General features: G+C 37.0%; 6 protein-coding genes and 3 non-coding genes across 25 annotated transcripts; 4 read left to right on the forward strand and 5 right to left on the reverse strand.

The window, feature by feature from the left end:
* Positions 1-81788: 81788 nt before the first annotated feature.
* ARMC1 (armadillo repeat containing 1) lies at positions 81789-103295 on the reverse strand. 6 transcript variants are annotated; one of them, XM_034429876.3, is made up of 7 exons: positions 102948-103295; positions 99962-100161; positions 93399-93490; positions 89840-90029; positions 84705-84821; positions 84528-84602; positions 81789-83958 (listed from the first exon to the last, which is right to left on the reverse strand). In XM_034429876.3, the coding sequence occupies exons 2-7, from the start codon at positions 100133-100135 to the stop codon at positions 83767-83769; spliced, it is 840 nt and encodes a 279-aa protein (XP_034285767.1). In that variant the 5' UTR covers positions 100136-100161; positions 102948-103295; the 3' UTR covers positions 81789-83766. The 6 variants fall into 6 exon arrangements, with proteins under 6 accessions (XP_034285767.1, XP_034285770.1, XP_034285769.1 ...); XM_034429879.3 differs by having other exon boundaries at positions 99962-100158; positions 103054-103274; XM_034429878.3 differs by having other exon boundaries at positions 103054-103274.
* Positions 103296-103387: 92 nt separating this feature from the next.
* On the forward strand, positions 103388-123803 carry MTFR1 (mitochondrial fission regulator 1). 3 transcript variants are annotated; one of them, XM_034429872.3, is made up of 10 exons: positions 103388-103864; positions 107796-108461; positions 111648-111708; positions 112989-113132; positions 113630-113728; positions 117533-117660; positions 119458-119693; positions 121107-121353; positions 121783-121933; positions 122739-123803. In XM_034429872.3, exons 4-10 carry the CDS (start codon positions 113067-113069, stop codon positions 122796-122798), a joined length of 987 nt encoding a protein of 328 aa, XP_034285763.1. In that variant the 5' UTR covers positions 103388-103864; positions 107796-108461; positions 111648-111708; positions 112989-113066; the 3' UTR covers positions 122799-123803. The 3 variants fall into 3 exon arrangements, with proteins under 3 accessions (XP_034285763.1, XP_034285765.1, XP_034285766.1); XM_034429874.3 differs by having other exon boundaries at positions 103416-103489; XM_034429875.3 differs by lacking the exon at positions 103388-103864 and having other exon boundaries at positions 108396-108867.
* A 3124-nt stretch (positions 123804-126927) lies between these two features.
* On the reverse strand, positions 126928-166570 carry PDE7A (phosphodiesterase 7A). 4 transcript variants are annotated; one of them, XM_087890633.1, is made up of 14 exons: positions 165732-166367; positions 160436-160496; positions 151988-152071; positions 145224-145335; positions 143289-143440; positions 141297-141360; positions 139074-139169; positions 137378-137478; positions 136701-136832; positions 135248-135339; positions 133732-133876; positions 132653-132749; positions 129921-130001; positions 126928-128700 (listed from the first exon to the last, which is right to left on the reverse strand). In XM_087890633.1, exons 4-14 carry the CDS (start codon positions 145294-145296, stop codon positions 128489-128491), a joined length of 1245 nt encoding a protein of 414 aa, XP_087746759.1. In that variant the 5' UTR covers positions 145297-145335; positions 151988-152071; positions 160436-160496; positions 165732-166367; the 3' UTR covers positions 126928-128488. The 4 variants fall into 4 exon arrangements, with proteins under 4 accessions (XP_087746759.1, XP_087746760.1, XP_060537937.1 ...); XM_087890634.1 differs by lacking the exon at positions 151988-152071 and having other exon boundaries at positions 165732-166547; XM_060681954.2 differs by lacking the exon at positions 145224-145335 and having other exon boundaries at positions 165732-166509.
* A 22-nt stretch (positions 166571-166592) lies between these two features.
* DNAJC5B (DnaJ heat shock protein family (Hsp40) member C5 beta) lies at positions 166593-211579 on the forward strand. 2 transcript variants are annotated; one of them, XM_034429880.3, is made up of 5 exons: positions 166593-166705; positions 192947-193077; positions 202182-202395; positions 205484-205655; positions 209601-211579. In XM_034429880.3, the coding sequence occupies exons 2-5, from the start codon at positions 192971-192973 to the stop codon at positions 209693-209695; spliced, it is 588 nt and encodes a 195-aa protein (XP_034285771.1). In that variant the 5' UTR covers positions 166593-166705; positions 192947-192970; the 3' UTR covers positions 209696-211579. The 2 variants fall into 2 exon arrangements, with proteins under 2 accessions (XP_034285771.1, XP_060537941.1); XM_060681958.2 differs by lacking the exon at positions 166593-166705 and having other exon boundaries at positions 192728-193077.
* Positions 211580-213053: 1474 nt separating this feature from the next.
* On the reverse strand, positions 213054-213142 carry TRNAY-GUA (transfer RNA tyrosine (anticodon GUA)). Its single transcript is given in 2 exon segments — positions 213054-213089; positions 213106-213142. It is a non-coding gene; the product is annotated as a tRNA-Tyr (tRNA).
* Positions 213143-213822: 680 nt separating this feature from the next.
* On the reverse strand, positions 213823-213895 carry TRNAR-ACG (transfer RNA arginine (anticodon ACG)). The gene has a single exon. It is a non-coding gene; the product is annotated as a tRNA-Arg (tRNA).
* Positions 213896-214142: 247 nt separating this feature from the next.
* On the forward strand, positions 214143-214232 carry TRNAY-GUA (transfer RNA tyrosine (anticodon GUA)). Its single transcript is given in 2 exon segments — positions 214143-214179; positions 214197-214232. It is a non-coding gene; the product is annotated as a tRNA-Tyr (tRNA).
* A 15021-nt stretch (positions 214233-229253) lies between these two features.
* Positions 229254-270090, forward strand: TRIM55 (tripartite motif containing 55). Of its 6 annotated transcripts, XM_034429866.3 has the most exons (11): positions 229254-229564; positions 230133-230305; positions 232823-232988; positions 235687-235782; positions 240958-241191; positions 242901-242923; positions 243023-243147; positions 245263-245486; positions 247361-247648; positions 251348-251438; positions 268410-270090. In XM_034429866.3, exons 1-11 carry the CDS (start codon positions 229397-229399, stop codon positions 268418-268420), a joined length of 1599 nt encoding a protein of 532 aa, XP_034285757.2. In that variant the 5' UTR covers positions 229254-229396; the 3' UTR covers positions 268421-270090. The 6 variants fall into 6 exon arrangements, with proteins under 6 accessions (XP_034285757.2, XP_034285756.2, XP_087746756.1 ...); XM_034429865.3 differs by lacking the exon at positions 251348-251438 and having other exon boundaries at positions 229267-229564; XM_087890630.1 differs by lacking the exon at positions 251348-251438 and having other exon boundaries at positions 229287-229564; positions 269224-270090.
* Positions 270091-274154: 4064 nt separating this feature from the next.
* CRH (corticotropin releasing hormone) lies at positions 274155-276005 on the reverse strand. Its single transcript, XM_034429032.1, has 2 exons — positions 275757-276005; positions 274155-275174 (listed from the first exon to the last, which is right to left on the reverse strand). The coding sequence occupies exon 2, from the start codon at positions 275154-275156 to the stop codon at positions 274587-274589; it is 570 nt and encodes a 189-aa protein (XP_034284923.1). The 5' UTR covers positions 275157-275174; positions 275757-276005; the 3' UTR covers positions 274155-274586.
* Between the last annotated feature and the right edge of the window lie 12353 nt (positions 276006-288358).

Below are 288358 nucleotides of genomic sequence, written 5' to 3' on the forward strand. Positions count from 1 at the left end.
ATGTCATAACTTGGATGAAGAGGGAAACCTTTAGAGATATTTAAGATTCACTTTTGCTACATTATTTCCCCAGCAGAAAGGTAGGTTTCTTTGTTATCTTTGGCTGCTCAGTCTCTTGATTAATTTAATTCATCAATTCATTTTGTTAGATTTATATTTCATCTTTCCTCCACGGGCTGCTTGTGCAATCTTTCTCACTTTATCTAAACAAGTTTGTGAGGTAGGTTAGGCAAGAAAGTGTGTTGGTCCATATTTACACAAAGAGTTTCTGTGACTGAGAGTAGATTTCTTCATTTCCACTCCACAACCACTATATCATAGTGGTTCCTTAAATGCTTGACATTGTCCCTATAGTCTATAGAGATGCTGTTTCCAGATTTTTAAAATAATAATTCGAAGTGATTAGGACATCACAAAGAACTGTGTCTAGCTTTGAAATACCAACTTTTTCATTCAAAATATGGAAAAAGTCTGATGCTATTATCACCAGATCTTGGCTAGTTTTACTGTCACTTGAAAAGTTCATTAAAATATATTCACCATGTTGCCTTCATTTCATACAAAACAGCTGTCAATATCATTGCTCCACTTTCATTCCATTCCTCAGAGGACAATGAAACATAAAGCTAATCACATCTATACATTGAATGTATTTCTGCAATTTCTGTCTGATCTGTCCATTAATAAAACTAATCACAAACCAGGTTTAAGGCACATGACTTTTGTTATGTAGTTGGAAACCGCAAGGAAGCACGGGCAATTTTGGAAATACATAACTGAGGTGAAGAAAAGTAAACTTTCTTTCTCTTTGCCACAATCATGATAAAATGCTTTTATGTTTTCACATAAATCATTTCTCAAGCCACCAAGGAAAGGGGAAAATAGTCTAACAGCTGTTCATATGCCACATCATCAAAACAGTTGTTTAGCTGACCACAAAACCTTGTCTGCACACTTCTCAGCCAAGGTAGGCTGCTGCCTTAGAAACATTGCAGAAAATACTCCATCCCCAGTGCTGATCATGATTCAGCTGAGAGTGGGTAGGATGCCATTTTTTCCTTCATCTCAGGCAACAAAATGCCTTGTGTTTGCCCTGATTATAAATGGTGTTTTGTAAAGAAATGTTGATAATGTTTTTCTTTTGAAATTAAGTATGTGGTACTAAAGAGGTTTTCAATATAGGTCTCGGCCAGTCCACCCAACTGCACTGGAAACAAGCCAACACCAGAATGGAATAAAGCAGTTGCAATCCTTTAATTAGGTTCAGCACAGCAAACACAGGCAGGAGAAAGGCACAAGCCGGAAACAAGGTTTAAAGTTAACGCTACACGCAATCGCAGTGTAGCGCCTTTTATATATGCAGCAATAAATCAAGTGGCAATTAAACAGTTAACATCACCCCTCCTTCCCTAGCAGGCCTGTAGGAGGAGCACAATAAATCAATTAGCAATCAAACAGTCAACATCATCCCTCCGGCCCCTAGCTGGCCTGTAGGAGGAGCGCGCCTCTGTTACATCACAAGGCAGCGTCATCTGCAAACTCCATGCCCCCGCTATCTCCGATGAAAGAGTTTGCTTCGTCTTGTGCGCGAGTGGTAAAGACTTCTCAAACAGCCGATGACACGCCCCTGGAGAGTCCAGCAGCTTGCCCCCTCCTCGTCCTCCCCAGTGATGGCGAGACCCAACCGTAATAGAGAAGAATTTTTGTATTTACTTATTTATTTTTCAAATTCATTAACAAATAATAATTCAAATATATTATATATTTAAATAATAAATACATCCCATTTCCCTTCATTTCTTCTTTTACATTCTTTTTCATACTTCTCTTCTGAAAAATAAAGGCATTTTTCCACATGCTATGCCAAATAGGGTAGTAAAACTAAATTAAATGACTAAGAAGATATTTGGTGCTGAAAGCTCTGTGATAGAAATAATGGCAAGAACTACCATGTTGTTTTTATTCCCCACAATCCTGTACTTTACAAAATGTACAGTTAAGTAAGGCATTCACTGAAATGGTAATGAAGTGCAGCCAAAATACAGATAATTATTTTAATTAATGGTAATGATTTTAACGGTTGAACATTTAAACTAATTAATTATGATTGATTGCTTATTCTTAATCAAGGAATATGATTCAAAATTCTAATTGAAAAACTGAGAGTGGTGAGTACTAAATTGACTGTGATATATTCCTGTTCAGAGAACTGATATTTCCTTGGTAAGATATTTTAAAATAAACTATCTTGATATTGCTAGACAGCATATATAAGTACTTTCATTTCTATTTGTTGGGCATTAATAAGTGTTGGAACTCCATAATTTGCAGCAAGATTATTTGCTTCACCCCTTGCCAACCTTATTCTGAAAGAGATTGGGAAATGATCAAGATTGGGAAAAACTATCATAGGGCATCTCTAACAACACCACAACCCAAGAACATTTTCTTCAAGAACCTATCTCCATAAAATAAAGTTATCTGTGCGTGCATGCGTGCGCGCACACGCACACACAGAGTATACTAATTATCATACAATCCATTTTGGTGTGAATCAATATACAGAGTGATCAAAATATTTGCACAGAAATGTCACAACTTGCTTAGCAATAACTACTTAGAAAACAAAACAGTGAAGATGAATAAAGATGCAATATTTATTTGAGAATATATTGCTTAAAACTTAGTTAGACCTTAGTCAGATCAGAGATAGAGATATAGATAGATATGATAGAGTTAGAGACAGAGACAGAGACAGAGACAGAGACAGACAGACAGACAGACAGACAGACAGACAGACAGACAGACAGACAGATATAGATGTTATGCATATAGATACGTATATGTTGGGTTTGTATTTCACTGCAGTCAAAAAGATATTTGGGAGTTAATATGTGTCAATAAACACATAATATTCAAAGTAAAAGGATATTTTTTTATATTCCCATTATAAACCCATTAGTGCAGTGACTTTCTGGAGGACAACAGATTTTCATCATAAATATTTACTACACAACCAAAACTTTTTGCATCCAAATTAAGCATCAATTCATTTGTGAAAGCTTCAGACAAATAAACAGACTTCAGAAAGTTTGTCATTGTAGCAACTACATCACCAAAAACATTTAAACACATTTCTAGTCCTGTTTTTTTTTTTTTTTAGTTGAACAGGACACTTATTCCTGTTACTGTCTACTTCCTTATTAAGTTGCAATATTTAAAAGCAATCAGATATTAGTGATGTAACCATCAGTCAATGTATCAAGAACTGGTATTCTTATCTGACTCCTCAAAAATATTATCTGTTTGAATATTTTTCAACCACCCTAAGAACGAGTAGAATAGAATGTCAGGGTAAAACTAATTCACGTTAATGAGAGGGAACTGCCCCCCCCCCAATTATTACAGTAAAAAGATGATGTGGGTGCAGGGGAAGGGACTTGGACTTTCTTTTGGGTGGGGAAAACCTGGAAGCTTTCAGATTCGGGTTTTCCCAGATATGCCAATATGACATCTCTAATAAAATGGAACTTTGAGGAACTTCTATCCTTGGAGTCTTCTTTCATTGGGGGTGTTAGTTGGAACCCTGACATTAACTCATTGAGGACCCAGTTGTGGGGGCAATAAGCTGACTTTGGATGAAGGATGAAGGCTATTGCTGAGCACATTGTAAGCCGCCCTGAGTCTCCGGAGAAGGGCGGCATATAAATCAAATTAAAAAAAAAAAAACTCAAATTTGAAAGCTTCTAGGTTTTCCCCACCCAAAAGAAAGTCCAAGTCCTTTCCCCTGCACCCACATGTCCATCACATGGTCCAATCAATGCACCGTCCCAACTGGAGATGCCTCCCAGTCACACCACTCCAGGTATAGGCCTGAATGTCTTTGAAAGGAATGTTATTATGGCTAAATATCTCCACCACTCTATGCAATCCCCCGTCCACCTTTCCCACAGCACTAAGTGTGGCAGCCCTGAAGATCCAGAGAAAAAGATCACCTCCAGAGCTGACAGGTGAATTTTTAAAAATACTAAAGAGAACACAAAATAGAAATTATAAATAAAAATAGAAATTATGAATAAAATAAAAATATTCAAATATTGTGAATATGGATCTTTTTGAAATCCAGGGCTGCTGCTTAACTAAATCCAGCCTATGAACTATCTAATTAGAACTGATGTGCTTATTTAGTTTCCAATTCATCACAGGTGGGCCCACGTTAATGTGACGACAAAAGTAAATTACCAGTATTTGGCAATCTCACTTAATGTCATTCACATCATTAGTTCAAACTTCAAAATGCATTTTTTTTAAAAAAAAATCGTTCTTAGGTAACACAGCAGCTCCCAGCTAGCAGACATTCTCATTGTTTACAATGGCAAAATGTCTTTTTATACAGTGCTATATAAAGCAATTGCCACAAGAATAATTGACGAACACCCCTTATATCATGTTGCCAGTTAAATGTGTCCTTAGGCAAACTGTTGTTGGAGAGACTGACACCCACTTTCCTCTGAGTAAGATCATTTGGGAGTGGTTGTTTAGATTGGCCTACCTTGTCCCTGCTCCTTGAAGGAATATCTCATAAAAATTTCAGATCATTTAATTATAACCATCTTTTGCAATTACACTTCAGAGAGTTTCCTCCTGCCACTTTTCATTTGCTTCCTAACCCCCTTGTGGGATTTATTGAGCTTTCTTCAGAATCAGAAAGAATCTTGGTGCTTTGTTCATAATCTTACTAACATTATAGCCACACATTAAATCAAGAAATATCATGTAAGACTGAGAGTATGTATGTATGCAAATGCATATGTGCATGTCTCCCATATACACATATGTATGCACACAAATGAGAAAGATTAAGATTTATATAAATGGTATAACAGAGCACAACTAACACCAGCTATCTTATAAGGCATTTGTTTAAGTTGGGGTTGGCATAGAAGTAATGTTCACAGAATTAAATGAAGGATTGTACAAAACCTCACTTTTGCTGTAAGCTAATGCTGATGCAAAGGTTAATTTGAAACCTACATCTTGTTCCACTTGTAGACCATAAAGGTACAGGTAGGATTACATGTTACATACTATAGCCTTTCACAGATTTTTCCTTACCTAAACAGAGAAACAGAATGACCACTGACAGATTGCTGTTGTTTTGGTTTCAAAATTAAGGAAGAAAATATTTTATTTAAGAAGAAAGATGCATAACAGGACAAATATAGATGCTTTTCATTTAACATTGGATGCTTTGAGTGACAATATTTGTGATTGAGCTGCCATTCTCTAAGAATATTCTAATATTTTCACTATTGTTTCTCTGGCTTAATGCTGTAGCGAAATACCGGTTTTTCCAGGTAAATCATCATATTCCTCATCAGTTGTCCTTGTGCCTTATGTATAATAAGAGCAAAGCATGACTGTATTGGAATTGTATTCTCTGACATCTTCACCTTCTGATAAATTGAGCGTAATTCTTGAAATCATGATGATGCCATATTTGAAACACCAATGTTTATCTTTGCTAGAATGAAATTCTTCCATGATTATCAGTGTTCATTGCAAAGACTTGGAAGATCCAAGTTCCCTATGAAAATGATGGGAGATTCTGCATTCAGTTCCAGTTTTTGTGGTGGCAATCGAGATAGTTTGGTTGAATTCAGGAATTATGTTGGAAAATAAGAAGCATTAACTCCTTTAATGACAGCATTGAAGAGAATATTCTTCCATCATTCCAGGGAAGCATCTAATGCATGTGAAATTGATTTTTCTTGTAATTTCATTTAGATGAACCAAGATATAAGGACATGTTAAAACAAATTTGTAGTATTCTAGGTCTCTTCAGTGTTACAAAGAGCATTTCACCCAGTTTGATGGATAGCTTGAATCTTGAATGTGCTTTCCTGTCACTGGTACCAATGTTACTGCCATAGCAGATGAGGTGGTTTTTCCAGGGAATAGGAATGCACAACAGTGAGGGTAGACATGGTCATGGCACCAAGATCAGCAAAAATTGTGCAAGTCATTAATTTGGCCGTGCTCTTTCTCTGTTGAGATTTTGTTGTTAATGGCAGGTATTGTCATGTTGTGGAGTTCTCACTGCTATTAGTCTTAATTACATATTGTCCAGTTGATCTTCTCTTTCCTCTTCCATCTTTTTTTGTCTCCTCATTTTGTATTTTTCATAATTCTGGAGATGTGCAGCCCTTCATTCCTTTGTTTCTTCATCTTTCCTCCTCTTTGCCACATTCTGATGATGTTTGGTGCCATCTCTTGACCATGATGTCCCCATTCTCTTTCCATGTGATATAATTATGCTAATAGTATTCTTATTTTATTTAATTTTTTTACCACAGTGTTGTACATTGCCATTCTCACCTCAGAAGAGTTTAGAATCCCTGCCGGCTCCTCCTCTGAGTTGTAGGAAGCTATCAGAGATAGAATAAAAATAGAATCACATGATCTCCTGAGGGCTGGGACAGGATTTATCTACCTGATCTCTGGTGGCTGAAGGAGGAGCTGGTTTGCACTCAGGTTCAAAGTAGGAAGCATGGCTAATGAGTTTGATTGACACCAAAGAGATCCAATTTCTACCCTATCTGCAGTCATAGCACTTCACTTGGTGACTTTCAGTCTAACCTACCTAAAAGCGCTATTTTAAAGAAATATAGGAGAAAGGAACTCTCTGTGTACATTAAGTTTCTGAACAAAGATGGGGTATAGATACATGTGCATGTTTGTGTGCCAGAGAAGGGGCAGATAAAGCAATAAATATATCCATGCCTTTCTTAATGCGTCTTAAAGTTGGTACTTCTTTAGGAAATACATGATGAGTCAATTCCTTGCTGCTGGGTAGGGAAGGGAGTAGGGATTGTGGGACTGGCTGGGAGACTGACAAATGTTGAAAATAAAGATCATGTGACCACAGCAGCAGCAGCCAGTAGCACTGAAGCAACCACAGCTTCTTCAAATTTCACTCCCTTACAAGTCAGGGGTTCCAGATTTTGGACACATTCTGTAAATTAGTCTATTTGAGGAAGCTTAGTTCAAAAATTGTTGTCCCATGATGCACCATTTGTCCAAGTAAAGGTCATGACAATTTTAATGGTATATAGATCGTAAAACAACAAGAGTAGAAATAGATATAATGGCCTAGCCAGCATGTGTTATTTCTATCCTACAGTGTATTAATAGATCTTAAACATGCCCTGTTTTGTTCTGTCCAGAGCTGGATGGGACTTAATAGATTCATAGACACCCTTGGGCAATTCTGCATTTTCCATTGCTGTATTTAGGCTTGTATCTATGAACATCCTTGCCAGGGGACAGGAAATATGTTTTCAATGACGACAAACACAATGAATTGGACAACCAAGCAAGCAGAAGGTGGAAGAAAGATTCCCACTACTACTAGCATTGACAGGCCACTGATTAGGGATTAAGTTTTCTCCAATACTGTCTCCACCCAACCACGGAATGTCGTTTTGAAGAATCATTTGCAGTAAATGAACGGAGAGGACCGATGAGGCCAGGAAATTGGTAGAAAATAATGGGGGGAAAGTGGGTAATCTGATGAGGATAATAACCTCTTCAAACTAGTGTCCTATTGCATTAGGTTTCCCATGAAATTATTTAAAACAGCAGGGAATCAAACATCCCTAGAGCATTAACCTCTAGCTTGTGCTTATTGAAGGGAATCAGGAGGATATTTATGAGCTTGTGCACCAAGGGAACCTGATGTCCCAGCCTATGTCAGATAGAGTCATGGGATTCTGGGATATTATCTCCCATTGATTGAGAACAGAATTCCAGTTGCTCCTTAACATAGCAGAGTCAAAAGCTCATCTCTCAGTTCAGTGCTTTAGGCAGGCTGCCAGCCATTCCTCACTGCTTTGTTCTTTTTCCTGCTTGCTCATCTAAGGTTTTTCTTGCATGCTATCTCATTCTGATAAAGGAGTGATTTAAGTGAAGCAGGTCATAATGTCTCCCGTGTACCAGGGCTATACTGCAGGCTGGACAGTGGCATTTTTGTGTGCAATTAAAACAAGATTGGTTCTGTACAAATGTATTAAAAATATATAAACAATGGCAATTAACAATAGCCTAGAAGTGACTTTTATTTTTACTCTATGGTTTGCTTCTTCTTCAGATTTCAAAAGCATTATCTTCAGAAAACCTCATCGTGATATTTAGAAAGCCTCAGATGGTATTTTTCTATCCAAGGCAGAAAAAAAAGACATAAAAATACAACATGATGGTGGGGTTTTTTTGTCACTATAATATTATAAAATGTCAAGGATGCGAATTACCACTCTGGGGGTATCTGAAAGGTGCTTTTTCAAGAGGCAACTGGACTTTCTGGATTTTCTCTGACGATATTTTGCTACTCATGCAAGAAGCTTCTTCAGCTCTGGTTGGATTGTGGGGAATGGAAGGATTTATACTCCTTGTAGATAGCTGGTCATTTGCATTCTTTTAGCAAGTCTTTAAAGTCACTTGGAGGTTTAGCTGTGTCATCAAAGTCACCTGAGTGATGCAAATGGGTGTGAAGCCTTCTTGGAAATGTTGAAAGGACTGTGTTGATGACACAGATAAACCTCCATGTGACTTTAACGACTCCCTAAATGAATGCAAATGACCAGCTGTCTGCAAGGAGTATAAATCCTTCCATTCCCCACTATCCAGTCAGAGCTGAAGATGCTTCTTAGATGAGCAGTGAAATGTCTTCAAAGAAAAACCAGAAAGTCCAGTTGCCTCTTAAAAAAGCACCTTTGGGACAACCATGACCTGGATGACTGAGATTCTCCATAGACACTCTGGAGTATCCACACCTCCTCTTTCCCAACAACAGTAGTTGGGACTGCCCACATAGGAACCCCCTGAATCAGAATCTCCCTAACCCTCATAAGTGATTGGTGGTATTGAATACTGCCAGGAGAAAGCAGAACAATGCAGGGTGCACTAAATTCTGCCATAGGTCTTCCACAAAATAAACCACTGGAGTTTCAGTCCCACAGAAAGGCCATAACTCAAACTGGAAGGAAACTAAACAAGCATTTCACTTGCACATGAGCCAAAAGGAAATAAAGACACAGAATTCACAACCAGACAAACAGCAGCTTCAAATATTAGGGATGATATCAGCATAGAACAGTTATGCAGTAATTCACTTCTGTGCTTTTTTTTTTTAATGAAATGCATGCATACCTTAAATGTCCTGGTTAAACTTCTAGCAACCAATCTTCTTGTTGTTTTGTTTAAAATATATGTAAAAGCTACAAAGGGAAGAACTCAAGTGCATTAGATAAAGTGGAGATAATCATTTTTAAAATTGCCTAAACACACATTGCATTCTTTTTATGGTTGAAAGGACTTCACTTTATTACCAGGTTTAAAGTTTTTGATATTTACTGATAAGATGCTAAACAATCTTGAATTAGGATATCTGACAGATTGCCTTCTTGCTGCCTGAATGCTATGATCATCATTAAAGGCCCAGATTGTGCCAGATGCAGAAATTCACTAGGTGTCAACACAGAAAAGGGCCTTTTCTGTTTTGGCACCCTCTACCTGGAAAACCATCTGTGTGAGATAAAACATGCATGCAGCCTGAGAACATTTTTAACCTGCAATTTTGCATTTGAGAATGCAAAGTTGTTTTATTTATTGACTTAATTTATTCTATGTAATTTGTTAAAAGCAATGCCTTTTTATATATATAAAAGGAGTGCCCAGTGTAAGAGAAAAAAAATATACATTATTTAAATAAGTGAACTAGGAAGATAAAATGCTGTCTTTCAACAGCATTCTAGCCAATTCTACCACATAAAAGGCTTTGTTTTTGCATATTACTAGTAAGAACATTTAAAAGGAAAAGAGCCCGGTTCGTGCCCATAGGGAGGGCCTGCTCAGGGTGCTGTCGGCTAGACAATGTTGGCTGGTGGCCCCCAGGGGTAGAGCCTTCTCTGTGGGCGTGTCCACCCTCTGGAATCAACTCCCCTTGGGGGCTCCGGTTGGCACCTGACCTGCGCACTTTCCGCCGCAAATTAAAAACTTGGTTATTCAAGTCCCTCGGCCTGGACTGATAAGGTTTATATGGGTTTTTAACTTCTATCTGATTTAATTAGGTATTTTAACTTTGTACTGTGGTTATTGTGGATTTTATTGTTGTGAGTCGCCCTGAGTCCATTGGAGATAGGGTGGCATATAAGTTAAATGAAATAAATAAAAATAAATAAAATAAATATTCCACCCCATTGTATGCAAAGAAGGCATGATCCTTCAAGTATCACAGGTGATGTGATCTATCTCTGTACTCAAATGGAAATACTGGAGACTGTGCCTTTCAACTTACAAAATGTTAAATAAGTAGTAATCCACTGTAATCAGCCTCTTCACTTCAGGGTGAAGCTTCTGAGCATACACGTGCAACCCACTAATGGATCAGACTAATGCCTGAAGCACAACATAGTAAGCTTAGGTGTTGTACTGTATTCTCTGGGAATGGCCTAGCATTTACATCTTTTTTATATATATTGAGTATTTTTTTAGAGAATTCAATCATTAAATTGAACATTAAATTGATAATGTCTGGATATATTCATTCCCACAATGAATCTTCTTAGTTGTTGGAATTTTTTTACTAAATTTTCTTAATATTTTTTCTAATGTTACATTAATTTGGGTTCAGATCAATCATGCCCCCACTGAAATCAGTTTCTTCTATTGATTACTGCAGTGGTACTTTAAAATGGGCCTGTCTGAATCAAAACCATTATCATAATCTCTGCTATTCTTCATATATGTTCTGATTAATTTATTCCAGTTTCATAAAAGGGCAAGAGACACTGGAATATATCAATTTGCAATGGTCAATTGAATTTTATTATGGATGGGCTAAGATAAGTCTATATTTTAAAATGTATAGGTATAAAAAACCTATAAAATCACAGTGCTGTCGAAGTGTAAATATAGGAAAGGAAGTGGGAAAGAAAAAAGCATCATTTAGAACACATAAATCAGAGACATTGCGTTTGACTTTCTTCTCAAAGCCATCAAATGTAAGAGGCAATTTGAAAGTTCATGGTAACAAAATGAAAAAGAAATTGCCAAACAGTTATCTTGGGGTAGAAAACGATGCAATAATTGAAGAAATAAAAGAAGACAAATTATAAATTTTTGTCTGAGCCTTTTTACTTGGCATCAATAGACTCCTCTATCAGACGTTCCTCCTTAATAATTATTATTTAAACATCTTTTAGGTGCATCAATAAAAAGGAGATGTGATCAGTATCTTACAGGTAAAAGCCCATTTGTTCTACATTTTTACACTTAAAATTTCCAATAAATGGAACCAAATGAATAAGTGAGACTCAACTGGAATGTCCAAAACAAAAAGTAGATTTTGATTGTGGTGGTCAGGGGTGGGCTTCAAAAATTTAGCAAAGGGTTCTCTGCCTGGTTGCTGAGTGGGCGTGGCCATGGTGGGTATGGCCTAGTCTAAGGTGACCAGATTTTAACATTGGTAAAGAGGGACATTGTGGGCGTGGCTTATTTTGTGGGTGTGGCTAGCTGGTCATGTGACTGGGTGGGCGTGGCTAGCTGGTCATGTGACCGGGTGGCCATGGCTATGTGTATAGGGTAAGGTGAACAGATTTTAACATTGGTAAGAAGGACACCATTGTGGGCGTGACTTATTGTGTGGGCGTGGCTTGGAGGCCATGTGACTGGGTGGGCGTGGCTAGCTGGTCATGTGACCGGGTGGCCATGGCTATGTGTATAGGGACTACTCAGAGGGCTGAAAAGTCATTTCTGACAGGTCCTCACACTTTTGACTGGTCCTCACACTTATGACCATCCTCACATTTATGCCCATGCAGCATTCTTAACAACCATGTCACTCATTTCACAACTGCTTCTCTTCACCATGATGACAAGATAGGGCAAAAATGTAAAATGTGAGGACAGTCGTAAATTCGAGGACTGGTCAAAAGTGTGAGGACCAGTCAAAAATAACTTTTTCAGCCCTCCGAGTAGTCCATATGCACAAAAGGACTAACCAGAGGGCTGAAAAAAGTCATTTCTGACAGGTCCTCGCACTTTTGACTGGTCCTCATACTTATGACCATCCTCACATTTATGCCCATGCAGCATTCTTAACAACCATGTCACTCATTTCACAACTGCTTCTCTTCACCATGATGACAAGATAGGGCAAAAATGTAAAATGTGAGGACAGTCGTAAGTTCGAGGACTGGTCAAAAGTGTGAGGACCAGTCAAAAATAACTTTTTCAGCCCTCTGAGTAGTCCATATGCATTAAAGGATACAGCAATAGAGAGGGATGAAGGAAGAGAAATTAGAGTAGGAGTGAGGGTAAGAGAGGGAGGAAGAGAGGAGGAGGAGGAGAAAGGAAGAGGAAGTAGGGAGGAGAAAAAGAGGGTGGGGGGAAGAGAAAGTAAGAAGGAAAGAAAAGAGAGAGGTGGTAGGTTTGAGGAGAAAGATTGCTGTACAATAAAAAAGATGAACGGGAAGAAAGCCAACCCCAAACAAATATAAAGATATTAAGATAAAGAATGAATTGTTAAACTTTAAAGAATAAAAGAGAACAAATATGAATAAATAGCAGTAATTAGAAACACACATACAAACATACAATGTATTTTCTTTGAACAGAATATTTGGCTGGTTCACAAATTTAAACAGCGTTTAGTCATTTCAATTAAATTTACGATTTCTATATTTCCTTTTTGCCATATTTATTCCTCATCTATTTTTTAAAAAAACCAATATTACCCTTCATCCTCATCTCTAATCTTAATCAAATTCAATTTTTCCCTTCTATTCTATATTATACCCCTTCCCATTGTCATCTATTTTTATATCCATCCTCACATTGGTTAATTATGTAATTATGTAATACAGTTGTTTAATACAAATTCAACATTTTAATATAAATCAATTAGTTATATAACTATCTTTTTTGTATATTAATCAATATGAACATGAATATTCCAATTATTTCCATGCAATCCAATTTCTTACAAATCAATTAATTATATCTATCAATAATAATAAACCAAATAATTTCCCCCATATATACCTCCAAACCACAACTTAATTGCTGGGTCGCCCGCCCCTCCTCCCATCCGCGCAGCATCAGCCTACCCTAGCCCAGGGCTGGGCAATTGTGGCTCTTTTACAACGTTTGGACTTCAACTCCCGCCGAGCCCATTCTGGGGAATTGTGGAGAATTCTGGGAGTTGAAGTCCACAAGTCTTAAAGCTGCCAAGGTGGGAGACATCAAGCATGAGGCTGGCCAAGTATCCTCCTTGAGAGACAACAGTTGAACATCAGGAGAGCTGTAAGAGGGCAGGGCTACATTTGGAAATTTTCGCATTTTTGCAGGTGGTGCATTACGATCTGGTGTCTGCAATGGAGAGCAAAATCCGGCTTCTTCTCTCCGCTATAAGGGCGGCATCAGGATTCCACCTTGGTATATTTGCAGCACAAGGCAGCCCTCCTCTCCTGTCGCTTGGGACTCGGAGCGGTAAACAGCGTCTGGTTCGGGGAGCAGCCGGATTTTGCTCTCCATTGCTCTCTCGGCCCCCTGCAAGCTCTCGTCTCTCGAGGAACACTCCCTGAAATGGCGCGGGAAACTTTGGTTGGGCTTCTCGAGAGATGAGAGCTTGCAGGGGACCGAGAGAGCAATGGAGAGCAAAATCCGGCTGCTCCCTGAACCAGACGCTGTTTACCGCTCCGAGTCAGCAGGAAACGAGGGCTGCCTTGCGCCGCAAATATACCAAGGTTTTTTTTTTTAACACTGATCAGCTGTAGGTCGGCCCTTTGAAGCCCCGCGGCAAGAGTTCAAACAGTTTTTTTTCCCTCTAGCCATCAGCGGGGACTCAGGAGGCAGAATGAAAAATCGGGACTTTTTTAAAACGCCGCGGGACGTGGGACAAATTGCTCAAAAGCGGGACTGTCCCACCAAAAGCGGGACGTCTGGTCACCTTAGCCTAGTCAGCCTCCTGCACCAAGGCAGGGGGGGCGGTTTCGCCTTCCCCAGGCTCCCGAGGTTTTCCTCGAGCCTTCAGGGTGGGTGAAAATGGCCTCCCCAGGCTCCAGAGACCCTCTGCCTTCCTGAACTTCCCATAAGCCCATTTTTCACCCTCTCCGAGCCTCTGCATCTTACCTGCATCCAAAATGGGCCTCATGGGGACTCCTGGGAGGGGCAGAGTGTGATGGGCGGGGTCATCCAGGAGTGGGATTTGGGGGTTCTCCGAACTGCACAGAATCTTAGCTAGAGGTTCTCCCGAACCCCTGTGTACTCCCAGCAGCCCACCCCTGGTGGTGATTTTCTCCATTTGCAAAACTCATAACTCATCTTTCAGAACCCATTCATCCTTCACTCTACCCCATCTTGTTTCATCCATAAGTATCCTATCTGCCCTGTATTTAAACATAACTTTTAAATTGTTCAGGTTCCAGTTCCCCCACTGAAGATCATACAACTCATAAATAGCTTGATCCTCGGAGGAATTCATGTCTGGAAGGAATAGGCTTCTTTCACTCATATGATTTAATAGCAACCAGCAGTATACCCCAGGGAGAGGGGGAAGGCTGTTCAAAACAAGCAAGTTGGCAGATGTGTTGTGATGCAAATCTAGTCTGTCACCCTATTTTAACAGCTCCCTTGCAAATGCCATTGATAGTAGCCATTGATTAATTATCCATCTCTGCTCCAAGGAGTCTTTACTATAGTATAAGTGAAGCTAATATAGTAACTTTTGGGTTAACAGGCCCAGCAAAATGTTGACTTTTTCTATTATATGTTCCTCGTTATCAGTCATTCAATGGGAATGCACACATGTAGTTTATTTGTGCAAAGTATCCAAATGTATGTTACATTTCCAAATCAAAATCAAATTTGCAATATGCAAACTTTCCCTATGCACCCATAAACAATACAAAATAGTTATATAATAGTTATATAATATAATGACCTGCCTCTGAAACTGCAATTAAGTGATAAACTTACTTATTTTCTCTGCGGGAAACAGCCTTTTGAGACACCAGCATCATTAAGAGTCTCAAGTAGGTCCTATATATTTATTTATTTATTTTATTATACTTATATGCCGCCCTTCTCCCAAAGGACTCAGGGTGGCTCACAAAAATTAAAACGATGAAAACAATAAAAATAACTACTAAAATAATCAATTAAAATCTCCCAATTAAAAATCACCCATCAGATCAGCAAATTTGTTGAAAAAGCCATGTCTTCAGGTCACGGCGGAAAGAGCGGAGGTCGGGGGCCATCCGGAGCCCCGTGGGTAACCCATTCCAGAGGGTCAGTGCGCCCACAGACAACGCCCTCATCCTGGGTGCCACCAGCCGACATTGTCTGGCCGATGGCACCTGGAGGAGGGCAGTCCTATGTGAGTGCACAAGGCAGTGGGAGGCAGGCAGAAAGTGGTCCTGCAGATACCCCGGGCCCATACCATGTATATATCATATCAACAGCTCCGAAGTAGCTTTAGATCTATAGTTGGCACATACCTACCGGTACTTTTGTGCCATGTGATCTACTTGGCTCCCCCCCTGTGCCATTTTCCTTTACCTTCTCTTTGATGGTAAGGATATCACCTTCAATCTCTCTCTTCCTTGCCCCACTTATTGTCTTACCTTCTACAATCTGACAAGAATAAGGTCTGTTTTCAACAGCCAGAAAATGCTTTTTTTAAAAAAAAACCTTCCTTTTTAAGAGAGAGAAACAAGGGGTTGCGTTAAATTCTTCACTTTTCAAGCACTTGAGTATAATCTCAGCAAAATACAACTTGTGCAACTTTCTCCACACCTATTTCCTATTGAATGGCTTTATTTTAAGATTGAATGTATCTGGGAAACTTGTACACATTGTACACTTGTACACATTGAATGTATCTGGGAAACTTGTTGCCTCACTGAGGATTTGTGTTCCAGTTCATGTAGAAATACCTTATTTGGCCATTAAAAAAAAAAAGCTGGCTGGTTGTGAACAGATTATATGATGTTGCAATGCTTTGTTCATTAAATGAGGACATCTTCCAGATAATGATGATGATGATCATGATGATGATGGCCTTCTCTGTGAGGGCTCCAACCCTTTGGAATGAACTGCCCCCGGAGATACGGAATATCCCTGATCTCCGTGCTTTCCGCCGTGCCCTCAAGACCCTGATGTTCCAACAGGCGGGGCTAAACATATGAATGGTTTTTTAAAAGTTATCTAATTCTGGGTTTTATTTAATTGACCAAACTAAGTAATAATTTTAATTAGCAATTTTATGATGTTTGTGTGTCTATATTTTTCTTGACTGTACACCGCCTTGAGTCCTACGGGAGAAAGGCGGTATAGAAATATAATAAATAAATAAATAAATAAATAAATAAATAAATAAATAAATAAATGATGATGATAAGTCGAAACTGCTTCACATTTAATATGTGAATACAGCAAAATCGCACAAACTGATTACAAAGCTAGACACGACCGAGTTGCTAAATTAATGCACTGGTCATTATGTAAAAAAATATGACTTACCTGTATCCAAAAAGTCATGGGAACATAAAGTGGAAAAAGTTATAGAAAATGAGAAGGTGAAGATCTTATGGGACTTTCGAATACAGATGGATCATCACTTGGAACACAACACGCCAGATATCACAGTTGTCGAAAACCGAAACATACAATTTATTGAATCGCGGTACCAGGAGATGCCAGAGTCGAAAAAAAGAACTGGAAAAAATCATGAAATATCACAACCTGGCCATCGAAACGACATGGCTATGGATGAAACACGTAACAGTGATACCCACTGTCATCGGGGCACTTGGTACCATGTCTAAGAATTTTATAAGATTCATCAACAAACTGCAGCTTCCTGCAATAACACCAGCAGAACTGCAAAAAACTGCGCTACTTGGAACATCATACATCTTAAGAAAGTACTTGGTTGATACCTAGGATGCTGGCAGCAACCCGTATCAATCATTAGCACCAGTCAATGGTATTTGTGATGCATTTTTGAATGTTCAGTTGACTGAGTTTCATGTTTAATGAATAAAGTTAATAATAATAATAATAATAATAATAATAATAATAATAATAATAATAAAAAACAGTAACAGAGTTGGAAGGGACCTTGGAGCTCATCTAATCCAACCCCCTGCTCGTGCAGAAGACCTATACTAGAGGTTTGAACCACCAAACTGCCGGCATTTCTGATCCACAAGCTCAGTGTCTTAGCCACTTGAGCCACCTAGCCAGGCTTGAGAAATACCCAATCTTTCCAAGCACATTGAAGCTTTACTCACTCCCATTCTTTATGCTAAAATTAAGAAAAGGCTTAAAGGACAAAGGATATATTTGCCACAGACACTGTGCCAGGGACTACATTCAAAAATGTAATTGAGGCCAAAAGAAAAAAATGAATGGGTAAACTCTAAAGCATACCTATACCTTTAATCTTATATGAATTAAATAAAATCACATTATATTATCAAGGATTAATGTAATTTTTGTCATATCATTTGCAGTTTTTTTTCTCCTTTCATCACATTAAGAATTACAATTTATAAGCAATATTTTTGGAACTCTACGGGCTGGAATCAAAGCTGTTAGAGCCAGATGCACCTTCACCACCTAGAAAAAGAGTAAAATCTGGAAATAATATTGATTATATTGGCAATAACACCTTGCAGTATTTGGAACTTTCAGAAAATTACCTTTACAATTTCTATTTTGTTCGCCATTCAGTTCATAATAGAACTTAGACCACTGGAGAAATATTGAACTCCAAAAGAAAGTATAATCTTTGTGTGTTCTTATTGGTCAGGTAGATGTATATGGAAGGAGATGGTATTTTAGGACCCCAAATCATTTCAGCTTTAAAGGTCATAACCAGCAACATGACTGGCACAAGGAATTGAAGTGATAACAACTGAAATAAGAAGCAGGTGTGATAAGATCAAATGTGACTTCTGAAAGACCTTGTTTGTTAATTATTATTTATTTATTTATTATTTTTACAAATAACTCAAGGCAGTGAACATATCCAATACACTGTTTTATTCCTATTTTCCCCGCAACAACAGCTCTGTGAGTTAAGTGGGGCTGAGCGAAAGTGACTAACCCAAGGACACCCATCTGGCTTTTAATGGCTAAGGCAGGACTTGCATTCACATCCTGCTTTCTATCCTGGTACCTTAACCACTAGGTCAAATTGGGTCTCTGTTCCCTGGTCTTGTTTGGTTGATTTCCACCTGGCATGAGAAAATGAGAAGTTAAGGTTGTAACTAACAAAGGCTGGTACAGGTAAAAGTGTCTTTGGACCTTCACGTTTCAAGCTGTAAAATATAGCTTTGGGTAAGTTTTATTTTGGTGTTATTTGAAGTGCATTTTTGCCGTTCTTATGGACCTTTGTCTTAAATATCAAGTGAATGCTTTATTTTAATGTATATTTATAAATGGTATGTGTTTATGGGTTATTAAATTGCTTGTTGTTAAGTACTATGCACATTGTCAATCTTGTGAACCACTAATGACTCCAGTCATCATGCAAAACAGACTATAAAGACAGAATAATGATTTACAGGGCAGTTCAATACTGCCAACTCAGTAAGTGGTAAGTCCCTAAATAATAGTTTTTAACTGAGGTTTTTAGAAGGATTAGGTCAGTGATCTCCAACTTTGAATGCTAGAATTCTGAAAACATTGTAGAAACTCTCACTAAATGAATACTGGGACAAAGCCTGTCCATTTACAGAAAAGGACAGTCATGGACCATATATTAAATTACAAAGCACCATTTTAATAGATAACTACAGAGATAACTCCCCTCCCCTCCCAGGGTCTAAATTCACCCCAAATCACACTTCATCTCCATACCATTAAAAGTTCAGTCCCAGGATTTATGACAGGAAGATATACCATAAATATTATCACTGTGCATAGACAGAAAACATATGGATGAGGAGTATGAATGAATCAGAGTTAACATCAACAATAGACTATAGCATAAATACACCTCATTTCAAGCTTTGGGAAGGGTTGCATTTTCAGATTTGTGTGTGTGTGTGTGTGTGTGTGTGTGTGTGCATGGGCACGTATGTGTGTGTGTATGTATAGCATGCATTTGTGTATGATGATTGTGCATTTGTAAAAGAATACAAAATAAAATATAATATAATTCTAATAAATATATCTGGTAAATAATGATGATAGTGTCCATATTTCTTTGTTTAATTCTGAATTTCTTGCAAAACCTTCTTGAAGTTTGGCTGTAATGGATCATTACGTCCATAATGTGCTCAGTGTTGGGAGTGAATTTAGAACAGTTTTTAGGTTGCATACTGTTTTCTTCCAGATAATTTACTGGATTAAAATTAGCAGTGTGAAAAGCTGTAGAGAAATCTAAATGCCTGCCAAATCAAAGAAATAATCACATTTTTATGAATATTTAATATCATAGTCATGGCAAATAAGGCAAGTAATTAGTACTTACCATATATTTGCAAAGTATTATTTTATGTAAATGCTACATTCTACTAGTTTGATATGAATTATTCATTGTATTTCCCAACACTGACACAAACCAGTAAACATTTAAATCTATGTGTTATTCTTTTCTTGTCTTTAATGATATTGTGTAGACTGAATTTTGGAGAGAAGATTATTGTTTGTTTTTCCAAAGGGGATAGAAACAAGAAGGTCATTTAAAGTCACCTACTGTATTGTACATCTCTGTAAAAAAAAGAAAGTTAAGATGCTAATGTAAAAGACACATGTTCTTTCATGTGTACTGATGAAGAGCTATTAGCTATGCCTCAACCTCTAAAGACAGCTCCGGAATTATTTGTAATGGCACCTGGGAAGGGTTGCTTATAAAAGATGCCTCTTAAAAGATTAACAGATTAACAGAGTTAGGAGGGACCTTATAGGTCATCTAGTCCAACCCCGCTCAAGCAGGAGACCCTACACCATTTCTGACAAATGGCAGTCCAATCTTTTCTTGAAAGTCTCAAGTGATGAAGCTCCCACAATTCCGAAGGAAAGCTGTTCCATAGGTTGATTGTCCTCACTGTCAGAAAGTTCCTCCTCATTTCTAGGTTGAATCTCTCCTTGGTCAGTTTCCATCCATTATTCCTTGCCTGGCCTTCAGGTGCTTTGGAAAATAGGTTGATCCCTCCTCTCTGTGACAGCTCCTCAAATATTGGAACACTGCTATCATGTCTCCCCAGCTCCTTCTCTTCACTAGACTAGTCATGTACAGTTCCTGTAACCGTTCTTCATATGTTTTAGTCTCCAGTCCCCTAATCATCCTGGTTGCTCTCCTCTGCACTTTTTCTAGAGTCTCAATGCCTTTTTTTATAGTGTGGTGACCAAAGATCTGGAATCATGTTTCAGAAATACCATTTCACACTCCCAAATACTGACAATAAATAAATGATAATGAGGCCAACTTATTACAATGGGTAGGAAAAATGACTCAGCCCTCCATGTACATGGTAAGAGCATTTCCACTTCCCATCCTTCAAATCCTCTCAACTGAAGCCAACTAGAAGTTCCTTTAACTTCTGTCCATCTTCAATCCCTGAAAACATAGAAAACTTTCACCCAATCACTAAAAAGGGGGGAAGTAGCTTTCAGTGCCATCTAAAGCCCCAAAAATCTTCTCTCTTTGTACATGAAAAGGAAATAAAGCAGCTTGCTAGCCTGCACCGTATCTATGTTTAGATATTGCATCCATTTGTCTGCCATTTGCCAGGAAATTTCAATATTACTGACTTGTTAAAACCATCCAGCCACTTTCCCACCACTGCAGTCAATAGTTCCTTTTGGGAGCAGTTGATATGCCTTTATTTTTCTCCATTGCCTTATTTGTGGTTCTGTGTTGTTGGGACAAATGGAAAACAGGTGTAATCAAAACAAGGCTTGCAGATAGATACCAGGACAAGATGGTGAAGCTTGCAAGGGTAGAGAGGGATATATAGTATTAATGCTTGTGTTGAGTGAAGGAGTCAAAGAGAGGCAACAGTGGAGAAATAGTCCATTCACATGTTCCTCGGAGTTTCATTGCTGAAATAAAGTAAAATGAATTAAATAAAGTAAAATGAAACAGCTTTGATCTTGCACATCAATTGTAGCAGAGCCAAAACCAAAATCAGGTCAGTTTACATTTCAGCATAGATTTACTGCCAGTTTTGAAACAGCAGAGAACTGATTTGTTTGATTTTGGGCTCAGGTTGGAGTTTAGTTCCTTGATAAATATTGATATTGTTGCAGATGGAGAAAATAATTCTTACTCACAATTACGTAGCTATGCTAATAATATCTGGAATTCCAAAAGAAATTTAACCAAAGCAAGCCAAAAAAATCCAGCTACTTATCTGAATCAGTAGCATGATTAAGTTAACTGATACTGGACAAAATTGTATGTTTATCCAATTTTTTATTTTCTTTTTCCTGTATTATTTATTATCTTCTAGTTCTTGATTCAGCTATTTTTACTATTTGTTATGGATAAAAGTATCTTTAAAATGATAGAAAAATGCAATCTTTCTGAAGGTTTCTGATATAAATATGCTGTTAAGAGACAAGAGACAGCCCAAGCTACACAAAATTAGAAGAGAGCTCAAGATCAGAGCTTGTTTGGACAATGGGAAAGAAGTAACCACCACACTATTTGAATTTTCAGTAACAGTACATTGTGAGCATCAAACAACTGAAAGAAAATGATACAGTGAAGACATTAAGAAAATGTACCCTTTAAAGCAAACGATTCAGTGAAGAATGCATAGTTATTCTAATATATTAATTGGCTTTGGTACCTTGCTTCTTTTATAGCCTATGACAGCTTTCTGGTCCACCACCCTACTGATTTTTCTACTGGTTCTATGAAAGCATCTATATATTTAAATTGGAACCTAAAAGCAATAAATTATGGAATTAGAAATGTTCTAGTAATGAAATAAGACTTTAAGAAATCTTTTCTATTTTCTAGGCTGCATTACTACAAAATTTGTGTCCTGGATGTCTATCTCACCTGCAGCTAAGGAAAAATAGTATACCAAATTTTTAGTAAATACAATTCAAGAGGAAATATAAGGAGTTACTGTGGACGATTCCCAAATGTTTATTTTTCACTGTAATATTTTAAGCCAAGATGTCTCTTCAGGTAGATTCATCCTGATCTACATTTCCACCTGGTATTTCTCTAGCCAGATGGAGCTGTAGATTATTTAAAATCATGGATTTCCATTAGCAGTTGCATTTAAATGCTTTTAAAAAGAGTTTTCCTGGGTGACAAACTAAGTATTATATGAAAGTATGATGTCAAAGAATACTCTATATGTATAGAGTAGTATTGCAACATGGTCTTTGAAGTCTCTGTCTATTCAAAAGTATATCTATTTGGGACACACACACATCTGTGTGTGTATGTTCTGATTAAGTTTATTCTACATATGAGACACTATTCATAGATCAAATTAGGGTTTTAATGGAAAGACTGAGGTCCAGCCAGATTCTGCTTAAGAATTAATTTTCCTGGAAATTAAATTCAAATTTTTGAGCCCTTAGTTATTTTATGCTTTTGTTTCTGTTCCAAATATCAATTGTAAACTAATAGCCTAATAGTCCAAGAAATTAATCTGCAAAGCTAGACATATTCTTGAAAGAAAGATTATCTAGGGGAAGTTTATCTGTAAACTGAAAAAAAGCAAATACAGCTATTCTTTTTTATTATTATTATTATAGAAAAATGCTCTGAGTTGAGTGGAAATGTCATGCACACTGATTGAACATTATTTTTGCAACTGCCATCTTGTATCATAATTATACCAATATGTTCATAATCATCTAGTACTTTACCAGACAGGAGATAACAGGCATTTGCAAGCATATTTGGTGTGAATCTTTTTCCCCCAAAAAACATTTTAGACTCTCTTTGAATTAACTGATCAGAAAAGTTTTTATTTTGTTTACAGTTTTCCAAATATGGTTTATTTTAGTAATAGTAAGAATATCACTGATATGGAACATACTATGAACATAAAACTGAATGATGAACATCAGAAAATACTAGATGAGATAAAAGATTTATCTAGTCTAAGATCAAGGCGCTTAGGTTGGCCAGCCAGAATACTTCTAAGATATTTATTGGTATGCCGTGAAATCAACAGTTACCTCCTAAAGTTTCTCTATCTAACTGACATTTAAAAGGCCACTATTCTTGAACCTAACATGGTTAAAAGCTGCTCATGCATCCTATAAAAATCCATCTAATCTCTCTTTTAGAGCTTAGACCATTTAAGTTAGAAAGTTACAAGACAGATCTTCACCTCACGTATAACTTACGATTGACAGAAAGGATGAATATAGGTTTCCATATTAAAGTATCACTAAATCAAGGTATTACAATAAAACCTCTCAGAAATTACCATGCAGCCCTTCATTAAATACCTCCAGCATCTCCAAACCAAACTACTTCTCTTTATTTTCCAGTGAGATGTCCTTTCTTCTATACTTCAACCATTGGTTTTTATCCTATTTCTGGAGCAAATGATAACAACTCTGTGTTATCTTCTATGTGACAGCACTTAGGATATGTGTAAATAGAATCAAATTTCCCCCAATTCTTGCCCCCAAGTTAAACCTGGAATACTTCCATTTTCACTTATCTATTCTTCAGATTCAGAAACAATCTGAAAGCAATATGTGATTATGTTCACTTCTGTTGACTTGAAATGAGTCAACAGTGCTCTGCCTTGGGCTACTGTAGCAGCAATTGCAGCAATGCTTGTTAATTTTCTTAGACTCATTCATGGGAATGCTTGTCAATTTTCCTAGATTCATTTATGGGCTACTAAAGGAGAACTGCAAAGCTATCAACTAGGTTTTTCTTAATTGGGCCTAAATCCCATATATCAGGAGCTTCCTGATATGGAGAAACAGAGCCATAGAAATTTCAATGTGGTCTGATGGTACTAGTCCATATTCCCTGAACTACTTCCTCCCACTTTTTTGTTGTTGAAAAAAAAACATTTATGCTCTTCCAGAGGCCTTCTGCACTTAACTTGTTCTTAATAATCTCTTTAAAACTACCAAAAAATTGTGTGCCTATGTCTACACATGTAAATCTGTACAAGCTTATTCCAACAACATAAATGGTATGTAAAGCATAACATTATGCCACAGAGATAATTCTCCATGTTAGCAATTTTTAGTTAGAATAAGCATGTGATGTGATGCATAATACGTAAAGGAAAAAAATGGCAAACCAAATCCTATGAGTAAAAAAAAAATTGAATAAGGTGTAATCTGCAGAAAAGCAAATAGTAGTCTTTAGATATTAAAGGGTTGTCAGAGAGAGAGAGAATAAATGTGTCCTTTTATCCTGGACAGCAGGACTAGATTAAATGGATTTAAAATACAGGAAAATTTGTTGAGATTAATTATTAGGATAAATTTCCTGACAGTGAAAACTTTATCCAGTGAGGTAGGTCACCTGATGAAGTAGCATGTCCCCTTTACTAGAGACTTTTAATAGACTGAATGGCCATTTTCCAAAATTCTGCACCAAGCATAGGGTTGAACTAGACAATCAAGCCTTCCAGCTCTATGATTCTGAGATGATTTTATAATGTTATGATACTGAAATTATATCCCAATCTATCCTTCCCATGCATTCTTTGAGGAACATATGATGCTTGGCTTTTCCCTAGCCTTATCCAATTCCATCTCATTATTCCCTAAACTTATTATCATGTGAAATGATTAGTAATATCACAAAAAGATTAAAACTGATATGTATTTGCCTGTCGCAATGATTTAAAGGAATACAATTCCCTCTTTTTACCCTATATAACTTACTTCATTGGTAAAAGTACTTTTGAACTATATAGCCTATATGCATATATTAGAAATATATTTATTTTTCTCTAGTTTTGCAGAAGATTTGGAGATGGAGATGTCTGCCTTTATCCACCTACATTTTGGACCACATGACCTGTTGGTAGGAGAGGGCAGCACTCTGAAAAGGAATATCAAGACAAATCAATCATTAAACTTGCAACAATCATGGTGCAAACAAGTCAGCCATGCTTTCTATAACTGTCATAAGGCTTGTATTGGCACAGCATAGTTCCAGAAATAGGCAAAAAGAGGACAGAAAGAAGAGAAGAAATCACTTTATTTCTACTCTGATGCGGAAAGATATAAATACAAGCAAGAGGGGGTTAATCTAATCCTTTTCTGAAGCACTGAATCAGAGAACAAGACAAAAACAAATCTGTGATCTGGAACTTCCTGAGCACCCACTCAGGGTGGATTAATGAGGACTACACGGCTGTGAAATTATGTGCCCTCTGAGTCAGGAAAATAGTCCTAGTGGTGCATGACCTTGAAATGAGGGGAAGCAAACTTCACCTGATCCACAATTACAAAGAGCCAGGAGGAGGGGAAGGGGGTCTGGGACGAACATATTAAGAGCTTAGAAAAATGTTCTAAATATGAAAGCAACCAAACACTTAACAATCCGTCAGCTTGTGAAAATAACGAAGAGGCTTTTTCAAAGATATCAGCAATTGAACCAAAGCATTAAAAAGAAAGTCAGTCCCCCTTATTTACAAGATGTGGATTTTGGTAGCTGTTGTCAGGGACTTAGCAATGTTTGCCTCTGTTCAATTTTCTCCCTTCAATGAAAAATTGTTGTGAGATGATTTCCAGCCTTAGCTGCTTTACATGACAGTATTATCAAGGATTCATCAAGAGGCCATCTGTCGAATTTATGGGGGAAAAACCACACACACACACAGACAGAGAGAGAAAGAGAGAGAGCACCATCATAGATGAAAAGGAAAGAGCATTGGTCCTGGGGAAAGATAGATGTGGCAGCATGTGCTTGACTGTGAAAATCACAGCATTTAAATACTGTGAAATAAATTATTCTGCTTGAAAATTAGTGATGCTGTCCCAATTTATATTCTTTTACTCTAAGAACATAATCAAATACATTGCATTCTCATGACTATTTCATTCCTAATGAAAAACTGACATGGGGAATAAGATAGATCCTTAAATTTAATAAGCTTTGCAAGTCACATTTTGGAAATAAACAACTTTTTAAAAAGGGTACTTATAGAAAAAAATGGCACTTTCTTAATATGCAAGTAAATATGTATCAAACTGAGTGATATAGCCATTTGTTTAGATATATTGGGTGAATTTTATTTAAATTATATATCCATTTAACATTTGTTATTTTACTATTGATTTATTATTACTCTAAAGCATCTGGCATGAATAATTTATGACTCCCTTAAAGATATATTTTTATCTTGCATATAAAACAACAAAATTTTCTTATCCTCAGTTCCTATTCTATAATAATTTTGTACTTCCTACCTTTTAGGAAAGCAGTGAGCTTAAAACAAACTAGACATAGATTACTGATTCACATGAACAATATAACTAAGCTGATGCTGGCTTGAATAAAACAGAATTCTCCACTGACTTCAGTTCTATATCATGAGAAAGACCAGCATTTTAACAGAAGAGGGTAGCTATCTTCTCACTGAGCCTTTGTCATAATCTCTTCTGTTAAGGGAAGAAAAATGTGAGATAGGGTTTATATTTTGGAACCATCCATAGCCACTCATTAGGTTATTTATTCAAAGTCAGGAATTGGCAGACTATGACTATAGGATGCAAGCAGACTCCAAATACTTACAATGGTATCTTATTTATTTATTTATTTATTTATTTATTTATTTATTTATTTATTTATTTACTTATTTACTTATTATTTATTTAGTTATTATTTATTATTTATTTATTTATTAAATTTTTATACCGCCCTTCTCCCGAAGGACTCAGGGCGGTGAACAGCCAGGGTTAAAATACATGCAGTATGAAAATTAAAATAATTTAAAAATAATTAAATCCAATTTGGCTTTCCAATTTTAAAACCCCTTACCCATAAAATTAATCAATTAAAATTTTAAGCCAATTGCATTGCTCAATTTCATTACCATTTCAAAAATAAAAATATCGTTACTATTATTTATCACCATATTTGTGGTGAAAAAACACAAGCAAAGAAAAAAAGATACTAAAATAGAAAAGCTTAAAGCCAGAAAAAAAGTTAAATTCTGAATTTATCCAGATCATCTATCCAGAATTTAAGACCATCTATAAAGTCCATCCAGCACAGCAACTGATCTATTTATCTGGAGGAACAGGTATGGGATAATAAGACTTAATCATACAGTTCTCTGGTTTTAATCAAAAACCCAAGTTTGGACTTGAGACAGCCACTTTTTTAAAAATGTATTCATTTTCTGTCTATGTTGGGAAAAAAGTTTGAAAAATTTAAATATTCATATTTTTTCTTACCTAACTGAACCAATCATACCAATCATCTAACTGAAGTATGAATTGTAAGTTTCCCAATGTCACTTGATGACTGGCATACAAATTTAATTAATCAATTAATACATACATACATACATACATAAACAAACAAACAAACAAACAAACAAACAAACAAACATATTTAATTTGGTCAAAGCTGAATTGAAAGATAGCCAAATATTGGCTAGAAAAGCATTTCACTTCCACTTATTAAAGATATAAACAAACAAGGCTTAATCTGGGCTAGACCAAATCATTTCTTTTTATCATTAGAACTTGCACCCGGAACATGGGAAGACAATTAGAAAGGCCTCTTGAAGAACTGGTTAATCAAGACTTTTTAAATTCAGAATGCCAGCCTGGGCATGGAACAAGAAATTGTGATGCCCAATGGTGAGACTTAAAAGGGGAGTGACACAGATGTCTGCATATGGGCATCTGAAGCTTTGATCAAATTAAAGATGTCTGTTATCTATTTCTTCATTTATTAAATTTGTATGCCACCATCTCTCTACCAGAGGTGGTATTCAGCAGGTTCTGACCAGTTTTGGAGAACCAGTAGCGGAAATTTTGAGTAGTTTGGAGAACTGGTAAATACCACCTCTGACTGGCCTACCCCCATCTATTCTCTGCCTCCTGAGTCCCAGCTGATTGGGAGGAAATGGGAATTTTGCAGTAACCTTCCCTTGGAATGGGGAGGGAATGAAGATTTTACAGTATCCTTCCCCTGCCACGCCCACCAAGCCACACTCACCAAGCCATGCCACACCCACCAAGCCACGCCTGCAGAACCGGTAGTAAAAAATCCCACCACTGCTCTCTATCAAGTGACACTGGGAAGCTTACCGTTCATGCTTAAGTTAGAGAGCAGGAATGATTGGTTCAGTTACGTAAGAAAAATATTCTTCATTAACATTTAACGTGGAGACAATTTTTGATACACTCATTTGTAGCAGTAGTAATAATTTCACAAACCTAAAGCCAGAATGTTTTTCCAGTACTTTGACTTTTAACAAAAGTTTTAGCATTAAATTTGTTAGGAGAAATAGTGCTATTTTTATACTCTCTCTCTCTAAACTTTTACTGTGTGCCTCAGAAACAATGCTGTGGTAGGAAGTAAAAGCAAGGAATGTGTAAATAAATCACAGTAAGAAAAGATTGCAAAATGTCATTGTAAGAAAACAAATAGTCCAATGGCTCAGAGTTTGTTTAGGTGTGCCATACTTAAGATTAGTCGGAGCAGAGACACTGATCAGAGTCTGGGAAGGCGAGATCTCTTGAAAACAGCCTGGATATTTAAGGGAATAAAGAGATGCTGACAAAACACCGAGCATATGACAAAAAATACCAACTTGTGTTACACTTCCTAGATTTCAACACTTTCCAAAAATATATTTTAGCTTCCAGCATAAGATCTTATTTCAATGGATAGGAAGTTGGCTAGTCACCAGCAAGATTTTGCCTGCATTGGGGTAATCTTTGCTAAAGTAATTATTCAGAATAAGAACAATAGGGCAGAGATTTTTAGAGTTGTAAGGGTGACTATTCCTCTACAAATACCTAAAACATCAGCAAATTAAAAGTAATGTGGGTGTTGCATGTGATGTATGAATGAGAAGTGAGAACAACATTATTGCCCAACAGCGATGTATTTGTTTGTTTGTTTTATTAAATTTATATGCCACCCATCTCCTATAAGACAACTCCGGGTGGTTTAAAAAGATAAAAAATAAAAAATTTAAAAGCTATATAAAAACTAGAACCAAAGAAATAGATGGCACAGAGGTGAGATCTTTGTACCCTATCAACACCTTCAGCAGTGAGCGCCCCTTTCAGGATCCCAGACCAACTGGCAAAACCAAGTTTTGATACTCTTCCAGAAGGTCAAGAGCAGTTCTCACCTCCAGTGATAGTGTTCCACAGAGTCGGAGCCATGATAGAAAGCACTCTTCTCCCACCCAGCAGAATTCCTTAGACAATAGGGTCCACAGCTAAGCTCTCATGCCATCCCAAATTGCTTTTCAACTCCTCCCATGTTTTTCCTTGGGGGTGTTAGGCTAGATCAGAGGTCAGCAACCTGCGGCTCTGGAGCCGCATATGGCTCTTTCACCTCTCTGCTGCGGCTTCCTGTCACTCAAAATATGCGTCCCAGCCAATGTGTGACACCTGCCAGCATGTGATTTATTGAGCTTTTCAATGCCCGGTAGGCCAACCATGGATAAATCCAAGAAAAGGAAAGTTTCAGAAGAAAACAGAACGTTTAATTCAACTACATATGCTAGTTTTATGGCCGCTCAAGAAATAGTCAGGCACAGGAAGGATTTTGTGGCTCCCGGTATTTTCTTTTCTGTGGGAAACGGGTCCAAATGCCTCTTTGTGTGTTTAAGGTTGCAGACCCCTGGGCTAGATCCATGATGGCGAACCTATGGCACACATGCCAGAGGTGGCATGCAGAGCTTCTCTGTGGGCACACACGCCATCGCCCCAGCTCAGCCAACTGGTCATCGGGTTTTGTAGGAATCTGCAGTCTGCATATGTGCAGGAATTTTCCTATCTTGAATGGCAAACCTCAGATAAGGAAGGTTATTTGCACGTAGGCGCCAGAAAATGGCATTAGAAGATAAGACCCTAACTCTGTAAACAAGAGGAACAGCAGGAGAGGAAGTGGGATGTGTGTTAGATTTTAATTATAGCTAAATATTAGAAGTGCTTAAGCAAGCAGTAATGATTAACCTATGATTTAAGTTACCTGGAAGATTCTGTGAGCCAATGATATTCTGCCAAGTACGCTGTAACTTGAAAGTAACAAACTATATAATGTCACTATGTAAGGCAATAAAGCTACCACATATATCTTCAACCTTTGTGTGTGTGGTCACTCAACAGGGTTTCTTGCACTCTGGCACAAGCACATATGCCTTCCAGTTTGGGCACTCTGTGCCAAAAAGGTTCGCCATCACTGGGCTAGATTTTCCTCCTACTAGTACCTTCTGGCATCCACATCTGCCTTTGGGTTGTACCAAAGCTACAGATGATGAACTACAGATATCCATAAAATCTGAATAATACAATTCCAGCACTTATTCTTATAATCAACTGGAGGAACATTTTTTTGCTAGTAGATACTAACCTATATTGATCAGTCTTTCTCCCCCCCCTCCCCCCACACCAAATAGGAGGACAATAAAACCCATTCTAGTAGTTTACCAAAATCAGGATACACATATTTTTTCTTACCCAATCAAGAAAGCAATATGATTGATTAACAATATCACTCAGCAAGTATGCTGTTGATAGCTAACTGCACATGTCGAGCCTGGGCTACCAGATGTTGTTGTCAAGCCTTATCGCACTGTGCAGAAGCTGTGTGAGTCTGGATGAGAAAGAACAGGTTCAAACTGAAACCTGACTAGACTGTTTGGCTATGGGTATTTAGACAGTATAAATATAATGAATGAATGAATGAATGAATGAATGAATGAATGAATGAATGTCCAGAGATATCCAACTGTGACCTTTGATGGGGATGCAGTTCTCTTTTGGGACTGGTAGGCAAATTGGGAGTCTTTTTGATCTTCTTGGACACAATTCCTGCTTGACTAAATAGCAGCTGCAGCCAGAAAATTTTTTGCACAAACTCATCTAGTGAACTAATTTGGATATTCCAGTGAATTCTACATGGGGTTACCTTTGAATACTATTTAAAAACTGCAGCTGGCTTAAAATGCAGCAGCACAGGCAGTTATAGACATATCACAATATGTCCACATAACACCCCTGCTCCGTGAGCTGCACTAGTTACCAATTGGCTTCTGGGTGCAATTCAAGGTGCCAATCCTCACCTACAAAGCTTTTCATAGCATAGTGCTTGATTACTTGTGGGACTGCTTGTCTTCCATAATTTCTGCCCATCCTGATTGTGCTAATAAATTTTAGTTTCAAGGCAGAAATCATTGGTGGGCTTTGGGAAGAGTGTGTTACAGAGGTGGGTTTCAGCAGGTTTTGACCATTTCTAGACAACCGGTAGCGGCAATTTTGAGTAGTTTGGAGAACCAGCAGTAAAAATTCTGACTGGCTCCGCCCCCATCTATTCTCTGCCTCCCAAGTCCCAGCTAATCAGGAGGAAATGGGGATTTTGCAGTAACCTTCCCCTGCATTGGGGAGGGAATGGAGATTTTACAGTATCCTTCCCCTGCCACGCCAACCAAGCCACACCCACCAAGCCATGCCAGCCCACCGAGCCACGCCTACAGAACCAGTAGTAAAAAAAATTCAAATCCACCACTGGTGTGTTACATATAAATAAACAAAACTGGCACACCAGCTGTATGATAGGTTAATGTATTTGGTTTACTTAATTCCCCTACCAATCCATAAAACAGGTAATACAGATCCTGCTTCTTCTGCTGCCATGTTCCAATTACAACATTACTTGCAATTCTCCGAAAGATTAATTGCCCCATTCTGTAATAATTTTATACAAGAACACCATGCATTATTACTCTGTTTCTATTTCATACATCTCTTTTTATTCCATACATTTTTATAGAACAAGAGCTTTTCCAACAAACTATTCAGGATTTGCAATGCCAATAAAAGTATTTCTCATGAAAGGAGGAAGAAACAGAAAGCTGAATTTGTTAAAACAAGAGGATATATTCTTTTTTGATATTTTGTTTTGTTTTGTTTTAATTTAGTTGAGAAAGAAGTGACTTGACACTCTTATAGAAGTAATAGAATGGAATACATAATAATCAGCAAAACAGACATCCGTGTTAAAAGAATTTAATATTCTTCAAACAGTAAGAACAAGTTGTCAGATAATTCAGTTCAGGTATTATTGATATAATTAAGTGGCATCAATAAGCAAATGCCTCAAAGAAGAATTTTATTTGCTACTATGTTTTCTAAATAAATCCTGCAATAATTATGACTAATATTAAAAGATGGTTGTCATCAGATATTCTGTTATGTTTCAATTGTTTGTTTTTACTACAAACATTATGTCCTGGCAGATCTATTACTCTAACACAAGTAATGCTTTATGTGCTCATGTTCCATTTTGGGTAGTTTCCAGATGATAAATGAGCTTCTCAGTCTTTATTTTCATTTTCAGACTGAAGTTGCTAGCATAAAGAATTAGTTATTCAGAAAGCAAATTTTCTAACACATTTTATTCAAATAAAAATATTTCTACATTATTTATGTATGAATTGGAAAAATCAGATGTTTTTCCTTCTATCGCATTATCTGGCACAAAAAATGAATATAAAAATTAACACACGTAGGTATTGTAATGACTATTTTTCAAATGCATGTTAATAAAGGTTGCATGAACAACTAATCCATGTAGTTCTTTCAATAGTTAAAAAAGCAGACAGAGGTGATGCTAAGATAAGCTAATATTTTCATCCATTCAGCTGATTTACCAGGACCAATTTAATTTTGAACATATTTTTCTATATTCAACCATTTTCTACATTTTAGAAATTCAATTGTTCAGTAATGGACATAATTATTTAGACTGCAGTCATTTGCACAGAGACATTAGAACATGTGTGTGATCCAGGGGTTGGTTCTAAAATTTTTTACTACCGGTTCTGTGTGTGTGGCTTATTTTGTGGGCGTGGCTTTATGGTCATGTGACAATTATTTAGGATTTAGCAGAGGTATTGGTCTACCAGGCTTTTAACTGCTTGCAGAGCTGTATCGATCTACCAATTTATTTTTGCAGGCACTGATCTACTCATGTATTTTGGCAGGCACTGGTCTACTCATGTATGTTTGCAGGCACCGGTCTACTCATTTGTTTTCTTTTAACACTGATCATCTGTAGGGCGGCCCTTTGAAGCCCCACGGCAAGAGTTTAAACAATTTTTTCCCTCTAGCCATCAGCTGGGACTCAGGAGGCAGCAATAGATTGGAGGTGGGGCCAAATAAAAGGTAAGAATAACGCGGGGGTGGGGGGGCTGGGGCGGGGGGGCAGAACCAGTTCAGTGACATCATATCGTCACCGCTACCGGCTCGGGGGAACCGGGCCGAACCGGGAGGAACCCACCACTGCTGTGATCCTATGAAATTGTTTAGAGCTTTAAATAATTTAGAGAGTAACTTGAAGGTCTGTCTTCAACCATGTAGCTTAGCCTTATATTATGATCAGCAAGCTTTCTTTGCTCACCTGCCCATGATAATAATCAAGTTGGTAGGTTAGGAGAAAGTCTACTATACAATGGTCTACTAGTCTCTATCTTTTTGTCGGAAACGTTGTCAAATGTGCTGTGAATAGAAATAAATACCTCTGATTGAAAAGTGCATCATAATAAACCAATATGTATTTGAAAATCTAACAATTTTTATAGAATACAGAACAAAGTTGGAAGGGACCTTGGAGGTCTTCTAGTCCAACCCCCTGCTCAAATAGGAGACCCTATACTATTCCTGACAAATGGCAGTGCTCTTAAAAAAATCCAGTGATGGAGCACCCTCAACTTCTGAAGGCAAGTTGTTCCACTGATTAATTGTTCTCACTGTCAAGAAATTTCTCCTTAGTTCTAGGTTGGGTGTCTCTTTGACAAGTTTCCATCCATTACTTCTTGTCTTCCCCTCAAGTGCTTTAGAGAATAGGTTGTCCCCTTCTTCTTTTTGACAGCCTCTCAAATATTGGAAGACTGCTGTCATGTAACCGTTGATCCTCCATTTCGTTAGACTATTGCATTCATTACTTTTCTTTCAGAAAGCACTTAAGGCACAGTGCAATCATTCACAACCAAAAGACACTAAAACTGACAAATGAAACAACATTACCCATATAAATAAATGGATTTTATCTGTATTCACAAGAACTATCAACAAAACCCTTGAAGAATCATGTGAAGGTCTTTTTGTAGATAAAGACAAGATTAGTGCAGTCAGGAACTGGACGATCTAATTAAATGGCTTAAATACACTAAATAAACTCCTTAGTTAATAACTTATAAATGCAGGTTTTCTATTTGTAAGAAATATTTAATATTAAAATTCCAGTTTCCTACAAAGTAATTAAAGTCTTAAATCTTGATATGCTACTAACCTGAAAGATAATAATTTAACTGGCAATGTATTTAAGTGAGGTACTCTTCATATCTGTTTTTCTTCTAAAGCAGAGGCTTGAATTGTATGGTTATTTATATAGAAGTAAGAAAAAAGCAAAATAATTATTTCCTAAAGAAAAGAACAGCAGGTTAAGATAGGACTGAATATAGTATTCAGACATTCCAGATGTCAGGGATCCAAGTAACACCCTCAATGAAAGAAAATTCCGAGGCTAGAAGTTCCTCAAAGTTCCATTTTACTAGAGATGTCATATTGGCACATCTGGGAAAACCCAAATCTGAAAGCTTCCAGGTTTTCCCCACCCAAAAGAAAGTCCAAGTCCCATCCCCTGCACCCACATGCCCATCACATGGTCCAATCAATCCACAATCCCAATTGAAGATTCCTCCCAGTCACGCCACTCCAGGTGCATGGCAGAATGTCCTTGACTCAGAGAAAAGAATGTTATTATGGGTAGATATCTCTCCAACTCCATACAATCCCCCCTCCCAGTTTTTCACACTGCTAAATGTGGCAGCACTGAAGATCCAAAGAAAAGATGGCTTCCAGGGCTGACACTAGAGCTTGTACATCACTCCAGGAGCAATTGAAGAATATCTCCCTTATTTTGCATTCTGATAAGCTAAAAACTAGTTTGATCTAGAGTCGTGATGGCGAACCTATGGCATGCGTGCCCAAAGTGGCACACAAAGCTATGTCGCCAGCACGCGCGGCATTGCCTGTTTGTCTTCCGGATTTCTGGAAAGCTGGACAGCTTCTCAATGATCAGCTGTCCGTGCGTGCAGCAGTGCCAAATACCGGTGTGTGCATGCACACTTGCTAGCTGATTGTTGGGTGCACATGCACGCCAGAACCCGGAAATTCAGCTTTTTCAGAATGCAATCCTTTCGCCTGTGCGGCAGTGCTGAAAACAGGCCTGCGCATACGTGCCAGCCAGCTGATTGTCAGGCGCACGAATGCACACTAGAACCCGGAAGTCTGGCTTTTTCTGAACATGGCCCTGATGAGCACGCACGACATTTCCACGCAACCTTTTTGGCACTTGGCACTTCGGCACTTGGTACCGAAAAAGTTCACCATCACTGGTCTAGAGGCCAAGGCACCGGACTAGAAACTAGATTAATGTGAGTTCTAGTCCCACTTTAGGCATATAAACCTGCTGGATGACTTTGGGCAGTCACCTTCTCTCATTCCATGACATCAGGCTCAAGTGAAAACAGTTCAGTCAATTCATGTCACAACTAATGGATCAATACTCGGTTGATCTGATAAAAGTGGACCCTGTGCATGTGGGAAAACACTAGGAAGAAAAAAAAAGTTGCAGTTTGCTAAGCTGTGTACTTCAATGGCAAATAGTAACAGAAGCAAGGGGGGGGAGGAGCAGCCAGTCTGAGAGCAAACCCATAGGCAACAACAATTAGTAGCTCTGCTTACTTGAGGCAGATGAACCAAAGGAGCATCTTAGCCAAGGATACCCACCTCAGAAAATTACCTAGATCTGACATTGAGTAGTGGTCCAACAAATTATGCGGTGGATCTCATTCTATTCTTGCTTGCACCATATGTCCATAGAAAGGCATCAAGGAGATTTGTTCTCACATTCTCCCTCCTAGCAAATGTGACTCAAAGCTCAATATGTTACTAACAGGAATTGCCAAGAAAGGCCATTTGGAATTGTGAACAACCTGGCCATTAAATGGCAGCAGTATTTTCCATAGGTACATTTTATTAGAATAATCTTTGAACTATTCCACTACATGAACTTCAATATTACTAAAATATCTTTCCATCTGTGTGAGTACAGGTTCAGGAGAACAGGCTGGCAAGAGATGGCAGGCAGTGTTATTTTAAATAGCTGTTCAACCAAATAAATACTAAGCTCATAGTTCAGCATTTCAAAAATTGTAAAATAAATCATCATCAAAAGCCTTATTTTATGAATCTATAAATCTCTGGAAAATAAACGTTTTCTTCATCTTGCTGTGTTTTAATAAAGAATCCTCCCTTTTTACTCACTCAATTACAATATCACTATCAGTTCAAATTACAGGTCAGAGATACGGAGCTTAATGTATGTACAGCCAGTTCTCTCCTCCTAATAACCTGTCATTCCTGCGATTTGAATGTCAGAATGCAGCCTGCTGTGGTAATGCTCTTCGGCAGTGCTGTGATGAAAACTTTGGACAAATCATGAAGAACATTCCAGATCGAAATCATCAGAAGGTTACTGGGGAGAGCTTTTCATTCTGCTTTGACCCCTTGATCTGACAAGTGACACCTACAAAATGAACAGCCCTCCAACTTAAATTGTTTAACTGTAGCCTGATCAGTTTTATTATCTTGCTAATCCGGATATCAGCCATTTCATCAGAATGGAAGATATGCATATCATGAATTATTTTGACACCAAGACCTTTTAATTTTTGCCAGCAATATTTCACCGCACCAATCAGGGCCTGCAGTCAGTGATGCTTCTCACCTCCTGAGATGTCAAGAGGACAGTGCACTCCTGACAGTACCAAATCATCGGGGAGCTGTAACGAGCTATTGCTGCAATTATTATTATCTCCTGTAGCCATGCATTTCATTACAGAGCAAGCAGGCAGAGGCTTCTCTCATCTTATTGAGGAATCGCCGCTGTTTTATGTGCTGCAGGGCTCTATGGTGTAATTTCTTTTCTCCTCAGCAGACAAGGGTAGGTGAATTTCTAATAAAAACAAAACATTGGCGAAGTGAAAGGAAAAATGATCACAATACACTACATTAAGCAGCGGTGAGACTGTTTAAATGGCCCACTTCTAGTTTATGAAAGCAGTGGTTAATCAGCAATATGGTTTGCTACAGACAGAAATAAAATACAGTTTATTTTTAATACATATATTATTCCGCATATTCCCCCTTATCCTTTGGTTTAGCTTTCCGTACTTTATACTTAGAAGCCTAGAAAAACCTCTGAATATTAAAATATTCAAAATATAACGATGAAAAGAAATTAATGTTGATTAGACAAAAAGGCTGTGGAGCAATTTGTTTATGGTGAGGGAGAATGTTTATATATGTGGCCTAGAGAGCCTTCCATTTCATAACCATTTCATAACCAGGCTTCCCACGGAATCTTCACTTGACTTAGAACACCTATTTCTGTCACAAAATATGCTCTTGCATTTTCTTCATTTCTTCAAATATCCTGAAGCCATCATATCATTCCATAATCTTTGTCTATTAGACTTTTCCATTTCTAGTTTCAAGAAACCAATCTAACCATCATATCATAAGGATTAAATAAATGATATTGATCAGGGAAAACCAAAACATCTACTGCATTTGATTTCCAGGATGCAATATTCACTCTTTCATTGTTTCACAAAATGTTTCAACTTGGAGATCATTTCTATATACAGAATTATAATGTACCCTACATCAGTGGTGGGTTGCCCCCGGTTCACACCGGTTCTATAGAACCGGTAGTAAAATCGGCAGGAGGCTCCGACCACCGACCCAACGTCATCAAAATACTTCTGCGAAGCAAGTGCAGGCGCCCGGCCCCATTGCAAACCGGTGGTAAAAGTAAGTAGAACCCACTCATGCCCTACATGTATATATTGAAACTGTGCGTGCTTCCAAAAATATTTAGAAAAAATGTTTTCCCTCATGTGAATACAAGCATAGCATTTCCCTCTTAGAAGAGATGTGTTACAATTTTAAAAGCTTCTTTAATGAATCAGTGTGCTAAAGCAGCAGCATCTTTGTTCATATTTACACAAAAGCCCACAAAGGACATTGCTGCTTTAATTAGAAGCAGAGAGGTACTGTGTTCGTTTTTATACAAGATCCAAAGATTTCTTCTGAGTTATTTTTTTAAGCATGCATGATTGTAATGTATAAGTTCATAAGTGACAACTACATATATTTAATTTGGTATGTATGTTCACAGAAGCTCCTCATATATGAAGCAAAATAAACATGTATGCATTTGTAACTATTGATAATACAAATACATTTGTAATTTTCTATATGGAAGTACAGTAATACTGATATAAAAAAATTCATGACATGATAATTCCCAAGTAAAAGTCTATTCAACTGCTGTAAACATTGATATTTAAAATGTTGATATCTGAATACTGTCCAATGGATTATCGGAAACTTAATGGGTTTAATTTTTATCAGTTAAAGATGTTAATATTGATAAAATATAATAACCTAAAAAAAAAGCAACTGCCCTTTTTTCTAAAAAATATTTTTATATGGTTATAACATAATTATAACTAATTGCATATTTTTTTATATGTACTTGATCTTTGACCTGAAATCATAATTTTCTTCCATGCATTTCAAAACAAAAACTAGATAAGTATGGATGTTCATACAATATAGCTGTATGTATGTCATTGAAAATAAATCTCCAACACAAGCACACACAGTGCATCAGTTGTTTCAATTGATCAAACAGCTGGCTTTAGTTTACTGAGCTATTTGTATAGGATTGATCTACAGCAGACAGTGAAATAACTCTGCTTGCAATATACATCTATTTGAAGTCAAGGTTGAAACTCCCACTGACTTTCATTGAGATGGATTATATTCCAAATAATTGCACAAGATCATTTTTCTCTGCAGGAGGATTTTTTTTTTAACCAAATATTTATCAATCACAAAATGGTCTATTCCTAAAGTATAGAATTGAAGAACATGAAGATTCTACATATGTATCTATGAAGTAGCAGACTCAAGAAGTAAATCTTTCCCTGGGCTGCATATCAGCAGGATGGAAGGATTACAGTATTTACGACTCCCATATGAGTTTTCTTCCCCAAAACGGAATACTAGTCAAAAGAGAGAGATGTGACAGAAAGAGATTCAATTATCCTGCAATCTGAAATGGTCCAAGACAAGAAAAGCTTTTTCATCTTGTCCATGCTTGTAGGATAGATTAGACAACATTTTGACATACATTAATTTCCATCTAATGCATACAGAAAACATCTCTATGACATTTTGCATCATTAGAGAACTCAGTCTTCAAATAATAACTCAATCTTGTCCACATTAGGGGTTAAATCCCAAGAGTTTGCATTGAGTTTGTTTTCTTTATAACAATTTATAAAATGCTTATTTCAAACAAGGTTCTAAACAGCATACAGAATAGTACAAACATCAACATTAAAAATCAGTAACATAAAAGTTATAACATAAACCAGACAAATAGCATTCATCATTATCTTGCTACTCATGATAGGACCAAGGGATGATATTGTCAATAAAAGGTTATAAATGGGAGAACCTGACATTGTAGGTTCCTGTACACAAAGGCTTTCTAAAATAGCCAGTTCTTATTGCCTTTTCTCAATGCCAGCAGGGTTAATGCTGGTTTAATCCCAGATCAAGCACTCTTTCAAGAGAGATGGGCAACAACAGAAGAGGCCTTCATGGTTGCTTCAAGGATGAGAATTCCAGAGCCTCCAAGGCTTTTACACAAAAATCCACTCCTGGTTATCCTCCCCAATCCTTTCTTTTTTCATTTAACAGTATAATTTAGAGGAGGGAAAGTCCTTTTGTGCTGTCATTGCTTGATAAGTAAAAATCAGAGATCCGTGTGAAGCAATGGCAACCAAAATAAAGCAACCAATTCTCAGACTCAGATATACCTTTTACATGCATGTGTGTGTGATCACACCCAAATATGCTCTATATTGGCTGGAAGCAGCTTTGTCACAATTATAGATATAACATTATTTTCCAGTGCAACCTGGAATTGCTGGGATTGACCATAGAATCTAGACCACTTCCCCTTGATTGCTTCATGGAAGCTAAGGTAAAGAGTTTTTTTTTACAGTTATTTTATTCTGGTGATATGACTAATTCAGTTTTCATTATTAAAGCAACATGTTCTAGTATATTTTTTATGTAGAGTAACAGCTGATACTGTTTGAAAGTTTGGCACCAAAGAAACAGGACCATATTTTGCAATCACACACACACACACACACACACACACACACACTCAAATATTATAATAAGTTCATTTTATTTGACAAAGACAAGCTTAACAGTGTTTTTATTAGTTATTATTTAATCAAAAATTAAATAATGAATTTTATTTTTAAAATGCATGTCCTGCTTTTCCTAAATATAGTTCAAAGTGCTCACAATGTAGATAATCCCCATACCATCCAGATCAAAGCTCAAATTAAGAACCACAATATTAAAAGATAGTCTGTTATCAACCAAACAATCTTATTTGTACGTTATGACAAAAATGAGGAAACATTATCCACCATGTTCTCATAAGAAGCTTTCTTTTTGCTCAGTGAACTCTACAGTGTCATGTACGAGTCTAAATATAAATAATATTTGGAATCCGTTTCTCAGTACACTTTGATAATATACACCTCTGAACAATTTTGAAATATATCAGTGGCTATTTCTTGACAAGCTGAGATCTTCTAGTGTTACATTGCATTTCTCAGAAATTGGGCTGTTCTAAGGGTAGAATCAGCTGCAGCCTCAAGCACCTGGTTTGAGGAAATTGTGGTATTATTAGTATTATTATTATTGTTGTTGTTGTTGTTGTTGTTGTTGTTATTATTATTATTATTATTATTATTATTATTATTATTATTATTTATTTTGTATGCCGCCCTTCTCCCGAAGGACTTGGGGTGGTGAACAGCCAGCAGATAAAATACAGAAAATACAAAAATTAAAACAATATTAAAAACAAATTAAATTAATTTGGCCCACAGTTAAAACACCCCCATATTAAAAAACCCATAATTTAGCAATTTAAAATTAAAGCAACTTAAAAAATATGGTCAGGTCAGCCCAGCTTGATGAAACAAAAACGTCTTTAAGACACGGCAGAAAGTGCGCAGATCCGGGATCCACCAGCAACTCGTTCCAGAGGGTCGGTGCCGCCACAGAGAAGGCTGTTCCCCTGGGGGCCACCAGCCAACATTGTTTGGCTGATGGAAGCCTGAGGAGTCCCACTGGTCAGTGGGAGGCTACTGGCGGCAGAAGGTGGTCTCGTAAATACCCGGGCCCTCAGCCATGGAGCACTCTAAAGGTGGTAACCAATACCTTGAAGCGCATCCGGAAGACCACTGGGAGCCAGTGCAGCTCGCGCAGGAGAGGTGTTACATGGGACCGCCGAGTCACCCCCATCACCACCCGCGCGGCCGCATTCTGGACCAGTTGGAGCCTCCGGGTGTTCCTCAAGGGGAGCCCCATGTAGAGAGCATTACAATAGTCCAAGCAGGACGTGACGAGGGCATGAGTGACCGTGCGTAAGGCATCCCGATCCAGAAAGGGACACAACTGGTGGATCAGGCGAACCTGATAAAAAGCCTCCTGGCCACAGCCATCATATGCTCTTCTAAAGACAGCCGTGTATCCAGGAGGACACCCAAGTTGCGAGCCCTCTCTGTGGGGGCCAATGACTCGCCCCCAAAAGTCAGTGATGGTACCAACTGACTATATCGGGATGCCGGAAGCCACAGCCACTCGGTCTTGGACGGGTTGAGCCTGAGCCTGTTTCTCCCCATCCAGATCCGCACGGCCTCCAGGCACCAGGACATCACATCAAGGGCATCATTGGGGTGGTCTGGGGTGAAGATGTACAGCTGAGTATCATCAGCATACAGATGACACTTTACCCTGAAACCATGGATGATCTCGCCCAGCGGCTTCACATAAATGTTGAACAGAAGGGGCGAGAGAACCGACCCTTGCGGCACCCCACATGCAAGGCGCCTCGAGGTCGATCTCTACCCCCCTGTCAACATGAACTGCGACTGGTCGGAGAGGAAGGAGGAGAACCACCGCAACATGGTGCCCCCTATCCCCAACCCCTTCAGTTGGCGCAGCATGATACTATGGTCGATGGTATCAAAAGCTGCCAAGAGATCTAATAGGACCAGGACAGAGGAAGAACCCCTGTCCCGAGCCCTCCAGAGATCATCCACCAACGTGACCAATGCCGTTTCCATGCTGTGCCCAGGCCTGAAACCCGACTGAAATGGATCTAGATGAACCGTTTCCTCCAGGAACCAGGGAAACTGTCGTGCCACCACACTCTCAATAACCTTCACCACAAAGCGAAGGTTGGAGACAGGACAATAATTTGCTAATACAGCCGTGTCCAGGAAAAGCTTCTTAAGGAGGGGCCTCACCACCGCCTCCTTCAAGGCGGCGGGGAAGTTACCCTCGCTCAGAGAAGCATTGATAATCCCCTGGAGCCAGCCTCGTGTAACCTCCCGGGAGGCCAGTACCAACCAGGAGGGACACGGGTCCAGTAAACATGTGGCCGCGCTAAGCCTGCCCAGAATCCTGTCCACGTCCTCGGGAGCCACAAGGTCAAACTCCTCCCAAATGACATTCTCAAGGCCCACCACTGTCACCCCACCTGAAACCACCCAGTCAGAGTCCAATCCTTCCCGAATCTGAGCGATTTTGTCATACAGATATTGCACAAAGTCCTCAGCTCTTCCATATAAGGGATAGTCCCTTGCTCTCTGAGGGAGTAGGGAGTGGGTCACCTTAAACAGGGTGGCTGGGCGATTATCTGATGATGCGATAAGAGCGGAGAAATACTCAGATTTCACCGCTTTTATCGCCACTAGGTAGGTCTTAATATGAAACCTCACCAGTGTCCGGTCGGATTCAGATCGGCTGGCCCTCCAACTGCTCTGTATTATTTCCACAATTAATATAGTGTTTCATGCACACTCCGCTCCAGGAGATCAAAGACTAATACTGATATAATTTGGCTTGCTATGAATTATATGCACCTTTACTTGGGGAAAAAAGCAAGAGGCCGCGTGGCACTTTACTTTACTTTACTTTATTCAAATTTCTATACCGCCCCTCTCCTTTCGGACTCAGGGCGGTGAACAGCCAAGATAAAAACATCTATACAAAACATCACAGTTAAAAAATAAAGTTAAAATAATTTATAAATTTGGCCCATAATTTAAAACTTGTCAATTAAAATCAATATTTAAAATTTTAAAACTAACCCTAAAATCAAGACAGACCGGCTAACTGGAAAAAATGAGTTTTTAGGGCCCGACGAAAAATTCGAAGGTCGGAGATCACTCGTATCTCTGGGGGTAGATTGTTCCATAGGGTAGGTGCCACCACAGTGGTTCGAAAGCAGTATTGCATGCTAATTCTGCCCACAGTCTGGAATTCAGTCCTGACCAGGCCCAAAGTCATCAGCCCTTCCAAAGTTAATAAAATGAGGACCCAGATTGTTGGGGGCAATTGCTGACATTATAAACCGCCCGCTGTGGGACAGTGTATAAATCTAAGTGCTTTTGCTATTATTGTTCTATCCATGTTAGCAAAAAAGTTTGGGACAATCCTGGTTCAAGAGAAATTAAAACAAATCCATATATTCTTACTTCACTTGTGGAAGAAATAACCATGGCTTCCTGCCGATTGTCACCATTTAGCTCCTGGAATCAAGATAAAAAATCTATAGAGGGCATAGGGAATGACGTTGAAGGACAGGAAGAATGACCTTACCAAAGCAATGATCAGACAACTAGGCCATTCCAAGAAATTACTTTGAGTAAATGTCTCAGACAGATCTCTCTCTAGTTCATCTAAGTGAGGGAGGGGAAGCAGATTCCTATTTGCAAGGTTCTATTACTATAGCTGTTACACTAAAAGTGGTCCTGACTTATATGGCATTAGGTTTTTGGTCTGGTCTTCTTTATAGGGATCACACAATCTCTCCTCGTGCAAGGACAGGACTCATCTGTCAGGTTAAGCTTGGCATTGTCCATTTCTATCTGCATGGTTCAAGGAGTTTCCAATTGCGGAAACATTTAACTTCTGGCTTAGTTTTAGATCTGAGAAAATGTTACAAAAACAGTTGTGCAGCCTTCCTTGAGGAGTTGACTGGAGCTCCCATCTCAACCTGGGATGGGAGTTCCTGGGATTTCCCCCTTCTAGACTGAACTTGTGCTATTGTGGTATCTCTTGATTTGCTATATCAGATATACTTGAAGAAGTGGATTTGCTAGTCTGTCTATTCAACACCCTCTCCCCCCAAAATACAGAGTGGATCTGAGTATGGGAATGGGCAGGTAGGGCACTGATTAGCATGCTAATTTTCCCTTTGGACTGCTAGGTGGCCCTTCTTCATCCATCACAGAGTATCCATGAGGATCCTTGCACTACAACAGGAAAATGGACTAAAAGGTAAAAGAAATGAGTCCAGGGCTATGTGGAAGCCATATTTGACATTATTCTCACATGTAGCTTTAATACCCCAACTATCATGGTTTATACATTTTGGTTTATGCTTTAAGCAAACAATGGGTTGTGACAAAGTGTGAAAAAGCTCTAGATCAGTGATGGCGAACCTTTTCGGCACTGAGTGCCAAAACGCGCCCGCATCTGGGCCGCAACCCGGAAGAAGAACTGCCCAGGGTGCAAGCGCGTACCCAAAAATGAACTTCTGGTTTCAGCTACTGAACTTCTGGTTTCAGCCAGCTACTCTTCCAGGTTTCTGGCGCGCATGCACATGCAACAATCAGCTGGCCAGCATGCATGCTCACACAGGAAAATGGAAGACCAGATCTTCTAGTTTCCAGCACTGCCACATGCAAAAAGGCCAGCTGATCATCGTGGGTGCATGCGCACCAGAAACCCGTAAGAGAAACGGGTAACGCCATGCATGCCAGGTGACATGGCTCCGTGTGCCACTTCGGGAACACGTCCCATAGGTTCACCATCATGGCTCTAGATATTCGATTAGCAAATTTGCCATAGGAATTAACTTGTAGGTGTTGGATAGGGCCTAATAACTGGTTTTGTCATATGCTAATGATTTTCAATTCTGTTTTCTTTCTCATCATGCTGAAGTATGATGGTGCCTTCATATTGTGACAATTGAACAAACTTTGGAGCAAACTTTGGTAATTCAGTGTATAATATGGTAACAATTATAGCCCATGTACTTTGATGAATTTGATAATCCAGTGCATTTTATGAATTTAATATGCCAGTTTGCTGCAATAATCTAGTGAACATCAATGCTGATTCAAGGATGGGATCAAATTATTGCAATGCATTTCTCCTTGGGCTGTTCTTGAAGATGAAATGGAAACTTTCACTGTATGGTAATTCAATTGATTTGCCATTAATGGCTTTTGGATATGATTTGCACATAATTTTTGCCTTGAAATGTCTTCACTGGGTGACAGTATATTTTTATATTCAATTCAGAATGTTTGATTTGACCTTTAAAATTTGAGCCTGAATCTTCAGTATCTCAACGTGCCAATTTCCTGGGTCCCTTCATCACACTAAGATCTGCTAGTTCAAGATTTATTCCACATATAATCAGACAATAAACTGTTTTTTAAAAAAGGCTTAACTGTGACAGGCATGAGCATGGAAGGTGGGGAGCAAGTGACTCCATCATAATTCAAATGTATGAACTTACATGAGAGTCTTTTTTTTAAAAAAAAGTAATTTTATTATAAGAGATTTTACATAAGTTTAAAATCTTACAGAAACACAAAAGAAAAGGTAGGAAAAGAAAAAGTGGAAGATTACCAAAGGGAAAGAAAAAGAAAAGGAAGATATCTAAAGAAATAATTTCTTTGCAACAGTTACAAACATAACTGCCATCTTCACCCTCCCAAATTACATATCATTTGTGATGCAAGACCACCAGAGTAGCATTTGTGCATGACATCATTATTTTGGTGTCATGATAGTTTGTTATAGATAAACTGGTGGTAAATTTGTTACCATCAATAAATTCAGAAAGCATGATTCTTAATCCAGGCATTGATAAAATGGCACAGGATATTTATAATAGTTTAACATCATCTGCATTTCTCCCAGATCCAGTCTTATCCAAACCTATTAATACATTCTCAAATAAGAAATGTGTTAACCTTTCAGATGCCATGAAACTTTTCCTTAGTTTTATTACAAGACACTAAACTGGCTAGCCTTCATGAAACCCTACTCAAAAATATCTTCATATCATTTCTAGAGCTATTGTACAGCAAACTTTCTTCTTTCCAAACAGGTAAACCTCTAGGAAACTTAAACACAGCCTTTAAAGTTTTACTATCCAGGCAGTCCATAAAATGTAATGAATAATAGAATAACCGAATAACAGCGTGTGAAAGGACCTTGGAGGTCTTCTAGTCCAGGAATCCTCAACCCTGGGTCGTGGACTGCTACCGGGCACCAAAATGGTGGGCAAGGACACAAAGCTTCATTTACGCATATGCAAGATTTAGGTTGTGTGCATAAAACCATTCGCCCCCCACATCCGCCAAAACCATTGCCACTGGTCCATGGAACGAAAAAGGGTTTGGAACCTCTGTTCTAGTCTAACCCCCCGCTCAAGCAGGAGACCCTATACCCATGATGGCGAACCTATGGCATGTGTGCCACAGGAGGCACGCGTAGCCATATCGGTGGGCACGCGAGCTCAGCTCTGGTGCGCATGTGCGCATCGGCCACCTGATTCTCGGGCCTTCTAGGCCCACCGGAAGTAGGGGGAAAGGCTGTTTCCTGCCTCTGGAGGGCCTCGGGGTGGGGGGAGTCCTGTTTTTCTCTCTCCTCAGGCTACAGAGCCTTTCTAGAGAAAAACAGGCCTACCAGGCCTACCGTGCCATCGCATGCCAGGAGCAGGGGGGAGCAGGGGGGTTGTGCACGCATGCGTGGGGGCGGGGGGTATAGAATTATGGGTGTGGGCACATGTGCGTATGACCCCCCTTCCCCCTTCCTGGCACGCGATGGCAAAAAGGTTAGCCATCACTGCCCTATACCATTTCAATCAAGTGGTTGTATCAGTGATGGAGCACCCACAACTTCTGAAGGCAAGCTGTTCCACTCATTAATTTTTCTAACTGTCAGGAAATTTCTAGTTTCTAGATTGTTACTCCTTATTTCTAATGGAAACAAATTCCTTCCTGATATTTTGCAGTTCATGCATCCCTAAGCACTGTATAAGAAGAGGTCAGCAATCAGCAAAGCTAATAGAGTCTGAAACACCATTACCAAAGCTTTGAACCTTTTGCCTAAACATGAGATTTGCAATCCTGTATTACAGATAGCTAAAAATACATGGCAAATTGAACTTAGGTATGTTGTACTTTTCCTTTTAATATACACAGACTCCAAGATCCAAGGTTTCCATTTGGAAACAGGAAGTCTCCAACAGCCCCACTGAAAAGGTTACCACAGGTTTGGTAACCACACTGAAAAAGATCAGTTTTGTGCTTCTTCTAATGAATTCTCAATTAGAAAAAGTTCTCAATTAGAAAAAAATCCTACAATAATATTTAATGCAATATTCACATACAACCAAGGCTAAATGAAGACCACAATAACTCCTGCTACTAGTTTTGCAGGATGTGTTTTATAATTATCCTAAGACTGCCAGTTACTAATGTTTTATCTCACATATTGATCAGTCATTCATCTCTTTCCACTCTGTGTTGGCAATTAGTAGGCAGATGGCCCCATTCAAAGTGCCCCATTTGCCTGAGAGTCATCAGTTGCTGACTCCTCTATTAGACAATTAAGTAGACAATTAAGTAGCGGGTACCATGTAATAGATAACACAAGGAGCAGGACTGGGAAAAATAAACAAATTGTTCCCCCTGTGGTGAGCAAAGATCTTTCAATCCATAGAATCAAAGGGACATTCAAAAGTATTCAGCATGATAGGAAAAAAATGCTAAATTATTTTAGTGTAGGCAACTGTGGACCTTTCATTTCAGATAAGGCCTGAACACCATACAGGGCTAAATATTATAGGGATTCAAGTCAACCAAATTATCCTGGCCTGTCCTATTTTCTATTCTTCATTTTATTAAACATATTTCTGTGCCTCCCCCCCCAAAAAAAGTTTTTTAGTAGTTGATATACAACATTCATAGAATATGCAATTGTTCATGAATTTTCTCATGCAATTAATTATATTGACCATTATATCATTCACAATCTTTGCATTCTAATTCATCTTTTGGATTTAAGGTTTGTTTGTTCTGTTTGTTTGTTTACAAATTTAGTTAAGATGGCAGAACACCTTAAATAAGTGAACTCTGGTCAGTGAAGTAAAATAAAATCAATAAAAACACAGTAAGAACAGCCAATTCAATACCTAGGTCTCACCTAGGTATTGAATTGGGATTTTTTTCCCCAACAACATAAATCAAATCACATCAATTATAGGCCTTACTAACATCCCAGTCATAATGCCTGGGAGACAAGCCAGGTCTTTTAGGCTTTCTGGAAGGCCTGCAAAACTCAGGACTGTCCAAATCTCAAGTGTTCACCATGCATGTGTGTCAATACAATGCACAAACCTCTTAGATGTAGACAACAGCATATTGGCTTGCAAGGCAGTCTTTAAATGAGAGGTCCTAGCTTACATAGAATAGAAGGTTTATAGTATATGCATAGCAATGCCAATGTACTTTTATTCCATCCTTGAAATGGGAGGAAAGTATGTCAAGATAAAAAGCTCTGCCATCAGATCATACCTAGAATAGAATAGAATAGAATAGAATAGAATAGAATAGAATAGAATAGAATAGAATAGAATAGAATAGTAAATCAGTGCTAAGTATTGAAGTTATTAGATCAATTGTCAGATTACTAAAACTTTTTTTTTTAATAATCCATGATTTCAAGAATCTAGGGTAGACTGAAGAAAGCTGTTCCTTAAAGTCTGTCAAAGCAGGAAAAGCCATCCCTGAGGAAGAATCTCTACCGGGGTTACAGGAATGGCTAAGACATGGAAGCGGAGGTATTAGTGAAGAGACCTTCTTCATGTAGTCATTTGCCTCACATCTTGCAAGCAGAGAAGAAGCTGAGCACTGTTTCCTCAGCTGCTGCATGTGAACAAGGACAAGGATTTCAAGTGGGACTATGGAAAGCAAGAGGAGAGGAAGCCTGCATGTTGCAGAAGCCACTTTATTTCAGACTATAGTTGTGGAATAAGCAAGCTCTTACAAAGCAGTAGAACTAGATTCCATCCTGACAAAAATTAGTACAACAGAGAAGCATTAAAAACAATTTTAGAATCTGTGTAGAAACACAGTTAGGATAAACCTCCTCCACCCGCCCCATCCTGCCTTTTTGAAAATACTACTGTTCTGAAAACTCATTTAACATTTTATGAACTGTATATGCTGCCCAACTCCTAGCAAACATTTAAAAGCAAGGAAACAAAAAAAAAAGACAGAAAATAATGATGACATAAATGACAATGGTAAGATGGTAACAAATAAAAAATAGTATTTATAATGTATTATTGATATTGCTGTTATTATTGTCTTATCATTTCAAGTTTGGCTTTAAAGCCTAATTAGAAAAGAAGAAACTCAGATACAAAAATAGGACAGCTGCTGAGCTTATTCTCTCTGGCAGCCACAACACAAATAGTCCTGGAGTTGCTGAGCCTAGCAGCTGGGCAGAAGAAATGTCCCATAGTAGAACTGCCAGCCAACTGGAGCCCAACAGATCATTGACCTCCGGAGGTCCATCTTCCATGTGCCATGGATTGCCCAGATGGAAGGCCTTCTGTTACAAGAAATGGGAAATCTTTACTTGTCTGCCACAATACCTTGGACTGCTTTCAGCCTACCTTAGCAGCAGACTTCCTGTAGACAGGGGCTCCATTGGGAAGACATATCCTCAAGAAATAAGCAGAGCAAGGACACTGTGGGAATGAGCCAAATATGTTTGGCTCAGTTTTGCTTGTGTCAAACTGACCAAAGTGAATCAAAGCTTCCTGTTAGCAGAGCATGCTGCATGAGATATGGATAGATACAGTGCTGAAATGTCAAATTTGTTACTACCGGTTCTGTGGGCGTGGCTTGGGGGGGTAATGTGATTGGGTTGGCGTGGCCAACTTTTTTTTTCTACTTTTAAAACCATTTTTTCTACAATCTCTTCAGCTGAAGAGGTTGTAAAAAATGCTTTTAAAAGCCTCTGCCGATCAGGCAACTCAGCTGGGATTGTCAGAGGCTTTTAAAAGCATTTTTTCTACAACCTCTTTGGTTGTAGAAAAAATGCTTTTAAAAGCCTCTGACAATCCCAGCTGAGTTGCCTGATCAGCAGAGGCTTTTTTTTTCTTTTAAAAGCCTCTGACGATCCCAGCTGAGTTGCCTGAGCAGCAGAGGCTTTTTTTTCTTTTAAAAATATTTTTTCTACAACCTCTTCAGCTGAAGAGGTTGTAAAAAAAAATGCTTTTAAAAGCCTCTGGCAATCAAGCAACTCAGCTGGGATCATCAGAGGCTTTTAAAAGCATTTTTTCTATAACCTCTTCGGCCAAAGAGGTTGTAAAAAAATGCTTTTAAAAGCCTCTGACGATCCCAGATGAGCTGCACGATCATCAGAGGCTTTTTTTTTTACTTTTAAAAGCATTTTTTTTCAGCTGAAGAGGTTGTAGAAAAAATGCTTTTAAAAATAAATTTAAAAAGCCTCTGATGATTGCGTGGCTCAGCTGGGCATGCGGGGGGCAGGGATGTTTGCTACCGGTTCTCCAAATCACCCGCCGCCATCACTACCGGATCGGGTGATCCAGTCCAAATTGGAAGCATTTCACCCCTGGGTAGATAGGAGGCAAGTAGCCTAGTTCACTCTTTTGCTAGCTTATTACAAAGCAAGAGGAGAGTATATAAACATTGATTGGGCCATTTAGAAGCCCCCCAATGAATGATGCTGTTGACTGGCAAGTATCTGGTTAGAAAAAGCTTTCTTTTAAATATACTGTTTAATCAAAACCTTATTCATATACACTAATATAACTCAGAAATAGAACTGATTTGATAGTTCAAAATGAAAGGTTGAAAAAATTGTGATAAGAAGTTCTGAAAATGGACTCTCCATTATTTGATAGTGTCAGGACTGGATCAGTGGTGGGTTGCCCCCGGTTCAGAACTGTTCGCAAGAACCAGTAGTAAAACCAGCGGGAGGCTCCGCCCACTGACCCGGACATCATCATAGGTGATCTGTGCATGCACGATGCGAACCGGTAGTAAAAGTAAGTAGAACCCACCCCTGGACTGGATACTGGGGGAGAGAAATGGGAAAAGACATGGAAGAAAAGGAAAAATATATAATATAATATAATGTAAAAAAAGAAACAATATAAAAGTAAGATGACTATAGGAAGAGAAGTATAAGTCCTGTATGTAAAACTATTAAAAATATATTGATCTCAGAACAATATATTCTGAGAACTTCAGAAAAGAATGAATGGAAAGTGGGCATAAGGAAAATGAATGCAGAAATAAAATGTGACAAAGTGCTACAGAAGTGAGTGAGATGTGTAATGAGAAGTGTAAAAAAAGGATGCTTGGTAGAATAACAGCAATAGCATTTAGACTTATATACTGCCCCATAGCACTCTTTACAGCACTCTCTGGACAGTTTACAATGTTGAAGTATTATTGCCACCAACAATTTGGGTCCTCGTTTTACTGACCTCGGAAAGATGGAAGGCTGAGTCAACCTTGAGCCCCATCAGGATTGAACTCCAAGCTGTGAGCAGAGTTTTGCCTGCAATTCTGCACTTTCACCACTGTGTCGCCAGGGCTATGTTACAAAAATGTGCAAGAGGCTATAAATGAGGAAAAAATATGCATTAGATGAATAGTACAAAAATAAAATGAGAAATCCTCTATGTGTAAGTACATGTATCTATGTGTATGCAAATGTACGTGTGTGTGTGTGTATGCAGTATATATAATACAATGGATTCACTTATGGGCTGATTATACAACTTGTATAACATACAGTATGGGTGAAGATTGAATCTGTATTTGGGTCTGATAATTTGAAGAATGTCATTATTAGTCCACTATACAAAAGAAAATGTAGGTACAGTTTGGTCTTGTGGTTAAGGTACCAGATTAGAAAGCAAGAAACCATGAGTTCAGGTCCAGCCTTAGCCATAAAAGCTAGTTGGATGCCTTTGGGCCAATTACTCTCCCAGCAACTCACCACTCATAGTTGTTGTTGTGGGGAAAATAGGAGGAGAGTGGTGTGTTGAATATGTTCAGCACCTTGAGTGATTTGTAAAAATTATAAAAGTGGGATATAAGTAATCAAATAGATAATAAATAAGATTAAGTGTTCTTGGGAAGACATTTGGAAGAATTCTGATGGGAAAGAAAGATACAAGAGGAGATCACAAGGAAAAAAAATGGGAAATGCAGCGCTTGTCAAAGAAAATGGAATGTGTGATTGCAAGTTATTCATAAATAGCAAAAAAAAATCTTAGAGCAAGTAGATAATACTGTATATCTTGGTACAATATTTAACTAAAGATGAGAAAATGGATGGAAAAATTTTGAGATATTCAAATGCTGATAGAATGTAATAGATAGTGTGAGGTGGAATTAATGTTTGATTTAGTATATGTGCTGCCGAAGAAAGCACAAGTTAATGTTTGTGGAAAAAAGTGAAAATGACTGTTATAAGAACATCCTTGTCAGACTAGGGTATTTAGGAAGTGAGTGGGTACAATTAGAAGAGATAGAATCCAGGAATACATACTTAATAAATGAAATTTTACTTCCAAAGTGAATGACTAATATTAAAGAATAATGCTACAAAATAAATATATCAAGGAAGAGTGAATGGATGAAAATGAAAGGAAAAACTGTCTAACTTAGATGGATGTTGCTGCTGAGATTCCCAGAAGTACAGTATATCAAGGTCATAGAGAGGGTTAAAAGTAAAGGTTCCCCTTGCACATATGTGCTAGTCATTTCTGACTCTAGGGGGCGGTGCTCATCTCTGTTTCAAAGCTGAAAAGCCAGCGCTGTCCAAAGATGTCTCCGTGGTCATGTGGCCAGCATGACTAAATGCCAAAGGCGCATGGAACGCTGTTATCTTCCCACTAAAGGTGGTCCCTATTTGTCTACTTGCATTTTTTACAGGCTTTCAAACTGCTAACTTGGCAGAAACTGGTACAAGTAACAGGAGCTCACTCCATTGCGCAACACTAGGGATTCAAACCACTGAACTGCCGACCTTTCGATCGACAAGTTCAGCATCTTAGCCACTGAGCCACTGCATCCCTTTAGAGAGGGATAGTTGATGCCAATATAAATTAGTCTTAGGTGTTCCTTTTTCTTATCTCATGCTGTTATTTCTTCACTATTTATTGCACAGTTTCAGTAGTACACAGTATACGGTAATGGTCATCCCAGAAGAAAATAGCGTAGTGGGTAAACTTGTATCCTTTTATGTGAATTCAAACATCAGGAACATAAATTGGTTTGTTCAGGTAGCCTAGTTCTACTAACTGTTCAGCCTATCAGTGAATGTCTCACCTATCATCTGTTTTTCAGTCCATTTTTAGCAAAAGACTTCAGGATTGTAACATGGAATTTTTTCAAAGATCAAGATGGTCATTATCATAATTGCTATTGCAACTGAAGGAACACTATGCAGCTGATTTTTTTAATGATTGCTATTGTCTCTTATATTCACACAATTTGGAAAAGCTATAGATACCGACAGCCTATTTAATCTAATGTACATTTTTAATAACTATGTAACTTTACTAACTGTGTCAGAGAAAATAATATGGAAAAATATCAGATGGTGAAATGGAACTATAATTATTTTAACTTTAATCCAGTCCTAAGGTTGCCACCCAGAAATATATTTTGTCCGTATGGAAAAACTTGATATTTGCAACCATGTTTTTGGTCTATTTTTTTCTCATATGCAATTTTTTTGCTTTATTAAACCCCATTTCTGACTTCAGTTCAGTTTTTCCTGCCTGGAACCAAAAACCTACAAATAGCCTAAGATGAAATTACCACATAGTTGTTTAGATATAGGGTTATTATGTTTCATTATTGTAAATCAAACTGTTATAAACAGAACAATTTTCTAACCTGGATCAAGCAATGTACTTTGAGCAATTTGCTTCCTTTTTTCCTGGTGTATAAAATGGTTTTGTTCTGTCCCCCACACAATTACGGTAAGACATTCTGCTAAACAAGTCAGCATGAAAACCAAATTAAGTCCTTTCAAAAGTAATAAATCAGTGCCTGATTTCACAGAACATTGTATGACTTTTCCACCTAGACAAAGGGATAGATTTCAAACAGATAATCCCCAACATAACTCAGATTTGAATTCCTGAATTACATAATAATATACTCTGAGCCTTTTCAAAGAAAGCTGCTGCTTTTCTCATCATGGTGTGTTTATTTCTATCAGATTGTTAGAAATTGGATTTTTAAACAATGAGATATTTTGGTAATTTCACTATAACAGGATCCAATTTGGGTCAGTCACTCAGAACCAATAGCTGATCCTGTTTAGATACTGCAACATTATCCTGGGACACGTATATTTGTCATGAATTTCATTATAATTATGCATTCTCTCAAATATTTCCAACATTAAATAGCAGCTTTCCTATTAATTTGAATTTCAAGAATTTTTTAAAACAATACTTTAAAAATAGTGCTTGATTTTTAGGTATTCAAGATTAGGCATAATAAGAAAACTAAATATTGTCCCTTATTTAGAAACATCAGCAGCTTGAGAAATTGAGAGCAATTAAACCCCAAAAAAAGTTGATTATTATATTTTCTTATAAAGGCTGTGTTTACATGACATGCTAAACCAAACAAATCACAACTTAGTTATATCTTCACATGTAGTGTGAAACCAGTTTACTGCAGTTTATCCAACAAATAGTGTTAATATAGAAGCTAGCTAGAAGCAGGTGTCCAATGTTGTCTTAGGATCTTGCAACAGATGAGGTTGGATATATATGGTTGCATGTTTCAATGGGAGCAGACAGTTTGATAAAGTTTGCCACATTCATACCTTCAGTAAAGATGCCAACTTATAGACTTTCTCAAGAAATGCATTCTTGGCCTTTCACTATAAAAAAATTTGAAATACTCCAGGCTAGTAGGTGACTTTAATGGAATGAAACCATTGTGTTTTTCAATGAGAGGTAGAAACAGGTGTCTATAGAAATCTATGATGATATAAAAATTATGATAAGTTGCATGAGGATGCTATCCTGAAAATGCTACTATTATATACATGTATACTGATATCTAACACAAATATATAAATCATGGCACCTTTCATAATTTCCTTCCCCTTGCCTCGCCACATCTCTTCCTGTGGACTACCAGGAACAAAGGATGGAAACAAAATGGAAAAAGAGTTGAAGAGTTTGTTTGCCCCCAGTCCATCTTGGCCAGAGACCTTCAGAGAAACAACTGCTTTTAGGGGCAGATTTTTAAAAGTCCTAGAAGGACTGAATGTTAGCAAAGCTAATGTAAAGCAGTTCCATCAGCATGGGATTTATTTTGAATGCCACTTTTGCTCACTTTAAGTAATTTTACATTGGTTCCCATTCTCTATTCCTATATATCTCTGTCAGCCCAATTGTAACAATTAATAATTGTTCCTTTTGCTGTGCAGATTTTACTCTCATGTGACATGTACAGCTATTTTGTTTCTCCTATTCTTCTGTTGCTGCCTTTATTAAAATAAATATCCTTTCTTAATTTTACTCCACACACTCTAAACTGCATGGGCCTAAAAGCCCTCCTTAGAAAGAAAATCTTTTTAAAAGCTTTCTCCTGGAGAAGATAGATTTCATGTTCTGTCCTATCTAAATGTATTTATTATTTGTTTTATTAAGCCTGTCCATCTATCCAATGGAGCTCTGGAGGCAAACCAGAATACATACAAAAATCTTCTATGGGGTTTGGTGAAAGAAGACATCTCAGAACATGTTGTGGCTTAACTGACCTCTGGATAGAAATCTTTCACTTGAGAAGATTGCCATATCCAACTTCCATAGAACTCATAGAGTTCCATAGAATACCTAGGAGGTTTAGAGAACCCAGAAAGGGACCTTTTAGGCATGTGTTGTTATTTATGAAAAACACAGCCTTCTGTTATAATACCCTGGTCCAAGAGCTGCAAATCCAAAACAATTTTATACAGTATGTTTGTATGTTATAATCCAGTGATGGCGAACCTTTTTGGCACCGAATGCTGAAACTGGAACATATGCGCCAGAGCCCAGAAACTCAAAGACCATCTGGCCGGAGCACATGTGCGTGCCGCCACCTGGTCTTCTGGATTCCAGTACGCGCATGCACACTGGCGAGTTGGTCTTTGCATGTGCCAGAGCACTGGAAACTGGAAGACCAGCTGGCCAGCGCATGTGTGCATCAGTCAGCTGGTCTTCCGGTTTCCAGTACGCGCATGCGCGCCAGCCAGCTGGTCTTTGGATTTCTGGCACTCCGGCACGTGTGAAGACCAGCATGCGCCCAGAAAACTGGAAAAGCAGATGGCAACGGCCTACATGCCCACAGAAAGAGGTCTTTGTGCCACCTCTGGCATGTGTGCCATAGGTTCACCACCACGGTTATAATCCGAACTTCCTCTTTTCCTTGGAGAGATTCTAATACCTTTTAGTCCCTTAACATAACAAGTTCTGGTCTTGCAAGTTCTTGTTGCCCTTCTCTAAACTTCTTTCAATTTCTCTTATACCTTTTTAAAGTAAGAGCATGGCACTTCTGAGGAAAGCAAAACAAAGTGGAATGATAAAATTTTATTTCTAGGGTATTAATAATCTGTCCAAAGTTGTGTTGTATGCAAACATTCAACACAAACATATGATAACATTCTTTCCAGATCATTATCCTTCATCAGTTTGATGTAAGAGTTTGATGCACAGAAAAAATTAGACCAACAATATGCTAGTTGATTGTGGAGCCATTTTTCCATACATGTTTACTCAGTAAACTTCAGCTATCACTGAAGACCGAAGAAATTTGATCTGTTTATAACAAGTCTGGAATCCATCATAAAGATTTAGGATGGAATTCAGAGATTCATTAAATGGAATTTCACTGACTCTAAACACAAAGAGATACATTTTGGAGCTTTCCTTCAATCTTCAATTCCCTCTAAACTAAAAAAGAACTATTGATGGATTTTGGAAACTCTCTAGAGAGCAAGAAACAGACTGTGGGTTTGGAAAAAAAGGGAGAATCAATAATGGTTGTCTTTCTGGTATTTTTTCCCCCACATGAACCTACTAGCTCTTTTAAACAGAACCATTTTTTTTTTAATTTAGATTTATATGCCACCCTTCTCCGGAGACTCAGGGCGGCTTACAATGCACTAAGCAATAGCCTTCATTCTTTTGTATATTTATACAAAGTCAGCTTATTGCCCCACAACTGGGTCCTCAATTTACCTACCTTAGAAAGGATGGAAGGCTGAGTCAACCTTGAGCCTTGGCGAGATTTGATCCATGGAAAAGTAAGTTTAGATCCCATCCACAAATTGATGCTACAAGAACTTTAAAGCCCTTTAGGATTTGGGGCCAGGTTACTTACAGGACCATCTCTTCCCAGTTGTTTCTATCTGATCAGACTGAAGAAGCATTATTATTTTAATGCTGTAAGTTGCTCAGTCATATATTTATGATGACCAGCTATATAAATCTATTAAATAAATAAATAGTTCTTCCTTGGAGTATGACTGCTTCTGCTCCTTTTCCTATAATAATTTCCACATCCTTTCTAGAATATATTACCTCTTTTAACCTAGGCTAGCATCCTCATCAATCTGTTTCTGCATCCTATATTTTCCCATAATATCCCATGAGAGAAACTAAACTTTTTTTAGAAAGAAATCAGCAATAACTTGTAATCTATACAGCACTACAAGATTAATAAACCCATTACCAATGTCATTTTACGCTTTATAAGGATTTCACAACCAAGGGAAAAATATCCAGGTCACAATATTCTGTCACTCATGGGAAATGTGGAAATGAGTGAACACGAGGGGATACAAATCTTTTTTCAGTCAAGATTTATATGGGGAGAAATTACCTTGTTAGCCATCTATGACTTGTTTTATTAGCATCATTTACTTCTAAGTAGATTGAGAAATGAAAAAAGAATGAATTTTCAGTTTTACCATTTTCTTCTTCAGTTCATATCCATCATGAATGGAAGCAATCAGTCACACTCCCACAATACACTTGACTTTCAAAAGCGAGGCAAATTTTGGAAATCTCTCTCTCTCTCTCTGTTTCTCTTTGACAGCGTGACTGACATAAGCAGCCCGGGTTTTGTATACTATATAATGTAAAAATGACATATTATTGGTTTTTAGTTGGGGGGGGTGAGGTTGTGCATTTTCTTGTTTATATTGAAGCTTTTTTTACAGACAGTTAATGTAAGATTCTAGTGCATCTCCACAGGTTATTAACATAGTTATTTCTACATTACTTGCTTTGTTTTGCTACTGACCACTGAAGTTGAGTTGACTCACTGGAGAAAAGCCTAATGCTGAGAACGACTGAGGGCAAAAGAAGAACGGGACAACAGGGAATGAGGTGGCTGGATGGAGTCTCTGAAGCAGTCGGCATGAGCTTAAATGGACTTCAGAGGATGGTAGAGGACAGGAACGCCTTGAGGAACATTGTCCATGGGGTCGCAATGGGTTGGACACGACTTCACGACTAACAACAACTGAAGTTGACTAATGTTTTCTTTTATTCATATCCTTTTCATGTATTTATATTTATGTTTACACTTGTATCTGTCATAAAATAAATGTTTGACTAAATAAACAAACAAACAAATACATACATACATACATACATACATACATGTATACATACATACATACATAAATAAACTTTAATATTGTAAGACTAACATAGCCAGGCTGAAAAATACTTTATTCTCATGTGCTGAAGTTTCTTATAAATGTAACACATCCTAAAGTATTAATTTGCTGGACTAGACCCTAGTTAAGCTTGAGTTAACTTTATTTTTGACTCAGAGGTTGAATTTGCTAAATGATTTCCATGCAACCATTTTACACCAAGAAGTGGTGTAACCATTTTGACCACAATGCTTAAATGTTTAAAAGAGAACTAATTGTGTGTTTTATATAATGCTCCCATCCTAAATATATACTTTTTCCCTGTAACATCTGCAGTGATGATTTCATGATATTAACTTTGAAGAAAATAAAGTATATGATTAGATCAAAGCCGGCATGTGGCATCAGACTGTATTTGTGGATATTCTCATTGAACTGATGTATTCTAAACAGATTCTTTTGAACTGTGATGCTACAGAGTCACATAATTTCTTTGGCAACAATAGAGATGTGTCTGCCATTGCTTTATTCTAGAACCTTTTTTCCAATTTCCTAGTTCAGCCTACAGCCCTAAGATTTCTTGATGTGCTCCTATCCAAGTATTAATTAGGTCAAGGCCTGAATATTTTTCAGGAGCAACCAAGGTCAATTGTAGTCCCCCATATCTACATAAGGCTGCAAAGGATCATTCTGAAGAGAAAAAGGAAAGTTCCTTTTGACTCCTGGTGATGACAAATGCAGGAACCAGGCTCCATCAATGAATTACAACCAGGATTTTTGTGTAATCAGATTTGAAATTTTCCCTTTCAAAGTAATGGATGTAGAAGTTTACATAGAATGCAAGGCCTCTACAGTTGAATCACATCATTGATTTTGTACTGATGAGACATCAGATGGATTTCCTATTATACATCCAAAGGCTGAACATCTGTCTTACCAGAAAGCTTGTTCAGCCTCAGCCAAAAGCTCTCATATGCAGGGACACATGTCATAATTTGAGACTACTGAACTGAAGCTATGCGGGAGGAGAGACAAGCCACTAGGGAATTATTTAACATAGTAGAGATTTGTTTTACACAGAAAGGACACTGAGGAGAATTTCCCACTTTCAGCTTCATTTGTGGCTACCCCTTTATTATTTTTTTCTATTTTTCAAGGTTGTTAGTGAGTATCCAGTGAAGCCGAGAAAGTATGGCCCAGAGTCACACAGTGAATTTCCACTGCTGTGTAAAGAATTGCTTTATTTGACCTGATCTGTACTAATTTCTCTCCACAGAGAAAAGAAAGTATTTATTTGGATAGCCATAGAAATTCACAGGGTAATTTGCAGCCAGTCACTTGCTCCCAGCCCAGCATACCTCTAAGGCTGTTGTCAGAAAAATCTGGAGGAAAAACCACTGTATATGCTATAATGAGCTTCTGATGAAAATGTGGGATAGTAATCTAGCAAATGAATCAACTGTAGTGGCTTAAAATGGAGACTGAATAAATTCAGGGAGAGGAGGTCAAGCAGCATAACTGCTCAACAAAAGTCCTCAAAAAGTAGCTTTATAGAACTAATACAAATAATGCAGGAACATTATTCCTGAAACAATTAATTATTTCAAAATATTTCAGGTTTCAGAAGAACAAACAGAATGAGTGGAAATCCATTGCAACCTATGAGCATAATTTAAACTATCTGACCTTTGCAAATTTAGTAAATGGATAGATTATGCCTGGGGAGATTGTCTAATCTGTGGAATTCTTTTCCTTTTAAAAAAATTTAATTTTTTTTTTATAAATCTATATGGCTGTACACCACCCTGAGTCCTTCGGGAGAAGGACAGTATAGAAATCTAATAAACTTAAACTTAAACTTAAATGGCTCATAGCAAAAATCCCTCCCCCTTCCCCCTTCAGCTTGCTTACGTTAGCTGCTGGTCCCAACGCCTTGCTGTAATCCCATTGCAAATCCATTGCATCAGCAAGCAACTGTATCTCCCTGCCTGCAATCAAGCAAGCAGGGAGTTGTGGACTTCAGCTCCCAGAATTCCTCAGCCAGCAAAACAAAGCAAAGCTGGCTGAGGAATTCTGGGAGTTGAAGTCTACAAGTCTTAAAGTTGCCAAGGTTGGAGACCCCTGTTCTATTGGGTAAGTTTTTTCCCCCTTTGGGAGCTTTAAAATAATAATTGGGTGTTTTTTTTAGTTGTTCTTTTTTTAGATCTAGCCATTTAAAGTTTAGAAGTTTTAAATTTAGCTGCTTTTATATAAAAATAAAAATAAAATAAAATAAAATAAAATAATATTTGTGCAGCTTTCTGAGATTTAGTGTGTTTCTATAGTGTTTCACTCTAACTACACAAACACACAAAATCTCACAAAGCTGTATGTTTCTTTTCTTTTTTTTTTTTTTGGAATTTTGTGTGTGTAAAGTATGAAAGCTGGTTTTTTTGGGCTTTTGTGGCTGTGTGAGGTTCCTGCTTGTTGCAGGGGCCATTTTGGGTCTAGCACAGCTGCTTTTATATTGTGGATGAGCCAGTTGTGTTGTGTTGTGTTTTGTAGGTTAAAAAAGGGCAAAGAAGTGACATTGACTTGGCCATGCCCACCTGACCAACAAGCCATGCCCTCCCAGTCACCTTACCAACAAGCCACGCCCACTAATTAAGCCACGCCCACAGAATCGGTAGCAAAAATATTTAGATTTCACCCCTGGGAAAATTCCCTTCTGAACAAGCATTGGTTGAATGGGGGGGGGGGAGAGAGAGAGAATGAGAATTTTAAAAATGCTAACTCACTGGCCATTGATCATAGTAATCCAAAAATAAAAAGGATTAACCATTTGCTCACGTAAGTTGTGTGCCTTGAGTTCAGCTTTTCTGAATAGATTCATCAACCAAGTTAGCATCTTAAATTATGTAATGCTGTTTGCCTAATAAGGTTGCTCCTGGCTATAATTGCTGTTCTAGGATTAGATGGTTAATCTTTTACGTGAAGGCACTGAACTCTCCTTCTGAGAGATGAACTACAGCACCCCAATAAATCATTCATGGTTTTATGCCTCTCATACTGCACTTAAATCTATGATAACTGTTTCTAAAAACAAAAAGAAAAACACCACCTGGCCACATCTTCTACAGTGATCAGTTAATCCACTAAGTAAGAGATCAGAGATTTAAGTTCAGAAGGAGAATTCTATTTTTTTTTTTTCCTTAAGGAGCAGAATGGCAAGGGAAATTTATCCCTTTAACTCAAAGGCTCTGTTTAAATGACTTGTTTCGATTCATTTCTGAGGGACGCTAATTTTCTGTCAAGACAGAGAATTAGCAGAAAGTTCTGGTCCCTGAATACGTTTGAGTTCTGGGATACTTAGCTGATGACAAACTGAGTTCATCGTAGTTTTACTGATAGAAACAAATCCATCACGCAGTGTTTTAGGGCTCTGTGAGTTTATGGGCCATCCAATTAGAGTGAACTAACAAAACAATAAGGGAGGCATAAATAAATAATAGAAGGTGCTTAGAAACAAGAAATAGAAATAGAAAGTATAATTAAAGTTTTACATATTATTTCTTGGTTTGGAGGTGACAATGCCATTCATACTCTGCTTATTGATCCAAAATTTTGCAATGCATTTTGTGAGTACCAAAGTAAGTTACTAAATGCATTTTTTTTGCACAAAAATTAATATGAATGTTGGTGCAAGAGAGTAAAATCAACCCTCAAACTAATTTGGCTGCCTGGGATAGGGCAGCCGCCGGAGCTTTGGATCGCATCGTGCCTTTGCGGCCTCTGACCTGGTGCCGATCCTGTGTGGCTCCCTGGTTTTCCGAGGAGCTGAGGGAAATGAAGCACCGGAAAAGACACCTAGAGAGCGGTTACAGGGCCAGCCGATCCAAATCCTACCGGACACTGGTGAGGTCTCATATTAAGACCTACCTAGTGGCGATAAAAGCAGCAAAATTTGACTATTTTTCCGCTCTTATCGCGTCAGCAGATAAGTGCCCAGCCACCCTGTTTAGGGTGACCCGTTCCCTGCTTCATCTGGGAGCGAGGGAAGACCCCTTACAGGGTAGAGCTGTGGACTTTGTGCAATATCTGCATGACAAAATCGCTCAGATTCGGAAAGGACTGGACTCTGACTGGGCAGTTTCAGGCGGGGTGACGGAGGTGGGCCTTGAGAATGTTATCTGGGAGGAGTTTGATCGAGTGGCTCCCGAGGACGTGGACAGGATTCTGGGCAGGCTTAGCGCAGCTACATGTTTATTGGACCCGTGTCCCTCCTGGTTGGTGCTGGCCTCCCAGGAGGTTACACGAGGCTGGCTCCAGGGGATTGTTAATGCTTCTTTGAGTGAGGGTTACTTCCCCGCCACCTTGAAGGAGGCGGTGGTGAGGCCCCTCCTTAAGAAGCCTTCCCTGGACCCGGATATATTTGATCTGTCCCCGTCCACACACACACACAAACACAGCCAGCCGAGGGTTAAGAAAGTATTTGGCACGCACACAGGTCGTTATCTCAAACTTGGCAACAACCTAAGCACCGTCTGCCAAGAGCTTTACTGCAACAGATAACATAAGATTACATACGCATTGCAAATAGTCCAGCAAAAACAATATGCCTTCAGCAGCTTCAGACATTGTTCAAGTCGCTAGCCAAAGTTAGTTTTTGTTCGTCACGGAGTTTTACCAGCCACCACCCTCTCTTATATAGTCTCTGAGGTGTGGTCCAGTGACTCAGTTCTAATCCCTAGCACGCCTCCTTAACTGCTGCAACCGTTTATCACGCCTTTGTTGGCGTGCATCCAGGAACAACGGCTCTCCTTCTTCGCTCTCATCAGAGACACCTGGCTCCTGGCTAATCTCCTCTCCCTCGGCCGGCACCTGAGACAGTGCCAGAGGGGAGGGGCCTGGAGAGGGAGGCCTGGCTGACTCCTCTCCCTCATGTTCGGAGCTTTCTTCCTCCAATGAGATAGGCTCAGAGGGCGGGGCCACAACAATATTAGCGAATTATCGTCAGTCTCCAACCTTCGCTTTGTGGCGAAGGTTGTTGAGAGTGTGGTGGCGCGACAGCTCCCCCGGTACCTGGAGGAAACGGTCTATCTAGATTCGTTCCAGTTGGGCTTCAGGCCTGGGCACAGCACAGAAACGGCATTGGTCGCGTTGGTGGATGATCTCTGGAGGGCTCGGGACAGGGGTTGTTCCTCTGTCCTGGTCCTATTAGATCTCTCAGCGGCTTTTGATACTATCAACCATGGTATCATGCTGCACTGATTGGAGGGGTTGGGGGTAGGGGGCACCGTGTTGCGGTGGTTCTCCTCCTTCCTCTCTGACCAGTCACAGTTCGTGTTGACGGGGGACAGAGATCGACCTCGAGGCGCCTTGTGTGCGGGATGCCACAAGGGTCGGTTCTCTCGCCCCTTTTGTTCAACATTTATGTGAAACCGCTGGGTGAGATCATCCATGGTTTCGGGGGGAAGTGCCATCTGTATGCTGATGACACTCAGTTGTACATCTCCACCCCGGACCACCCCAACGATGCCCTTGATGTGATGTCCCGGTGCCTGGAGGCTGTGCGGATCTGGCTGGGGAGAAACAGGCTCAGGCTCAACCCGTCCAAGACTGAGTGGCTGTGGCTTCCGGCATCCCGATATAGTCAGTGGTGCCATCACTGACTATTGGGGCCGAGTCGTTGGCCCCCACAGAGAGGGCTCGTGTTCTGTCCCCGTCTCACACACGCACACAAGCAGACAGCCGGGGGTTAAATAAACTGGCAGATAACCAATTCTTCCAATAAGAAGCTTGGCAGCAACCCAGTAGCTGCTTGCCAAGAACTTTACTCACAAACAAAATACACACAGTCAAGAATTGTCCAGTTCGTAAAATAAATCCAAGGCCGATAATGTTGTTTCCAAAGATGCAATGTGACTCGATAGTAGTTAGTTTTGTCCATCACAGAGTCTGAATGGCCACCTCACCCCCTTTTATACCCTGTGGGGTGTGGTCCAGTGACTCAGCTTAATCATTGGCACGCCTTTTCTTCTGTTGCGCGCGCTTATCTCTGCGACGCTGCCGAGGATCCAGCCAAGACTCATTTTCCTCATCACTGTCCACCTGTGGCTCCGTGGATGTGCTTGGCCCCGGTCTATATCTTGCCCTTTGGCGGACACCGAAGGCATTGCCAGAGAGGAGGGTCCTGGAGAGGGAGGCCTTGCCAACTCCTCTCCTTCACTCTCGGAGTCCTCTCCTGCCGATGACACAGGCTCAGGTAACAGAGCCACAACAGCTCGCAACTTGGGCATCCTCCTGGATTCATGGCTGTCTTTAGAAAAGCATATGATGGCTGTGGCCAGGGGGGCTTTGTATCAGGTTCGCCTGATCCGCCAGTTGCATCCCTTTCTGGATCGGGATGCCTTACGCATGCTCTCGTCACATCCCATCTGGACTACTGTAATTCTCTCTACATGGGGCTCCCCTTGAGGAGCACCCGGAGGCTCCAGCTGGTCCAGAATGCGGCCGCACGGGTGATTATGGGGGCGACTCGGCACTCCCATGTAACACCTCTCCTGCGCGAGCTGCACTGGCTCCCGGTGGTCTTCCGGGTGCACTTCAAGGTATTGGTTACCACCTTTAGAGTGCTCTATGGCTTAGGACCTGGATATTTACGAGACTGCCTTCTGCCACCGATAGCCTCCCACCGACCAGTACGCTCCCACAGAGAGGGGCTCCTCAGGGTGCTGTCGGTCAAACTATGCCGACTGGCGGCCCCCAGGGGGAGAGCCTTCTCTGTGGGGGCACCTACCCTCTGGAATGAGCTGCCCCCAGAGATATGGCGGATCCCGGATCTTCACACCTTTCGCCGTTCCCTAAAGATGTTTTTATTCCAGCAAGCCGGGCTGGCCTAACTATTTTAAATTGTTTTAATTTTTAAATTGTTTAATTATGGGTCTTAATACAGAGATGCTTTTAATTGTGGGCCAAATTAATTTAATTGGATTTTAATACTGTTTTTAAATTTTGTAATTCTTGTGTTTTATCTGTTGGCTGTTCACCACCCTGAGTCCTTCGGGAGAAGGGCGGTATATAAATATAAACAACAACAACAACAACAACAACAACAACAATAATAATTTTACTTGTTTTTTTTACTTGTTAAGCTATCATAAAATAAAAATATAAGTACAGGTAGTCCTCAACTTACAACCATTCATTTAGTGACCATAAGTACAACAATGGCACTGAAAATGTGACTATCCCTGCACTTACAACTGATGCAGCATCCCTACGGTCATGTGATTGGCATCAGGTGTGTATTTACAATGGTTGCAATATCCCAGGGTCACATGATCACTATTCACGACCTTCCCAGCCAGCTTCCTCTTTTCCCAAATAAGTGTTGCTCTGAATGTTATAGTTTATACAATTAGCAAAGTTTCCTATTGAGGTAGTCTTGAAAACTAGGTAAATGGTCCAGATAAAGAGTCAACTCAGGGGTCTCTAACCTTGGCAACCTTGGCAACCTATGGACTTCAGCTCCCAGAATTCCTCCGCCAACCATGCTGGCTGCAGGAAATCTGGGAGTTGAAGTCCACAAGTCTTAAAATTGCCAAGGTTTATTTTTATTTTTATTAGTTTGTCAAACATGTGCAAGATAACAGGTATAAGTATAAACATGGACATGAACACAGGAAATGAGTACAAATAAATGGGGACAGTAGGACAGGGATGGTAGGCACGCTGGTGCGCTTATGCACGCCCCCTTTATGGACCTCTTAGGAATGGGGTGAGGTCCACGATAGACAGTTTAAGGTTGAAGCTGTGAGATCTCTGAACTAGATAACAAATGAATTGGTGGAGGACAATTCCAGAGCTTTAACATTTTGATCAGGATGTACTGAATGCCTTTATGTGGAAAATACAATGGGATGAAGGGGAAAGTATTTTGAAATACTTTTGAAATACTGATAGGCATTAGTACTAGACATCTAATAAGCCAAAGGTACATTTTATTGTTCCTTAAAACTACTTAAAGTACAGCTAAAAAGTTTGGGACAAGAAATCCAAATAAATTTGTAGCTTTAGAGTTCTATTGCCATTTGGATAAAGCCTGCATTCAAAGCACATGTGGCAATTCAGGACAGATTTCTGAAAGCTCAAGAGACTGTGATTTCCTACAATGTCAGTCACTGAAGTTTTAATTTTTTTCCTTTTTGCTACACATATCATTGCACAAGGCTACAGAATGATACTTATCATTTGAAGAGATTGCCCTTGCCAGTGTTAAACCAACCACTTTTGATTTGTTTGGCACAGGGATAGTCTGTCTGGTGGCTCTCACTGAACTAATACAACCCTCAACAGACTCAACCCCAATGGAAAATGGTCAGGAATTACAGCAATTGTAACACTGAAACACTAAGAAACACACAACCTGTTTACCAGAAATCATATTGGTTTATTATGTGATTCTAAACAGTTGTGGAGCAAATGTAAAACAATTTTTAACTGCAAGTAGGTGCAGAGAAGCCATTTTTCTCCTTTTCTGGGAACGATCATACTGTAACTCATTGTATCCCAGGAAAGCAAATCTGCTGATGAGTTATACTCAGGGGAGGGTTCTACTTACCTTTACTACCGGTTCGCAATGGGGCCATGCGCGTGTGCTTGTTTCACTCGCGCACGCACACACTCATCTGCGCAAACGCAGAAGCTTCTGCGCCTGCGCAGAAGCATTTTGATGTCAGGGTCAGTGGGCGGAGCCTCCCACTGGTTTTATTACCGGTTCTATAGAACCGGTGCGAACCGGGGGCAACCCACCACTGGTTATACTAGTAGTTCATCCTAAAGGAATAAAAATAAGAAGTATATTACATTGCCAACAATTATATATTATATTTGAAGATACCACTGTCTAAAAGGGATTTATCTATTGCACATGCAGATCTAATGTTTGTACTAATGCTTGTACAAATGTACATATACATACATACAGTACATACACACATATATAATATGAAAGAGAAAATAATACACGCATGGCAAAAAAAATTAAACAAGGCAGAATTTGATAGAAATAATTTCAAGAAGTGCTGCTATGGTTTATTTTGTAACTAAGGCATCTTCCTAGCCGATGAACCTTTGTGAAAGATTAATGTAGTTTAAACTTTTATAGAGGAATATCATTTGTGCACTGTCACATTTAGCACAAATGGTGCTTCAGTCACAGTTCAGTAATATTCTAGCATATTATTTCCAAGGCATTTGAGAGTTTAGAGAATTATTGAAGGGCATGCTGTACTCATTTGGTAATAAGGCAGAGTGCAGTTGCAGTCTCCATACAATTCCAACAAATGGAATCTCTGTTAATTTTGTTGCACATAGAGGATGACTATGATAATTATCCAAGTGATATAAACCTGACTCAAGAATATCGAATGTATGAAGATCTTTACAGGAGGTTTTTAAAAAGGAGGGAGCCACATAGGCATCAGAAATAGAATCTCTCAAAATCAAGGACTAGAGACCTCCCATAGTCAAAGTTAACTCAAAGTCAAAATACAGTTGCAAGAAAAAGTATGTGAACCCCTTGGGATTACGTGGAGTTTTGCATGAATTGGTCATAAAATGTGCTCTGAACTTCATCTAAGTCACAACAATAGAAAAACACAGTCTGCTTAAAATAATACTACACAAACATTAGATGTTGCCATGGTTTAATTGAACATAACATGTAAACATTCACAGTGCAGGGAGGAAAAAGTATGTGAGCCCCTAGCCTAATGACTTCTCCAAGAGCTAATTGGAGCCAGGAGTGAGCCAACCTTGACTCCAATCAGTGTGATGATATTGGATGTATTGCTGACAGCTGTCCTGCCCTTTAAAAACACACACCTGTTTTGGGTTTACTGGTTTCAAGAAGCACTGTCTGATGTGAACCATGCCTCGCAGAAAAGAGCTCTCAGAAAACCTACGATCAAGAATTGTTGACTTGCATGAAGCTGGAAAGGGTTACAAAAGTATCTCCAAAAGCTTTGATGTCTGTGTGTACACAGTAAGACAGACTGTCTACAAATGGAGAAAGTTTAGCACTGTTGCTACTCTCCCTAGGCGTGCTCGTCCTGTAAAAATGACTGCAAGAGCACAGCGTAGAATGCTTCATGAGGTAAAGAAGAATCCTAGAGTGTCAGCTAAAGACCTACAGAAATCTCTGGCACATGCTAACATTTTTGTTGACACATCTACAATAAGGAAAACATTAAACAAGAATGGAGTACATGGGAGGACACCATGGAGGAAGCCATTGCTGTCCAAAAAAAATATTGCAGCACATTTGAAGTTTGCAAAAGAGCACCTGGATGTTCCACAGCACTACTGGCAAAATATACTGTGGACAGATGAAACCAAAATCGAGTTGTTTGGGAAGAACACACAACACTATGTGTGGAGAAAAAAAGGCACAGCACACCAACATCAAAACCTCATCCCTACTGTAAAACATGGTGGAGGGAGCATCATGGTTTGGGGCTGCTTTGCTGCCTCAGGGCCTGGACGGATTGTTGTCATTGATGGGAAAATGAATTCCAGAGTTTATCAAGACATTTTGCAGGAAAACGTACGACTATCTGTCCGCCAACTGAAGCTCCGCAGAGGATGGGTGATGCAACAGGACTATGACCCAAAGCATACAAGTACTTCAACAAAAAAATGGCTTCAACAGCACAAAATGGAGTGGCTCAGTCAACCCGATTGAAATGCTGTGGCATGACCTTAAGAGAGCGATTCACACCAGACATCCCAAGAATATTGCTACAGTGAAACAGTTTTGTGAAGAGGAGCAGTCCAAAATTACTCCAGATCGTTGTGCAGGTCTGATCTGCAACTACAGGAAACGTTTGGTTGAGGTTATTGCTGCCAAAGGAGGGTCAACCAGTTATTAAGTCCAAAGATTAACATACTTTTTCCTCCCTGCACTGTGAATGTTTACATGTTATGTTCAATTAAACCATGGCAACATCTAATGTTTGTGTAGTATTATTTTAAGCAGACTGTGTTTTTCTATTGTTGTGACTTAGATGAAGTTCAGAGCACATTTTATGACCAATTCGTGCAAAACTCCACGTAATCCCAAGGGGTTCACATACTTTTTCTTGCAACTGTAGGTCTATGAGAGACAAAATCTCCTTTACAGTGTAGTGAATGATGCTTTTTTATCTGGCAGAAGAAAGTGAACTCAGAACTCATCGCTTTATCTGAGGCAGAAGATACAACACATCATTAGAGAACTGCAGACTTCCAGATGTTATTGATTTATACTTCACAGTCACTCTAGCCATCATAGGCCCTGATGGGGAATGCCAGGAGCTGTATTTCAACAACATCTGGAAGATCAAAGGTTCCCTCATCCTTGATAAAATGCACACAAGCCCCAAGATAATTTTTATGCAGTTTTCTTAGCTTTGAAGAGTTGTGGCTGGAGTCTATAGCCGGTCCAACTTCAATATTCAGAATAAAAAACCTTGCATTTAGACATTCACTTACTTTGCCCAAGTCAAAAAGGCAGTTAATTTTGTATTTGAAAATTATTTTTAAAAGACATCTTTAGTATATGAGAAGACGCATGTTCCTTTGTATTTGTTATATAATAGTGTGCGCATGTGTGCATGCACACAGACTCAATGTTCTATGCCAGTGTTTCTCAACCTTGGCAACTTTGAAGATGTGTGGACTTCAACTCCCAGAATTCCCCAGCCAGCAGTTGCTGGGGAATTCTGGGAGTTGAAGTCCACATATCTTCAAAGTTGCCAAGGTTGAGAAACACTGTTCTATGCTATCCTGAGCATTTTTTCATTGTCATATCTATACATTATAGACAGGAACTATACAAATGTGATAATGGAAGGGAAGAAAATACCATACCCTTTCTTGTCTCAGAGGACAGGATAAATTCCCACTGTGCCAACCTATTATCTAAATATGGCAGGTACTTATAAAATTCTTGAGCCAACTATAATTCTTAATCTACTTGCATTTTACCTTTGTCCTTCTGTCCCTTTTGCTTATTAATGTCAATGAAGGCCTTAAGCTAACCTAATGAAACATAGAATATACTATGCAGAATATATTAGCCCTTGAGCTTTTGCCTTTTTACTTGTAGATATTCATCAAATCTCTCCTTCAAACTGCATTGCTGTGTGGCCACTGACAAGGGCCCTGCAGTAAAATTAGAGCAGTCAATCTTTCACATAGGAAACCAGGAGAGGACATTTACCCAGCCAGGATCATCTTCTTTATTCCTCGTTTCTGTTCTAATTTCTAGCAAAGCCAAAGTCTTTTGATCATCCAGTTCTACAGTAAATGCAGTCAGAATCAAATCAGTACTTCAGCCAATACAGAACTAATAACAGCAGATGCACTTCTGTGTTTCAAAAATCTTTCTTTGATGCCAGAAATGTTTCAGCTCACTCCTGGGGAAGAAGAAAGCTTTCTGACAGTTTGAAAAATTCAAACATTATCTGCCCTGATGACACTCCAGATTCTTAATTAAAACAATTAATCTCCAGATGCAACTTTTTTTTTATTTTCAATATTCATGAATTGCTTTTTTTGTCACAAAAATATATGAATATGCCACAAATCATCTAACATAACATTAACTAAATTTGCCTTAACCAAAGCTAAGTGTTTTTTACTAATAAAGTTAGCTTACCTATCTTGTTTATTTTTTAAAAAAGCACAATACAACAACAGGTATACATAGAAAAGCTATGAATACATACAGTATGTTCTATCTGGAGGTTAAATACTATTTCTATTTTAAGATTAAGCTCTACTGAATGCTAAATGCATTAGGGATGATATCAGTTTCTTAAAGTTTATTTAAGGAGAGATACTAAGAAGAACATAGCTTTCATGAGATATTATTTATTTTACAAATTGCAACAGTTCTTGAAAAAATCCTAATTTTATTCTGAGTTCTTGTGGTAAGACACAAATTCATTCTTATTCATTGTTGTCAGCTATTAAGATACATCCAACAAGAAAAAGCCACCACAAGAACTACTGAAGCTCTGCTATATTGTTCTGGAGTACCAAGGCCTCTTATACTAAAGAGAAACATGCTGGGATAATCTTGAGTTTCTTTCTCATCTCTCTTTTCTTTCTCAGAAATGACCTAGTGTTTACAAAATTGCACTTTCATTCCTCCTTATCTCTACTATGCACAGAGATGGTATTCAGCAGGTACTGACCAGTTCTAGAGAACCAGTAGCGGAAATTTTGAGTAGTTCAGAGAACCAGTAAATACCACCTCTGACTGGCCCCGCCCCCATCTATTCTCTGCCTCCTGAGTCCCAGCTGATCAAGACGAAATGGGAATTTTGCAGTAACCTTCCCCTGGAGTGGGGAGGGAATAGAGATTTTACAGTATCCTTCCCCTGCCATGCCCAACAAGCCACGCCCAACAAGCCATGCCATGCCCAACAAGCCACGCCCACAGAACCGGTAGTAAAAAATTTTGAATCCTACCACTGACTATGCAACTGCTTCAGATCAACTGTTACCAACTGACTCAAACTGTATCACCCTCCTCACAGAAATGTTATCCTGATGGAAAAGGAACAAAGATACTTACTTTGAAAAATAATGCCCTCTCAATCTCAATGAGTAGTCCACTTCCATCCAGCAGGCCATTATATGAAAACTAAAGCATTAAGAATTGTCTGATTTTTATCACCTTCTGCATCCCTTATTCTTTCTGTATCATGTCTTTGAATGTCATGAGACTGTTGGTGGGGACTTTTTATTATTATGGAAGTTGTTCTGAGAGCATTTCAGACTTCAATTAGGGGTTCAAATGCTATAAATAATAACTCATTTTAAAAAGAAACAAAAATTCCATAAACTCCCAAATGAAAGAAAAAAATTAAAAATCCATTTTTGATGCCTTTTCCTTTCTCCCTTTTATACTCAGTTTTGTTTCAAACTTCTGCTTTGTGCCAGACCTCTTCTCTTTTTAAATAGCCTGTTTTGGAGCTCTGGGTCAAGGATAATTCTCTCTGTGTCTCTTTTTTTGCACTAGTATAACTTCACCATCCTAGTTCAATTGAGAGGGTTGACTTCTTTATCTTTTTTTAAAAAAACTAATATTTTAGTTTGGCTGGTGTGTAGATAATTTTATTTTATTTTTTCTAAGTAAATGAATTTTAAACATTTTTGCAGGCTTCATCCAAGACCCAGATGGAAAACTGTGAAAGCTAGATTTTGAGGGCACTGAGGCTGACAGCTTCTCAAGCAGGAGGCTTCATCCAACTTGTTTGAAGCTTGTATTTGTACAGAGGTCTCTATTTAGAATCCCAAACTACTTTAATCCATCCAGGAGATCTGTTTCAACCTCTAACAATAAAGAACATGTCAGCTATTTAACAAGGGACAGGGCAGAGTGTCATTGTCTCTTAGAAACTGCAAGAGAAGCTTTAAAGCATAGAAGAGGGTGGTCTCTCAAGCAAGAGCTTTAGCCAAACTGAAATCACAAATTATACCTTATCCTATGGAAAGCATAGTAGCCATTTGACTGTGATAAGAAGTGCCATAAGAGTCTGCTCAGCTTTCCCAATCATTGATGAGGACAGGAGACACACACACACACAAAAAAAGGAAGAGAACCCCAGGGAAAGGGCCAAGATGAAGAGAATATAAACACAGGATACCAAGTTTCAGAACAATTCCAGTTCTAATCCAGGTAGCCAATAAGCAAGGGAAAACTGGAGTGTTCATTTAATGCCATCATTTTTGACACTTTTGAAAGCATACGTGCAGAATTGGGTAGAGTTATTTAAGCCAGAGCTCCCCAACCTTTCCAGCTTTGTCAGGGAGGGAGAAGAGGGGATGGTTCTGTGTGAGTGGCAGGCATGCAAACACGCTGTTTGAACAAATGGAGCTCGCACACACACATTCACCTGCTGCTTGCACACGTGGTGATGTGCCTTGCCTGCCACTGCACTGCCACTGCCACCAAACTGCACAAGGCCTGGTAGTGGACCTGGGAATTGGAGATCCCTGATTTAGGCCATCAGTTCCAATCCTCTGCTAAGCAAAAGCCCACATAAAGCAACACAAGCAGATATATCCCATAACAATAAACAGTAGAAGGCTGTCCTTAAAATTCATTTTTTTGCCCTGGAAAATAAAGGCAAGACTACATCTCTTTGTCTAGCCACCTTTCTCTATCCCCCACATGCAAGACATTAAGTCATCACCATCATATAAAATGCAGTGTTGTGCCTAGCCTCACTGATTCACAGTCGGCTATACATAAGTGTCTTCTGTTATACATCTGCTGTGGTGCACATTTCTGCACTTTTATGAGTTGACTCAGTATTTGTACTGCTGCCTCATAATTGCACTGAAAACATCCCTGGCTGTACCACTCTGTAAATGGTAGCAAAATATTTGATAGCATAATCAGCAACACCCACCACTTTCCTCTGTGCCTTCTGGCAATACGGAACTTTACTGTCTCCATAGCACTTTTGTGGGTAGCACTGGCATCCTTTTTTTAAAAAAAGACTCTTAAGCACTGAATAACCACTCTATGGGTTAGTAATGATTAGACTTAGTTACAGCTTTCACGAGCACCTAAAAACAATCAAGTTTTATAAGAAGACCGCCTTGAGGGATCCTGGTATATTCAGTAGATAGAACCTAGCAAGAGATAGGAAAAGAAACATTCACCCAAAAGGGAAAATATATTATGAGGTTGAAACAGCACTATTTTAGAAGATGAACTTTTGAGTTTTACAAAATAAAGGCTAGATACACCCAGTAAAACATGGTAAAAACAAACACACCTTTTTTCTGACATGTAAACCTAGTCAAGTTAGACAGAAAAAGAGTAAGAAAAGTTTATATTGTGTATTAGCCAATCTTCCCCAAATTAAGGCACCTCAAGATATGAAGTACTGACATTACTTCAGCTTCAACCACAACAATACACGAGCACACAATAGATACAAACTTAAAGTGAACTGCTCCAAACTCGATTGCAGAAAATATGACTTCAGCAACAGAGTGGTGAATGCCTGGACTGCACTACCTGACTCTGTGGTTTCTTCCCCAAACCCCCAAAACTTTAACCTTAGACTGTCTACTATTGACCTCACCCCATTCCTAAGAGGTTTCTAAAGGGCATCTATAAGCGCACCAGTGTGCCTACCTTCCCTATCTTAATGTTCCCTTTTATATGTATCTATTTCATGTATTCATAATGATGTTTATACTTATATCTGTTACCTATTACATGCTTAACGAAATGAATGAATGAATGAATGAATGAATGAATGAATGAATGAATGAATCTTCAGAAATCACTATAAAGGTTTGGGAATTCTGAGTTCACTTAACTATCTGGACCATCCCCAGTTTAGGGAAAGCTGACATTACTTCACTGACTTCCTTCAAGAATGACTCCAGCTTCCTTCCACATGATTAATCCTTTTATTAATAATCAGATTAGCTTTTACATCCTTTGTGCTGTGGGGCATATTGGTTAGAAATTCTGGGAACTGCAGATCCAATAAATCTGTAATCCAATTAGTAAAGATCTATTGGATCCTATCTTACACATTTCCACATGCAAAAGAAAGCACTTGAGGATTGCCGGAAAGAGAGTAAATGCTGGGATTGTGGTGTCATTTACTGCCTCAAAAGCATGAGTGTTTTTCTCATGGGTGAGTCCTTATGTTATTCCCATGCTTTTTCTGTTGCTGAAAAAACTGGATATCTAATCTGAAAATGGAAACATTACCTATTGCAAATGATTCGCTCTACTGTATCTCCAAATTGAAAGAGTAAAGGCATATTGCAACAAAGATGAAAATTTAGAGAGAAACAAGTTCACAAAGTCGATCTAATGTTAACATATTACATAACCCTTTCAACATTGGTCAAAGAGTATGTCCTTCCATATTAAAGTATATACACTAACTCGATTTTAAAAGAGTTCTCCTGTAGTCCTCTTTTGGCACTTTCATTGATGAAAGGATTATTTTTTGAAAATCAAAATCTTACCTAGTTCTCCCTGTTGTTGCAACAGAGGGATAACAAATGCAGTGTTAATGTTGCTGAACCAGGTCTCTACACTATGTGATGTTCCTAATCTCTTACACAAAGATCAATCTTATAAGCAAATAGCCACTTAATTCTTAAAAGCCTTTGTAAGCATGATTATTGGACCTAAGTGTCATGCATTTTTGGAGTGTTGACAATTGCTTATATGTGTTCCCCCCCGCCCCCACTGTCAAGGAACTTCTGGCACTCCAGAAACTGGATGTGATTTTGATACTGGTAAACAAGTGAAGAAAACCAAAAAAGTTATAAGGGATGGGAATTCCCGAGGGATATATTGACTTTCCCCAAATTTGTGCTTTCCAGATGTGTTGTGCTACAAGTCCCAGAATTTCATACTCTGCTCATCCTATCTGAAAATCTTGGAGATTTTGTCTGAGATGGAACATTGTTCTATATGAAATAGGAGTTGGATTTTGAAAAAGGTAAAGGTAAAGGTTCCCCTTTCACATATGTGCTAGTCGTTCCCGACACTAGGGAGCGGTCCTCATCTCTGTTTCAAAGCCGAGGAGTCAGCGCTGTCCGAAGACGTCTCCATGGTCATGTGGCTGGCATGACTAAATGCCAAAGGCACACAGAAAACTGTTACCTTCCCACCAAAGGTGGTCCCTATTTTTCTACTTGCATTTTTTATGTGCTTTCAAACTGCTAGGTTGGCAGAAGCTGGGACAAGTAACGGGAACTCACCTCGTTACGCGGCACTAGGGATTCGAACCGCTGAACTGCCGACCTTTCGATTGACAAGCTCAGCATCTTAGCCACTGAGCCAAAAAACCGCGTCTTTTTTGAAAACCAAAGAGAACCATTATTCACTGTGTCTATGATAATAAAGGCATATAGGAAAAAGCATATAGGAAAAGGCATTCTTATTCCATGTAAGAATCTCCTGTGGCATCCTTCAAAATGAATAGTCAACACACACCAATATAAACTGTGGCTATGCATATACCATATAAACCAAATTTGCAGAACCAAGTCTTTTTAAAGAATGTAGAATGGCTAGTATTTATGAAATCTAAACATGCAATCTCCATCTTCAGATCTAACAGGCTTTTGATATGTCCTGTGGTCCTAATCTGTCTAACAAGGAGAGACAAGAAACAGTCAGTTAGGCCAGTTCAGCATGGTAGCGGCTTACATTCTGAGCTAGTTTAACACTATCAAGCCCAGCCAAAAAGCATTTATTCTGATCCAGTATTTCATAGCCAGAAGGAAAGCCAAAACATTTTCAAAAGTCATAAAAATGGTCTCACAACATTTGATGCAAGACATTTGGCCAAAAGTAACTATTTATGGAAATCAAGCATTATGCTGGTAGATCTCAAGTTTCACAAATCATAAAATTAAGAACAATGATGCATAAAAATAAAACATAACAAAATCTGGTTTTATTACCTCTTGAGGATGAATCAGTTTCAAAAAGAATTTTGAAGTGAGATGGAAAGAAAGCTATTTTAAAAAAATAAGGCAGATGGAACTGGATCTCGCTCATTTTACTGTTTTACTGATTTATAGTCAAAGACTATGGAAGGTAATTGAATGATAGTTCCTATCAAGTTTCTATGTTTTACACTTTATGATTTCATTTTTTGGAATCTTGATAAAACTTGGAATTTTAAAAAAATAGCAAAACGTAAAGATAATCAAATCAGCATCTACAAAGAGTACCTTGGCTTTCATGGAAAAAAAATTTCAAATCAAACTTCTTCCTGAAGACTGGGTGACACCAGCTGATAGTCTGGGTCACTAATACTGAACCAGGTGAGTTAGAAATTAACTTGAAGTGAGACTGTTGTCCATTTATCAAAATAAAATGAAATATTGAAACAATTTAAAAGTTTGATGGAAAAGTATTCTTCAGTATTATGTCAGGTACAATAAAGGAATTTGTCTGACTTCTTTAGGCAAAGAATTGAACTGCTTTCATTGGAAAGGCCCTGTCCTGAATGTCCACCATCACTAAGAGCCTGCAGGGGATGGGGTTGGAGCAATGTAAAGCAAGTTAAAGGCTGGAATGTCACCATGCTTTTGTCTAACTCTGTGATGGCGAACCTATGGCCCGCGTGCCAGAGGTGGCACACAGCGCCCTCTCTGATGGCATGTGAGCCGTTGTCCCAGTTCAGCTCCACTGCACATGCGTGCACACCTCCCACCAGCCAGCTGGTCTTCAGATCTCTGCCCACATGCACGGGAGGCAGGACGCATGCGGGGGGCGTGCACCCATGGGTAGGGCATGTCCATGGTGCTGGGCACATGCGTGGGGCCCACACGTGCATTGCATTTTGGGGGTTTGGGTGCATGCTTTGGACTCTCGGTCCGGAAAAGATTAGCCATTACCGGTCTAACTCATCACAAAGCAGTAGCAACTCTCTTACTTTATCTTTACAAGACCAAAAACATGGTTTTCTTATCATATACTAGGTCCCTCAGTCACCAAACTGAATTATATACAATTATATTCTGAATTATATACAATTATATTCTCATCTATCCAGCTACTGCTTGTGGCAACTCCTACTAAAAGAATGTGGAGTTATGCAAAAGCAGAGCTTGATTTTGTAACATCCTATTCATTTTACACTCTACGCTGGTTCTTTATGGCATTTGCCCTTTCCTGCCCATTTTCCTTTCCCCTTTACTCCACTACAAATCCAAACAAAAGATATTCTGATATTTTATTCTCCTCAAAAATGTGTCAACTATGTGGGTCTAGATGTATTAAATTTTGAAATGAATTATATTTTACTATTGTTAAAGATCGTTAAAAGCTGACAAATCTTTCTGATCATTTTTTCTCTCAGTCAAGTTTATTAAAGTCAAATAAATATTGCAGAATGTTTCTGCTGAACTGAACTCTAATCCACGAAAGCGTCTGTTAATAAAGGTGTTTAAGACCTCACAAGATTCTGTTGTTTTTGCTGCAATTAATTCAACTACTCTTATACACTAAAAAAGTTGTTAAAATAACAACCATTTTACATTAAAACAAATAGTCTACATTAGAGATTACAAATCATATGTATTGAATCAAAGTAATCTACATATTGCAAAAGACCAAGGTAAATGAACAATTCTCACCTAAGTATGAGGCCAGCATTTGCAATCAACATCTTTAATATTCAATCTCCACAATACTATCTCTGTTCTGCCATCTGGTGTTGATTTGAGAGAACAGCATCACATTTTAAAATACATGTTTAACCAGAAAGCAAATACTTCAAAAATTATTTTTTTAAAAAGCTTTGGAATCCATCCACTTTGTATATAATAAACTAAATATGAAAACTCTACCTGAGCTATAACAGGTAGTTCAAGTAACAATGATTTTAGCCCATATATACTGCACACATAACATTTTACTTTGCAAATGATGTTGTGGCTTTGAAATTTAACACTAGGGCAAATTTTACATGTCAACATGATTTCACACACCAATCACTAACTGCTACTAGCTAACAACTAATTGCAGTTTTGGCTTCAAATAATACTGAAGGAAAAGTATCCAATGTAATGACAGCTACACAGGAAGGAAGTAAAAATGCATTCATTCATTAACTCATCCTAGTAATGCATTGAAACCAAACATAGCCATATTGTACTTTATGCATTTTGCTATATTTGGATTTGAATTATGACTTTTGGATTTTACTGCTGTTCATCTGATAATAGCAACGCACATCTGGCTTTTTAACTATTCCGTAGACCAAAATGTGAGCGAACTCTTGTCAGGTTATTTATTTTACACAAACTTCAGGAAAGGGAAAATAGAAATTCAGTTAAGGCCATGAATTGAGCAAGAGAATGCATTCTCATGTGGATTGGAAAGAAGACACTGGAGATTCAACCACTAAAAATGAAAAGAAATGTGAAAAATGAATCTCTTCACTCAACAGCAGTGGGAACACTCTCTACTAATCAATCATAATGTGTTCTTACACTATCTAAATATCTTCCTGCAAGATATGAAGATATGACCAATCTGAGAGCAGAATCAGGCATTTAAGAGCAATTTATAACACGCTTTGGAGAATTTTTATACATGTCCAGTAATTTTCATTCTTAAATATCCAGGAGACAGTATTTCTACAGAACAACAAAGGGTCACAAAAATTAAATGTTCTATTTACTAAAAATAGAAACCAAAAGGAAAGAAAAATTAAGTTTCAGAATTTTCTTAAAACATTTCACCATGGTGATGGTGATATTCTTACAAAATGAAAAGTAGAGGTTCTCTCTATAATGAAAATCCGGTATTGAAAAAACCACCAAGAATAAGATTATCCAATAGGTAGTTACGTTTTACTATGAGCTTAGTAGCATTTTCATTTGAACATAAATGCAGAGAATTGTATTGTTCGCATGACTATTTGGCCTGTGTTCTGTCCTGATGAGAAAATACTTCTTACAAAGAACTATATTTTGCTTCAGCAGTTCAGTTCACCTGGGAAATTAATATAATGGCTCCGTAATATAGACAGCAACATGCTTCAGTTGGCTCAGCAATATATAAAATATACAATGGCCTGCCAATATCTGGAGGTTTGCGTGATGTTCTTTACATAAAATTTGAAGGGACTCTGCAATCAGATCTATATCTAGAAATTAAATTAATCTTTGCATTTTATGTGGCCATTTTTCTTATATGCTTACCTAAATTATTAGATAAGGTGTGAAGCAGTTCAGTTCCTGCTGGAAAGCGTATAAATGATTTCTCCAAAGAGGAAACATCCCATTGTTGCATAAGATTTAATAGATAAGTCCAAAATATTTCAAGATTACAACCCTATCTCACCAAAATGTCTTGTTCCAACTTTACCAGTATTGGACCAGCTTTGAAATAATAGAATAATTCAATCTTGGTACTGTCAGGGTTCCAAATCCCCAACGAAAGAAAACTCTAAGGCTTGAGTTTCCTCAAAGTTCCATTTTATTAGAGATGTCATATTGGCACATCTGGCAAAACCCAAATCTGAAACGTTCCAGGTTCTCCCTACCCAAAAGAAAGTTCAAGTCCCTGCCCTACACCCATAAGTCCACCACATGGTCCAATCAAAGCACCATCTCAACTGGAGATGCCACCCAGTTCCAGCCCTCCAGGTGCAGGGCAACATTTAGAAGTCAGTTTCAAGGTCATATTTCTGCCATTAAATCAGAACAGCCATTCTTACATCAAGACACTTACAGCAAGGACGGAATAGGGCACTTTGAGGTTGAAGCATTCCATATTCTCAGTTTCTGCTAATGAGCAGCGTAAGTTTTATTCGTGGTCAAAATAGCTTGAATTTTGCTTCCCTGAAAAAATATCTGCTCTTTTCATTTTTGTGAGCAACCAGTTCACCATGCAACTGCATTTACAAAAAATCCTTTTCTGCCGATGCAAACAAACCATCATCTTACGAATTCTGAACTTCGTGTTCCAAAATGCTAGAAAAATCCTTATAAAAGTAGAAGCATGCCAGTTCATTATATTACACTTTTATTTTACAGTTTTTCAAAATCTGTTTTACAGATACATTAACTGGGACAGCTGCAATACTGACCAAAAAAAAAAAAGCATACCTACAAACCAAATACACATTTTAATATTTACTAGTATAGAATCACTACTATCCAAAGAGATGTGTCATGTAGTAAAGAAGGTGTGCGGCAATGCAAAATGTAGAGAAAAGATGTTAAAATGAAAAGTAAACATTGCATCCATGGTTACACAGCAGAGATCTTTGCAAACACATTTGGTATTGTAACATTCTAGACAGCAATATGCTTTGTAATACATATTGATTATAATACATGCCTTAGCTTGTATTCTGTGTGTGTAAACTTTAACCAAATAAAGATATGATAAAACAGAAAATAATCTAATCTGAAATCAAGTTCTTCATCTTAAAAAGACACTGCATTCAGGTGAATTTTAAATTATTTTTGGAATATTCCTTCTCTCTTGCACATTATTTTCACTTATATGAGAATTTCATGATGCTACTTAATTGCTGCGATTGTGCAAGACAAATATACGGTCTTCCAAAGGATAAAGCTTTGCCTCAAAAAAGTCAGTATCTGTTAACAACTATAGAACGAAATGATTTGCAAAGGACTTAATTTTGAACAGCACTGCAATTTCTCAGCTATACTCCTGTGGTGCAAAGTAGCAGTTGTTCTAACAAACTGAGAAAAATCTCAGCCAAAATTTCAATAATCTAACTGTTGTTCTCAACATCTTGCCTACTGAAACAGCACCTGTTTTATCATTATTGGGAACTAAAAGACAAGATCCAAGCACTTTAGAACTTCTTAATAATGAGCTACGATACAAGATGGTGCTCTCCGAGTATGGGGTTTTAACAGACTAGCTACAATTAACTTTTAGGGACTCTTCAGATTTTCAAAGATGCCCCTCTACCCTAGCTATCAGGCACTAGTTTTGCCCTGCTCCTGGCTCTGACATGACATAAACTATCATACAGCTCCAAATATCAGCCCTATTGACACAGGACAGCAGCTTCTTAAAAAGGCAATCGGAATAATATATGGTTTCCATCAAGCCAAAATGTTTAAAATGTAGGGGCACAATGGCATATTCAGCATCCTGTTTCTTATCCCTTCTCCATAATCTTATATTTTCAGCTCTCACTCAGTTTGTTTTCAATTCAGTTCCTACTACTTCCTACTACAGACAACAAATTGAAGTTTGTGAAAAGCAATGACCTACATTCCAATCAATAGTTTCTTGTCATACTTGGAAAGTCACCGCCTTCGTCAGAAGCATTTTTACAGCAGATTATTTATAATGTGTATAAATACACATGCATTTCTGTCTTAACTTCTTTTTACTAAAACGTTCATATTGAAAGTGGTTATGGGCTGACAATTAAAAGAAAAAGATAAATCCCCAAGTTTTAAGTTCAAGTCTTCTTACATTCCTACAAATAGAGCATGACACACTGGCTCTGAAAAAAAGGTGAACAAATCTGTCTTTTTTCCTTCTAGAGCTATCTAATTGAAATATATAATCTGAAATAAGGCTAAAAAGAAAAGAAAAAAAAGGCATTTCATTTTGTAAAATCAGAGCTAACAATTTCGTTGCACGTATGTCCTGACATTTGTGTTGAGTGGCTCCGCATCTATTTATCATGAATATTAACTTAAAGCTTCATAAATTCAAAAATGTTTGGTTGATCATGGACCCACATTAAAAAGTGAGGCAATAAAACATAAAAGGGGGGAGAGAGGGAATGAACAAACGTTGATTTGAGGCTTCCATCTTCTGACTGCTCAAAAGGCCAAAATGTCCAATAAAATGTAAAACACAGTATATATTTTGTGTAGTCTAAAAAATCTGTTATGATAACTTATTGCAAATTGCACTCGGCAGTTCGCCAAAATAATGGAAAAACTACCCCCTGTTGGTTGGCACAGTCCTTTAGCCTTGATTCAAAGTCACCAATAGAAGGATCTGGAAAGAAAATTTGCAGCTGTGCTCAGCCAACTGGCTGCCCCTTCTGGGTGTGACCCAACACGGGACACGGCTTTGTCTTGCTCCTTTGAAGGACTTTCATCTTCTGGCAAGTATTCAGGGAGGTCAGTATTTTGTTCCACTTCTACTGGAGTATCTTGGAAAGGAACCAACATCTGCAAAAAATGAAACACGGTATTAACACGCATCATGGAACATCACATGTTATTTTACAAAATTTGCTTTTGCTTTTCAGCTAGGCTACATTTATTTCTTCAATCGCTTTTAGATAATTTAACTTTTATTAGTAGAAAGGATAAAAATGACTTTTTAAAGGTTTTTTTTTAAAAAAAAGCTAAAACACGTATCTTTTTTTTCTTCATGCTCATGAGTTCTACAAGATGGCTTTTCTTATCCACACATACTGTTGCATTATTATGCAGATATTGGTGCTCAAAGCAGATTGGAAAATTTATCTGCCTAGAATTTCATGGATATGTGATGGATATTATTGTATCGGATGAAAAGATTACAATTATTGTTGCTGCTGTTATCTTAGTGCAGGCGTGTCAAACTCACGTTGTCACATTGTCGTCATGTGACATATCGCGACTTTTTTTCCCTTTGCTAAAACGGGGATGGGCGTGGCCAGCATGTGACATATCTGGCCCGTGGGCCACAAGTTTGACACCCCTGTCTTAGTGTCAACACTTTTAACAATATACTTTTATTGCAGTTCTCTCACCTCTTCTCCACTTTCACTTTTTACAACTTGCTGGGCTGTCATAACTTTGGTTGATGCTATTGCTGTGCCCAATGCCTGCACAAAAATGGAAAAGGAAACAATAAGAGCAAGATTAAAAACAAAAAAATCTGTACCTTAAGCTGAAAATAATGAAAGCAAAAAATTGGGAATGCTTACCTCTGCTTTTAAATCTGATCTGATTCTGACAACACATCTTTGAATTGCCATTTGAAATGTAAAGCTGATGACCCCTTTAATTTTAAGTAAGGCTTCTTCGCACAGGTTTCTCCGTGACTGGAAATTAAAGAGATGCAGTTAATGGGTCAATGCTAAGTAAAATAACATGAAGTTATCACATAGGTGCATGTGATGCTATACCAGCAGAACAACATTTTTAAACAAAAAGAAATATTTGTTTGCATTTGGCAGTAAGGAAATAGAAAGGTAACATTTCTGCTTACATTTTGAAAGCAAACTAGGGAGAAATCAACTGTTAATAATGATGGAAAGTGCTGAAAAGCAAAGCAGCTTTTCTTTGTTATGATCAGCTAAACAGTCTCTTGTGATTTAGTCCTGACTGACTGAAATCCTCGCTGATGAGCAGTTAGTTTTAAGTTGCTATTTATCAGACATCTTGTATCCATACTGACTGAATGCATCAAAGCAGCTGTTACATCCTTCAGCTTCCTTATCTGTGGCAGCTCATGAACATCACTGCACTACACAACTCGATTCTGATGTCAACTGACAATGTCTGCTTATAAAATCACAAGCTCATCTTATGCTTTAAGCAAATGGCAGGGCCTCTTCTATGCAGCAACCCAACAATAACCTATGCTAGTTTCATCAACTCTGAATTGCCCCAGCATGTATTAATGCTTTTAGGGACTTCTGGAGAAGAAATGGCAAATTGAAGATGGCTCTGCTAAAAACAGAGCTGACGGCTACAGTGGAAAGAAGAGCCAGCAAATAGCTCTTTGTGATTCCTTCCTTGTCCTTCAGATCACCTGCAAATGCTCCGGACAGTTGCTCTTCTCTGGCAGTTTAACAGATATGGAAGATGTGAAAATAGCCATGTTGCTCAAACCACGGTTGGTACCTTCAAAAGGATACTGGTTTCACATATTTTCTTTTCGAATCACTTTCAGAAATTGTTTGGATTGACAAGGCTAAAAACAATGAATGAGTTTTTTTCAATACCGTGTTTCCCCCAAAATAAGACCCTGTCTTATATTTTTTTGAACCCCAAAATAAGTGCTTGGCCTTATTTTTGGGAGATCTTATTATTTTGGGGCTCCTCTTGCAGTCTTACCTGGTTTCCAGCTCTGTCTCCCTAACCCTAACCAGAGAAAATGCCGGGGACAGGCTGCGCATGCATTTAAATATTTTCAGGGAGGGTTATTTTAGCGTATGGATTCAAAAGCCTGATTGGCTTATTATCCGGAGAGGTCTTATTTTCGGGAAAACAGGGTAGTTAGTGAAAAAAGTTTTAATTGGATGTTTAAGGAGGGATATGTATACAAGTGTGTAGAATAAACAGCAAAAGTGTTAGTAAAAATTTAATTTTGGAAAGTTACAAGCAGACTGATGGAACAGATGAATTTGAAGCAAGATTTTAAAATTATTATAAAATCCTTTCCAGTGAGAAAATACTTTTGTTTTGTTTGTTTTTTTAAAAAAAGATAGGATGAGATTTTGAAGGTTGGACACTAGAGGGCACCAGAAGAACTAAAGATAACAATTAAAGGAGAAAACATATAAATTTCACTTACTAATACAGAATGAAATACTGTAAAATATTTTAACATTAGACATATTGAAGGATGTTTTTGAACAATGGACCCAGAAGTTGCACAGGTACCGTATATGTGGTACCTTGCTCAATAGAAGAGCCTTGGTAATACAGTGGTCTAAAGCACCCTGTTATTAACACAGCTGCCTGCAATTACTGCTGGTTCGAATCTCTCCAAGGCTCAAGGTTGACTCAGCCTTCCATCCTTTCTAAGGTAGGTAAATTGAGGACCCAGTTTGTGGGGGCAATAAGCTGACTTTGTATAAAATATACAAAAGAATGAAGGCTATTGCTTAACGCATTGTAAGCCGCCCTGAATCTCCGGAGAAGGGCGGCATATAAATCAAATTAAAAAAAAAAAATAGTAGCAACTGTGAGAGGAATCTTGGAGTCCTAGTGGACAACCATTTAGATATGAGCCAGCAGTGTGCAGCAGCTGCCAAAAAAGCCAACACAGTTCTGGGCTGCATAAACAGAGGGATAGAATCAAGATCATGTGGATCAAAGTAGTTAATACCACAATATATTTTATCATTATTCATTATCTCATAGAATCATGATCACGTGAAGTGTTAATACCACTTTATAATGCCTTGGTAAGGCCACACTTGGAAAACTGCATTCAGTTTTGGTCACCACTATGTAAAAAAGATGTTGAGACTCTAGAAAGAGTGCAGAGAAGAGCAACAAAGATGATTAGGGGACTGGAAGCTAAAACATATGAAGAACGGTTGCAGGAAATCGATATGTCTAGTTTAATGAAAAGAAGGACTAGGGGAGACATGATAGCAGTGTTCCAATATCTCAGGGGTTGCCACAAAGAAGAGGGAGTCAAACTATTCTTCAAAGCACCTGAGGGTAGAACAAGAAGCAATGGGTGGAAACTAATCAAGGAGAGAAGCAACTTAGAACTAAGAAATTTCCTGACAGTTAGAACAATTAATAAGTAAAACAACTTGCCTGCAGAAGTTGTGAATGCTCCAACACTGAAAATTTTTAAGAAGATGTTGGATAACCATTTGTCTGGAGTGGTGTAGGGTTTCCTGCTTGGGCAGGGGGTTGGACTAGAAGACCTCCAAGGTACCTTCCAACTCTGTTTTCTATTTCTATAAGTTAATTTTAAAAGTATCTGCCTCTATGTGTTTAATAAATGTTATGGGAGAAGAACAGGTTTTCCCTGTCAAGATTGAGATTAATTTTAAAGTAGACTTAAAAATGACAGCCTACAAAAATGATAGGAAAATATAGCAATAGCACTTAGACGTATACACCACTTCATAGTGCTTTATAGCCTCTCTAAGCGGTTTACAGAGTCAGCATATTGCCCCCAACAATCTGGATCCTGGATAATTTTCCCTCATTGGATTTATAAAAGAATCTTGTTAAAACTTCCAAGAATTTTGTGAGAAGGGAAGAAGAAAATAATAAAAAGTACTCAAAGTGTAGAACATTATTTGAAGGGATTAACAAATTCAACTTTGTTAAAAGGACTATAAAGTTGATGTATTTGATCAAGGTTAAAACAAATATGAAATTATCTCTGGTAATGAGGAGACCTTAAGGACATTTTATTATCCATCATCAGTGACAGTGAGTTTGGGCTTTACTAGTTGGATAATGAAATGTCTGCAAGCAAATAATCAAGTCAGAGAGCACAAAGGACTCCACAGTATTTTCTTTGCTTTTAGAAACATTTAAGACACACCAATGGGCAAACAAATAAACAACCAAGTTAATTACCATAACAGGGACAAATTTAGGGGAACTAATTAGATCTGTTTTAATGAAAGAAGGAGAAAGCAAGCCAAAAGAGAAATGTTGTTCTGGAAGTGTAGGCCTGAGTCCCTACTGGGTCTGAGCAAATAGTTGATTTGAAGATTCAGTCAAATCACTGAATCCCCTTAGAAAGCTGAATCGTTAAATATGTGAGATGACTTTAAATCTATTAAAACAAAATTGAATGCTTCTGCAGTTGTGAAGAAATCTTTTTTGGAATCATTTGTAATTGAAATCAACTTGTTTCAACCATTTGGATCAATTCAAATCAGATTTCATCTCATTCATACTTTCCACACTGTGCATGCTGATTGTTACTCAGATTATTACCCCACCAGCTTTATTAGTGTGGATGCATCATTTGTAAATCTACTTCTCTTACAGGCTAACTTGACCAAGATGTAAGGCAATGCAGCAAAAGATCAAGTTCAATAATTTACAATGGTATAGGACTGAAATTGAAACCTAAGGGGCACTGTGGATAACCTGTTCAAACAGTTTTATATTTTTCTGGGCAGCCATAAAAAGCCAGACATGGCCCTCAGATGTTTTCTACGGAGGAATGGAGGATAAATTTATAGAATCTATTTAACATTCTATAAAAGCTCCACTGAGATCTCATTTAATATCTGCTATCCAACAGTCAAGGATATATACAATGTAAAACGACTGCAAGCAAAGCCAATTTTTTTTAAAAAACTTACAATTTTATTGGTATAGACCAAAAATTATTCTTAATTAAAAAAAAAATTAAGAAGAATTTTAAATAAAAAAGTAGCAAGAAAAATAACTGTCCCATTATTTGGTTGTAGATAACCCATATAGCACTTGTAGTATTGATGAAAGATTGCTGTCTCCCATACTGTATTCTTTTAGAAAACGATCGCCACATCCAGATGGCAGAGCTCTTAAAGAGCTCAAGATGTGACACTGCTGAACTCCCCAAAATGAGTAACTTGTTTATCAAATAGGGCTCAATGCCGGAAGACTGGAAGATATCAAATATGACACTAATTTTTAAGAGAGACCAGGAGGGATCAGGATAATATGGTAGTCAAGCTTTATTTATTCCAGATAAATTGGTAGAAATGGTCTTCAAAGTTAAAATAACCAAGAATGTTGTGTGCCTAGGCAATCCTAGTAACTTTTATATGATTAATTATGTAATTAAGTAATTATGTAATTTATAGTTTAATTTTCTATGATTGTGTATTATAAACCACCAAGTTATTGGAAGTAGAGTACACGCTTATATGTTTTGTATGAATATATTAGTGTAGGAGAGAATGGAAATCAGAACATGGACCTGAAAAGAATATTCTGGAAGAACGTGTAGCCAGCCTGCTGACAAGATTGGTAGGCTGGCTGGACTATTTCACTATTTTCCTTTAGATTTCCATTGTAATTGCATATGCTCAATTTCTAATCCAAGTCTTTCATTTACTTCCAGGCCCTAAAGTGGCTGAACATAGATCAATAAGTTTATATATTCAGAGACATTTCTGTGGTTAGTTTCTTCGGAAATGTCAACTTATTCCTGAATTGTTCATTACCAACAGTTATTTGTAATAAGTCACACCTAAGGGGATTTGAAAACAGACTTAACGCAGATTAATTATATTTACATTTAGTTACACGTTACATCTAATTTACATACATAAAATATGTTTACAAAAAAACAATTGTTCTCATTTTCATATTTCAGTGTGAGTTATAAATTCCAAAATATATATGAATTTCTTACCGAATCATCAAGGCCATCTATGTGTAAAACTACTGTTTTAGCACGTTTATTTGTACTTCCAAGAAAAAACTGAGCTTTTCGACGTCGAGAATTCATCTCATTCACATTGTCCATGTCAGACATATTGGAAGACTGAAGAATATCATAGATTTCTGAAGCTAATAGTTTTGTTTCCCCAGGCGTTGTGGTCCTAAGGCAAAGCAAAATCAGATTTATTTATATGTATTATAGTTTTTTTTTCTTTTTGTAAGTTTGTAATTGTAAATTTCTTTTACAATTCTCCCAGAAAAGACAGCTGTTTGTTTTTTACTTCTACAATGTAAGCAGAACTACAGATCCTAAGACTGTTTTTCAATCTTGGACCTTAGTTTTACAAAACAATCACTCCTTACAAATATTTTTCAGAAGATGACAGAGTTATTCCAGAAAGATTTTGGCATCTTATTTTATCATTATTGTAATTTATTATGGATGTTGGGTTAAATGATTTATTGGGAGTTGAAGTCCAGACATATTAGTGCGAGAGGTTGAAAAACACTGAGCTAGTTATTGTATATCTATAAGAAAAAAATCATAGATTCATGATAGTCACCTGACATTCTCCAGTGAATAGTAGTAATAGAAAAACCAGAGATGAATGGGGGGGAGGGGGAACATGCAATATTCTAAACAAATGAAGTACAAGGAGAAAAATAGTCTGGTACCTGACACCGAATGAATGGGTGACAATCAGACGAGAGAATTCAAAAAAAGACATTGAGCCATTCAGAGCCCCAACAATGAATTAGAAATATGACTCTTTAAATAATAGCTATTTAGGGGAAAATATTTAACACAGGGTTTAACCGTAAGTGTATTTATATGTACTGTACATGTGGAAAGGAATAAATCTAAGTCTACAAACATGACTGACCTGATACTCTGGGGAACTTGAACATAAAGGGAAAAGATGTGGAAGTTGCTTGGAACAGAGTAGAAATATTATACGTTGCTCCCATCCAGAGTAATGTCATATAACAAAATTTGAGAAAGTAGCACTTATCCTTGGAATAAAACAATCCAACCTTACTTGGATCTCCTTTCAGAAGATATTATATTAAAGATAGGTGAGAAATTGCTCTTAGAAGGAAAAGATGAACATTATTGAAGGATATTAGCATAAAGATAGATGGTAGCTTTGAAATATGTATCTCTGTATATTTCCTGTAGGACTCTTTGTCCAACATCTAACAGATGTTTTATAGTTTCATAGACACTCTGATAAACACAAAATCACCAGGGTAATGAATACATTTCAGCACACATACACCTCAAAAAATGGAAAAATAGCAATCCAATGTTGCTGAAAATGGGATTATAATATTTAGAGGCTATTTTAGTTTAATCAGAACAGTGCTCCTTTGATACAATAATAATTTTAATTCTTCTCCATATTTCTGGAATGCCACCTTTGTGTAACAGTTATGAAAATATTATCAGTTCCTAGAAAATTTCAGTTGGGGGGTTATAAGTATTTTATGAGTTTTATTACTGTTAATAACTTATTTGATTATTCCCTTTTGTCAATCAAGGTATTTTGTTACTAAGCAAATAAACATTGGCTACATCATTTGTTTTATTCTCCAATATGTTAATTTTAATTGCATAACAAAACTTGAACTATATCTTCAAAAAATTATTTAGGCATGTTCCAATTAGACACAGCAGATGGCATTGTTGCCTTTTCTTTAGGAACATTAAAATTAAACTGAAGCTATATTCCTAAACTCCATACTGCACTATACAATGTGCATCCATTGCCTTTTTACCTCAATGATTAATGTATAAAATGTTCACGATTTCAAAGAATTCCAGAAAGTCAAAATCAAAGAATGTGCTACCTCTCTGAGTCTTCGGAGAGGGGCAGCATACAAATTGAATTAATAAATAAATAAATCTCCTGATATTGCTTACCATTAATTATATGTAACTTATATGTAAACATAAAAGATACTTATTATTGTTCCACAAGCCATAATTTTAAAAATCCAGCTTAGAACTGGGTTGAATCACACTTGTATCATATAAGAAATGTGTATATGACCATCATGAAGAAAATACAAAATCCAATTTATAGATTCAGAATAGATTCCTGCTATCCATTAGCAGTGCACTCTGCCTCATTATCCTCTATTGTATTGAATAATAGCCACAGTAGATAAAGGATTGTATTCAATTATCATCAAGGAATTCTGGATTCATAGTATTACCATATTGAAGGATATCATTCTCCCCTTGCTTCTGGCAACTTAAGATAATCAGTTTAAACTTTTCTAATGGGAACTACAAGCAATTAAAGCTGTATTAAATTAAAACTGATGGAAATGGTTAGATTTACAGAAGTGTGGGTAAGGGAGATACATACCTGCAAGGGATTCTTGTGCAATTAAATGCATATTAATTTAGCTGATTATTTTAGGCAACTAATAAATTGGAAAAATCTGTGCTGGATTTAGTTCAACATATCCTGGCAAAAGTAGACTACCATGGAATAAAAAGTGCTTCTAGATAAATAATTAGAGTTCGGCTTTCATTAATTTGCCAATCTGCATTAAAAGTTCCTAGCTATCAAAATCCCCCTAAATTATAAAATACAAAAAAAAAGGCATTGTAAAGATCCTCAGGATTATCAAACGAACTATGAATGTTAACCTTCAGCTACTCATGGATCACTGATCTAATTAACATAAAACATAAAATAAGCTAAAACAACTGCACAAAATCTGCACTTTAGTACCTTTTAGCAACATTTAGAATACTGATGTCCTTCAGATACTTTGGACTACAATCTGAGACTCCCTTAAAATTGGCAGTGCTGGGATTAGCTGATGAAACCTGTACTTACGATACAGCAGGACTAACTTTCTGTCTCTTAGGATCTTCATACAAGTAGCTTTCAGGTTATCACCAGTCATTCAGTGTCTATTCAAAGTTACATTGACATTGAATGAATGGTACTTATGACAGGTCCTCATAGTTCCAGCCAGTGCACTGTACCTGCAGTCATATGATCACTGCTACCTTTAAAGCAAAAGGGACGTGGTGGCTTAGTGGCTAAGACGCTGAGCTTGTCAATCGAAAGGTCGGCAAGTTTAGCGGTTCGAATCCCTAGTGCCACGTAATGGGGTGAGCTCCCGTTACTTGTCCCAGCTTCTGCCAACCAGCAGTTCGAAAGCACATAAAAATGCAAATAAAAAAATAGGGACCACCTTTGGTGGGAAAGTAACAGCGTTCCATGTGCCTTTGGTGTTTAGTCATGCCGGCCACATGACCATGGAGATGTCTTTGGACAGCGCTGGCTCTTCGGCTTTGAAATGGAGATGAGCACCGCCCCCTAGAGTCAGGAACAACTAGCACATATGTGCGAGGGGAACCTTTACCTTTACCTTTAAAGCAGAGATTCATTGATCACATTGTATGGAATCAGCAAAAACAAATTAACTTTGTATATAACTTGGAAAGCAATTTTAAAGGAAAAGACAATCAGGTACATTTACCACAGAAAGCATTCTATACTTACTTCTGTACAACAGTCTGTAAACTCAGCATCATTCCCAGTTCACTTTTCATCTTTTCTCTATTGGCCCGACATTCCGCCAAATAACGTAGAGCCTATTAAAAACAATGGATCAAAGAATCAACCACAACAAAAGACGTTCTCAGCATTTTCTTTCACACCTCTCAAAAATGCATTGTAGCAATTCAGAAGATTGGGAAATATGTTATTTGATGCTTACAACATAAATGAATATTATTCATTCATCACATTTCTATATCACCTATCTCACCTGTTAGCATATATGTGCCAGGTAAATATCAAAAATAATATTTGTCTCTCTATAAAATAAGAGATTAATAATGGACAATTCTGATATGTTCGATTTCACATTTTTTTCAAATTTGGCTATTTCTACACTCGGGGTTTTAATAAACACATGGACATTCTGCCTAATACCATGTTTCCCCAAAAATAAGACCATGTCTTATATTTTTTTGAACCCTGAAATAAGCGCTTGGCGTTATTGCCATGTGCTCAAAAGCCCGATAGGGCTTATTATCAGGGGATGTCTTATTTTGGGAGAAACGGGGTACATATGCAGTTAAGAGTATAGAGTCTGTGTTTGGGAAATTGCATATTAAAAAATAACTGGGTTTTGATTTGCATATTAATTCTGGAAGGAGAAATTAGGTAAATGCAATGAAGAGTGAAATGAATAGGAATTAGAAAGAGTGCAGAGAAGAGGGCAAAACTGGTGAGAGACTTGGAGATTACCATATTTTTTGGAGTATAAAACGCACTTTTTTCCATCCTAAAAGAGGCTGAAAATTTTGGTTCATCTTATACTCTGAATGTAGCTTTTTATTTATTTATTTATTTTTATTTATTTGATTTGATTTATATGCCGCCCTTCTCCGGAGACTCAGGGCGGCTTACAATGCATTAAGCAATAGCCTTCATACTTTTGTATATTTATACAAAGTCAGCTTATTGCCCCCACAATCTGGGTCCTCATTTTACCCACCTTAGAAAGGATGGAAGGCTGAGTCAACCTTGAGTCTGGTGAGATTTGAACTTGCAGTAATTGCAGGCAGCTGATGTTAATAACAGTGCTTTAGTCTGCGGCGCCACCAGGGCTCCTTATTTTTCAAAGCTTTTTTCCAGCCCTAACGAGGCACTAGCGAGTGAAGGGATCTACCTCCAACTCTCAGCTGTGCTTTAGAAGCTTTTTCAGTGAAGCGATCTTCCCTGCTTTGACTGCTCCCTCCAACTCTCAGCTGTGAAGCTTTTTTTCAGCCCTAACGAGGCGCTAGCGAGTGAAGCGATCTCCGTGGTTTGCCTGCTTTTCCCATTGCTTCTCTCTCCAAAGATCAGTTGTGCTTTTGTAGCTGTTTTTTATACCCAAGTAGGAGATAAAAACCAGCAAACTAATGTGCTGAAGCTGACCAGACTAAGGACGCTAGTCAGATGAATACCTGGTAGGAGGTTTCTTTCCTCTATTTTCCTCCCCAAAAACTAAGCTGTGTCTTATACTCCGGTTCGTCTTATACTCCGAAAAATACGATAAATCCTATGAAATTGATTGAAAGCAGGGTGGATAAAAATCAATGATTTTTTTTTAAAAAAAATCAAAAAAATCAGATTTTTTGATTTAAATCGGATTTTTTTTATTTAAATCGGATTTTTTTTATTTTTATCTAATTTATTTTAATAAAAAACTTTGGGGGTAAAAATCTATCGTAAGGTAGTTTTCTATTTAAGATACATAAATAATTTAGTTTATTCAGCATGAAATGGAGCTTAGTTATGTAGCAGGAGGCTGTATATTCTGCAACACTGGGACTATCGGTGAGTCAACAGTGGGTCAAAGGAGTAGCAGAGATGACAGTTGCTCTTTAAAAATTATGATTTAAATCGAGTTGATTTAAATCAAGCCTTTTTACTAGTGATTTAAATCATGATTTAAATTGTGATTTAAATCAACTCAATTTAAATCAAATCCACCCTGATTGAAAGTGCATGACTCTTGGAAGCCTAGGCTAAAGAAAAGAAAGCTAAGGGAAATGTGGTAGCAGTCTTCCAATATTTGAAAGAATGTCACAGGGCAGAGTATGTGAATTACTCTTCAGAGCAGTCAAGAGTAGTACAAGAACCAATGGGTGGAAGCTTTGTTGACTGAAAGCCATTCAACAGTGGAACAATCTGCTTCCTGAAGTTGTGGGTGCTCCATCATTGGAGGCTTTCAAAAAAGATTGAAAAAAAAATTGCCTAGAAAGGATCCTTCCAACCCTTTGATTAACTTCAGCCATTATTTCCCCAACCACATCAATATACAAATTATAATCACTTTTCTTACAAAACCAACTGATGTATATGCAAAATACATTAAAACCAAAAACATTACTTTTAAATTTATCCACTGTTTTTCCGCTCAGGCACTAAAAATCCTGCTTCAATTCAATTCAATTCAATTCTTTGTCGGTGCACAATATATGTACAATGAGATTGGTTGAGCTGCCTCAGTGCACCTCCCCTGAACAGAATACAACTCACAGTGAAGACAGAAAATCCCTAACCCAATAAATCATATTAACAAAACACCCAGTCCTATTGTACCAGTGTGAACATGTTACACATTGCGCCGGCCCTGCAGTCCATCATACTACATAGTTATGATGTTATTTCTCATTCAGGAGTCTGACAGCCCACGGATAAAAACTGTTCTTCAGCCTGTTTGTGTGACTGGCTATGCTTCTATATCTCCTTCCCGATGGTAGGAGGGTAAAGAAGTGATGACGAGAGTGAGAGTTGTCTCTGAGAATATTCCTCACTCTTCTAAGGCAGCGAGCCTTAGCAATCTCATCTAGTGGTATCAGGAGACAGCCCACAATATTTTGTGCTGTGCTCACCACCCCCTGTAATGTTTTTCTATCCGCAGCTGTCAGACCAGCATGCCATACCGAGATGCAATAAGTGAGGATGATTTCTGTTGTGGACAGAAGCCACGGATGAGTGTCTCTCCGCTCAAGCAGTAAAAGTCCTGCTTAGATTTCGTCAGGGAGGATTTTCAATCCCCAGAGCAAAGAAACTTGTCCACAACACCCCACAGAATTCACACACAACTGCATTGGGCCTCGCAAGGTCTCCTCCAACGAAAGGTTCGCCTTTCGTGTTCCTTACTTGGGACCCTTATCTGCGTAGCCACCCTTGATATCACTTAACAACTGCAACCGAGAGTGCCTGGATTATGGTCATTGAGCAAAGCAGTCATGTCATCTTGCCTAACAACCATTTCACTCAACAACTGAGATTCTAGTCCCAATTCTGGTCATAATTCAAGGATTACCTATACTCCATATACATTCCAAGATTCTCAATACCCCAGCCAGCCTTGAAGCTAGCTTTCAATAAATGCAAATCATAAGATCTGTAAATTTTTTGCTACTGGAGTAGTATTTTCAGTTGTTAAGAATCTGTTTATAACAGCTGAAAAAAAATATGCCTCAGATCAGAAGAGAAGATCCTATAGTAAATACTATACTTACTGTACTTTTCAGCGTATAAGACACACTTTCCCCCCCTAAAAGAGGGTGGAAATGTTGGTGCGTCTTATACACTGAATACAGCCATTTTTGGCCTCCCGAAACCCCGCCCCCCGCATCCCATTTTTGCTAAAAACAGGCCCGTTTTTCGCAAAAACGGGATGCTCAGAGGGTTTGGGAGGCCTGCAGAGTGCTCCTGGGGGCCAGGGTGGGCAAAAACCAGACATGTGGAGGCCAAAAACTTTTTTTTTCTTGTTTTCCTCTTTTAAATCTTGGTGCGTCTTATACTCTGCTACACCGCCCTGAGTCCTCAGGGAGAAGGGCGGTATATAAATTGGAAATAAAATAAAATAAATAAATAAATCTTATAGTCCGAAAAATATGGTATTTTATCAACTACTAATTAGCTTATTAAGAGTCAGTTTGGAGTTAAAGCACAGGGCTAGAAATTGGGAGACCATGAGTTCTAGTCCTGCCTTAAGCATGAAGTCAACTGAGTGATTTTGGGCCAGTGCCTTTCTCTCAATCCTAAGAAAGAGAAAGTGGCAAACTACTTCCAAAATATTGCCAAGAAAACTGCAGGGATTTCTCCAGGCAGTCCCCAAGAATCAACAATGACTTGAAGGCACACAAAAAAAGTTAGTTTACTGAATATAGTTAGACTTCTCTTCTTTTTTCAATGCTAATTATATATTTTTTTTCCTAGATTCTTAAAGCAATCACTGGAATTTGAAAATACCAAGAAAGCAAAGAATTTGAAAGAGGATAGTGATTTTTTCTTAATATAAAGAATGATCATTCCTAAAAAATAATAAGTGTAAATAGAACTATATATCACTTCCTATAACAAAGGAAAAAGAAAAAAAATGAATTTGGTTAAGATAGTAATGTAAACTGTTTTAAATAGATTCTATTTACCGTATTTTTTGGACTATAAGACGCACCTACCTTTTTTGGTGAGGAAAAGAAAAAAAACAAATCTTCCTCTGCCTCTGAGCAATTTTGCCTCTTTGCAGCAAACAGCCTGCTTTACTTTCATTTTCATTTCCAGCAATTTTCTTCCTTGCAGCAAGCAGCAGAGCCCTGCGCAAAACAGCTGAGAGCAAAACAGCTGAGAGTCGGGAGGCGGATCCAATCAACTTGTGCTAATTAGGCTGTGGTGAAGCTAAAAGGAGCTGTTTTTTCTTGCTGTTTGCTGTAAGGAGGTAAATGTGGGGGGCAAAGGCCAAAGGGTGGAGGTCAGTGGGTGGGCAGGGCTACATTCGGTGTATAAGACGCACCTAAATTTTCACCCCCCTTTTAGGGGGGGAAAGATGCGTCTTATATTCCGAAAAATACAGCAGTTTGTTTCTATTGGAATACTGCTTCTGATTATTTATGCTTGAAATAGAAAAATGAAACTTAGATTTTTAAATTCTGCATATTTCGTCCCACCCCCTAGCTCTTTTTTTGCTTAATCTTTATTTTCATTACACTTTACGTTACAGTAAACCTCAATAAAACATTTGGAAACAAAATCCCAAGAAAGAGAGTAATCTTGAACAAGTTATTGAAACTTCTGAAAATGTCAGTTTAATTTGTTGATACTAATTTCATGCTGGCTTCTCTCCTTCATGAACAGTATATCAAAAGACTATGATTAAACTGCATTGATTTGCTTCTACCTTCAAGGATAATCAGGACTTAAATTTATGTTCAAAGAAATACCTCAAACATATATACAAGCTGGAGCTGTCAGGTGCAAGCTCTTTCTCTAAAGAGTTTTAAAACTTCAAGTATTATTGAAAGAAAAGACCAAACACACACCATTTGGTAGCCATGAATTCAGTAGGCCATATGTTTATGTTATATTTATATGTTATATTTTAAATACAAATCTATGTATTTAAAATAGCATAGGGTCCCTCATCTTGTTCAGGGATTACTATTCTATAATTCTTGTTGAGAATAATTTACACACATATACACTCGGCATACTGTTTCTTTCTGGAATGAACATTACACAAAGTGCAGAAAAAGTGGTGCTATAGATTAAAAATAAATACTAAAATGTAAGAAAAATTCTAGATGCACACTGATGTGAATAATAAATAAATAGCCCACAAAGCAATACAGAAATTAGATTTCTGATATGGGCCCTAGCCCATTGGATTTTATGCTTGCAAGCTTCATTATATCACTCATCCATATTTTTCAAGTGACAAAGTCTCTTATTTTCCTAAGACACATGAAACCAACTTGTAGACCCCTGCATAGAGTAGTAGACAGCATCCGGTCAGAATTTCTGAGCTTAGAAACATGTAATAAAATGAACAGATTGTAGGGAATACCCAACACATGTACCACAATGTACATCTATTCTGGCAAAATGTGAAGGCTAGCCATCACACAAGTCTAAAAATATCTCAAAACTTCCTTGACTAAAACAGATGTCCTACAAACCTTCAAGCCAAGACAGAAGAACTGAAGTTCATGTGATAATGAATTAAATAACTTTAGTTGCAAAATGCTGAGTAAATACAGGTTTCCAAGCACTAAGCAGATAAGATTTTTTTTGCCGTTATCCCTATGACCATATAGGTAGATGAGCTCTAATCTATATTAAGTGTGCTAGAATTTTTCCCATCATTTTCATTTCAGCAATCTTTCTCTGTTTCAGTGGAATAAAGGCAGCGGTGAAATCCAGCCGGATCTATCAGGCTCGCGCGAACCGGTAGCGGCGATGAGAGCCTCCTCTCACCCACCGGGACGTTATTACATCCCATTTTTGACCACATGCGCAGAAGAGGTGCGCACGCTCCCATTCCTGAACCGGTAGCAAAAGTAAGTGGATTTCACCGCTGGATAAAGGGTTTAACTTGCTCTACTCAGGATGTTTCAACACAACTAGAGAACTCGAATTCAAGCAATTTTCCACATGTGTAGTTACAATACTTGAGTGTAATCATGGAAACACATGATAGCAAATATGCATTTAGGTTCTTACGGTTTAGCTACCCAAAACCCTTAATGCTACAAGATGAGCTATCCAATAATACTTACAAGTAATGCTGAATGGACAACTGGTGGGTTGGGATGATCCAAAAATAATATAAGGCCTGGTAGACATCCCTGGTCCTGGACAATTGCTCTTCTATTCAAAGGATCAGCTGCCAGATCTCTCAGCTGGTTTACTACGGTGAGTGCATCAGGCTCCACATTCATTGAGGTATTCATTTTTCCTTGTCATACATACGATTCTACTACAAAGAAAGTTATCAGTAACTATAAAGATATGAAGTAATTTCATAGGTGCTAAAACAAAAATGCATGCTATGGTTTAAAATAACTTGATATAATTCATTTTTTAGGAAAAAAGATTGCACTGTTTAGATAGTGATGAAAAAAACAAGCTGTGAGGTTTTAAAATTGTGAAGTCCTGCATCGGAATCCACAAGACTACATAAACACCACAGCAAGTTAATATATGCAGAAAATAAATATTTTAGTTTTTTCTTTGTTAATATCATATAAACATAGAAAGTAAATTTTGAATATTCATTAGGTATATGCTAACCATTTGTGGATTGGGTTTTTTTCCTCAAAGACTAAACATGGCTACAATTACTCATTATGTAATTGGTATATTATTTGTAATACATAATAAAGTAGGCTTCTTAATTTAATTGCAGCTTGGAGCATTTTTTAAATAAATAAAAAGCTAGAAACACAATAAGTATATTACATTCCCACAAATACTGGAATTCTTAGAGGATTTTTATAAGTTTCTAAGTTTCACAGTTAATTCCATATATAATGGCAATCAACATTCCCAGAAAGACCACCACTATAAATCTTACTTTGCAATATACATACCAGCAGAGTATATTCTCAGTTCAGGTAAACCCAAAATATAGGTAGTCCTCGACTTACAAGAGTTCATTTAGTGACCATTTGAAGTTAGAATGGCACTGAAAAAAATAATTTATGATCCCTTTTCACAGTTGACAATTGACTCATATTTATAATGGTTGCAGTCCCAGTGTCATGTGATTCCCTTTGACAACCGGCTGACAAGCAAAATCAATAGGGAAGTCAGATTCACTTAACAACCATGATACTAACTTAACTGCAGTGATTCACTTAATAACTGTGGCAAGAAAGGTCATAAAATGGGGCAAAAGTCACTTAACTGTCTCGCTCAACAATAGAACTCACTTAACAAAACTCACTTAACCACTGTCTCACTCAGCAACTGAAATTTTAGGCTCAACTTGGTGGTGCAGCGGACTAAGTGCTGTTATGTAGCACTTAGCTGCCAGCTACCTGCAATTAGTGCGAGTTCAAATCTCACCAGGCTCAAGGTTGACTCAGCCTTCCATCCTTCCAAGGTAGGTAAATTGAGGACCCGGATTGTGGGGGCAATAAGCTGACTTTGTAGAAACACCGCTTATGGGGGGCCAAAAGCCCTAACAAGCAGGTATATACAAAAGAATGAAGGCTACTGCTATAAGTGCATTGTAAGCCGCCCTGAGTCTTCGGAGAAGGGCGGCATATAAATTGAACTAATAATTAATAAATAAATAAATAAATAAATAAATAAATAAATAAATATAAATAAACAAACAAACAAACTGTGGTCATAAGTTGAGGACTACTGCAGAACTCCCTCTAAATAGGAAGTGACTGTCCCCATTTGAATAGGCCTTCAACCCTAACCCTACAAACTGTTGATTCTTAATCGAAGGATTGCCAAGAAGGTGAAGAATTTGAAATCACTGAACTAAAATATGGATGTATTCCTCTATTTAAACCAGCCACACTACCAGCCACTATTTTAAATTAAATACTATTTTTGCAACACAGCACTTTTACTATATGATGCATTACAAACGTTGGTATAAGGAAACACCACTGCTTTGGAAATCTATACATTGCCATGACTGTTACTTGGAAAACATGCATTTAGGATCAAACCTAAGAAATACTATGTAAATGTGCTGTTTATATAGTTAACATATGAGCAAATTGTGTTTAGTGCTACACAAATATCACAGAAATACTCCATAGTTTCTTACTGTAACTAAATTCAAAGCCAAGTAACTTGCTCGCACAAACTTTAGAAAGATAACAATGTCTGATGAATCCCTAGGATTTAAACTACAGAAACCCCACTATGGGAAATAGTGCCTTCAAGAAAGCATGTGGAAGACTGCATTTGAAGCGCTGTTCTATGGATACTTAATTGGAAGTCTAGCAATTTCACTAGCGCTTCCAAGTACAGAACCACAACCTTCAGATAAAATGCCACTGCAACGTCCAAACATGCATATTCATTCGCAAGTAGCCTGCAACTTATTTCTGTGAATACATATTTCAATTAGGGAGCGCTGAAAGCCCTACTAAGCAGGTATATACAAAAGTATGAAGGCTATTGCTTAAAGCATTGTAAGCCGCCCTGAGTCTCCAGAGAAGGGCGGCATATAAATCGAACTAATAACTAAATAAATAAATAAATTAGGATACTGGAGATTGTGGCTTTTCTTTCGCTTTCATGCTTACAAAGTCAGTAACTCCACTCGACCCCTGGGCAAGCTGCCTTGCCTGGTCCTTGCATTTTCTTGCACTGCAACTCTTGCACTGGGAGGGATCACATAATATTAATGAAATCACTAACACTGGTTTTAAGGAAGGTCAATAGGATTGCAACCTCACTCATTTAAAAAAAAAAAAAGCTAATTACCCGATCTGTGTTTCCATTTGAACGTAACAAGATTTGAGTTGACCTCTAATGCTAAACCTGACTAGCAGCCAACTTCCAACTGTCTTGTGTGATTGCAAATCCTTAGTCTTGGACAGAAGGATAATTTGGATCTCTAAAAGAAGTCCAGGCATTGAAGAAGTAGCAGCGTTCATGATCTTCGCCATGTGTTCTTTCCCACCCACTCCCACCTCAATTCCCCATCTCTTTTCTGCCCCCCCCCCACCACCATACACACACACACACAGCCCCTTTCCCAGGTCCAGGGATCCCCATTACCGCCCTCACTTTCATTGGACGCAGAAGGGGAGGCGCTTTGGTACTCCCGCCCCACGGAGGAAGGACCGCTCCAAATCACGTATCGGCTAATGCCGCTGCCGCCGCCTTCGCATACCCGGAGCCCCTGGCAGAGGAGCCGCTTGGAACTTCCGGCCGCCCGGCGAAGGTCAGCCGCTGAACTGGAATCGCCGACCCGCCAAGGCAGCATTCACCCAGCAAGGCGGGCGATCGCCGCTCTCCGGCACCGCTGCAATCCCCGAGACGCGATTGGCTGCAACCGAAGGCGTCTCTTCTCCATTCGTGGCTCGTCTTATTATGAGCCCCCCCACTCCGATTGGCTTATTCCGGGTCAGGGATTCTGAGGCATTGTGGGTTAGAATGAAATCAGTTTTAGGAGGCATTTCAGCAACTACAACTCCCAAGAAGCTCTGGTTCAGTTTCTGATGGTTACAATTTACGTTTGCACGTTCGCAGGCGGATGGACGCATTTCCCACATTTGCTTTGCCTGCGGACTCCCGTAGCGTGGCTTATTCGTAGTGAGGCTTATTAGGTTAGTGAATCCTAACTGTTTTAGCCAAATCAAATAACGTATAGGATTGCGATTTTAGGGTAAATATAAAGTGCAGTAATTCTTTCTGCATGAGTCCTGAAAGAAAGCTCCTAAGAGGCTGGCTTGGCAGTGGAATTTTATAGTGCAATTATATACTTACTTGTCCAAGATTTTTTGAAAAATTTTTTTCCTTTGAATCAAAAGCAACTCCATACCTGGTTTCAGAGAAACATCTATGCAATTTTGTTGGCAGCTCTACAGAAATACTTTGCCTTTGCCTTCTGGCTTTTTTCTCCCAATCTAAATAACAGCCCTGGGCATTCCTAAAGTTTTTCATCTTAAGTACTAACCCGGGATGACCATGTTTACCTGGAGGTAAATTGCATAGAGTTGGTTGAACAATTGTGTTTAAATTGCAGTTTAAATTTCGTTTTCTCAAGGTTGCTATAAAATGGAAAATGACTCATTGTGGATAGTTTTCTGATAAATATATAAGTGGTTACAAAAGGGTTACATTATGGCCTGATTTACACATAACCACAGTTTTTATTATCAATCAGAGTTTGCTTAATGTACCAGCAAAGCCCAATTACTTGATGCTTATTAAGAAACCATAGATTTGTGTGATTGTTAAACCCATCAGTGGGTTTCTTGCGTAGGCTTACGATACCCAGAAAATAACTTTGTTGATGTGCAACCACTACCATAAATATAATTCCAATTCTTTAATTTTCTACTCTACATCCACATGCATGATGCTTATAAATATGCCTTTGTACAGAATTAGCATCTCTGAAGACAAATGGCTGCATCTGTAAAGTTTTGCTATAATAGATAGTAAGAATATAAGTATATAGGTGTAACTATACCTTTAAAGTAGGCAAATTTATATGGTCTTTAGGAAAGGCATGGATGTGGTTAAGGGTACAATCTTGTACACATTTAATTGGGAATAGACCTTTTAAAAAATCAGTAGGTTAAGCTATACATCTTGGCAACTTTAAGACTTATGGACTTCAACTCCCAGAATTCTTCAGTCAGCCAGCAGGTTATCCAACCTGCAGCATGGCTGGCTGAAGAATTCTGGGAGTTGAAGTCCATAAGTCTTAAGGTTGCCAAGGTTGGGGACCTCTGCTATACATAAACATTTACAGTGTTGTTTGCAATAGTAGCAATGACGTGTTTTATTTGTGCATCAAAATCACAGAAAGCTACCCTCTCACACAATTCAGTGTGACATGCCTTCAAGATACTAGTCTTTGCTAATCTGGTGCTCCATAAATATAGCATTGCATCCATCCTGACCCAAAATTTGAGGATTCCAATGCAAAGGATCAAATATTAAACTTTCCAACATCCTTAACCTGGTATGCTGTTTGGGGTTGAGGGTGGTTATCACATGTGTAGTTCAGTGTTCTCATAATTAACCTTTGGTTTGCTACACGTTGAACTACAGTTCCCATCAGGAACAACCAGTGGTGGGATTCTGCCGGTTCTAGGGGGTTCGGCCGAACCCTTTGTTAAATTGCTGGCTCGCCCCGCCCCTCCGCACTACTATTTATTGCCAATAAATGGGGCGAGCGAGCCAGCAATTTAACAAACGGTTTGGTGTTTTTTTGTAATTTATTGGCCCCGCAGCACACCGAACCGTTTGTTAAATTGCTGGCTCGCCCGCCCCTCGCCCCGCCCCGCCTCCCACAACCTGTGGACTTCAACTTCCAGAATTCCTGAGACAGCTTGGCTGTCTCAGGAATTCTGGGAGTTGAAGGCCACAGGTTGTAAAAGAGCCACAATTGCCCACCCCTTTCCTAGCCTGAGTTCCGCTGCCTGGGATCCACGTGGGCTGCCACGTGGTTCCCCACCGGCTCCGGACGCAAGAGAGCAGGATGGAGAAAGCAGCTTCCACGCCTTCACTCACCCTCACTCTCTGCTCTGTTGGATCGCCGGCCGTTCGCTTACCCCGCCCACTCCCAATCTATTGCTGCCTCCGGAGTCCCAGCTGATGGCTAGAGGAAAAAAAACTGTTCAAATTCTTGCCGCGGGGCTTCAAAGGGCCGCCCTATAGCCAGTGGTTGGATTCTTCCGGTTCTAGGAGCCGAACCGTTTGTTAAATTGCTGGCTTGCCCCGCCCCTCCGCACCACTATTTATTGCCAATAAATAGTGGTGGGTGAGGGGCGGGCGAGCCAGCAATTTAACAAATGGTTCGGTGTTTTTTTGTAATTTTATTGGCCCGCGGAGCTTCAGCATAGGCTAATTAGCCCTTGCTTAGATCGGCTCCCGAGTCTCAGCTGATTTGTCTCAGCTGTTTTGCTCAGGGCTCTGCTGCTTGCTGGAGCAATTTTTTTTCCCCCTAGCTATCCTGAAAAACGAAACAAACTGCTTTGCTGTTGCTGCAACGTTGGATAATTAGGCAGGCAGATTTCTTTTCTTTTTCCTCACCAAAAAAGGTAGGTGCAAACAATGGGAAATTTAGGGGAAAAGATGAGAGTTCAAGATTTTAAAACACAAAAGAAAAAAAGCTCTATTTAACTAGGGAATTGTAATAATTGAGATACTATTAATTGTATATTTCTGAAAGCAGAAATGGTTAAGTTGTGGTTTGGAGGAATATATGGGGGAAATTATTTGGTTTATTATTATTGGTAAATATAAATAATTGATTTGTAAGAAATTGGATTGCATGGAAATAATTGGAATATTCATGTTCATATTGATTAATATACAAAAAAGGTAGTTATATAACTAATTGATTTATATTAAAATGTTGAATTTATATTAAACAACTAATATTACATAATTAACCAATGTGAGGATGGATATAAAAATATATGACAATGGAAGGGGTATAATATAGAATAGAAGGGAAAAATTGAATTTGATTAAGATTAGAGATGAGGATGAAGGGTAATATTGGTTTTTTACAAAAATAGATGAGGAATAAATATGGCAAAAAGGAAATATAGAAATTGTAAATTTAATTGAAATGACTAAACACTGTTTAAATTTGTGAACCGGCCAAATGCTCTGTTCAAAGAAAATACATTGTATGTTTGTATGTGTGTTTCTAATTATTGTTATTTATTCATATTTGTTCTCTTCTTTAAAGTTTAACAATTCATTTTTTTATCTTAATATCTTTATATTTGTTTGGGGTTGGCTTTCTTCCCTTTCATCTTTTTTATTGTACAGCAATCTTTCTCCTCAAACCTACCACCTCTCTTTTTTCTTTCCTTCTTACTTTCTCTTCCTCCCCCTCTTCTTCTCCTCCCTACTTCCTCTTCCTTTCTCCTTCTCCTCCTCTCTTCCTCCCTCTCTTACCCTCCCTCCTACTCTAATTTCCCTTCCCTTCCTTCATCCCTCTCTATTGCTGTATCCTTTTATGCATATGGACTACTCAGAGGGCTGAAAAAGTTATTTGACTGGTCCTTGCACTTCTGACCAGTCCTCGAATTTACGACTGTCCTCACATTTTACGTTTTTGCCCTATCTTGTCACCATGGTGAAGAGAAGCAGTTGTGAAATGAGTGACATGGTTGTTAAGAATGCTACAATGGGCATAAATGATGACCAGTCATAAATGCGAAGATTGGTCAAAAGTGCGAGGACCTGTCAGAAATCACTTTTTTCAGCCCTCTGGGTAGTCCTTTTGTGCATATGGACTACTCAGAGGGCTGAAAAAGTTATTTTTGACTGGTCGTCGCACTTTTGACCAGTCCTCGAACTTACGACTGTCCTCACATTTTACGTTTTTGCCCTATCTTGTCACTATGGTGAAGAGAAGCAGTTGTGAAATGAGTGACATGGTTGTTAAGAAAGCTGCACGGGCATAAATGTGAGGATGGTCATAAGTGTGAGGACCGGTCAAAAGTGCGAGGCCCAGTCAGAAATGACTTTTTTTCAGCCCTCTGAGTAGTCCCTATGCACATACCCACGCCCACCCGGTCACATGTCCAGCTAGCCACGCCTACACAGTCACATGACCAGCTAGCCATGCCTACACAGTCATGTGACCAGCTAGCCACGCCCACCCAGTCACATGATTGCCAAGCCACACCCCCAACTAAGCCATGCTCACAGAACCTGTTGTTTAAAAAATTGAATCCCACCACTGGGAACAACTAATGTACTTAATGGTCAAGGATTACAGAATGAATTTGGAGAGCTACAGTTTTGCAACCCTGAATAAGACTTTTAAGTTTCAATAAGTTGGTTTTACTCTATATAAAACATTTTGTGTAGTACAACAACTAGAATTGCAAATTAAAGGTATCTGAAAATATGTTGAATGTGTGCTCTTTTTTTAAGGCTTCTCTGCTAATATCCTAGAAGAAGACAACCAGCAGTAAGGTATCATAGATGGACACTGTTGGAGTGGCGATGAGGTACCGTTGAAAGAGCTGAAGGACCAACTTGGGGACAGATCATCATGGAGAAAATGTGTGGCTGTTAAGTAGATAACGATGTAATGTCAAGTCAATAGTGGCAAAATTTACCGCAGTACAGGAGAAAGTAAACTACCGCCTTTACGCAAACTGAGGCATTTGTTACAGTAAAATAGCACTAGATGGCGCTCCTACGCGATCCTTTGATACTAAAGAGCAGGACTTTCTCAGCCTTTGTCGCAAATATCTTATCCGAAACATTAGGCGGGGTTTGAACTTTCTGAAACCATCGAGATGAGAAAGGAGATCTATGGAGCGGATGTCACTCCAGAGATCATAGAGTCCTATCCTGTCTCGATGATGTTTATCGACGATGATATATCTCGTCATCTAGCCGGGAGTGCAAGACTAAGCCTCGCCTCCCTAAATGACGGACAGCGATTGGTCAGGCCAACTGCCGGCGCTCCTCAGGATTGGTCGCTGAGGGAGACGGACGAAGGGAGTCGAGGGATTGCTGGCCGGCGGGGACTCAGCGGCTCCGAGAAGAGTCCGAGCCAAGGAATAAAGCCTGGAGCGGTTTGAAGAGCAGGTGAGTTCCTCCCATCTGCCTCGGGGCCTCCCGTTTGTTGTCACAGTTCAACTCTGTCGCGAAGTTTCGAGGAGGGTATGAGGGACGTTTTGTCCGGTCGGGGCCGAGAGAGACCGAGGCGATCGTGAGTCAAGGACACGGGCCGTTACCGCCGAAGGTCTCGTCCGACGTTGCCGGGCGCCGCTTTTTGTTTTCCCCAGTCGCGGGGCGGGAGACGAGAGTCGTGCCTTCCCGGCGACAACTGCTTTGGCTCTTCCGCCGTGTTAGCCGGCGGCTCCCGGTTCTTGCCCGGCGCTCCCTTCCCCGCCCGTTAAGGGGCAGACCCGGGTTTCTGCGAGGGGCCGAAGAGTGAGCGCAAGAGGGCCGTTTTATATCGTTCTGTCTCCGGGAGGATCTGATTTTTGAGGTAGGCCTAAAACCTGGTGGATCTCAAATTACTGCTTCTGCGCCCTTTCTAAGGTCCTTGGGGCGTAGTGGTTTGTTTTTTTTTTTTTCCCTGCGAGGCCCCGGTGGCTGATCTGAGAAATTTCCTCTGGTTTACTTTACACCCGTTCCCTGGATTGTCTTCTCCCTTCTCCTTTGGGCTGCTCCGGAGAAGGCAGTTTATACTCTTTACAATTGCTCGTACATCTAAACAGAATTTGCGCGGCCACGTCTGTCGCTTCTAATAGTGCCGGATTTTCCTTGCTTATTTCTTTGGAAATAAAAAATAATCTAGTCATGTGGAAAAGACGCAAACTGTCTTGTGAGCGATAGGCTTAAGAACTGTCTGGTGGTTCAAAATAAATAACTCGGTAAGCCTATTCAGGATTTGCCTCTAACTAATACTTAAGTGGAAAATTCAAAGGAGGGGGGCACAAAATCTGGGATCTAAGGTAAGATTCCTGAACACTTAAAAAGATTCTCTCCCTCAAAAAAGATTTTAAAATTCTTCCTACACGGTTAACACATCACTCACCCACTTGGAATCATCCCCCACTGCAGTCTTTCTCTGCAAAAACTAAAAATTTGCTCAGCTCTGACATTACTTTCATTGTTAGAAAAATGTGTTCATGATCTGACATTTATAGTCAAAATGCTTCAGAACTTGGTGGTTAATATACTGCTCAAAAAGATAAAGGGAACACAAGCAGAAGACATCCGAGATCTGAATGAATGAAATAGCCTTATTAAATACTTTGTTCTTTACATACAGTAGTTTATACACTGCTCAAACAACTAAAGGGAACACAGAACTACTGTATGTAATGAACAAAGTATTTAATAAAGCTATTTCATTCATTCAGATCTCGGATGTCTTCTGCTTGTGTTCCCTTTATTTTTTTGAGCAGTGTATATTGAAGTATTAAAAAAAATGTGGCATTTGGAAAATTATGTTGTTGCATTCAACAATATTGTGGGAAATAGGGTCATGATACAGATCTCATATAGTGATAATTGGGACCACCAACTTAGTCATTAAGTGAAGTCACTAAGTAAAACCATGACTCTGCTTATGATCTTACTTCAGCTTTCCTTTGCTTTACAAACCTGAAACGTTAGAAATATGAGGATTGCTCACAAAGTTACATTTTTTACCATTGTAACTGTGAATGGTTAGTAAATGAGGCAGTCACAAAACAAGGATTTCTGTAATCTCTGTAATATATTTGGTTTCTGTAGTTAAATGGATGCAATAGGGAATGATATGAAATAACTGACATCATATAAAACTATTCTGACACTGAATTTGCAGCTAAACTGAGCTAGATAGAAAATAATCTGATTTGCCAGAATATAGCTTTTTATGTTACATACTGATACTCGCTTGACACAGGTATAATTGTATTTGCAACAGAAATGTTTTCCCATAAATTAAAATTATAAAGTTGCAATATGTGTAACAACCATGTGTGCAAAACCAGTAATTTTGCATAATTAAATATTATAACCTCTGGCTCAGTCATTTGTTTGATTCTGCCACAATTAAGTTACTTCAACGACAAATAGAAAGTTACCAAGGAATGGTCATGTACTCACTGTATATAGAAATGGACAAAAAGGTGTTAACGGCTATATTTTTTTTAATTATTTTTTTAAATTTGATTTATATGCTGCCCTTCTCCGGAGACTCAGGGCGGCTTACAATGCGTTAAGCAATAGCCTTCATACTTTTGTATATTTTATACAAAGTCAGCTTATTGCCCCCACAACTGGGTCCTCATATTAGTCATTTTGTTAGCAATTTATAAAATGTCTTGTGCTAGTAATAGTTGTATTAAGTGTGTATAACTAAGCTTAGTGTAAGTTAATAAAAATTAAACACAATATAAACCAAATAATAAGTGCATTTTATAATAGAATATAGTAAATAGAAACAATTCCTAATGGATGCAATTACAATGGTGATGAGTATACCACTGGAAAACCTAAAAGACTAGATTAGGGAAAGATCATCATGGAGAAAATCTTATCGTGGTTTGCTTATAGTTGACATCAAGTTGTCAACAGACAGTACAACTTCAGTATAAATCAATAGATAGTAATCAGAGAAAGTATTTTTCTGGCTTCATAAAGATCCTATGAAAAGAAGCATTCTAATAGCTCCTTAAAGTTCAAAATATTGGATTCTAAATTTAGGAACTAAATGGAAAAAAGTCTTAAAATTTAGGGTGCATTATTCATTATTAGATAGGCTGAACTTTTACTAATTTATTTGATTCTATACTTCTGTACAGGCTTTCACACAACTGGATCTCCTATCAAAAACGAAACAATAACTTATTTACTTTAAATGTTATGTCCTTAGCACAAAAAATGATTTAATTGTCTGTTTCAACTTGATTTTATAACTAGAGTCCTAGAACTCACATACCTGCAAAGTAAAAATTAGAAATAAAAAAATAATTTAGTAAAGCAGCCAAAACAAAATAGCTGATGCTGATTGCCCTTGATCTTGTCAATGTTAAACATTACTGAACAAATCACATTTGTTTATTTTATTCTCTTTGTAGGAGAAGTACATTACTGTTCTCACATAGCTTGGTTGTATTTGTTACAAAATAATTATACAAAATAATACATTTTGGCAATGTAAGTTCTCGTTTTAATATTATTAGAATTTATAAATGTAAGAGAAATTCTAAGATCTAAGATAAATCTAGTTAATACTCCTTTTTAAGAACAAATACTATATTTTTATTTCAGGTTAAAGGAATATGTTTACAATGTCAACTGTGAAGCATATGTCATGAACTGCTATTCCCAGGTGAGAAACTGACAACTGACAACTGAACAGCCAACAAGTTAGCTTCTAAAACCCACTACAAGCAATAAAGCTAAAACTAGGAACTGCCTTTCCAAATGAATCTCTTTTTCCTCTGCTAGGAGAAACTAACCATCAACTAAAACAAGTTTATAATGCAGTATTTTATGATAGCAGTTTTGCTTGAATTTCATTTCCTTTTCTTCAGTTGCATTTTTCCATTACAAAGTTCAGAAATTTGATTACTTTCCAAAATAATCATAATTATATTCACTTGACTAAATTGTTCTTATTCATGAGCATTGTGTACAGAAGGAATTTTATTCTTTAGGGATATGCATATTTACTGCAGAAGAAAATTCATCTTCAGGCATTAAATTTCACACTATTAAACTATATATTTTTATTAGTTGCCCAGTCAACCAGATGTTTAGTCTGGATTTGGCATTTTTATCCATCTATTGAATTCTTCCCAAGGACTTTGGATATATGTTTCATGGTGTTCAGAGGTATCATTACAGCATATAAACTGTACCAATAAAGTTGCCTTTTGCAATTGATGGATGCTGATTTTTGTCAGTGCTGCTGAAAGTATTTAGCATTGTGTTTTAGGATTGCACCCAAGATACTTATTACTATTGGTACTATCTTTGCTTTCTTTTGTTCCAGTCATTCTACTTCTATTTACAGGGGTTTATATTTTGTTATTTCCTCCAGTTCTTTCTCTTCTCTTTTGCTGTCTCCAGGTACCGCCACACTCACCATACACACTTTTTAATATATTATTTGCCTAAATTATACTAAATGTTTTAATGCAGTGTACTTTCAAATTATACTTGTTTTCAGTTGCTGGTACCATAGCTGGTCCTATAGACAATTTATTGTATAAATTACATTAAATAATTGAATTGGTTACCATTTTTGTACTCATTTGAAGTGTGATCTTCAACATTCCTAAGTACAATAACGTTTTAATCTGAAAAAATAATAAAATATATTGTGATTGGTCTATGGGTTCTGTCTTGTGGTATACCCTATATAACTTTAAAAGTACATTTTTTCATACAATTGGTTCTTGTTTCTGTTGTTTTCCTTCGAACCTTTTTTCCTGTTTTGAATATTAAAATAACAACTATATAGTGTTTAATTAATTAAAGGTGGTATATAATTAAAACTATCAGTTATATACTTTTGGTGAAAAATGCTGTTGTTATATTTATTTTGAGATGAATTCTCACATTGAAACAGTTGCACATTCTCTAAAGTATTTTTTTTCTCTCCAGGCTGACTATGGAGCTTTTACCTCCTAGCAAGCTGAGGTTGTCAAATTACAAATTATTGAAGGCTTTACCTTATTCTATATGATTTGCTGGATTAAGCATCTATTTAGAGTGATATTTATGCAAGTTGGGTTTACTATGGAATCAGTAAGTATATCTATTATTACAGTGATATATTTGCAAAAACTGAAAATCTGAATAATGTATAGGGAATGACATGTATAAATGCCAATGACATTAAAAGGACATGAACACACAGTATAAGATTTAAATATAACTGCATTTTAGAATAGAAGTATGCCTAAAGTTCTCTCCTTTCTGTTTGAGGAATAGTTCATTACATTATAAAATATAATCAAAATAATTTTGTTGGTTAAAAAAGATATTGTGAGCTCATTCAAAAGTTGTTGGACAGAATATTGTGCCACTTTATCAAATTTAAATAGCCGCCCATGTCATTTGCATGATTCTGGGAAGTATACAATAAAATAAATCTTAAATTTTAAATCTTTTTTCTGTATATACAGGCTTACAATGCAACTTGATGCATGTTTATACAAAAAATAGAGTTTTTCTGAGTTTATTTAACTCTATTTAAAACTTCAAAAATAAAGTAATATTGACACAGACTTTTTTATTTTCAGTTGCTTTGGTCAAATAAAACTTATGGCCCAAACAGAAGTATTGTAAGAAAAATTGGCTCAAACCTTTCTCTGATACAATGTCCAAGGGTTCAGTTTCAGGTAAGATGTTTACTTGTTTGTTTTGATTTACAAAAATTACTAAGACCTAAAAATCTGGGTTTGTGGTACCTGTGGATATAAGTTACTTTCTGTCAGTTTGGAACCAAAAATAGGGACATCCCCCAAATTAAATTTCCTTAGGCAAAAAAGTAGTTATATTAATTTTAAAGGTTAAAATTTAATTAAATGAAAATGACATGGATTGATAAATTGGATGTACTGATACCGAAGTCTTCATTGATGAGAGTAGAAAATAATTTGAATAGCTGATGAAACTATAACAGAAGTTCCTCAGAGCAACATACATATCTCCTTAAACAAATACACATCCTAGAGATTTCCTGAAGTTGTTGCTGAATTCTAATTTCTTTATATGATAGAAACGGATGTGACTTTATTATATAACTATAGATAATTATTATTTTTATTAAATTTTATTTTAAATGCAACTGAACTGAAATGTTATATCCTGGCCTCACTAGTTTTTGAAGTGCAACCTGTATATCCTGAATTATAAAAGAAAACTCTCTTCTCATCTGTATAGCTACTTTCTCATAAAGCCAACAAAACTGAAGTGTGAAGCTTTCCAGAGATAAGCTATGAAATTTATTTGCAAGTTCCACTGGACAGTTATTAAAACTGCTTTCATATGATACTTTAATGCAAATACTTTCCCTTCCGAGTAGACCATTAACTTGACTGGTTTGGCATGTTATTATTTCTTTAAAACTTTCCTGAATAGGTCAGTTTACTCTGAGTCTTCAGAGTAAAATATACTTTACATATATTTATATTTATTCTGCAAGATAGTGTCACTTAAAGCTTCATTGGCATCAGTCTGAAGAAAATATCAGCCTAAAAAATCCACATGAGCTCATTTGATAATTGTGAAGTTTTTTGATACAATGCTTATTTTGAAATAGTAAGCAAAGTATGACTGTTATGGGCTATATTTTTATACAATAAAGCTTACAAAGTCAAAGACAAAACTGTACATAGGCAAATAATGTGTTTCTCAGATTAGAGACACAGGATTCTTCTTGTAGTAGAGTATTCCAGCCTGTATTAACTTTAAGATAATTGCTATATAACAGCATGGTCTCATTACAATTTTTGCAGTTCGTGGTTGGCTCTAAATTTCTATAAATTATTGTAGAAACAGGACTCCTTTTGCCTACAGCTTAAGGAATTACATCTGTGAATGTAATCTTGTGGAGTAAATGGCAATTAGATGTTTTTCTCTTTCTTTGATGTTTAATATTCACTTGGACATTTTTCACTGCACCCCCAAGTTCCTATTTATACTTTTCCCAAAAAAACTGGCAGAAATGTGCAAGAAAATTGTATAGCCAGAAAATTGTAAAAAATGATAATTGGGTTTAGGGCACTGCTGATGCACACACATTTGCATCAAGAAGGAACAAAACTTATGTAAGAGGAATGTCAACATATTTAAAAGGTGAAAAAAATGGTATTTTCTGATTTAAAAATAGTTCCTTCAAAATAAGAATGTTGTAAAATCATTTTGTAATTAGGTTGAAAATGGCAAACTATGAATACCATTGATTACACAAAGGTCAAATTCAGTATATTTTTAATTTTAGGTTTATTTTCTGATCACAACACCATGTATTTTAAACAGAACTTACTTTTCAGTTCTAAGTAATGAATTCTGAAAAGACTTTGGTAATTGTGATTTATAGTAAAACTAATCTGTTATATATGAAAATTGGAGAGAGAATATATTTTTGGAAAGATTGGTCATGATTTATTTATTTCTATTGCACTCAAATGCCAATAACATTGAATTTTATAGAACTCTTGTGACTCAGTTTTTGAGTGGAAGAGTCATTCAAGGATAAAATCATATATTTACACATAACAAATTCAGCAGTTTAGAAACATTTTATAAGATATGTGAATATCACCATGTCCTTTTTTTCTTGGATAAAATATTGGATATTTCTTTCCTTATTTTACCTGTAGCTATATTTATTTCATTATATTACTGGTCTAAGCTGTCAGTGACTTCTGCATATTTTTTATAAAACCTGGGCAGAAATTGATTCAAAATTATGGAATAAAAGAATAACAAATAATACCTTCTATCTTAATCAATACTTTTCTCTGGAAAGCCTTCACCAATTCATTCACCAAAGAGAAATGCCAAATTTAATGGCGGACACAAATTCAGTTTAAAACCAAGCCAAAGAGAGTAGAAAGATACAAGTGTGTTCTTGAGTTGTCACGTGCTTGATATTTAAAATAATTGTTAGACCAAAAAAGTTCTCTGTCCCTGTCCTTTCCTAAAAAGTACTATCGTTTTCTGAATGATGGCAGAATAAACTCTGCTGTTTATTTTAAAATAAATAAATAAATAAACCTAATAATATCACGGCTGTCTTCATGCTTTCTTGAAACTTTTCTATAGCATTCTCTCTTTCCCTTTTTTCTTCCTTTCTTGCTCTCTAGCTGTTATATCACAGGATCGTGCACTGAGCCTACTGTAAGTCAGTCTTCTCTTTTTTCACTAAAGTTCACTTTAACTATTCGTATTCATTTACATACAAATCTGGTTGTTAACTTCTGTATTCCTTATTTTCTTGTGCATGGAAAATGAGCTAAAGATCTTTAATAGCAGTGACCATTGTTTTGTCGTTTTTGGAAGTCTAACAGCAAAATCTTGCTGAAAACTTAAACTTTTCTTCAAGACAAATATGCTTTGGATTTCTACTTTAATAGGGCATATGAGACTTAATTAGTATAATTAGCCAGGTATTTTAAGTGTTGATTGGATATTTAGATACTTATTTTGCTGACCCAAGTTTAATCTTTTCACAATGCTTGGGTTTAGTTGCCTATCTAATTTAAAGCCTGACAAAAGGCAAATCTGAGTTTCTCCTATAGCAGGTCTCCAAAAAAGCAAGTGAAGTCTGAAATAATAATCAATCAAGAAGTTCTAATCCACTTGCATATATAAATGTATATGGATATATAAAGTATATGGATATACTTGCATATATAAATGTTCTAGTTTCACATGACCATGAAATGTTCTCTGAATAAAGTGTTAAACAATTAAAAGACATGGTGATATGCTTTTCGTCCTTTTTGGAAATGATGTCACAATGATCCAATATCGGCAGAGTAGTCACAGTGACAATACTGTTAAACGCTGTAGAATAGCAAACAGGCTTGATTTTCGATAGATATAACCTTACAGTATCAAGAATTTTTACTTCAGCCGTTTCTAGAAAGTAGTTCTTACCCTTTAAGTACTTTTGATGCCTCCTTAGCTGGGCTGGCAAATCTGGAAACAAGTACAGTAATATAACATTTGCAAACCATTAGTGTAAGATTTGGAGTTTCTTTCTCTGAAACTAATTTCTGTCTTTCATTTGTCATCCAAATATAATGCAATATGTATGAGTTTGAAATTGATCAGATTATTCACCTATGTAACTTTAATATATGTACATTTCCTAATCTGCAGCTAGATATTTGCTATGTAGTACCCAATTTGTGTGTCATGCCATGCATTAGGAAACAACAGTGGAAATGCTAATGCTAATGTAATCTAATGTAATCTACATTCCTTAGATTTCTTAGATTGGATTCATACTAAGTTTGAAACCTTGCCTAAATGAAAAAAAAAACACTAGTGTTTTAACTCTAGTATAAACTTGTTCTCCCTTCCATTTATTCATGATTGCACTATGTATTTTATCTTCATGTTACCTTTATAGTGATATCATACTGATCCAGGTAGTTGGTCTAATATCTAACATTATCCAATCAATCTAGCTTACTTCTCAGCCTGCAGAAAGCACTCAATCTAACCAACTAAAAGAAGATGCAGTAGTCTCCCTTGTAGATATAGGGTGGGTTGCTGAAGAAGATAATGAAGGAGACAAAGTATTTCCACGGTTCCGGTATGTTTCTCAAAGCTTATCCTCTATTACTGGTTCTTTAAGCTTTCATAGATAACCTGTTGATCAAGGCCACTAACCAATTTCTATGAGGTTACAGTTTGACGATCAGGTTTTCTGATAACATGAAAACTGGACAATATTATTGATCAAGGAAGAAAATCTTAACAAGCTTTAGGGATTCTTTTAAAAATGTAATAAATATGTTTTATTATCTAGCCTTTCTGTTTATGCAATAACTTCATGCTTATATAAGCATATATTTTTATAGTATGTTCCTATTTTAGTACCAAAATATCTGGGTAGTAGACAACAAATAGATGTCCAGTATTATTTTAGCCAGAATGAGTTATGAGAAAGAATGAGAATGCTATTTGCAACTCTAGGAAAGGAAAATCCATTTTAAAGAAATAGATTATAGGTAGTCCTCGACTTACAAACACAATTAAGCTCAAAATTTCTGATGCTAAGCAAGGCAGTTGTTAAGTGAATGTTAAGTTGTTAATGACCAATTTAATGACCGTTTTTGCCATGGTTATTAAGCAGATCACTAGTTGTTAAATGAATCATGTGGTCATTAAGTGAATTTGGCTTCCCCATTAACTTTGCTTGTCAGAAGCTCCCTAGAAAGGCTGCAAATGACAATCCCAGGATTCCCGGATGCTACAACCATTCTAAATGCATGTCAGTTGCCAAGCAGTCGAAGTTGATCGCATGACTTATAGGGATGCTGCAGTGGTCATAATTGTGAGAACTGGTCATAAATACTTTGCCATTATAACTTTGAATGGTCAAATGGTTGTAAGTGGAAGACTTCCTGTATCTAGATTCTTTCCAGTTATTTTCAACTGTTTTTGGTATAATGATGACCTTTGTTGCCTTTTTACATGTAAAAGGATGGGGAAAAATATTCTATTGATATTCCAATATTAACAACATGTGAATTTATGTATTGGCTTGATTTGTAATACTCTATCCAGAGAAGTTCACGACTAATTTTAAAAATAACAAAGCAAAAGAAATACGAAAATGAAAGTGCTGATAAAATACTATTTGATTTTCTCCTACTTTTAGTTACTGTGAAGTAGGTTTATGTAAATTCATGTACAGTGAAAGCCCTTGAAAGGGGGAAAAAAAAACCTTGACTGACGGCAGTTCTAGTACAAAAGGAAAAGTGTTTACACAAGAACTTTAGAAGCTTTAGCAGTTGCTGCAGTTATGAAGGTAGAAGAAACTACAGAACAGTCAGCAAAGCAAAATTATAAAAAGTCTTGTGACATTTTAAGCATCTGAGTACAAGACATCTTTTAAAGCTCACATAGACCCAAGAAATTATAATACAATTTAGACATTAAAAGAAAAGTTGTTAAAAATGTCATTATATTAATATCTGTATAGATGATTTTTTCTGCACTGTTTGCAGATACAGTAATTGAAAAACAGTGGTTGTGTTTAATTTCTAAACCATCTGTTCATGAAAGCTTTTTATATTAAAATACAATTTATATTTCTGTAAATGCTATTAGATTTCTAACTTTTCTGTGCTGAAGGCCAAGGAACAAAAACAAACTCTTTGCCTTTACCTTCTTTCCAACAGAACACAGTATAGTTTAATAATCTTTACAGGAACTTCCTAAATACTGTTGTAGCTTAAATACAGACATGGCAAAGACAGTATTCTATATTTGCAGAAAATAAGTTATTCGGTTTAAGAGACAGAACTTTAACTTGACTCCCTTTGATCAAGAGATTTATGCTACATGATGAAACAAACTGAAACTATTTTTTTTTTTATTATAGATCAGAAGGCTGGTCAAAATCCCAACCATTCCTTACAAGTGAAGGCTCCGCAGGAAGAGACTCAAGGACCGAAGAATTGTTGCCCAAGAAATCACAAGAAATGGAAGACTCCAAAACTGCAGTAGCTAAAAATGACGAAGCATTGCAGAAAATAAATGCATTGGAAAATGAGCTTGCTAATTTAAGAGCACAAATAGCCAAAATTGTAAGCCTACAAGAACAAAATTTAGCAGCAGGTATTAAATTGTCTTTTCCTCAATGTTAGTAAGTTTTAAGTGTTATGCCTTTAGTCAAAAAATACTAGATTCAGATGCAAATATCCTTGGGTATAAATTATGACATTTAGAAAATTAGTTGTGGTAGTCTTTCTTTTCACCTTGACATGAAAGATCTGGAATGGCATACTTCTCTATTGGTTTCCCTCTGCATATATGATCTTGAGCCTGCCTTCCACAACCTGTTGCTTTCCCTTTGTGGTAGATGATAGCACACATGATTGTAAACCAGCATACTTTGCTGAGTGCATGTGATGAAAAGGGTAATCTGGTACACTGGAAAGAGTAATAGTAGTAACACTAGTAATAGATTGGGCAATGTTACATTAGACTCTTGTAGAAATCTGAATCAAGGTGATCTTGGGATTTGTATTACAAACTTTTGCTAATCGTAAAGATTTTGATTGGAAGTTCTTAAAATGAGACTTATTGTGTGACTGTTCTTATAAAATATCTAAAAACAACTTTATGAAAGGTTCACTTGACACACGTGATAATTTTTTACCTGTGTTTCCAATTTTCCTTTTACCCAACAATGTAATGTTATTTTCCTAGGGAATAGTATACAAACACTGTTTCGTTCTATAATTGCTGACTGAATAGCAGTAAGTTCAAAGTGCTGGGGGAGGGAGCGTGTTAACCTATAGAGCCATATATGCTTTGGCAGCAAGATACTTTTAAAAAACCACCTTTTCCCTATAGAAGTGAAATTGATCAACCTGTTCATTGTGAAATTCTCCCAGTATCTTTTAATGGTCTACCATGTGTATAAAGTAAAAAGGACCAGGACTTACGGGCCTTGGTTTTCAATTTTACAGCCCTCATAGTATAGAATGGTTTCCCTTTTGAGATTAGGCTGGCACCCTCATTGGTCTTTAGAAACTTAAAAATACAACTGTTCCTAAATAGTTATCATTTTCTCCATTGCTTTATGAAATTCTGTGTTTTAATGTTGTTTTTATATTTAGTTAACAAATTCATACAGCTATCAATCTTAATCCCTATATCTCTAGGCAGGAAACAGGAATAGAAAACACAATAAACTATGTTTATCTGTAAACAGAAGTCATTTTTTTTGTTCAGCACTATAGAAAAGTAATAAACAAATTCCATACACTAGAAAGCTGCTTCAGTACTGGGATCAGTATAACCATTTACAGCCAAGCTATATATTTTCTTAAAAGAATCATCACCTTTTTCATAATATTTTGTGTTTAAAAATGGAAACTTTCAGGGAACAGGGAGGGAATATAGTAGTGTTACATGATAGCAATCCAGTTCAGTGCTGATTCTATTTGATAATCAATAATGGGTCATTTTTAACCAAAAATTAAAGATAATTGCAGCATGTTTAAATGTATGTTGTTCTTACAGCTGGAATAGGTTCTTCTGCATCCCCTTCTGTCCTACCGCCGCCGCCGCCACCACCGCCACCACCCCTGCCTCCTCCACCGCCACTTCAGCAGAATGTTTCTGCCATTGACCTTATTAAAGAGCGCAAAGGCAAAAGAATAAATTCTGGCACATCTCTGATAGATGCTGATCCAAAGAAGCTTGAAATGCCAAATATGCTAGATATTCTAAAAGACATGAACAATGTAAAGCTGCGCTCAGTGAAAAGGTACATTTTCCCTTTACTTATTAGAGAAAGGGTTGCAGGGAATAAGTGCAATATTTTGATTATTGCTAAGCAGATATAGAGATGAGATAATCATTTGTTTGCTTGATTCACATGATTAAAGTTCATAGTTTGGTTTTCAAACAGTAGCTTGTAATTTTGATGAGTACAAACAGATCCACTTCAAGAGCAGAATTGGGACAGGTAACCACATAGCTAAGTGACTGTCGTCAAGTGAGATATCACATGACTGTGATGGATTTACAGTGTTGATTTTCCTGGGATTGTTAATCAAATTACTAGAATCCTTAAGAAAGACATTGAAGTATGAAAGCAAAAAAAAAAGATAGGCAAATCATTGGTGAAAATGGCGCATGTATTTGCATCATTTGAAATCAGCGTGTCATAAAGCCTTACCTTATTCTTTTGAAGGTCGGAGGAAAGCACAATAAGGAAAACTGCTGATCCAACAGATCCTGCTGCAGTAATAGCTGAAGCTCTTAAAAAGAAATTTGCATATCGATACCGTAGTGACAGTTCAAGTGAAAGTGATAAACAGATTTCAACTTCTGAAACAAATCTGGTAAGTGCTTGGTCCAAAGTTTGTATGTTGTGCTGAGCCATGGTGTGGAATGGTTGTACTAATGTCAGGAGTCAGCTGGTTTACAAGCAACGAAGGCTAGGTTCATACTTTAGGCCCGTGATGGCTAATCTTTTCTGGACCGAGTGGCCAAAGCGCACGAACCCCTAAAGTGCAAGGGGCATCTGTGCCCCTGCATGCACCCTCTGCATGCGCATGTGGCCCCCTGCGCATGCGCAGCAGAGACCAGCTGGCCAGCAGGAGGCGTGCGCACATGTGCAGCGGGGCTGAACTGGAACGACAGCTCACGTGCCATCAGAGAGGGTGCTGCGTGCCACCTCTGGCATGTGTGCCATAGATTCACCATTACGGCTTTAGGCTAAACCAAGCTACATTTGAATTGACATAAATTAAGGCTAGAGATCTCCAGAATGCCTCATCTCAAGAGATTGGCAAACTATCCTCCACTCATATTTTTAACATGGCTTATTATCAGTCCCTTATTATTTATGATTTGTTTTCCATTCCTTGAGTTAAAGGAGCAACATGTCCAGAACGTTTGTTTCCTTTCATTCTGGTGGATTTAGTGCTCCCACTAATAGAATCTAAAGCAGTGTATTTCAACTTGGCACGTTTAAAAGGCGTGGACTTAAAATTATAGAATTCCCCAACTGTTGATCTAGGTGTTTTTAGTAGTAGGCATGAACTCTGCTGGTCAATAAAAATTCCAACCTATTGTATACAAACATTGCAAGCGGGAAAATACATGAATTTTTTCTTTAGTTTTATACACTTTTTCTTTCCACAGTTTGGGCCACACCTGCTGAAACCTACAGGAAAAATGAAGAATCTAATTGAAAATTGTTAAGTGGAAAAATCATGCTTCAGTATAAAAGGACTGTTTCAACTGTTTTGAGAATTAGATTTATAATTTTACAATACTGAGTTATGTGCCTTGCTTCCATGAACAAGTTTAAAAACGAAAATTCTACTGTGTTCTAAAACACGTTTTAGTATTTATGTACATGCTGCATTGGGCTAACACTAAGTTATAAATGTTACTCTTAAATGAATGCAATTATAGTTTAAATTATAGTTTTGATGTAATATTTGGAATATAATAGTAGGTCATATTTAGCCTGTATTGACATCTCATTTTGAACTTGAAGTACAGACTTCACTGGAACCTCTTTTCTTTCTATAGGGTGAAAGTGATAAGACCTAAGAATTTTATTATTCAGCAAAATTTGCTAAATTTAAAGCAAATGCTGAATTGGAGGTATATTTATATCGAAGAAACTAGCCAAAGCTTGATCATATTTTTAGATAGGATGAAACATTATAATTGCAACTTCATTCTAGTGATAATGCACATATAATGAGCATATCAGCAGCTACTATGAAACTTAATATCTAATTAGCATTGTTGACCTCCTTCATAGACCTTCAGACCTGCTTACTCACAAGTTCCTGTTGAACTGAATTGCAGATAATAACTGTCAAATAAGTCAGAAAATAATTTGAGATTGGGGGGAAAAAAAACAAATTGAAGACCAGCTTTCTTGCTGAGTAAAATATTTTACTTCTTGAACAGAATATTTTGTCACTATTTTGTCATCAGTATTTGCAAACTGCTGAATTGATTCGGTGCAACAAGGAAAAGTGGTATATCTACGAATGAGATAAGAGCAAATTTAAGCTAAATGTCATGAAATGCTTAAAAGCTTTCACTTTGAAATTTGTTCAAATATGAAAATGTTTGTAATTTGATCATGTAAAATTGTTCCCAGATAGTTTGTTTATTATCAAATAGTTACACAAATATTTTTAAACTTTTCCAACAGTGTTCAAAATTAAAAAATAGTATAATATATATTAAATTAGTCTGGTCATTTTTTGATGCTTGAACAAAGGATATTGCACGACGGGATCTAAGAACATCTAAAGTAAATAAAATCTGAACAAAATTCATGCATTAAAAGGATTGGATATATTTAAAGATACAACCTGTATCTGATGAGTCCTAAATCATGTTTGCTTTAGACTGGAAAAGATAGTTTTAAAAATAGGGGATATGGAAAGTGTTTTAACCTTGGAACAGCTGCTTCAAATGTTCCAGCAGCTGGAAATGCCAAATTATGGCTGATTTATTATTTGTGAATAAAATATATTTTCAAACTGTCCGGCCTGACTTGTATAGCAACAGAGATGAATCATGTCCCTGCTAATAATTATTTAGATAAAATGGGATGATGTGGGAACAGAGCAATGAGAGGAAAATACAGTTAAGCATACTATCAGTCAAAAGATTTTCAACTTCACAGTGTAATCTATTACTGCTATTTTGTGCTGTTTAAGAGAACTTAACCTTCATGTATGTATATCGGTAGGTTCCATATGGGTTGTGCTGTAAAATAATTCTTTGTGTGAATACAGATAGTCCGCAATTTATAACTGTTTAACTACTATTCAAAGTTAAGTTGGCCTCAAGGGGCCATCACAAAATGTTGCATTGCTCCCAACCCATGGTCACGTGATCATATTTCAGGCAATTGGCACCTGGCTCGCATTTATGATTGCATTTTGCAACTTTTTTTGCCATTTTCTGGCAAAAACACCAGTGATTTAAGCATCACATTTACTACTAAATGGTGCACTTAATGATCATGATGACTCACTTAACAACTACCCTGATTTACATTCTCAAATTGCCATACATTGAGGACTATCTGTATGCATTACAGTGGTATGGTGTAACCAGTGCTGAAGGTATGTAAATACAAAGATTCCTGGTACAACTGTTAATGTTATAGTAAAAAGAACAAGAGTATTTGCTATGGATTTGACTACTGATAACATGATTTAGATTAGTGGTAACAATAGAACCAAAGAAGTTACTAATCTTGATCTAGGTAGAGCTCAAGTAGAAAATGTTAGCAACTATCGTCTTATTCTCTAGTAAATTTGGAAATTTACTAAATTTAAATTAATAAATTGGTCCATGAGTTGCAGTAGTAGTTGAGGTAGCCTGTAAGCTGATTAAATAAACAATTTCACAAAGAAACTATACAAGCCTAGCAATATTCTTTCAAGGAATAATATTAGAGTCCCCAATAATTAAGAGTTTGAAGAGAGGCACTGAAAAAAAAAAGAGAGAGGGTATCTTAATTCCATAATCAGTATTTTGCATATTTAAATCGTATTAATAGCTGTAGCAATGTCAGCATATTTCGATAGAATTAGTGATTTTGAGTAAACAAAGACTGGTGAATCTCAAAACATAATGTTTAATGTATGAAAAATCTGTTCTGCATAAATTGCATTTTATTCAGAAAAAGAATGGTCATACCCTAGATGACTGGAAGCAGGGAAAAGGTGGTTTCTGAAGCAGATTTATCCAATTATGATTGATAATTGATGTATTCAAGACGGGATAGATGTTGGGTCTCTAAAAGATCCTGCACTATTGAGATGGTACCTTTAATATTATACAACAGCAAAGCAAGGGACGGATTACATTAAAAGACTGGAATGAAATCCACATCAAGATTGCTGAATGGTGCTGAGGTTTTGCTCAAGACCACAAGTAAACCAGAAGGTTTCTGTGCTCTCATGGCTGATACAACTTGGAAGAATCATTGTGTCAAGACTTGTTAGCAGGTTTCACAAGTGAAATCAGAAACACTTAAGACTGAAGAAAATAAGAATCCCCAGAAACACCAGAAAGGAGGTAGTTGCTAAATGAGATAGCAGTTATAGTAGGAATCTATGGTCACAAGATTTGGAATCTGCCAAAAGGTTGTGGAAATTAAAACAGTGCCAAGAATAAAAATCTGAACAACAGAAAGCCAGATTTTGGACATCTTCTACATGCAATTGAAGAGTCTATAAGCTCTTTTTCAAAGACCAGGCAAAGCACAAAATTTTAGCAATGTATTAAATGAAGAGCAAGAGAGAATAAAAGATGGCTGCATTTCAACCAATAGGAGTTACGGGACACTCTAAGTTGAACCCACCAAAGAGTTAAAGCTATTTTTATCCCTTCTTTCTAACCAGATGTTTTGTGCACAGTGCCAAGTTTCTTAGTTTGGAACTGAAGAAACAAAGTGGAACTACAGTTGTTGATAGCAAATTTTTTTTTTAATTTTGTATATCTACTGTATGTCTGGATTGGATGAAGAGAACAATGACCCTGCAATTCAGAGTTCCCATACTAGCATAAGTCTTAGCAGCCTCAGCTTTGGTGGGCCTGATTTGTGGGCAAACAATGCCAACGTACCATTTCTTAAGACATATGAGACAAGGAACATCCATCAGTGGATAGGATTTTGCCACCATATTAATATATTTGCAAAAAAAGTTATTTCACTGCCTTAGTGTTATGCTCCCCAAGAAAAGGCCATAGAATTACCAAATGAGCATTATGGCCTCACCTTCTAATCAAAGTCCATAACTACAAAGATACTAGAGAAATTAATTTGTGATTAGAAAAACAAACTAAGAGATAGAAAAATGAAGGGAAAAAACCCTTCAAGACAAACCACTGGTAGCTTTTTATAGGGTTATAGCTTGTTACAATATAAGACTTCTTAGTTTCCCATAACAGCAATCCTCTGAGGAAGTTTGGGCTGATGAAGAGTGACTGTCCCAAAATCATCTAGTGAGTTTCCATGGCTAATGATGGCCTAGAATCTTCCCTCCTCATATTCCTACCTGAGTTTATAAGAGAAAAGGCTCCTGGCATTGATTCTGTAATTGAAGAGAGTCCGAGGAGATAACTGAACCCACACCCAGGAATTTGGGCCCTAGGATATGCTTCCCACTAAAGATTTTCCTTGAACAGTTTGGTTTAAGTGCTGTATATTTCCTGCCTGCATAGGCACCACAAAGAAAGTATCTACAACATAAGCTCTTGTAGAGTCCAAAGCCACTAAGAAAGAAATTATCTGATTAACGTGATCTTGATTATTTCTCCACCTTTTAAACTAGACTCCAGATAATGTGAAAAGTTTTTATTATTAATCAAAGATTAACAGCAACAGGCACATTAACATGAGGATGGCAAAGCCTTTAAGAAATGGCTTTACACTGAAGCTCTCTCCCAAAAATGGCTGTTGCAAATTGTAAACAGAACAAAACAGTCTTTACAGTAAAAACAAGGAAAATACAAATGAACAAAATTAAAGCACCAGTTTCTCAAAATAGATTACAGTTGTGCTTACAGTACTTCAAACTTAAAACTTACAAAAAAAGGAATGCTTGAAGATTAAAAATTAGTCCTTAAAATGTGTCCTTAAAAACATTTCTCCTTTTCACATCAAAAAAACCCAGGATGGGTAACATTTCAGTAGAGGGAGGGAATAAGTAAACAATGCACTTTTTCAATCAACAAAATTTGGTCACTTAGCTTTGTGCATAGTTTAAGGCAGCTGTAACAACCTATCAGTTCCCCTCCCCCCTGTGGCTGCTCATGAAAATATCACATTCTAAAAAGAATAAATTAAAAAATGCCTTTTGACTTCTTTCCATTTCCCCCTTTGTTTCCCAATCCCACTCATTCACACTTCCACACTCACTCACTCAATCATATTTTCTCTCTCTCTCTCTCTCACACACACACACACACACACACACACTGCAGCGTAAGGGGCATTTTGTACCCTTGTTATGAAGGACATGCTTTCCATCCCACTTTATTTTAGACTGGCAATACCCTGAGCTGTTTCTGGTAGTCATTCCACCTTTTTTGTTGCATGTGCAGTTCAAGTGTACAATAGCAAAAACAACATGCAAATGTTTTCACCATAGAATTTTAACATAATTTGAAGATCTTCCTCTCCTCCATCCCACCTCCCTTCCCAAAATTCAGAAGTATTTCTGCTTGCTATATTGCATTCCCATACTCTGGAGTAAAACATGGCTGTGCTTTATGTTAAATGTTCAATTCCCAATGCACAGCCAAATTTGTAACCCACGGCGGACTTCTCTTACTAAGAGAAAAATGAGCTGCAGTTTCAGATTTGATAATTAAAAAAAACAGTGGTTTTTTTCACAGCCATGCAGAAAGGTTATTTTTGAATCTACAGTTTCCAAGTCTGTGTGTAAACATCAGTTCTTGCCAAAGGCAGCCAAATATGGGCACTTCACATTTCCACATTTTGGACAAGGATTGAATGGAGTCCTGCTAAATTCCAGGAAAAGAGAATCATCCATGTCATGTGGCAGTTTTGAAGGCCGTATGTCAAATCTCCTTTTAAAAAAAAACACCAAATAATGTGGCACATAACAAATCTTGAACTTTCCCTGTCAAGACTTGTATTCTTCTCAGGGTTGCATATTCAAGGTTCCATGCAGAAGCCAACCGAGGCATATGCATATTGCTCTGTATTCAGGTCTTGTAACTGAAAACCAGTTTCAAATGATTTCTCAAAGGAAACAATTGGAAATAAATAGTGCTGGCATTGTTTACACTGAAACCTTGGCAGTCAGACAGAATTTATCCTCCAACACTGGTCTGTAGGTACCAAGCAAGAGCAGTTTGTTAAGCAGATCCTGGGGTCAGGATAATCGGTGTTCCTGAGGTACTACATCAGAGTCTGTTTCCTCACATGCAGGATCAGCATCATCACCACTGCTAGATTGTTCTCTCTGAATACCTTTCCAACTAGCTTTATTCAGTCCCATGTGGCCAAGCATAGTTTGAGACAGCTTGGTGTTTGAAAAACGAGCCCATTCTGCAAATAATGGTTCCACCAAATAGGTCATGAAACCTAGAAAGAAAAAATAAGTTATTATTTGAACATCAAAAAACCCTACCCCACACATTTTAAGAATAGTTCAGTATTTCATGGTTTTTATTGTACTGCACAGCATCTGCATATTACTGAGCATAGGAAATGTATACAGTGAATAAAATAAATTTGTAAATATAACGATATAGTCCTTGAGAAACAGTTTTATCATTCTTTCTATGAATTTAGTTTTACTTTACAACATGCCATATTGTACAAACTGGCCACAGATTACATATATTCAGATCAATAGGTACATCCAATATTTAGACTAAAGCAGAGCCTTGATGTGGCTCTTCCCAAAGATCTAGCACAAGATCAAAGGCATCATGATCCCAAGCAGCAGCTGCTGTAGTACTTGAGTAGGAGGGTAATATGGCATTCCTGCCCTGCCAATGGGCTTCCCCAAGGATCCAACTGACCACTATAGAAACAGGATGCATCAGGTAAGTTTTGGGTTTTATTAAGTTCTTATGTCTTTGTGGACAGTCTGTTTTTAAGATTGAGACAGATAAATATTAATTGCAAATAACAGTCATTCTCCAACTATGTAACTAGAAAGGAGTTTCCAATTTATGGCTGGAATCTAAATATAACTGCAGTATTTATCACAGTATGTTGAATTTGGGACCAACACATATTATGATTAATTTAAACCTTGAAGCTCAGAATGGAGCATGCAAACTTACCAAAACATTTCTTTTCCCTTCCCCCTACTTTCCTTCCCCTCCCTTTTATCCATTGTCTTTATTTCTATTTGTATTTTATATTAGGGGAAAAAAACTTTTAATAAAAATATTTCCAAAACACGAATGTAAAGTATTAACGAAGAAACTGGTTTAAATTTGGATGAGCTGTTACTTGTAAAGTCTTGTTTTCTTGTTTATAAATTTAAAACTTTACTATAAATATGTATCAAATCAAAATTAGACTGAAATTTTAAGCTCATTTCAAAAAGCAATTTAACAGTATTTCAGGCAAATTATAAGAGATAGATAAAAGAAATCCTGTTTCATGAACACAGAAACTTTAAAGTCAATGAGCAAAATTCAAGCAACATTAATACACTGTAATAAAAGAAAAAAAAACTTGTTTGCAATCTGCTAAAGACATTTTAAATTATTCAGACAGTTCATTTCTAGCTCTGTATTATATATTAATAAAAATTATGACAATTTTCCATATAAATCAGTAATTACCAATCTGGATGTTGGCAACGGTTTCTGTCTGTCGATCACATAGTGGACTCACACCTAAGCAGTATTTTTTCTCAATGTCTCCTATAACAGAATATTGTTTTAATCATCTATTATCCACAATAAGTCAGTAAATATGCCCCCACCTCCAAAATCTGCAGCAGACACTTGGGGACTCACAGCGCAGAATGAGCAACTGAAAGCAATGAATGAAGAAAACAAAGTTCTACTGTGAAAGTGAAACCAGCTGTTCAGTGCTCAATGTTTCATTATGCTGCAACAGCTGGAGCTTTGAGAACCAGTTATAAGTACCCTCACTGAGTGCCATTGTAACTTTGAACAGTCACTGAATGAGTAGTTGTAACCCAAAGACTGCCTGTATACGGCACCTAATACAACTGTTATTATAAATTCAGCCCTATCAGTTAGGTGAAATCCATGGAACCCCAGACCCATTCTTACCAAAAATTAACTGAAGGATTACTCAGTGTTTAGAGAAGGAAGATACACAGATACTGCTGTTTGCACTTGTAAAATAAACTTTTACAATTTATTAAAAAAAAAATTTCCCATGAAAACAGAAAACAATACTCTCCAGTCACATGCATGAATACCTTGTGCTGCCTAATGTAATTTGGCAGGGTGGGGGGTGGTATACATGATCTATCCGTACATGTTATTTTAATAGCCAAACTGAAAAAAGGAAAAATCACTATTTTCCAAGGAAAATATCACACAAAATTTGAGGTAATAAGTAATAATGAATTCCTAGACATGATTTGGATTGCAAAGAATTTGGCTACTAAGGTTTCTAAAGTAGAGACACTACTAAAGAATCCCTTGACTCATAATCCTGTGAGGTTTGTTTATAAAAGGAAATCTAGTTTTTAGATGGAGACTACAGACAACCAATTTACGACCACAACAGGGACTGGAATTTCTATTTTTTTAGAGGCTATCATTAATTCGAATTGTCATTAAGCAAATGGTCCTAAGTTGAGGACTACCTATAAATGAAATGTACTAAGAAAAAAATAATGGTGGACAGTTGTAATTTTTTTTTTAAATAATTTCAATAAGGGTACTAATTTAAGAATGGTTTGAGACACAGATAAACCTTTTATTAGAGGTTATTTTAGAGAACATAATAGTGAATTCAAAAAGAGTCAAAACACAAGCAATTTTGGATGAGCTAAACAGAAGAAAAGAAGAAATTTCCAGAAAAGGTAAATATTTCTCAAAAATTAAGCTTTTACAAAGACAATTATATTAACATAAGAGAAACTGAAATAAAAATGAACTATGTAAAGGAAAAACACGGTGAGTTTGCAAACAAACCAGAGAAATGCTTGGCATATAAATTACAAAAAGAAAAAGAGAAGAAAATGATTTTGAAATTACAAGAGGGAGATTCCTCATTAGTGGACATCACTAATACAAAAAAGCCTACACAAAAAGCATTTCATCAATATTATTCCAACTTTGTATAAAAGGAATGACTTCTATCTGAAAAAAATAAAGGAATATCTAAAGAAAGAAAATTTTCCAAGAGATTAACATAACATTGAGACCAAAGGCCTTTCTTTTGGGGATGATAGACAAACAATTGCAAAAAAAAATAATCATCAAGATCTATTTCTGTATGATAACTGCAGTAAGATTATTTTATGTGCAAAGATAGAAAGATTTCGCATTGTCCACAACTGAGAATAATTGGTGAACATGGAACTTGCTAAAATAGCCAAATTGACTTCTTTCTTCAGAGAAAAGACACAATGTTTATTGTTCAGTGAAAAACCCTTATAGACTTTTTGCATAAAACACAAAAACTGAACTAATGATTTATGGTTTTCATGATTATGCAGGACAGACATAGAAATAGAAGAGTCATGATGTAACTTACATTATACTGATGACACTAACCTAATATCCCCAAATGCAAGGGATTTGCAAGCCTCAATATTAAAGGTCAAAGAGGACAGTGAAAAAAGTGGACTGAAATTAAATATAAAGAACGTCAAATTAATGGTAACAGCTAGATCAGCTTTAGAATTGAGAATGAAGATATTGAAATAGGAATAGCATCTGCCTTGGAAAAGAAATTCAAATTCCATGAAGTCTCTATACCTACAAAGATCAGAATTATACAAGTCATCACATTCCATATGACACTGTATGGAAGCGAAACTTGGACTTAAAAAAAACAGGATAGAAAGAATATTGAATTTAGGTGTTTAACTTAAGAAAACTCCTGAAAATATCATACACAGCCATGAAAACAAATCAATGGATCAAACAAATCAACCCAGAGTTCTGACTTGAAGAATAAATAACCAGGGTGAAATTATCCTCCTTTGGACAAGATCCAGCTATCTGGAAAACATTCTAATGCAAGGAAAGACAGAAGGAAAGAGAACAATAGGATGACTAGCAGCAAGTGGATGTTTTCAGTTACAATTACGAGTGCATCATTAGGAGATTTGAAAGAACAGATTAGGGATACATCACCATGGAGAAAATCTATATGTATGGTTGCTAGGATTGAAAATGACCTGATGGGAGATAACCAAACAATAAACCAAAAAATAGTAATTTATTATCCCAGCAACAGTAATTTAATGAAACCATTCCAACTCCATAGAACCTCTTGCAAATAGCTCAGGTTGCTTTGCAATCACCACAGCCATCAATGTTTCACAATCTATGGTAATAATTCTTCACTTCTCACTACTTGCCTTGATTAAAAAATTCTTCAGTTACTTTTTCACTCCACTGTTTGCTTAGCTCCCAGGTCCGACAGGGATTACAAATATCAGCACATTTCAATGCCATCTAGCAAACAAATAAACACATTATTTAGTTCTAGTTTGTCTTAGCATTCATATTTAAATTTATAGTTATCATGTAATATTCTAAAATCAAGGTAACAATAAAAGATAAAGTAAACAATGAGTAATGAGAAGTATAGGCCACATAAAATGAGGGGTACCACTAAATTTAACAGTTTGAATTTAACTACACTTGAGTATGGAAAAAGAAAACTTTAGTATAAATGAGAGTGATTATCATTCATTACTTCAGTACTTTTGATAATAAATTAGAGCTTATTATTTTGATAAAACATAGCAATCCCTAAAATATTTTAAATATTGTATCATTTTAAGGCATCATTTTTTAGACCAATCATATCACCTGATTGGATTTTCTTACCTGAAATGTTAGATGTTGCCATCATGTAATAATTATATTATTTGAAAGAAAAAAGTGGCAGCCATCTTGCCTATTAACTTATAATTACACTATTTTGCCTTTACAAGTTCAAAATACGTACGTCAAGTCAAATCAATTTCTGTAGCAATACACATTAAATTCAGAAGAAGAACTGTGATCTCTGATTCTATATAATTGCTTCCCTGTTGAATCCATGCCAAATCATTAAGACTGAAAAGACATTGGTTTGTTCCTACAAAATTTTATTTAAAAAGGTTAAAGGTAAAGCCTTTTTTAAAAAATTCAATCACAACGTTTTTTGTTTTGAAAAATATAGATTCTTGTTGAATCTGCATAATAATTTCAGAACATTCAAGAAACTGAGGAGATATCAGTTTCCATCAAATGGTCCAGCCAGAAGAGGAAAACATATACTGTTGTATTACGTTTGCAATAGGAACAAATAGGAGACCTTAACTTTCAGCCCCAGCAAACTGTATTTTTATAAAAACTATAAGTAAAGAACCAGGACTTTTTCAAACCATGTATTACAAGGATACTGTTTACCATAATTTCTTTTCCACCTAAGATTCATGCAAATTACCTGAAGGACAAGATGCCGATGATCTTCCTCTAATAAGCATAAGTCTTCTTTGTCCAAATGGGTACGAAACAGGGATAGATATTCATTCTGACGGCTAATATCAGTGGCGAGAATCAATGCCCCTATTTGGCTTTCCATCAGCTGCCTGAAATTGGAGATAATAGGAAGAAATCCAAAGCAATAATTAGTAGGTAAATGTAAACATGAATCATTACACAATATTCAGCTCAACACTGATTATAAATTTGCAATGTTTGGAAAACATGGAGTTTAAATTTAGTAATTCAAAGATGTAACTCAGATCTTTAGGTTCATTCCAGTCCGCCTCCAACCCACCCATTGTCCTTGATGAAAAATATAGGAAAACCCGTATGAAATCGGATACTGCCATTGTGATATGGGTGCCACAGAAACCACAGCCCAGGTTCTTCTATATTGCCAGTTCTACAGGAACATATGCCACCAGTTGATTACCCCTCTTTTATTTAAATTTCCAGGACACTCTTGCAGCTTTATCTGTACTATTTGTTAAATAATCAAGATAAATTTATTTCTCTAAAGTAGCAAGATTTCACTACATTACACGTAAGTTTTAGTTGCTAATAATTCTTTTTATTGGGAGACAGTTTTGTGTTGTTCATTTTACTGATTGTATTCTATTGATCAATCAAGTTCTGTCTATCTACAGATATCTTCCAGATGTTTGGGATTATCTATGGTGTTTGGGAAAGTCAATCCAAATTATCTAAGACATCTGGAGTATAACTTTCTACATCATTAAAAATGATGGTAGTATCCAACAAAAAGACAAAGTCATGAAGAAAACACCGAGATGTCGCATGGAAGGAATGACTGATGTATTAAATGTTTGTGTACAAAATAAAATAAAAAAATTATTTAAAAAAATGATGGTAGTATACATGAAAGCACCATGAATCAAGAATTATTGTTCATTCATTTTTCTTATAGTCCTCAGCTAACAACAGCAATTTGGACTGGAATTGCTGTTTCAAGTGTGACATCACATGTCACATCACTTATCAACAGCAGTTCCAGCACTTTCGGTTGCCACTGTCAAGCACATCCTACATGATTGTTTCGCATTTGTGACATCATGCCAAATTCTCCATTGACACTGCTTGTGCAAAGCAAGCACTGAAAGTCACAAATGGCAGTCACATGATCATGGGACACTGTACTTGCGAGTGAGTTGCTGAGCAGCTGGATTGCAATGATGTGACTAGAGGGATGCTGTGACAGCTGGAACTTTTGAGAAATCAGTCCTAAGTACCATTAGTTCAATGCAAATTTCAACAGTCTCTGAATGAGTGATCATTGTGAAAGCCACCTGTATTTAACTTTATTTATAGGAATGTAAAACTGCATTTGGAATTATAATGCATTTTAGAAAAGTACAACTACCTTTTATTATTATTTTATCCATTTTAAATCATTTATTCTGTAATGTATTCTTCATTCTATAAAAATTACAGGTTTTTGCAAATCTGATAAATACCTGCTTTCTAGTGACATATGTGCAAATAATCCAGATTCTCTCAATAACCCCACTGCAGATCGCCAGTGGTGATTTTCTAATACTGAGGTATTCTGAAATTAAATAAAAGGTTATTGGTATTATACAGTCTTTGAATCCTGAACTACATATAACAAGCAACATATTATACTGATTTTTAAAGAAGGGAACACAATCCTATTAATTTTCCTGGATAAATCAGCCACTTTTACCTTCCCTGACTTCTCTTTATTGGCTTCACCAATTACTCAAATTCAGCTGATTTTGAACTTGAAGAATAGCAGTTCCCCCATAGCCCAGATGAGAACCACAGCCAGTGTAAATATGCTTTCCTGGGTCTTGCTAACAGCTGAAAAGTCAGGCAACTGTTCAGATGTGAGATCTTCTTATGTAAAGTTTAGGATTACCAAAACATCTTCTCTGCTCATTTTTAAATAATGGTGAAGACTATTTTATTCAAGTAGGGATTTTTTTAAAGTATCCAGACTGAGTATATATCTGCTACTATCATCTCGTGCAGGAACTTTTAGCCACTATTTTTTGTACTTGAGATTTTTTTAAAAATATATATTTTCCGCAGAAATGATCACTTCTTTAAAAAAATGTCTATGATGCGTTCCTCACTTTTATTAAACGCTTTAATACTTTTGAATAGAACATAAAAAGGTTATTAGATCAGTCCATAAGTTGATCCACTTCAGCATTCTGTCTCACCAACCCCAGACTGTATGCAACACATCTCCTCCCCTCTCACCCCCCAATAGCCAGTATGTAAGACATTGTGCCCTTGATTCAAGAGTAATAAACATTAATCAGTATTAATAGCAACTGACAATATTGTTTCTCCAGGCTCCTTTTAAAACAATCCAAATGGGCTGCTTTTAAAAACAGGTATCACAAACTCCTTCTGTCAGTCCAAACTCCCTGTATTTAGTTTCAGTAGATGGTCTAAGCTTCTAACACTGAATGAGAAAATGTTCTTTCTCTTCATGTTAACTATGCCATAATGATTTTATGTACTTTTTATCATGTTTCCCCTTAATCTTTATATTCCAAGCTGAATGGCCCCATTGCTAATTTTTCCCTGCACTGTGCTACACTAACATTAATTATTTTGGTTGCTCTTTTTTGCATTTTTTCTTAAGATGCAGTGATTAGAACTATACAATACACTGCCACATAAGATGCAATAATCAAAAATTATATAAAACAAGTGCAACCTCAATCTAATTTTTAAGGGTAGGATTATATCCACAGTTCTATTTTCAGCTCCCTTCCTAATAATTCGAAACAGGGACTTCCTTTTTTTAACAGCAACTGCCTGCTGATTTGACATTTTCCTCAAGCTGTGTACTATGACGTCAAGATTCTTTTCCTGATCAATCACCGCTAGTCAGATCCCATTAAAGGACAGAAGTCTTCATCTTCTACTTACCTTGTATAAAGTTGCTAAATAATGGTTTGTTTTAATAAGAAAAGGCTGATTAACACCTGGATGATCCAAATCATGAGTGGCAGCTGCAATTAAACTGAGCAGAATATCCCATGGAGTTAGAGATTGGAAAAGCTGTAATATATAAATTATGACCATATGAATATCTATTAGTGATACGTCCCAAAAATGTGGCTAGCATTTCCAACAGAGTTTAACTATGGCATCAAGTTATTTCTCACTTCGATTGCATTTTAGTTAGTCCACAGAATTCTTTTTGGGGGGGGGGGCGGGGAGGGGGGGCTAGCAATTCTAGGGCTAGCAATATTGAAACAATAAGTATCGTTAGTTTTTTCTTTACAAATATGCAATCTTCCATAATTGATACAATCCTGATTTCAACATTCTTAAAAGTTTCAAAAGTATTACAAGAACTTTCCCCAATTGGAGCCCTTCCAATTTGTACTGAAAAAATTCCAAAAACTTCAACCAATATACTCAATATATCTGGAGGAAATTGTATCAAAAAATAATCTATGGTATAAAACAAGCTCTTAAAAAAAACATTTAAATTCTATATTAACTTTGCTTAATGTCACTAGTCATCAATTTCTTTTGTAATAGCAATTTTGTTATAAATACATGAAAATAATTAATGATAAGACTGTTTTTTCTTTTACCTTGGGTTCGTTTAAATAACAGTGCATGGCCTGAGTCACATCAGCAGCATGAACTGCATTGTGGTATGGGTTGTGGCTGTGATAATCTTCTTGAACCATTACTACAAATGAAAGTAAGTATTAATGTGTGGAGGAAAAGGAGAAAGACATAACCCCAAAATATTCCCTTCTGTTCTTGATTCATATCGATTAAAATGACAATAGGGTTATTTATTATTATAAGGTTATTTAGCAGAAAAAATAAAATGAAGGCAACCTCCTTTAAAATATTCAGAGATTTCTAAACATGCTGTCATCTCTAGAAAATAATTCATTTTAAATATTAATTTTAAAAAATTCAAATTGGAAAAAAATCAGAAAATTGCCTGGCATATTAATGTTTTTAAGCCTGTAACAAATATGGAAAAGTTCTTATATCTCATTAGCTATTGACCTTTGTAGTATAAACATGAAAAACTCCAATACTGTCCAAATAAAACCGAACAGCAGAAAATTCAGAAAAGCATTGCCAATATCAATCTAAAATGATAATATCTAAGATAAAACGAAGACTGATTATTGAAAATGCTGCCCTATTGACTTTATGCCCATAAAAGCAAGCAGGTTTTTCTCCTTACAGCAAGTAAGTACTCACAGAACATTTCATTAGGGATTGTTTTTGGGGGGTTGGGTTAGGAGGGGAGGATGGGAAAAATAATTTCACATTCAGGGGATGCACACTGACAATAAATGCACCAAAACATCTTTTTAACTTGTTATAATCAAGAATGTATTGTTTTGTTGAACTTGGCATCTAACCAAAATCTGATCTAAAAACCAGATCATGAGCCATGATTAAATCTTCAGACAAGGAAATCTCAACGTATTCCAAAAGACAAGTTATATCCCAGAAGGCAGTAAAAAACAGCTGTTTCCATATTGCTGCAAATGTTTCATGTAATCACCAAGTACAGTATCTACCTCAAGGATGTTTTTGCCTTAATAAGTTACCTAATTAATTTGACTTGTATAATCCTGCATTTTTCAGTGACTAATTTACCAGAGAATGCCAGTATACAACATACATTTATATGCAGATTTAAGTGCAACATTAGCACAAAGGCCTTTCTAGCAAAGTGTTTCATTTTGTACTATGTAGCACAACTGCTGCAAAACATCCAGATTTCTTCAGTTGTGGGTGTTACTGTTTTTCTAATCACTTCAGCTTCAGTATTACAGTACTGGAAAATGCCTGTCACCACTCTTAATGTACCTGCAGTAATTTGAATTGCTCTGCAGTTAAGGCAGAAGAAAGGTAATCTGCTTGCCAGTATTATTAACAACCACTAAAGACAAGGTATACATTCTGCCTTCCAATTCCTCAGTAATATTTTGCAAACGACTTTTTTTTTAAAAAACTCACTTTTTTTTAATCTTCATAGGATGAGTTTACCTGTAAAATCTGCCAAATATATTGGCACACATCTAGGAAAATCACTATACAGAAATATCCAGGACTACATAATCATTTCATTGTCTGGTTTACTTTCCCTATTTTCAAAGGGTTTTTTTCTTTTTTTATGTTCAACAATATTCATGAAGAGTTATCAATTCATAATATAGATATTTTTCTCATTTTATAAGGATTGCCGCAAAGTAATGAAATGCATTTAAAGAAAAGGTTTAATGGGAATGTTTGAATTTAGGAAGTTTTTACCTAAAAATCTGCGTAGCTTCATTGTATCTAGTTGGAAGTATTCTATAAGTCCATGAAGATTAAACAGGTGAAACGTTAATGTGACCAAACTGTTTCCTAAAAATACACATACACAAAGAAACTATGTTTAATAGGAAACAGACAAGTCTATTTAAATAATTCTATTATACACAACATACATATTTCTTCTTCGTATCTGTAACTAGAATATAGTTCTCAATGTTTTAATTAAGACTTCTAATTTTTAGTGCTTTCATATCATCAAGTGATTCAATAAGCTATCACCCAGTATTATAAAATGAAGCCATTAATTTTCAACAATCCTTTTACAGATAGCCCTTGTTTACCAACCATAACTGGGATAAGCAACTCTGTTGCTATGTGCTGCAGTTGCTAGATGAAAAATCACATTGACAATAATCATGTGACCACAATTTTCAATTTCACTTCTGCATTCATCATTAATTCTGCTATTGGAAGCCAATTCTGAAGCTTGCCAATAGTGATCACCTGGCTGCAGGACACTGCAAAAATTGGTCACAAAGCTTTTCAACTTAAAATGGTTTCATTTAGTGACCATTTGAAGTTACAAGGCCCTGAAAAAAGGGACTTATGACCATTTTTCACACTTATAACCATTGCAGCATCCCCATAGTCAGGTGATCAAAATTCAGATGCTTGGCAACTGGTTCATATTTGTGACCGTTATCCCAGGGTTACATGATCCCCTTTTGGGTCCTTCTGACAAGCCAAGTCAGTGGGGAAGCCAAATTCACTTATCAACCGGGTTATTAAATTAACAACTGCAGTGTTTCAATTAACAATTGTGGCAAGAAAGAAATGAAGCAAAACTCACTTAACAAATGTTTCACTTAGCAATTTGGGCTTAATTATGGTCGTAAATTGAGGACTATCTATAACACAGTTGTTACGTGAATCTGGCTTCCCCATTGATTTTGCTTGTCAGAAGATCACAAAAGGTGATTGTATAACCCCAGGACACTGCAGCCACCATAAATACATGCCAGTTGTCAAGCACCTAAATTTTGATCACATGATCATGGGAATGTTCAACAGTTGTGTGAAAAAAGTCATAAATCACATTTTTCAGTGCCATTGTAACTAAATGAATGGTTGTACATCAAGGACTACCTATAAATGATAGTTTGGGTCACTAATACTAAACCAGGTGAGTTAACAGTTAACTTGATGTGAGACTGTTGTCCATTTAGCAAAATAAAATTAGGAAATATTGAAACAAATTAAAATTTTGATGGGAAAATATTCTTCCCTATTATCTCAAGTACAAAAAGGGAATTAGTCTAACTTACAAATGGTTGTAAGTCAAGAATTATCTTCAAAGATGAAATTGGAAGTTCTATCTGATTCCTCTGTCAATAGTTAAGGGTTTACTTATTTACTCGCTAACCACAAAACAGGCAGTCCCCTATACATATTTTCTACTATTCTGAAATTAGATAATTAGATATTCTAACCAATTTTCAGAACTCACCCATCCCAATTTGTTTATCTTAAAGTTGCCAACTTTGAAAATCACTGATACAGAACATCCTGCCTAAAGCAAACAATATATTTATACAAAGTAGTTCTTCTGTAAATCTGAATGTAAGCTCAACTTTCTGCCTTACCACATTCTGCACAGGTCCTTAATACATGATTGTCTTAAAAAGTATGGGATCAGAATTTTAAAAAGTGAAGGAACTGGCAGTTTCAAGTCTCTTGAGCTACAGACTTCTTACCATAAAATCTCTACAGAGATATTCCTCTGCTCATTAGGCTAAAGCATAACTGGAGCAATGAGCACACTTTCTAGACTTCCCTTTAACTTAACAGCCTATTGAATTGTTTTATAAATGTTAAACTGAATATGCTTTTACACTCCCTTAGCATTTTCCCATTATGCATATGAACACCTTTTCAACAGCCTGTCACACACAAAGACATGGAGGCAATCATGGGTGCAAACTCCCTTATCAACCCTGCATGTAAACTGAGAAATGCCAACATACATTTAAAAAGAAAACTTATTTTCAACTCTATAAGCCCAATGCTTAACTAATTACCAGGTTACCAGATTTCATGTTAAGTATAATATCAGTCAATTTATTTTGGTAGCCCAACAATCTAAATGAGTTTATATACACATACAGCAATTGCTCAGTTTTTAAAGTAGTATCTTCAAAGAAACAAATGGAATCTTACCATTTGTTAGCCTGTCAAAAAGGAAGATATCAAAATTCCAGTTCCCAACTTTTTCTAGCATACACTGAAAAGCAAAAGAAAACAACATTTTATTTGGGAATAAAAACCACTTCTTTCCAAATGCTATATATCTGATTCATCCTTGCTGCAATTTTATAAATCTATACAGACTAGCTGGATACCCGTGCTTCGCTAGGAAACTATGTGATGGGGCTTGATAAATTAACAATTAAAAATTGTTGTAATTAAAAATTAACTTAAAGCTTGAAAAGTAATGAGTAGTTACAAAAGTGACTGTATTATTTCGTTAGAGACGGTAAGAGGTTCATTTTGAAAAACAGACAAATACTTATTAGTTCAAGGCATTGATCTCATTTGTGATTGATTAACGTAGGGGTTATTAGATGTATACTTTTTTACAACCTGTCTACTGACTTGGGGATGAGTTTGACTATACTTGTGTGCAGCTTCCCTTACTTGTGTTTTCCTAATCGCATCTGTAAATCTTTTTCTGCATTTTTTGCCTCTTTTCCCTTTAACTGGTGTTACAGTAGAAGGAACAGATTTGTCTGAACTGAGAAGGGAAAATAAGGGGGGGAAATTCTGCTTCTGCCTACCAGCATCCATCAGTATTCCTCTGGCTAGCATCCTGTCAGTTTGTGAGAGTTGAGGGGTGTCTGAAAACTCAAACAGTATTTGCTGTGTAAGCAAGGAGGAGACAGGAAGGAGGCTGGGCGTGGCTTAGCTCAAATGCTTGCAGCTGTGAAAGTAAAACTGAAATGGAAACTCCTCTCCTCTGCTTGTGTTTTACATTTGGAACAGATTTCTTTTCAGGTGGGGAGGGGGAGTAGATCCTTAGCATCAGAGGGCTGTTTGGAAAGTGAAACAGTATTTGCTGTGTGAGCAAGAAGGAGACAGGAAGGAGGCTGGGCATGGCTTAGCTCAACTGTTCTGTAGTAAAGCTGCTTGCTGCTGTGAAAGAAAAGCTGAAACTGAAACTTCTCTCCTCTGCTTGTGTTTTGCATTTGGAACAGATTTCTTTTCAGGTGGGGAGGGGGAGTAAAACTCCTTAGCATCAGTGTGTGTTAATAATAATATAGGAAATACTAATGGTCATTTCGAAAAAATCCTTTCTTAGTGAGCACCTAGAAGCCAAGAGGAACATATGTGGCAAATTTCAAGGCTTTAAGGTTCTGGAGATTTTGTGATGATGCGTGAGTGGTATTTCGCTTCTATATATATAGATTCTGAAAGGAATAGTAATCAGAAGAAAAAAGCAACAATATCCCTGATCTGAGACCACATCATTGTTTTGACTTGAGAAGTTCTAGAAAGAATCATATTCTTCACTAATGGATCAGCTGTGTTGCAACTAACGTCTTACGTCAACAGCTTTCTCTCATAGAAGCAAAACATCTTTTTTTTTTTACCTAAGTAGTTCAATATTAAGATGATCAACTATTTCTAAAACAAAGCAGACTCATCTGAACCTTACTATGGACAAAGCTTTTGCCCACTGCTCTCCATGTGCCACCTAGTTAGATCTATTTCTATGTGGACATTTTTCTAGGCACAGCTAGAAGAGGAAGGTGCTGCTTCTCTGTTGCAGTGGCTGTGCTTTAGAATAGCCTGACAGCAATTAGGCTTGCTGGTCCTCAGGAAAATATTTAAACATGGTTTTCTGGGCAGCTTTCTCCTAAATTGCATTATGCATATTTTATTATATTGATTTGTTGTTAGTGCTGACTTTCAGTGTTTTAGTTACAATTACTTGTTTTTAATTATAGATTTTTTTTAAAAAAATACAATGTATATTATATAAATTGATGAAAGCTGGCAAATTGGAGAGGGAGAAGATAAACAGAAATTTCACTTCTACAAGTCTGGAACAGATACATTATCAACTGTTAATAAAAATTATTTATTTACTTGCACACCTAAAAATTACTATTTTTTTTAGAGCAATGTTACAAGATAGCTAGAAAAACAAACCTTAGCTTGTCCATTGTAATCATCATCTAAAATGTTTGAAGAATTTGGAAGAGTAATACCACGGAAGAAACGGGAAGATCTCAAGTACCGCTGGAAACTCAGTAACCTTCGGATATTTCTTGCCGACACAGAAACTTCAAATTCAGAATTTGCTAGATGGGAGGGAAATAGTAAGATTTAAGTTGTAAAATCCGTTCCTAAAATGTCAAAAGCTGAATCTATAAAGACAATATTTATTTATGGAAGAATAGACGAACATATCCCCCCCCCCCCCGGAAGATGTTAATTTTCATCATTGCTGATCCCTGATCAGACTGACTGGGACTGATGAGAACTGGTGGATCAAAAGTTCTCATCTGGACTTAACTATTTCAATTTTGTACGGTGATCAAATAAGTCATCTCATTTATTAAAAAAAGAAAAAACACAATATAGTTTAATGCAGAATGGTTAGGGTTTAACTGTAAAATAACCTATTTATATCTAGGGAAAGGCAATTTTCTCTTCTTCAGCATTCCCTTGCCAGCCCTTCAAAGTACATATGGATCAGATTTTCAGGAAGGAACTAATGTAAACAGGCTTTAATTCCCAGTCTAATTAGCAAAGTGTCAGGAACATGTCTTTTATGAGCAAATTTTACTTGATGGATTTTAAGGTGCAGCATTTAAATCCCAAACAGGACAAAGCAATAGAAAGTATTATTTAGATATCTGGATCACTTTATGCTACAACTGTCATTCAACTGTATTTATACATACATGTATAAAACCCAATTTATTGTTTGAAATCTATTTCACATCTCTGAAGCTGAATTCAATATAGTGATATATCAGTTCTTCTAGTTACTGGGTAGAGTGAATGAATACATTCCAAGACTTTTAGCAGATAAACTATTGCTATTTAAATACTGTGAGTGGACTAATCCTAAACCTTATAAGAACAATGGTTCAGGCTAGGTTCTGAAAATAACCTTAAGCTTGGCCACACGATAACAAACATTATCGACATACTCAGCCAACAACCTTGACAGTTTAGAATTCACACAATAAAACCTATGTATAATGCTGTGTAATCTGACAGTTTTATTATCTGCAAAAAGATTCAGCCACAGAAAACCCTTATTTCTAAAATGTATATCTTGCATTTTCTATTTGTATTCCTATATTTATTTGTGAGTTTTATAGCCGCTGCAGCCTCTAACACAAAAACATTCCTGATACTAATGAAATAAAGAGTATCTAGCTATTAAGATCTTTAAACTCTTGTTTTCAGATATTACTAAGCTTGTTTTGATACTTTTGTAACATAAAAGTTATAATACCCAAATTTTTCTTGCATTTTCCAGACAACATGAGAAATTGGGCCATTTTTAGAAAAGCCAACTCTGTAGATCCTTCAACACTTTTAGGAACTAGCCATCCACAAAGCCATAATCTTCTTATGTTGCCTGAACAAAATGTTAAATGGTGACTTTGTAAATAAAACTTTGGGGGAAGGGGAGGGAAACTAGAGATAGCTCTCATTTAGCTACCATAATTGGGACTAGCAACTAAGTCATAAAATAATTGATAAGTGAAACAATGAATGTGTTTATATATTAAATTTATGATGCCGCCCCTTTTGTTATCCAAAGCAACTTATGGTCTTACTTCAGCTTTCCTTTGCTTTACGGACCTGTGAAGGTTGCAAATGCAAAGATTGGTCATAAAGTTACTTTTTCATCACATTTGTAACTGCGGATGAACAAGGCAGTTGCTAAATGAGGAATATCTGTACTACTTTTAAGTTCCCTGAATTAAGTTTCTTACTAAATAATTTAACCCTATGACATAATTACACATTTCAGAAGCACATTCAATATGATTTAATGCATTATCCTATACTATATTTAATTGTACTCAAATAGAAGTGAATACAAAATAAATATAAAATTACCATTCTTAAGAAAAATTGAGGTATTTTTCATCCAATATATCAAACTCCTACACCTCAAAATAAATACACTCATCAAACACTGTATAGTGGCTTGGATATCAAAAGCATAATCCTGTAAATAAAGACATTAATTGTAAGCAAGACAGGTCTCTTCACAAGATAAGTTCGCATTCCTTTTCCAATAGCACTTTAAAGAGAAATCCTGATACTTCCCCAAAAATGAAAAAGTTCACCTCTCTTTAAAGAAGCCATGAACTGAATAAGGAGAAAGACAGTTTGTGTTTTTAGAATATCTTTTTATTCTAGAACATGTTTTTAAAAGATCTACAGAAGAGAAGGGACCAAGGTTATTTCTGATCAAATTCACCAATTTTTCTCAGATTTCAAACTGGGAAAGAGAGGAAGAAAGTACATGATAGCAAGAAAAGAACACTGTTGACCAAGTTGAAGTATATCGATTAAAAGGAAAAGGAATACTAGAAAAAAAATAGATGTCCACATAAAAAGCTAATAATTCTAAAAGTTTATTTTTGAAAATGGAAAATAATTTCTCCATACAGACAAAACTGCTTTCAAAATTTCACACATACTTGTCCATTACACTGTACAATAAATATTTCGGAAGTGAAAAGTGTGCATTTGTTTTAGTACACTCGGGTGCATTTATTTATATATGTATGTATCATCTTTCTTCTGAGCTTTGGGATCAGCTTATGAAAGGATTCGTCTCCATTTTATCCCTGCCCTGAGGTAACCTGAATGGGAGAAAGTCATTGGACCAGGGTCACACAGTGGGTTTTTGTGACTGAAGGTGGGCGTAAACCTGGTTTCCCCCAAACCTGTTTCAACATCTTAGCACTGGATTATATTGACTCCCCTTCCTTAATGCTACTTCCTTAACCTTAGCAGTTTTTACTGTACACTGGTATATCCATGGAACTGTTATCAGGAAAAAAAGAAGTGCTATGGTGAACACCATATCTAACCACCACCAACCCTTTACTCTCCCTGACCCAATAATTTGCAAACAAGAAAGCAGAGTAAAAGCAGTGAAACTAAAATTTTATTCCAAGGACCCAAACCAGCTGGCCAGAATTTGAAGTGCAAGAAACATAACATTACTTTCCAAAATTACTAGCATATAATCCATGTATAAATGTGGGTTTTCTTTCTTTTGAGTTTAGGCAGGAAGGCTTGGCATACTATAATCTATGACAGGGTGGTCAAACCCATGACCCATGGGCCGGATTCATCACACACTGGCCACGTTCATCCCCGGTTTAGTAAAGGGGGAAAAAGTTGTGATACGTCATGTGACACGTCATCGCGAGTTTGACACCCCTGACTATGAATAGAATAGAATAACAGAGTTGGAAGGGACTTCTGAAAGCAAGCTGTTCCACTGATTAATTGTTCTGTCAGGAAATTTCTCCTTAGTTCTAAGCTGCTTCTCTCCTTGATTAGTGTCCACCCATTGCTTTGTTGGATAAATATTTGTCTGAAGTGGTGTCGGGTTTCCTGCCTAAGCAGGGGGTTGGACTAGATGACCTCCAAGGTACCTTCCAATTCTATTCTATTCTATTCTATTCTATTCTATTCTATTCTATTCTATTCTATTCTATTCTATTCTTGTCCTACCCTCAGGTGCTTTGAAGAATAGCTTGACTCCCTCTTCTTTGTGGCAGCCTCCGAGATATTGGAATATCGCTATCATGTCTCCCCTAGCCCTTCTTTTCATTATACTAGACATACTCAGTTCCTGCAACCGTTCTTATGTTTTACCCTCCAGTCCCCTAATCATCTTTGTTCCTCTTCTCTGCACTCTTTCTAGATATTTCTAGAGTCTCAACATCTTTTTTACATCGTGGCGACAAAAACTGAATGTAGTATTCCAAATGTGGCCTTACCAAGGTATTATAAAGTGGTCTTAACACTTCACGTGATCTTGATTCTATCCCTCCGTTTATGCAGCCTAGAACTGTGTTGGCTTTTTTGGCAGCTGCTGCACACTGCTGGCTCATATTTAAATGGTTGTCCACTAGGACTCCAAGATCCCTCTCACAGTTATTACTATTGTATTTTACTATGAGGTTGTGAAAAGTTGGACACAATTTAAAGAATGAATACATTTTTTCTTTAAATTCTATATAATTCAGCTACCTGTATCAGTTTTTACATTATGACTTAAGAATTATGTGTCAATTTCTAAGTAAGGCAGACTGGCCATCCAAATGGCCAGGTTCACAAATTAGCTATATAAGAATCATAGAGCTAAATAAGGGTTTGATCAGAATTTTCAAACTTGCTAATATCAAATGGATATACAATCCCTTTCAATTTCCTTTTCATTTAAAAAAAAATCTGAAATAGAAGATTGGGGAATCTCACAGATGGAGGTGATATAGAGAGATGGTAAGGAGCATTTGAATTCCACAAAAAAATTGTCCACCTGTAAACAGAGATCTCAAGTAGGTTAAGACTCTATTCTTCAAGCATTTTTATGGACAACTCTGCACCTAACAATAGTATTAAACTACAATAGAATGTAGATTAAAATAGTCTGGCTTTTTAACATTTAGAAACATTTTACAAAGCATATGATAAGGCAGATTATATCTTGACATGGAGCACACAAAGCTTAAATAATGTATGTATTTTGTAATGATATTAACTGAAAGTACCAATTTTTAATTAACATTCAGATAACTATATCATGATAGTTTAAGCTATCTAGGCTACAATTTTATATACACATATATAATGACAATAAATCCCACAAATATTAGTGGGATTAATTTCTGATTATATGCATGTGTATATGTAGAAGTATATATTTACTATTAAATTGAAAGAATTCACAGATTAGCAATACTGTGAAGTTAAGAGCAATATTGGTCTTCACTAGATTTTTTGAAATCCTTGTCAAGTTATTGGTAATGAGAAAGTACAGGGTGCAGGAAAAACATTAGAATGTTTTGGCTTTATTTTAATATACTAAAAATAACTAAATTATAAGTTTCAAACCTTTGGTTGCAATCTCATTTCAAGCATGTGCATATATACTGGTAAGTATAGCTTTACACTACAGTTTTACTCCTTGTCAAGATACTTCAGGTAATTTCCAAACTCAAGATATAACAATTTCATCTGAAAAGCACACACATTAAACTCTGCTATAATGCCAATATTTCTAAAATCCAATCTAATATAGAGCTATCAGAGACAAACAATGTACAAGTAGGTATGGATTCAGTCTGATAACAAATTCACATGTATATGAATGGTGACTGACAAAACGCTACAGCAACAGTAGGAATCAAAACATGCTCTAACAAGTTACAATTACGGGGTGATGTATATAGCTACTTTCCAAACAGTATTAATCTTTGAAATACTTAAAGTTCATCAAGGTACATATTCAAAAATTCTGTGTAGATGTATAAAATGTGTATATTAGTCACATGGCTTCATGTTCTTTATTGCCCATTTTAATCTAACCCAAAAGATACAGTGAAAATATAAAATCAACAGAATTATACTCCAGGTAAAAAGCTCATATATGTTAGTCTCAATATCATTATCTGTCCTGTCTTTTTGCTATTCACAAGTTAACTAGCATTTCTAGACTGAAATTTATTAATCTTTGTTAATAGAGCAATCAGCTACAGATACTTCCTTCGTTTAAATGTGCTATCACAGCAATATTCCTGCCAAACAAGAACAAATGAAAAAGCTTATTTTTTCCATCTTAACAATAAACTAAAAATGTAAAGATGAGTGACTTAATATACTGTCCTGGGGTTATCATTCACAAGATCAACCGTCAATGGTACAGCACATACTTTGCACATAAGACTCTAAATTTAACCCCCAGACTCTCAAGATAAAAATAAGAAAGATCGCTATCTGAAACCTAGAAAAATTGTATGAATCTTCCTAGATATAAGACAGTATCAACTGATTTTTTTGAATCAGTTTAATGAAGCTTCACATAACCAGTTAACTAGCATAATTTTCACATTAATGCACTTAGTGTAAGTAATTGGGAGTTTAGACCTTCCAACTTGGTACAGAAAATACAAGCAAATCTTACTCCCTGTGATGTATTTCAATTGAATGATTTCCTTCTCTTTCTTTTAGGGCTCTTTAACCTCTTTATTTCTAGTGCGAATAAAGGTTGTCCTTTAAACATTTCAGCAATGCCTCTGAAAGTGGTTGCCCTCTAAACCAGAGTTCCCCAACCTTTTCAGCTTTCCAAACTCGGGGGAGGGGGGGAGGAGTTGGTTCCGGGCCAGTGCCCGACAAGTGTGTATGCTCAGTTCATTTGCACAAGCAGCGGGCATGTGTGCCCAACACTTGCACAAATGGAATACACGCACAATCACTCGCGCAAGTGGGAATGCGCCCACCATTTCCATAGTCTGGTTCTGAATGGCTCACGAAGGAAGGAAGGAAGGAAGGAAGGAAGGAAGGAAGGAAGGAAGGAAGGAAGGAAGCTCAGACTAAGATTGTCACCAGTGATAAAATACCTGACCAAGTTTATTTGCTGTCAAACACTATTTTAATGTTTTTCTACCAAAAGATATACCCTTTAACAGTAGTGAGCAGGCATTGTCAAGAGGCTAGAGGGCAATTGTGGTTCCAATCGCATGCTCTTTTTCCCTCTCTTTTTACTTGACAGCACATTATTTCTGTATTAGAACTAGAAAATAGGATGGATCAAAATGATACATTAAATACCCACTTCAATCAATGATTCCAACACAATCTTGGACAATTCTAACTATAGTAAGATTAATGCAGATAATGGTCACTCAATTTACCTGAATCAGAAAAGTATGCCAAGCAACCTTATTAAACCAGAATCTTAGTTCAGTGCCATATGGTGTTACATATTGTGTACCTTGTTGAAGGCTGGCAACTAGAGTTTCACAGTTCAAACAAAAAGAAAAAGGAAGCCATTGTTACTTCCTGCTTTTTTTCTAGTACCATGAGCACAGAAGGATTGACTGCAAGATTTAAAGGAACATACACTCAGTCTCTGACTAATAGTCTGTGAATGATCCCACGCTTTGGATTCTCCAAGCAGCGCGCTGGAGAATGGACCAATGAGTAATCCCCATGAGAGATCTACATAGAGGTTAATATTCCCAATAAGTAAACTAGTTTCAGGAAAAAAAGGAAACTTTACAAGAGTGTTAAAAACATCTCTATGTAAAACAGTCTATTTTGAAAGCAGCATACAAGTAGTCCTCAATTTATGACCACAACTGTATCCAGAATTTTGGCTGCTAAGATGATTGTTAAGTGAGTCACACCTGATTTTAAAACCTTTTTTTGCCACAATTAAGTGATTCACTGCAGCTGTTAAATAAATCATGTTTTTGTTAAGCAAAACCAGCTTCTCCAATAAATTTTGCTTTTGGAAGCTGGCTAGAGTGACTACAAATGGCAATTATACAACCTCAGAACACTGCAACCACTGTGAATAAATACCAGTTGCCAAGCCCCCACATTTTGATCATGTGACCATGGGGATACGGTGACAGTTTTAAGTGTGAGGAGCAGTGGTGGGATTTAGCCAGTTCGCACCACTTTGGGATAACCGGTTGTTAACTTTCTGAGCAGTTTGGCAAACTGGTTGTTGGAAGAAACCATTAGGGCAGAGAACCGGTTGTTAAATTACTTGAATCCCACCACTGGTGAGGAGGACTGGTTGTAAGTCACTTTTTTCAGTGCCGCTGTAACTTTGAACAGTCACTAAACAAATGGTTGTAACTTGAGGTCAACCTGAACCAAGCATCTACGAGATGTTTCAAAATTCAAAGAGCTGAACTTAAAATACTTCCAAAATATTCAAAACATCCCACTTTACACACAAAGAAAATGATCCAAATTAAAGATAATTCAAATGAAAATATGGGGAAATCATCTCACAAACGAATATACAGTAAAGCCAAAATCTCCCTGGAATAGCAGAACTTCTTTATAAAACATTCATATGTAGCTGAACTATACGAATCTTCAGCGTTCTGTCAAGAAGCAGCTTTCAGATTAATCCAAGCATTTAAAACATTCCCAGAAGATAGTATTTTAAAAATAGAGATAATTGCATCCAGTATGTCATGATTTGCTCAAACCTATCATTTTGCAACTACAGTCTGTCTTTCAGTAGAATCTTATGAATTTTATCATTAAAATTTCAAGCCACATTCACAGTGAAAAATATTTGCACTTCTATCTTATCATCATGGCTACCTAAACAGACAAAGATTGGTTATCCTTTGCCATCAGAGTCTTTAATTCTTAAAGTCTGGGTGAGGTAAGAGGAGTTTTACATTCCTATAGAATATTGTCTCTTTGCCAATGGAATTAGTAAATTTACACAATAATGAGATTCTCTAATTATGCCTTAATATGTGAAGATAGAGAATTATGTTTTTTTCAAAAGATCATTCAATTACCCTCTGCAGTTACTGCATTACACTAGGGAAAGACATATTTGAATTTAAAGATCTGGAGACAACTCCTATGTTTGTATCCTCCACACTCAAAAGCCTGAATTCATTGTGCATTTTTTTCATCTTGGAATAATATAGCTTAAGAAACAATACTGCAATATTCTGCATAGTGTTCATAACTTCTCAAATAGAAATTATTTTCATAAATGAGAAATATTACTTAATAAAACCTGGCATGACTATACGCGCAGCAGCCAAACACAAATGGAATTCTTTATTACTGTACTGCTATTAAATACTTACAGTGAAAAATACGGAAATCAATGTATGGATGAGAACCTCTTCTCTCTCTTTCAAATCCTGCCCGACTTCTTACTCGTACATCTCCTGGAAATAGGGTCAAGAGTGAAATATACCATGTCGAAGAGCTACAGAGAAAAATGCAACTGACTACAGTTGCAAGGTGTAGACGTTCTGTGGATGTAGGGTAACAATAATACAGCACCTTTACCTTAGATGCAATTTCACAAGTTTGAAGTTTTTTTCAAATATCCAATTCCCTGCTTGTCATAAATTCCTTTCCTACCTTCTCATACACAATTCACTACATATATATTTACATTTAATATATATGCTAAATTACCATAATAAATGACAAAAATATAATAAAGAAAAATGTCAAAATACTTTTTTTCTCTTCAGTATCAAATCATTTTTCTAAAATATATCAGTTGAGTATATTTGTAATGTATACAATCCTACATTTATAATTTTCAAAATTATACTAATTGCCATTACAATTTATTTAAGTTCAACTTGATTATCTCAGTCATTAAAATATCAAAATGTAGTATTAACATGAAAATTACTGCAAGTATTTCCCCCTTCAACAAAAATAAACATCTTCTGTAATAATGTTACTATTTATACTGGCAAAACAATAATTATTTTTTTCTTCCATTCACTCATATCTCATTTTCAGAGACTGCCTAGATAAGCCCCTGCAATTTTCTTGACAAAGTTTTTCAGAAGCAGTTGCCATTACCTCCTACCTAAGCCTGAGAAAAAAGTGACTAACCCAAGGTCACCCAACTGGCTTCTCATGTCAAAGATGGAACTAGAACTGTGTCCCACTTTCTAGTTTGATGTCTTAACCATTTACACCAGGGGTGTCAAACTCAAGACCTGCGGGCCACATCTGTCCGGCCCACGGGGTGCTTAGATCTGGCCCATGGGGCCAGCCTGGAAATAGCAAAGGACTGGCCCGCAGTGCCTCTACTAGTGAAAAAGAGGTGGGGAAGGACTATGCACAGCCTCCCTGTGCCCCGTTTTCAGCCTGGACAAGAACAAATGAAAAAGCTTATTTTTTCCATCTTAACAATAAACTAAAAATGTAAAGATGAGTGACTTAATATACTGTCCTGGGGTTATCATTCACAAGATCAACCGTCAATGGTACAGCACATACTTTGCACATAAGACTCTAAATTTAACCCCCAGACTCTCAAGATAAAAATAAGAAAGATCACTATCTGAAACCTAGAAAAATTGTATGAATCTTCCTAGATATAAGACAGTATCAACTGATTTTTTTGAATCAGTTTAATGAAGCTTCACATAACCAGTTAACTAGCATAATTTTCACATTAATGCACTTAGTGTAAGTAATTGGGAGTTTAGACCTTCCAACTTGGTACAGAAAATACAAGCAAATCTTACTCCCTGTGATGTATTTCAATTGAATGATTTCCTTCTCTTTCTTTTAGGGCTCTTTAACCTCTTTATTTCTAGTGCGAATAAAGGTTGTCCTTTAAACATTTCAGCAATGCCTCTGAAAGTGGTTGCCCTCTAAACCAGAGTTCCCCAACCTTTTCAGCTTTCCAAACTCGGGGGAGGGGGGAAGGAGTTGGTTCCGGGCCAGTGCCCGACAAGTGTGTGTGCTCAGTTCATTTGCACAAGCAGATGTGCAAATGAACTGTTCATTTGGCCAGCAGAGTGCTGCAGGAGGCCATCCAAGCCATAAACGGGGCGCAGGGGGGCGTGCATAGCCCCCCTGCACCATGTTTTGGCCAGCAGGGTATTGCAGGAGGCATCCATCCTGTCTGCTGTCCGTCCCATCTCCCCCCCCAGGCCAGCCCACGGAGGACAACTACAATGCTGATCCAGCCCTCGATGAAATCCAGTTTGACACCTTTGACCTACACCAAAAGCTCTCTATCAGTATTTACCAATGCCTTTTTTTATTTTAAAATTTTTATAACCTTTTTCCTCAATAGGTCCAAATTTTATATTATGATGAATCACATAGTCAGCCAGGATTTTGACTGAATTTGTCATTTTTGTCCATTTATGAAGTCTTTCCCAAAGACCTGGGATAGGCAATTGTTGTTTAATAATATTAAAGGTTCTGTTGCAGGATGTAAGCTGTACCAAATAAAGTTGCCTTTAGCAAAAGCAATAGCAATAATATACTGCTTCACAGTGCTTTACAGCTCTCTCTAAGCAGTTTACAGAATCAGGATATTTCCCCCAATAATCTGGGTCCTCATTTTACCGACCTAAGAATGATGGAAGGCTAAGTCAACTTTGAGCCAGTCAGGATCAAACTGATGGCAGTGGGCAAAGTCAGCCTGCAATACTGCATTCTAACCACTGCGCCACCAGGGTTCTGGTACCCTGTTTCCCCCAAAATAAGACATCTCCTGATAATAAACCAATCAGGTTTTTGAGCGCATGGCAATAAGGCCAAGCACTTATTTCAGGGTTCAAAAAAATATAAGACAGGGTCTTATTTTTGGGGAAACACGGTATTTGATGTTTTTATTATTATTATTGGATGTTTTTCAAAATATTGCTGCAAGTCTGCTTATGTCTAAGATAAGATTTCAGTTTATTTTGTATTATATATTATGTCAACTTTTGCAGAAAATATTTCATATGTCCTAATTGTGTTAGTCTTACGATGAGAGCTTTTCTTCTAAAACAATGAGCTTATCTATAAACTAATTTGGCTTTTCTAAAAAGGAATCTACTTATGGCTATTAAAAATACATAAGCACTGAAGTATAAGAAATGCTTCCGGTGGTAATAGAAGCAAGTTTGAAGAAAATCATGTTATCCTGTGGTATTTCTATGCAACGGAATAAATAAAAAATGTATTCACATATAGTAGTTTTTCAGTTTTACTAAGTCCTTCCTTCTATAGAAGCTACAAATAGAAAGCTGTTAATTGTTTTTACAAAGGTTTTTTTTTTACAAAAATCCTAACCAAAAAGAAGTGAAAGTCACTTTCAATGTAACTTTCACTGTCAAGCACTAATCACAAGCAGCAATCACACAATTTTCTCAGAATGAATCTATCAGGACCATTATAGTTGAAGTTCCCTAAATTCTCTAAATATGAGGATTTGTCACCTTTCCCTGATTTTTCAAGAATTCTTATCAATGGTAATGTTAACTAAGGAATCTGGAATTTGAAGTCCATGGGTGCCAGAGCCTCAGCGGGTATATTTGTTTGTTTGTTTATTATTAAACAAATGTACAAAGGTAAAGGTTCCCCTCGCACATATGTGCTAGTCATTCCTGACTCTAGGGGGCGGTGCTCATCTCCGTTTCAAAGTTGAAGTGACAGCGCTGTCCAAAGACGTTTCCGTGGTCATATGGCCACAGAACGCCAAAGGTGGACAGAACACTGTTACCTTCCCACCAAAGGTGGTCCCTATTTTTCTACTTGCATTTTTTACATGCTTTCGAACTGCTAGGTTGGCAGAAGCTGGGACAAGTAATGGGAGCTCACCCTGTTATGCGGCACTAGGGATTCGAATCGCTGAATTGCCGACCTTTCGATCAACAAGCTCAGCGTCTTAGCCACTAAGCCACCGCGTCCCTTAAACAAATGTATACAGCCATCCAATTCGCGACAAAGAGCTACCAGTTAGCTGAAAGATGAAAAGAGAGATCAAAGTCAGTTAAAGAAACAGAAAATGTAAGGAATTGACTTCCCCATACCTCTAAATGAAATAATCCCTTGATCAATTGCTTTAGGAGTGCAGAACCAAAGCAGCTACAACCTGCCACTGGAAAGGAAGGGAATAGCAGCAGGGAGTGGCATAAATATGGCTGTTCCCATCAGTCAAAAAAGAAGTTGTTGTTTTCATTTTGCAATTCTTAGTCTTAGTACTTACACAGTGCTTAGGAAAGTAAACAGGATTGGCTTCAACAGCAGCATCTTATTTTAGAATGGCAGTTTGGGAAATTCAAATCCAATCCTGCATCTAAATCAGTCCCAACCACTTGCAGCAGCCTACATGTGAATGTACCTAACCATTATTATCTAATATTAAAACAGCAAATCTCACTAAGCCTCAACATTATGCTTTTCTCATAATCTATCTTTCAACCCAAAAGTGAGGAAATCAGAACTTTTATTTTAAATTAACCATAGCTTTGGATACCATTCTAAACTGGGTTTAAATGAATTACGATTAACTGAAATAAGCCATCTTCAAATATCATGATTTGAAGCATAATTAACAGTTATTCTTTGAATTTTTTCCCCAACAATAGGTAAGATAAATAACACATTGTGTTATAATTTGTAACACAATCTTTCCTGAACTTGGAATATGCTGGAGCAGTGGGGCCAGTACAAAATCTACATTTATTTCATTTATATTTAAATGTAGTTAAAATACAGTTATGTATTAAATCTTCTCCAATACATTACAAATATTATTTGGTAACAACTTTCAGAAATGTCTTAGACTACACCAAGACTTTAGGAACAGCACATATAGCCCTGGATCTCAGGCTATACACATCTGGATGAACATAAATTCATCTATTAATAATAAAAAATAATTTGAAACCTCAAGACTTAGTTTTAAACTTTTTATTTTTAATCCTTTCTTAATTTCATAGTTATAGGATTAATTTAGAATATAAGAATTTTTCTATGTATTTTGATCTTTTAGAAAGCATCTTGACAAAATAACTAACAGGTCTTCTGGTCCAACCCACTGCTCAAGCAGGAAACCCTATAAATAAAAAGGAGCAGAAAGCAGAAATGATTAAAGAATTATACATTGCCAAATGTTTCAGTGAACATCTTCCTCAGGGGATATTAAACTTAACAAATGCAGAATAAAATTAGTGTGAAAGCAATGCCAACTATAAGATAACATTCCTTTTAAAAAAATCAGGCTCAATGCGAATAGAAAAAATATTTCTTTTCAAAAGGATTCTTTGCAATAGAATAGACAAGTACTTTAAAACCTTATCATCTTTATCTGCTTTTGATACTGGTATTTTCAAAAATAGGATCTGTTCCAGAGAAAGACATTCGTCACAATGTGTTGGGCACCTTTGCTTTATTTAATTGAATCAATAATAGTTTGTTTCAGGCATATTGCTATTTTTTTCTCTAAATTAAATATTCCACATTCAAATACTGTACAAAATTATACCCAATAACAACTACTGTGGCCACTTGCCAACAAAATGGACCCAGTTGCCAGAATGCATTCCTTTCTCCATTATGTAGGATGGAAGATTTATGCAAAATGCAGTGGGAGATTCTTGAATATAATCAGTCATTTGTATTCTATATGGAAAAACTAAAAAAAAAAAAAAAATCAAGATCCATTCCTGATTTCACTCCTTACATCCCTTCTGAGAAGAGATCAGACTAAACAAAACCTTAATTTAGCAGCATTTTATAAATCATACTGGGTTTCTGCTGAAAACAGAGTAGGCAAGTTGCAATATCTCAAAACAGAGGGTTAAAATGAGGCAAACTATGTTACTATTTTATGAAACTAACAATCCACTCTTTTGCCAGTTGCCTGAATTGGGTATATTGGATGGGAAAATGAAATTATATAAATTGACTTTTCTTAGACTGTCATAATTGTTTTGTCACCAATACAGTATTATGTATACTGATTTAAGGTGATGATGACCTAGGTCCTAGGAGTTCAACAAAAACTCTATGTGGCCCAGATTATCTAAACATCACTAGGCATAGATAACAACTATCTTGCTAATAAACAAGCAGAAAAATAAGAGCTCCTTACTTTACTGCTTTTTGATCAGTAGCTGATTCAAGATGACTCTCAATTTATATATATAAGCCTCATAGAAGAAAGTGTGATTCCATCCGAGGCCAAATATGAAAACATCTCGGGGTGCGGGGTGGGGAATAACCACAGCCAGTCAGGTTTCTCTCAGGGTTGCCTATTTCTCTCCATTCAAATCTAAACAGCCTCCAGAAGCCATTGACAGTTTCATAGCCCAAGGCTGGTGCATAGCCCATGCATACTGATGATACTGGCCTCCAAACTGATTGGCAATGGCACCCAACATGTAGGTTCATGTAGGTGTTAAACAGGGAAAGTGAGAGCATTGAGCCCTGAGGCACAATGCACTGAGGGGCTGCAGATGCAACCTCTCCCCTCTGTCAATACCTATTAGGACTAATCACTGAAGGAGGAGGCAAACCACTGGAACATAGTATTTCAAACTCCTAGCTTCTGCAACAGTCAAAAAGACATCAATAGTCAATGGTACTGAAAATAGCTGATATCAAGAAGCACAAGGATGGACATACCACCCCAATCCCATCTTCACCAAAAGTCATCAAGAAGTGTGACCAATGTTGTTTCAGTGCAATATCCTAGCCTGAAGTGGATTCAAATTATCTGCTTCCTTCAAGCCTCTTTACAAGAACTATCCAACCACTTTTTCAACAACCTATATTACAAAGGGAAGGTTAAAAACCGGACAATAACTATCCAGAAGAAAAGAGTCCAGCAATGGTCTCTTACAAAGGAGCTATACTACCTCCTTCTTCAAGCCAGAAAGATCACCCTCTCCCTCAAAGATGTCAATACCACCGCATGGATCCAACCAAAAGACCCAGGAGGACACTGGACCTAGCAAATAGGTGACCAAATTCATAGTTCAGGAAGGTGTCAACCTCACTGGGAGTCACAGAATCAATTTCAGTCTAGGCTGTGCTTAGGCAACTCAATAGATCTACCCAGAGTCCAAATCTATATGATTTACCCACCAGGTAGTATGAATATTCAGCTCTATACCATTATTAAACTGGACTTTTACATGGATTCACATTTGATGGTATCATAAAGTCTTTGCATGTGACTCAATTGAGATCTGGATGGCGTGAGTGCAGTCCCCATGCCTTTGGCACTAGTGACTATATTATCTTTTATCTTACTCATTTTGGTTTGGGAGCTACATACTATATTATAGTAGCACTGTTACTTTTTCTGAACAATCAGAAGGTATCTTGTAGCAATCATAATGTAATTCTAAATTAGCTGGGTTCAACACCATTGCTTTTGGCTTTCAGAATGGTCCCAGATAAACTGGATGATGTCTGTACTGAAACACTCAGATTCGGAAATTAGATAAGCTTAATAATGGTACAAAACTACTTTCATTTTAAGTTTCACTTTCATGGAAGGGACCAGATGAACAGAGAGGAATGCCTCTGGATTTGTTGCCTTATCTGGCAAAGTGCTGGAAGTGCTTTTTAATCAACTAAGGCTTGTTAACTTAAATGAAACAATGAAAATAAATACTTTCCTAGTGTTGCCAAATGCCAACAAATACCACAGAAGGAAATTAAAACAAGCAGGGAGGTTAGTGTGTCTGTGGCACAGCAGTAAACAGGGATGAATGAAATTTGCCAAATTAGTCTGAACTTGTCTATATGATAAACAGAGAATAATTGTGTAGATACCAGAAAGGAAATCTAGAATTAATATATTGTAATTATTTTTAAGGAATCATTTACTTTCAATTTCACATCCTTTCGCAACAGGATTAGAATTTTTTTTAAATCTGGGGATGCATAAACATTCTACTATGATTTACCAGGTACTAAAGGAGAATTGGCAGATACACCATCCAACACTTACTGTCTGCTGATTGTTCAGTATTAACAACTGAACTTACTTCAGGGTTCAGTGCTCTAAAAGCCACCACCAACGCATTTCTGCAAATTTTATAATAATGAATAACCTAAACAGAAGTTACTGTAAAAGGGTGCAACAAGTAAATCTCTTATGATGATGTATTTCTCCTTATGTCTGTGGAACTAATCTGAATAATTTACATTAAAATTCCTTCCACATTTTTTTCTCTGTTTTGAAGTTGCATGATTTCAAAATTGCTAGCACATAACAATATTTAGTTTACAATTTAAGCTGAAACTTATTCCTATACAAATATTTGTTCATGAGTCATTCCAACTATCTTTAAACATAACAAATTCTCAATCTTATATGTATTTGGCATTTGCAGTAATCTCTACATGTTCAACGCAAGAACTATAACTACAAGAGCTAACCTTTAACACAAGTAACAGACATTAAAAATAAATATATGTATACAATTTATATATAAATGTAAATGCAAGGCACTTCAGTATCTTATATTTAATATCTGGCATGTTCTTCAGTATTTATCTTATGTATTTGCATCTCCACTCCCATATTTTCTTCTGAAATCTGAATTACAGGACAGCCCATATTTTCCTTTTTTTTGAAATCATCTCAGATGTATTTTTAGTGTCTGACTCAACATGAAAATAGTACCAAATTAAATGTAAATAATTAGAAGCATTTGAAAGTAATGGACCAAAAAGAACCAAAGTTATTAAAGTGCATTCTGCATATTGTCTACTTGACAGAGAGATCTCGTATCTCAATAAGCAACCACACTTACCTAACATGCGAATGTACAATGCAGTTTGATCAGAACTGTCATAGGAAATTGCTCCACGTCTCTGAAAATTAAAAACATATGTTATTTCTATTTTTTAAGTGTCTTAATTTCTAATTTTATTTAAAAACCATTGTAAATAAACGTTCCAGTAAAGGACATAAGTTCAAACTTTAATCATGTTTAACAAAACTAGCCGTGGATGGCATACTTTTCTTCAGACTCCACTCATCTTAACTCTCTAAAATCAATTCTAAAATGATGCTTCTTAGTTAAAAAGTCAGTGGCACATCTTTTGGCTACATCCAATCATATTTTATAGAAAACTTACAGTCTATCTCTGCACAGAACAAACAATTCACTCAAGGGGTTTTAAATGCTAAACATACTAGAACTAGTTCCTTCCTATATCCCCTGACTCCTCAAAATGGCTGGTTATTAGTAAGACTCCTCTTCTATGATAATTATTCTAATAATAATTCAAGATTGGGAACCTCTGTTTTAGGCAGTAAAACTAACCTGATCTTTTGCCAGTAGTTGAAAAAAAAGAGTGGAATAGTAACAATAATCCACAATGGGGATAAAACAGATTTGTAAATATAAGGAAGGTGAATACTTAGAAGAAATTCCAGTATCAAATGTGAAGGAAGGTACTAACAAACCATTTCTGTATTACAAAGATAAGTGCATTTAAATGTGTGTAATATTAATTGAGCATGAGTGCCAGATGACAGACACTGCCCAGTCAGAAAGCACCATTCTAATTATGACAGAAGAATGTAGAACTTCCATGAACAGATCTGGAAGCAGTGGCATGACCATGCCAAAGTCATAAGTGTCTGATAATTGACAGTGCCAGTACTGAAAAAAATCTCACTACTTTCTGAGGATACATTCAAACAAAACAGGAAAAGTGAAGAAGACATGAAACTGTAAAAGCCTGATTAAACAGCATTTCAGTTATATACAAAAGTTTAGACACCTTGTCCAATTATATATTTCAATAAATCCCTAAATAAAACGAAACTGTCACAATCTATACGTGGTACAAAGTTAATGACAACATATTTATGCCATGTTTCTGTATATTCGAATGTATGTTTACAATTGTTTGCAGATTCATAAGAAAAAAGTAGTGAATATGGCAGATGAAGTTTAGAGACCCTTTCAGAATTCTGTAATTTTTCATCAACTGAAAAATATCTACCATCTGAAAATGAAAATGGCTTTCTGAGGAAACAAGAGGTATAGCTGCATATGCAGGTTTAAATTCAGACTTCCTGTCCACATTTATAAACCACCAGCCCCTTTAAAATGAGTATTTAGATGACGTAAGAAACTGATTTTCTGATGGCCCCTGAAGAAAAAGGATGGATTGAAAAATAAGATTTAGACAACAAAAGATATATATAATAGCTAAAACTTTTCACATAACCTGAAAAATGTAAATCTTCAAAACTTTTGTTCATGGATATATAAAATATTTTGAATTCAAAGTACTCTGTTCACATTCAAATCAGACTGTTATGAACTTATGGGTTGAGTTCCAATCTTACTGAAGTATTTGGAGCTTAAAATAGGTTTGTTTCAAGTTCAGAGCAAGTTGCTTATTAAAATACCCTGAAATATAGAAGAGAAAAAACAAAAGATAACTTATGCACCCATAAGTAAGACACTAATCAAAATGTCTTCAACTGAGTCAACATTATCATCTATTTACATTTTTATAAAATAACCTGAGTGTACTATTTCCAAGGATATTGAACCTTAGAATTTATTCACTAGTGAGTTATTGGGGAGGGGATTTTACACTCTCATTTCTGTTTTTGGTATTCTGTAAGGAAACAAATTAGATGAAGAATGTTAATAGTCTTAATATAGTAATATATCTGTTCCTTTAAAAAAAAAAAAAGTTGGACCTTGCTCACCATAATTTTGAATCATGGATTATGGTTATATATTAGAGCTGTTAATTTTCAATTGTTGCATCTCATTTTCTAAAACTTTGTTTTTAAATGCTGGTAGCAGTTATCTCCCCCCCCCACCCCATGTACTCTGCATGGGACTACTCTTGGAAGAGCATTTGGAAGCTACAGCTGGTACAGAATGCAGCTGCACAGATAGTTCTAGGAGCTCCTAGAGCAGCCCATGTAACACCACTGTTGCATAAACTGCACTGGTTACCAGTGTGCTTTCATGTCCAATTCAGTGTGTTGCTTTATGACCTTAAAGCCCTTTACTGTATGAGTCCAGGCTACCTGAGCAAGCAAGCCAATGGGATTGACCCAGCCACTCGTTCCTGCAGAAAGGGGTATGCTGAGAACCCCGTCAGTCAAGGAATTCTGGCTGGCAGCATCCAGGAGAAAGGCTTTTTCTGCCAAGGCTCCCACCCTCTGGAACATCATGCTTCCCAAGCTGAGATGGGCCCCCCTCTCTTGATCTTTCATAAGAACTTCAAATCTGGCTCTGCCAACTGGCCTGGGACCTCAATCGGGGCATTCCATGTTGGAGGTGGTTATTATCCTAAGATCACACCACCACATCATGGAATTCTGCGTTTTTAACTTTTTTAGTCTCTTATTTAATATTCAATATTTTAATATTTTGTACCTTTGTTTTTATGATGTTTATAAGTCATCCAGAGTCACTTGACAGCGACCTGGGTGGCATATAAATTTAATAAATAAAATAAGTGAGAACATCTACAATTATAATTTCTGTCAGCAACAGAGACTTAAGTCTTTCAGTATTTTCTGTGAATTGCTCTACTTAAAAGTTGTACTAATATAGTTGTAACTAAATATTGTAAGAAACAACTTAGCATCCTAATAACTGAAATAAAATATACTCTTTTATATATTCCATTATTAATTACATTATCCAAATGGTTTGTCCTTAAGAACAGTCATTTTGTATAAACACAATCAAATTATTTACTGAGCACTGAGACTTTAAAACTAACATTAAACATTCTTCAGTATAAATAATTGTAGAAAGAAAATATTAAATTAACTTTAAATTATAAATTCCTCGTAAGAATGACTGTTTGCAAAAGAAATAGCAATGCCTACAATCATTTAATTTATAAGGTGTCAACAATTGTAAACAAAAGCTATCAATCTTCCTTTCAAAGTTAATACCATTCTGCATAGCAGTTCCTATTGATAATATCCTAGCATATGATTTATAGCAAAAAGCTATAATTGCTAAGCAATAAACATACAAAAAACTTTTTCTTGTATGTATTTCCTATTCCCAAAGGATATAATTACCGTGTTTCCCTGAAAATAAGACCCTGGCTCATATTTTTTTGAACCCTGAAATAAGCGCTTGGCCTTATTGCCATGCACTCAAAAGCCTAATTGGGTTTATTATCAGGGGATGTCTTATTTGGGGGGAAACAGGGTAACAGAACATGAATTCCACTGTCAGCCAACTTAATTATGTTAACTACTCAGGTAACCAAATGCATAAGAATCAATTGGAAGTAATTTCTACTATTACATAAAGGTAGAATTTTGATCCAAAGTCCCTTGCTTCAAATCTGGTTTTACTAAATCAGTTCAATTGGAAGCATATTTAATGTCTGAGATTAAAGGATATTATTGCCTAAAGTCCCAACGCTAATGCCTTAATCTCAATTCAAGAATATCTGTGGGATGGCTCAAAAACTGCAGCTATGTTTTGTTATGGATGAATCCATCATCACACAAACAGAAGTCTACATGTTTAAAGGGGTTTCTATTTTCCGTACACCAAACACCCACATCTTCCTATCCTCAGATTTTGAGAATACATGACAGGACTACTTCAGTCAGCATTCTTTCAATACACTATTGACATTATATTCCACCTATGCGCCTCTGAATTCTTTAAAACTAGCACAAACATATTCCTTCTGAATAATTTGCAATCTTGTATTTCAGATAAATTTGGAGTCAATATAGTTTCTATCTGTGATATTTTCTTTAGACACAACCCTAATAAATTTAAGTTTGACTCTCTTATCAAACTAATTTTTTTATAATCCACATTCTGTAGCATATTTTGTTGTGCTATTAAACTCAAAAAAGAAACCAAAGAATAACCGACTTCCTCTTCCTTTGCAAATAGTATTAGCCAAGACTATTTCAAAATTTGAAAGGGACTTACACCCTTTCCATAAAATTATGGTTTGCCCAACTACATGGAGTACTGCAAAAATAAAGCAAAGATATCATTCTAATTCTGGGCAAATGCCTTAAGATTCAGAGATTTGTTATCATTCACAGGGAAATCTCAGCAGACTGCATCAGGGCAATAACAGATGGGTAACCCAATCCTCAAAACATTTGAAGAGCGCCAAAAATGGCAACAGAATCTATTTTCTCACATTTTGCCACCTACCTACATTTGTTATGGTTAAATTTATTACTGGTATCATTCACATTGGACTCATAGTATATTTACTTTAAAAACCTATAAGAAACGTATTTAAAGTGCCTGAAAAAGGCAGAACAGATATATATGTGGCAATCTTTTGCAAAGTATTTTAAAGGATGAGCATGATTCAGCTGAAGTGAAAAGCAAAAGCCTCCTCACTAAAACCTGAAGCGGTTATAACAGTTTCATTATATCCTAGTAACTCTCACAACTGCTATAAAAATCAAGGAGAAAAAGAATGAACACCTCTAAAGTTATCACCTCACCTACCTAATCAAATAAGCAATTTCATCCTCTCCCTCTTTCTAGCCTTATGACCAGGAGAAAATTACATGTCTCTAGTCCGTTCGGGGGAGAGGGAGGAATATCAACAAAAACTCACGAAAGGCAATCTTGGCGATCTACTACAGCATTACTACCCAGCTACAAGTGACCAAAAAAAAATAAAAAAAGCGAGTTAACAAAAATAAAAACGGGCGACGAGCAGAGACCGACAGAGGGCAATTCCGCAGAGTCCAGCGGTGACTCCGGTGCGTCTTTCGCGTGTTCCGAGCTTTGCCTGCCTTGTGCCGCTAACTGAAAACCTCATCTGCTGCACGCTATCTGGCCTAATCTTCCTACCTACCTCCCGCTTTTGTTCCCTCTCGCCTGACCGAACAGTGCCCGAGGACTCGAAACCTTTGCACGTTGCATCCTCCGGGTTTTTTTTGTTTTGTTTTGTTTTGTTTTGCAAAGCCATCCCTTTTTCCCCTCTCGGGGTCCCGCACGGATATTCTTGGGTTTTTGTTTTTGTTTTCCCTGCCCCTCCTTCCAAGATCTCTCCCGAGGGCCGCTTCCCACCTCCGCCTCGGGGAAGAAGAGCGAGGGGGGCCCTCACCTGAGAAAGCTGCCTGGGGTTGGGGCAGCCGAAAAGCGCAGAACTGGAGCTGAAGCTGATGGCCCCCCGGCGACTGAGGACGTGCTGCGGGACCGGCCTGTCCAGAGGCAGCACCGGCAGTTGATAGCATACTTCCATTGAAAACGGGGGCAGCACCGCCGCCGCCACCACTTCTTCTTCTTCTTCTTCTTCTTCTGGGGTGCCAATCCAAGCCAGGCCCGGCTCGGGGATCAAGGCAGGCCCGGCTCACCGCTTTCACCTGCCCCACGCAAAACCCGGGCAGCGGTAGAAACGACTTCTTTCTAACCGTCCGAGCAGGGGAAGCGGAGAGGCAGCCTTAGAGGATGATCCGGAAGAAACCAACATCAAGCCTCCCCCCCGCTCCGGCTCGAATAGACGAGAGTCCCTCGGTCAGCTCCGCAGCCGGGACGGCGGCATCCCCGCCGCTAGTTCAGGTCGTAGCGGGCGGGCCCGGCGGCTGCTTGTAACTGCGGCACTCCCGGCCTGATTTGGAGGACACACAAACTCGGCTGCGGCAACGCCGCTATTGTCCAGCACGAGGCGCGGCCCCGCGCACGAGGGGCGGGGCCAGGTGCTGGCTGGAGAGTGATGGCGGTAGTGGCGCCGGAAGCTAACGGAGTGGGGGGGGGGAGGGAGAGAGAGGGAGAGAAGAGTTGCGCGTGTAGCAACCCGTCCTCCTCGCCCACACTGAGCACGTTCTCCTCCCTCGGTGTCACGCGAGTGCACCGCCTCTCCAGAGGAAACCTCGTCCTGGAGTGAGCTGCGGGTGCGACGATCCCCCGGCGGGAACGTCTTACGCCGTGACGTCATTACCCTGCCTGATGGCCCCCTTTCTCCCCCCCCTTTTTTTCCTTTTTTTTTTTAACCCTTTTCGCTCGCCAGTTTTATTTTTGTTTTCTTCGGGGAGTTGTGTAAGGAAGGAGGTGCCCGATCTATCTCCACTAAGTTGTGAGGTCCGTTGTTTTTCTTTATTTTTAGATAAGGGCAAAGGACAGGGTGTACGAAGTGTTTGAAGGCTTCGTAAAACTTTTTTTTATGCTCAGACCTTGACCTTAAACCACCTCAGCCTCTCTGAAGAAGCAGTTGAAATTACTTCCTCCTTGTCCCCTAACCTGTCCTAGCATGAGTTTGTCTTTAAGGGCCCTCTTCTCTAGCTATGATGCTGGAAACACTATATGTGTATGTGTGTGTGTGTGTATGTATGTGTATATATGTGTATGTATGTATATATTGTTACAATATTTTGAGGATCAGACTCAATAATAAATTCAGAAGTATTTTTCTTCAGTTAAAGAAGAGTTTATTCATAACAGGCATTCTACTTGTTCTGTCAGATTTTTACAGTGAGAAGCAGGCATGAGGTAAAAGCATTCTCTATTTATATCAAAGGGGAGGAGTCAAGGGTGGGGGTGATTACATATGAATACATTAAAGGAGGAGGAATAAATTAACTCTTAATATCCTGTACATATATACATATCTCTTGTTATAGAATAAGGCATTTACTTATGACAAATCCCCCTCTAAATGCCGATTCGATATATAACAATGATTGCATTCGGATTCAGAGCTATATAGTACTTGTAATTTTGATGTCAAGTATTTGTGTTGTTTAGAAGGTAAAGGTTTAGTTAATATATCAGCTATTTGTTCTGAGGTTTCGCAGTGGATTGCTTTAATGAATCCATCCTGAGATAAATGTCTGACGTGTTTAAATTTGATATCTATATGTCTGGATCTTTGACCAATGGCGTCAGATCTTGATATTTCTATAGCTGCCTTATTATCTTCATGTATGACAAATGGTAGTATTGGATTTTTCCAAATATCAGATAATAAATCATTAAACCATACTAAATTATTTGAGGCTTTAGATAAACAGACGTATTCTGCCTCTGTAGTGGAAGTCGCTACTAAATCTTGTTTCCCAGTGTACCAGAATATTGGGCAACCATTTAAAAATAATACATAACCTGAGGTGCTCTTTCTACATTTGATGTCACCTGCCCAGTCTGCATCAGCGTAACTGGTGATAATAGGTTCTTTAATATTATTGGGTTCTAAGAGTAGGCAGAAATCTATGCTGTGCTTTAGATATCTTAGTATTCGTTTGACTGCTTCCCAATGATACATAAGTGGCTTACTTACATGTCTAGATAATAAATTAAGTGGCAGAGCTATATCAGGCCTGGTCCAATTAGATATATACAAGAGAGAACCAATAATTGATCTATACAATGTATTGTTCTCGAATTCAGGCGAAAATTCATCCATATTCCTTAAAAAATCAGTCTGCATAGGAGTATCGCAAGGTTTGGCATCTCTTAAATTGCATTTCTCCAGAAGTTCTATAATTTTATCTCTCTGAGATAATTTGAATCCCTTTCTTGTCTTATTGATTTGAACTCCAAGGTATTTGTTTACCCTTCCTAGCGACTTTAAAGAGAAATGTTCACTTAGTCTGGATACAAATAAGTCTTTCTTTTCTTTATGTTTGCCTATATACAAAATATCATCCACATAGATTAACACAAATTCTAATGATTCACCTTCCTTTCTAACAAAAAAGCAATTGTCTGCAGTTGTGGCTTTGAAATCCATATTTTTAAGCACGCTGACAAGACATTCATACCAACGCTTGCCGGATTGTTTTAATCCGTACAAGCTTTTGTTAAGTAACCAGATCTCATCTCTGTTTGTACATTGGCTATGAGGTGCCCTTACATATATCTCTTTGTCGAGTTTTGCATGTAAGTATGCAGTCTGCACATCATATTGAAAGACATCAAGATTGAGTATAGCCGCTATGACTAAAGCTGTCTTAACACTTTCAGTTCTTACAGTGGGAGAGTATGTGTCAGTGTAATCCTCAGGATATTTTTGAGCGTAACCTTGTGCGACTAATCTAGCTTTATATAATTTATTACCCTCTTCTAAATCTTTGATTTTGAATATCCATCTGGTGCCTATAATTGTCTTGTTCTTAGGTGCAGGGACTGGTGTAAATACACCTAATTCACGCAAGCTGTTCATTTCTTTTGTTATGGCTAATTCCCATTTTTCTTTTTCTTCCATGGGAAGTTTTAACACTTCCTCATATGTGTTAGGTGTTGGTATCTCGTCATTCACACACATTATATAATCCTTATACTTATTAGGTAATTGGTTTCTGTTGCACCTGATTGTTCTTATTGGTATGCTCTCATTATCGTGTAGATATCTTGCTTCCTTTTTGGTTAATGAATCTGTTTTTATCCTGGTGTGGTTACCTGTCCATGTTTTGTTTTTGTCATCATGTGTGTTATGTTCATGTTTCTCTCTTTCTATTCTGTCTTGTTGTTTAATGTTTGGTTTAGTATTTTGGATTATCTCGTTAAGATGTATCTTAGACCAGTTGGCCTGTTCATGAAACACTGCTGTTCTTGAGACTATGAATTTGTTATTACTGTCAATGAATCTATATCCTTTTGTGCCTGTTTCGTATCCCATGAATCTAAGCCTTCTGGATACGTTATCTCCCTTACGCCTTAATTGTTTTGGTATGTGTACGTCTGCTGTAACCCCAAATATGTGCATGTGTGAAATTTTAGGTTTCCTATTGTACATCACTTCGTATGGTGTTTTATTTAGTATGCTAGACCAGGTCCTATTTTGGGTATAGTTTGAATATAGTAATGCTTCTGACCAGAATTGTTTTCCTAAACCAGCATCTTCTAATGTACATCTAATCATGGTTTGCAGTGTCGAGTTTTTTCGTTCTGCTGTACCATTTTGAAACGCAGAAAATGGGCTAGTCGTGAAGTGTAGCATTCCTTTGTCTTTTATCCATTGTGAGAATTCTTTAGACATGAATTCGGATCCCCTATCTGTCATGATTCGTTTTATTTTGATATTGTGTTGTGTTTCTACACGTTTGTAAAATTCTTTGAATTTTTGGAAAGTTTCATCTTTGTGTTTTAAAGTATAAACAAATCCATAACGGCTATAGTCGTCTACAATAGTTAGGAAATATCTTTTTTTGTATGTGATGGATGGTGTTAATGGACCAACCAGATCCATATGTACCAGATCAAAAATTTGGTTAGAGGTTCTTGTTGCCCTTTTTGGTTTTGGGTTAGTTCTGAGTTTTGATGATTTACATACTGAGCATTCTAAATAGTTTTTACAATCCTTTATTTTAACGCCATCAGCATGTTCAATCATTTTTTGTATTACAGGGAAACTTGCATGTCCCAATTTTCTATGCAACATGTGTGCACATTCATCATGAATTGGTTTGCCTATATTGGGCCTTTTGTTATTGTGTGTATCACTAGTGGGTGTGTCTTTGTGATTATAGTGTGTTTTGGGTTCTTCATTGTCATTGTTGTTATTATGTTCACTGTCTATGTTAATTTCGTCATCAGTGTTTGCATTAATGTTATGCAACCATTTATCTTCTGTTACAAGAAAGGGTAGACCCCCTTTGATAATTACACTATTCAATTTAGTCCCATTCTTTTCTAGTATTGCTTTTCCTCCAGAGAAGATTATATTTATGTTGAAATCTTGGCTTAATTTCACTGCACTAAGTATGTTATGTGATATTTCTGGTATCAACAATACCCCCTCTATTTTACCCAAACCAGGTATATTTACATTTCCTTTCCCTATGACTTGAACATTTTCTTGATTGGCTACTCTTATCACAAATTTATCATTTGTGAATGAAGACAGTATTTTCTTGTTATTTGTTGTATGATTAGTCGCCCCTGAATCTATGAGCCAAGCATTATTTTTTGATTTTTGTGTGATGACATCGTTATGTTTATCTAATCCATTTAATGATCCTGATTTCCTATCCCTTGAATTATCTCTATCCTTTCTGCGTTCTCTGTAGTCTGGGGAGTCCCTATATCTGTATCTATCAATAGATGATTGCCTGTCTTGATATCTACCCCTATAGTCACGGTTTTGTCTTTCCCTATGAAACATGGGGCAATCTCCCTTAGAGTGTTTTCTGGATCCACAATTGTAACATTCAATTGTTTTTTGGTGATTCTCTTGGAAGGCTATTCTTTTTGCCTGTCTGTGTTCTGTGTATGCATTGTATCTACTTTTCCTCAAATTATCTTCAGCTATTAACTTGTTTGACAGACTTTCTATGGATAAGTATCCTAGATTGATTGAGTCTAAGTGTGATATGTAGTTATCCCATGATGAATCTAATGAGTTAAGGATAACGCTTTTCATTGTCTGTTCTGATATTATTTCTCCTCTTAGATGTAATTCTGCTCTGATTTTGTTTAAGGATATTAAATGTTCACTTATGGTGGTTCCAGATCTTAATTTGGCTGAAAAGAAATCTTTAGACATCCTAGTGGTTGTTGCTACACTTTCACTGTGAAACAATTTAAACATGCATTGAATTATTTCTGAAACAGTAAGATTATGCTTAATACTGTAGTACATGGCAGGTGATATGCTAGAAATTATTAAATAGAATGCTCTGTGATGCAGGCAGTCCATTTTTAGAGTCCAAGGTCTTTTGGGAGGATTGGTTATAAAAAATAATAAATTTTCTTTCATAAAGACAACCTGAATTTGTTGACACCATTCCTGTAAGTTGATGCCATCAATTCTAAGTTTTGGGAAATCACTGGGTAGATTCCCAATATTATTATTCCCACTACTTACAACTGTGGGTAGTCCATGGTCCTGTAGATGTTGAAAATTGCAGAATGGTGTGGGTATTCTGCTGATGAGCTTGAGAGGTTCTCCTTCTTCATAAAGTTCATTGTAGTTCTCTGTGTTCATCTGCGCATGCGCGTTGGTCATTTCTCTGCTGAAGCCGCTGGGAGAGGTTCTCTTTGCTGTAGCTCCCTCGTAGTGCTCTCCTTCTGATGATTCGTCTGTATCTGTTTCTGACTCTTCAGAAGAATAAATATATTTTTTGTTATTTTTTGTGTTTTTTCGCGCCAGAGTTTTTGAATGTTGCATTCTGATTGGTTCAGCCGTGTTCATTTCTGTGGCCGGTTGAAGGAAAGATGGCTGCCTTTCAAAATTTTGAGCGGGACCTCTGGTCTTGCTTCTGGTCATTTTTTCTTTCGTTGTAGGTTCGCTCACCATTTTTGTATTTTCGGGTTTGGCTTTTTCAATGTCTTTTTCTCTCGCTGCTCCGTTTTCTTCCAAGAAGCCTCGGAGTTCCGCGATGAGTTTGTGGTCATCTTTTTGACTTTTTATTAGCCTCAGTATCTCCGATCTGAGGTCTTTGTCTTTTATTTCGTTCTCTTCTTGGTTGTCGGTTTCATCTGCTGTTTCTTCGATGTCTGTGGTGTTATCTTCAGATTCTTTGATTGTTATATTTATTGGTTCGTCGATCATTTTGTGATCTGTTTTTGTTTCTTTATCATTTGCCCTGGTGTTGGGTCTTTCTTTTTTGTTCTTGAGGTTTTCTTTCTTAGGCATGTTGGATTTTATTGAGTCAGTTCAACCATCGACTGCTACCAGTTTGTTACAATATTTTGAGGATCAGACTCAATAATAAATTCAGAAGTATTTTTCTTGAGTTAAAGAAGAGTTTATTCATAACAGGCATTCTACTTGTTCTGTCAGATTTTTACAGTGAGAAGCAGGCATGAGGTAAAAGCATTCTCTATTTATATCAAAGGGGAGGAGTCAAGGGTGGGGGTGATTACATATGAATACATTAAAGGAGGAGGAATAAATTAACTCTTAATATCCTGTACATATATACATATCTCTTGTTATAGAATAAGGCATTTACTTATGACATATATAAAGTTGTGGGTGGCGTGATAAAGGGATTGATTGACTCATGTATTCACTTACGGGTCTGTGGTTACAATTTTTTTAATACTGTTTTGGTAACCTACAAAACCTGTTTGGTAAAAAAAAAAAAAAAGGATTAGCGTTGGGAAAGGTGTTGTAAGCTACATAAAATAATGCTCCACGCAGTAATACTACCTACAGGTGTTAAAACTGATAATCTGCCTACAGTTTTGCATAGAAAAATGTAAGCCTCATGGGAAGAAACTGCATCACTTCTGGGCTGTTCTTTTGCTCCAAGGAAAGCAAATGCAATCAGATGGGCCTTAAGGAGAATGATGCTACTGTGCACCCGCACTGTTGATATAAAATATTAGCTCTCAGCCTTTCTTTGGTCACTTTTAGTTGATAATATCTCAGACAGTGGTTTCCTTGTACTTCCTTAACAACTCCCAAGTTACATGAACTAAATCTGACCTCAAAGACTAAAGTAACCTTAGATTTACAGAAAGATACCACTGATGAATTCACAAGATTACGCCAGTAAATAAAATGCCAATAAATAAATACTGCAAGGACTATGTCCCTCCCATACCCAAGGCTTTAATTTCCCCATTATGATTTGAGTCTTCCTAGAGTTCTTTGCAAGCTGAACTGATGAAGAATGAAGGTATTTCTTCTTGGCTATGCAGTGGAAACTCCCATGGTATAAAATCCCTTGTTATAGATCCTGGAACTTGCCCAATATCTTGAGTTGTATAACTGTTTCCCTTTTCTGGATTGCTTGAAGCACATCACTTTTTCACCATACTGAAAAAGCAGTAATGAAGAAATGATAAAACAGGAAGGGACACTGGCCGGATTGCCAATTTTTGAACTCCCCTTTTAGTCAGTAGAATGATTTATTTTCCCTAGGAAGCAATACTGAGGGACAATCACCATGGTGAAAACTGCTCTACAGGGCTGAGAGCAATGGTTTTATGATCTTACAAAATAATTTGGATGAATCATAATTCTTTCGTGGGAACCAAATCCCAACAGGGTTACAAGTCAATTACTATATTGCAATGAATATACTATAATTAGTCATAGTATATTCACTGAAATCAAGTGTGACACTGAAATCAAGTCAGCATCCAGTTTACTGCATATTGAGAATTTATTTTTTGCTTTAATGTACAATAATATTTGACACAATAATATTTGACCATATATGAATGAGAAAATTGTGTTTCAGTAGAAGATAAGTATGAGAATGTTCTAAAATTATGTTAAAAGTATAAACTTCTTTAGCTAGTTTCAGAAAAGACTGTACAATAAGAAACATTTCCAGAAGGTGGGGGAAATTGCAGACTACAGGAACCAAGAGCACTACTCAGGACACAGATGAACCTTCAAGTGCTTCAATGACCTTAAAAGGATGCAGATTACCAGCTGTCTGCAAGGGATATAAATCCTTCCATTCCCCACTATCCTGTCAGAGCTGAAGAAGCATCTTGGATGAGAAGTGAAAGTTTGCAAAAGAAAAAATAACAAAGTCCAGTCGCCTCCTGAAAAAGCACCTTTGGGACACAATTTGGATAGAACATGGTTCGGTCTTTTGCAAGTCAGTAAAGGAGTAAGACGACTTAATATTCTCACCTTATTTATTCAATCTAAATGCTGAATATATATTGAGAAAATATGGATTAGAAGATGAGGGTATTTTTTTAAAATGGAGAAAATAATCAATAATCTGCACAATATAGATGACATTAGTAACTGAAAATGAAAATCATCTGCTGTAATAGAAACCAAAGAATACAGTGAAAAACTGAGATTAAATGTAAAGAAGATCAAACTAACGACAATGGGTACAGCGACTACCCTTAGAATTGACAGTGGAAATAATGAATTGACGATTGTGCCTTTATCATCAGGATGCACAGTCAATAAATAAATATACTATTGTATAGACTATGACTTAGTAAAGTAGCAACGAAGACCTTACAAAACATATTCAGATGACAAGATATCTCTATACCTGTAAAGCAGAGGTGGTATTCAGCAGGTTCTGACCAGTTCTGGAGAACCGGTAGCGGAAATTTTGAGTAGTTCAGAGAACCAGTAAATACCACTTCTGACTGGCCCCACCCCCATCCTCTGCCTCCCAAGTCCCAGCTGATCAGGAGGAAATGGGGATTTTGCAGTAACCTTACCCTGCCACGCCTACCAAGCCACACCCACAGAACCGGTAGTAAAAAAATTTGAATCCCACCACTGCTGTAAAGGTCAGAATCAAGCACACATTTTTTGGGTGACACTTTAAGGAAGTGAAAGCTGGAGATTGAACAAATAGGCTAGAAAGAGGATTGATGCTTTTGAAGCTTGGTGTTGGAGAAGAATTCTAAGAATACCAAGAACAGTCAAGAAAACAATTACATGAATCATAGAATAAAAAAGAGTTTTCACTTGAACAAATTAGCAGATTCTAATCATATTTAGTACATATACAAAGATCTAGGTCTCTGGGATAGGTGGAAGGGAAGAGAAAAAAGGGACTACTAGCAGCAAGTTGGATAAACTCAGTCACAGCAGGATCAGAAGCTCTGAGGAGGATCCATCTGACAAGAGATTACCTGATGCAGAATATATCTACGTAGTTGCTAAGCCTAGACACCTAGATAGCACATAATAATTAGTCAATGAACTTTTTCCTTTTTTTTTTTTTTAAAAAGTCACAATTGAGACATAAACACTTTTACAAACATCTTAAGAAAAATCAAGTTATTTTAAATGTCTGTGGAGATTCTCAGTCAACCAGGTCATAGTTGTCCCAAGGTGCTTTTTCAAGAGGCAACTGGACTTTCTGGTTTTTCTTTGAAGATCTCACTTCTCATCCAACAAGCTTCTTCAGCTCAGCTTGGAGAAGTGAAACATCTTCAAAGAAAAACCAGAAAGCCTCTTGAAAAAGCACTTTTGGGTCAAGTTATTTTACTATATTAGAAAATCACATTTTTTTCTTCAATTATATTTGCAGCATCCATCTTGTTTTTAATTTTTATTAACTGTCTTTATATCCAGTGACATTAGTGAACTGATTGATACATAATACCGAACTACTAGTTATAGTAACTAGAGAATATATTTCCCTCCATGAAAGTTGTTAAGACAGAGCAATAATAAGTTCTTATGTCTAGATATGCTGCAAGATAAACATTTGGTTCTTTGTTTTTTAACCATAATATTCATATTCTGCCTATATTGCAACAGTACTTATGTAAACAATGTACTCACAAGTTCAGAACTAGTCCAGTGACTCTGAGCCCCCTCAGTTGTTTTAAAAGATCAGTCACGCTATGCAAATTTTTGCATTAATGCAGTTATGAGCATATGAAATACGGCTTTGTGTATGACGTAAACAATTTCCAAACATAACCTATAAATTAAATTCATGTGTGTTGACGGGTGCTAAATAAATATAAGGGAGAAAATGTTCTCAGAAGAAAGATAAATAACAGAAAGATTCCAAATTGGTATATCCATTTTATTTTACCTACATCCTGCTTCTGGTGCCAAAAGAAATAATTTAAGAGCCAAAATAGCATAATCACAGGTGTGGAAGGCTTAAAAAGAAAGAGAGTGAAACAGAACTCCAGATTGTTTTGTGATTTCAGGGCATTATGACACCTCAGCTGACAAGGCTTCTTTCTTCATTTTTAATTTTTCCTCTTCATTTCCTTTTCCCTCCATGCCCAGTTGTGCACCTGCTAGGCCATATGCAACTTTTATTTTGTAAAACGGGGGGAGAGGGGCGGGAGGGAGAGAGAAATACCATAATCACTCATACAATGGTAATGATTCATGGTAGGAATTCTCTGTGCTCAAATACTTGTATTGCCCAAGTGTAATGGAGGATTATTAAATAAATCTATTGGGCAAATGGATATCTGTACGTTTGGACTAGACCCGTGATGGTGAACCTATGGCACGCGTGCCACAGGTGGCACGCAGAGCCATATCAGTGGGCACGCGAGCGTTCAGCTCCAGCGCACATGGTGGGACTGGAAGTCAGAAAATGGGCCATTTCTGGCCTCCAGAGGGCCTCCGGTAGAGTGGAGAAGGCCGTTTTTGCCCTCCCCAGGCTCCTAGAAAGCCTCTGTAGCCTGGGTTGGGCGAAAAACGGGCCTACCTGGCCCACTGTGCCATCACGTGCCAAATGAGGGGGAACTGGGGGGGGTGTAGCATGCGCATGCGCAGGGGAGCAGGGCGCATTGAATTATGGGTGTGGGTACCCGCGCATGTGACACCCCCCCCCCGCGCTCCTCCCACTTTTGGCACACGACAGCAAAAAGGTTTGCCATCCCTGGACTAGACTACTTACTTAATTAGTCTATATTTATTTTTGTTGCTTCCTGACAAAAGCATTTTTTCTAACTCTTTGCCATGTATATTTTCAAACATTTGAATGGTAACAACATGAAAAGCCATCATATAAGTGCTAAAAAAAGCAATTCAATGAATCTAATATACCAATAAGCTAAATCTAAATCAGTACGTCAATTCCACAGTTCTGTGACTTGATTTTAAAGCACTTAGAGATTAAAATCATGTCATCTAAATATGCTATTTCTTATGGAAGTACTTTTGTTCGGTGAACTGTTGCCCTTAGTACAACTTTGGTCAATCATAGTTAATGTGACTAATTCCCTTAGGCAACAGAAAGGGAAGGATGACAGTAAAATGAAGGAGGGGGAGGAAGGAGGATTGTATTTTATTTTCATTTTGTTTTCAAAGTTAAACGGTAGCTTTTTTGTGGAAATTTAAATATGTAGCAATCTACCTAATTGCTCAATAGGAATAATACAGACAAATAAATTCATTAGGCTCTCTGTGTTAATGTTCTGCATATTCTACACTGTATTCCTAATCTTTTTGCCCTCTTTTTGGAGTTGGCTTTGAAAAAAAGGGACAATTCTTCCATTTTACCCAAAATCCAAATGAAAACATGTGTGTGTGTACGCGTGCATGTTTATGTATGTACATATGTATGTATATATGTACCAGTGGTGGGTTCTCACCAGTTCTATAGAATTGGTAGTAAAACCGGCGGGAGACTCCACCCACTGACCCCGACATCATCAAAATGCTTCTCTGCGCGTGGCCCCATTGCGAACTGGTAGTAAAGGTAAGTAGAACCCACTCCTAGTATGTATTTGAATGCTTAATCTTTGGTCCAATCTTATTTTACACTAGGTTAGAGATACAGTTACAGTCTTTGCTTCTGATAACTAAATAGGAAGTTCAAAAATACCAAGTAAGCCAAATCATAAACTATATATTAGCTACCTGTATCTTTATGGCTCTGTAACTGCATGTTTTATCAAGAATAAAGCATTTTCTTTGGAAATAAGCCAAAACTCAGATTATTTTTATTGGTTAATGAAGTTGCAATATCAATATCTCACACAAGTAGATAGCCACAATTATAGTTCTTTACTTTTCTGGTTATTTATTATTACTTTATAATTATTTGATAGACTTTCCTTTTAAATAATAGCCAGTTGTTGTCGCTACTATTATTTTGATGATTGATCAGTCTCTAATCCAAATTCCCTACCCCACATCCCAATCAGCTCTCTCTTCCTGCTGTGGCAAGTTAAATGTGGAAAACGTTTCTTAAATGTTCATACTTTTTTCTGATAGTGATAGCAATATACATATATACACAAATGTACAAAATATGGACAAGAAAAATGGCTATATGACTAGTAAATTTAAAGCAGCATGATAGTCAACAGCAGCCTGGAAATATAAACAGATCATTATCAAGCAAGCCATCTTAAAATGTTTCCTAAAGGTCATCAGCCATTTCCAGATTGCATATTTTAAGTACTGCTTCATTTTTAATTTAAGTGAAGTCTTGAAATACCCAGGATCAATTGATGAGGAAACATTACATGGTTAAAGGAGTGAAGTAAGGGTGTGGGAATGTGTGAAGAACTGCTTCCCCCTTCCTTGGAGAGAAGTGGATAATCAGTCCTCCCCACCATTCTTAGTAAGTGAATCAGGAAAAGAAGAGGGGGATCAACCTTCTTTCTTTTGTTATAAGTGGCAGGATATATAGAGGGGAGCAGATATGTTCTTTTTAGTGCCATTTCCCTGATCCCACAAAGTAATTACTTTGTAAGATCTGATACTGAGCCCAGAAGACTGATGGATCTTCCATTGTTTATAAATAACACCAAAATAGGTCTTCTCACCCTGTATTCTGCTCAGTGGCGAATTAAGGCTCATTGGTGCCCTAAGCACTGACAAATCTTGGTGCCCCACTCCTTTGTTTTTTACAAATCTTCATTGGGTTGTTTTTTTTCTTTCTCAACTTTGTGGTGCCCCCTTTGGGCCTGGTGCCCTAAGCACATGCTTAGTCTGCTTAATGGTTAATACACCACTGATTCTGCTTCATTGTCAAAGCAGAGTAGAGGCAGGAAGTATGCTTAACACTTCTCTAAGTCAGCATGTGTTCTGCTAGTTCCTGCACTGGAAAGCAGCTCTTTACTGTTGCCATAAGAAGACAAAGATGGCGTCATGTGAACGTGTACTTCGAAAATGGTGCGTGGAGCATTTTTGTGTCATAGTTAGCTAGATGTGTCCTAAGTCAATTGGACCAAACTACATGTTCATTTAAATAAGAGGATGGATCATTGCATTGGTGGCAAGATGAAGTACTTCACTCCCAATTTTTTTTTAATTTTTCCTTCGGGAAACTGCTGCTTTCCTGATGCAGAAGAATTAGGTGGTATTTGATATGCAGTGGATATCTGCTATATATTATTTAATGGTTTTCCATTTCTTGCAAATCACTGTGATTGTAATTAATACAAGTTAAATTCCAGATTATAACATTTTAAAAACAATTATTTACACATAAGTAACAAATAGTCAAAGACAAATATAAGATCACTGTACTGAAAATACTAAGGCCATAATTTCCTATGCTGGCTGGATATTCTCAAGGTTGTATTGCCAACATGTCTAAAATATACAATATTGGGAAAGATCATCATACATCTTTGCCTTAAAAAAATCAACCTTGTAAAATAAAACATCACTTCTGTGAATACAGGATCACACTATAAACCAGGGGTCTCCAACCTTGCCAACTTTAAGACTTGTGGACTTCAAGTCCCAGCTGGCTGTGGAATTCTGGGACTTGAAGTCCACAAGTCTTAAAGTTGGCAAGGTTGGATTCCAGACCCCTGCTATAAACAATTAGATCTATTAAACTCAATAGATCTTTGTTCTGGATAGATTCTGGCTTGTTATGTATTAGAGTTAATGCTGCACTTAATAAAATTAAGTACATTGCATATGCACAAGTAATTCAAATTACTATTGAGTGCCCTAAGAATTAACATACTTTAACAAAGATGGGAAAAGTAAAAACAAAGTGAGTTCAACCTAACTCATGGTGACTAAAGAGATGTTTCCATACAGTTTTCTTTGCACCAATACAGCAGCAATTACTCATCTCCTTTTTCCAAAATATTACTTGATTTTCCAGTCTACAGTTTACAGTTCTGATATTTTCTGATTATCCTGTACCTAAGCAGGTCCAATGCTGCCCAACTTTTTCAAGATCAGCAAAAGATAGCATTTAGCTGGGCCTAAAAACGAGCTGGAGTTATAAACGAATAAATGCATGTTTATGAATATATACGTCAAAGTCTGAAGTCTGGTACAGAAAGGGGGATATGACTCACAGCAGAGCTCAGTTCCTGGAAATAATTTCTAATTTACTAGTTTGTGAGCATGATTAACTAGCATATTCACTGTCTGGAAGGCATCAAATATTGAGTTGATGGTTGTGTATCGAATAATGCAAAACTTTAAAATGGATAGTGAAGAAATCTGAAGAGCTGTTGATGTTTACTCAAGATCAAAGTAATTTATTTTTGTTAATTTGGAATGTTATCGCTGAAATTTAAGGAAGGAAAGTTCCTCAGCGCACTCAGTGGAAAATGCTGCTAATAAAAACCAGTGTGATTAATGTCTTAATACAGTCTAAAATGATTCATTTGCATTTTTATTTTGTATCCTAAATATCCTAAGAAATACAATGAATTTAACATTGATAGGATTTATATGCTCTTTTTTCAAGCGAAAAACTTTTCAGGTTTTTTCCTATTAAAGATTATAATTATAATAATAAAAACTAATACAAAGTAAAAGAAGGTGTAAGAGGAAAAAATAGAAAAGACATAAATAGTATAAATTTTGCCATTTTTCCTACAGAGGTTCAGTAGGCTTAATTTCCAAATAAGCATGCGTAAGATTACACTGTAAAATATTTACAATGGGAAACAACTGTATCATAGACATTTCTTCTGTTTTCAGAAGTCACTTACGGTTTAAATTACAATTTGTGTCCCATGAGTGAAAAGCCTTTCATCCATAAAAGGCTTATAAACTAAAATGCAGCATTTCTTGAGAATTATTTTTTTTCCTACTTCTATTTCCCCTATCCCTCCAATTGACCATGTTCCCCAAAATTTGGCCCAGAACATCAAAATCCATAAGTTTTTCAGTTTCATCCCTGGATTCCAGACCAAAATAAAACATGTTTGTACATAAAAAAAGGATGCAGGATTTAGCCTACTTAGTAAGAATATTGTAATGTTCTTGAACTTCACTGGTGAGATGTATCTTAAGGTTTTTTTCATCCACATTAACTTACCCTTCTGTTAAGAAGTGCAAGAGATGTGCAGAAGCTGGAATGTTTATTTCTAAGAAGTACTGTCCTTTCTTTTTTCCAGGTAGTGTAGTTGAAGAAATATTGATCATTTACAAAAGTATGCCCTATAAATCTCAGTAACATTAGAAAATGCTTCAGATATGCTTACAAATATTTTCTCTTTCAATTTTCTAGAGAATGAAACAGGAACATAATAAATTACTTGAACAGGTCGAAAAATTATATTTCAATTAAAAATAAAAATTCCATAAGCTCAGTTCATAATTGGAATGCCCCACTATTCCTTAGAACATTTAAGGTTATAAAATTATTAGATAACTCCACCCAAAAATCTGGCTTAAAATGCTTCTCTGGTCTAACAAATTGCTAGAAAAGTATGGATTTGCTACAGGGCAGTCTATAAAACAAAATTGACAAATCCATGATAGAAAATGACATAGAACAAATAAAAAGATATTCTAAGGTACCTAGAATATTTTATTCAAAAAAATCTGGAACATCAGAATAGAAAGGCAAATTGATGTGTCTGGGCTAGAAGAAAATGAGAAAGATAATAGCATGATAATTCTGATGGTGAATGAAATTTATGAGATCTACCCTACCTTTAACTTTCTAGCTCTCCTGGTGGAAGAGCTTGTCAAAAATCACTGCAACACTTCACTGAAAGGCTTCAGGAAATTGGAATTTCACACTACAAGAATTCTGCTGTAAATTAGTAATCTGAAGTTTACTAATCAGAAACAAGTAAATTAAGTTTCTCCAAACTTTTCTTATTCCTCTTGAATGGTTCTGTTAAGATATTTTCATATACAGAAAGAAAGGGAACACAGAAAACACACACAAACATTAAACAATAATTCTTTGAAATTTTCTTAGCTAATAAATATTTCTATTCCTCTGATGGAAGACTATATAAAGTATGTCTTTAAACATAAAGGTACTATGAAACTATACTGTATTTTACATATCTAAAGTAGAGTGGTAGTAAAAAATGTGACTTCTCAGTAGACCCATATCTTAGAAAACTAAAGAACAGAACATTTTATTAAAAAGGCTTCCGTTTTGGGGCAATGAATGTGTTTATTTTATTCTCCCAATAACTAACTTTTAAAGGACGTTTTCCTCACAATTTTTAAAAATTTAGGAAGTGGTTTTAAATCTGGGAAGACACCTAGATAAAAGGAGAACAAATCATATATAAGTGTTCATATAACTTTGGGGGATTCTAAATCTTAAGGAAAAGTATTATTTGTATTCAATCCAATGTCCTGTCTCTTCTGCAATAAACCAAAAATAATATAGATGGAGAAATAGTTTCCATTTCAGAAAGTGCCCCCAAATACTTTCACTTTCAATGATGATATCATACAACCCACTAGAGGAATGCTTGTCAGAGAATGAGGATAAGCCTCAGGATGTGGTACAGGCTATATTCATCTTAGAACTAGAGACCAGAAGATCAGGAAGCACATATCAACCCACAGGACCAAAGTCCAACCAAGCCATAAGAAATAAGTACCGTACATGTTTTTGTGATAAGTACAGAATTTGTTTAAAGAACAGACTTCTTTGGAAGTAAGGACTTTCTTAGGAAATAATCCTGCTTGCAATAACTTTTTTTTGAGGGATTTATGGCTGATGGAACATGATGGAGACCTGAGAATGTTGGCTTTATTCATGATGAAATATTTACAGGCCATTATTAATCTGCTCAGACATCATTAAGTTGTATTTTTATACATCAGTTTTTATCTGCAGTTAATTGGCATATTCTCACTAACTTGTTTCAGTTCACTTACAGGTCAGTTACATTTAGATGATATCTGTAATTATTACAAGTTTTAGATAGATTGGAAGCTACCTTGAAGGCTCCTTCTGTGAAAAGGCAGGGTGATAGAGAAAGCAAACAAAAATGTCTTAATTATATGCATTGTGTTATCTGTTATGAGTTGGACTGTCTTTCTCATTTCTTAATACACAACTTGATACTTAAATTCTCCACCTGTATCTCCTGATGTCTTTGTTTATATTAATTAGAATGCTCACACAATGGCCTTATTATAACTCTGCATTTAATAGTCTAATTCTCATGTACTAGATGTGATGCTATCTTGTGTTTGATTCATACTGCATATTACTTTAAAAATAATTTAATCTTAGGATCGATCTAAAATAATTTGCTACAATTTGACACCAGAGGGCGCTGCCAGCTTATAGAATGTAGATTTTTTTCTGCCTAACAGTTGGCAGAACATCTTTAATTTTCTTGAAACATCATTCAAAATACCCAACCAGAGATTCCCAGAAACAATATTTACAGAATTTAGTTGTAATAAAAACTGTTAGAAGAGTATTTAATTCAACTAATACTATGTAAATACTATGAAAATTTTGAGAAAAAGCCAGAAGGCTATAGTGACAATCTCCTGCCCTCAATACTATAATGTTAAATGAATAAATCAGTGGATTAACAAAAAACAATCAGAAGGAAACAGACAATTAATAAAACTAAGTTGGGTAGAAATGATAAGATAGAGATAGCATTTGATTTCTTACTTGTATATGTCTGACTTTTCAGTTATAAAACTAGAAGGCAAAGTTGATTTAACTCCTTAGATGAGAACATGCTATTTTATAAGCTTCCTTTACAATTTTACCTTCAGGTTTTACCTTACCTGAACATTTTACAGATTATTTTATCCCACATGTAGGAACAGTCCTTCAGAAGAAAAAATTTAGAAGAATTAACCTTCTGGGTTCAGCTCCAAGTGGAGAAAAAGACACTGTAAACATGGAGACTACTTGGAAATATGATTTAATGGTGGACAGGATCACATGGTTTGAGTTCCTGAACAGAAAAGGGCAGAGATGCTGAGCGTGCCTTGGTTTTATGCCCTCTCTGGCTTTGAACTTCCTGGGGCCCAGGAAGAGTATCCTGATTGGTTGTCAGACTCCCAGGGGATGGGGTCTTAGCTAGCCTTGCTGGCTGATGTAATCTTCCCAGATGCCATGTGGTGAGTTTCTGTTGCTAGATGGGTCCTATTGTGTTGCAGATGATGGTCCATTGACAAAGGGTGGAGGGGGCAGGAAGGTGGGAGTTGCTTTGTCTTTAAAACATGTTTCTCCATTTCTTAACCAGGGAAATATAATATTCTGCCTTTTTAATATTTCCTAAAATATTTCGTTCTTCTAGGGAAGAGGTGGGTGCTAACTTCCTACACTGTCATCAGAAATGTAATAGAGCTATTTAACAAACAGGGTTAATAATAACATTCCATGCACACACTGTTCCTTATATACGACAGCTGACTTGTGTGGTCCTGTCCAAACTGCAACAACAGACATATTTTGGCTGTCTGGCTCCATAGATCAAAACCATTTTGCTTTTTATTTGCATTTAGGCTGCAATATGATATCCCAGCCAAAATTGGGTGAGAAGGTTTTTAAAAATTCAAAACTGAGGGATTTACTTGGTGACTACATGTGCAGGCATTGGTAATGGAAGCGGTGGCTGTAGACAGGCAAGGAAAAGAGAAAACTAGGAAGTTCAGGGGACAGGTGGGCCAGTAGGAGATGCCACACCAAGACATTGATGGCTCAAAGAAGGTGCTAGAAGGAAGTGGAATCCAGTAGGCCAGCATATAGGCTATGTGAAAGAGACAGGAGAGAGGCGGCAGTGTGGTCCAGGTCTGTCCAGATGTAATGCGGGAGTGAAATCCAGCAGGTTCTGACAGGTTCTGGAGAACTGGTAGTGGAAATTTTGAGCAGTTCAGAGAACCGGCAGTGGAAATTTGGTGTGGTTCGGAGAACCTGCAAATACCAGCCTCTGGCTGGCCCCAGAGTGGGGTGGGAATGGAGATTTTGCAATATCCTTCCCCCAGGAGTGGGGAGGGAATGGGGATTTTGCAGTATCCTTCCTCTGGAGTGGGGTGGGAATGGAGATTTTGCAGTTTCCTTCCCCTGCCATGCCCACCAAGCCACACCATGCCCACCAAGCCATGCCCACAGAACCGGTAGTAAAAAAAGTTGGATTTCACCACTGATGTAATGGTATGTGGGAATGACTTTGGGAGGCAGGAGGAAGAGCTGCAGCCTAGATAACTGTCATGCAAATGATATCTTGGTCCTCAGATGGAATCATCTCAGAAGAGATCCTCTCTAATTTTCTGGAAAGAAAAACTAAAGAAAAGGAGAAATGCCTTCACACTTGCAAGATTTTGTTATTGTAAACTTACAATAAAAATACTGTTAGTTTTCATGGTTTGTGCTTCTTGCCTGGACTGGCTTGAAGGATTGACACCCACTTGCTCTATAAAAAACACTCTAGAATCTCTGCAGATTTGATTTTGGCTAAACTCCAGAACCAAAACATTCCATGTTTTGTTTCTGTCAAATTTCAGCCAATCAAAATGGTTCGCCAGAATTTCAGAAAACTGATGGTTTCTTTCAGGTTCAAAACAAAACACATTTGCTATTTTATGTACATTCCTAGCAAAGAATGAACAATAAGTTTGTTTTCTTAGATTTATCAAATAATATTTTATAACTGGATAGATTATTGGCCTTCCAGACCGTGGCTTTAAAATGCCCATGGCCTGTATAAGTTGCTAGTTCTGTCATTTCTGTCTAGAGATAAATGCTTTAATTGAAATTGTATAAACAAATAAAGTGGGTAACATGAAAATCTGAAAGGATTCAAAACAAGATCAACAGGTGCAATAGGGTTGCTGTTTTTCGTTATGTTGCTTTATAACTCTTGAATTGAATTAAATTAATTAGTTAAACTAAGGTTCCATAACTGATTGATCCAGTGTTTCTCAACCTTGGAAGCTTGAAGATGGGTGGACTTCAACTCCCAGAATCCCCCAGCCAGTGCTGCTGGCTGGGGGATTCTGGGAGTTGAAGTCCACCCATCTTCAAGCTACCAAGGTTGAGAAACACTGGATTAAGCAGTTAGCAACTCTCATTCCTTCACTCTGTATCTTGGCTTTGAAAGGCTTTCCTCACCTTCCCTTAACCACATCTCCTAACACAAAACCTATCTCAATAGCCACTTTTTTACTGCCTATCCTCAGGATGTTGCTTTTATACCATCTCCAGTTAAAAGTTATTCTTTCCTTTGTACCCCATCCACTTTTTGCTATGAATATAATCTGACATGCTTCACTGCCCATTTTATCAGACACACTAGGTCACTACAAGTCTGTCCCCTCATGTCTGGTCATGGGCCTTGACCTTTCCTGGCTTGAGAGATCAGAATCCTGACTTTTGCAGAAGTAATGCCCATGTGAAGCCTGACCACCTCTTTCCATAGTGCATTTTAAACATGGGTGAAAGAGTTATTCTTTTCAGGTTTAGTCCTGTGTAAGGAAAGAAATTGAGTTAAACTGGGAAAGAGAACTGAGGTTCTGTGAGAGAAAAGTTATTTCTCAATTGGAATGGACAAGTAAATAGGCCAATCAGAAAGCAGTTAATAGGTTTGAATCTCCCGGGATTTTATATTCCCTCCCCTAACTGTCACAGTTGACAGTATAAAAGGAGATTCTTGACAGAAAACCGTGCTCTTCTGTTAGAAAACCGTGGGCAGTTTGGAAGTCAGTTAGAAGGGCAGTTCTGATGCAGTTCTGATGGTTTACAAGACTCTTTCTTCTGAGGAAGAATAGCCAGAGCTAACATCACTTAGAGCGATTACACACACACACACACACACACACACACACACACACACACATATATATATATATATATATATCTGACAGAATATTTATTTTTATATTAATAAAACATTTATTGTTAACTGCTTCAGAGGCTCATTTGTTAAAGTAGATTTTAATAGAGATAAAGTTTTATGGTACATTGATTTATTTCCTCCATGAGAGGTTCATATTACTAATTCTGTTGCTACTGGAAACATTACATATTTTCACTGACTAAAGGCTTCATAGGGCCATTTTTACAGTTTTTATACTGCCTTTATTTCTGAGAACTTGAGCCTGAATGCAGCTGTAACCCTGATTAGTTAATACTCTGAGTACTAGTATCATGCAGATGCGGCTCCTGTTGCTGTTCATACAGGGCACCATGGTTGCAGGGCAGCATCCTTTTATAATCCTTTTGTAATCACACACCAATTTTGGTGGAACAAAGTGCTACAATGATCACAGTTGTTGTTATGCATGGGTAAGTCACAGCTGCATGTTCTCTATTGCTGTCCACCAATTAGTCCTGGATGCTGCCAGTCAGAAGAGCCTTGACTGCTCATTACCAGCACTTCCATTCCCTGACAGCCCTTATTGAACATAAAGCTCACTCAGTTGTTTCCTCCTGGTTCACTCAGTCCCCTCCACACCTTTTATCTCTCAGCCAAGTTAGTTTTGAACATCTGAGTGCAGAAGTGCATTGGATCCATGTTTATAAATAGCCTTAAAAGGTCAAGATACAAACAAACAGTTGCACCAAGAAGGAATAAAGGAGTACATTTCCTCATTCTCCCCCTGCCTCCCCCTTGTTCCATGTTCCACTCTGTTAGTCAACAGAATATTTTTGAATATTGGTTTTAGTGGTATTTTAGCAGAACACTGATCCGTGATCAAAAATAGCCCAATTAGCTGGCTGGTCCATAAGGCTTCAAGAAGCATCGGGACAACTCCCTCTTGCTTCCTGCATCTTAGTATCTGCCCCCTGTTAGACAATTTAACAGGAGGCTAAATCCACCATTTGGGGCATGAGTCTCATTTCAGCCCATCTTGCCCAGGGGTGAAATCCATCAGGTTCTGACAGGTTCTGGAGAACCGGTAGCGCAAATTTTGAGCAGTTCAGAGAACCGGTAGTGGAAATTTTGAGTAGTTCGAAGAGGTGTAAATACCACCTCTGGCTGGCCCCAGAGTGGGGTGGGAATGGAGATTTTGCAATATCCATCCCCCAGGAATGATGAGGGAATGGGGATTTTGCAGTATCCTTCCCCTGAAGTGGCGTGGGAATGGATATTTTGCAGTATCCTTCCCCTGGAGTGGGGAGGGAATGGAGATTTTGCAATATCCTTCCCCTGCCATGCCCACTAAGCCACGCCCACCAAGCCACACCACATGCCCCCAAGCCACGCCCGCAGAACCGGTAGTAAAAAAATTTAGATTTCACCACTGATCTTGCCCCATCCCATATTAGGAAGAAGGAAATAGTTGATCTTTCTACCAATAGATAATATGTGTGAAAGGGGAAACCAAGCTTTTAAAAAGCACCATTTTGTTTCCTTAACTTGGCTCAGAATAAATAAAGATAGATTCATTCTCTGGCTTTATTTTGGCAAACCAGGGATTGGGTAATGGTGGGAACACAATTTAGGTCAATGTAATGTTCTGCCTGCTGAAAGACTAGTGGTTAACACTAACTCAGCCATCTAGAAGCTGAGTTATAGCCATCTATATCTATATCTATTGATGTATTTCAAATAATGTTAGTTACAGATCCATATGTAAAATAATGCATATACAAACATGATAACACAATATTGGAACTGGGAAAGATGAGCTCCTGCTTTTCATTTGCTGGAAAGAAACCCAAATGCAGGTATCTATAATTTGGAAGACAGTTAAGGCTTGCTACTGCAGCAAGTCAAAAACTGTGAACAAATTAACAATTTATTCTCACTAATCTTGCACACCATTCTATGTGCATTCTCAGTTGGCTCAAAAAGATAAGCACCGGTTGCTGGCAGTTCTCTGCAAGCTCTACAGACTGTAAATCAGTGGTGGGTTTTCCCCGGTTTGCACCGGTTCTATAGAACTGGTAGTAAAACCGGCAGGAAGCTCTGCCCACTGACCCCGACGTCATCAAAATGCTTCTGCACATGCTTCGCTCGTGCGCGCGTGCAGTCCCACTGCAAACCAGTAGTAAAGATAAGTAGAATCCACCCCTGCTGTAAATATGTCAACATATGTGTCCTTAGTAATAATCAAATTGCTGAGATTAGTTTTGGATTTTTTAAAAACAAAATCTAGGAGACAAAAAGAGTACCCTTAAGAAGTCCACATAATCTTGCTTCACATCTATAATTTACTAAGCTATAGTTTATTGAATTAATTACAATGGTCTAAGTTCACATAACATGAACAATCTAAACCTTGCTTTTGGTTGATGAATTCATACACCATGCTGAGCAAAATTCATGCAACACACTGAACAAAAAACCCAAACATGTCATACTATAGTTCAGCACAGTATATTAATCGAATGTGATTGTTCTAAGATTCAATGGTGATCCTTAAGTGGTATTCTGTTTCAAGCACTTGGACCAGAATGAATGTTAATATCTCATATTCCTAAAGAATTGTGCAGTCATTTTGATAATGTGTAACAGAAGCTTAATAACAATTACCAGTTAAGAATTGTTACCCTACATTTGGATGCAGAAACATCTTACTCATAGTACCATGTTTCCCCGAAAATAAGACCCTGTCTTATATTTCTTTGAACCCTGAAATAAGTGCTTGGCCTTATTGCCATGTGCTCAAAAGCCTGATTGGTCTTATTATCAGGGGATGTCTTATTTTGGGGAAAACAGGGTACTGAAGGGGGGGCGGGGGGAAATATCTTTAGATGTGTCACCTCAAGATCTGAACACCATCCAGAAACTGTGATTGTTAAGCAGTCTGGAAATGAAATAAATAAATTTTACACAGATTCAGTGTTCTACAGCTAACCTTGTTTGAGCATCCTTACTGAAATTAAAGCCCAGTTAGAGATCATATCCCATTCATGAGATGCGAAAACATGTCAACAGCATTCTGCTATCTCCTCAATGTTCTGGGCAGAAAGATCATCTTCCCTATTTGTTTGTTTGTTTTAAACCTTTATTCTTTAAGAAAACTTCATTGCTTATAGATGCTACAAAAAATATTTATTAATTCTTAAATAAGCTCAACAACAGTGATGGAGGCAAAGCAAAGCGGAGCTGATAATGAAGCATAATAAAACTGGGATGCCATGCTCTTTCTGGTGTCACTGACTATTGTGCTATAGCAACCTGTGCACTCATTAATCTTTAATTCACCTTTTCACTAGCCTACAGAAGGGACAACCAATGGAATATTGGAGCAACAAAAAGTAACCAGATGCCACTGACCTCCATTGGTGAAGGAAGAAAAATAAAAATAACTTCTTTCTATAGAAGCTTTTCAAATACAGAAGTGTTTAGCTTTCTACTGCATTTTGTTCTTCATTTTTGTCTAATTATTGTTTAAAACTGATACTTTTATGTTTTAAAAATCACCAATATCGTAACTTGCTAACATAGAGCATCAGTATATATACTGTACATATACAAGATTTCTGTTTCAGAAACAGGTATGTTTTTTCCCTTTTTCTAGAACTTAACCTCTTTTGTATTTATTTGAAGCAAATAGTAATATGCTTATAAAATGTATTATATTTGGAATTTTGGGAATATTTTAACTGCACCTGTGAATGTTTGCATTTGTTTTAGAACTATACGCACAAATCAAGATATGTTCTACTCAGAAATACACATAAAATGCTGTTTATTCCAGTTTTGGTAATAAGGCTTAATATTTTGATTATGAGATTATTTTATTTATTTCCCATTTTATTTTAGTGTGATGTAGAATAGTAAATGTAGAATTTTTTATTACATTTGGGATTGCATGTAAGATTAAGAATCTTTGTATATTGTCTTGGGAGTAATGACAGTGGACTCTGATTCTCTTCAGAGTAAACTTAAAATGGATTGGGATATGTGTATAAATGCAGTACCACTGAACTTATCATCAAAATGATTTAAACATAGTTGTCACTTCCCAAATTAAATGAGATATATAGCTTTACTGCATAGTTAACAGTCCATAGTTAACAAACTGTGTTTTAATAGATGGGCGGATTCTAACTAGGCAAATAACTCTGCAGGCTACTTGTAACCAATAAAACCAGTGTGAGATTAAAGCTGTGAAACTCAGTGCCATGCAAATTTAGCTGGAGAGAAGTTCCACAGAAGTTTAGTAGACCTATCTTCCAGGACTGTAATCTTTCCATGCAATTCTTTGCATTCTTAGCCAGAAGAAACTATCCAATTCACTAAGCCTTATTTTTGTGTAGATGTACACAAAGTTGCAATTGTGTACAAAATAACCTGTGCATCTTTTTGTTGTTGTTGTACCCACTTGATTCAACCATAAAATTAATTTCTGGCTGCATTCTTAATTTTCTATCATTGTTGTGTTTGGAATAAAATCTCTTGGTTTCAGAAACTCATGTTGAAAAATAGGGAAACATCATGTTAGCTAAAGCAGTAATTATACAAGTATCATAGATGGTTTTATAGAAAGTACAATGAATAATACTGTCTTTAAAAGTGTCTATCTGATTTTTACTGTTGTGAGTTATCCTGTTGTAGAACCTGTTTCCTCTAATTTCATTGATGGCAACTCTAGCCCCCATGTTACTCAAGTGTTTAGCATATTGTGGATACATTATTCTTAATTAACAGCACGCCGTGCAGCCAGCAACTTAATAATTAAGAGGCCTGAAATGACCATTAGTCTTTTTGAGAGGAAAAAAACTGATACTCATTTCTGTTAATGATGTCTTTTAATCTTATTTCTCTTGAGACATTAACTTCCTCTGGATAAAATCAGTATCAGTAAATCATGTGCCATTTTATGTTTATATATTTGTTTCAGAAATGCTGTTGAGAAAAAAATGTAAAACAATATATTTCCCTCTAAAATGGAGAGATTTTTCTCAAGTTATTATGAATATAAGTTGTAATATTTATTGATTTCAAAAGACAGTAGTAGATAGCATGACATGAGACTTTACTGTTTGAATATCACAACAAAAATTGATTTATTACAATCTGAACATCTAACGTAACATAACCCATTAAAAATGTATAAACTATACATGATTCTGCTTTTCGCTGACTAATAAGACAAAGAAAAGGCAAGGAATTGAATATATGTGTAATGGAGAGATTTACATTGCCCGATTTTTATCTTTAAAATCAATTAATGGGACAATTCCCTAAAGTGAAACACAAGCACAACTTTGCAAAGGACTGGTTGTAAGCCTGCGAGATCACATTGTGATCAGCTGCTTCTGGCATCCAGTGCCAATATCCTAAGTATATATGGGCTTGATTTTTAAACATAAAATCATAGGCTACATGCCTGTCCCAATAAATAAGGGATAAATAAGTAAATAAGCAAGCACACAAGCAGACATACCTCAGATTATTGCTCAGGTTATACTTCTAAATCAGTAACTTTCCAGTCTTCAAATCAAGACAGTCATACTTCTTTGCACCCCTTAATGGGATTCAGCAATTAATTCCTTAAATGTCAAAAATAAATGAGATGAAAGATGAAACTGGGAAATATCTTTCAAACTTTGCAGCAATGCATCATGGAGGGAAAGGATGAGCTAACCTGTTCATGCCATAGCAACGGAATGAGTCAGAAACTGGGGCGGAGCTACTGTGTTTATGGAATGGTCCAACACCAACCGTTGCCTATATTGCAGCACACATTTAAGAGCCAGGTGGCTTGCCACATTGTACCACTGATCATCTAAGTTCCACCAGTCGTGGCATAAGAACTAAAATATGAGATATGGAGCCCTTTCAGAGTTTCCTTAACCGATAATAAACATTTCTTCTTGGATGTCCTTTTTTTCACATTAGAGTTCTTGAAAATGCATTGATAAGATGGCTGAGCAAAGACAGAGAAATTTATCTACATCAGGAGAAGCTCTCTATGAACTCCTGGGTCTTGAAAAAGGGGCATCCCATGAAGAAATCAAGAAAAGTTACAGGTATTTATGAAAATCTAATGTACTTGATAAGTACCAAGAGGTTTACCTACCCATTCACATTTGTTTATATCTATTAAAAAAAAAAATCAATACCTTCTTTTACCGCAACTATTTTCAGAGGTGCTCAGATTATTTGAGGGTTGATGCTCAAGGGCTGAATGTGAATTGACTGCTTTCAGGACTGGACATGCTTAAATGTTTCATTTTAGGATAATTAGTTACAATAGTGTCAGTTATGTTTCAAAACAAAACAAAAACAAAATGGCTATTGATGCTATGATAACTCACCTTTGTTATGAAAACGGTATTGCAAATGAAAACGTAAACCTTATAAAGTTACAGGAAGAGCCCTTTTAAAAATGATAAATCATAAGAGTTAAAAATAGCTCTGCTTTATTTCCTAGACTTTTACATTATTCAAAATTTTTAATTCAAATATGTTTATTACTTTAAAGATTGTGAAAAATCTTAATGTAAACACTGAATTTGCCACTATTATGAGAAGACCGGAGATAAAAGTTGTGCAAATTTAATCCAAACAGTGCATATAATATGTCCATTATATAAATAAATACATATCTAAGAATGAATTTTAACAATTCCTAATTAAAAAACATTTAATAGTTAACATGAAATTGTATTAATAATATAAACACCTCATTATATGAAGCTTAGGTTAATTCTACAAGTGATTAAAATATATTTTCATCTTAAGCATTTCCTAAATTATTTATATTGACCTCAATAAATACATCAAGGTGAATATTATAATGTGTAGGAGGTAAATTAATTATACCAATATTTTGTTTATTAAATAATAACCCAAGAATATGGGATTCAAACCATTTAAAAATTTAAACTTTTAAATGGTTTGAACCTAAAAATATTTTGCAGCAAAAATAAATAAATATATAGAAAGCACTGGGAAGGATTTTAAAAAACCAAGAATTCTTGAGTACCAGTTCTTTACATTCAGAATGACTAGATGTAACGTACATATAACATAAAATCACAGGAGACCAGCCAAAAGCAAGTCCACTTTAAAAGCATGGTACCAAAATATTTTCTTTTCACTGCTCTCAGTGAACCAAAGTGGGATATTGGGTAGTTTACACTGCAAGATAATGTGGCAACCAGACCATTGGCTTAGTCCGATTCATCAAATATATCACCACAATATGCCTAAATGTGTTTTTAAAAAACAAAACAAAACAAAACAAAACCTAGATGCAGGTACTGTATTTTAGGAAGGGTGTTGATAAAATATAGCATATCCTGAGGACAGCAAGCTAGGAGATAAAGATCAGGAAGAGGGGAAAAAAACGTGGAATGCATAGAGCTGCTCCAGGATGCAGATGTTTAAATAGAGACTGAATAAATTATGTTAGGGATACTGTAGCAATGGGTTCCTCCACTGGATGAAATTATCTCCAGGTTGCTTCTAACCCTTACTCTCCATGATTCTGTGTGCAAGTAATCCATTCCCTCAAGTCACCTCATAGGCAACTTCTGGTTGAACATCCGGTGCCTTCAGAAGCAAGATCCGCAACCTCCCTTCCCTTTGGAGGGAAGCGATAGGATTTAGAGCAGAAAGTTTTCAAATTAAACAGTGGAGAAAAACAGGGCAAGGAGAAAAAATTAAATTATGGATTCAGAATATAAACTTCAAAGTAGATGGAATAAAAGATTTAAGAGGAAAACAGGGGAGGCAAGTAAAAAAAAAGGTAGGATTAAAGGATGGGATGTGGATAAGAGATAATGGTTAAGGGGAGAAAAAGAGTTATAGATATGTCATGATTATATGTTAATAATTGTATTAATATTAGAATGATATAGGCTGGACAATTAGTTGGTATTTAATATAAATAAATATTAGGATAAACATTACCACAAATAGATATGAAACTAGAAAATTATGAATGAGAATTCATTATTCATTGGAAATGAGAGGTTGAATGATGGTATTATTAAAAGTGTATAAAATATGACTATTGTGTAGGTAATGGGAAAGTAGATATATTTATGTGTATTAATAAACTTTAAAATATACAGAGAGGAAGAGTTAAATATTGGGAATATGAATAACAAAACAGAGTATCATGTCCTTGAATATAAAAATGTGGAGGGGGAAAAATATTAGTGGAAGTTTAGAATGGAAGGGTGTAAAGCAGTGTATCACAAAGTCAACTACGTTAAGAAAAGAAACATGAAAAATAAACACAAAGAATGAAAATGGCAGTAAACTTGAAATGTTAGGATGTAAGAAACTGGTATTCAGACAGTATGCTGTTTGATCAATGAAATGATGGAAATTATTAAAAGAATAATATTGTAGTTGCGTATATATACACCCATATTTTTTGGAGTATAAGATGCACCCTTTTCCCCCCTAAAAGGGGGTAAAAATTTAGGTGTGTCTTATACAATGAATGTAGCCCCGTCCACCCACTGGCCCCCACCCTTTGGCCTCTGCCTCCCAGCAGTATACCTCCTTGCAGCAAGCAGCAAGAAGAAACAGCTCTTTTCAGCTTCAGCACAGCCTAAATAGTACAAATTAATTGGATTGGCCTCCCCACACTCAGCTTTTTGCGCGGGTCTCTGCTGCTTGCTGCAAGGAGGTAAATTGCTGGGAGCAGATTTTTTTTTTCTTGTGCTAATCAAGCTATGCTGAAAACGAAAATGAAAGTAAAGCAGGCTATTTGCTGTTTGCTGCAACGAGGCAAAATTGCTGGGAGGCAGAAGCAGAGGCAGATTTCTTTTTCTTGTTTTCCTCACCAAAAAAGCTAGATGCATCTTATTGTCGGGAGCATCTTATACTCCGAAAAATATGGCATATGATTAGAATGATGATGTGTGTAAATTTATTAACATGAAGATTAATCAATATTATGATGATATTATAATAATAATTATTATTATTATCAAAAACACATGTTTAAGTGCTAAGTCTGTTTCTTTTATTTCTGAATGTAACTTTAAGAAGTATAGTTATAGATGAAAGAGATATTAATTGGAAAATACATCATATCCTGTAGGTATTGGGAATATTATATACAACAAGGAAAAGAGAGAGGGAAATGGAGTGGAGTGGAAGGGAGTAGGAGGGGAGGGGAGAAAGAGTAAGGGTAGAGAGGGGAAAGGAGAGAGAGAAGTGGAGGGGAGGGGAGGAGAAGAGAGGAAAGGGAAGGAGAGGGAAGCAGAGAAGAAGAGAGAGGGGAAATAGAAGAGGGCAGAGGAGAAGGAGTAGGAGAGAGGGAAGTAGAGGGAAAAAGAGGAGAAGGAAGGAGGGAAGTAGAGAGAAAGAGCGGGGGAAGAGAAAAGAGGGAGGAAAAAGAAGAGGAAAAGAGATGGATTGTTGTTGTAAAATTGGGTGAAATATGGTGTACAGGAGAAAAGAAAACAGACGGGCAATTTTGTATTTTTTCTACTTGAGGGTTATACTATTGAAATTATAACAAAAGATAATACAGTGGACGTTATTGCATACTTGTTAATATTTATATGAAAATAAAATTTTTGCGTAAAAGATAGGGGTAAACAATATGGAATGAGGAAAATGGAATGTAATAATTATGAATATGTTTATCTGTATTGAAATGTATGATACTCAAACACCACACTATCCACATAATGATATGTATAAATTAAAAAAAAAATAAAAACTTGATGGGGAAAAAAACGTCACTACACAGGCTTCTTGGCATAAAACACAACCTGGTGCCATTTCTTAATAATACAACCTCTATAACAGTGGTGAAATCCAAATTTTTTTACTACCAGTTCTGTGGGCGTGGCTTGGTGGGTGTGGCGTGGCTTGGTCGGCGTGGCTTGGTGGGCATAGCAGGGGAAGGAAACTGCAAAATCTCCATTCCCACTCCACTCCAGGGGAAAGAAACTGCAAAATCTCCATTCCCACCCCACTCATGGGAGAAGGATATTGCAAAATCTCCATTCCCACCCCACTCTGGGGCCAGCCAGAGGTGTTATTAGCCGGTTCTCCAAACTACTCAAAATTTCCGCTGCTGGTTCTCCGAACTGCTCAAAATTTCCGCTACCAGTTCTCCAGAACCTGTCAGAACCTGCTGGATTTCACTCCTGCTCTATAACCCTTTGCTGCATTAAAACAGCATATACTTTTATCTGTCAAAAAATGAAATCTTATGGCATCTTCAGGGTTTTTCATTATTTATTATTTATTTATTTTATTGAATTTCTATACCGCCCTACTCCCGAAGGACTCATTGCTTTGTCTGGGGATTAACAGAGCTCTCTTTCTTCTGGAACAGTTTCTGAATATTTAGAACTGCAATAATGGCTACTGGTTTTCCTTGCTGGCTACCAATCAGATGTATCCTTGAAACTGGTGATCATATCTGAATGCTCAATGTTGTTTTTCCATGTGGAAGAGAAGAAAAAGTTTCTCTAATCCCATAAGGGGAGAGTTGTCATGGAAGAATGCAAAGTGAACTGAATTTCATTTTGCCCTGTACATGAATAGCGATCATTTACATAACAATCTATGGCAAAACTGACAGTGGTGTTTTATCCATCTATATTAGCAATTATGGTAAAAACAAAGGCTGCTTCTGAATAAAGTGGAAATATCAAAGGGATTCACACTTAATGGAATTGTTGTAAATACTTGCAAGGCAAAATGATGAGTCAGACTCTTGGATTTCATCTAAATGATCCTTTAACTTATGTTAATTTGCTTCATGAATCTAAAAACCTGCTGCTGAAGTAAGCACTTGACAATGCAGTATAATAATCATAGAATACCTGACTTCAAATTTCCTATTGTTATTAGTTAGCTCGGTGCTTGCCAGAACATAACCATCTATGTTTTAAATGTCATAAACGTGGTACCGCTACATGATGCTTCTTTTTCATTTTGATATCATTTTATCTGCAAAAGAGTTAACATGTTTTCCAATTAAGACTTGACCTGCTTTGAGTCAGAGAACAGTGCTAGGGCACATTGACCCACACAGGATGCACAAAGGAAACAACTAATTTGTATAAATGTCAGGGGTGAAATGCTTCTGGTTCGGACTGGATCACCTGATCCGATAGTGATGGCAGCGGGTGGTTCGGAGAACCGGTAGCAAAAATCCTTGCCCCCCCCCCCATGCCCAGCTGAGCCGCACGATCATCAGAGGCTTTTTTTTTTACTTTTAAAAGCATTTCAGTCAAAGAGGTTGTAGAAAAAATGCTTTTAAAAGGCTCTGACGATCCCAGCTGAGTTGCCTAATCGTCAGAGGCTTTTAAAGGCATTTTTTTACAACCTCTTCGGCTGAAGAGGTTGTAGAAAAATGCTTTTAAAAGGCTCTGATGATCCCAGCTGAGTTGCCTGATTGTCAAAGGCTTTTTTTCTTTTAAAAGCAACAAAAATAAAGCTTTTAAAAGAAAACAAAAGCCTCTGATGATCAGGCAACTCAGCTGGGATCATCAGAGCCTTTTAAAAGCATTTTTTTGCAATCTCTTCGACCGAAAAGAAAAAATGCTTTTAAAAGGAAAAATAAAAAGTTGGGCACGCCCATCCAGTCACATCAAAAAAAAACAATCCCACCAAGCCATGCCCACAGAACTGGTAATAACAATTTTTACATTTCACCACTGATAAATGTCCTGAATCCCACATACTACTTTTCTATCCCCTACTTCCTCTCAGTAGCACAAGTAACTTGGGTGAACAACTTTCAATCCTAGGGCCCTGTGCCAACTCTGAAACTCTTTTTCATGAGCCCGGGATCCCATCCATCTGCTTTGCATAGTATAGTTTCCTTTTATTTTGAGATGTGGCCATGAACAATCTGAAGTGTAGATCTAAAAGCCGAACTTTAAAAGTAATCCAGTCCCCTACATCTCTACCTACACTGCTCCTGTAGAAAATCCTGGTCCTTTTGAATGCAAGATATAGTTCCATACACTTTGAATTATTGTTTTGCCTTCATTGCTCAGAAAACCATTAAATGCCATTTCCTCCCCCGCTTATCTAATGGTTGCCCACCACTATATAAAACTAATCAAGAAGTGATCCAGGAAAACTGTAGATTCATAAACTAATGACAATGTATTTTTACAATGACTATAATAATGATTTATCACTATTGTTGTATGTACACTGAGAGCATATGCACCAGAGACAAATTCCTTGTGTGTCTAAATACAGTACATTTGGCCAATACAGAATTATTATTATTTACTTTATTCATTAAATGTGAAACTCAGTCAACTGAACATTCAAAAATGCATCACAAATACCATTGACTGATGCTAACGGTTGATACGGGTTGCTGCCAGCGTCCTAGGTATCAACCAAGTACCTTCTTAAAATGTACGATGTTCCAAGTAGCACAGTTTTTTGCAGTTCCGCTGGTATTATTGCAGGAAGCTGCAATTTGTTGATGTATCTTATAAAATTCTTAGACATGGTACCAAGTGCCCCAATGACAATGGGTATCACTATTACATGTTTCATCCATAGCCGTGTAGTTTCGATGGCCACGTTGTGATATTTCATGATTTTTTCCAGTTCTTTTTCTTCGACTCTGGCATCTCCTGCTACCGCGATGTCAATAAATTGTACATTATTATTATTATTATTATTATTATTATTATTATTATTATTATCATGATCATCATCATCATCATCATCATCATCCTTCTCCCCCTCCTCCTCTTCCTCCTCCTCCTCCTTCTTCAAATTCTTCAAATTCTGGATTTCCATTCCTGATGTATTTAACAATTTGGAAGGAGCCCAATAGGGATGATTATGTCCATTCAGAAATGGACTAGTGAAGTAGCATCATCATTGATTTCACAAACTTTCCAGAGTAATTCTTCTACATAACTAATACCTAGTGCACTTACTCTGAGGGCTTTTTTCATGCCTCTCCTCCGCAACTCAATAAACTCTTTTGTAGCCTTCCTGTTTTATCCCTTAACTTTCTCGCTGCTTTTTATGAGTTCCAAGTTCTGTTAAGCATTCTATCTAGATCAGTACCATGTGGTTTTTAAAAAATTTTGTGTAACAATAATAATATCTAGTCTACAAATGAACACACTTAAGCTATTTAAGTCTTCTGAGCAACAGTAACTGTCAGTAATTAAACTGCCTATCTTGGTCACCTTTGTTAACTGTGGGCATATTTACTTCATCATCATCACCACCACCATCATCATCATCATCATCATTTTAGCCACTGTCTATCCACTACAGGATGAAGGCCTCTTCTGCATGTTTCCAACCAATATGATCCTTAGCTTTCTTTTGCCAATTGGGCCCGCAATACTTGCTGATGTCATCAAGCCATCTTGTTTTAGGTCTCTTTTGTGGATGCTTTTTATCAAATGGGATCCATTCTATGACTGCCTTGGTCCACCTGCCATCAGTTCTTCTTGCTATGTGACCAACCCATTTACATTTCCATTCTTTTGCTCTCTTTGTGATATCGTATACAAAATATTTCCAATGTCATTAATATAAAAATTAAAACTTACAAAAATAACACAATTAGAGTCATATAACATGTCAAAATTTCCCTGCTCAAGTTCTGAATACACAGATAGTCAGGGATACTTGAAATAGCATTTCTACAAAACAATTAGCCACGTTCAGTCATGACATTGAAAAAGCAATCATTATTGCAAAACATTTTAAAACTGCAAGATCCAATCTGGATCTTAAAATACATTTTAAAACTATTTGTATGTGAAGAACTGTTTCAATTCCTGCTGATCTTCTAAGAATGCTTTGATTTTTTTTTTTACAAGTTGTCCATATTTTGGTAATATACAGAAAGAACAAATCTGGTGCTTTTCCAAATGTAACTGATTTAATACATTTACTTTATTTTCAAACTTCTGAATATCTAATTTCTATTTAACATAATATCAAACTCTGAACATGGTTTTTATGGATTTTAAACACATTTTTATGGATTTATTTATACAATGTTATCATGTAAAGACAGTTAATTATGATGCTCCCACTACATCCGGCCTCATATATTATGCTAGGCTATAATGCCATTTGTTTGAGTTTGACTTTATAAATTATGTGGTTTCCCTTCCCCCCCCCCCACCGCAAAAAAAACACCCCTTCCTAATCTGAAATATAATTTAAACAAACCATGGCTTGGTACAATGTGTGAATCTAGTCAGTGAACTGGGAATAAAGATCTCTCTCTGTGTGTATGTGTGTAGAATGTGTTTCTCTACTGTGTTGGGTTTTTGTTGGTCTGAAATTTGTTATTTAAGAATTTTTTTGGCAAGATAAAATTTACTATTCTTTTCTTTACCATGTTAGTATCTTACTTACTAGTTTTGTTGTGTAGTAGGCAATTTCTCCAAGTTTGTTACTAAGGCAAAAATTCTGAATAAAATCTATGGCCCTATTCAGAAATGGACTAGAGAATTAGTGAAATAGTGGTGTAAATGCCATATTTTCTATAAGGGGGAGAGTTATAAGAATTTTAACATCAACATTACTTTATTTGCATAACTAATTTTCTATGCCGTTGAAAGTTCTGAAAGGCTGTAGGAACAAGTTGTTACACCCATGCCTTCAGCTTGTTTTGGTCTGCAACAGAATCTTCAAAATATCTGTTATAATGGTTGAAAGATACATTGTTAGGTTCAGACAAAATAAGAGAACAAAATTATTATGTTTAGAGATGAAATATGTCAATGTTGTTTTCCATAAGGAATAAAATTTCAGAACAGAATTTGGTTTTATTAATATCATATTTTTTAAAATGTAAATATTTCCTTCTCCAACCTTGGATTATCTTTATAATACCAAATGGAATTTTGGAATAAAAGAATGGAATGGGCTTGTGATTTGATCAAGACCCACTAAAAATAAATGACAGTATGGACATTAGAAATTTAAAAAAAATTAAAATGAGCAAAAATGTCAGCTAGAATACTGAACAATTATTTCATGTACAAAGTAGCACCATGAAGGTATTTTTTTCCTCTGTTTACAAGGGATCTAAATCTAACATTAGGTGGTTTATACATTCTTCTCAAAGAAGACATTGTCTTGTTTCTAATGTTATCTTCATCTCTTTTTTTGTCCTTCACCTTTTCTATCAAAGGAAATTGGCCCTGAAATATCATCCTGATAAGAACCCAGATAACCCAGAGGCTGCAGAAAAATTTAAAGAAATTAACAATGCTCATGCAATATTAACAGATGTGTCAAAAAGAAATATATATGACCAATATGGATCATTAGGGCTGTACATCGCTGAACAGTTTGGTGAAGAAAATGTCAATACATATTTCATGCTTTCTAGTTGGTGGGCAAAAGTAAGTATTTAACTGCAAACCTGGTAGACCAGAGACTGAAACACACAATCATTGGTTTGTTATCATCTGTTTTAGCCTTTCTGTTACAGCTTTCACAGAATTTGCACTTAAGCATTGCAGAGTTCTAGATCAGTTAATCTAGGAAAGGTTTTAGTCTCAGGAATTTTAATGACATGGCTGTTCTATCTCCATACTTCCGGTAAAGTGCTTATTAAATGATATATCCCTGTCTCTTTTATTTGCTAATTAAGTATTCTGCATACACGTTTAATTGCCTGAAGACATTAATTATATCTGAAGCTAAAGCTCCAGGTTAATTTTGACTTTCTTCTCAGAAATGACTAAATGAAAATGACTCATTTTTCAAAGAGAAAAGTCTTCTTGGCGTGACAACCAGATAATCAGTTATTAAAGTACAAACCTATCCCTATTTTGGGATATATATATATATATATATATATATATATATATATGGCGTAGTGTATGCGTAAGCAGTTGTAATACGTAACACGATTTATCATTATGGTACACCTTAAATATCTTGTAAAAGGGCTGGAAAAAGGAAGTAGAAGATTTGAGGAGGCCTTTCTGGAACAAAACATAATGGATTGACCCAAGAAAAATAGATCTTGCAATTCGGATGACACTGAAAATCTTACTCATCTTGTTTGTTATGTAATTGTAAAGATTTGGCATTTATACCTATCACACACATTAGCATTTCCATCACAGTATGACCAAACATATTAGGCCTCAGGCATCCCAAAAGTGCCAGATTTCACACCTTATGTGTTATTCTCACTGCTATTTCTAGTTATAAGAGCCTTTGGATAAGACAATATTATTAATTTAGCTAGAACATAGACACTCAAGGCTTGCCATTTTGAATAGGGGTGAGTTTATAAAATATTATATTTTTATATTTCATTTCTATGATCTAACTTTATAGTATGGCTCTCCTGGGTGTGACTTGCAGCACTTGCACATTCATTTCTGAGCCCTACAAAAAAAAATTACTCAACTGTCTTCACTTCTGCAGATGTTGAGATGCTAAGAACAGGCAGAAAATGACTAATCATCACTCCCTGCAGGAGAGTGCAAAAAAGGTCATTCAACTAATCCCCCCAAGCATCACAACACCTGAAATAACAAACTCCCACTCCACACACAAAGGAAGGTTGGGGTTTTTAGTTCTTTCCATCCAGGTTTCTGGTATGTATTGGGTGCATTTGAAATATGTAAAAACAAAAACAGTGATTAAAACAGTAATTGCTATGGGAGAATTAAAATTAAAATTAAAGTTCCTCATTCATGATTTGAACATGAAGTTCTAGGGAGAGAGAATACCAATTCTTGCTTGTGTACATGCATTCCTGCTACACAATACCCTTCTGCCTGAGCTGCTTGACTCTGCAGTTGGGCTGAAAGAGAATTCATCAGGCCCTGCCTTCACTTGATCCTGAGTTGGAAGTGGCTTGAGAATTCATGGCCAGTACTGGACAATTTCTGTTCAATCTCCAGTCTTCTGTTTTGGGAGAAGGTTCTTGAAAAGGTGGCAGGTTTACAACTCCAAAGAAGCTGGAAGCAGCTGATTATTTGGACCCACTGCAGTTAAGCTTCAGGCCAAAATATATAGTGACACTGATTGTGTTTGTGCTTGTGGATAACCTCTGGCAGTCTCAGAATAGGGATGGTGTTGGTGTATCCACCCTGTTCCTTCTTGATCTTTCAATTTCAATATAATTGATTATTATATTCTTTTGGACCAGGTGAGACAGTAGGGAGAAGTGGGTACAGTTGGTGGGTCTTCTTCCTACATTGCTGGTTCCAGTCAAAATGGGGGGGGGGGAATCTAGCCATATGCCATTGATTTATTCCTCTTTAATATTTACATGAAACCATTGGCCAAGGTCATTCATTAGCAAAGGATTAAGTACATCAGTACTCAGCATACATCTCTGTCCTTGGATGCCCAAGTGATATCCCTGAGGTACTTTCCCAATGCCTTTAAGCCATGCAGGTATTGATGGGGAAGAGCCAGCTCTGGCTCAATGCTGGCAGAACCTTAAGTAGCTGTAAGTCCTCCATATCTGGTGAGTCTCCATCATTAGTGGTAAATGGTATTATGTTCCTCCCACAAGCTGTACAAAATTTGGGGGTCCTCCTGGATGTGTGGCTCCTACTTCAACAGGTGGCAATTGTGACAGGGAAAACCTTTGCACAATTACATCTTATGCACCAGTTGTAGCAATGTCTAAATTGAGAGGGACTACTAACAGTATCTCATGCCATAGTCACTCCCCATTATAGACTATGTAAGTACATTTGGAAGTTCCAGTTGTTTTTCAGTGATACATGCGGTATTGGGTGTTGCATGGAACATCACATGGAACATCACATAACGCCACTGCTATATGAGCTGCATTGGCTCCCAGTAAGCTTCCAAGGGCAATTTAAAGTGCTGGTTGTCATCTTTAAAACCCCACATGGCATGGAGCGAAATTACTTGTTGCGTCTTCCCAATAGTTTTTGTCTGCTCACCAAATCAAGCAGACTGGGAATGCTCTGGGTCACATCAGTAAAGCAGTGTCATTTGGTGGGCTGTAAGAAGCATGCCTTCTCCCTTATGGAACAGCATCTCTCTGAGATTTGGATGGCCTCTACCCTGTTGGCAGTAGAATTACTGTATCTCACTTTGTCTTTACAGCAACTAATACTCAGAAGTAAATTTCCTCTGGAAATTGTAACCTGTAAGTTCCACTTAGTTTTTTAAAATGTTACGTTTATAGGGTGACCCTTTAATCAAGCACTCCCCCCCCTCTCTATCTCTCTCTCACACACACACGCACACCAGAAGCAAGGTCAAGCAAATCACTGATGTCAAAGCCATTGACTTTCTTTCAGCAACAGGGCAGGTCAATGCCCATATAAGTTTCTTGGGTATCAACATTTCTTTGGTCAACCCTGGAAGACTCCTTTAAAACCTTTGAGGTCAACGCACATATTTCCTAAATCAAACCAGAAAGGAATTTATTTCTCTATTCTGATCTCTCTCAATACGTTTCTTCCTCTTTTCTGCTTCTCTAAGGGTCTGTTCACCCTTTGTGGTCTTTTGACTGGGTGCTACTGTTGTTGCTGCCTGTGCTGCTGTTTCAATTGCTGTTGTGGAAAATGCAAACCCAAGCCCACAGCAGAAGAGCAAGAGTTCTGCATGTCTCCTGAAGATCTGGAAGAGCAAATCAAGACAGACATGGAAAAAGGTACCTGTGATTGTAGAATCATGGATTATACTATTTAACCAAAAAAAAAAAAAAAAGGAAACCTCTCTTACTTTCTCAAAAGAGTACCCAAAGTCTTTATTCCAGCTGCTCAGTTTTGGGGATCTTAATTTGAGAAAGGACATCCTATACAAAGAAGTGTTAATTGAATTCCTCTCAATCTGCAGTGCAGGTTATTTTAAATGCTCAGAAGGTGGTAATTCGTTAATATCCTGATTTATGTGATTAGTTAATTTCTAGGATAGAAGTTACAACTGATGGATTATAGAGCACTGAAATGAGAAGAATATTATTATTTTCAGTGTAAAATGAAGTAGAGTGAAGAAGTGTAGCAATGGAAAGCAAGAGTCTGATTTACATAAAAATTTTAGCCATATGTCACCCAGAATCGTGTAATAGCAAGATGGGCGGTAAATACATTTAATAAATAAATAAGGCTTATAAACATATAAGGTATATGTTTTAATGTGTGTCTATTATGTGTATGTTTGTGTTTGTGTGTGTGTTTAAGGGATTTATAGACCACTCAAGTTTGGTACAACTCTGCAGCTCACAAATGCAACATTAAAAAACAGTAATAACAAAGAATTATGTCATCAAGAGAAAGTCTGGAAAAATCAACATTCATTTAATATCACACAGGCATCTATCAACCTCTCTGATGCAGAGCCAAATTTTATAGGTTCATTTAAATAGGACTAAGTTGGAGCAGGGGTGAAATCCAGCAGGTTCTAACAGGTTCTGGAGAACCAGTAGCGGAAAGTTTGAGTAATTCGGAGAACCGGCAAAAACCATCTTTGGCTGGCCCCAGAGTGGGATGGGAATGGAGATTTTGCAATATACTTCCCCTGCCACGCCCACCAAGCCACACCCACAGAACCGGTAGGGAAAAATTTTGAATTTCACCCCTGAGTTGGAAACAAAATGACCTGTATGAGTGTGTGTGTGTATATAATATATGCAAAGCTCTTCCCAAATTTTAGTAGTACTAAATATATGAAATAATAATAATAAAAAAATCTGAATAGCTTCTCACGCAAAGAAATCAGCTATTAAATGATATAAATTAAATGCTTGGTTTCTTACTGCTAGGAAAATAAGAATAGAAAGCCACTAACCAGATTTGAGGAGAGGACTTAACCTCTAGAAAGGCACCCTAAAAGTTTTCTTCCAGCGTCAAATTTTCCTTCTCTGACTCACTGAGCATAAACAGGACAATGAGCCATTACAGCAATGAGTGGGAGATTTTAACTAGGCAGCAATTCTCAGACTTGTGATGGGTTTAGATATTATGTTGTTTGAGGCTGTTTGACATACAGGTAGCCCTTGTTTAGTGACCAAATTAGGATCAGCAACTTGGTGTTAAGTGAAGCAGTGCTAAACGGAATTGCATTATGATCTTTTTTCAGCTTTACTTTGGGACACTATCTCCCCAGTTCCTATTTTTGCTCCACACATTATGTTCCTGGCTATTTAATAACTGGGTTCCATTTTACTGCCTTCTTACTTATAAGTAACTATCAGTTTAAAAATGTGCAGAATAATTTTTATACTACTCAATTTTACTAGCTTCACTGCAAAGGAAACAGGAGATTCAGGATTGTTTCAAATGATAAAGCAGAGCAGAAAACTGATAAATTAATAATGTTTCCTTTATAATGCTAAGGTGAGGTTTAGAAGGAAGAGCATTTGGAGGAGAAACATGATAAATAGAACACTACATTTTTTAAAAAAAATCCTGTTCATAAATAGATTCTGAAATCAGCAATGAATCTTTTTAAAAAGAGTAAAATTTCAGGTGCCTGATCTCCTAACCCAACAAACATCAGCAAAACACAAAAAGCCCCTTTTTAAAAAAAGTTCAGTCTCTGGTTAGCGCTTACATCAAGTGAACCTCAGGATTTCTGTATTGGTAGTCCTTGACTCACAACCACAATTGAGACCAACATTTCTGTTGTTAAGCAAGACAGTTGTTAAGTGAGTTGTGGCCTATTTTATGATTACATGACTCCATGACACTGTAACCATCATAAATATGAAACAGTTGACAAGCCTCCAAATTTTGATCATATGTGACCATGGGGATTCTGCAACAATCATACTTAAGAAAATCGGTCATGGGTCACTTTTTTCAGTGCTGTTATAACTTAGAATGGCCATTAAATAATGGTTGTAAGTCGATAACTTCCTGAACTGTACCACATACTCTAATACATTTGGAACCCTGGAGGTAACACCTATATGCAAATCTGTGCTGGGTTGCTACCGGTTCACCCCGGATTGGGCGAACCGGTAGCGGCGGTGGTGGAAGGTTCCGCCCACCCACCCAGACATCTCTGCACATGCACAGAAGCAGCGCCTGCGCTAACGAGCAAACCGGTAATGTCTGAAATTGAAACCCACTACTGATGCAAATCTATTCAAATGTCAAGCTATTTAGTTAGGCATGGTGAAAAATGTTGGTGATTTTTATTCTGAAGAATCAATTTTGTCAACTCTTATGAATATATAATAGCCAATATGCTTTGAGGAGGGATGTGTCATTTCAATTGAAAAAACAATTGAGAGAAAATGAATTTTATCCACTGAAAATGTATGGTAGCTGAAACAATAATCTTGATTGAAATATTGAACTTTTTGCAGGGCAGTTGAAAATCTGTTCTTTATCATAGAATTATTTCTTGAATGTGCAAACTGTCCACTGACAATATGCATCCATGTTTTATGCATGTATACCCTTCTAAAGAATTTTAAATGCCTCACATGGCATCTGAGTTAAAACAAATGAAGCCCAGATGGCAATTTTATTTTATTTCTAAATCTTCCTAACTAGAGCTGAGAAACCTAGGATTTCAAGGAGACTGGCATAACATTTTTGGGGTGATAAAGGCAACAGTTAGTAGGAAAATGAAGTAAAATGGAAATAGCCAGGATTTGGGGGAATGGCAGGGGAATCTGTCACTGTTTTTAAACCACATTAAACGTATTTTGGGGGTCAAAGTACAATTTTCCTGTTTTCCACACAAAACTGGGAATCTGTGCCATTATTCTTTTGGCAAAGGAATTCAATAGTTCTAGTTAGACTGGAGCACATCATAAATGCCTATTCCTACTCCTAAATGTCCAAGTTCAAATCCTTCTGAATTCCCAGGAATAGCTTTCTTTTAGATAGGTATACTTTTTACCAGGTGACTCAAACCATAATTGTGAAATTCCTTGTATTTAGTGCTCTCAAATCTTGCCTATTCTGCCTAGTTCTATATTGTTATTTTAAATAACAGTACTTCATCTTCTGTGAAAATAAGCATATAGCCAATTTGGAGGTAGTGCAATTATATAATGATATTTAGTAGGCTGAAGGATTTTCCTGTACTGTGGAGCATAGGATTTTGAAAGAGGATCAGAATGTGTTAATTGAGTTGGGTAGGAACAAAGAAAGTACAAAAGGAATTAAAGAGAAGTCTATGCTGGAAATGGGAATGGACAGGAAACAAGAAGTGATGGACAGGAAGTGATCTTTCATAGAAAAATAAGAATTCTAGCTCTGAAGCTTTTCACTTCTTAAAACTAGATAAATTTTCACAATAATATGTAGTTAAAGCACTTGTCAATTGAACAGAGAAACGTAAGCATATACTTAGATCTTTTTAGTAAGACTTAAGCATGGCTGATTTAAGGGGAAACTGGATAAAGAGTGATCTTCCCCAACTTGGTGCCCTCCCCAAAATGTGTTAGAAAAAAACCCTGGATAAATATGGTTTACTGAGGACTATACTGAGGATATAGTCCAATGTATTTGGAAGGCAGTAGTTTGCATGTTATTTAGGAATAGTTGTGTATTGCCAAATAGAAGTAATTTCTTACCACCTATGTTTGTTAATAAGAATGGAAGATGGAGATATTAATTCTTGATTCTTGCTGTTTTAGATGGGGAAGCTCCAGTTCTGCTTCAGCCAACAAATACAACTGAGAAAACCCAGCTTATTGGTGACAGTCATCGCAGCTATCGCACAGAATCATAAATCAGCAGCTTTTAGAATTTGAAGGAGTATAAACGACAACTTCTGGATTGTAAAGTATTGTTAGAACATGAAAGACATTAGGACACTGTGCCCACCATGTACCATCAAATTGACTTGAGCCCTAAATCTGAGAAGATGCTCTACCATAATATTGTTTCCAAAACTGTGTTGTTGCGTGCATGAATACTATAAACATAGTAGGAACAAACTATTTTTAAAATACATGCACTTCCAATATTGCTAGAAACATATGATATACAACATGCTCTTCTGATAGTATGTAAAAAAGTCCCTAATATTCTGGGTACTTTCATGTGGTCCCTAGTGAATTTAAAATCATTAAAGTTGTTATAGTACTGCTTCTTCTCAAGTCCTAGAAGTGTTGAAAATGACTGACATCCTTACTTTTCTCTGCAGTGTTACAATTATTTTGATCTTAGTGTGCTTCTTCACCTATATAGTTTTTCTTAAAAGCAATACTGCTTTTCTTACTATTTCTTCAGTAGATTGTTTTCCCCGGAGAATACATGTATAAAACAATATGTAATGTTAATAGGTTTGTTTTGTCCATGGAAGATTATTGCACAGTTCTGCTACTATCTTGGAAATGCAGAAAACTCAGAGTTAGGGAATAAATTAATTTGCATTTGGGTATGCTGTAGGTATAAATAATTGAAAAGTTACTGTATCCCTCTTCAGCAACTGAAATGCCCATGACTCTACTTTTGTTCAGTGAATATGTGATTCATTGATACATCAGATTTCGATTTGACATATTCAAGTTTCCTTCACTGCAAAATACACTACAACCAGAAATCTATATTTCAATAGTTTTAAACTTATTTACTTACCATGTATATGTCTAATAATTGAAAACCAATATAATTTGTATACCACATCTGGGCTTCTGATACCATCTTGTAATCTAACTCTTAGAATTATATTTAAAGGTTAAATGATATATATTTTCAGATAAATTTAGGTAGATTTGAACTTTAAAGCAATATTTTGTGCATGCAGTTTGGATTTAACTTTTGCATATCAATTATTATTGTTATGCTTTTACTTAATCAAGGAGAGATTAACAATGGCTGGAAATCAGTCCCCAGTCTTTGGAATGCTATATCTTTTTTTTATCAGAAGGACAGTAAAGCAAACTGTTAACAATATGAATCTGTACAAAAATAGTAAGACCAACTCTAAACATCCTACTCCATGGAAAGTGAATTCAAACAATCTCATTTTATAAAACTTATATTGTGTATACATAGAAACAGTCTTGAGAATGGTTTAACTGAAAGATTTCAAGCAGAGTTCAGTTTTGTAGTAAAGACTATGTTGTAGAAACAGCATGGGATATGAACTGAGTTGTGCTTATGGAAAAGAACAAGTTTTCCAGTTGATGAATGCAAATCCAATCATGGCTATTGCCCTGTGGGATGCATATTTACTGAGAAATAAAATCTTAATGCATTTCTTGGATTTTACATCCAAACAATCATGGACATAATTAAGCTAGAAAGTTAATAATTTGAAAGAATGATAGAAAAATATAGCAGGAAAAAAGCCAGGATATCAAAGACTAGTCTAGTGATGTCTGAATAAACATCTAGACCTACAATCTATACAAGAACAAATGTATTCCATTTTAGATAACCTAAAGTCATACAATATTTATTAGCCATTTGACAATATAGCATTTGCTTTTCATTACATGGCTAGTAGGACAAGGAATATAAAACAAATCCTGTAAAATGAAAAATGTACAGTAATATAATCTTGATTACATGTGTAGATATTGTTGGTAGTCAATTCAAAATGTACTTTGTATACTGCATTTCACTTTGCTGACCAATATATTACTTGAATAAAAATTCCATATAAGATCTATGTATCCACTTTTTTCATGAAAAAAATCTTGTTTTTCTAATTTCCAGAACAGTATCATTTTTTTCTACTATGACTTCTTCATCTACCACTACTGTGTCTTTTTAAAGGGGGCAATTTTGGCTTAAGATATAGTTTGGTATTTCAAGCACCTAGAAGACTATTCTCCTAAGAAGCCATATATCTAGGATAAAACCAGAAAATAATGGAATAATTTGAAATATTAAATATAATTAACTCCACATGTATTTACTATTTTCCCATTTATCACATTAATTTCAGATTCTGCTAAATCCTTGTTCAATCTTTTTACAATCTAGTCCCCATTTCAATGTTTATGACCCTCTCCCCACTCCTTCTTTCATTGTTGCCTTTTGTGTTGTTTCTATCCTTGTATGGAGCAATTGCCCAGCCTCTCCAATGCAAGATGTTAATCCGGTTTTCTCCCTTCCTCGTTCTCTGCCAAACTGAGCACTTTTTCCGCTCTATCAGTTCTTCTTGTTTTCAGTATCTCTCTCTTTCAGTTCTTTTAAAATGAAAACATAGCTCTTTTGTCTGCAATAAAAGGGTACAACAAGGTATTTTGGTTTAAATGTATGTTCATTACATATATTTCTTATGAATGGTTTTCCCCACCCCGCTTCGGATTTCTTCCTCTTCTTCCTCTCCCTTCCTACCCCTCGACTCTTTGGGTGTGGATGTGGGGGCGCACAGTGCATCTTCCTCAGGCTTGTTTGCAATCCACACAACTGATGCATGGACACGAGCCACCAAAGTACAGGCGGTCATAATAATAGTTAGATGCTTAGCAAAATGCGCCTTATCTAAACATTGCATTTTCCTTCAATTCAGTTCCTAAAGTAACAAAAATGCTCCAACTTTAAGCTATCTTTTCCCACCATGGATTTTTTTTTTTGCTTTGCTTTGCTATGAACCCAGCTTTAAACGGCACTGATTTGAGCCGAAATTTGTGCCACAGCAACTAACTCTTCTGCATGGCGCGGATGCAGGGGTTGCTTTAACAGATTATTGCCGTCACCCCAAAGAAATATGAAGAATCATGCAAGAACAACAGAGCAAGGGGTGGAAAGAAAAAAATAAATCTGAAACTGCTTTATGCCAATTAGGATTTTCTGTTTATTATTTCAGTTGTGCTTTAATTCACACACACACACCCAAGTTTGTGAGTTCCGCGTAGTATCACAGTGTGCCACTACTATAAATTTAGCAGTTCGCTGTTTTCCCGAGAAGCTCCTTCTCAAATGAAACTCCGTTTGACAGTAAACTTAGTTTCGCTTTATTAAAGTAATGGCAGCAAAAGTGACTTATTTATTCCTAACGCCTTTTTTGTTTCCCACCGAAATCCTCAGCGAATCCAAAACAAGGTCTTAATTTTTTTTTTGTTTCCTCTCAAAGCGTGAATGGCAACTTCAGAAGTAGTGACAAAGAATAAATTCTAGAATAAAAGGCCTCCTTCGAGCCGGAATCGAACCAGCGACCTAAGGATTTCAGTCTGAGTAACTCTACAGTCCTCCGCTCTACCAGCTGAGCTATCGAAGGGACACAGTACGGCGTTTTTTGCTACTGAGTGTAAAGAGCGTGAGTAGAGTTTGCTTGAGAGAGACGGTGAGATCGCAAGATGGCGCTGAAGATCGCGTGCTTCGAAAATGTCCCGGCTTCTTTGATGGAAATCAGTGGCTTAGTGTTTCTACAACTCCAAAATGGGAGAGCGTGTCAGGAGACAGCTAGGAAAGCGCGGAGAGCCCCGGACTGTGGGATTGATAAGAGAAAGGGACAAAAAAAGCGAGCGTATTTTTAATACATATTTTTAAAGGAGATGATAAATCCGCTAGAATCGAAGCGCTTATATGAGCTCAAAGCGAAATGGCTGGCTTGCATGTCCCATGTTTCTTATCTGTTCCAGGGTCTTTTCAAAACAATTAACAGCTAAAGTCTCTAAACATAAAACAAAATTATATCTAATTTATTTTATGCGATTGCAATGGAAAACAATCTGATTTGAGCTATGCCGTTTGTACATGTAAAATAAAGTAATTCAGGAGTCGACTCCTGGAAAGAGGAAAATCTAGACCCAGCGCACTAATGATGTGTTAAGTTTGTTCTGAACTAGATTCGAGCGTTGCCTTACCAGATTTGAAAAAAAAAAATTTCATGGATATTGTTTAATATATATATACATTAACACTAAAGGGCTCCCGTCATTTGCAAAATAAATCTTCCGAGCCAGGCAGGAGTCGAACCTACAATCTTCTGATCCGTAGTCAGACGCGTTATCCATTGCGCCACTGGCCCTCCGTGGGAAATTGTTTCTTGTAAAAATCTAAAATAATAAAAATGTATTGGTTCAGTGAGCTTTTAGATTCGATTTGAGTTTCTTCCATATAACAAGTTACATTGATTGTTGTAAAAATTGTATCATAAATGCTTCTGTGCTTTATTCATTTTCTGCAAATGTGGTTACAACGATGTGGGAATAGTTAATATAAAGTCTACTCTATTTTGGCAGCTTATATATCTCTTTCAAAACAACCTTTTCGTTCCTTCGATAGCTCAGCTGGTAGAGCGGAGGACTGTAGATGAATTAAAGCTGGTTATCCTTAGGTCGCTGGTTCGATTCCGGCTCGAAGGAGATTTTTTTTTTCTTTCCTATGCACAATGTTATTGGTGGCATATACCTATTGAAAAATATGTTTTAAATTTTATACATTTTAATGGATGAAGACAATAAGAAATAATTTCATGTGAAATAAATCATCACATCTGCCACCCAACTGGATTAATAAAGAACTGTCAGATACACAGTTAGAGAAACAAGGAAAATAAAAGGGATGCCTTTTCTAAACATTTAATCAGAAACTCTCTAACATATTGCAGTATGTTAATACTTTACCTGTTTAATCAAAAATATATTGCAGCCTTCATTCCCCACTGTTGCTTTAATCATAAATGTAAAAAAAATGTCTAAAGTGTAAAAAAAGTAATAAAAATGGAATGAAACATACATGGGTGGGGGGAAATTAGTCTGTAGGTTGAGTTTGTTACTTTAATTGCTATGGTGAGCATTGGAGTAGAACTAGGATCATAGGTCCAGGAGAAATACAGGGATATTCATATACTACAGATGCATCACTCTTCAGTTACACACACACCTCTTCAGAGTAACAGAGTTAGCAGGAAACCTTATCGTTTTTCTTCAGTTTATAGTCCCTCTTAACAAAAGATTAACATTTGTCTTAGAATAAAAGGTGCTATTACTCTCTCACACACACATTACTGTAATGGGGGCCAGAGAGATAGTGTTTATCTGATAACAATCAGATACATTAAAAACATTATTGTACAGATAGTCCTCACTTACCAACTGCAACTGGGACCAGCAACTCCATGGATAACCAGCATGGTTGTAGAGTGAAATACCACATGACTAAGCCCCACTTATGTCAGTTTGTTCATTCTAGCTGCTGTCATTAAGCAAATCACCCATGATGGTTAAGTGCAATGTCACATAACTTTGATTCGCAACCTCTTGCCAGCTTCTGACAAGAGTTTGCTTGTCAGAAGCTGGCAGTGAAGATCACAAAAAATGATGACGTGACCAGGATGCTGCAACTGTCATAAATAAGCATTAGTTGCCAAGCACCTGAATCACAATCATGACTACGGGAACATTGCAACAGCCACAATTTAAAAGATCAGTTCTAAGTCTCATTTTTCAGCACTATGGTAGCTTTGAGTGGTCATTGAACAAGTGTCAATAAGCAAGGATTACCTGAATTTAACTTAACCAGATTGCTTTGTAAAGGTTTGTGGCCAGTGCTTTTATCAAGCAATTCATGCCTCTTTCATGGAATTTTAGGAGAAATGTAGGTTTACATATGGCTCTGATTTGGTGCCCAATATCCCCCATATTTCTAGCACTTGTCTTTTTTATATATTGGGGGTTAAATAGCTAAAGACAAAAATGTATATGGAGATTCATGCAGGTCATGGTTGTCTCAAAGGTACTTTTTTTCAAGAGGCAACTGGACTTTCTGTCCAGTCATCTTGAACATCTGGTACTTCCCTTTCAATGGGACAGTTAGGTGACAGTTGTTGTACAATATTAAGGAAAATAATGCTAATGTGAGGGATGAAGGCAATTGTACAATACTTGGAGCAATCCCTGAAGTGCCTTTCTGGCAATGGAATGAACACTTGTCATTTCCAACCCTGTGTTAGTTTCCCTTATTTTCTGTCAGAAGCCTATGATGGTTATGGGTGGCATAGGCCTCAGCCATTTTGCAGGGATAGTATCCACACCTTGGGCCTTGTGGTTTGGCAGTTGGTTCACTGCCCACCTTCCTGAAGGATGGTTGATTTTATTTCTTCTCATCATTCTGAGGAGGCTGGACCTCTTTGTTGCTGACATGCAGCTCTTCTCTATATTCTCACTAAAGTATGCCAGTATAAATTGCTCATTCTCAGTAGCTGGTCTCTACTGTGCCTTGTTTAAGGTGTATTGATTGGTGGATTCCATGTTAGCAGGGAAAAAACATCTACTATCCACTTTCCCTAAGGTGGGCTGATGCTATGCCTGAGGCTAAGGCTGTGCGAAGAGGCAACCTTTCCCAGATGGTTAGTCTCACATCTGATGCAAATACAGAGGTGTAGCATTTGCATGATTATGTCATTACACACATGCCATCATTCATTCCCCCCTCCCGCCTTTGTTCCTCACAGTCACCCATGTGTTCTATGACTAAATTTCTCAAAGGTTATTACAAAAATGTAATGTAATATACAGGCATGAAAAATATTTTACAAGCATAAAAACAGCCAAGATTATGTCAGAAGATGGTTCATCTAGTTCACTGTTATGCCTCTAGCAATGACACAACACATAAATCTGGACAGCTTATCAGAACGGTATAACAGGGCCTGCCAAATCTCCCATGCCATTCATTCTCACATCTGATCAAGTGATATTGCCTGTAGCGATTAGTTATCATGGCTAATACTGCTGTGCATTTGTTCAATGTATAATGTGATCATAGCCTCCATTTGATTGGCTACACTGGTTCACTGACATTCCTAGTGCTCAATGAACAAACATAGCCAAATAGTCACAGTCCAGCTTCCTTAACTATTCAGGAACCTGACAATTTTATTTTAATAAAACCACACAAAGTCTGAAAATCCTAAAACAGAAATGTTAAGACAGGTTAGAGGCAAAGGACCTCTATGGTCCTATTGATAATCATATTGTTTGTTGCAGAATTTGGCAAATGCATTAACTGAATGTGATTATATTGTTTAAAATAGTAAAATAATTTCTTTAATCTATATTAACCAAAAACACTGGTACTATGTGGTCATCAAAATTAGATACAATTAAATGCAACATAGTCATTAAAATCCCATTATTTTTGCTCACCCTCCTAGGTCTAGGTCATGCTTCACATCCCTTCCATTAAACCAATATTTCTCAACCTGAGCAACTTCAAGGTGTGTGGACTTCAACTCCCAGAATTCCCCAGATGGAATTTGTGGGAATTCTGGGAGTTGAGGTCCACACATTTTAAAGTTGTTCAGGGTTTGTTTGTTTGGGGTTTTTTTGTTTTTGTTTTTTAGAAAAACGCCATATTAAACAATATCTTCTTCTTGGACCAAGGGTTTCTGCCTTATCCTGGCAGAGTCTGTCCTCTGGAAAATCCGCCCCCCCAGGGAATTGGGCCATCTGTATCCTATCAGCTTTTTGTAAGGCTCCTAGGTTTCCTTAGGAGTTTGGACAACCTCAGCTATGAATGGGATTTTGGGATTGGAATGTATCATTTATCTTACGCATCATAGACTATTGTTTTTAAATGTTGAATTTTTGATCTTATGCCACCCAGAGTCACCCAAAGTCATTTCTGTGAGATTGGCAGCCATATACATTATATACATAAATTTAGAGTAAATAAGTAGACAAATAAAATTATTTTTATCTTAATTTCTGAATATTAGCATTTTAATATTAGCATTTTCTTTAAATTCACCATTTTACTTTATTCTGGATTAAGCCAGAAGTAAGTCTAGAAGGGCTGACTTTCAACTCTGTGTAAGTTTTGTGTTGGCACTTTGTTTCTGCATATTCAAAATAATGCATCATATCAGTTATCATTTTTGTCATATAATAAAAATGCTAAGTACTAAGTAAATAGAAAACTTTTGCAGAATATAGTTTGCTAGAGTAAAACGTGGTAGATATTTGGCCTAAAGTTATGATGCAAACTGCTCTTACAATTCTGTGATGAACTATTAGCAAATAACAGCACAGATGGCTTTGCCCTAAGATTAGGCCTCACATGCCAGACGTGATCAGGAAAACTGTCATTTTAAAAATAACTTTCAAACAAGTGCCAAGTGTTGAGTGATGCATATGTCTAATAAACAGCTAGAAACATAGCGATGCCCAGGGCTGGAACTTAGTCCTGGAAGTGAAATATGGCCATGGAATTATCACCTAGATTCAGCCAACAATGGCGGCATGCCATCACCATTTTTCTAAGTAACCAGGGATAAGCCTCCAGTTTTGGGGTTTATGAGTGCATGGAGAGAGAGAGAGAGAGACAAAGAGAGAGACAGAAGTCAAACCATGTATGTATGTATGTATGTATGTATGTATGTACCAAAAATACCATCAAAACTTATGTACATAGAATCTTCTAAAATGTATTGGATGAGATTGATGTTTGTTAGTTTCAGCTTTCTACCCTGTTCATATCAAAACTCTCCAAATGAATTTGCAAACAGTAATAATAACAAGAATCAATGTGTAGATAAAAATGCCAAATTTAATCTAAACATCTGGCTGACTGTGAAACTAACCACAATAATAATAACTGGTGTGGTAATTGCTGCAGTCCAACAGTATCCAGTTGAAAACAAGCTCTTTCCACTTGAGCAGAAAGGAAACTCTTCAACAGCAGAGGAACAAAATATCAGCTCCTAACTGACAAGATGATTTTGGAAAAAAAGAAGGAAGACCAACTTGATCATAGCTTGGATTAATTAAAGGAAGGCACTTGATTCCCTGCCACATGATGCTGTCTCTGTCCTCTCACAATGCCTGGAGGCTGTAGGGATCTAGATGAGGGATAACAAGACTGAGTGGCTTTGGGTGCATGGAGCCTCAGTGTCAGATGTAAATGCCTTATTCTCCAATGTGTAAATAATGTATATATGGAACATCAGAGGTTAACTTATTCTTTGGACTTTAATGTATTCATAACTTACCACTCCCATTCCTAGCTCCACCCCTTGTATATATAAGGAGCCACCCTCACCATTCTCGTAGCTTCTACCTTGAATATTCAGTGAATATAGAATGCCTATCATAATTAAAAAGAAATATATTTAAAGCTCTAACTTCTATTATCTTTATTGAGTCTGATCCTGAAAATATTGCAACAAGCTGGTAGCAGAGGATGGTTAATTGACTCAATAAGTAATTAAAAATGTCCAAGAAAGATAGGCCCAACACCAGGGCCTACAGCAAAGAAATAGAAACTGATCAAGAGATGATCAACGAATCCACCAATGCGATTTCGAGAGAATCCGAAGAATACACCACTGAAGAAGAAGAACTAATGAGTGAAAATAATGACCAGAAAGAAATCGAAATAGAAAATAACGAACTCAGGTCAGAGATATTAAAGATACTAAAAAGCCAAAAGAATGATGAAAGTCTCATCGCGGACCTCCAGGAGATGCTGAAGAACAGCGGAGCAGCGAGAGAGAAAAACGTCATTAAAGAAAAACCCAAAGATCAAAAAATCGTAAGTGAGATGACTACTGAGAAAATAGTTGTTAAAAAGAAAAGATGTGATCCCGCGCGAAATTTTGAATGGCAGCCATCTTGGTTTCAACGAACTTCAAAAGAGAATGGAGCAGAGCCAATCAAAACGCTCAGTTCAAAATTTCTGGCGCGAAAAACACTATCAGACGAAGAAAGTGAGAAAGAAGTCTCAAACTCTTCAGATGATCCAAAATCAGAAAGTGAAGACGATTTAACAAAATCTCAAGTAAAATCAGCAATGAAAACGCTTTTTGCTGCTTTTGGGCCAAGACTGAAAATTACCAAGACATCTACGAAGAAGCAAGAAATCAAACCGGCGACTCAAGACCTGCACGCTCCCATCCTGACTTCGAAAGCGACGACGCCCGAGCCCAGAGAGCCATGCCGATTTCGCCCTACACCACAGACAAAATCGAATACCAACGCACACAAAAAGAAGAAAAGAACCGTCACCACCACCAGAACCCCAAAAACCGAGCCAGAGACCGACTCATCTGAGGAGGAGCGGATCGAGAGAGCTGAAAGGGAGAGAACCTTCCACGACGCCACCAAAGAAGAAATGAACAACGCGCATGTGCGAAACTACGTAGACGACCCAGAAGGACTTGAACTGGCCAGAGAACCGCGCAGACTCATTGCAAGCATCCCAATGCCGTTCTGTAATTTCCTGCACTTGAGAGATCACGGACTGCCCCAGGTTGTAAGTAATGGACAGAATAATGTAGGTAACTTACCCAGTGACTTCCCAAAACTTAGAATTGATGGCATTAATTTACAAGAGTGGTATCAACAGCTTCAGGTTATTTTCATGAAAGAAAATTTACTATTCTTTATAACTAGCCCTCCAAGAAGACCTTGGACTTTAAAAATAGATTGTTTACATCATAGAGCATTTTTCATAATAATATCTAGCGTGTCTCCTGCAATGTATCATAGCATCAAACCAAACCTAACTGTATCAGAAATAATTCAATGCATGTTTAATCTATTTCACAGCGATAGCGTAGCTACAACCACAAGAATGTCTAAGGATTTCTTTTCCTCTAGAGTAAAACCAGGGGTTTCTATAAGTGAGCATTTGATAAATCTAAACAAAATAAGAGCTGAGCTACAATTGAGGGGGGAAGTGATTTCAGATCAAACAATGAAAAGTGTTATTATCAATTCACTTGATCCATCATGGGATAGCTTTATGTCACACTTAGATACCATTAATTTGGGATATTTATCCATAGAAAGTCTATCTAACAAATTGATAGCAGAAGACAATTCAAGAAAAAATCGATCCAGTAACCAAACAGACCACAAACCTTTTAGGAAAGTAGTCTTTCAAGATAAACATAATGAGGCCTTTAGATGCTACAATTGTGGATCCAGGGAACATAGTAGAAGAGACTGCCCCAAAGTCTCAAGAGAGAGACATAGACCAGAATATAGGAGCAAATATAATTACAGACAATCTTCCACAGATAGACACAAATATAGAAGCCCACCAAATTACAAAGAAGGTAGAGGGGGTAGAGAAAATTCAAAAGAGAGGAAATCTGGGTCACTGAATGGGCTAAATAAACAAGACAGCACCAGAACACAGCAGGATGAGAATAACAATTGGCTTATTGATTCTGGTGCAACAAATCACACCACCAACAACAAAAGTATATTATCTTCATTTATAGAAGATAAGTTTGTGATAAAGGTAGCTAATCAAGAAAAGGTTCAAGTACTAGGCAAAGGAAATGTGACCTTGCCTGGTCTAGGGAAAATAGAGGGGGTATTATTAATCCCAGAAATACCTCACAACATACTAAGTGCCATAAAATTAAGCAGAGAATCTGATATCAATATAGTTTTCTCAAAGGGGAAAGCAACTATAGAAAAGAACAAAACAAATGTAGGTACTGTAATGATAAAAGGAGGTCTACCCTATCTGATAACTAAAGAAAGATGTTTACATAACATTGATTCAAATATGGAAGATTGTATTGAAGCAGATGATGAAAATGTCAGTAACAGTGACAATGATGAGTGTAGAATAACTCATGATCACAAAAACACATACAAGGAAAAGAAACCAAAAATAGGTAAACCAATTCATGATGAGTGTGCTCACATCTTACACAGGAAGTTAGGACATGCAAGCTTTCCTGTAGTACAAAAAATGACTGAACACGCAGAAGGTGTCAAAATAAAAAATTGTGAAAATTATTTGGAATGCTCAGTATGTAAGTCCACCAAACTAAAAACCAGTCCCAGACCAAAAAAATCTAACAGATCAACTAACAATATTTTTGATTTGGTACATATGGACTTAGTTGGTCCATTAAGTCCCTCAATTACCTATAGAAAACGTTACTTCCTAACAATAGTGGATGACTACAGCCGATATGGTTTTGTTTACACATTAAAGCACAAGGATGAAACATTTCAGAAATTTAAGGAATTCTACAAACGTATAGAAATACAACATAATATCAGAATAAAGCAAATTATGACAGATAGGGGATGTGAGTTCATGTCTAAAGAATTCTCCCAATGGTTAAAGGATAGAGGAATGTTACATTTCACGTCCAATCCTTTTTCTGCATTTCAAAATGGAGTTGCAGAGAGGAAAAATTCCACACTACAAACCATGATTAGGTGCACATTAGAGGATGCTGGTTTAGGCAAACAATTTTGGTCAGAGGCATTACATTATTCGAATTACACTCAAAATAGAACCTGGTCCAGTATTGTGAATAAGACACCATATGAGGTGATGTACAATAGAAAACCCAAATTATCACACATGCACATATTTGGAGTCACTGCAGACGTACACATACCTAAACAATTGAGGAGAAAGGGAGAAAACGTATCCAGGAGATTAAGATTCATGGGATACGAAACTGGAACCAAAGGGTACAGATTTATTGATAGTAATAACAAATTTATAGTATCCAGAACAGCTGTGTTCCATGAACAGGCCAATTGGTCAAAATTGCACCTTAATGAAATATTTCCTAATAAATGTAAAGATACGATATCTTGCGAGGAAGGAACAACAGAAAATCAAAATATTAACAAAAGTAAGAACAAAACCAAAACTTGGACTAATAGTCAGCATAAAATAAAGACAGACACATTAACAAAAAAGGAAGCTAGATATTTGCATGATAACCATAGCAAGCCTGAAAGAACTATTAGAAACAATAGAAACCAAATACCAAATAAATACAAAGATTACATAATGCATATGAATGGAGAACAAATAACACCTAATACATATGAAGAAGTATTGAAACTTCCACATGAAGAAAGAGAAAAATGGGAACTAGCTATGGAAAAAGAGATGGAAAGTTTACAAGGATTAAATGTATTCACACCTGCGATCGCACCTAAGGATAAAACAATTATAGGTACCAGGTGGATTTATAAAATTAAGAACTTAGAAGGAGGCAATACCTTATACAAGGCTAGACTAGTTGCACAAGGCTATGCACAAAAATATCCAGAAGACTATACTGATACATATTCACCCACAGTGAGAACAGAGAGTGTCAAAACAGCCCTTGTAGTAGCATCTGCACTCAATCTGGACGTATTCCAATATGACATACAGACCGCATACTTACATGCAAAATTAGATAAGGAAATATATGTAAGAGCACCACACAGTCAATACACTAATAAGAACGAAATTTGGTTATTAAATAAGAGTCTGTACGGATTAAAGCAATCCGGCAAAAGATGGTACGATTGCTTGGTAAAAGTACTTAAGACCATGGATTTCAACGCCACCACTGCTGATAACTGTTTCTTTGTAAAAAAGAGTAATGATCATATTGAATTTGTATTAATTTACGTGGACGATATTTTATACATTGGAAAGCATAAAGAGAGCAGGGAAATCTTTGTAAATAAGTTAAATGAACACTTCTCACTGAAATCTCTGGGTAAAGTGAATAAATACCTTGGTGTGCAAATTAACAAAACTAAAAGGGGATTCAAACTTACACAGAAAGATAAAATCATCGAACTCCTAAACAAATGTAACTTAAATAATGCTAAAACCTGTGACACCCCTATGCAAACTGATTTTCTTAGAAACACTGATGAATCTTCCCCTGAGTTTAAAGACAACACATTTTACAGATCAGTTATAGGTTCACTCCTTTATATATCTAATTGGACTAGGCCAGATATTGCATTACCTCTCAATCTATTGTCAAGATATGTTAGTAAACCAACCTTGTATCATTGGGAAGCTGTCAAAAGAATTCTAAGATATCTGAAGGGTACATTAGATTTTTGTTTAATGTTGGAACCCAATAATGACAGAGAACCAAAAATTACTTGTTATGCTGATGCAGATTGGGCTGGTGATACATCATGCAGAAAGAGTACTTCTGGTTATGTTTTTCTATTGAATGATTGTCCAGTTTACTGGTATACTGGTAAACAAGAACTAGTAGCCACTTCTACTACAGAAGCGGAATATGTTTGTTTGTCCAAAGCTGCAAATAACCTTGTATGGTTCAATGATCTGATCACTGATGTTTGGAAGAAACCCACCTTACCATTTATTATGCATGAAGACAATAAAGCGGCCATTGAAATATCCAGATCCGATGCAATTGGACAAAGGTCCAGGCATATTGATATAAAGTTTAAGCATGTGAGACAACTGTCTCAAGACGGATTCATTAAAGCAATACATTGCGATACTTCTGAACAATTAGCTGACATATTAACAAAACCCTTACCTTCTAAACAACACAAATATTTAACTTCTAAATTATATGTATTATATTGTCCTGAATCAGAATGTAATTGGTGTTGTGTAACGAACCGGCATTTAGAGGGGGATTTGTCAGATGTAAATGCCTTATTCTCCAATGTGTAAATAATGTATATATGGAACATCAGAGGTTAACTTATTCTTTGGACTTTAATGTATTCATAACTTACCACTCCCATTCCTAGCTCCACCCCTTGTATATATAAGGAGCCACCCTCACCATTCTCGTAGCTTCTACCTTGAATATTCAGTGAATATAGAATGCCTATCATAATTAAAAAGAAATATATTTAAAGCTCTAACTTCTATTATCTTTATTGAGTCTGATCCTGAAAATATTGCAACACTCAGGATCTGAATGTTTTGTCATTTTTAGTTTTGGATGAGGTTGCACTACCCTTTTCAGATCCAGTTTGCAACCTAGAAATTCTCTTGGACTCACATTGTCCTGCTCAAAGAGCAGGTGGCTTTTCCACAGTTCCTGTTTGTGCACCTGGAACATGACTTCATGGGCTCAGTTACTCAAGCCCTGGTCACCTCTCACCTGGACTATTGCAATGCAATCTACAGTACATGGGACTTCAATGCTTGAAGTCCATTTGGAAGTCCATTTAGTGCAAAGGGCAGGAACAAGAGCAGCCTTTGGGGCCCTAGAATGGACCATATTATACCTCTGCTCTGCAAACTTCACTGGCTACCAGTGTCCTTCCAAGTGCAGTTCAAGGTGTTGGTTATGACCCTTAAAGCCCTTGATGGCATCAGTCCAGGCTACCTGATGAACCACCTTGTCCTGCCAGGACAAACCCATCCTACTCATACTGGCAGAGAGGGCCTACTTCGGATCCTGTAGGTCAAAGAACTCTGACTATCAGGATACAGAAGAAGACTCTTTTCTACGATAGCACCCACTGTTTTGTTGGGGGGGAAAAAACATATTTACTCAACTCCATTTTTACACATGTCTGAAACAGAATCAGTAGGGAGTTTTTAACTTTATCTTAGAAACTCTATTTTTTTCACTACAATGCTCTAAAAATAATGAGGGTTGTCAAGCTCTTCATTATTTTTCTTTTCTTCATTATTTACCGGTTTCCTTCTGTATAAAGGTAGCACTCAAATTGCAATAATTTATTCAGCGACCATTTGAAGTTGTAATGGCATTGAAAAATGTAACTGTTGCAGCATGCCCAAAATTCAGGTGCTTGGCAACTGGCATGTATTCACAACAGTTGAAGCATTCCAAGGTCATGTGGTTGCCATTTATGACGTTCCCAGCTGGTTTCCAGCAAGTAAAGTCAGTGGGGAAAATTCAGATTCGCTTAATGACTGCCTGATTCACTTAACTGCAGTGATTCGCTTAACAATCATGACAAAAACGGTCATAAAATCAGGTTCAACTGATTTTTAACTGCCTTGATTAATAACAAAAGAAATCTGGTCTAAATTGTGGTCATAAGTCAAGGACTACCTATACACAGGTGGCACACGAAGCCATCTCTGTGAGCACGTGAGCGTTGCCTTAGCTCAGGTCCAGTGCGCATGCGCACACTGGCAAGCTGATTTTTGGGCCTTCCGGCCCCACTGGAAGTTGGGATACAGGCCATTTCTGGCCTCCGAAGGGCCTCCGAGTGGGGGGAGACCATTTTCACCATCCACAGGCTCCAAGAAAGCCTCTGAAGCTTGGGGAGGGTGAAAAACTGGGCTACCGGGCCCAGCGTGCCATCACATGCCAAAAGCGGGGGGAGGGCGGGGGGGTCGTGTGCGCATGCGTGGGGGTTGGGGCACTTTGAATTATGCATGTGGGCACGCACGCGTGACACACACCCCGCTCCCCCCGCTTTTGGCACGTGATGGCAAGAAGGTTAGCCATCACTGACCTATACTATAGTCTCATCCCCATCCCCCACCCTGGTAAAATAAGGTTTGAGATTGTGTAGTGGCTACTCAGTTAGAGATACCCAGCTTTAACTAATTGAACAACCATTACAAGGACTGTCTCCTTCCCTAGGGCTTTTTCTTCTTGTTATATCTTTTTTTTTAAATCAAGTTTTATTGATTTTTTTCCCCACACACCCACATATCTTATGAACAGAGAATTGACCATATCATATCTTATACAACTTATCATTTCCAAATGCATTTTACATAGTTACAATTTTTGCCAAAATATTTTTTCCACACTTTTTAAACTTATCTTAATATTTCTATGCTTATAAAGAACATCTTCTTCCGCCCTTAAATTCTAATTTCTTCATTATTAACCATATATATTTTCTTTTCACTTTCATTTTGATTCATTCTTCATCCTAATAAATTTATACATGTTTGGGGTGGCTCTTTTACCATTTCATCTTTTTTATTTTACAACAATCCTTCTTCTCCTTCTTCTCGCTTTCCCTTCCCTCCCTTCTTTTATCCTTTCCTACTTTCTTCTTTCCTCCTCTCCTACTCCTTCTCTACTTCCCCTTCCTTTCTCCCCTTCCTCCTTTCTTCCTCCCTTTCTAACCTTCTCTCCTACTCTTATTTCCCATCCCTTTCTTCCTCTCCTTTTCCCTTTCTTCTATTCCTCTCTCTCCTTCCTCACTTCTCCGCTCCTTCTACCTCTCTACTCCTTCTTATTATTCTCTCTCCATTGCTCTATTCATTTTCAATTCAATATTATCCTCTTTGGTGTCCAGGTGACCCTGATTTTTTCTTCAATTATTATATATATTTCTCAAAATCCCCATCCCATTTTTTAATTATTAACAATGTATTTCAACTTATTCCATTTTTACCATGAAAGCTTTCAACTCAATTAACCTTCCACCTCTTATTTTCTTTAATTCCTAATTTCTTATTTCCCCATCAATTAATTATTTCCATTTTTCTTCTTGTTATATCTTAAGTGCTGTATTTTTGTAGAGATATTTTTATGACTGTGATGCATTTTCCTATAAGTTTATTTATACTGCACACAGGGCCGGATTTAGATGAAAAGAGGCCCTAGGCTATTCCACTTATGAGGCCCTTTCACCTATAGTGAAAGTGTAATTTTAATTTTGCTAACAATTTGAATGTAGGCCCCTCTTGATCTTGAGGCCCCTCTTGATCTTGAGGCCCTAGGCTGAAGCCTAGTTAGCCTATAGGAAAATCCGGCCCTGACTGCACATTATTTTGAACTTGTGAGATGCACCAGCCTAGAGAAGTCCAAGCAGAGTTCCAAAATTATGGAATTGCATAACAAAATCACCCAATTCATTGGACAGTGTCTTGAGTAAAATGGTAAGTATGAGCAAAGAAAAAAGAAAAAAAACCTAATGATTTTTTCTATAAAAGTTTTCATTCTCATAATAGGACCCAGATTGTTGGGGGCAATATGCTGACTCTGCAAACCACTTAGAGAGAGCTGTAAAGCACTGTGAAGTGGTATATAAGTCTAAGTACTATTGCTATTGCTATAAGTTAGGCAGGGAGTTGCAACAAACACATCAGTGAACTACGGATTGTTGATACATCCATTGTCTTGCCTGTCATACATCCTATTTAACCATCTTAAAGTAAATGTCAATTCTTAAAAATGAATGTCAACTCCAGTCAGAACTGAAGAAGCTTTTTGGATGAGAAGCGAAACGTCTTCAAGGAAAAACAAAAACAGTTGACTTAGTTATCAAGTTGCCTCTTAATAAAGCACTTTTGGGACAATTCTTAATAGCACCATTTTTTCTAACTACTTCAATTGAACGTCAAACAACTAGAAAATATGCATGAGGTTACTTTAATTAAGAGTCAGCACTACTAATAATGCCTTCATTTTCTCTTAAAATGCAAGTGATCCTACTATGTTATGATGATCATACAATGCTTGTAAACTCTCACCTATTTGAATAGTTTCTTTGACACTGCACTTTTATTTGGAAAAGGCTATCCTAAGACAGGTAATCCTTGTTCAACAACCACTCATTTAGTGATCATTTAAATTTATGATGGTACTGAATGAATAGTACTCATGACCACTTCTCAAAGTTCCAAACATCGCAGTGGCACTTTGCAGTCCGGGTACTCACACCCGACTTGTCTTTACAACATTGGAGTGTCACATGATCACTATTTGCAACTTCTTTGCCAGCTTCCTGCAAGCAGAGCCAATGAGGAAGTCAGCAGGAGACTGTAAACAGTGATCAGGTGACATTCTCATTTAGCCAGCTGTGGTGATTCCCTTAACAATAGCAACTGTTGTGCAGGTATGAAATTGTGCTTTATGACCACATTGCTTTCCAAAGGAAATTCCAGTGCCAATTACTGTTGTTAAATGAGGATTGCCTGAAATATTTTTGTTCAGTATTTCCTTGTGTCACAAGTTGGCTTACAATGGCAAAATCCTGTGCAATTAAATTAATATATATATATATATAAATATAAATATATATATATATAATCCAAACATTTATAAACCTTAGGATCTAAAATCACAAGCCAGTTGTTTCTAAAATAAAAAGTTTATTAAGGTTAAGGTGCCCTAAGTTGAATTCAGCTTATGTTGACTATATGGATACAACCATGCAAGAAAGAAAATACATAAATGCAACTCTGAAGAATTCAATAAAATCAACTCGGGGAAAAGCTTGAAAGAAAAAAATCAATCTTCAGAGTGCATATATTTTGGGAATCATGCAACAATTATCACTAGGCGGAGGAGGATATTTAGGAGGAAAAAGGAATAACCGTAGTTTTGTTATACACAAAACTTAATACAGAATGCCATTTATTTTTCAGCATCTTATGCTTTCCATATTGGAATGAACGTTTTAAGGAATGATAAGAACAGCTTCCATTCACTAGTGATTTTAACACACCAGTTTTTCCAAAGACAGAGTTGTACATCTGTGGAGACGTTGCTGGCAACTGTCAAAATCTTCCTCCTTTTCCCACCCCCTTCCATACCGAACACAAGAATGTGGTTCTCTCACTCTTGTAGGCCGTCACCTGTCTAAATCTGTCCTTGTGACAGAGGCATATATGGAGAAAGTGAGTCTGGCAGCCAATTGCGTTCTGCTTCTAAAATAAACTCCGCTCCTTTTGCTCTCCATTAAAACAATGTCCTCCAGGGAAAGATTTTTCAAAGGACATTTGATCTTGCCAGCTTTGGAATTCTTTTGAGCGACCTAACCCGGAAGCAGCCTGATTCTGAGCCTATGAGCCTTGAAATCGCCAGGAGATGAGCGCCACTCTGAATTATAAATCTTTTTCTAAAGAGCAGCAAACTATGGATAACTTGGAGAAACAGCTTATTTGTCCCATCTGTTTGGAAATGTTTACTAAGCCAGTGGTTATCCTTCCATGTCAGCACAACCTCTGCAGAAAATGTGCCAGCGATATCTTCCAGGTATGTTGATTTAAACATTTAAGCCTCCAATTAACATTATATCTAGCTTAGTGATCTCATACTAAGATCTCATACTAAAATCAGGAGAATATTACAGTGTTGGTTTAATTACCAGGATTTTATTTAAATAAGGAAAAAATTAATTAGAGGAAAAGTTGTTTGTTATTTATCTTATGTGTGATTTTGGATCCCTTGCATTTGGAAATGTCCCTTTTATTTATATGAACTGAACTGTTATTTCAAGTATTTAGAGCTATTAACACATAAACTCATTCCTGTTGTTCCTCAACACCTCTAAAAATGGCAAATTTCTCTCTAGCTTACTTTGTCATATTATTAGCTTCCAAGCATTGAACAAAATGATACTGAAACTTATTTATCTTTTTTTCCCTACTTTTTCGAGATTTGACCTCATGTGAAGTCCAGCAATACCATAACAGTGACTACATTAATACATTAGATCATACCTTAAGTAGATGGTGTGATAGATATCTTGTGATGTGCAGAATGATTGAGAAATAATATACAATTAGCTTTACAACTTTGTTTTACTGCTTGGCAAGAACAGGCCTCCAATCCATATCTTCCAATCAGAGGAGGTACCACTGTGGCTTCAGGAGGTCGATTTCGCTGCCCCTCCTGTAGACATGAAGTAGTTCTTGATAGGCATGGAGTGTATGGCCTTCAAAGAAATCTGCTGGTGGAAAATATAATTGATATATACAAACAGGAATCTTCCAGGTAATTAACAATTTTTATCTTTGAACGATCATTTAACAATCCCATTTAACTTAGTGATGTTTGCCTTTGAAATGCATGGAATTAGACTTCTCAAGAGTCAAAAGTTCAGAGAATTCTGGAAAATTCAGGCCTGGGAGTTTTAATGCTAAGCAGTTATGAAGAGAAAATTGTAATAAGTAACAACAGCAGTCTGCATCAGGTCTTTCTAACTGCCCAAGAATAATTCTAGACACTAAGTTTTGTTTGCTATTATTATGTGTCCTATAGGCCTATCTTGCCCAGCACTTCTTTTTAGAGGGTCCTTTTAAAAAGCTAAAGCTTAATAACAGCAAAAAGAGACCTAATATGGTAATTTTAAAAGACAGTGTGCAGACATTAAGCATTGAGAGAAGGGAGGGGAAAGGAGGATTCCTAGAGGAAGAGTCAGTAGAAAATAGGATTTAAGGATGTTGTCTCCTTGTTCAACAGCTACATAAAGATAATTACTTTTGATATTAGTTTTGTATATGAGTCTTCACTTTATTCTGCTATATTACTGGCCTGGGTCTCAGTCTGTAAAGAACTTAAGGTCACTTTACTTCAGACATTTTAACCAGGGTAGTTTGATATCTATTCCTTGAGTTTAAGATCAAGTAAAATATCTTGTGCTCAGATATGATTTAAAAAACGGTCATTATATGAATGGTATGTATCAAATAAGATCGTGCTACCTAAGACAATTATATAGGATGGAATAGTAAATTGGTCATGCTAAATGATTTCTTTCTTTGAAGTTTAAATCAAATATGTAATTTGATATGTAATAATTTATAAACATAGTGATGTGATGGTTGTCTATTACAGTTATAATTAGTTCAAAGCAATATAATAGACATTACATGAAAGACTTATTCTGAATGAATTCTATCATGAAAACAAGGTCTATTGATTCTTCAGCAAAAAATTATCTTTGTGCTTTTATTAACTACATTATAAAATGATTTATTCAAATGAGTCACACTGTTGCAAATGATGAAAGTCCATAAAACTAAACAGTTTGCTTAATTTCAGAATGTGTATTGTGGGTCTTGCTTTTAGAACGGTTTCTTTAATATGCATGTCTAATAGACTCTGTATAGTAAGGAGATGTGGTGGAATGTACTCTGGCTTCCTGGGAGAGAGGGGTTGTGAGAAAAAAAGTTAAGGCAGCTCCGCCCTAGCAATTCTCAGAGTATATCTTTAATGATGTGAGTAGTTGCTTTGGTTTGGCAAGGTTTCTGTCTGTAGGTGAAGAACAATAAAGGAAACTGCTTAGAAGAGACCTGGGCATTTTATGGCCCATGGACCACATCCGGCGGTTGGTAATGGCTCAGGGAGTTGGGCACTGACCAGATATTAATGTATTCTTTGCATTCTACTATTAATCTGACAGAAAGGAAGATTGTGATGTCTGATTGGTTTATGCCATCCCATATCGTTGTCTGAATTTGAACTTCTTCCCCTGTTCAAACTGAGATAATTGCTTTGTGATTGATGGGGAATGAGGTGGAACTGCTGCTGGTATGGAAGTGGCCTTAGACTTCCCTTAGGTGGAAGATGCTTTAAGCTACTACCCACAACTGTATTAAAAATGTTTTATATTGGTGCTTTAGCATAAGGAGGTATATTATTGGGGATATTTGCCAAGTAACTTTTACAGAAAACCGGCTTTTAACTTTTCATAGAGGTATTTCCAAATATTCACGTCCTTTCCATTTTTTGCTCCATTAGAAGATCACTTGTTTTAAATACATTATTTGTGGTATTTTTCAACCTGCCAGTCTTTTACATTTTTAATGAGAAAAATTCATTTAGATCAGTGGAATTTTTTCGTCTGTGTGTGTGTGTGCGCGCACGCGCACACACACAGAGAGAAAGAGAGACAATCTCCCTCTCATGATGGAAACATTTTTATGTATCATACACATACAGTAATAAACAGATAGAGCTTTAGTTGCATTGTCATGGCTGCCATCTTCACCTTTTTGACAATACCCTGCAGACACCCTGATAATTTCATATCCCCAGAAATCTTTCTATTCTCAGGGCCCTTATATCATTATATTGCATCCTGTTCTGTTGGGGAGAGACCGATTGTTGGTCTCTACCCACACTTGCATGCAGGTTGTCACAGATTCAGTTCCTAACATCTTCATTGAAAAGAATCAGTTGGATAAAACTGTTTAGTGGTGGTTAAGGAGCTGGCCTAGAAACCAGGAGACTGTGAGTTCTAGAGTTGTTGTGGGGGAAATAGGAGGAGGAAGGAATATTATATATGCCACCTTATTATTAATGTAACAAAAGCAGAATAAATACCTAGTAAATAAAGAAAATAATAGGAATTTGTTTGCTCCCCTATGAACCCAGAGAGCTGCTATCAGTCTCATACTTACCTTCAAACAGAGAAATATTCTTATCTGCCTCTTTGATTTGATCTTTAGTTTTTAAATCGTTTTGGTTTGGATTTGCTTTTTTCTCCTAAATTAATTCCATTCACAGGCCTGAAAGAAAAACTGAGCAGCCAATGTGTGAAGAACATGAAGATGAGAAAATTAATATTTATTGCCTGAATTGTGAAGTGCCCACCTGTTCCATGTGCAAAGTTTTTGGTGCTCATAAAGACTGTCAGGTTGCTCCCCTCTCGAATGTGTACCAAAGGCAGAAGGTAAAAAAACAAGCAAAAATCTTTCTTTTTTTAATGGTTTCTCATTTAGAGAATTAATAGCTCTCCTGTTTATAAAATTAAGTTATCAGAATGCTTTACTGAAAGTACATCATTATTTTCCACTGAAGTTATCTTGTTTAGGTCTTAGGTCCTTGAAGGATTTTTTTTTTAATCTACTCAATCTGTTGCTCCAGCTGGCAGGCACACAACTACCATTAATGTGAAATATTTGAGCCTATGCTGCCATTCCAAATATGGTGCCTTGAAGAGGTAATAGACTGAAACTCTCAATATCACAAATAATCACGATGGGGAAAAAGTGAAGTTTTGTTTGAGGAATTTCCAAGCTAATTCAAATTTTTGCCAGAAGAACCACTGTATGTTATTGCTGTACAGATGCCCCATGCCATATAATCAATCCAAATGGTTATTGGAGAAATGTTCTAACTTCATGGCTTCCAAATTGGTCTGGTATCATAGAAGTATTTCTTTATGTTTTTCACATAGTTGCCGTCATGTATTTAGTATCCTTATAATAAATACCTAATTTCTTCCATCTTTGTTCCCTATGAAACTAAACTCTTTACATCAATTTCATTTCCATATTAAATGCAACTCACCATAAGCATCAATTCTTAATCCTAACAGCACCAAAATAATGAAATATGTATCATAACATCAAAAAGGAGACCTTTACACACCTTTTTTTGTGTTTGTATTGCAACATCACATACAATACAAATACTGTACATAATGGACAGTGTCACAATGTTATGCCATACATTTTACCACTTTCCCCCACTACACATCCCTTCCAATGGATGCCTATATAGCCCACAACCAAATATCTTCTGGAAGATTTCTTCAGATGGCCAAAATCTGCAATATGGTGAGCACAGCATTGCAATCAAAGCCTACCCCATTTGCAGCAGCAATGAATTTGTATACAAAAAGGGTGGGGCTTCTACCAAAACACAACACCCACCAATTTTCAGATTTTAATCATACCCCTAAGGGATGCAGTGGCTCAGTGGCTAAGACCCTGAGCTTGTCGATCGAAAGGTCGGCAGTTCAGCGGTTCGAATCCCTAGTGCCATGTAACGGGGTGAGCTCCCGTTACTTGTCCCAGCTTCTGCCAACCTAGCAGTTCGAAAGCACGTAAAATATGCAAGTAGAAAAATAGGGACAACCTTTGGTGGGAAGGTAACAGCATTCCATGCGCCTTTGGCGTTTAGTCATGCCAGCCACATGACCACAGAGACGTCTTCGGACAGTGCTGGCTCTTCAGCTTTGAAACGGAGATGAGCACTGCTCCCTAGAGTCGGGAACGACTAGCACATATGTGTGAGGGGAACCTTTACCTTTAATCATACCCCAAAGATGCACACAACTCCTCCATCAGTGAGTTTCCCTGACATTTCAGACTAACATAGTCTGCATCAGTGGAACTGCTATTTATCTTTTCACAATGTTCCTAAATGTGACATGAAAGCAGTATGAACAGTAGATTGCAGATGTTTTAAAATTTTCACTGATAGTCTTAAGTGCTAGCAACATACATGTAGTCTCTCAGTCTTTATCAGATTGAAGTCTGGGTACCACTACATTTGTCCCACCCACTCCTGGCCAGTTGTTGTTGACCACAGTCTTTTTAATTATATTTGATTACTTTTGTTTTTCTTCTACTCTGAAATATTATTAGTCTGAATCTAGCATTTTTTAAAAAGTTATATCCAATTATATTCAATCTTTAATTTCAGATTCTGGCTTTTATTCTGAAGATGCCTCTATCTGCAAACCAATATATTTCTGTCTGTCTGTCCGTTATTGTTTTTTAGTTATTAAGATTTTTTTTTATTTTGCCAATAATTTCTTGGACATGGAATAGAAAAGTTCAGTGATGCTCCCAGAATCCTTTGCTGCCATCTGTTAAAGGTCTATTTATTTTTAACACAGCATTCATGAAACAGCTGTTTATATGGAATATCCTCATGAGAAATGCAACACAATTTCTTGAAAGCCTTGTTGAGGCTGCCATGATACAGAGCCAGTTTATAAGCAGAGCTTTTGGAAGAAGCCCATTATTTTATTTGTCAATATTAAAGCTGAGTACTTGTTTATTAGGTTGCAAAAAAAACCTGTGTTTTTTTCAACCTGATAAACATTAAACTCCTATTCTGAAACAACACATGAAAAATAGTACTTAGAAAAAGTATCTAAATAGAAAGTATTATACTTATGCATATCAATCACTAGATTTCCTTCCACAGATGACAAGAAATACCTCTACATTGTGAATATATAGAAGCTATTGTTATTGTATGTTTATAGTAAAATTTACTGTTGCATGTTTGTTCCAATAATCACAGGAAACAATATGAAAAGATCAGAGGACAGAATAATTAACATGAAACTGTCTAAAATATTTTTAGTGGGAGAATTAAATCATGCAAATCAGTTTTTGATATGAAAAGAAAAAAACCTCAGTTAAATAAATTTGTTATAATAACTTCATCTTTTGCGAAAGTATTATAGTCAGCAATCTTATTTATGAGGAATTTTGAAAATTAGGTTGTATCTCCTTAAATAAAATATATGCTTTTTAGTACCCTTTTAGGAAAGTTTTAATGATTATAAAGTTAAAGAATTAGATTACTACAATGCTTTATATCTTCTCAAAGTTTATTTTATATCGCAGTCTGAACTTAGTGATGGGATCGCTGTGCTCGTGGGAAGTAATGACAGAGTACAAGGAATTGTAACTCAGCTGGAGGAAACCTGCAGAACAGTTGAAGTAAGCAAACACTATTTTGATACCATTAAACCAAATTACTATTATTATTATCTCCACAACAATTTGAAATCATAGCTGCCAGTTCTTTTAACTGGCGCTGGCCTTCATATGCATCAAGATCTCCCCAAGAACATTGTAATGTACTATATAATAATATATTTACAGTATTTACAGGTAATAAGAGCTACAGGTTTGTGACTGGGCAGCTTAAAAGTAGTATTTTGTTTTTGTTCCAATGTAGTCATCCATATGGTGTGTAAATGAGGAATTCCACAGTTTTAGGTTGCATAGGTCTTTCTTTCTGAGAAAGAGTTCTTACTGCTCAAAAGCCACTCTACACAACTTCCACAAATGTTGTCTAGAGCCACCAGCCTTCTGGAACCAGTAGGCATTTTTGAAATTTTTAGTCTCTGGGATAGGTGTCTGCTGCACTAATAAACCAGGCCAAGAAATCAACTCCACAGAGAACCTTGCAAATTGGATTGTGCTGTACCTCCTCCCCCTCCTTAAATTTCAATGAATCAAGACAACCTCTGATTCACTGGAAACATTCTCTTGTTTCTTGAGACTTGAAAAATGTTTCAACCCATTGGTGAAATCCAATTTTTTTTACTACCGGTTCTGTGGGCGTGGTTTGGTGGGTGTGGTTTAGTGAGCGGGCAGGAGAAGGATACTGCAAAATCTCCATTCCCACCCCACTCCAGGGGAAGGATATTGCAAAATCTCCATTCCCATCCCACTCTGGGGCCAGCCAGAGGTGGTATTTGCTGGTTCTCCGAACTGCTTAAAATTTCCACTACTGGTTCTCCAGAACCTGCTGGATTTCACCCCTGTTTCAACTCCTTTTGCTGACCTGAAGCACTAAGATCCATGAACCTATCTTCCTTGCTCTCTATAATAACGGTATGTGCATCCATGAAAAGCTAGCAAGCATAGGGATTTGCAAGATTCTGCTGCTTTCATCATAATGACAAAGGCAGAACTGCTTTGCAAAGCTCTGCTCTTCTGGATGTGAAAGCGACATCAGAACCTGTTTTTCTCAGACTGACCACTTGCTCTGTAAGCCCACAGACACCACTGCTTCCAAAGGGATTGTCCCACTTCCCAGTCACAAAATAGCTGACGTGGAGGAGATAACCAGTTACAGGGTATTGTTAAAGAGAATGCTATTTGACACCCATTTAGTACTTCCCCATTCTCTTTTTTTTCACTTCCTATTTTTAGTTTTTTGGGCAAACAGACCAAGTACCAGACCACAACCGCCCATAATTATTTTTTTTGCTAAAATGCCTTGGGTTTGAAGGGGAAAAAAAGCAAAAAAAACACATTTATGGAAATGTTATCCCCAAATGATAGATTTAAATGAAAAAAAAAATGAGGTAAAGAATGCTTATACCTTAATATGTCATTCTAATTTGCAAAAAATCCATCAGAGTCCTTTCCGTAATCAACACGTACGAGAGGAAATAATATAACAAACATGGTTCAAAATTGCTGAAATTTCTGAGCCAAGGAATGTATGAAAATATTAGCACTTAAAAGTTAAGACGTCACACATTGCAAGTATGCATAAAGGAAGTCTACATATTGCAAAGATGAAATGTGTTGGTATCAGGAGTTTGCAGACCATAGCAAGCCTTTCAAGTACCTTCACGGTAAAAATTAAACTCTCTCCAAAGGAGAGATACTGTAATATTGAAGTTTTAGCAACTTAAGACTCTTCCTTACAGTCAAGCTTAATCCTTGAGATGGCAGAAACCTATTTGGACATAAAACTATATTGACATAAAAATTGCTACTCCCAGTGATGATCTGTACTATCTTAGAAACAATCCCAACAAACTGTGTTGTCTATTTACAGTGTACCAAGCATTGCCATATTTCACTGGCTTTGTTTTTCTCTCTTCCTACCAAATGTCAGGAGCTGGCAAGAAAACATTCATCATTCATTTTCCTTAACATGGAATAGAATGTGGAGGGAAGAAAAGAAATACAAGTTTTAACAGATGTCTAGACTGTTAGGTTTAGCCCTCTGCCAAAACATGGTCTGGCTTTCTACAAGTGCTTTCTGTGGCTGTGTTCAAAGCAGCCCAATTCCCAGCTGATATTCAGAAGAGCACTAAGTGCATGCTGAAAAATAACCCAGGCAAAGATGACATTGTGATGGGAGTTGTGTTGGAAAATAGCAGAAAGAGAACCAGATCTGCCTCACCATTCACCGTGTAGTCCCTGCTATGGCACTACCACTATTAGCTGTTTTTCAAGGTGGCTTATGTTTCAGAGACCAAGTCAGTGGTGGGTTGCTACCAGTTCACCCCGGATCAGATGAACCGGTAGCAGTGGTGGCTGGAGACTCTGCCCACCTGCCTGGATGTTTCTGCACAGAAGTGTCGCGTGCGTGCACCCACGAACGAACCGGTAGCGATGGGTTTTGAAACCCACCCCTGGACCATGTACAGTTAGTGAAAACTCAGTTTGAAACAAGTGAATTGTTCCTCTGCTTAAAGCAGAATAGTTCTGGAAGACAATGCCACGAATGGGATGGGAGGCCTAACAGGAGAATCTAAATAACCAATAGCTGTTGGGCTGATCCACCTTTTTGGGATCACCAGATTGCACTATTGATAGCATGGTAATAGAAATGTATAAAGTTTTACCAACTTATCTCAGAATAAGGGGAAAAAAGGCACTGATAGCACTAAGGAGATTTAATGCCACTTCAGATGTGGTCTAAGAATCAAATGAACACAACAGTAAAAAGCAGAATACTGATACATCTCTGTGCCATAATTAGATGCAAACAAAGAAAGGTTCTTAAATAAATTCAAAGCCTTTGCTAAACGTTTTACAAAACAATCCAATAGGAAGTAGAAGCAATCACCAAGACTGATATTATATCTTTTCAATAATGACTTACTTATATATAATTCCCACTTTCACCAAATGCTCTCCAAATCTAATCTGAGAAGTGCAGATTTTCATAAATCCTTTCATTTTCATAGCATTCAATAAATTTAGCATCCATATATGGTATTTTGGAAAACAGCCTTCATTATGTTTTCCATGTTTTGTTTTCTTTATTTTTGTTATCTTTCTTTATTTAGAAAGGCAATACCCCAAACGTCTAACGTGTTTGTACAACAGAATGATTTTACCAATTAAGAATTCAAAGTGCAAGATTGTTTAAATATAATTAATGAAAAACTGAAAACATGAATATAAGAAGGTTATATTTAAAAACATCAAATCAACAGGAAACACATTTTTCTGTTCAACAAAAAGCAATACATTAAAGCAAAACAATCTCACAAGGACACATCTATCATAGTCTGTGTGAGCCAAAGAAACTCTTTTTCTTAATTCCAACTAACTTTGTGTCCCTCAATAATACAACATAAAGATCACAGCCTTTCTTCTCTCTATAGCAGTGATGGCTAACCTTTTTGCCATCGCATGGCGGGGGGGGGGGTTGGGGGAGTTGCATGTGCATGTGCCCACACCCATAATTCTATGCGCCCTGCCCCGTGCATGTGCACATGACCCTCCACACACTACCCCGCTCCTGGCATGCAATGGCTCAGTAGGCCCTTTTTTCTCTCTCACCTGGCTCCAGAGCCTCTCTAGGAGTCTGGGGAGGGCGAAAACGGCCTTCCCCACCCCACCCCGGTGAGACTGGAAGTTGACAAATGGGCCGTTTTTGGCCTCTGGAGGGCCTCCGGAGTGTGTGTGGGGGAGGCCATTTTTGCCTCCCTCCCAGACTCCTAGAGAGGCTCTGGAGGCTGGGGACAGCAAAAAACTGGCCTTCCGGTCCCACTGGAAGTTGGCAAACGGGCTGTTTCTGGCCTCCAGAGGGCCTCTGGGGGAATGGGAAAGGCCATTTTTGCCCTCCCCAGACTCCTAGAAAGATTCTGGAGCTAGGTGAGAGAGAAAAATGGGCCTTCCCCACAGCCTGTTTCTCTACTTCTGGTGGGCCCAGAAGGCTTGAAAATCAGCTGGCCGGTGCGTGCATGTGCGCCGGAGTTGAGCTCACATGCCCACTGATATGGCTGTGTGTGCCACCTTTGGCACGCATGCCATAGGTTTGCCATCACAGCTCTATAGTAACAGCTTAAATATTTTTCTTAACTTCATATAATGTTTGTGCCCATTAGACACCAATGTGATCTTTAAATCAAACAGTCACTTGGAACTTAAATACAATCCTTTTCCTATTGAGTAAAAATGCAACCTTTCTATCCCCATCTGGAACAGATAGCATATTTTATGACCTTTCTTAAATTGGCTTGCTGAAAACCTTAAATAAGGCATAGCTATTAAAATAGTCTGATTATTCCCTTGCAAAAGCAAAGTATATCTTACTAAACTATATTTAGTTCTGGAAATTTTCACAGGGTTTTTGAGTGTTCAATTTATGGAAAGGGAAAACTTATTTCAGGGTTTTTAAAGTGGCAAAACTGTATGACGTACCTGGAAAGTAATCATATTTCAAAAGACATAGCCAGGACAAAGCCATCATTGGAGCCTAAGGAAAAATATTTTGATTTAGTTTAACAGTATGTAATTACATTGTATTAAATTAGTTAAATACAATTATCAGAATTACTTCTCAAGATTCCAATATCTTCTATTACATTATAATGTAATAGAAGATATTGGAATCTAGGGAAGTAATTCTAAAGTAATTTTAATAATTTACAAATTACATTACATTATTATTTAATTGTAAACATTGTAAATGGCAATGTTTTGAGGGAGTTGGGAAAATTTGCAAGTCACCCTGAAAATTTTTAGTATAAACATTTACTTTAAAGGCTATTACAGTTCATATTTTTAGAATATTTATTCTAAAATTAAAATGATCTTGATGCTTAAATAGAAATGTTTAGAGCTCTACCATCAGCGTTTGAAAAAAGTTTCATTATTATTGCTTATTATGAGGCAAATTTAATTGGGTGTTAGTTTGGAATGTTCAAACTCAAAATTCCCTCTTTGTTCATATCACCTTCGTAATTTGTCTCAATCCATGAAGTTTGTTGGCTTCTACAAGATACTGTGAACGGTTTTAAGAAAAGAAAAAGCTTTTTCAGTGCAGAGGCATTTCCCTCAATTTATAGAAATAAAAACAGATGCAGTCGACATAATTCTTTTAACACAAAGCTAATGATTCATTCACAGGAATGCTGCAAAAGGCAGAAGGAGCAACTATGTGAAAAATTTGATTATTTGTATGCAATATTGGAAGAACGAAAAAGTGAGATGACACAAATAATCACTCGGAGCCAAGAGGAGAAATTGGAACATGTCCGGTCTCTGATAAAAAAGCATGCAGATCATTTAGAGATAGTATCAAAACTGGTGGAATCAGGCATCCAATTTATGGAAGAGCCAGAAATGGCTCTATTTTTACAGGTATGTTGCAGAAAAGTTTTTAAAAATAGGAATATATCATTATTCATCTTCTAATTAAACCTTCCCTTGTGCTAAATCTCTCACAGGAAAATGTATTTTCCTTAGCATTTTCCTTAGCATTCCTTAGCACTATGTAAAGTACCATTTGAGTGTCCATCATGTACTTCTCAAATGTTTTATAGAATATCTACCTGTGTAGTACTTTTCCATATTCAATCTAAAAATTGTATTTTTGCTCATCCCATATAGGATTTATGGTACTTTCTTAAACTGGGAGAAAATAGCTAAACAGACAATACTTACAGGGAAATATATTTTTCAAAATGAAAAACAAAAGATATGTATTTGAGATGACATTTATCCTAGGGTTATTAAATGAAGATAATAAAAACCCTTTTCTAACGTAATACAGCACACTGTATAGGGAAATAATTAGATTATATAATGTTTTATGTCAAAGTGACCCAATTTTCCCCCAACATTAAGGTTAAATTTGAATTTTAATTGATAATAGAATTTTCTCCTGAACAGTTTATAATCCAATCTGCAGAATCAGATGTTTCTTATTTAATTAGAATTTCCTACTTTGTGAATATCATCTTCAAGTTCCTTCAGATTTTGCAAGGAGTGTACATATTAAAGCATGTATCTTTATTTTTAGCTGGGAGCTCTCCCAAACCAGAAAGTTAGAATTTGATAATTCATTCTGTTAAGTACATCAGGTAAATTGAATATAAATATCCTGGTATTTCCCAATATGAAAAATGCACTAAGCCTGTAACTCAATCATTACTGTATAGTGCAAATGAAACAAGAATCATAGCTACAGAGCAATTTGTGATATTAGTTGGTCTACATTATTGCTTAACCCAAGGAACAAAATGATTTGCTGTTCTGTGTTGAACTAAATGTTCAGGCTGTGAACAGCAGACAGGACAAACCGTAGCACTTGTAATCTTTATGGACATGGTGCATCAGTGTATAACAGGGATGGGGAACATGTAATTGTTTCTATGTTGTCAAGCTATATGTCTTATAACTCTTAACATCCATTGCAGCTATGCTAACTGTAGTGCTGGAAGTTTTAATTTAACAACATCAAGAGGGTCTCTTGTTTCCCAATGTGGCCTAGAGAAATTAGTTTAAATTAGTTAAAATATCTTTCTAGATCAAAATATACATTCTGGTTTGGTTTACCTCAAAGGGTCCATTTTTGCATTATCTTGATGGAATATCTTGTTGTGGTTAGAATTCCAGCCAGTGGTGGGATTCTACCGGTTCAGACTGGTTTGGGCGAACCATTAGCTCCAACTTTCAGCCATGAGTGAACCAGTTCTCTCTTCCTTTGAAGTGGGCCCGCCCACCTGCCAGCCCCTGCATTATACTCACCTATATTTCTGCTTCCAAAGCCCAGCTGATTGGGGCGGCAGAGGGGATTGCCACTCCTCAGCTGTTTTCCTTGCTCTCAGCAACGCGGAAATTCAATTTTCTGCAAATTGTGCATGCACACAGAGTGCGTGTCTGGCGCGTGCACCCTCAGCGAATCAGTTGTTAAACCGGTAGGATCTCATCCCTGATTCCAGATATTATTTATTAAAAATATATTCTAACATGTTTATACATTAATTAACTTTAAATCTGTATGTTGAAAAGAAAAGGAAGAAGTTATTAAATAACGTACTTTATTGGCTATATTTTGTTTTTCACAGAATGCTAAAGCATTGCTACAAAAGTAAGTAAAGATGTGTTACCATTTTCATTGTAAGCCAACAATTTCTAAACTGTTCAGTTGCAAAATAATGCAGATGACACAATGGTGTTTCTATTTTAGAATTACTGAAGCTTCTAAAGCATTTCAGATGGAAAAAATAGAGAAAGGCTATGAAAATATGACCCACTTCACAGTCAATCTTAATAGAGAAGAAAAGATAATTAGAGAAATTTACTTTTACAGAGGTAGGTTTTTTAAAAAGCTTATTTTCCTCTTACTTGTGAAGCGTTCAGTTTTATGAAGACATCCTGTCACAAAAATAATCGAAAGACCTTTTTGACATTCTACAAAAGTGAAAGATATATTTTACATGTCTAATAATCAAAAGTAAACTCATGAAGACTAAGATGGTATGCTGAAATATATGTTTTTTTCATAGAATCTGAGCTTTGGCATTAGTGTTGTAAATCTTTCAAGATTCCAACATTCAGTATACATCAAAGCTATTAACCTCTGTCTGATCTGTTTATATGACTAGCAGAACCTTAGCAATGATTACCAATAGTGATTCATGATAGAACATTTCCTTGAATCAAAGTAGTTATCAAGCTTGATTATGTGTATTTATGTACCCAAAAGATGTTAATTACTACCAATGTTATACTGAGAAATATTGATGGGTTATTTATGTGTGTACACATGTGTATCTGTGAGCATGTGTATGAATTTATATACAGTAGCCAATAGTATTTATTCAGTGTTTACAGCCATTGTAAAGAAAGAATGTCAATTTTATTGATAGTCAAGGTTCCTGGAATCTTATTGAGAAAGTGATAATTGAAAGCTCTTCATTCTCTACTCTTGCCTTGTTATATGCATAAATGTAGTGGTAATGAAGATTGAGAAACAAAAGCATAAACAACTATTTTAAATAAAAGATTGGAACAAATATCATCAAGATAGAAAGATAACTTTTCCATAAAGATAAGCTAAATTAGGATTCAGTGGTGCCATGCCGCCCTAAAATAATGTGTTTGTGTGATCCCCTTACTTAATTCAAGACCCAACACTATGTGACAAGTTGAGCTCCCATTCTTGCCTCAGCTCCTGCCAACCTAGCAGTTTGAAAGCATGCAAATGCGAATAGATAAATAGGTACCACTTCAGTGGGAAGGTAACAGTATTTAACCACATTTATATTAGTTAGACCAAAAGCAGCTCAAGTTCACAAATACTTCTTTATAAACCATCATTTATCAGAACTTGGTATTTTGTGCTCTTACTGAAATATTTATCACCAGAAAAGTGAAGCTGGACCCAGTATTTATCTTATAACGAAGTCAGTTTAGAATACCCTTTCAGAAAAACAAAGGTACTTAATGCTAACAAACATTTTCCACATAGTCCTGAGATAATCGCATGCATCATATCATGTCATATTCATCGTAGAACACTATTTCATTTCAAATGATCTAATAGTGTACAAAATCATGTGATCAGCCTAGTCATTAAATAAAAAGTGAGAGTTTCAGGAAAGAGGTGGAAATGTATCCATTAGCTTTTTTTAAATTGCTACATTATATTGCTGTTAAGTAATATTCCTCAATCTATATTTCAGCACAAACATGAGGCAGATTGGGAGGAGGGATTGTATACATATGTACAGCACAGAAAGTTTGATGGCAAGGGGAATCATTTCCCTTCCCTTTTTTATATACAAATAGTATAAGCATATGTTCTTGATACACTTGGCAACACTTGTCTAATGTATTCTTAGACTGTTCCCCTGGAGACCTTTTTTTATTTTAAGTAACATACAATTGCAATGATTAATAATTTATCCATGGACATTCTGACCAATGGCCATATCCTGGCGATAATTGCACTTCCCACTTTTCCTAGGACTCAGTGACAAAAATCAAAGGAATCAGGAGTGAAAGTCAAAAGCCTGCTATGATAGTTTGTCCAGTCTCTACACAAGCTACTTCCTCTTATTCTGTTCTGATTATTAGATGAATAGTTTCTGCTTCTAAAAAAAACAATGTGCTAACCATTCTAGGAAATCTCAAAGTCCTTTGGGAAGGTTTCACAGAAAAACAAGTTGTTAATTTTATTATGTGTTGAGAGAAACAACTACGAACAGGAACCGATGCAAAAATACTATTCTGCTCAGAGTGCTGGCTGTGGTGTTTTTTTGTTTTTGTTTTTTTGATGCAATTCAATTCCTTTAATAGGGCCAGAGACAAATATTCCTGCTTAGAAAAGGATAAATCAGAACCTTTAGAACCAAAGATTCTCTTGTAGCAAATTTTATTTTAGAGGAAACCAATTAGTATATTTTACCTTTTATGTTAAAATAGAAGAAGAGGAGGAGGAGGAGGAGGAAGATGCTACAGAAGGGAAAACACCAGATGAAATCCATACTGAATCATCAGGTGAAGAAGATGAAATATCTGAACAAGCATCATCTCAGCAACTTCAACAGGATATTGCATTGAAAGACACACAAGCAGTATCTCAGAGTAATCTGGCACCATCATTACCTTCTAACCCATTAGTTAATACTCCTACCACAGCAAAACAGGTAAGTAATATTCTTGTATCAGTTATGTTAAATATTTTATCACTTTGTTAATCCCTTTATTAATTAAATATGCTAATTCATTAGGTCAGTCTTCCCCAATTTTTGATACTTTGAGTGTGTTGGTCTACAACTCCTAGAATTTTCTTGCTCTCTGGTAAATCTGGGAATTGTCAATCAACATATTCTTACCCTGAAGGTTGCAGTAGGTAAAGAGATCAGTGAACATCTGTAAACTTCTTCTAGAACAAGTGGAATGGTTTTCTGCATATAGAAGGCCATCGTTGAATGCAGCCCTTAAAATTTTACTTAGGGCATACTAAAAAAATCCAATAGCAATAGAAAATAAACCTCACCTAGCCTACCTTGCCCTTTTCTCTTCTGATACAGTACTTTTAAAACTATAATTCCTGTTAATGTCATCTTAAAGTAAAGCCGTAACCTATTGCCTAGAACAAATAAAAACCAACAGAGAATTTAAAAGTAACATTATGTAAAATAAAGCTAACATCATAATAATTAATAAAAAAACTAATAGAATTCAGAATTTAACAAAAAGATTTAAAACCTAAGTGTTTCTTTTTTACTTTGGCTGCAGATGGTGTATTTAACAAACAACTACCAAGCTGAGTTTACCGTTTCCTTAGTATGAACTTTAATTACCCACTGCTGAGTTAAAAGTGTTATCCCTCGTCCTTGAATTGGCAAAAAATTATACTGGCTTGACCTTGACTGTTCCCATTACCGATTCCTGTCCTGTCTCTATTTCTTCTGTTTCAAATCACTGAAGTCACCTGCATTCCTTGCATGTAATGGGAAGTGATAGCTAGCAGATTTTACTTTTTTTTTTAATGTCTTTATTAAATTTCAAAACCAAACATTAAAATATAAACTAACATAAAAGGAAAAATGGAGAGAGAATAACAGGACATGTTAAAAAGTTGGGGAAAAAACCTATCAAATATATAACAATAGTGACCCCAAACTTTTTTCAGTAGAGATAATAATACAATACAATCAGAGGTGGGTTTCAGCAGGTTCTGACCAGTTCTGGAGAACCGGTAGCAGAAATTTTGAGTAGTTCAGAGAACCGGTAAATACCACTTCTGACTGGCCCCTCCCCCATCTATTCTCTGCCTCCCGAGTCCCAGCTGATTGGGAGGAAATGGGGATTTTTCAGTAACCTTCCTCTGGAGTGGGGTGGGAATAGAGATTTTACAGTATCCTTCCCCTGCCATGCCCACAAAGCGATGCTCACAAAGCCACGCCACGCCCACCAAGCCATACTCACAGAACCGGCAGTAAAAAATTTTGAACCCCACCACTGAATACAACAATCTCTAAATTTAATTAAATAATACCAGTACTTAAAATATCCTAAAATACTAACACTTAACATTCTAAAGAACCAATATTCATAATATATTATTCACTTAATTTTAATCTAAGATATTGTATAGTGTCAATAAGAATAACCATATAATTATAAAGCCACAATATTTCTCTGGTCACAAATTTTGCACTCTTGAGGCTGCCCTTGTGTAGTGTTGGAGTAAGGTAGAAAGCACTCATGGATAGGGCCAACATGAAGCAAACTTCATGGAGAGACAATAGAAAAAGATGTTGCCAAGACATGTTTGTGTCATGTGTTGTGTTCTGTTATGGTTGGGGATAAGTATGGAAAAGCCTTAAGATCTGCTGTACTTTTCAGTAATCAGTAAGCATAGTTTAGAATATCAAGTATAGAAAACTAAAATATAAGTTTTCATGATGTTGCCCTTTCAGAGAGAAAGATGGGAAGAGATGGAGGTAAAAAAAACACCTCAAATAATTTGCATTCTATTTTTTCTTTTCTTTTTTTAATCTTTCCCACTAAGGATGAAATTGTACATACTACTACAGCACAGCCTGCAGGACTAGTAGAGACTGGACTACAGTCAAATGGAGAGTCATCCGATCCCTTGTTCTACCCTAGTTGGTATAAAGCATCACCACGACAAACAAGCAATTCAAATCCAGCTCCATTGACCGAGAGTAGGCAGGTAGGGCCTTCCATTCCTGTAGAAGTGAATGTCAAGAAGACAGAGGCTCCAGAAGCAGCTTCTGCAAATACAAGTTCTGCTGTGTGTGGTAAGGAAGTTAACCCATCTACAGATACTTCACAGGTTAGTATAATTCTTTGAATATGTTGCATTCATCCACGATTTTCTATGAAATAGTATTTCTAAGAAGGAAATTATGTTAGGTCCTCGTTAACTCTAATATATGCCAGTTCAGGCACTTAGAATTCCAATTAAATCTTAAAAGAAAATTGGAGAAGGAAGGTTACATTCTTAGACATAGACATAGACACCATTTTATTAAACGGTTAAATTTTTACATCAAGCGTAATATATATAGTACTTATATATACTGGCTTTTAAAACCTAGTGCAGACTTTCTTGATGTAATATTCCTAAAAATACCAAGAGATACTAGGAACTGTCATTTGACACCTCTAGAAGACATGGGCATTCACAAGAGGGGGCAATGACATCAGATGTATCATGATATCAGTGTGCAATTGATGCCAGCAACGTGATGCCAGCAATGTGATTTGTGTCTTTCATACAATGATGCATATGACATTCTTGCTTATTGTCCAATACCTTTACTGGACAGCATTATTTTGGAATTAGCTGACTAGGCAAATTCCTCACTCATAATTTATAGTGCCATTGAAATACCTCTGAGCATACATACAAGTAGTAAACACACTAGCTGAGTGACACTGGCCAATGCTACAAAGTTTTAATAAACTTACATATAAACTTTAATAAACTTTACATATATTAGCTTCACTCTCCAAGGCACATTATTAGCAACCATCGTTGCATAGCTCTTTTGCATAGCTGTCCTCAAACAAACTCCAGATTAGGGAAATTTATAGATAAGTAACTGCCCCCACCCCGTACCAAAGAAGCTTGACTTTCAAATGCCACTCTTAGGTCTCTGGGACCAATTTGCATCACTTTTAGAAAGGAGGACAGTTTTAAGCTGCTCCTCTTTTATGCTTGGGCCAGAACTGAAATTGCAACAGCAAGTAGGAAGATCAAGAGTATTTCCTGATTATGAGGTCTCCATTGAAATGCTTGCCTTGGGAGTTGCCTGATAGTTCTGACTACAGAAGCCAGTTTTATTGCAATCTATGTGAAACAGATATATATATATATATGTGATCCTATCAATCAAGGTAATATGTATTGCAGACTAAAACCTGGCTGGGATCTCAAGAATATGCAAATGGTTCTATGAAATCGACAGATCTTTAAATATGAATTTGAGAAATACTGAGTTCTAGGCAGCCATCCTCTCTCCTGAAAATCGTACACAGAAAAATTATATGGGAATTCTAGAAAAAAATGATCTCCATATTGAGGAGCTGTGGTTGTGGAGTGGTTAGAATGCAGCACTCTAACTCTGTCCATAGCCAGGAGTTTGATCCTGGACAGCTCAGCCTTCCATCCTTCCAAGGTCGGTTAAATGAGGATCAAATAGTTGGGGACAATATACTTGTAAACCACTTAGAGTGCTATAAAGCACTATAAAGCAGCATATAAATCTAAGTGCTTATATTGATAAAAGCTATCTCTACAAAAGCTTTGAAAACAATTATAAGATTATGCAAAAAGGCAAATGAAAACTGATGGTATATAATTGAAATTCATGGTGTTCATGAAAATACCAAAACAAATTTTCATTTGAATCATGTGTTTATGTTTAAATTAGACAAATTAAGTAACTTTGCCCTGCTGAGTATGTATCATGAATTCCAGTTGTGCAATTGTATTAATCACACATCTGGAAAATACTTGCTTAATTCTTTCCACATTTTATATTATTTATAGCATGACGGTTGAAACCTCATTTTCTTTCCTATCGTTAGTAGCAATTAAAAAAAAACACAATGAGCTTTAAATGAGATATATAGAAAGCAGCAAGTACATAGGTGGGATCTGGATATGTGCTTAACTGCATGTCACTCCACAAGAAGAAGAAGAAGATAAGTATGTAGCTTTCACCAGTTCCTTTTATTCTTTGCAATTCACTGGACTACTAAAATACTGCTCTGGAGACTTTCTCACCCTCTAAAACATTGTGGAAAGTACTTCTGAAACTGAACAGAGCTTTAGCAGATCCTGCACTAAGCAGGGGGTTGGACTAGATGTCCTCTGATATACCGTTCCATTACAGTATATGATTCTATAAAAAATTTTTTGCAAACATGCTTCCCCACTATTTTCCTCAAATGGATAGCCTCCCTTGGATTCAACTGGCTCTTTAAGTGGAAGGAATAATTTTCATTGTCAAATTGGCATGTTTGGATCTAATCTCATGAAATAATTAATAATATTAAGAGAAAATCACACTGAGTTCAAAGGGGTTTATTTCAGAAAAGAAATTATTGGATTGAAGTGTAATTTAGCACATTTGCAAATGTATGGTAATGCCTGTGACACTGATGGTATCTGAAAATCATGACTTAATAAAATCAGCTGCATTTGTGATCGAAAGTTAACATTTCATCTTCACTAATTCCAAACAAATCTCCTTATGTAGTTCTCAAATAAGAGAGTTATGCTAAGACAAAGTTCCAAACTCCATATGCAGTTACTAAATTATCATAAACTCATTTTTGTATGGGTGTAGATCTTGAGACCTATTACTTTAAATGATTCACTAACAGTTCATTTATATAGTGCAGATGAAGATTAAGATAAAATATAATTCAGCAGTCACATCTTTAATCTTATCTGTTTGTATCATTATACTTCATGCCAGAGGATTTCAGAGCCAGGAATAGAGCAGAGTACCAAGGTCACCACTATGGATAGCCTCTGGTTAAAAAACAAAGAAACATCTGTTCACTTATGTCTGCTACCATTGCTGAACAGGGTTCTCTTGCCCAAAACAAATGTGTTTTGTTCCTCCAAACCTACCAGAGAGTATTGGAAGCAGAGACACTTACTTGCCTGGCCCTAAGACATGCTCGTGTCAGTACATTTTGGCAATGAAGTGGCTAGCCACTAAGCTGTTGGTGGACATCTGGTCTCCTCAGACTGGGGCACTGACAGTAGCTTTTGCCCAAAATAGCCTGCTTTCAGATACAGCCGCTTTACTATATTGAATTTACTTTTATTTATTTATTTACTTATTAAATGTATATGCTGCCCATCTCACTATCCCAGTGAATCTGGGCAGCTTACAATGTAGCATAGTATATAATTATGCATCTTATTAGTGCTTACAAAAATGCGTTAGGATCCTGTCATTGCAAAGCTCTGAGGTCAGAACTGGGAGTCACTCAGAGCTAGGAAGAACTTTTTGTGAGGGAGGAATCTTTTTTAGGAGGGTCTGTTCAGGAGGCCCACATTATCAATTTGGATGAGTGGATTCAGACTATAAGCCAAAGCCAAACAAACCACAATAAGTGTCATTTCAGTTAACTTGAGGCTCTGTCAATGGCATGTCTCCTACTGAGTCAATTCACCCCTATTCAAAAAGCTCACCCTCATCACTGCTGAGCACCTCATTCTGTGCCAGCATTTTAATTTCTTTAGCTCAAATTAGGGCAGGGAAAGACTGAATAAGATATTCTAAGTCGCGGGTCTTTATTGTTGCCTGACATTTTAGTTTGTACATGCTTCTTACAAGGACTAATCTCGCACAAAGTTTACTTGATATTGCTTGTATAACCACCTGGCATTTTAAAAACTGGGCTCAAAGTATACTGAGAGTGGAATGTCTTCTTCACCTGGCTCAAGAGTTATGAGCAGATGATTTTGGTGACATTAGTGAAATCATGTTTTATTATTTCCTCACAGGGGTTGACATTCTGCATATCAGTTTTGGCTTTTCTTATCTTACTGCACCATATCTGGAATCAGATTCAGTACATGGTTTTTACTTTGAGGGGTAGGAACTGTTTTGTTTTATCTCAACTAACAGCACCAGTCTTTTCTCTAGCAATGCCTGCAGGTAGTTTAAGAAACAAAGATCCCATTTTTTTCATCTAAAAGGACCATACTATCATGTCATTAATGCTATAAAGCTTTTCCTCCTCATCTTTCCCTCCTCTGAAATGTATCCTGGATGTTACACCGCATGATTAAAAAATTGACAGCTTGTAGTGAAAGAAAGAAAAAAAAGATCTTGGAGTTCCCATATTAATCCCACGGACATATATTTCAGCATTTCTGGAGATGTTTAAAATGGTGGATGTAACAAGGCATAATTTCCACATATATAAGCATCTTAATGATTGCCCATCCCAAATGTATGCAAATTATTTTCAGCAGAGAAGGCCCAAGAAGCAACATTATTTGTCCTTATAACCAACTACTTCTGTATTTTTTTCTCGTCATGAAAAAATATATATTTCAAAACATAAAGAGGGGACCACATGATTTAAAATTATGACTCGGTTCACACATCTCACTAACTACATTATGGTTTAGCATGTTAAGTGAACCCAACCAACATGTCCTTGCTCCCTGATTTTAAACCTAAACTTCTCCTTAGTACACTCATTTACTATAAGTAGGAGGTTTCCTATCAAGGGAAAGTATTAAAACATGTTGCCCTTCGCATGCATTTCACATTCCCATATATGTGCCACCTGATTTCCCTCCAAATTTTATAGATCAGCTTTCTGGTATAGTAACCATGAAATCATATTGTCAATATACTTTACTGATTTTCCATTAGAAATTAGAGATCAGTTTATGTGAGATTTTCTGACAGTCTCCCATTCAAATATTAACCAGCCTAGACATCCGTGCAACATCACAACACACACAGAAAAGGGACAGAACTTGCAACACAATACTGAAACACTGCTTATGTGACTCTGACCTACCTTGACAGTCAGATGTTGCTGATTGCCAAGACAGGTCCTTGGAAACACTAACATTCTATTTTATGGCAAGAATTGAATAGAATCAATTCCTTCAGATGCTCTTTGATGCTGACATTTGGTGGCTTGGTCCATTTTAAAAAAGATTAAGAAGTCTAGATGTGGGGGGGGGGTTCGACCGTGCCCTTCATTTTTTTTTAAACCTTCATGCATTTAATTAACTAGTTTTGTCCCAAAGGTGCTTTTTCAAGAAGCAGCTGATCTTTCTGTTTTTCTTTGAAGTCATTTCACTTCTCATCCAAGAAGCTTCTTCAGCTCTGACTTCTTCACTTGCCTCTTGAAAAAGCACCTTTGGGACAACCATGACCGGATTGACTGAGAATCTCCATAGACATTTAACTAGTTATACTAAATAATCTTTGTAGGGTTGCTAAATATTTGTCGCTATTTGGTAGTCTTTTGGCTAGTCGTAACAATGGTACTATTTTATTATTATCAAATGTTTTTCATGTACCTGAGCAACAAAATATTTTGAAATGTTTATAGCATTTCAGAATTTTATTGTGCTATGATATTGATATTGTGGACTCAGTTCAACTTGCATTAATATTTTGTGCTCCTTTTCAGTTTTTGCAAATTTTGGACTTTTTAAAGATAGATGGAGAGTAGAGAGGGAAGGGGGGAAAGGGAGGGAGAGAGAGATAAAGAGGGGGAGAGAGCGAGATCTTTCAAAATGCAACTTTTGTGATTCTGATATCTTGAAAATCGATGAAGCTTAATATTTGATGATTCCACAGTTCAACCCTGATATATATATATATATATATATATATATATATATATATATATATATATATATATATATATATATATTCATATTCTCTTCTATTGGAGCTATGTTTTTTCTGGGTTTATTTCAAGCATGAGGTGGCTATTTATGAATACATGAGTAGCTTGAATACAGGCTACATGTCTAGGAATGTATTATTCCATATGTCATGGTGATATAGTCAAGTCTAATTGATTGTTTGACTTGTTAAGAGCAATGGAAGTGCTAGTTGTAAAACTCATAGATACAGGGCTTTGTAACTGTCTGCATAGTTAACAATATTAGATGCATTTAATGGCATGTTTTTAAACTCTTATGTCAACTGTTGAAAGATATCAAATTTACTGTATGTTACAGAGGTTTTAAACATGTCTTTTGCAAAGACATCTCTATATAAGCATTTCTTTATATAGATATCTCTATATAAGCATTTCCAAACCTACTAAAATTATAAAGCAAATTATACATTCATTAAAAAAATCAATATGAAACAGTTAATTCTATCAGAGCTGTAGTTCTATTTATGGTTCACATCACTTTTGTCTTCTAAACAACCACTTTTTTGTTACAATTAACTGTCCAACAAGGAAACTAATTTGTTTTGTTAGTGTTGTTTGCCATTTTACTGTAAGTATTCTCCATTCTAATCCCATCTTCCCATCATCATTTTTCCCTTGGTCATATAGCATAGTAGATATTTACCACAGTTGCAAAATGGATATTTTATTTGGAATTAACATTTTTAAAATGTGTGTCTAAGAGATGGAGCATGCCAAATGTCAAAGGAATCAACTTTATGCTAAATCTTAGACAACTGCTAACCATGGGGTTGTACTTCAAGTGCATGCTGGCTAATAAGATCATTAAAAGGAAGGACTGAAAGATCAGGCAGTGAATTAATACCATGCTACATTTGAGTTTCAAGAGATAAATTGTGATTATATTTTTTTAAAATTTCTAAATTGCAGGCTCTCTATTCCAAAGTCAGCTCAAATAAGTTCACTGTTTTAATGAACATTTTAGGGTTCAATTTTAAAAGAAGCTTTTAATACTTCAATCTTTTCAGACTTAATCCATCAAAAATGTTTTATGACCGATTTATCTTTTTTGCATATAAAATATAAATAAAGAAGCCTTTTAAAACCCTGGTTGCTTTTAAGAGTCTCAGTAGGAGTAAAACTTCATGGAAGTCTGTTTTAAAATAAATAACACACTAACACCATGCTGCATGGTTTTGAAGTTAAGCCATAAATTTTGTGGCAATTAAGGATAGCAGGATCCCTACCAGTGTTTTATAGCTTGTTCAGTATCACTGAACCATCAATGTGCTGATCTAACAATGACAAGCTTTATATTCCCTCAGCAATATTTTGGTGATGCAAGGAAGCACTCTAAATTGTTAGTAGAGAAACAATCTAAATTAACATTGTGTTCCTTCTTCAGTAGATACTTAAATCAAAAAATCTGGCTCCCTCTTTAAAATGGAGCTCCCTTTCATTTTCAATTTTCTTCTTATCTCCAGAGGCAGAGATGGTCATTCCGTGATGGAATGGAATACCTTATTTCAAGCTTTAAGGTGCACACTACATTTTACGTAAAATCTATTTAGCTATAATAATCTTTACTCAATCTTTAAAAAAACAACATAAAGAGGTAACTATGGCCTATTCCCCACAACAAGCAGAGGAGGACTAAGGAATAGAGTTCACTTATCATTTGCCTGCTTTATTTGGATCCTAAGCTTTTTTTTTTTTCATTTCCACATGGAATTTGAAAGTTGGGCTTGTTCTGGCGATAGATGGTAAGGGAAGAAATGGCAAAGAAGATACTTACAGAGAACAACTTTTCTTTCTTATTTCTCTAATCCAATTGCCCCTCTGAAGGTTTTCAGTTTTTGAAAAAATAGTCACATGGTGCTTAAGATATACTTTTCAACATAATGTAGCATGTCTTTTAAATCTGGAAGTGTATTCCTGAGTTTTTCTTTTTTTTAAAATTTAGTCTTCACTTCTGATTTCTGGAAATTGCTCATATGATTCAATAACACCAGTGAAAAGCTGTTGCAAAGACAAAGCATTTTGTAACATTTCAAGGCAAAGGTGTTGCTGTAATTAATTTTGTCAGTGATTCCTTCCTTTAGCATTTAATAGTTACCTCCACAGACTATGAGTCACAGCATACCTTCCGGCATCTGAGTTTAGAACTTTTTTAGTAATTTTACCCAGAATAATGGAAGAAAGGGATTTCCTCCTAAAATGAAATTGCAGCCGGGCTGACCTTGCCTTGTTATTTTATTTCATTGAAATCTGAAAAATATTGAATTCCGGTCTCTGTTAAATTGCTTCCTTAAAATAGCCTGTCATCTCCTAAATTGCTTGTAAAAATAATATAATGTAACAATAACAAGTCTCCTTTTTTAATGCCACATCTTTCCCTCAGAAATGTTGACTTCTACATTATGCCTTAAAATCAGTTGTATGTGGGTACAAGGAATGTACATTGTCCCTCTTTGGCCTACTCTTCACTTTTTATGTCATCCCTCAGGCAGCTATTTTATTGTGGTATGCTTATATTTTCAAGTATTCCAGGCTCATTTATTCATTTGTCATTTCCTTTGGGATGTTCCTGCTCCAGTTTCATCCACATCTGCTGGATATTACCTACCTTCCTCCCTCCCTCCCTTCCTTCCTAGCTCTCTTCCCTCCCCCTCTAGGTTATAAATATAATACAACTTGGGTGTGGAAAACAAAAGTCAATTAGACCACCTTGTTTTTTAGGAAGACATTAGCAATAAGTACTTATAATTAACCTATTGGCACATTTTTTTACTTTGCTATTTTTATATTTGAATGCAAGTCAATTGTCTCTGGGTATTCACTCAAATGGTTATGAACACTTAGGGCATCCTTTTTTCTGATCACAAAGAGCTTTTGTATATTAGAACTATTCCTTTCTTCAAGACTTAGCCTGACTAGGTGGCTCAGTGGCTAAGACACTGAGCTTGTAGATCAGAAAGGTTGGCGGTTCGAATCTTTAGTACAGATCTCCTGCATGAGCAGGGGGTTGGACTAGATGACCTAAAAAGTCCCTTCCAGCTCTGTTATTGATTCAGACAAATTTTGTCATTTTTAGACTATTTCACATTGTTTGTACACTGATTGGTGACTGTACCTCTAAGATCCTGCTTATTCCTCCTGTTCACAATAGATTACAATAAGACATTTTGGTTTATTTATTTGTTTGTTTTATTTGTATGGCTATCTACATACAGTATGATGTACATATGATTCAGGGTGGCTAACAATCCAAAGCATCAAAAATAACAAAAATCAATCAATCAATCAATCAATCAATCAACCATCATCACAGTGCAAAGCATTACTGATTTGAAATACTCACTTGAAAACCTCTGAACATAGACATCATAAAAAAACAAGCTTTTAGCAAAAGGAGGGAAATGTACAGGCAGCATTAGAAGGGATCTGTTAGGCTTAATTTTGCTCTTCGATCATCAGTGGTACTGAAAAGGGAAAATCAGTTCATCCTGAGCATGCTCTCCAATTCCTTTATTATATATCCATCCACAATGATCCAAGTATAGTTATTAAGTACATGTAGTCCTCAACTTACAACAGTTTGTTTAGTGACCGTCCAAAGTTACTTATGACCATTTTTTACACTTATGACCATTGCAGCACCTTTGTGGTCACTAAATTCAGACACTTGGCAACTGATTAATATTTAGGACAGTTCCAGTGCCCTGGGGTCATGTCATCACCTTTTACAAGCAAAGTCAATGGGGAAGCCAGATTCACTTAACAACCATGTTATTAACTCAACAACTGCAGCGATTCACTTAAGAACTGTGGTAAGAAAGGTTTTAAAATGGAGCAAAACTCGCGTTACAAATGTCTCCCTTAGGAACAAAAATTTTGGGCTCAATTGTGGTCATAAGTCAAGGACTATCTGTATGTTATTGTGTTTCCTGCAAGGGAGAGAAGAGTCCAAAGTTTGAGGAGTCTTCTGTTCCAAAGCTTTTCTACCTTTGTGGAACATGGGAACAAGGAAAGGAATAGTTTACTTTGTCTCCCTTTTAACTGTTGGTCTCTCCTTGGTTGTGGTGCATATTTCAGGAGTGTGTGACAGAGTCGTAGAAAGTCATAGATTCTGTAGATCCAAGTCTCCTCCTGTAACTTGAATCACTTCTCCTTATCTCTTTCGGCAAGAACGTGAGAGCAAAAGAAACTTCTCAGGCATTTGGAAGGAAGTTTTTCTTTAAAATAGGAATTATTTTCTCCTCCCTCATTCTTTAATCGGAAATTTGGACATTTCAAAAAGTTAATGGAACATCTCCCAGGGGCCTTTAGACCATAAGACTGCAGCCTTAATCAACCATCTTATGGTCCATTCAGAACATAACTGCTGAGCAAAGATACGGTTCTTGCACTTCTCGTCTAGCAATATTCATATCAGAATAAGAGAGGGCAGAGAGCACATCTCAGGCAAATGAGATCCAAAGTTACATATAACTGAAAATTAGAGAAGAGAGAAATCAATGTACAGTGTACGGTGAACTCTTTCCAACTATTATGTGACTTCAAGAAATAAGAGTGTGATTGTAGCACTGATGTCTCAACAAGATGCTCTATTTACAGAGCTCTTACAAAGTTGGGCTGATTTCCACAGCATATACAGTGTCTCTGTGGTTGTTATGTGTCCCTCCTAGAATATTTTAAACATCTCAACTCAGTCATTCATTCATGATCAAATGATCCCTGCATCCAAACGCAACAAATTATTCAGTCTTTGTTATTTGATCCAATGAATCCATGGTACAAACTCTGCTATGAGTCATAATCTGAAATGGTAATGGGTCTCATTCATCAGGCCCTTTCAGAGAGCAATCTATATTTTAAAGTGCTGTCTGCTTCCTAAGTGGCAGACTTAGACTTTGTTCTGCGTCACTGCAGGAATATCTGCCTTTCTTTTCTTCAATGAGAGAAAGTTTCTTCCTGCAGCTCTTTGCAGTTTACTTCATACAACACAAAACCCTCTTAATGTACATTACACAACCAGCCAGTAATCCACCAATTGGTCCACATTATTTTTATGGCAATTGATTTGCCAATAGTGTCTAGGTATATTCTGTAAAATAGTTAATGAGCATAGTCTACAACGGGAAGAATAATTCAGTTTCAATTTGTCAAAAATCAACAGTAAAGACCTGTTTGAAAGTAAGTGGATATAGTTCATTGATATGTTTAAATTATTGCAGTGCTAAAGAATTAACTTTTATCAGTGTAGATTTATCAGTAGAATTAAATATACACAATTGAGTTTATTTCTAGACATTTTGTTGGACTAAAAATATGAATATGTACAAGTAGTCCTTGACTTACAACCGCAATTAAACTCAAAATTTCTGTTGCTACACAAGACAGTTGCTAAGTGAGTTTTGCCCCCATTTCACAACCTTTCCTGCCACAGTTATTAAGTGAATCAGTGCTTTTGTTAAGTTAGTAACATGATTGTTAAATGTATCTGGCTTCCCCACTGACTTTGCTTGTCAGAAGGTTACAAAGGTGATCACTTAACCCCAGGACACTGCAACAAAGGTGCCAGTTGCCAAGCATCTGAATTTTGATCATGTGACCATGGGGATGCTGCAATAATTGTAAGTGTGAAAAATGGTCATAAGTCACTTTTTTTAGTACCATTGTAACTTCAAATGGTCACTAAAGCAATGGTTGTAAGTCAAGGATTACCTGTAACATAAAATTATACTCCCTGTCCATCTTCCCATAATGTATCAAAAGCATATGATTTAGTCTTTTACTTAATTCGGGATGGGAATAAAATCAGTGGTGAAATCTAAAATTTGTTACTACCGGTTCTGTGGGCGTGGCTTGGTGGGGGGGGTAATGTGATTGGGTGGGCATGGCCAATTTTTTTTTTTTTACTTTTAAAACCATTTTTTCTACAACCTCTTCAGCGAAGAGGTTGTAAAAAAATGCTTTCAAAAGGCTCTGACGATCCCAGCTGAGTTGCCTAATCGGCAGAGGCTTTTTTTCTTTAAAAAGCCTCTGCCGATCAGGCAACTCAGCTTGGATCATCAGAGGCTTTTAAAAGAAAAAAAGCCTCTGCAGATCAGGCAACTCAGCTGGGATAGTCAGAGGCTTTAAAAACCATTTTTTCTACAACCTCTGAAGAGGTTGTAGAAAAAATGCTTTTAAAAGCCTTTGACAATCCCAGCTGAGCCACGCAATCATCAGAGGCTTTTTTTTTACTTTTAAAAAAAGTAAAAAGGTTGTAGAAGAGGTTGTAGAAAAATGCTTTTAAATTTTTTTAAAAAAAAAACCTCTGATGATTGCGTGGCTCAGCTGGGCATGGGGGGAGGGGCCAGGGATTTTTGCTACCAGTTCTCTGAACCACCCACCTCCATCGCTACCGGATCAGGCGATCTGGTCCGAACTGGGAGCATTTCACCCCTGAATAAAATGCTTAATAATTATCTATCAATTGAGGGATTTATTTGTTTCATCTGAAATTGCTTAGATCAACCAACTAGAGACTGGTCTTCTCCTGTCTGGTTCCCTTCGGATACAGTGTGCAAAACGTAAGGCAGTGGAAGGAAGCCGTGCATAATGGCAAACTACAACATGGTCATGGGAATAATTCAACTCCTTGCTCTCCTCCCAAACTCCCTTTCCCAAATGGAAGTCATCCTTGTGTGGCAAGATGTCCCTGGGGCATCAGTGTATTATACTTTCATAGATATAATATACAGGATACAATATGATTATTAGCAGAAATATTCAAAATTACTATATAGTATGTTGAGCTGGATTAGGGATGCAATAAATTGTACCATTTTCAGGTGACCTCCAAGGGATTTTTCACATTATGAGCCTTTCTTAAGAATTCTCTTCCAAGAAAAGAAAAGAAAAGAAAAGAAAAAGATTTCTCTATTAGTTTAAGTTTCCTAAAGAATGCTTGACATTATATCCTTCAGGGAACTTACCCAGCCTACACACAAAGAGAACACTGAATTCATTTGCTCTGAACTATTTTTGGAATTGTTAAGGTTGTGTGAAATAAACAGCATTACATTATCCTTTTGCCACATGGCTCTAATTGTAATAGAATGAAAATCTATTTTGGTGAGACAGTCAGTCCCCATGGGTGCGAGAAGTTCACGACCAACCACCTTGCTGAGAATTGAACAGCTAATCTCATGATGGATGGAGTTTGCTGGTGCATATTTTACCTGCCTACAGTTATGTAGTTGAACAATTTATTTCATAAGAAAAGAATTTCAGTTGGCTTCTAGAGAATTAAAAATAGGCATAAGGAAAGAAATCTTTGAGCCTCTAACTATATTGTTTCGATAAAAGTTGAGAGCTATAGAAAGTTCTGCTGAATTTACAATGTGCTGAAAGTACATTGCAATATAAACAGAAACTATATAAAAATTTGAAACTATTTCAAACTAACTTCTACAGGTAGTCCTTGTGAAAAGTCCGCTTGTACAGTAATCATCTGAACTTACAATATCACTGGACAAGGATACTTACAACAGGTCCTTGTACTGTAGTTTTGACTGGCACAGTATCCCTGAGGTCACATGGTTACGGTTCAGGTGCTCAGCAACCTGCTCATAATCACAACATTGCAGAGTCCCACAGTCCCACGACTTCCATTTTCAACCTTCACTGCTGGCTTTCGATAAGCAAAGTCAATGGAGAAGAAAGCAGGGGGTCACAAATGATAATTATGTAATCACAACTTATACTGGAACTATAACTGCCAAAACTGGTTTCATAAATTGGTGTGGTAATTTGGCATTGCATCTTATGACTGTAACACTTAGCAATAGAGTTCTCAATCCCAATTACTGACAGTAAGTGAGGATTGCCTATAGCTCAGATTTTCACATCATTCCATTCCCTGCAAAATATTGTAGCCAGAAAGCAGTTCCTTGCTTTTAAGAATAATCTGTTATATACACAATAAATTATGAGTAGATAATTTATGTTATAACGCTGAGATACACATAGAGAAGAGAAGAGAAGAGAAGAGAAGAGAAGAGAAGAGAAGAGAAGAGAAGAGAAGAGAAGAGAAGAGAAGAGAATAACAGAGTTGGAAGGGACTTCCAATCTTCAAGTCCAACACTGCTTAGGCAGAAAACCCTATATCATCTCAGACAAATAGTTGTCCAATCTCTTCTTAAAACCTTCCAGTGTTGGAGCATTCACAAGTTTGACAGATAAGATTTGATTTCCTAGCTAGGTCTTCATATAAGGTGTCTGAAGTAAATAAATTTGAGCCTTAAGAACTCAAAATCAAGAACTCTGGGTTGATTTGTTTGATGATGATAAATGAGCTTGTTTCTTTGGCTGTCCATTGTATCTTCAGGATTCTTCTCCAACATCAAAGTTCAAAGGCATCAATATTCAGGAAGAGTTTTGCTTCTTCAAAGTTCAACTTTTGCTTCTATAATGTCACAGGGAATACTACAATTTGTGTGATTCTGATCTTTGCAGGTATGGGCACGTCATAGTTTTTTCCAAGACTTTTCCAAGGCTGCTGTACCAAGCGTAAGCCTGCAGCATATTCCCATGACTGCTTATTGCTTTACCGTTGAAGGTTGATTCTGAAAGGTATAAACTACCTTCCATTTCAATATCTTCATTGCCAATTCTGGTTATTCTATTTGTTCCTATTAGTTTGGTCTTCTTTATATTTAATTTTACTCCATTGTTTTGCACTTTGCTCCTTGATGTATATTACTAGAGCTTGTAGATCTCTTGTATTTTCAATTATCAGGGTATGTTATCAGCATAGCAAAGGTTACTGATATTTCTTCCTCCAGTTTTAAAACCGTACTAATCTTCCAATCCAGCTGCCCTTAATTTATATTCAGCATATAAGTTTACAGATGTCATACTCTTTGCCAACCTGGAGCCAGTCTGTTTTGCCATGTTCTGTCTATGCTGTGCCTTTCTAACCAGCATTTAAGTTTCTCATGAGGATGGTGAGATGTTCTGGGATTCCCATTTTTCTGAACACCTCCCACAACTTGACACAATTGACATAATCAAAGGCCTTTCTCTAGTTGATAAAGTCCATAATCACTTCTCTTTGGCATTTTTTGACTTTCTCAATTATCCAAGGGGTATCAGCAGTAATGTCCCATGTTCCTCAGACTTGAACACCTGGCATTTCCTTTTCCATGTAGGGCTCTAATAAACATTATACATTATACATTATAATAAGCAAAATACAAGCTGAGTGGACATGACCTTGTAGATGACCCTCACTCAGTCAAGGACTTTGGAGTACTCATATCAAATGATCTAAGTGCCAAAGCCCACTGTAACAACATTGCCAAAAAGGCATTAAGGGTTGTAAACCTAATCTTGCGTAGCTTCTTCTCTGGTAATATTACACTACTAACCAGAGCATACAAAACATTTGCTAGACCAATTCTTGAATACAGCTCATCTGTCTGGAACCCACATTGCATATCAGACATTAATACAATTGAACGTGTCCAGAAATATTTCACAAGAAGAGTCCTCCACTCCTCCGCTCGCAACAAAATACTTTAGGCCACCAGACTTGAAATTTTGGGCTTAGAAAATTTAGAATTACTCCGTCTTCGGTATGACCTAAGCATAGCTCATAAAATCATCTGCTACAATGTCCTACCTGTCAATGACTACTTCAGCTTCAACCACAACAATACACGAGCACACAATAGATACAAACTTAAAGTGAACCGCTCCAAACTCGACTGCAGAAAATATGACTTCAGTAACAGAGTGGTCAATGCCTGGAATGCACTACCTGACTCTGGGGTTTCATCCCCAAACCTGCTAAATTTTAACCTTAGACTGGCTACTGTTGACCTCACCCCATTCCTAAGAGATCTGTAAGGGGTGGGCATACGAGCACCAGTGTGCCTACCGTCCCTGTCCTAATGTTCCCTTTAATTGTATTCATTTTATATATTCAATTCATGCTTATACTTATATATATTATCTAATACGTACTCGACAAATATAAAATAAAATAAAAATTTAAAAAATTGTTATAATTAAGTCATCTTTCATTCTCCACATACTTGATATATGAAATTCAGAGTATCAAAATTTACTATTTTTTCATCTCTGAACTGAGTTTGACATCAATACTTTTATAATATTTGAATTCTTTAATATAATAGCATTTGTAACATTTTTAATGTAGTAAAAGAGTCCCTGGACACATATTCAGGATTTGGCATTCCTTTTCTCCTTGTTAATACACAACATGAATTAAAAAACACTGATCTATGTGGCTCATCAGTATATACAGTTTACATTCTTAATTAAGAATGAATTATTGATGATTTTCTTTTTTCTTTTTTTTTTACTCTTCAACTTAATGTTTATTCTCTGAAACAGAATGAGGCGATCTAAAACAATGTTGTAGTCCACTTACCAACTTAGTATGCTTCAAAAGAAGTGTGGCTACAGCTCCCAGACTTCCCAATCATTGACTGTGGCAGTGAAAATTCTAGACATTTAATTCTTAATACAACTTAGAAGACACCAGGTCAGGGAAGACTCTTAGTATAATCCATGTGACAGTTCGTTCTGTACATACTTGAATGTATGCTTATTATGCTGATATCTCCCTCCTGCCAGACACACAGAGTATGCTTTACATCAGAGTCAAGATGCACATTCATCCAAAGTGATGTGGTAACGCTTTTGAGGTCTGATAAAAGATTATGTGTTGCATATTACTTATATCAAAACATTATGTGAAAATAAGCCCATTGAAATTAAAAAAAAAAATCTGAAAGGCTTCAAACTAATGCATAGCGCAAATGTATGTGATATGTGGTATCTGTATGTTTCTGCTTTATTGCCAAATAACCTAACTTTAAGCACTAATTCTGACTTCTAAAAAGCTTTTGGTTTTGTTATGCGTAAATAAGATTGAAGAAGTAAAAGAGTGCAGGGCTGGTGGGGAATGAATTCTTAGGGGGTTTTTCCTGGCACTGAGATGAACAGAACATAAGTTAGCCATAAATAACTTATGCCATTTCATTTAAAATATGGTTTTAGTCTGGATCAAACCCAACATTTTCATGACAATTGTCTGAGGACAGAGTACCTTCTGCTTTTATTCTTAAAAAGAAATATATATTTAAAATATTTTATTGTATATATTTTAATATATATATGTAATAAATCATCCCAGAACATCCCTTCGGTCATTTGATTATTATCAATCTCAACTAAACTGCATGTAAATCTCTTGCACATAATGTGAGCTGAATTAAGTATGAAACTAGTAGCACAATTATTCAGCTTTACATTCTTGGCACCTACTATATGTTTTCTAAGTAAAATTTACCGTTAATTAAAAGTATGTTTTGCTGTACAGCCCAGAAATAGTTCTGATTTTTAGCTCTTTGTGGCTTGCAAGATCATCTCAGAACTTGCTTATGCTGTGCATTCAGCTGCAAATGGGCTCTTCCAGAACTCCATCCCACACGAGCTCAAAAAGATGGGAACTTGGAGTTGCACCTTCCAATTGACAGTCCCCATATTAAGGAATATTCTGCTCCTTGAGCTAAGTGACACCTGACCTCACATCAGAGGTGGGTTTCAGCAGGTTCTGACCAGTTCTGGAGAACCGGTAGCGGAAATTTTGAGTAGTTCAGAGAACCGGTAAATACCACCTCTGAATGGCCCCGCCCCCATCTATTGTCTGTCTCCCAAGTCCCAGCTGATCAGGAGGAAATGGGGATTTTGCAGTAACCTCCCCTGGAGTGAGGTGGGAATGGAGATTTTACAATATCCTTCCTCTGTCACATCCACCAAGCTATGCTATGCCACCAAGCCACACCCACAGAACTGATAGTAAAAAATTTTGAAACCCACCACTGCCTCACATGTTGAAAAGCAGTGAAAATGATTTTGTTCAACTGGACATTTGATGTAGACAATGGACCTGGGATGCATCTGTAATTTTTTCGGTATTGTGTTATACTGTTATGAGTTATGATGGCTTTAATTTTTCTATGATTGAAATCACCTTGACTTTGTAGAAATAGAAGGATAAAAGTTTGTTGTTAAACAACATACTGCAACTAATAACTGGCCAGCAGGAATCAACTTATTCCTGGGCCATCATCTAATGAAATTACCACTCATCCTCCCAGTGGCATGACGTGGAAGTAAGAAGATACTGTATATATATGATGAGTTTACAAGGGTAGCGTAGGAATCTGAAAGTACATGATAGGCCTATTGGGGCGGAGTGGGGGAGAAGGTTGTCAAATCAAGTTAGAGACCATAGTCATGCAATTTAAAACCCTACCCTTTTATATATATTTATATCATGCACGTAACACATGTTAAAAATGATTGCACAGTAGTGGCTATGGTCTTGATTTTTTTTAATCCTCTTCCCTTCTTTCAGATGCTCCTTTATAGCATTCTTATCAAAATGAAATAAATCTGGGTTGGTCAGTGCCTGGATGGGAGACTGCCTGTTAACTTATGTACTTTACTTTGGTTTCAAATCAGCGCTATATTAATAAATGTAATTAATAAATAAAATAGAAAATATAGTCACAAAGGGGAGTGTAACATTTAGTGGCCCTGAACAGAATCCAAATTCTAGAGCTAATGACTAACTAACATTAGGACACCGAAATGCAATTTTAGGGCAAATGAGCTGGTATGAATATGGGAACATTTTAAATGCTCCAGTTCCAACTTTTTCCATGTAAAAATTACTTCCCTTTGTAAGAATCCTATGCTTGCTATGTGTTATTAAGAGAACATCGGAAAGAAACTCACATATTGAACTTTGCTGGTTTTTGTTCCAGCCTATCAAATTGAGTTAGTTATATTCTAAGGCTGAGTTAAAAACAAAGACATAGAAAGTTATAGGAAATTTCGGGTTCAGAAATAATCGATATGGGTCAGGAGATAAAAAAAAGACGCACTCAAAATTCCTAGTTCGTCTTTTCTTTTTACTGCTGTTTGTTTCCACTGAGATTCATCCCAATACCTGAAATTTCCACCTGTAGAATCACCCTACTGCAAGACATTAGATCAGAAGAACAAAAAATAACATTATCAAAAGGTTGCTAAAGAAAGCAATGTTGACTGCCTAGTGAAGGCAGAAGCCTGTTATTACCATTAAATTCAGCTACATTTCATTTCCTGATCTTGACCCCTTGGTAATAGGACAATATTTTTTCTCTGCCTCATCCTCTTCAATAAAAATGGCATCTTTCAAAGATTAAGAACATATTTATTATTTTAATAACCCTCTGATGGCCCCTTATTTTTTTTGGTCAGTTTGAATGGATAAAACTGTCTTGTCCATGAATGTGGATTCCAAGACTCAGCCTTGGTGCTGAAAAAGAGAGCATAGGATTCAGTAGTGATAAGAGTATAATTCTAAAAATCTTGTCTGTAAATGTATACAAAATTTGTACACCAGCTCTTTTATTACCAATAATTTCACCACTGCAAAAGAATAATCCACATTAGGATATATTTGTATTTTAGAGGATAGCCCCAGATAACAAAACTGCATAATGCAGGAACTCAAATAGAAAAGCTCTGATTAGACAGAAACACCTCTATTTTTTTTTTTTACAACCATTAGACAACAGGTCCTGTCATGCAGTAATATGGCTTTGTCCATTCAGCATGTGAATTAATTAATACCTAACATATCATCATTCCTCACTAATTCAGCTTTGAATTTTAACATAATGCATTTACAAAAGATGCTTGGAATATGCCAGATCATCTTCTATTTCCTGTAGCAGTTCTTTGCAAGCATCTGTGACAATTCATAGCTGTATATTTTCATGATTTGTGGTTATGGATGCTTTTGGTAAATATGCATTTCTTCATAAAATAAGTATGTAATCTCAATTCATGGGGAAATTAAAGAGATATTTTCTTTGATTTTATGTTGCTTAAGAAAAAAAATTGTATCATAGTTAGCAGTTTTATTACAATCTGCCAAAGCAAAGTAAAAATCACATTTATTTATTTTATTTTAACTTATTTATTTTTATCTTGCCTTTATTATTTTCATAAATAATCAAGGTGATGAACATACTTAATATTTTCTCCTCCTTCTATTTCCCCCATAACCACAACCTTATTGGAGGAATTGGTCTGTAAGAGAATGACTTGCTCAAAGTCACGACCCGGCTTTCGTGCCTAAGGTGGGACTAGAGCCTACAGTCTCCTAGTTTCTAGCTTGATGTCCTAACCACTACACCAAACTTGCTCTAATTCAATTATATTTTCTTTGATATGTTTAAGAGGAAGCAATATATAATATTTGTTTGCTTTCTGGGATTCAGATGTAATTCCAAAGATCAAGATCAATCTTCAATAAAAGTAATAACCTATTGGCTTTCTGAGGGCACAAGCACAAGCACAAGCACAAACATGACTAATATCATTTTCTTGCCATGTTTCCATGATTCATAATCTATGAATCAAACAAGTTTAAGGGGTCCAGGGCTGTCCTTGTGTCCTAGCAGTTTCCACCTTATTTTGACGCCCTCCAAAGAAAATGGAAGGTTTTTGTCATCTAGGAGAGAAGTAAGATGATGGGCCCTGCATGGAAACAGAAGGAGTATAGGGATCAACAATGGGTACATGAATTTCATACTTATATAGTGTCTTCTATCTCAAGAATAAGCATCTTAACCCAGTATGGGGGAAAGATCTATAACAGTACTTAAAAGTTTAAATTAACTGGCAATATCCCATTCTAGATGTATTTATGAATGTGTGGGTTTTGTCCCTAAAATATATAATTTAGGACAGTTCTGTGCAAGCTCTTTTGAAATGAATCAAGTAGTATGTAAGATCAGGTAGTCTAATGCAGAAGTCTCCAAGCTTGGCAACTTTAAGCCTGGCAGACTTCAACTCCCAGAATTCCCCAGCCAGCTGGCTAGGGAATTCTGGGAGTTGAAGTCTGCCAGGCTTAAAGTTGCTAAGGTTGGAGACCCCTGGTCTAATGTACTGCTTCATCTCAGCAGTCTTGTAGACAGATACTTTCTACTGTTTTCTAAATATTTTATGTTCTCACCCATAAAATACTTAAAATGACCAAACTACATAGGTATAAAATATTTCAATTTATTTTTTTTCCTCAGACTGGGTCTGAGACCTTACAAGGACATGTGGAAGGACAGCCTGGGAGCAATGAAAGAGTTGATGAGCCAGCTCGTCATGTTTTCTCTTTCTCCTGGTTGAACTCATTGAATGAATGATGACTCCTAGTCCAGATGGCATCTGGTGAACTCAATAACAACGAAGAACACATTGAAAATAATAGCGGATCAGATTTTATTTAAGGACTTTATTTTGAAAATCATCACATTGGATCTGACTTTTGTACAATTTGAGCAGGGAAGCGGTGGGGAAGAAAGAGTAGGAGTTAATACCTTGTCATGAACATCAAATTCATACACATTTTTGAACTCATGGCAAATATCAAATGATAACATTACTTGCCCAGTTTGCTTCTGGGCACTGGGATTTGGACATAAGGCTCGATAGTATTTCTAATAGCTGATCTGGGTTATGCCCAAATTATTATATGAATGTGGCAAATGCCCCTACTTATGTTCAAATAAAATTAAAATCAGAAGGAAGGAAGGAATTGAAAAGAATAATATACTTACAAGTAAGCTAAAAACCAAACTAAAATAAAAGTAAAAATTCATTATCCATATTTGTAAATGCCTTAGGCATACTCTTAGTTTTATGTTTGTACTTTATCATTTCTTCACTAAAGATACTGTTGTTAATAAATTTCTCATTATTTGGAAGTTTCTTTCCTGTTTTTGTAATTGAATTCGGTAACCCTGAAATTAAAATATTTATTAAAATATTCATAGATTGTTTAGCTCATAGAATATTACTGCATATATATAAAATTAATAAATCTTACAATTGTTTTAACAGGATCAAAAAGGCAACTATTGGAAGCAATAACAAAAGAAAAAGATAATTAAAATTGATGAAAAGCATAATGGAACAGAAATATTTTTATCTGTTACTTGAGCTTGGGCACAGCTATAATGTTCTTCAGCAGAAAATCCAAAAGTCAGAACGCTGCCACAAGGACTCTTGCACAAAAAGGTGACATATATAACAGGACATTTACAGAACGTTAAAGAATTGACATTTATAAGCAAAATCACCAAAATTAATGAGGCACTACTTTTCCTGATGACATTTGGACTCCAGTTGGGTTTTTTTTTTTAATCAGAATTTTCCTATAAACTGTTAGATAGCTGGTTTTGAATGTTTGGAGTTTTCAAAGTAGATTTTTCATATAGTATAAAGAATAACAATTCAAATCAATGTTCAAAATCTTTGCAACAATTATGGTGTATAATGGAATATCCTAAATTGTGACCTAATTGCTGGGATTCTGTTATTTTTAATTCATAGACTTTATGATACAACTAAGTTGAATTCTCATTTTCTACATTTACAATGAACTAAAATGTCCTACACTGAGAATCTATGGCCCTCTAAATATTGGGCATCAACTCCCATCTTCTCTAGCTTGATTAAACAATGATAATAGATTATGTGAACTGTGTCTAAAATCAGGTACAGTGCAACAAGTACCTATATGTATGCCATTACCAATGATTCCTTAGAATTTTAAAAATGTATCTCTTTCAAAGCTTCCATGACTTTTAGTGCAACATCATGGAACCTCTTTAGTGACTAGTAGCCCAAATATTTTTCATGTCTGTGTGCAACCTATTCGTCCATCAAGAAGAAAAAGAATAAATATTTGATTTGAATTTTCCTTTCCCTTTTGATAAAAGTAATCATTTCCTGCTGACAATTGCCTGGATTGAATTTATCTTATACATTTATTCATTTATGCCACCTGTCAATCTAAATTTTGAATTTCATTTTAACATAGACACGGTGATTCTAAAGATCAAAAAGACTGCATATTTCTTTTTGAGAACATCCAAATATATGGAGGAAGGGGGTGAGTTCGATGACGTACAAAGAAAAGAACATGTTGGCTGTTCCTGTGTCTTCTGCCAAATATTAGTGTATCTGTTTTACAGCATTGACACAAAGCTAAGCCTACAAGTAATTCAGACTAACTTAGAGTTAGATGTATTGAGATAAGACACAGAAGCAGGTGCTGGTATCAGGAAGAACTGTTACTTAGTGAAAAATATTTGTTATGCATGCAAAAGTTCTCAGGTTCAAGTCATAGCTCCTTACATAGAACTGGGGTAAATTCCCACTGAAACTTTGGACAGTTGCTGTCAAATTATGTAGAGTGGGTAATAAGTACATCTTGCAGGACACAAAGGGAAACTTGTTAAAAGCCCCCTCGGTCATGCAAGGCATGCCCCATCCATAACAGTCATTTAAAATGGACTGGAGAAAGAGAAGAGGAAGGTCACACATCTGCTTCTTCATTGCCACTATGTAATTATATGTGAGAATGACTTTAGAAGACAGGAGGAAGACCCACAGTCTAGTCAACAGAATGATAAAAGGAATCTGAGTCTGAATGTACACTCTTCAAAATTAGGAAGGGCCCCTTCTCAGAGTCTTTCTTCACCCAACCCAGGGGTGAAATCCAGAGCCGGTAGCGGAAATTTTCAGCAGTTCGGAGAACCGGCAAATACCACCTCTGGCTGGCCCCAGAGGGGGTGGGAATGGAGATTTTGCAATATCCTTCCCCCAGGAGTGGGGAGGGAATGGAGATTTTGCAGTATCCTTCCCCTGCCACGCCCACCAAGCCACGCCCACAGAACTGGTAGTAAAAAAAATTTGGATTTCACCACTGACCCAACCCCCCTCTATCCTTTGGATTCAGATTTTGTTTATCAGAGAGTTCTCTTCCTATTGTTTCCCAAGGTTGTTCTACATACCATTACGCTCTGCGACAGTAGACTTCAGGCCTAAAATGATCTCTCCTAGCTTCCTCAGCCACCCAAATGTCCTTCCTCATCCTACTTGACCTTCTGCAATCATGCCCCTCTCGCCACAAGTCCCCCATGAACATACTAAGCCAGCAGAAATATATTCTTTCAAGTGTACAATATCTACAAAAATCTGAAAAATTACTACCAGTATGTGCTTTTGTTAGAGTCATGAGGATGAGCTGCTGTTTCTGGGCTATAAAATATTAGTTATGTCAACAAAGTGAATCAGAAAACTGACACTGCTGCTATCTAGTGATTATCCAGATTTTTGTAGCCCACATATGGTGATTGTTAATTGCATAAAGTATGCTTACATATCCATAGGACAAGGAGTTGGTGACAAGAACCTGAGTAGACCTCCCGTGCCTGCAGATCCCAAGGAATATGCTTCCTATATTTTCATTATATTTGCACCACTGAGTGTTGACTGTCATTCCAAAGGCACTGCTGGTTGGAAATATCCCTATAGAAGGGGACCAGATTGACAGCTTATTTTTGCATTTTTATTTTAATTGATTTGACTCCAAACAACTTTGGTTGGCTCACAATATACCAGACAATGTAAAACCAATATAATAAGAAACAACAAGCACAAAACCCTTGAAGTCCCAGTTGTTCCCCAGTACTTGAGTTAGGATAGTTGGAACCCCTTGTGAATTTTGTTTTTGGCCACTTCACCATCTTGTTTTTTTACCTGATTTCTTTTTTATTTTCTGGTAATTTGTTTTTGGATTATAATCTATTTAATCGTTTGGTTAACCTGTGAACTGGCCAGAGGTATTTGGAATCAAGTGGAAAAAAGTAAACTGAATAAATTAAGCTGACAGATCTTTTGTTTTAGATTTTTCTTGATCTGCTGAGCCCCACATACACAGAAATTATAACTCATAGAAATTCAAGACAAAATTCTGAGAGTTGCACTACCAGTCTTTCAAGGGGACACAATTTAGGGAATATAATATTACTGTAGAATAGACACAATATTAGAAGGAGATGTCCAGTGCCTAGGAATGAAAACCTCTTGCTGATTCAGAAGCGGATAATAAGATCATTGAAGCTAGCAATCTTAACATCATTGATGCAGAGAGTACCTGGGTGTTACCAGGCTGGAAGAGCTCTCTATCCATTTCAGGGTTGCTTGGGTTGCTATATATATTGGCTAGATCTTCTATTGAAAAACATACTTAAGGCACACCAAGAAGCTTATTATTCAACAAGAGCACATGCAGACATCCAAAATCATCTGCTTAACTTTTTTTTATCATTGACAATCTCTCCCAAAACTCACAGTTTTGTCCCCCATTTTTACTATCACCACCATTTAATCTTCATCACAAATTGGTGATGTAAATTAAGCTGATAAACAGTAGGCCGGTTGATACCCACTTTCTCCTGGTTCCCACTCTACCTTTTTAAATGACTATATCTCACTGGCTTAAATGTTGGGGTAGAAGAAAACATTCTCCGTAATGGACAGATGCCTTTGAAAGATGACAGTTGTTTGGGCTGATTCTGAATTAGCCACCATCCTATGATTTCCAAAGAATTATTTCACTTTCAAAAATGTCTGGGAATTGTGGAAGTTCTGTTTCATTATCTTGGTTTTCTCTTCTAAGCATTTTTGAGAGGTCTGTCCCCTTGTCTAAATATGGACACAAAATAAGACACTTAGCAAAGTCTTTGAAGTGAGAAATAACTCAGCAGTTCTCTCAAACACCTATATTGTAGCCACCAGTCTTTTTGGGGAGGATTTCTAAAGAAAAAGCCTATTCTCATCCCACTCCAGGCCAAAAAATATGCCACATTTCTTTCATAGTTTCCTCTCACTCTAGCCTCAAAAACCTGTAAGCAAAACTCTGATGAAGAAAGGTGGAAACGGTTTGGGGGATGTTTGCCGTGTTATTAACAAGAATGGAGTTTTGCTTGTTTTTTACATGGTTTGAAAGGTAGATCTAAGAATATACGGTATCTTTTTTTAATTATCTGAGGTGACAACAAACACTGCTTGTATTTCTGTAATGCCAAAATATACTGAAAGGAAGTGGGGAAAGCACTGCAGCTTGAATAATATATTTCACCTGGAAATCCACTTTTTGGTTGGATTGTAGTTAGCTGGGTTAACTGGGACAGAGCACCAAAACAGTTACTGCCTGGGGAAAGAATAGGCAGATGGATACATCAAATGGCAACTTTGCACATGCTTTACTCTGCGGCAAATGTAAGCTGCAAAGAATTCCTTGAAATGTAAGGCAGGAAGAACAACCAGAAATTCTTTCTTATCAATTCCAAGATGGCAAGCGAGGCAAAAATGACAGCTTTCTCTTCGGAATCATTTTTTGAACCTGGTACCTTTATCCTTTTACCCAAAATCTATAGAGCTGATTGCACTTGTCCAATGCAGCTCCCTATTTTTAATTATTTGTATCTGAGCTAATCTGGAGTTGATATTCTAACAGATGTCAGGCAGTTTAAAAATTAAGATCATCCTCTTTTCAGATGGGCTGGTTCATATCTCCCATTGTCCTCAACTACCTATGGTCCATGGGAGTTATAGTCTTTTGTTCCCTGTTGGGCACCAGTTTGGAAAGTTATATCCCCCCCTCCTCATGCCCTTCCCCGTTTCAACATCATTTCTTCCCTAAGGCAAATTGAACCTTGGCTGGATGGGTGTACAACCATTATGCCGCATGCTCGGATTCTGTGCATGTGGATGTGTTTTTCTACCCCATATTCCACCGTTAATCCATTTAACAGTCCCGCCCCACCGAAGACCACCAACCCTCCATTTTTCTGAAATTTGACGTACCGGCAGGCAAGGAAGTGTATGCAAACCAACGTTCCTTTGCAGCTTTTATTAAAAATATAGAGAGATATTATATAGATATAGATAGATATTAAACGTTCTCTTACACAACCAAGTTGACCGAGCGCTGAAAATATGTTTTATTTGTGGAAAGAAATGTTTACAAACAAAAGACAAAGAGGAGTGAAATCGAAATAGCTGAGTACAGAGAGGCTCCGGCCCCCTTCCCCGCCCACCACCAACCCCAGAAGACGCTTCTCGTCCGTCACCTGCTTCCGATGGCCAGACCAACGGACCCCACCCTGGAACGCCTAAACCTGAATCTTGCCTGGGACAGGACGGGTGAGAAAAGAAAAAAGAAGGTACAAACGACGACACTTGGGTACGACGCCGGACATGCTATTCAAGGCTACTTCGATAAAGCTTTCGAATAAAAGAAGGAGGGGGGGAGGGGAAGGGCGCGAGGGAGCGGTGTTAAGGAGATCTAGGTCGACGGGCTGTGCTAACGGGAGGAGCTCTTTGGTCGGGGCCAGGCAAAGGAGAGCGCTTCACTTCCCGATGATTTCCATCAGTTTCCTGTTGCTGTGAGCCTGCTGCGCCAACTGCTCCGCTCGGGCCATCTCCAAGACTTCTCGGAGGAGATGGAAAGTCAGATCCAAGGAGATCGGCGGCTCCTCGGATCGCTTCTCCTTCTCCGTGGCCTGTAGGTGGGCGCCGTCGTCTTCGCCGTCCCAGGAGTCGGGGGCGCCCTCTAACGAGCGTTCTTGGAAGTGCTGCAGCTGCTGCAGCTGTTGGACGACGGCTCGGAAAAAGTTGCCCGCCGACGCGGACGTAGCTAGGTGGCCGCTGCTGGTGCTCGTGCTGGTAGTGGAGGAGAAGGAGCCGGCGGCGGCGGGAGCAGCGGGGTTCTTACGGAGGCTGCCCAAGCGCAGGAAATATTCTTCTCCCATGCGGAGCAATATGGGGAGCGATTGGGGCTGTTCTGTGAAATGTAGCTGCTGCAGAGCGCTACTGGCGGCGGGAGCGGCCGGGGCTCCCTTGCTGAGGGTTCTGCACTCATGGCAGGGCTGGAGAGCAACCAATAAGATCCCGGTAGAGACAAGCAGCTGGATCTTCATGATTCAGGACGGCTGGATCTGAAAATGTAACAGGAGGGATGGTGGGAAAAGGCACAACTGTCTATCAAAGAACTGGGGATTTTTTTTTTTGCTGTCCGTGCAGTTTACTGTCCGAGGTGCTGAAATCTTTCAAGCAACCCTCGCCAAGACTCTTAACGAACCGAGAACACAATCAGACTTTTTCCCGGAACGATCAACCCAACTCGAAGCAATTTTTTTTTTCTCGAACTTAAGCGCGAGAAGGATTTGCATTTTTTTTCTCTGGGTGAAGAGCTTCCTGAAACCCATCCACTCTTCCTTATTAAATGTCAGAAGAGACGGAGTAGTACTTGATTTATACAGCTAAACCGCTATATTGGGGGCTTCCTATAAATCACCACATTTAATCTTTTAAAACAGTGAACCTTGCCGTACCAAACAATATCTTCTCCCACCTCCTCCTCCTCCTCCTCCTCCTTCCTTATCATCACAGTTATGACATGATCTCAGGATAACGATGTTTATTAGACCATACTACATACTTCCACCACAATCCACAAACATGCACACACATTCCTGAGAAAAGTTTGCAACCTGTGCTTGCATCTGTCTCTTCCCTACCTTAAGAGATACCGACGGAGCAGTCTGGGAGAAGTAGAGTCAGTCAGTGGTCGGTGCCCACTTTTTCTCTCTCTTTCCTTCTTGGGATGTGTACCTAAGGTCTCCTGCCTGTCCTGGTGATCCGTTGGTGTCCTAATCGGAGTCTGGCTGTGTGATTTTTATAGGTTAGACCCTGTTCTGGAATCACGCAGCCCTCGCCTAATAAGCTGACGCTTCCTTGACAGCTCGCTTGCGTGCCCCGATCCACTGCTGAATCAATCATGGGGGCCGCTCCATAGCAGCGGTGGGCAACGTCCTGCAATCACAACCCCAAGTCTCACATCCAATTATAACAAGAGATATTTATTGCTTCGTTAGTGACGTCAGCAAAGCCTGTGGTGGGGAATTATCAGCGGGACACTCTTTCCCATTGACAAAAACCCTTGAATGAAGAGTTCCCAAACTGGAGGGGAGGGGGGGAGGACAGAACAGAACATCAGCAAGCACCACCTCCTACTATTCCCAGTCAAGATGGTCAAAACTTTCCACTTTGTTCTAAGGAAACCGTAACTCAAGGAAATCAAAGCACTGGAATCACGCTTCTTTAAGGGTAACAAGTCGTTCCTAGGAGAACTTCTGAAAGTAAGTCTGGTTTATTTCCAACAAAGCCATTCTTTCTACTTTCATTTGCAGGTAGAGTATCCACAGAATTTCTAATATTCAAGGGCATAAATAACATCTTAAAAATTGAGTAGCTTTTCCACTGGGTTTTGCAATTGGTATAGGAGAAGAATTCAAATGAAAAACTGAAATCAGGGGAAACAATCAGGTAAAGCAAGCATATCCAACACACCTAATGGATGGGGGGGGGCTGATATGATAAAGAGTGATAAAGTATTCTCTTAAAATAGATGGTGAAGTTGACAAGTTTTCTAGTCCTAACCTTCTTTTGGAGAATAAAATCCCATGAATTACAACTGAACTTTCTCTGCTGAATAATTTGGAATGTGGCATGAAAGATTTCCAAAGACATTATAGGGAGGTTAAAGTCCAGCCCATACAGAGCCCATCTGGCTAGCTAAATCACACACAAAGGGGAAGAAAGGAGAAATCGGATTGTTGTTGTTTTTTTTATCATTGCTACTGTGTAATTCCATACATAGTGGATCCAATTTAAAATGTGCTGTTGGACTTATTGGAGCTAGACCTGATGGCCTTTTCCTCCTTTTCAGCAGCTGAGAGTCTGGTATACAGTATACAGCTGAATCTACATAGGGCTATCCAAGCTGTTCTTTCTACACCTCTGATAGCCTCTGAAATGATCACAAAATCTTATCTCAGGCATACAGGAAAAGAGTAATGCTGGGGGTAATCCTACCTCAAATTTCCTTTGATTTGGGTAACTTGATATAGCTGAATGGCCCTTTTAATTTTACTGGCCCTCCCTTTGCCTGCTTATGTCTGTAAAGTTAAGTCTTCTTCAAGGACACTTGAACTCCTATTGACTTCATAGGGACAATAAGTAATTTTCTTGTTACCAATAAAGGAGAATATTAGTAGCTCAGGGTTGAAATGAATGGGTAATGAAATGTCTGCAAGAAAACAAGCAAGCTCAGAGACCACCAAGGACCTTTCAGTTTTTTTGTTAGGAATTTAGAAATGGTTTGCTATTAACTTCTGAGATTTTTGTTTGAGATTTATTTGCTGCCCATCTCACCTCAAGGTTTTCTCACCTTCCCAGTCTAATTGTTACTGTAGAATTCCTTGGTCTCCCACCAAGTACTAACCAGGCATTATTTTATATATCCTCTGTATGTGGAGTTAGGAGGCAAGTTGATCTGAATTAGTTCTTTAATTTTAAATTTTTATTTACACTTGATTCTACTGTATGTTAACCTTGCCATTTCTGTCCTTAGTCTTATAAGCATAGAATAGTTTGAACAATTAGCATTGTTTCCCTCAGTCCAACCCAAGAGCTTCAATATCAGAGATGAAATACACTGTTACATACTACACTGTTTTTTTTTCTTTTCTCACCCCCAATCGATGACAGCTGAACTTGGACCCCAGAACAGTTGCTGTTGCGAATGCTATCACCGATCCAGCTCATTTTCTCTATAGGAAAGAGGTCCCACAGTCAAAAGACTCTTTAATTCTCTATTCTCCAGTTACTCTCAGCCCAAGTTAAGAAGTTGGTTTGTGGGTGTATTTACCTCTCTATGGCTGATAAATGGGAGGGGACAGGAAAGAAGAAGGGAGGACAGGGGAGGGGAGAAGAGGGGTGAGGAAAGGAGAGGGAGAATCGAGAGAAGAGAAGAGAGGAGAGGGAGGGGCAAGGGCAGGGAGAGGAGAGGGGAGGGGAGGGGAGGGGAGGGAAGAGAAGAGAAGAGGGGAGGGGAGGAAAGAGAGAAGAGGGGATAAGGAGAGGGGCAGGTAAAGAAGAGAAGGGAATGGGAGAGAGGAAGGAAAAGGAGAGGGGAGGGGAGGGGGAAAAGAGGGGAGGGGCAGTTGAAGAAGAGAAGGGGTGGGGAAGGAAAAAGAGGGGAGGGGAACAGAGGAGGGGAATAGTATAGTAGAGGGGAGGAAGGAATGGGGGGGAGGGGATGAGAGGAGAGGGGAGGGGGAGAGGAGACACTGGATCATCACAAACCAAGTGGACTGACATTTTGGATATAGCACAGGAGTTGGAATTAATACTAAGGGGTGGATGTGGACAGTTTGATGATAGGATAATTGTTTGATATGTTCAGATTAGTATCATGAGAAACTATTCTGATGAAACATTCAGAATTACATAGTTCTCCAATTTAAAGGGGAATATTATTCATCTTGTTGGAGGACAGGAAAGAGCAACTGTTTTTTTTTCTCCCCCTTGGGAATAATTTGACCTGTTCTTTTTGTTTCTAGTCTACTCTTCCAACCAGATTCCAGCCAGATGCATGTTAGTGCTATAATATATCTGGTGGGTGTCATATTAGGGAAACCTGTTCCTTGATTAATGATAAAGCAACAAAAGTATGGGACGTGTGTAATATGTGACAATATTCTGGTTTAAAAAATTGGCAACGTTACATAATTCCATGCAGATATTCAGTTTCTAGCTATGAATACTGTTGTATTTTTACTGGCATAGAGTGCACTCTCGGATTTTCTACTTCAGAGGTAAAATGTCTACATACAGCTAGTCCTCGGTTAATGCCACAGTTTGGACCGGCAACCCCATTGTGAAGTAATGTGGTCATTAAGTGAAACATCAAATGATCACGATGTATTTATCATGATATATCAGTTCCCCTGCAGTCATAAAGCAAATCATTTGTAGTCATTAAGTGAGACATCACAGTCACGTTATTTACTGCTTGAGATTGGATAACCATTTGTCTGAAATGGTATAACGTTTCCTGCCTAAGCAGGGGGTTGGACTAGAAGACCTCCAAGGCCCCTTCCAGCTCTGTTACTCTATTCTGCTGACTTTTCCATTGAGTCTGCTTGTCAGAAACTGGCTGAGAAACTTGCACATGCAATCACATGAGCGTAGGATGCTGCAATGGTCATAAAATCATTCCAGTTGCAAAACCTCCAAATTGTGAGGACATGACTGTAAGTACACTGCAACTGTCTCATGTCCAAACACTGGTCATAAAGTTACTATTTTACCACTATTGCAATTTAAACCTGTCTCTAAACAGGACAGCTATTAACCAAGGATTACATATACCTTGATTTTGGGGTGTCGTTATTTCAGCTAGCAAATGTGTTGAGCCAACAGTGTTACTGAAGTCTTCCATATCCTTCTCCTTTCTGAGGTGTAGTTGACATCATTAAGGAGAACATTTTGGTTATATTCCAAATGTTCCCAAGAATTGACAACTCTTCTTACAGTGGCATGTTAATATTTTTAAAGAAACAAATGAAAATCTGGACACTTAGTTATTGGGCTATTTTGCTCTCATTTGTTATTTTCTCTCTTTGGTATATGTTTTATTGATTTATACTTAGGTTTTGTAACCTCACAATAAGGGTAGCACTTACTGTAAGATTACATAAAACACAATCTTGAAAGACTATTTCCCCCTCCTTTTTTAGTCTCCAGAGAACTAGGGAGAATACTTTCCATGATTTTCCACCATCTGTGGACTGAGTTATCTCTTATCAGATTGTTGCCAAGGTTACAGCTCTTGCTCCTATCTCCCAGGACATTCCCACATATCATCAAAGTTTCAGAGGACCTTGGATGATGTGGATTATTTGGACCTTTTCAGTTGAATTTTAAGATGGGTCATAATACTTATTGGTTGTACTTCTAGATGTTATAAAGAGCAGGGGTCCCCAACCTTGGCAATTTTAAGCCTAGTGGACTTCAACTCCCAGAATTCCCCACCTGGCTGGGGAATTCTGGGAGTTAAAGTCCACCAGGCTTAAAGTTGCCAAGGTTCGAGACCCCTGATATAGAGGGTTTAGGATTGGGATAGTGTGCCCATCCTGACCCTCCTGGATCTTTCAGTGGCTTTCAATACGATTAACCATAATAGGCTTCTAGAGTGGTTCAGGATTGGGAAGTGGGGGAATGTTGTTTTCATGGTGAAATTGATAAATCCTTCCCAAGACCCATCTTTTATGAGATGCATCAAGACTCAGGTCTCTCATCTCATCAATTTAACATCTACAGGAGGCTTCTAGGGAGGTCCCTCAACACCATGGCATGTGATAATATCCATATGAGAATGATGTTCAGCTATACAGCTCCACCCCAGGTGGGGCAGATGATGCAATACAGATGATTACCTAGTGTCTGGTGGCTGTGAAGGCCTGCAGATGGAGGAACCAACATGACTCAACTCTAGAAAGACAGAGTGGCTTTGAGTTCAAAATAAGAATGATAAATATTTGGAAACTTTCAAACTCATTGGAAATTCCAATTGGACTGGTAATCTTACATTTAGTGGATTATCAAGAGATCCACATCGCATTGGAATGATGTGCTTTTATTTGTGTTTTACTTTTGATTATATTTTATAATAAGAAATTACCAGCCATGTACTTACAAACTGGATAATTCACAAAGCAATTAGCCTTCCCCAACCCAATGTACCCAAGGGAATTAGCCCTTTGTCTTTTTTAAACATTATCTAAATGTTGCTCACTTGGATCAATGCTCAAACATTAAAAAAAAGCAGTTAGGGAAAGCAGCATTTATTCAGAGCATGTTTGGAGTCTGAGAAAGAAGACAGGTGAAATAATTGGGAAAATCTAGACCGGAAATAAACAGCTGGTTAAATCAAAAAAAGTGTCTTGTTGATGAATGATTACCATACTAAATATAACCAAGAAAGAACTGGTCTTAATTAGAAATACATTGAAGTGTTATAATAAGAATGCCTACACTTAACCAAGATAATTCCATAACCATTATATACAATTTAATTTAAAGTTTGTCAATTCCATAGGAATCAACTGTCTTAGGTGTGCTGCCTTTACCAATAATGTTGATCTTTTCTTTAAAGAATTTACACTATATAACACAGTAATTGCAAGCTCTTATTTCATGTACACGAATGTCATTGGGATAAACATGTTGCCTCCAAATATTGTTGGATTTCAACTCCCATTATCACATCCCATGGCCTATGCTGGACAGCAATATCTGGAGAGTTACATATTACTTAAGTAAGACAGATAAAGACTTGATCTAGTAGCTCATGAATTGAAACTATTCAAATGAATTCATGCAGACAAATTAAACACTTTTATAACTTAGTTTGGATTAATATTTTCTGGTCTGAAAATATAACTGACCCTAATTATCTTTTAATGTGGGCCTTGTTCACTTAAGTGTGTTAATTAGGTCATCGGGAGAGGGTTAAAAATGTCATACAAACAAGAAAACCCAATTACCGTTACCCAGCCACAGGTTTGACAGCCAGATTTTGAAAATACTTTCTATTTCTTTCTGTCTGGAAGACATTAGATATACTGTATATTCAAATACATTGCAGAAATTAATTCTACAGGCCCTCCCTGTCAATCATTTTTTCATCTTTGCCAGTCCCAAAGGAGGTAAAAAGAAGAGCAAATTAGTAGGATAAGATTTTTCCTGCTTTAGAGGGAAGAAACATAGTGTACTGTACAATGTTTGAGATTTTAGCCGATTTCCCCCATCAGAATTGCCCAAATGTGTTGGAACCCCAAAATATCTGGGAATTCTGGAATTATAAATCCACCCCTAGAGCATTGTTTCTCAATCCCAGCCACTTTAGGATGTGTGGGCTTCGGTTCTCAGAATTCCCCAGCCAGCATTCTGATAGGAAATTCTGAGAGTTGAAATTCACATTTGTTGAAGTTGGTAAAAGTTGAGAACCACTGCCCAGGACACTGAACTGTGTAAATCTTATTTCAAAAAAAGAAGTGAGTGTTGACACATTTGTATCTAATATGGTTAAATCTTATTGTAAGAGAGGATTCTAAAAGCTTTTTTAGGAATTTCTAGAAAAAAGGATTTCTAAATTTCGGATCTGCTTGTAAGACCTAGCAAATGAAAGCAGTTTGTATTCACTGTAAACTGTCAAATGCCTGGATCTTCCAACACCAGAATCACAATTTTTATCAACTCTCAGCCAGGCCACAATACCCATGACTCTATCTGTCTTTTCTAAGCATTAATTTATTTAATAATATCCTTATTTATCAATTTGTCATACAAGAAACCCAGTTTGCTAATTGTAAATGTATAGAATCAGGCAGTGATTATTCAAAACGTGGCTTTAGTTGCTTAATATTAAATTTCCTTAGCATTATGATTGCAGTCACTATTAAGTTATCTTAGCAAAGAACTAGTGACAGTATTAATGGCACCTTTGCATTTCCTATCTATAATACTGTTAAAAACAAAAAACAAACAAATGAGATAGCAACACCCAATAAAAAAACACATTCAATTATTTCAATCACAGCAATATTTATCCCAGTCCTAAATAAAACTTTTCTCAGAAGATACTACTGATGTTTGTGTGTGTGTGTGTGTGTGTGTGAGTCAGTGGTGGGATTAAAAAATTTTTAGTACTGGTTCTGCGGGCATGGCTTGGTGGACATGGCAGGGGAAGGATACTGTAAAATCTCCATTCCCATCCCACTCCATGGGAAGGTTACTGCAAAATCCCCATTTCCTTCTGATCAGCTGGGACTCGGGAGGCAAAGAATAGATGGGGGCAGGGCCAATCAGAGGTGGTATTTACCGGTTCTCCAAACTACTCAAAATTTCCACTACCGGTTCTCCAGAACTGGTCAGAACCTGCTGAAACCCACTTCTGGGGTGTGTGTGAAGGGGATGGCATGGAAAGAGTATTTCTGCCTGGTAAAGTAATAAGGGATTTCTCTCTCTCACACACACACATATACACACAGTCTGAGGATCACATCACAGAAAGAAAGGATTAAATTCCTCTGCACAACTAATACAACCTCAAGATTATAATTAATACTGTTGGCATTTTTAAAATATTGCAGTTAAATGCATTTTATATCAAGTGTTCCTTAATTTTTCTAAAGTTGTCAGCCTTGGATTTCCAACAAGCTCTATGGCAAAGGGAGAAAAATTGACTTTCTCCCACTACTTTGGGTTCTCCCAAGTTACCTTCTGTTGCTGTTGTTCAGTTGCTAAGTCATGTCCAACTCTTCGCGACCCCATGGACCACAGCACGCCAGGTCACCCTATCCTCCACTGTCTTTCCAAAGTTGTGTTCATTGAGTCAATGACACTATCATCTCATCCTCTGCTGTCCCCCTTTCCTTTTGCCTTCAATGTTTCCAACATCAGGGTCTTTTCCAATTAGTCCTCTCTTCCCATTTGGTAGTCAAAGTATTTGAGCTTTGGCTTCAGTATCTGTCCTTCCAAAGAACAGTTTAGGAGTTTTTTTCTCCCTTTAGGATTGACTGATTAGTTATCTTCTAGTTGGTAGTTATTCCTGATACCAGATAAGAATGGGAACTTGGACTTCTGGTCCCCGCTGGACGCTCCTCCGGGATCGTCGAACCCACTGCCTGTAAGAGCCGCCTTTTTCAGCGGAATGGCAGCTCGAAAAAACTCCGTTTCCATTAGGAAACGGAGATAGAGCCGGTTGGGGTGGGTAGAGTCCTCTGCCTAATCCCAAAAGTTTTTTATTTACTTTTGGGAGGGAGCGGAAGAGACTCCCCGTATCCCCAGCCGATGCTCCGGGCTCTGGGAAATCTCTGCTACACGCAGAGCTAGGGGGCAAAAGCAAGCCTGTAAATCTGTCAAATAAATTAATTAAAGAAGATATGAGCTGGACCTTTGATCCTGAAGCGCAAGTATTCTTTTTATTCTATTTTGCCTAAGAAGTGAAGTGAAGGGAAAAAAGTTTTTTTTTAAATGGCGATTGCTGCTGCGGCTTGAAGAGAGGCTGAAAGGGAAACTCCTTCCGTTTTTAATTACAAAGTAGCGGAATGAATACTTTTGGCTGTAACTGAAGGCAAAATCTCACTCTCATTTCGGTTTTTTTTTCTTTTTTTTTCTTTCTCTTTGAGGATCTGATATTGATCTTGGTTGGAAAAAAGTTTTTTTTTCTCTCTTTTCCAGTAAATTTTATCTGCGTGGAAAAATGGCACTGAGACTTATAAAACTAGACAAACAGGCAGTGGGGGGGGGGATTCCCCCATTAATAAATTACATCAACAAGTTTTAACTCTCCAGTCACAGAAACCTGACTTTAATATAATAGAATTTCTTCTTGAGGAGATTGTAAGAAGGGATGAGATTGTGAATCAGCAACTTGAAAAATTTAAGTTGGAAATCAAAGAAATTGGTGAATTGGTGAAATCTAAGTTTGGCTTTTTGGATCGAAAGATTTTAAAAGTAGCTAATGGCTTAGCAGACTTTATGACTCAGTTGGAAGCAAATACTAACTCTAAAATGAAAGAAACTGAGGAGAATTTGGATGACAAGATCCAAAAAATTAAAAAGGATTTGGCAAACATTCAGGATAATAGTTCAGAAGACAAACTTAAAATGGAGGCTGATCAAAAGACTGAAAATGTACAACAGAGGATTGAAAGAGAAGTTTTAATGATCCAATACAATTTTAAAGAATATGCAATTAGACTGAGAGGTTTGCAGGAAGATGACAGAGATGATTTAAGGAAGATATCTTCTGAAATTCTGGCTGGGATTTTAAAGGTTCAACCTGATGAAGTGTTTTGCAGGATTGACAGAATTTATAGAATAAACTCCTGGTTGGCAAAACAAAGGCAATTGCCTAGAGATGTGGTGATTTATTTTACAGACAAAGAAATTAGAAATAATATTGTCCAGAATTCTTATGATTCTGCTTTGCAATTTCGTGGAAGAAAGATTTGGATTTTTAAGGAACTCCCGCCCAAGATGTTAATGGAGAGGAAGAAATTTGGTTTTCTAGTGAATGAGTTAAAAAAAAGGAATATTCTATTTAGGTGGGACGTCCCAGTTGGTTTAATATTGAGACACCAAGGAGTAAGATACCAACTGGATACTGTCGAAAAAGCGGAAGAATTTTATCAAAAAATTTTAAAAATAAATTTAACATCTTTAGGCATAACACAGGACAAGCAAAAGGAGTTGGAAATAAAGGGAAAACATCAAATTACAGAGGCTGTGGTAGATAAACTGTCTTTGGACTCCTTGGATACCCCAGCTGGACTGTCTATAAATTTGAGAGCAGTGTCATCTGATTCTAATGTGATTAACTATCAACTTACAAACAAGTGCGTAAATCAACCAGTTGATATACAAGTGAAGGAAAAGACATATGGGATAATAAAACAAAACCAACAAGATCAATTTACAAAGCAGAATGACAACCGATCAGCTGATACACAACTTGTAGGAAGGAAATTTGGATGGAAATGCAACCCGCAAAAGAAAAAGAAAAGAAACAGATTTCGTAGAAATAGTAGTTTCTAAACCAAGCAACAGTGAAGCCAGGGATTTTAAAAAAATAAATGAACATGTGAAAAGATATTGGAGGCGAATTATCGTTTAATACTATCTTGAGGAAAGTGGCAGATCTCTGCAATGCTGTGATTTTGGGATGTGGAAAGAGCCTTACATTGTTGGATTTGAACTATCTATTTTGGATTTCTTTTACCGATAAATATATTATATCTATTTTGAGTTACAAGGCAAGAGAGTCATGCTGGGGCATGCAGAAGATCTGGATGTTACCCACAAAGATGATGGGGATTTATAATCCTGATGAAAACCACAATTACAACTATATGGAATATAATTATAATGTCACTCAGGTGGTTGTTTTTATTTTTATATATACATGAGGATATTTATTATTGATGGGGGCAGAAGATGACTGAAGATTTTGAATAAACTGTTGCACCAGGATGCTATGTTACCCTATTATGGATGATGGATTTAACAATCTAGTGGAAAGACATCAAAGAAGATACTAAATGAATTATAAATTTAAAGTTATTGTCTTTTTTTATAAAATGGAATGTATATATAGACATATGTATATTTTAGCAGAGTGGGCAGTGGATTATATTTAGAATTGTAGTGTATGGTAATCTTGCAGGAAACTGGGTTGAAATAGGCTAGTTTAGTGATTGATTAGTTTAAGAAAAAGGATTTTTAAGACATATATTTTGGGGAGTGGAAGAATCGGATAGAACTGAACAAATGTTAAATTTGGAGAAGGCTGCTTTGAAATGTTAAATTAATATATATAATATATATAAAAGTAAAGGTTATGTTGTTGTAATAATAATAATATTTTATAAGTTTGGGGGAGGAGAAAAAGGGTAGATTGTGAAAAGCGGAGAAAAGCGGAGTTGTAAGAATACTTTGCTAAGGGTCAGTACTTTGAGGAGTGAGTAAGGGCATGGTAAAATATTATGTAATTAATTATGAATTAGCTTATTGTTGTGAAGAAGAAGTCACAGGGGGGGACGGGTGGTGAGGGGGGGTTAGGGAAGAAGGGAGGAAAAGGGGGAAAAACTTGTATTTGAAAAACTTTTTCAATAAAAAAAAAAAAAGAATGGGAACTTTAACAAATATAGATGGCTCTCCCCATAGGAAAACATGATCCTATTCTTCCACTTCCATTCTATTTTCATGATGGAGTTAATTGCTCTTACAGAATATTTCTCTCCAACTGTTCATATCCTTATAGTTGATGTTTGTCATCATGATCTCATTTACTGTGAATTGGAACACCACTGAGATTTCAGGTACAGTATACGCTGCCATCCAATTTGCTATTAAATAACTTGATTGCCTTAAATTAATACTAACACTGTCAGTGATGAAGTGTTCATGTGCTTTCTTGACTTGTACTAATTCAGCCTTACTGTGATTAAGGCAGAGGTTGGCTCCAGATCCATCTCTGCCCATTAGCGGGATTTTTCTTCCTAAGACTCTCTGATTCTTAAGTCATGTAAATATATTTCAGAATCAAATAATATCTAAATGCTAGTTCCATGGTTGTCTAAAATCTGAACTTACAATCTTTTTCTCGGTCGTACAATATACTGTACGTTGTACTACATAACAGAACATAAAAGTATATATTGTAGTATCACATAATTAGCTAGAGAGAATAATGCATTTATCACTTCACAGGCAAAAATAATTAAATAATAGGAAGATAATCCCAGAGATCTGCTCAGATGGACAAAATATAACAATAGGGGAGCTGGAAAAAAAAGTTGCAAGATGGAAGCAATGGAAAAAAACTCCTATGAATATAAGCTCTCTCCATATTAGTAACTTTCTCACATCGGTAGTGCAAAGCTGAAGCCAGCCCTGATTTTCAACACATTGGCCACATTCATATAAAGGTCTCAATCAGGACATGTTTATTCGGTTAAGAAAATATAATTTTAAATCATAGTCAAAATGCTTTATTAAGAAAATAATCATGTTGATCATGAGTGAAAAAGCCTATAAGCCTAAATAAATGTACACTATATCACACCATAGTATAATATTTTACCAACATCAATTAATCAATCAATCAATCAACTCTAAACATAAATTTTTATCACTCTCTGTCAGGTGTGCTTCCTTCAAAGTCCAGGAAAGAATGACCTAAACTCCATTGTTTATAGAGAAAGGTACTTTTACTAGAAAAGTGAACGCAACCAAAGGAAAGCAGAATCTAAGGCGATACGCGCAAAAATTGCATATAGAAAACATCCCCTCCCACTGTCCACCATAAATTATCCAATCCAAAGGTCTCCCAGGGGTCAGGTGGAAGCACATGTCTGGCAGCTTCATCAATCAGGAATGCCACAACCATTGGCCCGACGGCAGCTTCAAAGATACAGTCCGGTGGCTTAACTATCGGTTTCGTTTTCCTCCAGCACGCTCCCCCCCATGCTACCTAGTTCTCCCCCCTCCCGTTACTATGGCAGCCAAAGCAGTAAAGGCGGAGGCTGACACTCTCTTTACACTATTTCTTGGGCAAAATGTTAAAAAACTGCCAATGCTACTTCAATTAGCTTAGTACAGGGCTGTCAAACACGTGGCCCACGGGCCAGATGCATCATGCGCTGGCTGTGCCCACACCTGGTTTAGCAAAGGGGGAGGAATCCCAATACATCACATGATGCCACCA

The sequence above is a fragment of the Pantherophis guttatus genome, chromosome 3 (genome assembly GCF_059756535.1).
Source record: "Pantherophis guttatus breed Tessera chromosome 3, ASM5975653v1, whole genome shotgun sequence".
NCBI classification, from domain to species: domain Eukaryota; kingdom Metazoa; phylum Chordata; class Lepidosauria; order Squamata; family Colubridae; genus Pantherophis; species Pantherophis guttatus.

Coding starts and splice junctions, on each gene's coding strand:
- ARMC1 (XM_034429876.3), bottom strand. CDS start 100,135: ATGAATACCTCAATGAATGTGGAGCCTGATGCACTCACCGTAGTAAAC. Junction 90,030..93,398: donor TTACAGACTGTTGTACAGAA/GTAAGTATAGAA, acceptor GCTTTGCCTTAG/GACCACAACGCCTGGGGAAA. Junction 84,822..89,839: donor TAGATGGCCTTGATGATTCG/GTAAGAAATTCA, acceptor TTTAATTTCCAG/TCACGGAGAAACCTGTGCGA.
- MTFR1 (XM_034429872.3), top strand. CDS start 113,067: ATGATTTGCTGGATTAAGCATCTATTTAGAGTGATATTTATGCAAGTT. Junction 113,729..117,532: donor GTCCAAGGGTTCAGTTTCAG/GTAAGATGTTTA, acceptor CAATCAATCTAG/CTTACTTCTCAGCCTGCAGA. Junction 121,934..122,738: donor CAACTTCTGAAACAAATCTG/GTAAGTGCTTGG, acceptor TTCTTTCCACAG/TTTGGGCCACACCTGCTGAA.
- PDE7A (XM_060681954.2), bottom strand. CDS start 165,869: ATGGAAGTATGCTATCAACTGCCGGTGCTGCCTCTGGACAGGCCGGTC. Junction 135,340..136,700: donor ATTTAGCAACTTTATACAAG/GTAAGTAGAAGA, acceptor ATTTAATTTCAG/AATACCTCAGTATTAGAAAA. Junction 132,750..133,731: donor ATCGGCATCTTGTCCTTCAG/GTAATTTGCATG, acceptor TTTGTTTGCTAG/ATGGCATTGAAATGTGCTGA.
- DNAJC5B (XM_034429880.3), top strand. CDS start 192,971: ATGGCTGAGCAAAGACAGAGAAATTTATCTACATCAGGAGAAGCTCTC. Junction 202,396..205,483: donor TTTCTAGTTGGTGGGCAAAA/GTAAGTATTTAA, acceptor TGCTTCTCTAAG/GGTCTGTTCACCCTTTGTGG. Junction 205,656..209,600: donor CAAGACAGACATGGAAAAAG/GTACCTGTGATT, acceptor TTGCTGTTTTAG/ATGGGGAAGCTCCAGTTCTG.
- TRIM55 (XM_034429865.3), top strand. CDS start 229,397: ATGAGCGCCACTCTGAATTATAAATCTTTTTCTAAAGAGCAGCAAACT. Junction 232,989..235,686: donor ATGTGTACCAAAGGCAGAAG/GTAAAAAAACAA, acceptor TTTATATCGCAG/TCTGAACTTAGTGATGGGAT. Junction 245,487..247,360: donor CTCCTACCACAGCAAAACAG/GTAAGTAATATT, acceptor TTTCCCACTAAG/GATGAAATTGTACATACTAC.
- CRH (XM_034429032.1), bottom strand. CDS start 275,156: ATGAAGATCCAGCTGCTTGTCTCTACCGGGATCTTATTGGTTGCTCTC.